This window comes from Syngnathus typhle, linkage group LG9 (assembly GCF_033458585.1).
Source record: "Syngnathus typhle isolate RoL2023-S1 ecotype Sweden linkage group LG9, RoL_Styp_1.0, whole genome shotgun sequence".
In the NCBI taxonomy this organism is placed as follows: Eukaryota; Metazoa; Chordata; class Actinopteri; order Syngnathiformes; family Syngnathidae; genus Syngnathus; species Syngnathus typhle.
This window is the reverse complement of record NC_083746.1, coordinates 11,321,540-11,560,525: the sequence shown is the minus strand read 5'-3', so window position 1 is coordinate 11,560,525 and position 238,986 is coordinate 11,321,540. Positions and strand designations below refer to the sequence as shown.

At 42.8% G+C, this 238,986-nt stretch overlaps 23 protein-coding genes, 2 long non-coding RNA genes and 1 other non-coding gene across 78 annotated transcripts in view; 8 read left to right on the top strand and 18 right to left on the bottom strand.

Moving 5' to 3' along the window:
- Positions 1 to 8,831: 8,831 nt before the first annotated feature.
- LOC133160253 (NXPE family member 3-like) lies at positions 8,832 to 12,951 on the bottom strand. 2 transcript variants are annotated; one of them, XM_061287947.1, is made up of 5 exons: positions 12,820 to 12,951; positions 10,346 to 11,121; positions 9,977 to 10,047; positions 9,707 to 9,913; positions 8,832 to 9,532 (listed from the first exon to the last, which is right to left on the bottom strand). In XM_061287947.1, the coding sequence occupies exons 1-5, from the start codon at positions 12,922 to 12,924 to the stop codon at positions 8,967 to 8,969; spliced, it is 1,725 nt and encodes a 574-aa protein (XP_061143931.1). In that variant the 5' UTR covers positions 12,925 to 12,951; the 3' UTR covers positions 8,832 to 8,966. The 2 variants fall into 2 exon arrangements, with proteins under 2 accessions (XP_061143931.1, XP_061143930.1); XM_061287946.1 differs by lacking the exon at positions 12,820 to 12,951 and adding an exon at positions 12,026 to 12,231.
- A 3,334-nt stretch (positions 12,952 to 16,285) lies between these two features.
- LOC133159412 (alpha-N-acetylneuraminide alpha-2,8-sialyltransferase-like) lies at positions 16,286 to 17,686 on the bottom strand. The gene is made up of 5 exons (XM_061286367.1): positions 17,682 to 17,686; positions 17,322 to 17,457; positions 17,169 to 17,215; positions 16,844 to 17,038; positions 16,286 to 16,766 (listed from the first exon to the last, which is right to left on the bottom strand). Exons 1-5 carry the CDS (start codon positions 17,684 to 17,686, stop codon positions 16,286 to 16,288), a joined length of 864 nt encoding a protein of 287 aa, XP_061142351.1.
- A 4,836-nt stretch (positions 17,687 to 22,522) lies between these two features.
- On the bottom strand, positions 22,523 to 99,306 carry clasp1a (cytoplasmic linker associated protein 1a). Of its 45 annotated transcripts, none has more exons than XM_061286250.1 (44): positions 99,149 to 99,297; positions 98,755 to 98,867; positions 96,242 to 96,886; positions 82,592 to 82,670; positions 81,981 to 82,084; positions 81,769 to 81,860; positions 81,195 to 81,270; positions 78,324 to 78,421; positions 71,533 to 71,603; positions 65,317 to 65,463; positions 65,155 to 65,228; positions 64,977 to 65,069; positions 64,658 to 64,803; positions 59,513 to 59,648; positions 57,616 to 57,686; positions 57,317 to 57,376; positions 56,483 to 56,560; positions 56,218 to 56,385; positions 55,816 to 55,862; positions 55,316 to 55,486; positions 51,919 to 52,026; positions 50,937 to 50,963; positions 49,411 to 49,575; positions 48,464 to 48,625; positions 47,525 to 47,584; positions 46,093 to 46,196; positions 45,853 to 45,876; positions 44,367 to 44,611; positions 42,364 to 42,427; positions 41,933 to 42,096; positions 41,765 to 41,843; positions 41,528 to 41,671; positions 40,354 to 40,449; positions 37,927 to 38,076; positions 35,997 to 36,103; positions 35,013 to 35,138; positions 33,470 to 33,617; positions 33,130 to 33,376; positions 31,820 to 31,861; positions 28,811 to 29,001; positions 26,474 to 26,602; positions 25,174 to 25,380; positions 23,814 to 23,930; positions 22,524 to 23,430 (listed from the first exon to the last, which is right to left on the bottom strand). In XM_061286250.1, the coding sequence occupies exons 3-44, from the start codon at positions 96,434 to 96,436 to the stop codon at positions 23,344 to 23,346; spliced, it is 4,899 nt and encodes a 1,632-aa protein (XP_061142234.1). In that variant the 5' UTR covers positions 96,437 to 96,886; positions 98,755 to 98,867; positions 99,149 to 99,297; the 3' UTR covers positions 22,524 to 23,343. The 45 variants fall into 45 exon arrangements, with proteins under 45 accessions (XP_061142239.1, XP_061142234.1, XP_061142235.1 ...); XM_061286251.1 differs by having other exon boundaries at positions 98,755 to 98,864; XM_061286249.1 differs by lacking the exon at positions 98,755 to 98,867 and having other exon boundaries at positions 99,149 to 99,306.
- Positions 99,307 to 99,690: 384 nt separating this feature from the next.
- On the bottom strand, positions 99,691 to 112,295 carry nifk (nucleolar protein interacting with the FHA domain of MKI67). Its single transcript, XM_061286296.1, has 6 exons — positions 112,057 to 112,295; positions 111,682 to 111,810; positions 108,416 to 108,524; positions 106,554 to 106,765; positions 100,421 to 100,480; positions 99,691 to 100,157 (listed from the first exon to the last, which is right to left on the bottom strand). The coding sequence occupies exons 1-6, from the start codon at positions 112,168 to 112,170 to the stop codon at positions 99,975 to 99,977; spliced, it is 807 nt and encodes a 268-aa protein (XP_061142280.1). The 5' UTR covers positions 112,171 to 112,295; the 3' UTR covers positions 99,691 to 99,974.
- On the bottom strand, positions 100,250 to 100,381 carry LOC133160279 (small nucleolar RNA ACA64). Its single transcript, XR_009715858.1, has one exon. It is a non-coding gene; the product is annotated as a small nucleolar RNA ACA64 (small nucleolar RNA).
- A 5,385-nt stretch (positions 112,296 to 117,680) lies between the features above and the next one.
- Positions 117,681 to 135,524, bottom strand: me3 (malic enzyme 3, NADP(+)-dependent, mitochondrial). The gene is made up of 14 exons (XM_061287160.1): positions 134,979 to 135,524; positions 134,509 to 134,703; positions 130,185 to 130,318; positions 129,788 to 129,937; positions 123,203 to 123,278; positions 122,845 to 123,110; positions 122,670 to 122,779; positions 122,242 to 122,339; positions 122,039 to 122,152; positions 121,867 to 121,972; positions 119,919 to 120,061; positions 119,649 to 119,822; positions 119,393 to 119,491; positions 117,681 to 118,209 (listed from the first exon to the last, which is right to left on the bottom strand). Exons 2-14 carry the CDS (start codon positions 134,692 to 134,694, stop codon positions 118,048 to 118,050), a joined length of 1,818 nt encoding a protein of 605 aa, XP_061143144.1. The 5' UTR covers positions 134,695 to 134,703; positions 134,979 to 135,524; the 3' UTR covers positions 117,681 to 118,047.
- Positions 135,525 to 136,076: 552 nt separating this feature from the next.
- On the bottom strand, positions 136,077 to 143,557 carry ildr1b (immunoglobulin-like domain containing receptor 1b). Its single transcript, XM_061287683.1, has 8 exons — positions 143,266 to 143,557; positions 141,367 to 141,537; positions 140,208 to 140,357; positions 140,021 to 140,140; positions 138,462 to 138,608; positions 137,927 to 138,052; positions 137,043 to 137,869; positions 136,077 to 136,868 (listed from the first exon to the last, which is right to left on the bottom strand). The coding sequence occupies exons 1-8, from the start codon at positions 143,318 to 143,320 to the stop codon at positions 136,830 to 136,832; spliced, it is 1,635 nt and encodes a 544-aa protein (XP_061143667.1). The 5' UTR covers positions 143,321 to 143,557; the 3' UTR covers positions 136,077 to 136,829.
- Positions 143,558 to 148,476: 4,919 nt separating this feature from the next.
- On the bottom strand, positions 148,477 to 152,732 carry LOC133159938 (sterol 26-hydroxylase, mitochondrial). Its single transcript, XM_061287351.1, has 9 exons — positions 152,281 to 152,732; positions 151,707 to 151,897; positions 151,173 to 151,378; positions 150,884 to 151,081; positions 149,841 to 150,004; positions 149,557 to 149,726; positions 149,393 to 149,474; positions 149,017 to 149,223; positions 148,477 to 148,943 (listed from the first exon to the last, which is right to left on the bottom strand). The coding sequence occupies exons 1-9, from the start codon at positions 152,542 to 152,544 to the stop codon at positions 148,821 to 148,823; spliced, it is 1,605 nt and encodes a 534-aa protein (XP_061143335.1). The 5' UTR covers positions 152,545 to 152,732; the 3' UTR covers positions 148,477 to 148,820.
- A 988-nt stretch (positions 152,733 to 153,720) lies between these two features.
- eaf2 (ELL associated factor 2) lies at positions 153,721 to 156,338 on the bottom strand. The gene is made up of 6 exons (XM_061287352.1): positions 156,162 to 156,338; positions 155,537 to 155,631; positions 155,337 to 155,473; positions 155,062 to 155,246; positions 154,698 to 154,937; positions 153,721 to 154,608 (listed from the first exon to the last, which is right to left on the bottom strand). The coding sequence occupies exons 1-6, from the start codon at positions 156,262 to 156,264 to the stop codon at positions 154,565 to 154,567; spliced, it is 804 nt and encodes a 267-aa protein (XP_061143336.1). The 5' UTR covers positions 156,265 to 156,338; the 3' UTR covers positions 153,721 to 154,564.
- A 6,681-nt stretch (positions 156,339 to 163,019) lies between these two features.
- si:dkey-91i10.2 (uncharacterized protein LOC555224 homolog) lies at positions 163,020 to 169,628 on the top strand. Its single transcript, XM_061286366.1, has 6 exons — positions 163,020 to 164,284; positions 164,838 to 165,018; positions 166,247 to 166,439; positions 166,694 to 167,262; positions 167,458 to 167,603; positions 167,782 to 169,628. Exons 1-6 carry the CDS (start codon positions 163,125 to 163,127, stop codon positions 168,581 to 168,583), a joined length of 3,051 nt encoding a protein of 1,016 aa, XP_061142350.1. The 5' UTR covers positions 163,020 to 163,124; the 3' UTR covers positions 168,584 to 169,628.
- Positions 169,629 to 170,614: 986 nt separating this feature from the next.
- On the bottom strand, positions 170,615 to 173,249 carry tsn (translin). Its single transcript, XM_061287141.1, has 6 exons — positions 173,051 to 173,249; positions 172,829 to 172,922; positions 172,609 to 172,705; positions 172,253 to 172,368; positions 172,097 to 172,176; positions 170,615 to 171,776 (listed from the first exon to the last, which is right to left on the bottom strand). Exons 1-6 carry the CDS (start codon positions 173,114 to 173,116, stop codon positions 171,552 to 171,554), a joined length of 678 nt encoding a protein of 225 aa, XP_061143125.1. The 5' UTR covers positions 173,117 to 173,249; the 3' UTR covers positions 170,615 to 171,551.
- Positions 173,250 to 173,284: 35 nt separating this feature from the next.
- LOC133159783 (protein FAM124A) lies at positions 173,285 to 177,245 on the top strand. The gene is made up of 4 exons (XM_061287139.1): positions 173,285 to 173,808; positions 175,386 to 175,417; positions 175,503 to 176,233; positions 176,472 to 177,245. The coding sequence occupies exons 1-4, from the start codon at positions 173,753 to 173,755 to the stop codon at positions 177,024 to 177,026; spliced, it is 1,374 nt and encodes a 457-aa protein (XP_061143123.1). The 5' UTR covers positions 173,285 to 173,752; the 3' UTR covers positions 177,027 to 177,245.
- On the bottom strand, positions 177,150 to 179,765 carry LOC133159784 (uncharacterized). Its single transcript, XM_061287140.1, has 3 exons — positions 178,619 to 179,765; positions 178,132 to 178,305; positions 177,150 to 177,997 (listed from the first exon to the last, which is right to left on the bottom strand). The coding sequence occupies exons 1-3, from the start codon at positions 178,977 to 178,979 to the stop codon at positions 177,702 to 177,704; spliced, it is 831 nt and encodes a 276-aa protein (XP_061143124.1). The 5' UTR covers positions 178,980 to 179,765; the 3' UTR covers positions 177,150 to 177,701.
- A 1,807-nt stretch (positions 179,766 to 181,572) lies between these two features.
- Positions 181,573 to 184,320, top strand: serpine3 (serpin peptidase inhibitor, clade E (nexin, plasminogen activator inhibitor type 1), member 3). Its single transcript, XM_061287228.1, has 8 exons — positions 181,573 to 181,837; positions 182,143 to 182,355; positions 182,473 to 182,754; positions 182,866 to 183,064; positions 183,135 to 183,235; positions 183,306 to 183,392; positions 183,648 to 183,731; positions 184,197 to 184,320. Exons 1-8 carry the CDS (start codon positions 181,573 to 181,575, stop codon positions 184,247 to 184,249), a joined length of 1,284 nt encoding a protein of 427 aa, XP_061143212.1. The 3' UTR covers positions 184,250 to 184,320.
- Positions 184,321 to 184,550: 230 nt separating this feature from the next.
- On the bottom strand, positions 184,551 to 192,236 carry ints6 (integrator complex subunit 6). Of its 2 annotated transcripts, XM_061287226.1 has the most exons (18): positions 192,094 to 192,236; positions 191,884 to 191,961; positions 190,551 to 190,700; positions 189,811 to 189,900; positions 189,547 to 189,730; positions 189,275 to 189,400; positions 189,043 to 189,194; positions 188,814 to 188,966; positions 188,505 to 188,637; positions 188,335 to 188,429; positions 188,126 to 188,236; positions 187,840 to 188,055; positions 187,599 to 187,725; positions 187,370 to 187,512; positions 187,102 to 187,285; positions 186,667 to 187,026; positions 186,503 to 186,596; positions 184,551 to 186,110 (listed from the first exon to the last, which is right to left on the bottom strand). In XM_061287226.1, the coding sequence occupies exons 1-18, from the start codon at positions 192,202 to 192,204 to the stop codon at positions 186,017 to 186,019; spliced, it is 2,601 nt and encodes an 866-aa protein (XP_061143210.1). In that variant the 5' UTR covers positions 192,205 to 192,236; the 3' UTR covers positions 184,551 to 186,016. The 2 variants fall into 2 exon arrangements, with proteins under 2 accessions (XP_061143210.1, XP_061143209.1); XM_061287225.1 differs by having other exon boundaries at positions 191,884 to 192,204.
- LOC133159847 (uncharacterized) lies at positions 191,349 to 192,306 on the top strand. Its single transcript, XR_009715756.1, has 2 exons — positions 191,349 to 191,737; positions 192,027 to 192,306. It is a non-coding gene; the product is annotated as an uncharacterized LOC133159847 (long non-coding RNA).
- Positions 192,307 to 194,608: 2,302 nt separating this feature from the next.
- On the top strand, positions 194,609 to 199,920 carry wdfy2 (WD repeat and FYVE domain containing 2). The gene is made up of 12 exons (XM_061287234.1): positions 194,609 to 195,337; positions 195,808 to 195,875; positions 196,212 to 196,285; positions 196,356 to 196,410; positions 196,482 to 196,632; positions 197,586 to 197,698; positions 198,063 to 198,189; positions 198,262 to 198,367; positions 198,428 to 198,529; positions 198,595 to 198,725; positions 198,806 to 198,914; positions 198,995 to 199,920. The coding sequence occupies exons 1-12, from the start codon at positions 195,201 to 195,203 to the stop codon at positions 199,022 to 199,024; spliced, it is 1,203 nt and encodes a 400-aa protein (XP_061143218.1). The 5' UTR covers positions 194,609 to 195,200; the 3' UTR covers positions 199,025 to 199,920.
- A 6-nt stretch (positions 199,921 to 199,926) lies between these two features.
- dhrs12 (dehydrogenase/reductase (SDR family) member 12) lies at positions 199,927 to 203,263 on the bottom strand. The gene is made up of 10 exons (XM_061287236.1): positions 203,085 to 203,263; positions 202,451 to 202,584; positions 202,289 to 202,371; positions 202,115 to 202,207; positions 201,964 to 202,045; positions 201,584 to 201,645; positions 200,980 to 201,084; positions 200,807 to 200,897; positions 200,455 to 200,592; positions 199,927 to 200,381 (listed from the first exon to the last, which is right to left on the bottom strand). The coding sequence occupies exons 1-10, from the start codon at positions 203,138 to 203,140 to the stop codon at positions 200,269 to 200,271; spliced, it is 957 nt and encodes a 318-aa protein (XP_061143220.1). The 5' UTR covers positions 203,141 to 203,263; the 3' UTR covers positions 199,927 to 200,268.
- Positions 203,264 to 203,554: 291 nt separating this feature from the next.
- On the top strand, positions 203,555 to 208,129 carry LOC133159582 (serine/threonine-protein kinase Nek5). Of its 4 annotated transcripts, none has more exons than XM_061286697.1 (23): positions 203,555 to 203,716; positions 203,870 to 203,997; positions 204,058 to 204,154; positions 204,219 to 204,316; positions 204,448 to 204,531; positions 204,613 to 204,683; positions 204,768 to 204,854; positions 204,923 to 204,977; positions 205,074 to 205,187; positions 205,272 to 205,340; positions 205,453 to 205,507; positions 205,581 to 205,663; positions 205,758 to 205,822; positions 205,879 to 206,022; positions 206,101 to 206,179; positions 206,237 to 206,350; positions 206,506 to 206,586; positions 206,744 to 206,830; positions 206,897 to 206,977; positions 207,080 to 207,338; positions 207,507 to 207,626; positions 207,701 to 207,788; positions 207,857 to 208,129. In XM_061286697.1, exons 2-23 carry the CDS (start codon positions 203,875 to 203,877, stop codon positions 208,008 to 208,010), a joined length of 2,208 nt encoding a protein of 735 aa, XP_061142681.1. In that variant the 5' UTR covers positions 203,555 to 203,716; positions 203,870 to 203,874; the 3' UTR covers positions 208,011 to 208,129. The 4 variants fall into 4 exon arrangements, with proteins under 4 accessions (XP_061142681.1, XP_061142680.1, XP_061142679.1 ...); XM_061286696.1 differs by having other exon boundaries at positions 203,557 to 203,716; positions 206,729 to 206,830; XM_061286695.1 differs by lacking the exons at positions 203,555 to 203,716; positions 203,870 to 203,997 and having other exon boundaries at positions 204,023 to 204,154; positions 206,237 to 206,347.
- On the bottom strand, positions 205,349 to 209,379 carry LOC133159587 (uncharacterized). 3 transcript variants are annotated; one of them, XR_009715712.1, is made up of 4 exons: positions 209,234 to 209,379; positions 206,094 to 206,575; positions 205,871 to 206,020; positions 205,349 to 205,785 (listed from the first exon to the last, which is right to left on the bottom strand). It is a non-coding gene; the product is annotated as an uncharacterized LOC133159587 (long non-coding RNA). The 3 variants fall into 3 exon arrangements; XR_009715713.1 differs by having other exon boundaries at positions 206,094 to 206,158; positions 209,234 to 209,376; XR_009715714.1 differs by having other exon boundaries at positions 206,094 to 209,093; positions 209,234 to 209,352.
- On the top strand, positions 208,932 to 213,891 carry lcp1 (lymphocyte cytosolic protein 1 (L-plastin)). Its single transcript, XM_061286698.1, has 16 exons — positions 208,932 to 209,028; positions 209,346 to 209,443; positions 210,521 to 210,596; positions 210,665 to 210,813; positions 210,873 to 210,996; positions 211,152 to 211,284; positions 211,470 to 211,717; positions 211,782 to 211,924; positions 211,994 to 212,089; positions 212,184 to 212,379; positions 212,442 to 212,520; positions 212,699 to 212,813; positions 212,887 to 213,020; positions 213,087 to 213,210; positions 213,338 to 213,462; positions 213,627 to 213,891. Exons 1-16 carry the CDS (start codon positions 208,938 to 208,940, stop codon positions 213,757 to 213,759), a joined length of 2,064 nt encoding a protein of 687 aa, XP_061142682.1. The 5' UTR covers positions 208,932 to 208,937; the 3' UTR covers positions 213,760 to 213,891.
- Positions 213,892 to 214,879: 988 nt separating this feature from the next.
- On the bottom strand, positions 214,880 to 217,413 carry cnot11 (CCR4-NOT transcription complex, subunit 11). The gene is made up of 7 exons (XM_061286702.1): positions 216,732 to 217,413; positions 216,315 to 216,479; positions 216,012 to 216,164; positions 215,688 to 215,890; positions 215,416 to 215,618; positions 215,243 to 215,339; positions 214,880 to 215,164 (listed from the first exon to the last, which is right to left on the bottom strand). The coding sequence occupies exons 1-7, from the start codon at positions 217,033 to 217,035 to the stop codon at positions 214,964 to 214,966; spliced, it is 1,326 nt and encodes a 441-aa protein (XP_061142686.1). The 5' UTR covers positions 217,036 to 217,413; the 3' UTR covers positions 214,880 to 214,963.
- A 292-nt stretch (positions 217,414 to 217,705) lies between these two features.
- On the bottom strand, positions 217,706 to 222,998 carry LOC133159585 (abl interactor 2-like). 2 transcript variants are annotated; one of them, XM_061286699.1, is made up of 11 exons: positions 222,759 to 222,998; positions 221,878 to 222,045; positions 221,150 to 221,326; positions 220,820 to 220,899; positions 219,743 to 219,859; positions 219,396 to 219,520; positions 219,092 to 219,319; positions 218,811 to 218,972; positions 218,629 to 218,706; positions 218,393 to 218,563; positions 217,706 to 218,247 (listed from the first exon to the last, which is right to left on the bottom strand). In XM_061286699.1, the coding sequence occupies exons 1-11, from the start codon at positions 222,996 to 222,998 to the stop codon at positions 218,072 to 218,074; spliced, it is 1,722 nt and encodes a 573-aa protein (XP_061142683.1). In that variant the 3' UTR covers positions 217,706 to 218,071. The 2 variants fall into 2 exon arrangements, with proteins under 2 accessions (XP_061142683.1, XP_061142684.1); XM_061286700.1 differs by lacking the exon at positions 219,743 to 219,859.
- A 481-nt stretch (positions 222,999 to 223,479) lies between these two features.
- Positions 223,480 to 226,271, bottom strand: tmem237a (transmembrane protein 237a). Its single transcript, XM_061287215.1, has 11 exons — positions 226,191 to 226,271; positions 225,414 to 225,487; positions 225,196 to 225,318; positions 225,018 to 225,123; positions 224,802 to 224,956; positions 224,615 to 224,738; positions 224,360 to 224,551; positions 224,217 to 224,290; positions 224,043 to 224,130; positions 223,851 to 223,972; positions 223,480 to 223,673 (listed from the first exon to the last, which is right to left on the bottom strand). Exons 2-11 carry the CDS (start codon positions 225,475 to 225,477, stop codon positions 223,606 to 223,608), a joined length of 1,116 nt encoding a protein of 371 aa, XP_061143199.1. The 5' UTR covers positions 225,478 to 225,487; positions 226,191 to 226,271; the 3' UTR covers positions 223,480 to 223,605.
- A 689-nt stretch (positions 226,272 to 226,960) lies between these two features.
- LOC133159410 (MAGUK p55 subfamily member 4-like) lies at positions 226,961 to 231,200 on the bottom strand. Its single transcript, XM_061286365.1, has 18 exons — positions 231,179 to 231,200; positions 230,390 to 230,511; positions 230,226 to 230,303; positions 229,917 to 230,000; positions 229,725 to 229,856; positions 229,566 to 229,647; positions 229,372 to 229,457; positions 229,183 to 229,254; positions 228,900 to 229,118; positions 228,716 to 228,845; positions 228,612 to 228,641; positions 228,342 to 228,380; positions 228,099 to 228,266; positions 227,932 to 228,012; positions 227,759 to 227,852; positions 227,588 to 227,696; positions 227,379 to 227,513; positions 226,961 to 227,309 (listed from the first exon to the last, which is right to left on the bottom strand). The coding sequence occupies exons 1-18, from the start codon at positions 231,198 to 231,200 to the stop codon at positions 227,130 to 227,132; spliced, it is 1,863 nt and encodes a 620-aa protein (XP_061142349.1). The 3' UTR covers positions 226,961 to 227,129.
- Positions 231,201 to 237,240: 6,040 nt separating this feature from the next.
- Positions 237,241 to 238,986, top strand: part of LOC133159795 (Krueppel-like factor 7) — a 16,976-nt gene continuing 15,230 nt past the window's right edge. The window contains exon 1 of the mRNA XM_061287159.1: positions 237,241 to 237,665. Coding sequence (XP_061143143.1) covers positions 237,564 to 237,665 — 102 coding nt within the window. The 5' untranslated portion in view covers positions 237,241 to 237,563. The remainder of the gene's footprint in view (positions 237,666 to 238,986) is intronic.

Below are 238,986 nucleotides of genomic sequence, written 5' to 3'. Positions count from 1 at the left end.
TTTTTACCACGTTCGAAGTCATTATCCTCACTTGCAACGCTCACTAGCTACACACAGCAGCCGGCCGGCACCTGACATACGTAACACACCCCTTCCTCCACACGCGCTCTGTGTGGTTGATACGGACTGTGGGGGCGGGTGTTAATTGATAGAAACCAATCGTCTTTCCCTCGCTCATGCTTCTGGCCTGAGTGGCCCGGCCTGTCTCTCTGATATGCGCGCAGACTCGCCGGCAGACTTGAAAGACAAAAAAACAGAGAGACGCAGGCCAGCAGGCCAATCCTAGGCCGGCGCTTCGGGAATACTCCGGGTTCTCCCGATGGTCAGTCCGGGTGTGCCCGGGGACGACTCAGGACAAGCAGGAGAGACCATGTTCTTGGCTGTTCCGGGATGAGCTGGACGATGTGGCTGGGGAGAGGGAAGTTTGTGCTTCCATGCTAAAGCAAATACCCCACAACCAGACACAACAAATAAAACAAGCCATTGATCGTGGTTAGGTAACGTGGAAGTCCTCATCCATTTAGAAAAAAAATACAGAGCCATTCCCTAGATTTTTGGATCTCAGGGGCAATTGATGAGGGCAATTGTGCACAAATGAAGAAAACTGAGAAAAGTGGGGAATATCTCAGGAATGGTTGATTAAGCGACTGCAGAAATGACTCATCCAGAAGTTCACAAAACAACTCAGAGTAACATTTTAAGAACTGTGGGAACACTGTCAATATCATGACTTATTAATGATAACAAAATATTTGTACTGGGTTCATCTTGTTTTTTTCTTTTTCAATTACTTCTCTGGTTCTTCTATATCAAACAAATTTGTTTTAGGTTCATTTACCTGACATGTTTCGGTGGAATCTTCCGCCTTCCGACTCTGATGAAGGCGGAAGATTCCACCGAAACATGTCAGGTAAATGAACCTAAAACAAATTTGTTTGATATAGAAGAACCAGAGAAGTAACAAAATATTTGCTTTGGTATTTGGCAGAAGACTTCTGTTATTCTTTTATGTGTATGTGCAAGAATGGAGGAGAATGTTTACAGGAAGGTCACTTGGAGATAAAAACCAGCAAGTGCCAGAGGGAGCCAGGCAAGGACTCGGCCAAAGATGATCGCCAAGGCCGAAAGACGGGATGGAAGACAACAGCCCCCACACACACCGAATCGCCCATAACCAGCACCCACTCCTGTGGAATCAGAATCTCCTGCGAACTTGAACTAATTTCTGCTTCAGTGTCTTGGCATTTTCCTAAATCTGAAGAAATCAAACGAGCATGCAGTGAGTAAATTGGATAACAGGTGATCGGCAATGGCTTTTGCCGTGAGGCGCAGATAGCGCGCTCCCTAAATTGTGGACGAAATCCAACAACTGTTCTAAATCTGAGCATTCCCATACAAAATGGTCTGAGATACCTTAATGACAAAAGATCAAAACCTGAGATGTACTTTAAATTTTACTCCAATTATTTAAAGTTAACAATGGCACATACGAGGTCTGTCGTTGAGGGCTAGAACCTTGCTCGCTAAATCGAGAGAACTCTCACGTCATATATGTGGCTATGCCGCTACATGTCAATAAGGAGATCCTTAAGATGATTGGAAGAAAAAAAAAAACAGACCTTATCATTTGAAAAAGAGTTTGATTTATCAATTCTTGTGAAAATGATGGTCTTAACTTCTTGGGTTTTCTTACTTTGAATGACACGTTCAAGACCAATCTTAATAGATAATACTGTCATAGGTAATATTGCCTTTTTTCATGTTTGCAATTATGACATTGATTCAATTAAGGCTTTTACTGCAAGACATTTCTTTCATGGTCACTCATCTACAAACATAACGTTTGACCGCATACTTAATTGATTTGGAAATTCATCCACCCATTCATTCTCAACACTGCTTATCCTGTTCAAGGTCGTGGGGGATGCTGAAGACTATCCCAGCTGACCGGGGCAAAAACTAGACTACACCTAGAACAATTGTTCTCCATCCAGTCGCAGGGCACAAACCCTCATGCACACCGCCACTATGCAGGAATCGATCCCATGCTGCCCATAACACAAGTCTAGCGAAAGTGCCCCTACACCATCAGCGACATTAATTATTATTATTATTATTAGTGTGAAGGCAAAGCATCAGAGCAACGACGAGCCAATGACAAGCGGGAACTTGTCATGTTCAATGGGAAACTTGCCCAACTGTTTAATTTGGATACAGAAAGTGAGGACTTTGGTATGAATATTGTAAGAATGTGAGTCCAGCAGAGTACATACTATTTTAAATACTGGAATAAAGTACAACCACACTCATTGTCTTGCTCCTGTGATGTTTTTTTTTTTTGTGTTTGTTTTGTTTTTCCATAAGTCTTGGCATGCATGCGTCCTATAATGAGGTGCGCCCCATGTGTGGATGAAATCCAGAAAAGCCTCCGCAATTGCGCCTTATGGTGTGGAAAATACAGTAATTTATTCAGCTTCATGGAAATCCGCATGCGGCGTCCAAAAAAAATAGAAGGCTTGCGGAAGGTTTGAGGTTGGGGGACGCTGCTCTAGTGTGGCTTATTCATTATTTAATTTGAACTGTTTTAATTAAAATCTCATATCAGCAGTCTTCACACATAAAAAGCACTTCGATGGTCCGTACCACTCCGTTCCAAAGTCCCGTTGTCCGAATCAAAACTTTTAACTGCAGAATTGCTCTTCCTTTACTGATGACCTCCTGCTTCGACCGAAAATCCATAGTTGAAAATCGTTTGGATATGTAATCCTCCATTGTAAAACGAAATGTAAAAACAGGAAGAAAAAAACGAATGTAAAACGAAATAAATGGGCGACTGTTCCCCAGTTGCTCACAGTACATTTGAAGTGGAGATCTCTTACTCTACAGGTAGGCGCATGAAGTATCCCGGGATCACTAGCACCCCCTGCCATAAGGCTGGAGAACCTTTTTTCGTAGCCTCCGTAAGGTGTCTTTTCAAAGCTGTTTTGTTCATCTGAAGAAACATGACGTTACAGACAGATGACAAAAAATACAAGATATTACATATGTCATCTTAACTACGGAAATTAGTTAGTATAGCCACAGTGTTTGAACACTTAAACAGGGACATAAAGACAGAGAGCAGTTCTGTCTAACTGCATAGCCTGCCAACATAGGCAGCCGTGCGATTACGCAATCCTCAGAGGAGACTTGACAGGAAGTTGGCTCCTCCGACCGAATCGTCTTCGGTTTTAAAATAACTATGCAAATTCAGCAATTTTGATTCAAAATGATACAAAACTATTGAAATTCAAAGGAAAATGACTATAATAAAAACAATTGAATTTGTTTTTCCCCTTTTCATGACCGCACGTCCCTGGTGTGAAGGCCTTCAGCTTCTCACAATAACATATGTGAACATATGTTACTTTATTGCAAGGAAATCATCACAGTTCATTATCCTGATTCACTGACTCTGTTTTTACAACAGGGTGATGTCTTAACCTTTGCATTCAATGATGAGTGACTTGAGTTTAGCTCAAAATAAATGATTTACCCCTCTGTGAGTCGTCAGCTTATCGTGGTGTAGGGGTTTGCGTGTCCTAATGATCCTAGCAGCCAAGTTTTTCTGGGGCTTTATGCCCTTGGCAGGGTCGCCCATGTCAAAAGGGTCCTAGGTGAGGGGCCAGACAAAGCACGGCTCACAAAAAACCCTTATGAGGATTGACAAAATTGGATTTCGTTTTCCCTGGCCCGGACGCCCATGCTCTGCTGCCTTGAAAAACATGTTTTTAAACATTTAATATTTTACTGTTATTGTAAAGTTCTGGAGGCGGCTCGGTGGCGCACTGGCTAGCACGTCTGCCTCACAGTTAGGAGGGTGCGGGTTCAATTCCACCTCCGGCCCTCCCTGTGTGGAGTTTGCATGTTCTCCCCGGGCCCGCGTGGGTTTTCTCCGGGCACTCCGGTTTCCTCCCAAAAACATGCTTGGTGGGCCGATTGGAGACTCCAAATTGTCCCTAAGTGCGAGTGCGGATGGTTGTTTGTCTCTGTGTGCCCTGCGATCGGCTGGCAACTGGTTTAGGGTGTCCCCCGCCTACTGCCCGATGACGGCTGGGATAGGCTCCAGCACGCCCGCGACCCCCGTGGAGACTAAGCGGTTCAGAAAATGGATGGCTGGATGGCTGGATGGATGGATGGATGGATGGATGTAAAGTTCTGCCGGTTTTTCAATCGGGCCTTTTTTTTGGCTCCACTGCAAGCATGAATTAATAAAGTCAAATCAAGTATTTTCGTCAAACGCGTATGCGCATGAGGTGAAATCCCGCAAAGGAGGAGGGGCAAACCCATTCTAGGAAACAGTGTCAATTTCGCTCTCAAAACGGCAGGGAGAAAATACACAGCTAAACGAGAATATGAAGATGAACACAGGACGTTTTTAACAGATTGGGAAATTTTATATTTTTTTGTTGAACGCAATGGCAAGCCATTCTGCCTGATATGTCAGATGTCAGCGCATTTCAAAGCTTCAACGCCACTTCAACTCACTTCATGCTAATATCGATAAGGACTTTCCAAATGGGACTAAATTTCGCAAGCGCAAGTTGGACACTTTGAAAAGTCAGGCAGAAAAACAGGTACAGTTTTTCCCAAAAATTACGAAGCACTCAGAGACTGTCACGCTTGCATCGCATCAACTGGCTTGGAACATTGCACGGGCTGAAAAGTCATTCAATGAAGGTGAGTTCGTTAAAAAAATCCTCAGTGACGGTGTTGAAATCTTGTCTCCTGAAAACGACAAACTAAAACGAATGGTATCAGACATCCAAGAAAAAATATTGCTTCCGTCACGGATCGGATGGGGCAGGGCGACCAAATGCAGCTTGGACATGGGTTTATTGGAGAACACAAATTAACAGACTCGGCAAACTGACATGACTTAACAAACAAAACCAACAACAGGACTGACCGACAAAGATGTGCAACAAAAAGACATGCAGACATTAAGACAACAACAATGATCAAACTGACATGACTTAACAAAATAACTAGAGGATTAACCGACAGGGACGTGACACAAAGGACGTGAAGACATTACCGTTTTTTTCCGTGTATAATGCGCAAAATTTAACTAATTTATTGTCCTAAAATCTGGGGTGCGCATTATACATAGGTACAATTTAAAAGAAAAAAAAAATATATATATATATATATATAGTAGGGGTGTAAATCGCGGGTTTTGTCACGATACGATATAATATCGATACAAAGAACTACGATACGATATTTGCCGATATCTTAAAGCCTGCTGCGATTCATTCACGATATATCGCGATATAGTGCTCTACGATCGATTATTTTTTTTTTTAAATAAAAAATATAGAACAATATCCTGATTTACAACAATTCATACGCAAAATCAACAAGGTACTGCAAACTCTTTATTTAGGAAATTACAAGAGTATTGTAGTATACAAATTGCTTACTTTAACACTGAACTTTGATGTCGTGTTTTTTCTTTAAATGTGCGGCGAGATTTGTGCTCCCTGAATATTTGATCACCGCATGGCAGGATTTACAAACTGCACGTGTCTTGTCCGTTGAGCCATCTTTTCTTTGGAATCCAAAGTGCTTCCAAACGAATGACTTGAAGCCCAAAGGGGAGCAAATTTCCTCGTCTTTTTGGACACTAGCCATAGCACCAGCCCAGGAGCCGCGTACTAGTTGTCGACTCCCCTTTCACGTGCAGCAACGCCGCGCACTGCTCCCTGCTCCCGGAAAGAGGAAGCAAGCAACAATGAACTGGATTTCAAAATAAAGTCGCGTCTAATGTCCGAGGTCAAACACGGCGATATAAATCGATGTTTACCTTTAGCATCGATGCCAATAAATCGTAGAGCATTATATCGATTAATCGATGTGTATCGATGTATCGTTACACCCCTAATATATATATATATATATATTTTTTTTTTTAAGAAAATCATGGTACAACAAAACCAACAACAGGAGTGACCGACAAAGTCATGGAACAAAAAGACAGGGTGACAGAAACCAAACAGACATCATGACAGTAACACATGCAATGATCCGACGGTGAGCGAGGGGCAGACAGGACTTACCGTTTTTTTCCGTGTATAGTGCGCAAAATTTAACGAATTTATTGTCCTAAAATCTGGGGTGCGCATTATACATGGGTACAAAAAATTAAAAAAAAAAATTTTTTAATTTTTTTTTTTTTTAGAAAACAAAACCAACAACAGGACTGACCGACAAAGTCGTGGAACAAAAAGACAGGGTGACATTACCAAAGACAGGAACAGAAAGCAAACAGACATCATGACAGTAACACATGCAATGATCCGACGGTGAGCGAGGGGCAGACAGGACTTAAATACAAAACACGTTACATCGATTGAGGTGACACAGGAAGAGAGGGGCGACGCAAACAGAAACTATGGCAACCTAGACACATAGCAAAACTGGGGACGAGACGTGACAAATGTCCCTCGAAATGAAACTTGAAATCACCAAGTTTTGGTTTCCAAGGGTGTTTTTATTCCTCTTCAACGTCTCTCCCATACAGAGCCGCCTTTTTCACGTCCGCACGCCTCTTTCCCGTGCGCGCACGGAGCACGGTGGTGCGTTTATGGGCAGTCGGAGAAATCAACGCCAACAAAAAAAATTACATCCAGCCTAGTTAAGACCATACCAAAGACTATAAAAATGGGACCCATTGCCTCCCTGCGTGTGTGACGATCATTGGGACTTAAAAAAAAAAAAAAAAAAAAAAATTCATAAAAAAAAAATTCATAAAAATTGGGTGCGTATTATACATGGGTACAGGCTTTTTTCCAGCATCAGCATGCCATTTTTAGGGTGCGTATTATACATGGGGGCGCACTATACACGGAAAAAAACGGTAAATACAAAACACGTTACATTGATTGAGGTGACACAGGAAGGGAGGGGCGACGCGAACAGAAACTATGGCAACCTAGACACATAGCAACACTGGGGACGAGACATGACAAATCTCCCTCGAAATAAAACTTGAAATCACCTTTCTTCTTGTTGTCAATCGCGCAACGCATTCAGCCATCCTGCCCAACACACTTAGTAAAATTCATAATTGACGACACATCGTTTGATGCGATGGTGCAATCCTTGATGGTGTGTTATTGTCAAATATTGTTTGTTTTTTAATCTCCATCGCGGACCGGACGTCATACGGAGGCAGTATGACTGCGCATGCGCACTATGAATCCGATGCGCAGAACGGATGCGCAAAACACGTCAGCTATATAAAGAGCGAGAGTTGTTTTCTTCGTATTAGTTTCAATTCACAGTTTAATTAGCAGTTTCAATCAGCAAATAACAAAATGCGTATTACAGGTAATATTTTATTTCACAACACTTTGCCTTGTTCCTTTCGTCTCTGCTGTTCACTTCAAACACGCTCCATACGACCGCAATGCTCTCGTATCAGACGCTTGCTCGATCACCTGCTCGTTTGCTGTCACAATGTAGCCTACACAAATCCGAAACATTTGTTGCGGCTCCGAGTCAAGACGAGGGGAAAGTTTTGGTTGTCCAAGGGTGTTTTTATTCCTCTTCAACGTCTCTCCCATACAGAGCCGCCTTTTTCACGTCCGCACGCCTTTTTCACATATCCGCACTGATCGCGGTGGTGCCTTTATGGGCAGTCGGAGAAATCAACGCCAACAAAATAAATTACATCCAGCCTAGTTAAGACCATACCAAAGACTAAAAATGGGACCCATTGCCTCCCTGCGTGTGTGACGATCATTGGGACTTAAAAAAAAAAAAAAAAAAAATTCATAAAAATTGGGTGCGTATTATACTTGGGTACAGGCTTTTTTCCAGCATCAACATGCCATTTTTAGGGTGCGTATTATACATGGGGGCGCATTATACACGGAAAAAAACGGTACTTATATACTTTTCATACTGTTATACTTATCATGTGTACATATTCATATTAATTGATATCATTTGTCATGTCAATCAATGTGTAAATACTCTTATTAATTTATGCACACAAGGTTTTTCAATCAAAACACTGAAACAGCACACAGAGCTTGGTAACGTTTCCTTTACACATAAGGCACAGCTCAGTAACTCTATGACACATAGATAGAAAACATTCAGTCGATAACAACCTGTTATTGCTGCTTGTGGACAGTATAAAGCCTTCATCAGAGTGTACAAGCCGGAAGTACAAGCCGAAACATGTCAGGTAATGCAACCTAAATATCTGGTTTGTGATAAAAGAACCAGTAAAATGATTGACAAGAGAAAACAAAATGAACATAGTACAACTATTATGACAAGTTAAAAATTGAACAAAGTACCAAACTGAAGCAAAATTATTTTCAACCTAAAGGAACGTTTCATACAATTATTTTTTAAACATCTTGTTATATATTTTAAAATTCTAAATCCATACATTCATTGTGAAAAATTAAACAAAGTACCAAACTGAAGCAAAATTATTTTCAACCTAAAGGAACGTTTCATACAATTATTTTTTAAACATCTTGTTATATATTTTAAAATTCTAAATCAATACATTCATTTTGAGTTTCAAGACATGTATTTTCAAGTCAAATATCTTTGACCACAATTTGACTCCATAACCGGTCGCCGCTAGGCTATTCCTGTTCCACAAAGCCAGGTTTGGTTGGTGTGTCCTTCTAAGAATCAATTCTGTATGTTTATTGACTTTATAGTTTAATTAAGCGGCGTGAAAACATTAGCCATTGAAAATGACACTACCTTTTTAGTGGTGTGTTGCTCTTCGACTCTAATCGACGTGCTCTCTGAGGGTGAAGATTAGTTAATTAAGGGCACACATGCCTAAATTGAGCATACAGATAAGTGGATTCTTTTTTTTTTTGTCAGTGTACATAAATCACAGCTGAAGCGGATTGCCAAATAAGCTCTATCACATTCAGCCACATTTTCTATTGCCGGCTCTGGTTCCCGGTCAAGTCAGGACAAATGTAAGACAACATCATGTCTACCATGTTTTTCACAATGGCCCTAGGAGGGTGCACGTTGTGAGGTTTGTGGTGCGCCACGACCATCTGCCAAGCGTCCACAAACCGAACGTTGAGACCCTCGAACATGGCGCGCAGCACCGTGTCCTGCTGCAGTGAAAACCAGTCGCTGTTGTACAGGCTGACGTCTCGCTCCAGAGCCTGAGGGTTGGGTGTGCGGATCACCACCACCGTCCCCGGCGCCCGGTCCAGGAGTCGCACCACCGCCTTGCGGATCTGCCGGAGGCGGTTTATGTACACCTCCACGGGAAAGGTGCTGAAGTGAGCCCAGACGCTGAGCGCCACCACCGTGTCGGGACCGCCGGTCAGGCCATCCAGCTCGTTGGCGATGTACCGCAACTCGCTGGTCATGACTGGAGTGATGCGAATGGGTGGGCCGTGGAAACGGTACTTGAGCAGAATGTTGTGCTTGCTGTCTACCGCCATAAAGGGTCCCACCGGTTTTGGATTCAAGGTGACTTGTCTCAAGTCTGCAGGACACGATACAATGAAGTTAGATAAGAGAAAACAACTGGTCAGGAACCACTGGGGCGTCAGCACAAGAACGCTTGGAAGTGGTCGCGAGCACTGAACAAAGTGTCATGACAGGGTCACACATCAACATTCACAACTCCCAATCCAAACTATGAGACAGAAGCACTAACCTGGGAGCACACTGTGGAGGTACTCAAACCACTGCCGCATGGTGGAGTCGCCGTACATGTAGACTGATTTGTTGTTCAAACACAGAGTGATGGCAAACGCTTTGTCAAAGTGCCGCATGGAGATCCCGCCCAACGGCCTCCACAGGTCCTGGTAGTAGTACCCTGACGTTGCTAACTTCACAGGTTCCCGTCTTCGGCTGGCAGCTTCTACTCAATGACATCAACAAATTGCAAGCTCCCAAAAAACGAGAGTCATTCGTTTGACAATACCTTTTGTGAGAGCCAGCACATTGATGTTATCAGTCGAAGAAGCACGGATGGCAACTTTGATGTTCTTGCCACTGGCGTAAAGAAGAAAGTGTGAAAAAAAACCTCCATGACCAAGGAAGAACTAGTCATCAGGTAAACAGATCGTAAAAATACACAATAAGCATGAAGACTGGCTAACGGGTTTAAGGTGGTCAAAGGTTTTGTGATTTTCTCATCTTTCTATTGTAGGCCCAGAAAGATGAATTCTTATTTTAGCAGACTTTGGAGTGAACTTTAAAGTTTTGGGGGTCTAATATTTGCTCCGTTTTAATGCCCTAATCTGATAGGTGGTGGTGGTGGGAGGGTCGCATTCTTATTGTGTACACAAACCTCTGAAAAAGTAAAGCTTCCTCTTTGGTAATGATGTCTTTGGTGTATCCTCCCATGGCGTGGTTATTTCTGGCGTCACAGCTGAGCATTTTGGGCTTGTAGCAATACCAAGGTTCACCGGTCCGATGGTCCGTGAAGTTGCACAGTGGCTCCTGGTCTGGTGGCAGACACATGTTGCATATCGTCTTCTCAAAATGATTACCTTGGCCAAAGATGCTGGAGAAGTACACCCGATCGAATCGTTTTTCTCTCAGCCTCTGCAGCACGGCCACAGCCTCGCTAGAGTGGACCATCACGACGTCAACCTGAGCTGAGCCCTCCCACAGCAGCGAGAATCGAGCGTAATAAATTCCGTTCTTGAGGTCCAGCACCTGCCCGGCCACACCTGCCCTGTATTGTGGGGAATGCAACCTGGCCAACAGCAAATCGCCGCCGTAGCGCTTGGGTCGGCCCTTGAAGTCCCGCAGTTGGACCTGCACTTCCAGCTGGTCGCCCACGGACCAATTTTTGTCATTGACAATTGTGAAGCGACTATGGACCGGGTCACTTGTCTGGGACAAGTAGAGTGATTCGGAGCCAGAGGGCGGCTTGGGCCAGGCGATGAGGTCCAACAAGTTGCGTTCCTCCAGCTCTTCTTCAGGTGACAGTGGCTGGGCCAGATGTGGACAGTAAGGGGTGCGCTTGTGATGAAACGCTTGGTGGGTTTCAGAGAGGTTGGACGACTGGATGCCGTTCTGGTCCTTGTACAGTGCTGACACCAAATGATTCTTCCAACTCTGTGAAGGGATGACATGTTATGAAAATATGATAACATTTTATCTGCGGCTCATTCTATCCCAGTCATTAACAACTGTTGTAGTGTGTACCAAAAATGATCAAGTGTACTGCAAAAAAGTTGGCATTTATATGAAATTGGTTGGAAAAATATTTATTTCTGACAAATCATGTATTTTTGCTCATCTCTTTATGCCAGTGATGCATGCAGAAAATTACAGTTAACCATTGTCCAATTAGATAAGTGAATAACAGTTGGTGTACCAAGTCACACCGACGGTGAGAATTTTTCCGTGTCTTGGTCATGAAGTTTAGAAACATCTAAACTGTAACAGACCAGAGAAGCCTGGGTGATAAACAAAGTTGCGACTTGTCTTTTGAGAAGGCATCACGTTTAAAGGAGACGCTGCAAAAAGTCTTTCATATGTAATGTCTTCAACAGCCTTTTCCAAGTTGAAAGATCATAGTGTTTATAAATGGATTAAAAGGACTAATTTAAAGGACTAGTCCTTTAAAGGCCATAGACTATAGGAATAGGTATTCCAATGGGTTTGACTTTTATCTATCCATCCATCCATTTTCTGTACCGCTTAGTCCCCACGGGGGTCGCGGGCGTGCTGGAGCCTTTCCCAGCCGTCATCGGGCAGTAGGCGGGGGACACCCTGAACCGGTTGCCAGCCAATCGCAGGGCACACAGAGACAAACAACCATACGCACTCGCACTCACACCTAGGGACAATTTGGAGTGCTCAATCGGCCTACCAAGCATGTTTTTGGGATGTGGGAGGAAACCGGAGTGCCCGGAAGAAACCCACGCGGGCCCGGGGAGAACATGCAAACTCCACACAGGGAGGGCCGGAGGTGGAATCGAACCCCCACCCTCCTAAAAAAAAAAGTTTCTCTCACCTCCACATTGCTGATATTGTGCTGGATGAAGATGAGACCGAACAGGGTGAGAACGATAGGTTTCCTATAGCTGAGGCACATTTTCACAGTGACTTCCATCATGGTACTGTCACTTGCCGTGGCCGCAGTGATAAAGATTCCGCCCGACCTGTCTGACTGTCATCAACCGGGAAGTAACCTCGTCAAACGAGCGAGATGAAAGCGTAAAAAAAATAGCCCGTGGGAGGGGGCATTATCTTTCCGCTTTTTCTGGCACTACGTAAAGACACGTCAGACTGTTTGAAATGTCAACAATGTTTTATTTTGCCAAGCCTCTCACTCAGCGGTCCTACAGTTTGGGGTGATATGTTTATCCTTTGTCACGTTGGAGTTTTGATAACTTGTATCTCACCACAGTTGTTGACAGTCAGTCATGGAAAAAAAGTGTTGAAGTAGTAAATGAAGCACTGGCCGTCTGTTGAAGTAATTGTACAAGACTTATCCCATATTTATTCAATATTACCGTGTGTTGTGTTAGATAGTTTGGCAAGAAAAGAAATTTAGCAAAAGAAAAGTCTAGTTACATTGAAAACGGCAGATCGAGATCTCCCACTAACCACCAGAGGCGGTCCTGGCTACTTTTGCACCCTGGGCGAACCATCCGTCGCCATTTAATCCCCATGAAAAACAAAACATGTTTTGTCCAAGCACTTACAGTAGGTTTCTCTGAATAAAGCTACACGTTACGGGGTAAGTCTACGAGTACAACTTCAGCACACACACACACAAAAAAAACTTGGACAAATTTCTCTCACCTTCCAAAGGGTTATGTTTATCAGCAGGAAGATGAGGCCATATAGGCTGAGAATGATGAGGATATATTTCCAAAAATTCAGAGACATGGTGATCGAGATTTTCATATACTCTCGGTTATGTGTCGCCGCCGCAGTTATGACGATATCACCCGACCGCCTTACCTGGTCCTTCGGTCCCAGAATGATGCTGGCTCCAATCAGAACGTAACCTCGCCCATTAGGCAGGACGTCCATGGAGTGACACAAAGGGTGTGTTCGGAAATTCAATCTAAGACACTGACTCTCCCATGAGAGTGTGAGTGTTCTATTACATTCCACCTTTTTATGAAAAAATCCAAAGTTTAGCTCCGTGCGCTGGGTGTGCATTTTCTTGTGAAAAACAATCAGCTCCAATACATAGATTTTTTTAAATCATTGTCATAAATCATTGTTAAAATGGAAACATCTAATGACCTTTATATATCATCAGATACATAGTATGTCAAAAATCAGCCATCTACGATGCTGATATGTTTACATGTGCAAAAACAATAAAAAGTAAATACAAAGAAAGAAATTTGAAATGAAACCAATCGATCCAATTTTTTTTTTTCATAGTTCGGGGGGGGGGGGGGGGGATGTTATTCTAGAAAACAGGTTCAACATACTCTGAATCTATCCCTGAACTCTGAGTTGACTTACGCTGAGATGGGAGTATTCGGTTCCAGAAAAGCTGATCTGCGTTAGTTCAATCAAGTCTTGAGTATGTTAACCTGGAGTTACGCGTGTGCACAACCACTATAAAAAGCCATCATCAATGGAGCCCGATAGCATGAGTCACCATCACAACTGAGCAAGGCCAGTTTTTGCTCCGGGCAATATGGGCGACTCCCAAGAAATGGCCATTTTTTTCCGCTCAGTCAGTTAATTTAAGTAAAAGTATTATCCACAACCATGAGCGGTTCAAATAATGGTTGGACTATGTGACTCTCCTTGGACGTATTTGTTATAACACTGAAACCTGATGACAATTAAAATCAGACATTGCTTTCAAATTGCGGTTTCAGACTTTATTGAAAAATTCATTATTGTTAGAGTGGTGCTCACGCTAACTTATTTTGCAAGAACCACATGGGAGACAGTTAAGTCTTTTTGGGCACCTGCAGGCGGAGAGTTCATTCGTCACTGTGCGTACAGCAATGATCGAATGACATCTGACTCTCGCTTCCCACAAGAGCATCTTTATTAAGAGAAAAAGGGTGGGAGTCACAGTGGACTGAATAGACAAGTTAAAGCCCTTGACCTCTAGATTAGCAGAGCAGGGGATGTTTCACGACATTGTGTAGGAGCGAACAAGCTAGGTTATTTATTACTGGTTACACACCAACATAAGGATAAAACTAATCTACCTAGGTTATTTAGGTTATTTAATGTTACATACATTCCAACATAATCATAGGATCAAGATAGTTTTGGAAAACCCTGACAATTATCATAGCTGTAGTATGTCATACAAATAGCTCCTGGCTATCATACTTGACTCAAGGCTTTTTTTGTTTTTTTAATATCACAAATTACATAATTTGCATTTTTAAAAGACGTCCACTCCGCAATGGACACAATTTTAATTTTCTATTATGAGATACTGCCAATTTTGATTCAAGAAGGCTTGCTTTGTTGACTGGAAAAAGCACGATATTAGCTGTGAAATAAAAATAGGCGTCTAAACTCCAGCTGAATCGGCCGCTACAGGTTCATTAAAGGCCATGTCATAAATCATTTTATCTTTAATCATTTCTTAAATGTTTCTACTGAGGTAGCAGTTCTAATATCTATCAGTAGGGCATTCCAAAGCACTGGAGCCCGAATAGAAAATGCTCTCGACCACACGTGTCAAACTCAAGGCCCGGGTGCCAGATACGGCCCGCCACATCATTTTATATGGACCTCAAAGAAAAATTGTGCATCAAATTCGTGTGTCATGACTAGAATTGCTAATTGTCTTCACTTTTAATATATATATTTTTTTAATATTTGACCAGGTTTTACTCGTCTTGATTTGAAAACGAGTCATTCGTCAGTTTGTTTTGTCGCTTTTACTGTATATAATATGAGGTGCTCTTACATTTACTTGGGTTGGCAGTCATAATGGCCCTCCGAAAGAAGCTATGACTAGAATGCGGCGCGCCAAAAAAAGGAGTTTGACAGCCCTGCTCTAGACCCTGCAGACCTTTTGGCCCTCGGGGTCAGTAAAAGACGAGCGTTTTGCGAGCTGAGGTTACGGGACGGAAGGTCGACGAGATACAAAGGCGCTAAGCCATGCAGTGATTTATAGGTTCACCGAAGAACCTTGAAGTCACATCTAAAATGGACCGGGAGCCAATGTAAGTTGGCTAATATTGGGGTAATGTGATCAAATTTTCTCGTCCGTGTGAGCAGTCTCGCCGCAGTATTTTGTACTAACTGTAGACTTTCAATACCGGAATTAGGAAGACCAGAGAATAATGTGTTACAGTAGTTAAGGCACGACGTAATAAACGGTAATAATTTCCACATCACATTTTCTATGTTGTCTTTGTTCACTTGTCAAAATATTAAAGGCGTGTGATTTTTCTGCCACGTTCTCATGCATTCTTCTGTGAATTCAGGAAGTACCCAAACAAATTTTTCTGTCAAAGATTGCTCTTTTACAAGAGTATCCATTAGGGGTGTAACGATTCATCGATACACATCGATTAATCCATATAATGCTCTACGATTTATTGGCATCGATGCTAAACGTAAACATCGATTTATATCGCCGTGTTTGACCTCGGACATTAGACGCGACTTTATTTTGAAATCCAGTTTATTGTTGCTTGCTTCCTTTTTCCGGGAGCATTGCGCACGGCGTTGTTGTGTTGTGAGCAGAGCAGGCACGTGAAAGGGGAGTCGACAACTAGTATGCGGCTCCTGGGCTGGTGCTATGGCTAGTGTCCAAAAAGACGAGGAGATTTGCTCCCCTTTAGGCTTCAAGTCATTCGTTTGGAAGCACTTTGAATTCCAAAGAAAAGATGGCTCAACGGACAAGACACGTGCAGTTTGTAAATCCTGCCATGCGGTGATCAAATATTCAGGGAGCACAAATCTCGCCGCACATTTAAAGAAAAAACACGACATCAAAGTTCAGTGTTAAAATAAGCACTTTGTATACTACAATACTCTTGTAATTTCCTAAATAAAGAGTTTGCAGTACCTTGTTGATTTTGCGTATGAATTGTTATAAATCAGGATATTGTTCTATATTTTTTATTTAAAAAAATATATATATCGATCGTAGAGCACTATATCGCGATATATCGTGAATGAATCGCTGCAGGCTTTAAGATATCGGCAAATATCGTATCGTAGTTCTTTGTATCGATATGATATCGTATCGTGACAAAACCCGCGATTTACACCCCTAGTATCCATCCATCCATCTATCCACCCACCCATGTTCTTCTGCTTAACTTTCCTTGACTGGACAAACCCCAAGGTGAAGCTTGAGTATGCCCTGCTTATCCAGTTTGGAGAGTTCGTCAAATTCTACGGGCATGTTGTGGACTTTATCGGGCTTGCGGTCATCGTAGTAGTGTTGGGTGAGCATGTGACCTCCATGCGGGTGTTTGTCAAAGGGCCAGAAGCTGTACAGGTGAACTTTGGAGCACAGGTCCAGAGCCAGGGTGGCTACCATTAAGCCTGTGGAGAGCCTATAGCCTGGGCGGTCTTTGTTGGTCCAGAACTTGTACACATCGCGTATGTAGTTTGGGTTGAGGGCGAGGGTACGAATGGAGCTGTTGAAGTCTTCCAGTGTGTGAACCGCCTTTATAGAGTGTTGTGTGTAGTGCTCGTCGAGGAAGGTTTGCATGAGCATCTGGGCATTCCCGTAGCTCTTGACTGCTTCCACAAATTTCTGCTGTGGTCCCAAGCCTGACAGAGACTCGTACCTGTGAGGGGAAAGCACCAGGTGGGATTAGATTCTCGACAAAAGTCTCAAACCAACATATAATGCTGTCACCATTACCTTTCTGAGAAGATGCTGGGGTTGGTCGTGACCAAGTCTGTCCTGACGCCCACGTCTTTGGAGTAGATGCCGTTCAGTGGCGGTAGATTGGACCTTATCCCAAAGTCTTTCGAGTCAATGGTTTCTCCGCAGCCGCTGTCCTTCAGGATGCCTCCGCTGCCAACCACGGCACATCTTCCGGGAGAAGGGATTCGTCTGGAAATCGACGCACATCATGGTCGGTGTCGTTTTCAGAAGTCTGAAGAAAGTGAGAACAGGTGCTAAAGAACACTTTCAAATACTTGATTTCTTTGATCAAGTTTTAACTTGTGATTGTTGTTCGTACAGAATGAACAGATGATTCTTTCGTACTTTTTGAAGATCGTTTTTACTCTTTATTAGGCAGAAGGTACAATTTTATTTCACTTTTATGGGCAATAGATTTTAGTGTGCTTAATTTTTCGCCTTTTTTTTTTAAAAAGTTTATTTTCCGGCTTACCTTCGCAAGCATTTTGAAGATATCCAGCGTCACCCGCACGCTGTAGTTGTTTAAGGTGACAATCTCGCTTCCCAAAGGCGTGTTGTTCTTCGTGATGACGGCATTCTCGACCCCTGGAGTCCGGATGCTCGGGTTGCTGCGATGAGGCCAATAGTTTAGGATGTTAGGCTGCCTCGCGTTTCAGATTCTTCTGCTTGTTGATGACAAGAACTAGCGTGCAACGATTTACACTCACAGGATCTCCGGAGGTGGTTCAATGAGGATTTATTGCGGAGGGTGCACCACACTAAAGGTTCTCATAAAATATAGACACATTAAAGACAGGCACATTTCATTTGCTTCATATTTTACAATTCTTACCTCATGTAGCTCCCAAAAGTAAGACTCCAATGAATGATGATTATCAGGCATGAAAGAGGATCATCCTCAAGGCCTTTTGTCGGTTCATGCTCACTGGTTCACTGTATCTAAGTCAAAGTTGGAAACCCCCCAGAAAATCCAATTTATTACACTTAGCCCATTGAATATGATAAAGCATGTCTCTTTAATGGCTATGACTTGTCAAATTGACCCCTTCGACCCCAGTAGGAGTGTTTCAACCCTGCATTTTTAAGAGTTAAAAGTTTTTTTTGATTGGTGGATATCTTTATTTCAAACACATCCAAAACAAAAAAGGAGATGAAAAAAACAAAAACAACAAAAATAACACTTTAAAGTGCCATATATAAGACCGTAAAACAAACAAATAATAAACCAACAAACTGAAAACAAACAAACATAAATAAATCAATCAATAAAGAATGCTCGAAAAGAAGTAGGAGGAAGCATAGCCAAAGTTGTGTTCAAGTACTTTCACAAATGTTGACAAAGTTTAGAAGGTACAGACACAGAGAAGGTACATTTGTAACAAAACCAGTAAGCCATAAAACGTTCACCTTACACAACACAAGTGAAGGCACAAGCACTTCGCTTACCTTGAAAACACGATGGAATCGGACGGAAAAGGAGAATCCAAATGCTTCTCGATGTAATTCATTTACATGTGAGCTGATGTCATTATGCCAGTAACGGCAATGAATCGTCACCACACTATGTCCGCCCCCCCCCCCCCCCCAGAAAATCCAATTTATTACACTTAGCCCATTGAATATGATTGTTCTTACCTAATGTGCAGACTGCAATTTTAAAGCATGTCCCTTGAATGACTATGATGACTTTAATGTGTTCTCCTAACTACAACGCGGTGTGAAAAGTATGGTTTGTGTGTGTGTGCGTGTGCGTGTGTGTGTTCGTGTGCGCGTCAAATTGACCCTTTCAACCCCAGTACGGTTGTTTGAACCCTGCATTTTTAAGAGTTCAAAGTTGTGTTCAAGTAATTTCACAAATGTTGACAAAGTTTAGAAAGTACAGACACAGAGAAGGTACATTTGTAACAAAACCAGTAAGCCATAAAACGGTCACCTTACACAACACAAGTGAAGGCACAAGCACCGCTTACCTTGAAAACACGATGGAATCGGACGGAAAAGGAGAATCCAAATGCTTCTCGATGTAATTCAGTTGAACATTTGGCAAAAGACACACCCAGAGGCACTGATATGTGCTTTCTCACTTGAAAAATTTCCCTTGCACAGAAAGTGTAACAAACTAACTATTCAGAGGCACAAAATGTATCATATTGGTTTCTTCTTGCTGCTTCTTGCAGACCCTTAGTGTAGACTTCATTGGGTACCCCCGAGCACCGAAAGCAGTTGTTCTCAACCTTGATGGAGGTACCAAACCCCACCAGTTTGCTTATTCACCAAATCCCTCTTTAGTGAAAAATGAAATGAATATTTTAAAAATTCAAGACGATGTTTTTTACAGGTGCACAAAATGAGCTGTGCATGAACATCACCGTGTTCATAGAACAAAACCAACACAATGCATGAACTCACAACAAATGACACACCTGCAAATCAGTGTGACTTCTGCTGTTGCCTTTGCGAGACCTGTTCAGATAAGCGTCACCACAAATTTACACCATGAATCTCTCTGGGTCTGCCGAACCCCTGAGACCGACTCACCGAACCCCTAGGGTTTGATCGAACCCAGGTTAAGAACCACTGCACTAGAGGGTACTGCAACCGCTCAAGCACAATTTGCAAGACTCAAATCAGTGAAATAGAAGCCTTTATTTACCATTATTATGCAGATATGACATTGAAACGAAAAGTATAAATATGAATTTGTCGGGCATCTGAAAAACGTGAAAATCAAAAAAATGTTTGTGGATCCTAAAAACCAGCCTGAATATTACAAAAGGCCAAACAAAGTATATGTCAAGCGCTTCATATACATATTGCCATCAGAGGGCACTGCAACTGCACAAACACAATTTGCAAGACTCAAATCAGTGAAATAGAAATCTTTATTTACAGAAACCTTTATTTATTGACCATTATTATGAAGGTATAACATTGAAACCAATCGTGAATTTTTCGGCATCTGAAAAACGTGCAGAAATCACAAAGAAATATTTGCGGATCCTAAAAAACCAGCATGAAAATGACGGGAGGCCAAAGTATACTTCAAGTGCTTCATGTATATTGCCGCTAGAGGGCACTGCAACTGCACAAACACAATTTGTAAGACTCAAATCAGTGAAGTGGAATAGAAACCTTGATGGATGGAACACTATGATGCATTGAAACCAATCATGTGCGTCTGAAAATGACAAAAACGTTTGTGGATCCTAAAAACGAGCATGACAATTACGAAAGGTATACTTCAAGCACTTCATATATATATTGCCACGAGAGGGTACTGCAACTAACCCTAACGGTTAGATGCATGTTCTTGCAAATGCCTATGCTGACAGTACCGCTGCAGGTGTCCTAGTGTAATTAGAAACATGTTTGCAAGTAGACCAATGGGAAATGACCAGCCAGAAAATTCCAGATCATCAAGTCTGTTTATTATGCAAGCAAACAATTTCGATTGTTGCAAGTCTATCAAGGGTGGTTGTTAACAAAAACATCCTTCTGTACAATGTAAAGAAATAAAATAAAATATTAAGTAAAAATAAATATGGGCACACATTTTGCATGGTAAAATAAAATGAAACAAAAAAGAATGGTTTGAAATTAGAATACTGCCTCACCTGTGTATGGACAGAGTAATAATTGACTCCCCTGTACACAGAGTAAAAGTCTGACAAAATTGTTTTTCATTTGACAGCAAACAGGCTTGGCAATTATTTAAACCCTCAAAAGATGTCAAATTAAAGAAGTTTAAGACTAGTTAAATTAAAGAAGTGTAATAGCCTGTATGAGGGCTACACATCACTTTCGGTACCTCTAATGTGATATTCTTAAAAGACAAACAAACAACAAACAAACAAACAAACAAACATAAAACAACGTTTCAGCGAAAATTATATACATTCATTTTACTTGAGTCAGAAGAACGGGCCTATTTGCCTGGGATTCTCTGTCACATCACTCATCACGTCAAGTAGAGAGGCGTTGTACAGCAGCTGAATTTCAAAAAGTAGATTGTATTCTATATTATCACATTTAAGTTAACCCAAGAAAAGTAGTTGACTTTCCAAACATTTAAAGCTTCATCATACCTTACTGTAAATTAGATGCTAAAATTAAAACAATCTGTCCGAATGGTATGTCAACCAAACGCATATTGAAGTAATGAAGTGAGTAATACAATGTTGCAAGTGCACTTGAACAGCCAATAACCTGGGCCCTTCACACAGACAATGTGCTGCAAGTTAAATGCAGGCTAACGTGGAAAAACCCAACACAGGCAACTTAGATTTAACAAAAATGCTCCAAAGCAGAGGTCTAAAGGTGTCCAAACAAATTAACGTGTGGTGCATCTCATTATCGTAGAGGCTGTCATTACACACTGGAGAAAAGGGCTTGCATCTTTACAAGGGTCAGTATCCACCCCCACCCGTAAAATACACAGTTTTCACAAGCTGATAGTTTACAGTTTTGTACATGCCAGTCAGTTGCTGCAGTCGCCGTGAAGAAGATTACCGTTTTTTTCCGTGTATAGTGCGCAAAATTTTACTAATTTATTGTCCTAAAATCTGGGGTGCGCATTATACATGGGTACAAAAAAAAAAAAAAAAAAAAAAATTGTTTTTAATTTTTTTTTTTTTTTTTTTTTTTTAAGTCCCAATGATCGTCACACACGCAGGGAGGCAATGGGTCCCATTTTTATAGTCTTTGGTATGGTCTTAACTAGGCTGGATGTAATTTTTTTTGTTGGCGTTGATTTCTCCGACTGCCCGTAAACGCACCACCGCGCTTCGTGCGCGCACGGGACAGCAAACGAGCAGGTGATCGAGCAAGCGTCTGATACGAGAGCATTGCGGTCGCATGGAGCGTGTTTGAAGTGAACAGCAGAGAAGAAAGGCAAAGTGTTGTGAAATAAAATGCACAGAACGGATGCGCAAGACACGTCAGCTATATAAAGAGCGAGAGTTGTTTTCTTCCTATTAGTTTCAATTCACAGTTTAATTAGCAGTTTCAATCAGCAAATAACAAAATGCGTATTACAGGTAATATTTTATTTCACAACACTTTGCCTTGTTCCTTTGGTCTCTGCTGTTCATCCTAAAACACAAAGGCGCTCTTTAAGCAATGCGACAGTGAGCGCCCGGCGCGCTGCGGTTGCGCGACCGCACCAAATTAAGCTCCCTGCGCAGTGCGCACTGAGGTCCACTTAAATTTTAGAAAGTACATCAGGACTTTAAAAATATCTTCTAAATTTCAGCGACGGCTCTGTCACAATAATCGAACAGCCCGGTGCAGTTGGGCGGTCGGCGGCGCGCTACGGTTGAGCGTTCTCTCGCACGCTCTATCTCTCGCTCTCTCTCGCTCTCGCACACACGCAAACCGGATATCATACGGAGGCCGCCATTACAGATGCGCAGAACGGATGAGGAAGACACGTCAGCTATATAAAGAGCGAGAGTTCAGTTCTCTACCTAAATCCGTATTACAGGTAATATTTTATTTCACAACACTTTGCCTTGTTCCTTTCTTCTCTGCTGTTCACTTCAAACACGCTCCATGCGCATGGAGCGCGGTGGTGCGTTTACGGGCAGTCGGAGAAATCAACGCCAACAAAAAAAATTACATCCAGCCTAGTTAAGACCATACCAAAGACTATAAAAATGGGACCCATTGCCTCCCTGCGTGTGTGACGATCATTGGGACTTAAAAAAAAAAAAAAAAAATTTTTTTTTTTTTAAAAATTCATAAAAATTGGGTGCGTATTATACATGGGTACAAGCTTTTTTCCAGCATCAGCATGCCATTGTTAGGGGTGCGTACTATACATGGGGGCGCACTATACACGGAAAAAAACGGTACTGTGTGCATGACATGAGCAAGGCTGCAGCGTCATATTGTTGGTCTTTCCCAACTCCCAGCTAGAAAAGACTATTGCAATATTTACAAACTCTCTTTTCACTCAAGTTGGAACAGCAGTCTCACACACAACTCCATCTTGAGAAAAACATGTTTTACATTACACCGAACTTTCTACACAGAGGGGATTCAATCAATTGAAGCCACTTGCCATTTAAAATTATATATATATAAAAAAAAAAAAAAACATTCAACGCAGAGGCATCCTTGTGCGCCGGTATACTTAAAATACTACCTGAAATTAGAATACAGTACTAATGCTTTTTTTCTCATTTGATTTAAATCATTTTTATATATACAGTATTTGTTTTTAATTCATTTTATTTTACCAACAAGTTTTATTTAGCTAAATCGCTAAATAAAGGCGAAACATAACAGTGAATACAATAATGATTGGTACGGGATCTACAAAGGTAGAAAAGAGATAGCTCCATATCCAAACTACATTCCAATGTTTTCAGAACAAGCGTGCTAGAAAAAAGAAAAAAGTGATTTCAAGAGGAGGATGTGATATTTTAAGTCATTGGGCCCACGGGATGGATGGCGACGTTCATCTGCATGATTTCCAGCGAAACATTTCTCCATTAACTGTGACAGGAGACATCTGAGGAACTGCTGCTATTGCTGTTTGTGGTCTGGGCCCGCTTGATGTACAGATTCAGTAATTTCATCTGCAAACAAACAAGGACACAACACATTCATACAGAAACTCAACATGTTGCACTTGTGCAGTGTTCTTAGATTTGTATTTTAATGGCGAAAAGGGACTTGAATTTGAAAGGTAATTGTGCTTTGATTTGGGCCTCTTTCCAAGTTTTTTTTAACAGACACAAGCAATAAATAAATCTGTGTTGCAATAAACTATTCAATTTCTCAGACATACATGTTTTAGTTTTGTAGAACTAGCCATGAATTAAAATAAAACATTTATTTTGTAAAAGGACTTGATAGAGGTGCACTAGGTCACTTAAATGGGAACATTTGAAGGCCCAGGTTCGAAATGTAGTGCCCGCCACTGACATGCAGCTAAACAATGTTTTGTAGTGGTCAGTACCTTACTGCCGGTGAGCTGTGCCAGATGGGGTTTGAGCTCCTCACCAATTACCGAGTATATAGCCACCAGACAGAACACGCTGGCTTTGCGAACGCTGCTCTCTGTGTTGTCATAGCCCTGCAATGAGACACAGGTATCACGCAGTGCCGCCATACAAGAATGCAAATACACATACACGTGAGCAAGGAAAACAAGGAGTGCGCGAAGTAGCAGATGACAAATATTGCTTGAGAAGAATAAGACAAATCATTCCTCAAATCAAAATGTCAAAGCCCTTCACCACCTGGCTCCCCCTTACCTATCCGACCTCCTGATCCCCTACAGCCCCAACTGTCCCCTCTGATCCTCCAATACTTCACGTCTGACAGTCCCAAAATCTAAACTCAAATCCTTCGGTGACAGAGCCTTCTCCTGCACAGCACCCTGACTCTGGAACTTTCTCCCTCAATCTGTCTGTGACTCACCCTCACTCCCCATATTTAAGTCCTGTCTAAAAACTTACCTCTTTTCTCAAGCCTATGACCTCCCCTGGTGTCCTCTTCTTAACTTTATCCCATTGTCTCTTCGCCATCTCCCTCCCCCCCTGTATGTCTTTGCCTTGTTCCCTGTAAGCGTCTTTGGGTTTTTGAAAAGCGCTATACAAATTTAATGAATTATTATTATTATTATATGGGCCTCTCCAGTGCTGTCAAAATACTTGGAGCTTGCTATGGTACCTCCATCCATTAGCTAAACCGCTTTATTCTCACAAGGTTCGCGGCTATGCTGGAGCCTATCCCAAACAAAACATTTAGTAGTAGTAATAGTACTACTACTACTACTAATAATAATAACATTATTAATAAAATATCACAAAAGAGATTTCTTAACTTGACATTTTGTTAGTTTTCATCCATTTACACATTAAAATTATTATCATCCTTCCACAATTATTATTCCACAAGGTAATTTAAGTGATTTGAAGCTGTCAATGCTGAACATCTACTGTATGTTTGATGTATGAAAATCAACTTTTTGCTAGAATCATTTTTGAAAAAGTTAAGCAAGTTGAGCAAAATCGCATGACAAAAATGTGAGGTCTATGGGGAGTTCACAATGTGTCTTGACTGAGTAAATGCCATTTTCAAACTGCATTTCCTGGTAAACCGGTGAATCAATGGGTGACAGTACAGTCTAAATTCATGGGCCTTTCAGAAAGAAGTTGCCATCGTTAAATTTATGTTGAGGACAGCAAGAAAACTCCTTATGTTATTGACTATGATTGCCTTTTGATAAAAAAAAAAAAACAAACAAGAAAACAGAAAGCTGGAAAAATGGCCACAGGTCAGCAAGCCATGAAAGGCTAAAAACATTCGCAAACCTGCAAGAGTCCCGGGATGATGTCCACCAGCAGTTGTATTAATGAGTCCTTGGGAATGCGTTCAATGACTTTGGTTTCCATCTTGATGGCAGCCAGGTTGATTGGGTAATCGGCTGTCTGCACAATTGGACACAGCACCTTGACACACTGTTCTGGATGGATGGATCCAGCCAATGTTGATGCAGCTTCCTCGGCTGCACGCACCACCTGAAAAATTACATGAAGAGAACCAGATAAAAATACATCATCTTTGTCCTTTAATCACAACACACGTTTGAAGGGGATATTAGCTTATTTCCCACGGCATGATGCTAAATGCATCATTGTCCTCTTGTTTTTAAAACATTTTAATCTCCAAACCAGGCATCGTGAAATAATGTTAGGCTACAAACAAACAACGAAATAAATGAATGGATAAACAGATGAATGAATAAACAAACAAACAAATAAATAAATGAATAAACAAGTCCTCTAATATGTACGTATATAGCTATTTATATAAAATGGGGAGATCATATATTTATAGGCGGCTCGGTGGGGCACTGGTTAGCACGTCCGCCTCACAGTTAGGAGGGTGCGGGTTAGATTCCACCTTCGACCCTCCCTGTGTGGAGTTTGCATGTTCTCCCCGGGCACTCCGGTTTCCTCCCACATCCCAAAAACATGCTTGGTAGGCCGATTGAGCACTCCAAATTGCCCCTAGGTGTGAGTGCGAGTGCGGATGGTTGTTCGTCTCTGTGTGCCCTGTGATTGGCTGGCAACCGGTTTAGGGTGTCCCCCGCCTCCTGCCCGATGACAGCTGGGATAGGCTCCAGCACGCCCGCGATCCCCGTTGGGACAAAGCGGTACAGAAAATGGATGGATGGATGGTGAGATCATATGTCTGAGTGAATGGGATTTTCCTTTTCCAATGTTTTTCTTTCTACAAGGCACTCGCAGTGCCTCAACACTGACTCCTCATTATATATTATGATTACTATAATTGAAAAGCTGCGATTGGCTGGCAACCGGATCAGGGTGTCCCCCGCCTTACTGCCCAATGACTGCTGGGATAGGCTCCAGCACGCCCACGACCCACGTGGGGATAAAGCGGTACGGAAAATGGATGGATGATAATAATAGTAGAAGTATCTGTTTCCCTTTGTGCGTTGCAGTGGTATTCTTTCCACAAAGGTGTTTTCTTTTTTCTTTTTAAATGCACATCAAACTAGAGTAACTGAGTTTGTCTAAATATAAAAAAAAAAAAAGGCTATCGCTAATACATATAAATTTATACATTCTGTGTGGAGCAACAGTACACCTCTTTGTGAGAATCTTTGTGGGCCTCCAGGGTCTTCATGATGGTAAGCTCCGCATAATTCTTGAACCGAGCTGGTTGGTTCTTGAGTATTTCTTTCAGCACACGCAGCGCCAAGGCTCGGATAGTATGCTAGCAGAAATAGGAAATATTTACCATTTTTAAAAAGTCCACATTCCACAGGACAGTATTAATAAGACTGACTTACAGTATATTAAAAAAAATAGCTATGAGTCTTTAGTTGGACACTTTATTGACCCTAAAGCTAATTCTGGGTGCTTGTTTCAAAACCAATGCTTAAAGCAACTGTCTAAGAAAAAGACAGCTCAGCTGAAACTGGAAAAAAAGCTAGAAAATAGATGTACTACATGGTATTTATTACTTTCATTATTTTCAGTTTACAGAGTAAACCACATCTGTAACCATCTGGATTTTATTTTTGTGTTGGTTTTAATGTTATTTTTTTTACTCATTGCATTGTTTTCCCATATTTCTTTCAGTCAAGTTAAACATATAAAGGAAAAGCTTCAACAAGTCATTGTCACCAATTGCCTAAAGTACATTTACAAAGTACATTTAATTCAAAAAGTTGAGCAATAGTTGCTTTAGAACTGTCGGTGAGCTCTTCCAAAATGTGTCACGATGAGTTATGTTCGCACTAGGATTCAACAGAGTCCGGCAGAATTTTCGTTTCGCTTCAGTTGCTAACATGAATTGGACCGGTGAGCATTGCGCTTTCATTGTGGAAACGTTTATCAAGAACGAATCTGTAACTGCAACACAACAAACGTTCCGTTTGCGCTTCAGACTTGGTAGACATGATCCCGTACTCGAAACACGATCTTGTTATGGGTCACTAACTTCAGAGCCAGTGGATCAGCATTGAAAAGAAAATTGACCGGCCGACCTCGCACCGTCCGGACTCCAGACAATGTGGCAGCAGTAAGACTAAAATAACGAAATAACAAAAACCAAACGGAAATTAAACTAAACAAAACGGCATTATATATGTACCGTATTTATTCTAATTATCGCCCAGGGCGATAATTAGAGAAGGTTTATGGCTGGGCGATTAATAGAAAACACTTTTTGTCCGATCGCCAAGGGGCACTGAAATGGGCGATAATATGTATTTTTTCCTTATGTAGTATGCAATCGCTGCATCTCAGTGGTGTTCCTAACACTAGAACAGCGGCTATTTTGATCTACCTCTAACAGCGGGGTGCGCTCCATCGATGCAATACATTACCGGCGCACATCACATGTTGCGCACGTCAAGTTATCGCGATCGTCTTGTTCGAGCGCACGCCCCGATAACGTAATTGTGTTAGGATATTGTAGCGGAGTGACGAGTGTAATTGTATCATAGTTTATGGATAAAAACAATTTAAAAGGGACATTCGACGTGCTGTCAAATCAGTCATATTTAAACTTGACGTCGGCATGCGGTCGCGGAGGAAAACGTAAGTTTTGGGGGGAATTCTTAGCAGCATGGGCGATAATTAGAGGTATCAATGTTTTTTATTTATGTCACCGCTAACTAGGGGTGTAGCGATTCATCGATACACATTGATTAATCGATATAATGCTCTACGATTTGTTGGCATCGATGCTAAACGTAAACATCGATCTATATCGCCCCTTTTTGACCTCGGACATTAGACGCGACTTTATTTTGAAATCCACTTCATTGTTGCTTGCTTCCTCTTTCCGGGAGCAGTGTGCGGCGTGTTGTGTTGTGAGCAGAGCAGGCACGTGAAAGGGGAGCCGACAACTACGCGGCTCCTGGGCTGGTGCTATGGTTAGTGTCCAAGAAGACGAGGAAATTCGCTCCCCTTTGGGCTTCAAGTCATTCGTTTGGAAGCACTTTGGAGTTTCCTAAATAAAGAGTTTGCAGTACCTTGTTGATTTTGCGGATGAATTGTTATAAATCAGGATATTGTTCTATATCGATCGTAGAGCACTATATCGTGATGTATCGTGAATGAATCACAGCAGGCTTTAAGATATCGGCAAATATCGTATCGTGCTTCTGTGTAGCGATATGATATCGTATCGTGACAAAACCCGCGATTTACACCCCTACCGCTAACACACACTGGGCGATTATTAGAATATGGGCGATAATTAGAATAAATACGGTACTTTTCGAAAAAAAAAAAAAAAACGTTTTTGTTTCTTTAATTTATTTGCATTTCATTAAACCTACAAATGTGTCAGATCATTTTGCCGGACCCTGTACATATTATACAGACCCTGAGCTGTGGGGTTTAAGGCAGGATAATAGCTGCTAAGTGTCCTCAAAATTGCATCATAAGAATAAGATATTAGGCTACTTACATCTTTATCACCCAGTGTTTCGAGCAAAAGGAGAAGGATAGTTTTAAAATGTTCATCCCACACAGCCAGGCTGTCTTCAAGCGTGATCTTCAGAAGCTCCACCAGGGCACCTTTACGTTCCTCCGAGCGTTCATTGTGATTGGACAATTCCTTAAGCAGGTCGGCGACCATGTCAGAGTTGTCCTGACCAACTGTTCATCAAGAGAAGAAAGAATTGCAGCAAAACAGTTTTTATCTTGAGACTTGTGCCTTAAAATACACGCACGCACGCACGCACGCACACACACACACACGCACGCACGCACGCACGTACGCACGCGCACACACGCACACACGCACACACGTATGTATTAGGAATGTCAAAAGTAGCACATTGAAGATCTAATTACTTTTAAGCGCAGCAGTTTTTTTAAACCGATTAATTCACTTCCCTTTTTGGAAAAGCCATGTACATGAGTAATTTAGCAGATACTTCCTTGTATAAATTACTCTCATTTAATACACTGCAGCCTTTATACACACTACATACAATGTTCAAGGAGAACAGATGAGGAGTCATTTGGACTGAGGTACCACCACCTTTTCCCTGCTTTGAGAGGGGAACGTGCAGTGAGAAAGGGTGCAACAGCTCTCCAAGGTGTATGCATGGGTACGCCCAGAACTGAGCTGATGCCCGTCTTGTCACTGAGTCACTCTTTTTTTCGATGTGTGTTGTATTTTATTCAGTAACTCCAGAAGGTGGAAAGCTTGCTTGAAGGAAACCTATGTCACTAATGACAAGCTGCATAAAACTTAAAATGAAAGCATACAATGTTGTACCGAGGCATCATCGTAACACAATTTTGTAATATGAAATATAAAAATAATAAACATATTTGTTGGGAATGGTGACTAGTTGTAATTTTCAAGTAAAAATGGGCATGAGTCGATGCACTGTTTCATGTTCTAATTAAACTATTAATTTTTGAAAAGATGTACTGTAATTGTCACCAATATAAAACAGCAATGCTACCTAGTGGCAGAAAAACTATAACTACTTACTATAACTAACTATATAGTGAAGTAATACATATTTTAACCTCAACAACTATAAATTACTATAAAATTACTGTATCAATGAACTAAAAGATACAATATGTGTGTGAGGGGAAACAATGTCCACTTTTAATTTTATTACATACATACATCTAATTGTACACTTAGAACAGAATAATCGGTATACCGTATTTTGCGCCCTATTAGGCGCACCGGGGTATAAGGCGCACCTTCAATGAACGGCCCATTTTAAAACTTTGTCCATATATATAAGGCGCACCGGACTATAAGGCGCATAAAATAGAACCTTTACTGCAACAAACTGAGGTTGACTAGGGTTGCGGTATGCATCTACTAGCCAATAACCAACAAGCCCTCTGTAAACAATCGCGTTTCTCAAACGATCTCCTATAAAATGATCAGAACTGACTAAAGTTCGATCTAACGCATTGGTACTACTTACCTATGTTTCCCTTCCATATCGATTCGTAGATTTACTCAAAACATTAACAGAGCAGCCTATTTTGACATGAAATAGCCTGGCGCGTATAGCAGCTATCGTTATAGCATTAGCCATCCGCAATTTCCCATGAGCCTCAGCTCGCAATCTCCCATGAGCCTCGGCAAAGTGTAAACAATCGCGTTTCTCAAACGATCGCCTATAAAATAATCGGAACTGACTAAAGTTCGATCTAACGCATTGGTACTACTTACCTATGTTTCCCTTCCATATCGATCCGTAGATTTACTCGAAACATTAACAGAGCAGCCTATTTTGACATGAAATAGCCTCGCGCGTATAGCAGCTATCGTTATAGCATTAGCTATCCGCAATTTCCTATGAGCCTCAGCTCGCAATCTCCCATGAGCCTCAGCAAAGTGTAAACAAATGCGTTTCTCAAACAATCTCCTAGAAAATGATCAGAACTGACTAAAGTTCGATCTAACGCATTGGTACTACTTCCGTAGATTTACTCGAAACAATAACGGAGCAGCCTATTTTGGAATGAAATAGCCTCGCGGGTACAACAGCTATTCTGTGACGCCCCCTGACTACAGTTACCGTACTGTTGGGAAGCGATGCGACCTTGTAATTTACTAGTCGTACTAAAACGTACTAAAACATTTTGGCAGAGCACTGTGTACAACTAGTATGGATCAACAAATTCATCACTTGATCCATATATAAGGAGCACCGGACTATAAGGCGCACTGTCGACCTTTGATAAAAATTTAGGTTTTTAGGTGCGCCTTATAGGGCGGAAAATACGGTATGTCACGATCAATCAATATATTGCGATTGATCATGGCAATTGTGATGTGTGCTGTTAAAGGGTTGCAACGTGACAAAGGGTTGCTATCAATGTTTCCTCTAAGCTGCGCGCGTGCGCAATCGCGCAGTGCCCGCACATTCTCAGCGCACAAGAAAATCTATCCAGCGCATAAACAAACCCCCCACCCCCCCGAAGCAAAGCGAACACGCAGCGTTTGATGTCCCATTACCACCGCCCCCCCAAAGCGAACACGCAGCCTTTGACGTCCCATTACCCCCCCCGAAGCGACGCGAACACGCAGCGTTTGACGTCCCATTACCATTTTAGAACTTGAGCACATCATTATAGAACTTTTTCAGGAGAATAAGGTTTTCCAACATTTATTATTTTATACCTAGTGGTTAAGTAGTTATTAGTAGTTAATACTCCACCCCTTACCCCTAGTTTTGGGGCCTCTCCTGGAGACCACATTGCCCGCTGCATTTGCCCTGTATTGTCTAATAGGCGAGACGGCTCTGACCATAAGATTTAAGATTCCTTATAAGTAAAATAAGGACAGAGTCATAATGTTGAGCAAGGGCAAAAACACACAAAGGGCAAACACACAAAAAGCAAAAGGAATTACAATAGTCGTTTTGTCATCGAGCAGTGAAATTTTCCAAACACTCAGCAAAGAGTCATACAGCGACGGAATCTTTACCAGAGAGCATCATTGTATTTTCGCCACTTTCTTTGCGCCGGCCTAAAGGGGAGAGGAGTGGAGGAGACATGAGGGTGAAGGATGGGAAACAGATTCTGGTGACAATAGACACACGTTTGATTGTATGTGACAACAACGGGGGGGTAGTGATTGTTATTACACATTAAGGGTTTGTCATGGCTCAAATTAATGCAGAACTTGTACGCTTCTGAACAATCACACACATGCCACATCCACGCCCTACATTGGCAAAAAAAAAAAAAAAAACCTTTTTCTGGAAAATATCTACATGTGTTTTTTTTTTTTTATTCCAACGAACAGAATTCAAATTCCATAGACCTCTTGAGTTTATCGCGGTGGATGGGTTTATCCCTTACTGTTCCTCTGAGGAAAGTTGCCAGAGGCTTTAGGGCAAGGCAAGGTCCAGGCAAAGCACTTTTATTTCTATTGTACATTTTATACACAATAATTAAAAATAAAATATGAAACTCATTCTCAACCCAAATAATTTTAGAGATTTAAAATCAAACAGGGAAAATATTAAGTTTAGTCGTCATAATGGAGGCCTGTGAGATGCGTTTTGAGATGAGCGGGCGCATACGATGAGGACGATTTAGGGGGTGAGAAAATGAGCAAAGGATAGAAAGATAGTGAGGGAGGACGGCTGTCTGGCTTGTCAGACCTAAACATGTTGTGAGGGTCTACATTCCAACTGTTTCTCTTATAACACTGTCCAATCAGCATATTACTGCAATTCCGGAATAAAAATGACACCCAACTAATATAATAAGAGTTTATGAAGTAGAACATGTTTGAGCAGAAGCCTCTACATTTTAATCAGCAGGGGAAAACTTTGCAAAAAAAACCCCAAAAAAACCTTACTCAATACTACTATTGAGTCAATAGTATTAGCAGCAGGAACCGATGTACACGTATTAAACTAAAATTAATATCAAATTACTTGGAAAAATAGTTAGAATTAATTTTATTAATTTAAGTTTATTAAAAGTAATTAATGGATATGGCAGCTTATTTATTTGAATATTTATATGTATATTAAACTGAAACTATTTACAATGACTTAAAATACAAACTACAAAATGTGTTGTTATAGAAACAACGTAAATGCAACACTTATTGCAAGACTTAGTTAGCAGGCTATGGAGGATGACTAAAAGAAATGTTATTCTGGAAGCAGCAATGTTTCTTTAGCCTCAACAACATTTTAAAAAGATGAGTAAAACAACAAAGATTTTGGTGGTGTAAAACTTTGTTTGGTACTTCATATGAATAAAAAAAATCAGACTCACAGTCACGAAACTGTTCCACGTCATCATCAAAAACAGCCTCCTTTAGGGCACTCTTGTCGTAGGTGCAGATTGTTTCACCATGGCCGTAAGGAGCAAACTCCCGACTTCTTGGCCCAGAGAAAGAACGCGGTGATGGCGTATTGAGCAGTGAAGTTTTGTTGTCCAAAGCAGTACGACCCCCTTCTGGTACATCCAAGCCCAGGCGAGCTTCTGAACCAGGCGTTGAAGCTATTCCTTCTTTCCCGGCCTATAAAAGCACCACACGAGGAGTGATGACAGAGAGCATGTTAAAAAATAATGGTAATGAAGTGATTTTCCTATTCCAAACACAATAACTTACTGCATCATCTCGCTTGCCCTCTCGTCTGATTGACTCATTCAGGTCCTCCTGGCTGCGGTAGCTAAAGCTTTGGATGGCCTCAGTGACACCACGGAGTGAGCTATAAATGTCCTCTGAGTTCATGTTCTCAGTGTCATACTCCATCACGCTAACACAAAAATCAAACAAAAAATACATTAAAATGACAGGTAATCCGTTGATGTTTTGTTACAAATAATGATAGTGAAGTCTGAACATTGTTAATCTTCCAAAAGCGTTGTGGGTTAGTAATAGTGTGGAAGGCCTGATTCAGGAAAGGTTTGCGAACGTAAAAAGAAGCATAGACTTGGCTGCGCACGTGCACAGACGTGCAAGCTGATCTGTTAATCGGGCACAACCTGGATTCTGAGCAGTTCATTTTGTGCATTGTAGGAAAAGTATATGAAGTTGATTTGATAATGAACAATGGGATTTAGCAAACACGAGACAAATTTCACTCTCTCAATTTTGTGTCTTCATACAGTGCAGCTGAAAGGCAGGTGTAACCAGGTCCACCAAGGAAGCAAAAAAAAAGAGAGAATGACAAAGCTAATGAGTGTAGTTTGTTGGGAAGATCTATTAACTATTACTAAACTAACTAAACTATTAACTCTTGTATCATATTCACTGTTAGTTTAGTAGCCCGCAGGCTGTTACAGTGGGGGAATGTGGAATTTGGGATTTTAGTAAAATCACACGCATCACTACCAGCAACAGCTTGTGCAATCAGAGGCGGACATGTAATTAATCGCCCGCTATTTCGGATATTAGTCACTCAGGCTCATAAAATGTGTTATTCACAGGGATAAATGATCTACATAAATTAAGTATGATGAAGTCTTTGTGTCACAGCCAGTGGTAAAATGTAGGGGTCTAAATCGCGGGTTTTGTCACGATACGATATCATATCGATACAGGTTTTGTCACGATACGATATCATATCGATACAAAGAACCACAATACAATATTTGCCGTTATCTTAAAGCCGGCTGTGATTCCTTCACGATACATCACGATATAGTGCTCTACGATCGATATAGAACAATATCCTGATTTATAACAATTCCTACGCAAAATCAACAAGGTACTGCAAACTCTTTATTTAGGAAATTACAAAGTGCTTCCAAACGAATGACTTGAAGCCCAAAGGCGAGCGAATTTCCTCGTCTTCTTGGACACTAGCCATAGCACCAGCCCAGGAGCCGCGTAGTTGTCGGCTCCCCTTTCACGTGCCTGCTCTGCTCACAACACAACACGCCGCGCACTGCTCCCGGAAAGAGGAAGCAAGCAACGATGAACAGGGTTTCAAAATAAAGTCGCGTCTAATGTCCGAGGTCAGAAACGGGCGATATAGATCGATGTTTACGTTTAGCATCGATGCCAACAAATCGTAGAGCATTATATCGATTAATCGATGTGTATCGATGAATCGTTACACCCCTTGTAATATGTAATCGACTATCAGCAAAAAACTGAAATGCTAGAATCTGGCTTCATCTCTTTTTTTCTCATTCCATCTCATTACCTGGGTGAATGTGTTCTGCGCAGGACCCTGAAAGAAGGGGCAGCAGAGGTGGAGTTAGGCGGAGGGAGAGGAGTAGGGGCAGGGGGTTGCTTTGACAGTCCTTCGACACCCCAACCCCATAACCGACTGTTGTCATAGCGCGGTCAGGAGGGAAGGACGGACAGACAGCGGTAAAAGAATGAAGGATGGAATCAAACAACAGGAGAAGACCGCAAGACAAGACAAGGTGGGAGGGTGGTGTGGTGGTGTTAGTTGGAGAAAGAGAAAGAAAAGTGTACAGAAAGAGAAAAGTCAAAAACAAAACCAGTCTTGAGATCCACGACTAGAGTTCTAAGATTTTATAAAACATTACATATAAAACATTAGAAAGCTCACATGAAAAAAAACAATTATTAATTTCTAACTAAAATACTCAAAGCCAGATGATAAAGTATTGTTATTGGCTACTGGCTTTTAAAGAATATGTTAATGCTTCACTTGAATGAACTGCAAACTTGCGTCATTGCACAGGCAAAATATTGTATGCCCTACAGATACAGTACTCATAATGCATATTGTTGAATGGGCTTAATTCGATGCAAAGATCGTTTCGCGTAAAGCTAAGGAAGTATGATGAATTTTTGTCAGCATCAGGCACAGGTAAGTTAGGCTCAATTGGCTTCTACAACATGCATTGGTGATGATGTCATCAGCAGATGACCGACAGATTTCAGACTTTTTCAGTTGACAACTCAGTTATTCAACATAAGAGATGCTCATTGATTTATTTACTTTTGATCAGTCAATAGTTAGAGAGAAGCTTTCCCTGTGTTGGATGAAACAGATGAAAAAGGGGATGTGCTCAAATCAGTTTGAGCAACTCACTCAGTAGCATACTTGCAGGGCTTTTGTTATAATTAACACACTGAAGCTGCATTCACATGGCTAATTACCAAACTTCCACTAGAACAAGGAGTGAGCTGCAGCAGAGGCAAATTACTGTACCTTGGAGACATTCCTCCGTGTGAGCAGTTGGTTGGAGAGGTCAGTGGGCTGGTTCGACTGGCCGTGTTGCGAGGTGTCATACGACCAATGGTGTTACTTGGAGAACCCTAAAAGGCAATGCCCTCAGAAAGTTAGTTAAAAAACGTTTTCTGCTCTCAAAACAATTAAGTTAAAAATTGATAAGACTGAGGCGGCTGGTAAGATTATTGGTGCTTCACTCCCCTCCCTGAAGGACATTTACACCTCCCATCTCACCCGCAAGGCAACCACGATTGTGAGTGATGTGAGTCACCCCGCTCACTCTTTGTTCGATCTTCTGCCCTCTGGGAAGAGGTACGGGAGCCTGGGCTCCCGCACCACCAGACTCAACAACAGCTTCATACTCCAGGCTGTTAGGATCCTGAACTCACTTCCCCTTTCTGCGTAGTGTCCTGTACTTTTGCGCTATATTCTGACTGTCTGCTGTATGCACACTCCATTTTTGCTCCTCTTATTTATTGTGTTATTTGTTTATTTATTATTTATTCATCACTCTTATTTATTCATTGTTTGTGCCTTCTTGTTTTTGTTTTTTTTTGTGTTGTTTACTCGTATGTAGTATATTGTGGACTATGTCTTGTCACCGTGGGATAGTGGCAACGTTATTTTGATCTCTTTGTGTGTCTTGGCATGTGAAGAAATTGACAATAAAGCAGAGTTTGACTTGACTTCGACGCACTGGTTAGCACGTCCGCCTCAGAGTTAGGAGGGTGTTAGTTCGATTCCACCTTCTGCCCTCCTCCCTGTGTGGAGTTTGCATGTTCTCCCCGTACCCGCGTGGGTTTTCTTCGGGCACTCCGTTTCCTCCCACATCCTAAAAACATGCTTGGTCGGCCGATTGAGCACTCCAAATTGCCCCTAGATGTGAGTGTGAGTGCGGATGGTTGTTCGTCTCTGTGTGCCCTGTGATTGGCTGGCCTACTGGTCGATGACTGCTGGGATATGTTCCAGCACCCCCGCGACCTCCGTGGGGACAAGCGGTATCGAAAATGGATGGATGGATGGACTGATAAGACTATCATCTTGTTCTTTTTGTGTGTGCAATTTGGTTATGTCTGGTGGGAAGTTGGCTACTCAAAATATACACAGCAGAGTAAATTTCCAGAACAGATAATGGCTGTATGAATTACAATAAATCATGTCACCTTTTGGCCCAGCATGCTTGTGACAACATACTCGTAAAACTTACAATTTGTTCTAAATTTAGTAAATAACAATTCATTTTGATGTTCTTAATGACCTTAATGACAGAGCCTCTACTGAGGAGGTCCAAAAAACTTGATTTATCATGTAAATTCTGATTTGCCAGTATGTAATTTGGTGTGAGTTCATGCATTGTGTTGGTTTTGTGCTTTGAACAAGGTGATGTTTATGCACGGCTCATTTTGTGCACCAGTAAAAAACATCTATGTGTTGAATTTAAAAAATATATTTTTCACTAACGAGAGGTTTGGTGAATGCGCAGATGAAACTGGTGGGGTTTGGTACCTCCAACAAGGATAAGAACCACTGGTCTAAGAAGTGAAACACTGCCCTCTACTGCCAACATGAAAGCCGCGCCAAGGCATTCTACTCGAGGGCTCAATATGAATGGGCTAGTGCTGCATTTGAGGAAAGTGGAAAGTCGGACTTCTCTGACTTCTCCAACTTCAAACTAGGAAATGTGCACAAGAACGCTCCATTGAACGGGAAGGTCTGAGTTGTGAAGTCGGGGAGAAAGTTGTGAAGTCGGGGAGAAAAATGGTGCCCGAATTCACAGACGGACTACAATGTGATGTGATGTACAATGTGATTTTTTTTCTTTTCTTCCCCCACTGCAATAAACTGTTGCGTGGCCTTAACACTGACAGATTTTACATGTCATTGCATTACCAGTGTTCACTCAACTTACCACACCGCTACTTGCATTGCTGGAGTTCTTCAGGTGGTTGTGCAATAATTTGGTGGCGCCATCCTGAAAGGTCTTGGGCAGAGCTCCTAGCAGCATAGTAAACTCTGGTGTGTTGAGCTCAAACAATGATATAAGCACCACCTGGGCAGCCTGAGGGCAGTGGGACACACAGAGGAGATGCACGTGCATTTCATGATCTTGAAGTATATTGACTCAAAAAAGCACTGACCAGGAATTGCTTTTAAGACAGAGGACTAAAATTATTTAGAAACCAACACACTACGAACGTCAAAGCTAATTTGAAATCAAGGCAGGCAACATTTTCACTACCAACTATTAAAGCGATGTCTGTAAAGAACAACTGTTAAAAGCGTAAAATCAGAGAGAGAAAAAAAAAAGTAATTATTAACACAGTTTTATTGTTTAAATGTAATTAATATGTACTCAATAGGAGTGTAATTCGCGGGTTTTGTCACGATACGATATCATATCGATACAAAGAACTACGATACGATATTTGCCGATATCTTAAAGCCTGCTGCGATTCATTCACGATATATCACGATATAGTGCTCTACGATCGATATATATATATTTTTTAAATAAAAAATATAGAACAATATCCTGATTTATAACAATTCATACGCAAAATCAACAAGGTACTGCAAACTCCTTATTTAGGAAATTACAAGAGTATTTTAGTATACAAAGTGCTTATTTTAACACTGAACTTTGATGTCGTGTTTTTTCTTTAAATGTGCGGCGAGATTTGTGGTCCCTGAATATTTGATCACCGCATGGCAGGATTTACAAACTGCACGTGTCTTGTCCGTTGAGCCATCTTTTCTTTGAAATTCAAAGTGCTTCCAAACGAATGACTTGAAGCCTAAAGGGGAGCAAATTTCCTCGTCTTTTTGGACACTAGCCATAGCACCAGCCCAGGAGCCGCATACTAGTTGTCGACTCCCCTTTCACGTGCCTGCTCTGCTCACAACACAACAACGCCGCGCACTGCTCCCGGAAAGAGGAAGCAAGCAACAATGAATTGGATTTCAAAATAAAGTCGCGTCTAATGTCCGAGGTCAAACACGGCGATATAAATCGATGTTTACGTTTAGCATCAATGCCAATACAGCATTATATCGATTAATCGATGTGTATCGATAAATCGTTACACCCCTAGTACTCAATATTCAAAGGAATTTATTTGTTCTTTTAGTTGAGTATTATAGAATAACATGTCCATATTTAACGTAGTCAAAATGCTACAAGAACCGCTGAGGTATTTTTAATGTGCATAACACGGTACAGTTTTGACAAATTTTACAGTTGCTTGTTCAGAATATGGAGAATATAAATATATGATAGATTAATATTTTGTGCTTGCTCTATGACATCAGCACTCCGGTAGCCAGATTAAAACATTAAACTTTTACTATGGCAACAATTTTGCATGTCAGCTGAATAGCTATGTTTTTAATGTTCTGAAGAACCCGTTATCTTCAAAATCGACTTTAAAAGAACTTTATCCTCTAATTTCATGATTCCTCTATCTGAGGGGTCAAAACACCTACACAATATGGCAATCAATATACCACTATGCTTAAGTTGACTCCTTTCCGCTGCTATAAAAACATCACAGATGAACATTTTAAAATACAAAATTACTCTTAACAAAATAAGAAATATCTAGTTTTTTTTGTCTCTTTTCTAGGTTGTCCAGACCTTTACATGAGTACTAATGATGTCGGTCAGGACTATTTTGTAGCGTATGGCCAAGTCGATAAGTAAACAGTGATAAAACAAAATTGTATCCCTGGCTATCACAGCTTGCCACAATTAAGAAACACAACGCAGAGTTGGTTTTGTGTCTCGGGCAAATTCGCTACTCGGTCGAACATTTGGTACATGCATCTCTGTCTAAGCTATTCAACATAATGTCAACAACAATTCCATGACAATAATACTGTAGAAAGAAATGAATGTGCATTGCAGGAAGTCTTTATGCAAGGCCACTTGAAAGGTTCATGTTAACGCCTTAACGTAGGTTGAATATGTCCATATCACACTCAAGTCAACACAATGCAGACATTTAAGGTTGTTAGAGTGTAAGACAGGCAAAAAGGTGCAGTTAGTCAGATCCTACACTGGCACTCCCAAGCAATTTTGTGCAATAATTCTGATGGCCTCAAAGCCAATTCATGAAAAGCAAAGTTTTTTTTTTGTATTATTCATTCCCTGGTTGCATAAAAAATAATTAACAATTTACAAAGCACAGATTCATGTTATTAGAGCATACCAGTTAAAGTATAATGGCAGAAGTAAATAAGATATGCCACTTGCTGTTTCAAACAGTCTTGAAAGTGCTGGTTAGGTACGAGGCAGGCGAGGCACTGGATACTTGTCATGTGTTGGAGCTGGTTCTACCTGCTTACACCTCTCTTCTGGGTTGCCCTCACTGGACAGTAAGGCTGTAGTAATGACTCCACCAGCTAGTTCCTCACTCACCCAGTTATGTAGGGTCTGGGGCACAGCAGCAAGGCAGAATGGGCATTACAGAAAGACAACAGTCTTTCGCCATCATATTTGGATGCAAGGTTGTATCTTTTTTTTTTGTTTTGTTTTATAAAGACGTGAAATAAAGGTTAAATCAACCTTGCCTAGAAATTTTAAGAAACCTTTGACACATCTTGAGAGGAACACAACTCTGCATTCACAGTCGATGTCGCCACCCGGGTGAAGGTAGCATAAACACACGAGACAGGCAAGGTGCATTTCTGCCAGTCATCAGTGAAATGGGTGTCCATCAGTGACGGTCTGTCGGCACACACCGGTTTAGTGACTATTACAGAGACGGCCACTTTCGCCCGTCCTGAGCGTGTCCTTTTTTTAACTTTCTCGTTCATCCACAAAATGGCCATCCATTGGTGACTGACATTCCGTCTCTTGGTTTATTTCTCAACTCCTCTGATGCTGGCAGGCAGCAAATATAAAGTTTTATCTTTACACAAAATACGGCTGCTTTGTTTTTCTGAATTGATTTGGCTTGTAGCAAGCATGCAGTGGTCAGATTTTGAATGATGAGTGACAAATGTCCATCACAATGATGTCAAAATCAAATTTGCTCTAAAACCTAACTAAAATTTTGTCACAGACTCATTTATATTTGATGGTATGCGTGAAACCTGGAAGAAATTGGATTTAAATGGCATGGGACCTTTAAACATGGTGAGAAACATGCTTTACTGATGATTCTTTGCATGACAAAAGCACATTAAAGCATGTTTTTAATACACATGGGAACTCGAAGAATCAATAGTTTTGGCAGAGTAAATGATGTTTGGTAAGGAGAGGATTGGGTTTTTTTTATACTAAAAAGAAAACTGGATCATTGATATTTACTTCACTTTGATGACATACAGTACCTACAAAATAAAAATAAAACATTGTCTTACTGTTTGCTGTGCTATTCTTAGTTTCCAATGCATCTCACATTATCAAAATAAAGACATTTAATAAAGACATTTATTACTGTCGTTACTGAAAACAATTCTTAATTTTCATCCTATGAGGACATTTACAATATGGAAAGCAGTCTTACCTTCCTGACATCAGAACTTTTGGGTTCAGTGGTCCAAGTGATAATGCGTGATACAGCCAGGCGAGTCTCACTGGAGTTGATAAAGTCAGTTGGGTCCATTTGCCGTGCCAAAGACTCAATATATTTCAAAATAGCCACCTTCACCTATGAGGTTACAACAATAAATTAAGCAGTGGGGCTAAGTGAACTGTACTAATGGACAACCAGAATTCTTAATTTTCTACTTTTCAACAATACCTTGAGGTTTGGTGTCTGTGTCTGATCAACAATGAATCTCATCAAAATATTGAACTGTTGGTCAAATGGGAAGGACTCCCTGAAAAAACAAAAGAATATAAATGTTGTCCACTCTACTTGGAAGATTTTTAAGACAGATTTTAGGTCTGGCTTGCAAAACATGCAGACCTTGTGATATCTAAGGCCTTTTGGACTTTGGCTTGGACTGAGCCGAGCAGGTCTGCCCCCATCTTTTTAAGCAATTGGGTGAGAAGGACGAACAGCCAGTCCTGCAAGTCCTCTCGATGTACTGTGATGAAATCCACTAGGGTCTCGAGGAACATGCTGAACACCTAATGCCATATATAATGTTGAAGAATTAACAACACTATTGATTACTCTGACAACAATAGTCATATTTAGCCAATTTTGTGTTAATGGGTTAGAATAAACTTACTCTCTGTTATCAAATCCACAGCAAAGCGGGCCATGCAAAAGAGACATACAGTATAGTATTTAGTTTCATGAGTAACATTGTGTCAGAAAATAAAAACAATAGAATACAGTAAGACAAAGAACATTATGTATGCTGCAATTGCACTTTAAACAGATCATTTCACCTTGCTGTGTGGATCTGCAAACATCCTTGTGAAGATTTCACAAAGTCTCTTCAGCTCCACTCGGCTAAATATGAAAAACAAAACAAGAAGGCATCCAAGTCAAACAAAATCTACATTTGCTAACATTTAATCTTCCATCGCCTTTTGAGAGTGGCCATACAGAACAAAAATGATGGTAGTCTAACTATTGTTAAAAGAAGTATCAAGACAAAGAAACACTTCTTAATAACTTAATTTTAAAAAGTTTGTGCTTTTATTTCTCTCAGAATTTCAATTAGAGGTCACGAGCCACTATGACGAGTGGTTTACCAGAGTTACTAGCCACTCAGCATTTTCACTAGCACCCCTGGGACAAAGCAACTGTAGGAATATTAAATGTCGACACTGTTTTTTGTCTTCCAACACTTCCAGACTACTTCTGTTAATTAACAAAAGCAATGTTACAAATAACATAATTTTTGAAAATCCACGCTAGTCTGTGAAAGGTCGAGTTTTCTTCCCCAACTAATGTAGTACATGTTTTGAGATATGTATCCTCATCTTATCAGACTGCTGAGTTTGGCTTCATGGAAGCCAGATAGTTCACCGCCGCATTATTAAACAGGCCAAAAACGGCCAGTTTATTCGAACCAATCGTCTTTGCCTGTTTAGTCACGGTGCACCCTTTATGACTAAGGGGCATTCATGTTCCTTAACTGTTTCAGTATTTAAGTTCATTATCCCGACCACAAAAATGCACCAACTTCATTTTAACACCGCCGTTCCGTTGTTACCCCTTTCAGCGGTGACGTCGGCAAAACGGTTCTAAAATGGATCAATTAGCAAACACTATGTACACATCGGCGTTGAAGTGTTTTAGTCACACATTGCAATCAGTTTATTGCAAATACGGTTTGAGAAAACTACAAATAAATACGTATATGCATAAAATTCAACCTGAGGTGGCTGACAGTGGAGTGACAGTTACCTGCCGCTGATGAAATTTCCCCTCTTTGAGTTGGTTAGTGGATGTCAATGTCAAACCCCGATTAGGATCTAATTAAATTTCCAGTGTGGCCCATTTATTAAATCTAAAGGGATGCTACAGCTAAACAAAGTTTTTGGTCGAGGTCCTACATACAATACAATAATCCCTTGTTCATCGCGGGAGATGCGTTCCAGAGTCACCGGCGAAAAACAAAAATCCGCGAAGTAGAAACAGCATATGTATTAATAAGAAATTTAAATTGTTGTATTGTATTGAAATTTCCAACACGTAGTGTTTCTATTTGGCTGATTGGGGGGCATGGCTGTAATGCAAGTCAATGAGAAGAGTGTTTTTTTTTTGCATTTTTCCTATGTGCGCAGCTTTGTCACATCTCCGCTCTCGCCCTGCTGGCCTGCCCTCTGCTGTAGACCTCGGGGACGGGCGTCGCCAATACGGAATTGCACGTGCTAATTGGCGCTGATGGCCACCACATGTCCCGTGTTACCCGCTGATTAGGGCGTGTACATAGACGCCCTTCGCCAGTTAGTCCTCGCCCTTTCGTCTGCTTTGACACGCACACCTGCCACTTGATTCCCATTTGCCTAATCCGCTGTGTCGCGGTACGCCTGGCTGGTTGTCTGCCTTGACACAAGTACGCCTACCATCTGATTACCGTTTGCCTGATCCTCTGTGTAAAGAGATGCCACCACGACGCACAACTCGAGCTCGCTGACCGTCAGTCGCTGGCATTTCAGCCTCCCTTTTCCCTTTTTTGCATGCCCTAAATAAACAGTTGTCCTGCCTCGTTCGTGACTGGCTGGCTGCTGCGCTTTCCGCGCTTGTTCGCAGTGACGCACATTGCTCAGACGCACGCCCCGCGCTATCGGCGTGTATTTTAATGACGTTCTCACGTCCCTTATAAACCTGCTAAGTAGCGCATGTAGTTTGCGGGCTGTAAAACTGTTCCAAAACAGCTGACAATAGATACGCGTTTATATAGGAAAAGACATAAAACACAGACGTCTTCATTATTTACCTCAGTATTCGTTGACCTTTGAGGAGATTCTGCAATCCCAGAAGGCCCTCCTTGCGCTCTGACCAATTAGAGCTGGCACAGTGGTTCAGGACTTCCGCCACGTCCTCAGTCTGGCGAAGATAATGGGGAATGCCGCCATTTCTTGAACCATACGAGCGTTCTGAGCAGGCACTGGATGCATCGCTGTTGGCATCATCATCGGAGTACATCCCTGGGGATTCGTACCTCCGCCTCATTGGCTTCCTCTGAAGATGACAAAAAGAGAAGGACAAATGAGCCAATATAACATTTGTATACTCATAATGCTCCTCTGTGTGCAAACGAACTGTCACATGAACAGACGGTTACCACTATCATCAGGCAGCCATTATGCTTTGTATGTTTTTCTTGGATCAATATACTTTTAACTAAAGAAATATTTTCAAAATTCAGATGCAGACATGCAATATGTCACATTTTGTAATCCCCTAATTAAAATGTAAATTATTTTCTGACTAAACATCAAAAGCCAGGCAGGATCAAGCAGTGCACCTCGATAGGCAGAGATCATGACCACAAGTACAATGCGGTGGGGTGAAATTCACAGACGAAAATATTTAAACTGATAATCAAAAAGAATACAACAAAATAATCCTGTTATGTGTAATATAGCTGCACGCATTTGAGATGTGTTATATATAGAGCAAAAAGCAAAACAAGGGATACTACAGGTTGTGGACAAAAATGTTACTTTCCCAATAAAGAAAGAAAACCCTTGCAAATTACAAATATTACAATAAAAATGGACAGACAATTACCAAATTAAAATTTACTTTGCTTTTAAATTGTGATTGAACACCATTATTCATTCATTGAATCATCGCTTTTCCTCACAAGTGACGGGGGCGTGCTGGAACCTATCGTAGCAGTCTTTGGGCAGTAGGCCAAACTGCTCACCAGCCAATTGCAGGGCACAAACAAGCAACCACACTCACAATCACACCTACAGACAATTTTGATGTGGTCAATTGGCCTACTGTGTATGTTTTTGGTAATTTGGGGGGGGAAACGGAGTACCTGAAAGAAATCTAGGCAGACACGGGGAGAACATTCAAACTCTACACAGAAAGACTGGAGCCGGACTCAAACCCCGTACTTCTGAACTGTGAGATGATGTGCTAACCGATGTGACTGTGAGTCCACTTTCTATCAAAGTTACAGACTTTAATATTGTGGGAATGCCAATTGTTGCAACTTTTAAGAGAAAACATTTCAATCTTGTCACATTCGCCAAAAGGATATTCTCACCAAGTGGTTTGTCTTGGTGAATTTCCATATTGTCATTTCTCTTCACGGTTTGTGAATTTTAATGATCATTCAGGGTTTTTCTTTCGATAACAAAAGGGAAGCAACAGTTTTGAAGCTATAGTGCATATTTCTATGCTTTATTAGTGCATAATTGCATGGAAATACATATAACAGTGCACTGTTTAGTCTAACCGACTACCTTATTCCTGGAGTCTCCTAACAGCTGAAATGAAGAACAACAATAAAGAAAGAGGAGAGGAAGAAAGTTTAAAGAACAAGAACATTCCTGGCTATACAAAAGAGGATTTCAGTACTTATTTGGCATATATTATTTCAACTCTACTGGTTATTATGCGTAATGTGCTTCCGGTTATATTGTGTTAATAACAAGTAATATGACCAAAAAAAAAATGCTCTCTCAAAATTCAACTGAATTTACCAGAGCATCAGCAACTGCTGCCTCCACCTCCGTGCCAGTATTAAGAACCCTCATCGCATTGACTGACGCTGAGATTCTAGCTTGGTGAATCAAACCATAACGATCTGTAGATGGGGGGGAAAAAAACAGAACATGATCAAATACATTTGGCACGACCGGTACATGGAAGTTGTCACAAAAATTACCTGATGATCAACAATTGGATATTCATTATTTTATTTTTTATTTTTTTATTTATATTTAATCTTTTAGTATTGGAACAGAAAGTTCCTATTTTCTTGGCTGCAGACATTTGTGTTTGGTATACAAACATTTTTTTTTATTCATGTTTTTACGTCTTAATTTGACACATAACTTAGTACTTAGAATTATGTACTGTAGTTGCAACACAACAACATTTATAGTTGAGTCGAAATATCGGACCAAATACGTTTACTCACATGAGCAGATGGGTTTAAACTCGGGATATCAAAATTAAGTTTTTTTTAAAGAATTTTTAATGCATGCCCCCTATTTGACCTGCCCCGCGAACTGAGGTTGTAGCAGATATATCCACATAATAATTGTTACTAATAATCATTTTTATTATTATGCTAATTTTGTAACGGTGGACTGTAATTGCAATGAATGTTGATTATTACACAGCCTTAATATCAAGAGTATTAAAACTTGAAAAATGTTCTTTAATTGTACATTTATGAAATGTGCAATTAATTTGCAATTTATTCTGAGTCAACTTTGTAAATCATGTAATTACATGATTTACTGCTAGCCCTAGTTTTAACAAAAGCTGCTATAAGATCAATATGTATCAGATCGAGATAGGAAACCTACAAATACAATTTGTATTATAGTCATCTTTTCCAATACTTTTAGAGAGTATGTAAGATTTGGAAAGAAAAAAGAACGAACACTGAAAACATCAATTGAAGGCGATTATTATCAAGATTGGCATTATGTCAACCTTTCAGATTGAAACAGTGTTCTGGAGAAATAACAAATATTTTGTGCTAAACAAAAGGAAAAACTCTAAACCCTGATTTCCCAAAGACGACGGACCAAAAAATGCACTAAAGATGGAAAAACATCATAGATCTGTCCCAAATTAAAACAACGAACAACATCACAACATAGGCCCATGCCATCAACATCTGAAAAACAGCAGCCTATAACCCGTTAAATGACCAAAAACAATAATTATGCTGAGTCTTCTTGTCTCAGAAGGACTCTAATAATTGACCTGCTTATCATAACATGCCGAGCTCATCATTCTTATTTTTCCAACTAAAATTTAAGACTAAAATCTTCCAAGTCTTGCCTGCAGTTATCACAAAGCATGCAAGTACAACAGACAACGGGCGGATATGACACAGGGTTTGGGGGGAAAACTAAGAGGGGCTGGTGGGTTGGGATATCTATTCATGCAGGTCACCTGACTGGCCATGAGGGTCAGCTGTGAGAGCACTTGTTGAACGGGAATGCCGTCGGGAAGCTGCGGGGTACAGGAAAAGTTGGCAATATGGGGACAGGGTGACAAATCACATATTTTATTGTCGCTCAATCTATTTTAGTTTATATCCAGATGTCCTTTGTTCTGGAGGGCGGGACTATAGGCATTTAAAAATGCTTGCTTTTTGTAATGTAACATTACATCCACATTGTGTACTAATTCGCACTGGGATGGTGATTAAGTGACTGAAAGAAAAAGTAAAAATGTACATGTCAAAAAGGTAACCGTTCATGTTAAAATTGACTATGACTGTGGGCTATGACTTTCATCTGCCTTTTCATACTGCTTCATTGTCTCTCATTAGCCAGATTTGTTCTTATTTCTTTTCATATTCAAAAACAGTGAATTATCTAGCAGTAAACATATTTGAACTAAATGATAACAGTTCCTTGGGTCTATATCACCACAGAAATGATTAATTTCTGTGAAATAATGATTCGATAATGATTGATTATTACTAATCCTTATTTTGGGTTCATTAAGTTTCATCACAAACAAATTAGAACTGGTCTGGCCATCATGTGGGAGACAAAATGAAAGCAGATTCCATGACGCTAAAACCATGGATTGTGAGTATTGAAGCCACTCCTGAAATGACTCAAGATGGTCCCATATACCTCCATATACCAGTTAGAAAGTTCAAGTTGTTAGTTTACTTTTCAATAAGTTATTTGCTCGATCAAAAGAATCCAACTTAGAGCATGCATAGAGAGGACCCACACAGTGCAAGAATGTGCAGACAGTTGGGTATGTTTTCGATCTCAGACAAAATCATTATTAGCATGTGGCATTTTGTGTTTCTTTGGGACATCTGGGCTGCACCAGTTGTTCCTGGACAGTTGGTAGCACACAGATACTTACCCAGAGGAGTAAAGCCACGAGCTGGGCTTGTGTCGCGGCTGCTCTCGCGACTAGTGTCGCGACTGCAACCCTGACTCATGCTGGGGCGGGGTATGCGGCTCCGGGCTAGCGTGCGGTAGGGAAGAGCAGCAGGGAGAAGAGGTTTTTTACCACACAAGCTGGCTGTGAGGACAACAAGTTAGGTGCAAATGTCAGTATGCATTCATGAAGAAATGTTAGACAGGCGGAGATGAGGAATAAGAGATCAACTCAAACAGCTTTTTGGATTGAATGGTAATAAAATGCGGTGCATCATGCTGCTGCTGTCTTCTAATTGTAATACTGATAGTAACAATAAAATGTGTTCAAGATGATCTGTTATTTCCTAAATGAATCGCAACACAATTTGCATGAAACAAAAAAGCATGGCAAATTAGCAATGCAAAGACATTCGGGGGTTATAACCAAAAAATAGTAAGCCTGATATAAGAGTAAATTGATACACAGCAAACCAAACGTTAAAAGGTTATATTGTGTGTACAGTTACAAATGCAAGCCCAAAAAAGTTGCCCTGTGTCAAAACAGAAAAGTATAGAATAAACGCATCAAATATATAACTTGTTGCCCAACAAGCAAAAATTGCTTTAGTTCACAGACAAAATTCATTTCCAATCCATTTAGCTGCAGCATCGAAATTTAAGTTGCACTACCCCTTCAAAACATTCATAACTAAAGTTAATCGACAAAATCTCTCAAAATAACCATAAGAAAGGATCAACCCATTTTACTGTATGTTAGCTACACATTGTAGATAAACATGCTCTGTTGTAACCAATGTATGTCGTAATAGGTTCAGGCTCTGACTTTTCTTGTTTACCACAAAAGTCAGTTTTGCAGAATCATAATGCAGTCCAAGTAAGGGAAAACAGCAGGCTATACAAATTTTGTGCATAAGTGTCCGAGCATACCTAAGCCCATTCGACTTGGGCTGGTCTCTCGGCTGCATCCTTGGCTGCGAGGAATCCTACTGCGTTTGTCAGCTGGTGTGTTAGAGGCAGAAACTGTTGCCCGAGGGGTCCGACCGTAGCTGCCGTGTCCAAGCAGTTTGCCCGGGGAGCTGGAGCGACTGCCAGCTGTTGACAAATACACAGGCATAAACATACAGGTATCCGCAATGTACAAAAAGCATGAACAATAATTAACAACAAAGTAGTGAGAAAGCCTGAAAGAAGAAAATGCTCACAACTTGAATCCATTAATGTGTACAAATATTGAAGAAAACTAATGAGTATTTTGCATTAAACCGATTGTAAATAACTAATAAAGCCGGTGCCAATGACTTGCGAAAACCATGTTTTAATTTAAAAAGGTGTGAGTGAATCGGTACACAAAAAAGATGAATCTGTCTCTTTATGCAATAGCTTCTACTTGTCAAAAATTATAAAGAAATAACATAAATAAATAGGTTTGATGCTGCTAATGATATTGTTTCTTTGAATTTACGTAACTTTAATAGTTTGGGCTTTGGAACGTGTTTACTACGTGCTGTCACATGTTATTAAACATGACAAAAGCTCCAAATAATACTGAGCATTTCTTCGGCTTCGAAATACGTATCGCTTGGAAGGAAATGTTACATTTACAGCACTGACAAGTTAATTAATTTTGTGGAACAACAAAATCTTGAGGGTATGATGTACCCTCTTGAATTGAGCTGTACCATATCGAATCAAAACCATACGGAATCTAACTGAATCTAATCATTGCATATAATGTATCGAGATATGTATCAAATCACATTATTGGAGGGATGTACACATTTAGTGCAATCCATAACTTGAATAGTTGTACGTATATGCAAGTACAACATATCCCTAACACGATCGTTTACTTATCATAAAAAACAATTGTATGAACAAAAATGTTTAGTAAAGAATTCAATACCGCATAAGTGGTAAAAATCAGATTTCATGTGCTTTGTGACTGTTCAAACTACAATGCTTTGTTTATTCCTGTGATTTAGATGAAGTTCAGACCACATTTTACTACCAAGAGTATTATTGCCTTAACTAGAATTTGTCAATAACGTGTACCAACTAATATGAGAAATAGATATGCATGTATTCCATTCGTACAGTAAATGTAATATACTGTCCATGTCTTCTTGAAATGCAAAGGAGCTTGATACGCTGTGATTTCAGCAACAAGTAAATGTGAGACAAACAGAAAATGAACTGAATCGATTCACACAGATGGGGTATGAGCTCTAAGTAGGGATGGAAATGTGACAAGGGCTACCAGACAAACATAAAAAGCAAGACAATTGGCATGGGCAAATTTGAGGTTCTCGCCATCTTCTCAACACACCAACGTTCATAAATACAGCATGCAGCACAGTGGTGAACTGAAAGAAAAAACTCTAAAGAATCAAGCAGTGCAAAGTTGTTTAGGATCAGGGGATAGTGCTTTAGCTTGTGATTGGATGAAGCCTTACCACTGATGGGATTGGCTGATCTGGATCCTGAATGATGGAAGCAATAGGCAGGACAATTGGAGATTGGTCAAAATGAGACAAAGGGTTATGTTTATTGATTTTATGCAGCATGCACTCAGAGGGCCCTATGAAATCTAGAAGCTGTATATGATTTAAGTTTTGTCAGTTACATGACCTGTGGCTGATTGCGATGTTGACAATTAATTCAGTAATCAACTGATTGTTTCTACTCTAACTAGAAACAAATGCATACTGTCAGCATCCCAATATCCCTAATATTTGTGAGTTTTCATATGTATTTATGTATTAGTTGAATGATTGAACAAGTGATAACAAATGATCGGCAATAGACCTTTATTTTCTCCTAACCATTAACAGATAAAACACTGTTGTTGTTTTTTATAACCGTCTGACTGACACATATTAAAGTTTGAGATACAGTAACTGAAACTCAACTGTTAAGCAATAGAAGACTGTATTTTAGCTAATTTCTTTGCAACTTGCTAGAGATAAATTGGTTTTCGTATGTTAATGCTTGATGATCAATCAGATTTGTTCTGTATTATTATACTGCATCACAGAAATCATAGGGCACCACTTTAAATGACTGTGGATTTGGTTCCAATGACAGAATAGGAAAAAGAATATATCTGTACAAAACAAAGCCATAATTCAACTCAAAATGCAAGCATACACATGGTAAAGACATGCACACACACACACACGCACGCACGCACGCACGAACGCACACACACACACACACACACACGCACGCACGAACGCACACACACGCACACGCAAACGCACACACGCACATGCACACACACACTTGTTAGAGAGTGGTGGCGCATACATAATAACAGAGCTAAGAAAAAGTTCACACTTTATCAATATACACTGTGTGGATCACAAAATGAATGAATGAATTTCAAGACTAATGATGATACAACTTTTGCGAGAATTAAATTCAGTGTATACATACGCTGAGACTGAGAAACCACTTTGGCCCGGCTCCGACCTCGACTGTCTACCACTGAAGGACTGGCTCCGCTTGCACTGCCAGAACTTTGCCTTCTGGTACGAACACGACCTGAATGACATGGGAGGCACCAGAGTCCAGGAGAAAGGAGAAAGAGATGTCGTAAGAAGATGCCATTTATAGATGGCTGATTCAACCCTTGGACTAAACGTGAAAAAGACAACATTGGGGAGCCTTATTGAAGAGGATGGACTAGTCCTGAAAGAAATCCAAACTTGGAGGACGAATAAACCGGGTTCATTAGGTTCATTTTCAGACTATCCATCTTTCCATCTTTTTTTTGTAGATTGTTCACTGGTGATGGATGAGCTAGAGTACACATTTGATTACAGAAAACTCACAGTCATACTCAGGAGCAAATCTTGCGACTTTAATTAACCACACATTTTTGTTTTTAGAATGTGGGGCAAAACTGTGCCCATAGAAACCCCATATAGTAGGCAGAGGGAGAACATGGAAAATACACACAGGTCGGAGCTGAGACCAAACTCAGACTTTTGATAGTGATGCAGACATGACATCCACATGAAGGTTAGAAACATGATGGGGTATTTATCTCAACGTACTTTATACTCAGATTTTATGATTACTATAATTGAAAAGCTGCGATTGGCTGGCAACCAGTTCAGGGTGTCCCCTGCCTGCTGCCCGATGACTGCTGGGATAGGCTCCAGCATGCCCGTGACCCCCGTGGGGACAAGCTGTACAGAAAATGGATGGATGGATATAATTGAAAAGTGTAACTTAAAATAAGAGGCTGTAAGAGCGGCTCCTATTTGGTTTTCCCATGTACAAAAATGATGTAATCAACAGAGCTTTATCTCACTGAGCCAGTTCTGACACCAACGCAAACGACAGCAAGAATGAGAATGATTATTGACTATTGTAAAGGCACAAAAATTGATACAACTGTAGTTTTTGAGCTCATAAGGTCAAAATGTTGCTCTATGATGTAATATTAACTAGTTAAGTTATTACTAGTTAACTTATATGAAGTAACTTATTCTAGAGATATTCTTTATTTAAAGGGTAGCACAGTGAGGCTTTTAGAAGGCTGTTAATTTTTGTCGCTGTTGCTTTATGATGTAATATTAACTAGTTAACTTATATGAAGTACCGTATTTTCCGCACTATTAGGCGCACCTAATGACTTACATTTTACTAAAAAAAACACAGTGCGCCTTATAATGCAGAGCGCCTTATATACGGATCAATTGATGAATTTGTTGATCCATACTGGTTGTACACAGTGCTCTGCCAAAATGTTTCAGTACGTTTTAGTCAGGGGGCGTCACCGAATAGCTGTTGTACCCGCGAGGCTATTTCATTTCAAAATAGGCTGCTCTGTTAATGTTTCGAGTAAATCTACGGATCGATATGGAAGGGAAACATAGGTAAGTAGTACCAATGCGTTAGATCGAACTTTAGTCAGTTCCGATCATTTTATAGGAGATCGTTTGAGAAACGCGATTGTTTACACTTTGCCGAGGCTCATGGGAGATTGCGAGCTGAGGCTCATGGGAAATTGCGGATGGCTAATGCTATAACGATAGCTGCTATACGCGCCAGGCTATTTCATGTCAAAATAAGCTGCTCTGTTAATGTTTCGAGTAAATCTACGGATCGATATGGAAGGGAAACATAGGTAAGTAGTACCAATGCGTTAGATCGAACTTTAGTCAGTTCCGATCATTTTATAGGAGATCGTTTGAGAAACGCGATTGTTTACAGAGGGCTCGTTGGTTATTGGCTAGTGGATGCATACCGCAACCCTAGTCAACCTCAGTTTGTTGCAGTATAGCTTCTATTTTAGGCGCCTTATAATCCCGTGCGCCTTATATATGGACAAAGTTTTAAAATGGGCCGTTCATTGAAGGTGCGCCTTATAATCCGGTGCGCCTAATAGTGCGGAAAATACGGTAACTTATTCTAGAGATATTCTTCATTTAAAGCAGTGCTTCTCAAATAGTGGGGCGCGCCCCCCTTGGGGGGCGCAGTGCTATACCTGGGGGGGCGCGTGTGACCCTGGGGAACAGGCTTTTTTTTTGGCAGTACTAGAATAAAGTGTAATTGCGCCTTTACTACAGCATGGGGCAGTGGCGCTCTCATTGTTACTTCTGTCACGTTTGCGACATTTTACGACTTACAAGACAAGTTAGGATAGTCACGGTGGGGAGGGGGGGCGCGAATAGTTTTCTTCTTGCTAGGGGGGGGCGTAACAGAAAATAATTGAGAAGCACTGATTTAAAGGGTAGCACAGTGAGGCTTTTAGAAGGCTGTTAATTTTCGTCTCCAAAATTTTGAGTATTGAGACAAATAGGGAAAATGACAACAGATACATGGGGGGTTAAATACAATTACACATTTTTGTAGGAAACTGAAGCTATTATTGTCTGGGTTATGGAAAGTCCATGCAGAGATAGTCCATGCAGTTCCACACAACCTACAATCACTTGGAAGGAATGAGGAGAAGAGACGACAAAAAGGACTTAAGGACGTAAACAGACAGCTTACTAGAAGACATACAAAATTGTCAGTACAATTTGCAAAACTGCAAACACTAACATGGATAAACACATAAGTCTTACCATCACTTTTACCAGGGGTGCCATCTTTTGGGCATTTAGGAAAGGCAAGGCAGCAACGAGTGGGAGAAGCGGTAAAGAGGAAAATGTTAGTTTACGCGGGAAAGAATTGAGTGGGCAAGGAAAGTTGTTAATATCTGCTATTATGGACCGTCTGGAGTGAAGCAGGACAGGCAAGGATTTTTCACACAGCACACAGTCTCGGCCTGGGACATGTTAAACACAACCTGTACAAGCTTGTAGTCTTAGTGAAGTGTCTTTGTTTTTTTATTAAACTGTAGGAGTGCTTACTATAGCCGTTGTCAAGTGTTAACATTTTATTAAAGCCGTTCCTGCTCACTGAACAGTTTCACTGGAAATTTCATAGCTGTTAATACTCCCTGCGGGACTAAAAAAAAAGAAAAAAAAAAAAGCATGATTATGGTATTTGGAAGCTCTTTTTATCAATAAATTAATACAGGGGAGAATTTACAACTCTTTAGTTATTTATTGTGTCTTCTGTTTGTATGAGATAGCAAAGTAGTGGAACATTATAAGAAAAAACAGAAAAAATGGGAGCATTTTATACAATACTGTTTGACTGGTTACTAATTTAATTTTAATTAACATTAAACAAAGGTTGCCATGCAGGCATGCTAAAGTAATAGTTTAACTTTGGAAAATTAATGGAGAGAACTAATGGATTACTAATGGATCAGGTATGCTAAAGTATTAGTTTAACTTTGGAAAGTTAATGGAGATAATTAATGGATTACCTAATGATGCATAGGATCCAGGTGGAAGGGCAGCTGCTGAGCTGAATGCCGGAGACGCAGGAACAGTAGACACTCTTGACTTGGCGCTGGATGCAGCATTTACATCGACGTCGCTACGCGAACGCTGGAGGGAACCCGATGTAATGGGCATCCGTGTACTAACGAGTTTAGCTGAGACAAGAGAAGACAATCGCTTCAGCTTTAGAGGAATATAAACTCCTTATTAAACGTATTCTTTTACAAACTCCTACACTGTTTCAGATAACGGTTTGTTTGCAGGTTTACAGTATCAGTAAGCATTCTAAAACAACAGTAGACTCATTCCTTCTGCACATACAGAATGTATGCTTTGCGCTTTATATTTGGACACATTTTCTGCGGAAATTATCAATTCTGTACTGAAAAACAATGCTGATTCCAATTTTTTTATTAATGCAGAAGACATAGGATAGTCATTAATTAATTAGGACACTTGTAACTCAAGAAGCAAAAGTGCTTACTTCTCCCTATGCTGCCTCCAATGACAGTCTTCACAGAGAGGGGTCGGCTGAAATGAAAAGAAATAGCAACATTGTTAAGGATCCTTGCTGGACAAACGAATGTGTGAACATGACAACAAAATGGACACAAAAAAATGAGAATATTTTCTTGATTGTGCATGAACTAACAAGCACACACACAGGCACGCACGCACGCACACACACGCACGCGCACACACAAACACACACAGGCACAAAAACATTCACATACAAAACAATCCAAGTCCTCAAATTCAACAGATGGTGATTTAAAATTGATATTTACACTCCTGTGCTGTTCTCCCAAAAATCAGAAGAAAAAAAATTTAGCCTGGCAAAACCTACAGAAAAATCTGGCTAAAATGACAGGACACTTCTTCTTACTTCAGACTCTCCTGGGAAGATGACGAGGAACGATCCGACTGGGGTAGAGACACAATGCTGTCAGAGCTCTTCAAATGAGTCTGAAGTGCTTTTTGATATGTGGACTCCAGCGCTTGGAAGAGATGCTCTGCTTCTCGGCTATAGTGGCCATGGAAACCCCAATAACACCTAATGACAAGGACAAGCAAAATCATTTTGAGTAAAAAAATTTCACGTGTCCTAAAGAATTGTCAGAGCTTAGCCATAACTCTCATTTAATACTTACTTTCTTGCAATCGATCTGGCCTCTGAGTCGGCATCATGTATGCCTTTCTTGATGGTCTCAGTCAAAACAGCCACATGCCTACGACAGCAAGGGAACATGGTGAGTAGTTGTATTGCTTTCTTGTCGTCAGTCTCCAGATTTTTCCCCTGGTTGTCGACAAGGAATGGGACCGGTTTTCACACGCCTTTTAAAGTCCCAGAGGTGGTTTCATGATAATTAACGTGAGGGACCAATGTGATTTTCCAATTTGGTGATTAAAACTAGCAGAATTTATCAATTTAATGGCCATCGTGAGTGGCGCACCATACCTCATCAACTGCTAATGAACCCAAAAGCAATGACGTGAGCGGGAAGAGGAGAAAAACTCAGCCAGCAATTTTATGAATATTTGTTTTGTAAAGGGCGGCTGGGTGGCGCACTGGGTGGCGCACTGGGTAGCACGTCCGCCTCACAGTTAGGAGGGTGCGGGTTCGATTCCACCTCCGGCCCTCCCTGTGTAGAGTTTGCATGTTCTCCTCGGGCCTGCGTGGGTTTTCTCCGGGCACTCCGGTTTCCTCCCACATCCCAAAAACATGCTTGGTAGGCTGATTGAAGACTCCAAATTGTCCCTAGGTGCGAGTGCGAGTGCAAATGGTTGTTTGTCTCTGTGTGCCCTGCGATTGGCTGGCAACCGGTTCAGTGTGTCCCCCACCTACTGCCCGATGACGGCTGGGATAGGCTGCAGAACACCCGCGACCCCCGTGGGGACTAAGCGGTTCAGAAAATGGATGGATGGATGGATGTTTTGTAAAGGACATAGAGGATATACTGTATTCAAGAAACCATGTTGCTTACCTTTCCAATGTACTAGTGTGCCACTCTTGGAGCATCAGTTCTAAAAATTCATAACAACGTCTGGAATGGAACCAAAGTTTTGAATAAATAACACTTTGATACTATACAGAAATATTATAAAACCAAATACCTGGGGTTATGAATGCCATTAAAAACATTGATCATTTCACAACAGTGTATTTAAAACGATTTCAATGTTCCTAATTAACAAAAAATAAATATTGAAGATTTTAAAATAAGGCAGATCATTTTAATTCAAAGAAGCTTATTTCCCTAGAATGTTAAAAAGGTCACCTTACCGCCTGACTGCAACTGATTTGGAGGTGCAGTTACTTGTAATGATAGGGATAAGACGTGGGTAGTGTGTATGCTGTAAAACAAAATAATTCATATCAAAACAGACAAATTAGTTTTTACCGTTTTTTTCCATGTGTAATGCGCCCCCATGTATAATACGCACCCTAAAAATGGCATGTCGATGCTGGAAAAAAGCCTGTACCCATGTATAATACGCACCCAAATTTTTTATTTATTTATTTTTTTTAAGTCCCAATGATCGTCACACACGCACCTGGGTGTGGTGAAATTTGTCTTCTGCATTTGACCCATCCCCGTGTGATTTTGATCCATCCCCTGGGGGAGAGGGGAGCAGTGAGCAGCAGCGGCGCCGCGCTCGGGAATCATTTGGTGATCTAACCCCCCAATTCCAACCCCTAATGCTGAGTGCCAAGCAGGGAGGCAATGGTTCCCATTTTTATAGTCTTTGGTATGGTCTTAACTAGGCTGGATGTATTTTTTTTTGTTGGCGTTGATTTCTCTGACTGCCCGTAAAGGCACCACCGCGATCAGTTAGGTTAAAATGAAAAGAGGAAAGTGACGTGCGGATATGTGAAAAAGGCGGCTCTGTATGGGAGAGAAGTTGAAGAGGAATAAAAACACCCTTGGAAACCAAAACTTGCCCCTCGTCGTGACTCAGAGCCGCAACAAATGTTTTGGATTTGTGTAGGGTACATTGTGACAGCAAACGAGCAGGTGATCGAGCAAGCGTCTGAACCCTGGTCCAAGCTGCACTTGGTCGCCCTGCTCCTTTCCACACTCCATCCGTGACAAGATTTTCTTCAAAAATTGTTGTACCATGATTTTCTTAAAAAAAAAAAAAAAAAAACATTTAAAAAAAATTGTACCCATGTATAATGCGCACCCCAGATTTTAGGACAATAAATTAGTTAAATTTGGCGCATTATACATGGAAAAAAACGGTAATTTGGTTTTCCCAGGAGGGAAAAAATATTTGAGATCTGTGCCTGCTGGATGATATGGTTTACCGTTTTTTTCCGTGTATAGTGCGCAAAATTCAACGAATTTATTGTCCTAAAATCTGGGGTGCGCATTATACATGGGTACAAAAATTTTTTAATTTTTTTATTTTTTTATTTTTTTTATTTTTTATTTTTTTTAGAAAACCAAACCAACAACAGGACTGACCGACAAAGTCGTGGAACAAAAAGACAGGGTGACATTACCAAAGACAGGAACAGAAAGCAAACAGACATCATGACAGTAACACATGCAATGATCCGACGGTGAGCGAGGGGCAGACGGGACTTAAATACAAAACACGTTACATCGATTGAGGTGACACAGGAAGAGAGGGGCGACGCGAACAGAAACTATGGCAACCTAGACACATAGCAAAACTGGGGACGAGACGTGACAAATGTCCCTCGAAATGAAACTTGAAATCACCAAGTTTTGGTTTCCAAGGGTGTTTTTATTCCTCTTCAACGTCTCTCCCATACAGAGCCGCCTTTTTCACGTCCGCACGCCTCTTTCCCGTGCGCGCACGGAGCGCGGTGGTGCGTTTATGGGCAGTCGGAGAAATCAACACCAACAAAAAGAATTACATCCAGCCTAGTTAAGACCATACCAAAGACTATAAAAATAGGACCCATTGCCTCCCTATGATCATTAGGACTTAAAAAAGAAAAAAAAAAAAAAAGAATTTCATAAAAAAAAAAATTCATAAAAATTGGGTGCGTATTATACATGGGTACAGGCTTTTTTCCAGCATCAGCATGCCATTTTTAGGGTGCGTATTATACATGGGGGCGCACTATACACGGAAAAAAACGGTAATCATGCAATACATAAGATATGAGAATGAACAACAGTATTTCCCGTGTCGTGACAGCTCACCCTGAGAATGAGGCGGATAGCAGCCATTCCAGATGTGGCCATGACTTTGGCACTGTTGGGCACAAGGTTCAGGAGTATAGGCATGGCGCTCTCAGCTCCATGGTCAAACTTGTTACCCAGCAGCGATGATAAATATCTGAATGACAGGAGGGAGGGGGGAGATTGTGTGATTAGAACCCGTGGCTTTCTTCTTTGTAGAGTCTATCAGATAATGCAAGGAATGAAGCAGTTTTCCTGTAGCAATTTTGTGCAACATCCCTTTTATCTTAAAATTCCAAAACGTTTGAAAGAATGTTTTTGTCAACCCATCCTAATATTAGGTCTGCAACTAGGCTATTAAAAAATTTAAAAGAATGACATAAGTGATCTAAGATTATTGTATTTGATTGTAAGCATCAATTGAGTCTGGGACTTTGCATTTTCAGGCTCTGAACGGGGTTGTCATCTGAACATGAGAGTGGGAGACACAATGCAAGAACAATAGAGATCCATTTTGTTTTTGAAGTCTTGCCTACAACCCTCCACTTACTATTTTTTTCATCGTGCTCCTATTTTTGCCGGGGTGATTACTTGTTGTAAGAGCTGTAGTTTTGGATTAATTCTTTCAGTTCGTGAGACAGCATTTTTACCTTTTTTTCCCTGTTCATCGGGAGCACTCTTGTTTGGCCCATCTTTTCCTTTACTTGTTCTTTATACGTTGGATGATGTTTTCATTTATTACTTGATAAAAAACTGTTTGTTACATTCCATGATACATTGGCCCTACCTTGGGGTCCAAACAGTTATAAATCGTTAAGTCCATCCACATCTACAGTCCATTCATTTACTCATAGCGTTTTTCATTTTAAGTATGTTCCATTTCATCAGGGTTGTAATAAAATGTAAATGAATAATGATTTTGGTCAGGCTTGCTGCTTATTTCACACCAGAGCAATTCATATCTTCATTAGCCCAATTCATTGGAATTTAACTATTTTGTAAAGTAGTTTCCCATTTGAGGTCAACAGTTAATAACTGTATAATATACGTATAGGCAGAAATTTAAAACTTCTAAGCCTGTGGTGAGGACTGTGAGGAAGTGGACAGTGGAGTCAAAGCAGGACCTCCAAGCCTGCTTTGACTGCACCGATTGGGGGATTTTTGAAGCTGCAACTTCGGACCTGCATGAACTCACCGATACTGCCACATCATACATCAGCTTTTGTGAGGACTTGTGTGTGCTGACTAAGACTTTCTGCACGTACAACAACGACAAACCTTGGTTTACACCAAACCTCAGGATGCAGCGCAAAGCCAAGGAGGAGGCCTACAGGAGTGGGGACCGGGACCTGTTCAGGCAGACCAGGAACACACTGAACCGAGAGATCAGGAAAGCCAAGAGGTGTTATGGGGAGAGCCTGGAGAGACACCTCTCTGCCAATCCTGATCCCTCAACAGTGTGGAAAGGTCTACAGAGCATCACGGGGGACAAGAACCAACCCCCCCGTCCTGTGGAGAACCCAAGGCTTGCAAACCAGCTAAACAGGTTTTACTGCAGGTTTGAACGGTCCACCCACACAACAGGACCTCCTGCATCACAATCGACAAACACAACATACAAACCTCCCCCCATAAGCACCCTGTCCACACCTCCATCATCGTTATCACCTACTCTCTCTCTCTTACAGAAGCCGCGCCCGCACTCCAGATTCGCGAGGAGGAGGTGTGTCAGATGTTCCGGAGACAAAAGGTCAGGAAGGCACCAGGCCCAGACGGCGTGTCACCCTCCTGCCTGAAAGTCTGCGCTGAACAACTGAACTGGCACCCACCTTTGCACAGATCTTTCCCTGGAGCTGTGTGAGGTGCCCTCGTGCTTCAAGAGCTCCATCATCGTACCGGTGGCCAAGAAGCCCGCCATCACAGGTTTGAATGACTATAGACCTGTCACCCTGACATCTGTGCTCATGAAATCCTTTGAGAGGTTAGTGTTGAACGACCTGAAGGTCATCACGGGCCCCCTGCTCGACCCCCTGCAGTTTGCCTACCGAGCAAACAGGTCTGTGGACGATGCGGTCAACATGGGACTGCACTACATCCTACACCACCTGGACACCCCAGGGACGTACACCATAGAGATGCACCGATCCGATATCTGGATCGGATATCGGCCCCGATATCAACAAAATAGATGGATCGGGTATCGGAAAATGCAGCCGATCTGTCAGCCGATACTTTCCTTAATCTATTGGGACGCGGGCTACGTCATACGTCAGCAGCACGTGTGCCGCATGCCACGAGAGTTTTCTAAACAAACGCAAACATGGAGCGAACGTTCGCTTCTCTTCCCCGGGTTGCTAAGCGGACGTCAAACCCTGCGCGTTCGCTTCTCTTCGGGTTGCTAATGGGACGTCAAAGGCTGCGCGTTCGCTTCTCTCCCGAATGGGGGGGGGGGGGGGGGAGGCTAATCGGATGTCAAACGCTGCGTGTTCGCTTCTCTTCCGGGGGGGTGTTAATGGGACGTCAAACGCTTTGTGTGGCGGGCTCCATCTAGTGTGGAAACTGAGAAGCTGAGCTCAAGCTTCTTGTGCGGGCCATGTTCAATTATAACTGGACAATAAAAACTGGACCGTTAGTTTGGACACCCCTAATTTAGACCAAAGAACTGTGTAGTCTGCCTGATGCCATTGCCTTTGGTCTTTTCTGTTCCACATGTAGAGTTATGTAGCTTGTTAAGTCAACGATAATATCGGATCGGTATCGGGTATCGACCGATACGCAAAGCCACGGCATCGGTATCGGTATCGAAACTGAAAAAGTCGGATCGGTGCATCTCTAGTACACCAGGATCCTGTTTGTGGACTTCAGCTCGGCGTTCATTACCATCGCTCCTGACATCCTCCACCAGAAGCTCATCCAACTCGCGGTGCCTGCCTCCACCTGTCAGTGGATCACCGGCTTCCTGACCAACAGGAGGCAGCATGTGAGGCTGGGGACCATCACATCCGACACCCGGACAACAAATACTGGTGCCCCCCAGAGGGGCGTCCTCTCCCCACTGCTCTTCTTTCTCTACACTAGCGATTGCTCCTCAGGCGACTCTTCTGTGAAGTTCCTGAAGTATGCAGACAACACCACTCTCATCAGACTGATCCGGGACGGTGACGACGAGACTGCGTACAGACAGGAGGTGGAGCGGCTGGTCCACTGGTGCAGCCAAAACCACCTGGAGCTGACCCTGCTCAAGACCGTGGAGATGACAGTGGACTTCAGGAGTGACCCTTATTTCCACCCCTCACTATCCAAAGTAATACTATTCTCTCCACAGACACCTTCAAGTTCCTGGGATCCACAATCTCTCGGGACCTGAAATGGACCAGCCACATTTCTGGAAGAAGGCCCAGCAGAGGCTGTATTTTCCGAGACAGCTCAGGAAGTTCAACCTGCCACAGGAGCTGCAGAAGACCTTCTATACTGCCATCATCCAGTCTATCCTCTGCACCTCCATCATTATCTGGTTTGGATCGGCCACCAAACAAGACAAGCACAGACTGTAACGGACAATCAGGATTGCAGAAAAGATAATCGGGACCAACCTCCCATCTATCCAGGACTTGTACCTGTCCAGGAAACGTGCAAGTAACATCTCTACAGACCCTTCTCACCCAGGTCGCAGTCTGTTTGAACTACTCCCCTCCGGACGGCGTTACAGAGCACTGTGCGCCAGAACCAGCAGACACAGACACAGCTTCTTCCCCCAGGCTGTCGCTCTGATAAACTCACACCACTCATAGAGTCTCAGAGTCATTACTGTGCAATAACATCCTGCTCTCGATGCTTTACCTTTGGATTGTCCATATAATGTGTACTATGTGTCCTCTTTGCATCCATTGCAGCCTGGTTATCCTGGAAGAGGGATCTTCCCATCTGAGGTCTCTTCTCAAGGTTTCTCATTTTCCCTAGTAGGAGTTTTGAGGTTTTTTTGCCCTCCTGGGAGTTTAAGATCAGGGGATGTTTGAGAATAATTGTCAATTTTTGCACATGTCGTCCTGAATGTTGTTAGCTACCTAAATGTTGGACAGAGGCCGAGATGTACCGGAGTCAAACTCCTTGTTTGGCATGCTCAAACTTGGCAAATAAAGATTGATTCTGATTCTGATATGTAGCTGAAAATTTATTTCAGGCGCATCAAGTTTCCACTGATCATCCTAGTACGTTTCTACATCTTAATTGGAGTCCATTGATTGGACATTATTAGGAAAGGCACTAATCTGGGAAAGGGTAGAGAAAATGTTCTGCTCTTTTTAAGGTCCTAATGAGAACAATGGCTTTTATAAATAGAAGTTCAAAACCACCAGGACCATACTAGAGTTGGACACTCGTCCAAACTGAATGAATGAGGGATAATAAATTTAGTCACGCTGGTGACCACAAAGGATGAGACATTGTAAGTGCTCAAATGTTGCATCTGGTGTTTGCCCAAGTAACTTGAAAAAGAAGGTGGCAAGTCTAGGTCTAGAAGGAGTGGAGCTCTTTACAAGCCCTAGGCTTCGTCTCCCTCCTTGCACAGTTATTGATATAATATGTGCTAAACAATAAACTAACTAACTAACTAAGGTCCAGAAAAAAATAAATGAATAAAACAACAACAGTACTATGGTAGTTTTTTATTGTTTAGCTTTAATTATTTAACCGGCTTCCCGGGAGCTCTTTTATCTGAAGGTTGAGTAGAAAAGCCTGTGGCTAAAGCCAAACTGGGACAGGGTTTCTACTTTCTGGACATGGATTTGATACCTCTGTATATTATTGAAAGAAATTGTAATTAGTAAGAGTACTGGCTGATAAATGAAATTAATAATGACATTACAGTTTTACTTTATCGCAACATTTTTCTAACTTTGATAGGAACCCAAAACATGTAATTTTCTATATATGTCAGAGTCAAGGGGTAAGGTTAACTTCTTCCTATGCCCATGTGAAACTTAAAAGTACACGTCAATGCATTATTATTCTTGATTTGGAAACCCTCCTTTATACAATCTTGGTATGACATTTTTTTTATACTGAACAAGGTTAACCACTGGAGAAGAACAGGTCGTGCTTGGTGAAAAAACTGTCCTTAAAAAAAAATAGGAACTCATCAGATCGAATTGCACTTTTTCAACATACCCTAGAGTGATGCAGGCCTCGCGGACCACCTGTGAGCGTAGATCTTTAGCTGACAATTTGAGTGGTGCCTCCAACAGACGCAGTTGCTGAGGAAAACCTTCATATTCTGCTGCGCCAGCCAGCATGAGTGAGCGAACCTTTTTCAGCTAAAAGGGAACCACAATAAACGGATATGAGACAATGTTTACCTTATTTTCCTCTCACCTCACCTCAAACGTGTTGGTGTGTATTTGTAGGTGTCTGGTACTCACATTCGGATTAATTTGAATTGGAAAAGTATGCAGGTAGCAAGTGTTGCGCGTGCACGTGTTTGACTTACCGCGACCACTCTGTGCTCCCAGTCATGCTTGTCATCTGACAGAATTTCTCTAATCTTCGCCAATTGGTCTTCCAGCTCTCTGTTAGAGTAAATCTGGTGATAGGAGGGTTAGGGTTAGTTTTGTTTTTACTATCCAAACCATTTGTGGTCTGAACGATGCTGTCATATCCTCAAATACCTGGACAGACGGCACATCTTCAAAAGATTTGATGAAATCCTCTTCATCAACGGCACCAGCAGCTGCTTCTTTACCTTTAAATATTACAAGAAAATTTATAGACATGTCTGACATAATTGACAGGTCATGCGCGCGCACACACACACATACACCGACACGTACTTTCACACTCACCTGTGGCCTTAGCTGAGGTTGCTGAGCTGGGTCTTCTAGCAGTCATTACAGTCCGCCTGACACTAGGTGTTTTGGAGGATGAGGAAGAGGAGGACCGGCCTCCATCAACTGAGTCTTCATCTTCAAAATTCTTATCTGTAAAACAAACATTTTAAGAGTTCAAAATTTGTACAAATAAAAATGTGTGTGTTTAGTATAGCCAATAAACAATTCATCACTCATTGTTTTACACAAAGGATAGACATTTTCATACAATGCTCTTTTTACTTGGAATGAGTTTTCATGCTGAACTGCATCACATCGCTCCTCATTTATCAGCTCAGTGACTCAGCTCTGCGTTGTAGTACAATATAAACACGACAAAACATTGTAGTACAATCCACGAAAGGGTGTTCCTGAATCGGTTTGTCAGGCCGTGTGCATGTGTCTATTTAGGATTTATCTAACCATCCAGCTGACCTTAATCGAGTATGGCAGACGTGCATAAATACACAGCCCTATCAGCTACATGACTATTCACACAGGGATTAGCTTTAAGCAGATATGACAGTGTATAGTGGCTAGGAGGAAGAGTAATTTTTTTCTCAAAACACAATTGAAGGTTCATTAGTAAAAATGCATTTTTTCGCAATGTGTTTTTTTAACAATGCCCTTTAGCAACAATAAATTATTGAGAGAAATGTGTTGTTTCTGATTGAGGTCCACCCCTTTGCACTGTATATTTCTCATTGTTCATAAAGCACATAACATCACAGTACACATATAGAATCCAGAGTACAATAGTCTGATTTATGAACATAAATAAGCAAAACACGTTTCTGGGCTGCCATTCCCAAACATTTAAAAAGAAAAAAAAGTAGTGCATAAGGCAACAGGTCCACTTAGAAGAGAATGAGATACAGCAAGAGAGAAAGACTGATGGTTTGGCAAAAAAGCTGACAATAATGGACAGCAGGACAAGATAAAACACAGGAAGAGGAGAGAGAAAACAACACCCAAATAATAAGAGAACAATATAAAAGGACATCATTCTTACTAGAGCAGATCTTCTTGCACACTAGCTTCCTCAGCATCTCTGCTTTGGACTAAATACTGTACTATGATTCTTTCCCACAGTAACTGTGTGGCTATATGCGTGCCCGTTCTGCATTCGGCTGGCTCTCTCAGCGCCAGAAAACCCAACCCTTAAAGCCTGCCTCTCTAAGGTTATCAATATGTGTGTAAAAGTGTGTGACGGTGTATGTGTGCGTTTGTGTGACTCACGATGGTTGACACACAGTAGTGAGAAGAGAAGAGCTCTTAATGTGAGATCACTATTTTGTCATTTGTGTTACAAAGCATTTGTTGACAAAAGAAGCTGCATGGCACCCCTCAATGAATTAGCATGTTTACTCTTTTCCTTAAAACAGCAGAAATCGTATTGGTTCCCCTAACCTCACTTCGACCAATGAGGAAAAAGCTGCAGGGCCATGATAATGATGCATAGGGACCGAAGACACTGTTAGCAGAGATGTCCACTAGGAGTCAGGGTACACTTTAAAGTGTAAACTACAGCAATTATATATGCCCTGTTCTCAACACACACATTTCTATACTATTTTGCTGGAGCCAAATTTCAAAAGTCTTTTTACCCCAACATTCCTTCGTGAACGATCTTTGAACCACATGTGATGTAGCAAGCAGCTGCAGAGGTTATATAATAAAGACAGATGACAAGGTGATCAGTGTTATAGTAAGATCACTACACATAAATCTTGCTAATTAAGGGGTCATTTCAACTGAGAATTAAATATATTACCACGTGCTGTATTTCAAAAATAACTAGCCTGTGCACACTTTCCTTCATATCTGAATAGTATTGACCAAGACAAGTGACTAATGAGCGACACATTACTTTCCCGTTGTTTCACAATAAAGCGAATGTAATGATCTAATATATTCAACAGTATTGCACTTCGCATCCGTCTAAGTAGTCTGTCGGTAGTCTGAGCACTCAATTTACGATACAAAAAAAAAATCTCACTTACCTATGCAAGTTTCTAAAGCTAATGTCTGACCTGTTCTAACAAGCACTGACTCATACTCAAGACTCAAATGCCCATGTAATTAAAATGCCTGACTTTGACAGATACTTAGCAACCATCAAAATTAATAATATTGATAATAATAATTGGTGTCACGGTGGAACACTAGTTAGCACGTTCACCACACAGTTGGGAGGGTGCGGGTTTGATTCCACCGCTGGCCCAACCTGTGTAGTTTGCATGTTCTCCCTGTGCCCAGGTGGGTTTTCTCCGGGCACTCTAGTTTCCTCCCACTTCCCCAAAACATGCTTGGTAGGCCTAAGTGCGAGTGCGGATGGTTGTTTGTCTCTGTGTGCCTTGCGATTGGCTGGCAACCGGTTCAGGGTGTCCCCCGCCTATTGCCCGATGACTGCTGGGACAGGCTCCAGCACACCCGCGACCCCCGTGGGGACAAGCGGTATAGAAGATGGATGGATAATAATAATAATAATAATAACAAAAAACTAATTAATGCTGGTTCAATACTGCGAGTGACCAATGGCAGCTCTTTAGACAGCTGCTCTGATACCCAAAACAAATTCTGCACCGTAAAAAGGCTGATAATCACAACTTGTGCAAACATGCAAATGAAAAGAAAAGCTCAGTCATGAAGGTGTTCATAATCAGCAGACACACTGAGCTCCAAACATCATCATAACTTGTGCAAACATGCAAATTAAAAGAAAAGCTCAGTCATGAAGGTGTTCATAGACAGCAGACACACTGAGCCCCAAACAACAATGAAATGTCTTTTTCCTCACACTCCATAATGAAGTGAGACAGAAGGGCACACAGAAGAAAGTCCATGATTGTGCAAAAAACAGCATTTAGTTTGTATCACACAATATTTGATTACATACCTACATTGTCAAAGCAATACCTGCGTGCTAAAATTTGTATAGAAAAATGTAAATCATGCAAGGAGCTGGCAGTGTTACTTGACGGATCATACATACATACACTACACTGCTTCTCCTTGCTTGGGCCTCATCCTAAAGGCTTTTGAATACTATACTCTACATATTTTCAAAGTAGAGAGAAAAAGCATTCTTTTGGTATTTAAAATGGCTGAAAAGGTTGTATAACCGGATTCAAACGAAATCTCTCCTCCACTCATTCCAGCAGCCAATAGCAGCAGATAGACAGGCATACACCCACACAAATACATACATCATTTTAATCCTTCAGAAAGCTATGTCGTGTGCAGATCAAATGACTTCATTAGAAGAACTGAAAGCGGCTGCCGTGGCAGCAAAGTACGCAGTTTACAGATTCTGGTTGACCAGCTATTCTTAGATTATAAAGAGTCCATAATTTGCATTATGCATTGACAGGATTCTGAAACCTAACTGGATGACCATTTCATGCAGTCACAGAAGACAATTAACCAAGTGTGTTGTACTATGTCTAATTTTTGCTATTGGAATTTCAAAGGTAAATGTCAAGGAGGTCTTTGGCTTGCAGCACACAAGCATCAAAGGTTTTACAGTTTTACAATTTTACAATTTTTCATCACTCACCTTACAGTATACTGTAAGCAAGAACAAGGAAACGACTGTTGTAAAAAAGTATTTATGTAGGATAACTGTTATGTCTTTATTCAAATCTAATATAATCTAATAAAACCAAAATTAAAAAATTACAAAAAGGACCTGATTTACTATAGATCTCTAGAAGAGCGTACTAAATTGAGAGTACTAAATTCCGATTGCCTCGGTGTAGCGCCATACTTGAGTTAGGTCTAAATTCATCCAGAAGTTACCAAATTGCTATTCTTTAAAAATATACACCCCCATCGGCTCTTATTTTGCCTACGCCTCGTCTTCGACACAGTAACCAGTCATCAATACATACATCAGGGCCAGTTTGCACCTGCCTTTAAGGATTTAAAGAATAAATCAATATCTGCTTGCCTGAGCAATCAAGTCTGCACCTGTTTTAACATTACAAACGTTGGGTAAATCAGGCTCTGAATCTCTTGCACAAACACCCCCAAAATATTTTGTGTATGGCTTGTCACCATTAGTGAGATGAAGCCCATTCACCTTGGACTCGTCACCAGTATTAACGTTATCCTAACATGCATAGTTTTGTATATTGTGCCTATTTTAAGTGGTGCAGCTTTACAGCAATACAGGTGAAAACCATCAACCATGTTTACTCAGGATTGGAACAAATTGCATCAACGACTATTTCCTCATTTAAACCAAGGTACATTCACGTTTTATTTACCAAGCAGCATCTTTGCATGACAGGATGGCCATTCGCAGCTGCGTACTTGTGCAAATTATATAACAAAAGCAGTTTCAACATTCCTGTACTGTAGGACATTTATCTTAATATGTTTGCAATCTGACCACAGTACAGTGAACAGAATGTCAAATTTCATGTTCTTTTGAGTCTTACCTTCTCCTGCTGTCATGGTGCAGCTATGCCAAAGCCACTCCACAGCTCACAGCCACTCTCACCCTTCTCTCTGGGTTCTCTCGCTCTCACGCACTGTTCAGCACTAGAGAAATGGCTGCTTTGTTTTGCTCACCAGCCCTCCCTCACGCCTTTCCCTATGATCTCTCCACTCAGTTTCAGCAGCCCTCCCCAATTCGTTATTTCATCCTCATTGCAGTGCAATAGTAACATAGAACATTAACATCTAAATTTATACAACAACAACAGTTGAACAGAGTATCATAGGAGATTTTTTTTTTCTGATACATTTACAAGTGAAGTAGAAAATACATAAAACTTAAATAACACAGATGCTAAATAGCGTTGCCATCAAGCTCATGGATTTAAAGACTAAATCAGAAGAGTATCCAAACTTTTATATTTGAAGACCACATACATAACAGATGAAAAGACACAAGGGGCATTTTAAAATTCATCTTTAATTGATCAAACACGGTAAAAATCAATCAAACAAGCTGCTGTTTGATTTCAAGTAAATTTGATAAAGTGTTGCTTAACAGCTTTTTGTTCAAGGAAATATGTACTAGGGGCAATTGGTGAATGATTTTTCAAGATTTTGGGGTGGCCAACGGCACTTTATCCCACTAGACTCGAGCCATCACTGCATTCAAGGACAGCAGAATCCTATCCAAACATTCAGAACAAAACCAAGACCAAATGTTTTTATTTTAGTAAATATTTTTGTACAAATAATTGTTTTGTATCTTTGCATATTTATAAACGCTCTACAGCAGGGGTCACCGACTCCGGTCTTCGAGAAGAATTATTCTGCATGTTTGGGTCCCCTCCTCCAACACACCTGATTCAAGTTATCAGATCATCAGTAAGCTTTGCAGAAGCCCGTTAATGACCTTAGGCAGTGTTGTCACGTAAATTATTGTGATCAATTATTAAACAACCTTTAGCGCTCAGACTGTGACATTTAAAGTCTTCATTTAACCTACCGCGTATTTTCACACATTACTGTCTGTGATAGGAAATTGGAATACCAGAGGAAAACCCAAGCAAGTACGAGAACATGCAAACACCACACAAATGGGTCTGAGTCAAGATTCCAATTGTGAACCTCTTGACTGTTATTCAGTTCCATCTTTCTTTTACACCAACCTTATGTGTCGGTCTTAATCTGTCATTTTATTTGCAAGGGAGAGTTTTTTGTCTAAATTAGTCACACGACGACATCTGTGTTTTCACATGTTTTTCGGATCCACAAATGTATTTGTGATTTCCCATGTTTTTCAGATCCCTAACTGATCCCAAATGTATTTGAGATCCGAAAAACACATGACGACGGGGATGTAGTTAGGTGAATAATGTTGACACTCATCTCTCATTATCATAAGATATATTCATCATAAATATCGATTTTTTTGTGACATGCCCATCTTGATGAGAGCGTGGCAATACAAGGCGAGTGGAATGTTTTCATTTCTCAACTATACTGAGCTTGTTGAGATTGGCTCATCTATACTAACGATACAAACTGCCTCCAAATGATACCAGGTTACAGTACACATCAAAATTCATGAAATTCATCTCGTCTATTTCCCATTGAGATGTTAATGGCGAGGAAAAAAGGACAGATGTCAATGGTTAAAACCTCCCAAAAGTTATTTTTAGTGAATGGCAACAATATTATTATTTTTACTGAATGTCACCAAGGCCGTAAACTCACCTGAGCCTGAAGAGGGGATCATGTTCCCAGATCTCTGAACTTCATCAAATTTGCTGAAGATTACATTCAATCTGTAATGCAAGCACAGGACAATAATTGCGGAGAAAAAAAATAAATGACAAAAAATCCAACATTGACATTGAGCAAATGAGCAAAGATACAGATTACACACTACAGGAAATTTAAAAGTCGAAGGAGAAATAAGACATGATACTATCATTTGAGGTAACAATAGAATTTACATTGGAGGGCTCAGTTGGCATTTACTGCATAAAGCAAATGTCTGACAAGGGTTTGCACTACTAACCCAATGGCCACCAAATAATGTAGTAATTAACGTGTGTCATCTGGACTATAATTAAACGTAAACCTCAACACTGTATTTATACATACTTGATCTGCATTATGTTTCAAAAGTGTCATTGTTGCAAATAGGGAGGAGGCATTTCGTGCACGTACAAACACACACTTTAGGGAGGAAGCTGCAGGACTTCTCCATGACAGAACTTGTTTCTTGTGTGTAGTAAAATTCCCTTAAGTTATGAAGTATCCATCTAGCTCTCGTCTAAGCAAGGGTGTCCAAGTTTGGTTCTTGAAAACCCCTAACCAGCCAGGTTTAGATGTCTTTCTCCTCCAACATATGTGATTCAAATGAAAACACAGTGCGCCTTATAATGCAGCGCGCCTTATATATGGATCAGTTGATGAAATTGTTGATCCATACTGGTTGTACAAGGCGCTCTGCCAATATGTTTCAGTACGTTTTAGTACAACAAGTGAATTACAGGGTTGCATCGCATCCCAGCATTACGGCAACCGTGGTCAGGGGGCGTCACTGAATAGCTGTTGTACCCGCGAGGTTATTTCATTTCAAAATAGGCTGTTCCGTTAATGTTTTCAAGTACGTTTACGGATCAATATCCAACGGAATCGTAAATAAGCAGCACCAATGAGTCTTTAGTCGGTTACGATCACTTTGATGTGAGAGAGTTTGAGAAATGTGATTGTTTAAAGGGGGCCGCCATGATACTTTGCTGAGGCTCATGGGAGTCTACGAGCTAAGGCTCATGAGAGTTTGCGGGTGGCTAATGCTATAGTGTTAGCTGCTATACGCACGAGGCTATTTCATTTAAAAATAGGCTGCTCCGTTAATGTTTCGAGTAAATTTACGGATCGATATGGAAGGGAAACATAAGTAAGCAGTACCAATGTGTTAGATCGAACTTTAGTCAGTTCCGATCACTTTTATAGGTGATAGTTTGAGAAACGCGATTGTTTACTGAGGGCTTATTGGTTATTGGCTAGTGGATGCATACCGCAACCCTAGTCAACCTCAGTTTGTTGCGGTATAGCTTCTATTTTATGCCCCTTTTAATCCGGTGCGCCCTATATATGAAATAATTTCTAAAAAAAAAAACATATGAGGGTGTGCCTTATAATCCAGTGCGCCTTATGGTGCAAAGAATACAGTAGCTCAGCAGCACGCTTTGCAGAAGCGATCCTGATTATTTTAATCAAGTGTGTTGGACGAGAGGGAAAACTAAAACAGGCTGGGTAGTGGTTCTCAGGGACCTACAACGACATTATCTATCCATCTATCCACTGTATGTAGTTAAAAGTATAAGACCAGGCAATGTGACATGGAATTATTTTATTTTACTTGAATAAGGGTCATTTTCATATCACTTGATCAATAACGATAAAGATATTTGTAAAAATAAAACTAATGATAAATTATGAGTTAGTAACTTTTATTATGTGTAAATGCATGAAATGAAATAGCCAGGCTACTTTCAAAATGTTACTGATGTTTTAAAATTTCAAGCATTCATAATAAAGGTAATCCTTATTGAAAGAGCAAGCGGTGATGGCCGACAAATGCATTTATTGCATCATGGTAAAGACAAAAGTGTATAATTAATAAGAGAGAGGAAAGAGAGGAAAATTTAGCACATTTTAAACCACGAAGAGTCAAGTCAAAAATGTTCTTCGACTTTAAATGTCACATGACCCAATCCAAAAACTTGAGCCCTCAAAACAAAATGGCAACACCCTGAGATAGATAAAAATGGGTGGATTTTTCTGCTTAATTTATATTCAACAAACTGAATATTACCGTGTTTTTCCATGCAAAATGCGCCCCCGTGCACCCTAAAAATGGCATGTCGATGCTGGAAAAAAGCCTGCACCCATGTATAATACGCACCCAAATTTTGACTCTTACTTAAGTCCGTAAACGTAAAATTATTTCAGAAAAAAGATCATCTTTGGGAACAACCGGATGTTATTCTGCCGGTCAGTACCACTGCGCATGCGCTAGCAAACTCGATAGCAAAGAAATGTTTCGGATTTGTGTAGGGTACATTGTGACAGACAGCAAACGAGCAGGTGATTGAGCAAGCGTCTGATACCAGAGCATTGTGTTTGTATGGAGCGTGTTTGAAGTGAACAGCAGAGAAGAAAGGAACAAGGCAAAGTGTTGTGAAATAAAATATTACCTGTAATACGCATTTTGTTATTTGCTGATTGAAACTGCTAATTAAACTGTGAATTAAAACTACCGTTTTTTTCCATGTATAATGCGCAAAATTTAACGAATTTATTGTCCTAAAATCTGGGGTGCGCATTATACATGGGGACAAAAAAAAAATGTATATATATATATATATATATATATATATATATATTTTTTTTTTTTTAATCCGGATATCATACGGAGGCCGCCATTACAGATGCGCTTTCTTCTCTGCTTTCAGTGGGGATTCAATCAACATATTGTAAATAAAATATGTGACTTGACTTTCTCTTTAAATCTAAGGGAAGGACTGTGCCTAGAGCCAAGGAGGTCTGCAGACTGTCACTGTTGAGAGTTCGACAGCAAACAATTTTTTTAGTGAATACTTGTGTCATTAACATGATTAGTGACTTATTTAAGCATTCTTTTTTCACTGTTAAACTCCCTTTGTGGGCCCCACATGCTCAGAGACTATGGAAAATAGGATTCTTTTTGACTGATTTTAAAAACATGATGCAGGATTAATCAATGTATAAATACTGTGCTATATGCAATTTGACCAAGTTCTGTGTCTATATTAATGCTCAATGATAAGTATAACATTTTATTAGCATGTTGAAAAAATAAAGGTTTTATTAATCCTGTTGAACATATGTTTATTGTTGAAGATAGTCAGAAACATGGTATTAATGGACTGTCAATTAATTGCAATTTCAGCCATGGAGATTTCTGCTATTTGGTAACCTAAGATACGAAATCCAGTGCCGTGTTACGGTGAGCAGGCGGTGAAAACAGATTAGATACGATGGTGTAACGAACTGTATTGCATTTTACTGCTGAGTGTTGTTGTTGAGGGGTTGCAATGAGCATGCCATACTTAAGTACTGCAACTGAACTGGTCGCCAGTTAGTTGCAGGGAGCATAATAGAGACAAACAACCATTTACACTCACATATAGTATATAGTGTGGAAAATTAATTTATGCTGCCTGCACAAAAGTCAGGCCATGTGTATCACAACAACATCAGGGACCCGATTGTATATCCCATAATGGAATTAGCATCCTCAGAAAGCAAATAATGAAAACTCATTTGGGAAACATAAAGGTTTTGCGTTTAAAGTTTGAAAAATATTAGTTTAGAATATTGAATATTATTTTTCTTTCTGATTAAAAAATACTTGTCTTCCCATGGGCTCACCACCTGTGGAAGGGGCCAAAGGGGTCGGGTGCAGTGCAAGCTGGGCGGCGGCCAAAGGCAGGGACCTTGGCGGTCTGATCCCCGGCTGCAGAAGCTGGCTCTTGGGACATGGAACGTCACCTCTCTGGCTGGAAAGGAACCCGAGCTGGTGTGCGAGGCAGAAAAGTTCCGACTAGATATAGTCGGACTTGCCTCCACGCACAGTTTGGGTTCCGGTTCAAGCCCTCTCGAGAGGGGCTGGACTCTCTTCCACTCTGGAGTTGCCCACGGTGAGAGGCGTCGAGCAGGTGTGGGTATACTTATTGCCCCGCGGCTGGGCGCCTGAACATTGGGGTTCGCCCCGGTGAACGAGAGGGTAGCCTCCCTCCGCCTTCGGGTGGGGGGGACGGTTCCTGACTGTTGTTTGTGTCTATGCACCAAATGGCAGCTCAGAGTACCCACCCTTCTTGGAGTCCCTGGAGGAAGTGCTGGAGAGCGCTCCTTCTGGGGACTCCATCGTTCTACTGGGTGACTTCAATGCTCACCTGGGCAATGACAGTGAGACCTGGATGGGCGTGATTGGGAGGAACGGCCCCCCCGATCTGAACCCGAGCGGTGTTCTATTATTGGACTTCTGTGCTCGACACGGATTTTCTATAATGAACACCATGTTCAACATAAGGGTGTCCATGTGTGCACTTGGCACCAGGACACCCTAGGCCGCAGTTCGATGATCGACTTTGTAGTCGTGTCATCGGATTTGCGGCCGCATGTTTTGGACACTCGGGCGAAGAGAGGGGGGGAGCTGTCAACTGATCACCACCTGGTGGTGGGTTGGCTCCGATGGTGGGGGAAGATGCCGGTACGACCTGGCAGACCCAAACGCTCTCTGAGGGTCTTCTGGGAACGTCTGGCGTAATCCCCTGTCAGGAAGAGCTTCAACTCCCACCTCCGGCAGAGCTTTTCCCACGTCCCGGGGGAGGCAGGAGACATTGAGTCCGAGAGGACCTTGTTCCGCACCTCCATTGTTGAGGCGGCCGACCGGAGCTGTGGCCGTAAGGTCATTGGTGCCTGTCGTGGCGGCAATCCCCGAACCCGCTGGTGGACACCGGCGGTAAGGGATGCCGTCAAGCTGAAGAAGGAGTCCTATCGGGCCGTTTTGGCCTGCGGGACTCCGGAGGCAGCTGACAGGTACCGGATGGCCAGGCGGAACGCGGCTTCGGCGGTTGCTGAGGCAAAAACCCGGACGTGGGAGGAGTTTGGCGAGGCCATGGAGAATGACTTCCGGACGGCTTCGAGGAAATTCTGGTCCACCATCCGGCGTCTCAGGAGGGGGAAGCAGTGCAACGTCAACACTGTTTACAGTGGAGATGGCGTGCTGCTGACCTCGACTCGGGACGTCGTGTGTGGGTGGGGAGAATACTTCGAAGACCTCCTCAATTCCACCGACACGCCTTCCATTGTGGAAGCAGGGCCTGGGGACTCTGAGGCGGACTCTCCAATCTCTGGGGTCGAAGTCACTGAGGCAGTTAAAAAACTCCTCGGTGGCAAGGGTGGATGAGATGCGCGCGGATTTCTTAAGGGCTCTGGATGTTGTGGGGCTGTCATGGCTGACACGTCTCTACAACATCGCGTGGACATCGGGGACAGTGCCTCTGGGTTGGCAGACTGGGGTGGTGGTTCCCCTCTTTAAGAAGGGGGACCGGAGGGTGTGTTCCAATTACAGGGGAATTACACTCCTCAGCCTCCCTGGTAAGGTCTATTCAGGGGTGCTGGAGAGGAGGGTTCGTCGGGAGGTCGAACCTCGGATTCAGGAGGAACAGGGTGGCTTTCGTCCTGGCCGTGGAACAGTGGACCAGCTCTTCACCCTCAGCAGGATCCTCGAGGGTGCATGGGAGTTCGCCCAACCAGTCCACATGTGTTTTGTGGACTTGGAGAAGGCGTTCGACCGTGTCCCTCGGGAGGTTCTGTGGGGCGTGCTTTGGGAGTAGGGGGTGCCGAGCCAACTGATAATGGCGGTTTGGTCCCTGTATCACCGATGCCAGAGTTTGGTCCGCATTTCCGGCAGTAAGTCGGATTCGTTCCCAGTGAGGGTTGGACTCCGCCAAGGCTGCCCTTTGTCACCGATTCTGTTCATAGTTTTTATGGACAGAATTTCTAGGCGCAGCCGAGGCGTTGAGGGTGTCCGGTTTGGGGACCTCAGCATTGCGTCTGTGCTTTTTGCAGACGACGTGGTGCTGTTGGCTTCTTCAGGCCGTGATCTCCAGCTTTCACTGGAGCGGTTCGCAGCCGAGTGTGAAGCGGTCGGGATGAGGGTCAGCACCTCCAAATCCGAGTCCATGGTTCTCGATCGGAAAAGGGTGGAATGCCCTCTCCGGATCGGGGATGAGATCCTGCCCCAAGTGGAGGAGTTTAAGTATCTTGGGGTCTTGTTCACGAGTGAGGGGAGGATGGAGCGCGAGATCAACAGGCGGATCGGTGCAGCGTCGGCAGTAATGCGGACTCTGTACCGGTCCGTCGTGGTAAAGAGAGAGCTGAGCCAAAAGGCAAAGCTCTCAATTTACCGGTCGATTTACGCTCCTACCCTCACCTATGGTCACGAGCTATGGGTCGTGACCGAAAGAACGAGATCCCGGATACAAGCGGCCGAAATGAGTTTTCTCCACAGGATGTCCGGGCTCTCCCTGACAGAGAGAGTCGCTGCTCCTCCACGTTGAGAGGAGCCAGATGAGGTGGCTCGGGCATCTCATCAGGATGCCTCCTGGACGCCTCCCTGGGGAGGTGTTCCGGGCATGTCCTACCGGTAGGAGACCCCGGGGACGACCCCTCAAACCAAGCGCCTGATTCATAGGTCAGATTTTGTGATAAAACGAATAAAAATCTGCTTAGGTATGCACTTATGAGCTACGGAGGAATTAAAAAATAACAGCATATTAGTGGACATAAAAGCAAACCTTTCCAACTATTTTAGCAGGTCATGGATTACTCTTGGGTAACCTAGAGCTTGAGGTTTTATTTGCAAGACAATAAGTGCAAATGTGAACAAACAAAGCAAAATCCCTAAACAAAAAAAGAAGCAGAAACAAAGATGGAAGTACCGTGACTGAGGCAAGCCCTTCTTGCTGAGATCCATCCTCACTCTCTCACCCACATGGCGGTAGATCTCCACCAAACTACTCATAGCTCCGTCTCGTACCTAAGTGTCAACACAAGATAACTACCGTAAATTTCGGACGATAAGCCGCGACTTTTTTCTCAAATTTTGAACCCTGCGGCTTATAGTCCGGTGCGTCTTATATAGGATTTTTTTCATGAATTTTGGGATGACTTGATCACTTTTATACACTCGTAAAAATGTTGTGGACCGCTGTTGTGTGGCACCGCTTTGCTGGGCGGAGGGATATATGACATGGTCACTGGGGAGAAAAGTGGTGTGTTGATCGCATGTCCATCCGCCAGGCAAATAGTGCAGTAGAATTTACACAAAGATGAGACAGAACGAGATCAAGATGGACATTACTGAAAGGAAGCTTTTATACACAAACCATCATTATGGGGGGCTTATATATGATTATTTCCGTGATTTTTGTGATGACTTGATCACTTTTATACACTCGTAAAAAGGCTGCGGACCGCTGTTGTGCGGCACCGCTTTGCTGGGCGGAGGGATATATGGACACGGTCACTGGGGAGAAAAGTGGTGTGCTGATCGCATGTCCATCCGTGCCGTAAAATTCACACAAAGAAGAGACAGAACGAGATCAAGACGGATATTACTGAAAGGAAGCTTTTATACACAAACCGTCATTATGGGGGACAAAAGAAATGCATACGATGCCGCTTTTAAGCTAAAGGCAGTCGATGTTGATGACATTGTGTTGCGTCACCCTTTTCTTTATTTCGTGGTCCCGTCTACTCTGGAGCTATACGTGTCGCTCGCTAGTTTAATGTAATTTAGCGCTTCGTGCATGACTAAAATTAGCATGAACAGACCCTCATCATGGAAAATGCTAGAAGAAATGCATAAAACCGACGACGAAAGAGAGACTGAGAAAGTGTGCGGGAAAGGATAACTAACGCTATTCCAATCCGAAGATTTCGATGGTTTCAATGCACAGGAGGAAGATAAAGACGATGAAGCTCTTTTTTTACTTTTACTTGTATGCTTTTTTTAATCAGCCCTGTTAGTGCTGTGCTACCGTGTTGCTACTGTGTTACCGCCGCGTCTCAGTGACTTTTACCAGTATGTTTTATTTAATCAAACCCTATTAGTGCTGTGTTACTTCCGTGTTGCTGCGGTATTACTGGCGCGTCACAGGCAGTGTTTGGAAAGAAATGTTAAGGTATGTTATTAAAACTTTAAAAAAGCTTTCTGTGTCCAGTCTTTCTTTGTTAATAACTCGCGTGCACACTTCCGTGTTGCTGCGGTACTACTGCTGCGTCACAGGCAATGTTTAGAAAGACATGTTAAAGTATGTTGTTAAAACTTTAAAAAGGCTTTCTGTGTACTGTCTTTCTTTTTAAAAAACTCGTGTGCACGTGCGGCTTATAGTCCGGTGCGGCTTATATAAGGAAAAAAATATATATCCCCAGATTTTAGCTGGTGCGGTTTATAGTCCGGTGCGGTTTATAGTCCGGAAATTACGGTAATACTTTAGTCTGCTGTATCCTGTTTTTTTTTTTCTAAAGTTAATATACCGTAAATTTCGGACTATAAGCCGCTACTTTTTCTCAAATTTTGAACCCTGCAGTTTATAGTCCGGTGCCTCTTATATAGGTTTGTTTCCGTGATTTTTCTCATGACTAATACACTTATACACTCATAAAAAGGCTGTGGACCGCTGTTGTGCTGTTATGTTAATAAAAGTTATGCGTCTCTAAATCAGTGCTTCTCAATTATTTTCTGTTACGCCCCCCCCTAGCAAGAAGACATCTATTCGCGCCCCCCCTCCCCACCGTGACTATCCTAACTTGTCTTGTAAGTCGTAAAATGTTGCACTGTCGCAAACGTGACAGAAGTAACAATGAGAGCGCCACTGCCCCCTGCTGTAGTAAACGCGCAATTACACTTTATTCTAGTACTGCCAAAAAAAAAGCCTGTTCCCCAGGGTCACACGCGCCCCCCCAGGAATAGCGCCGCGCCCCCCAAGGGGGGCGCGCCCCACTATTTGAGAAGCACTGCTCTAAATGATCATCTCTTTCCTGACAATCATCTTTGTGTATATACTCTTACAAATGGTAATTAAAGATTAAAAACCTTACGCAATCATGCGGCGACTTTATATGCATTTTTCCTAACGGCCATCAGGGCGGGCTCGAGCAGAAAAGGTAAGAGTGAGAGAGGTGGAATATATGCGTCGAGGAAAACAGTAGTGGCGCGTTGTGCACGAGGAAAGTTAGCGTAAACAGAGCCCAATGATGGAAGACACTGGAAGGCGTGCATATGACGCAGCTTTCAAGTTAAAAGCCATTGAGCTGGCTGATAAAGAAGGGAACAGAGCGGTTGCACGTAAACTTGGAATGAATGAATCCATTTAAAGTGGCCCTCCAACTTGAATGGGAGGCTTGGATACCCAGCGGCGAGAAATCCTTTACAAAACCTGGACGCATGCAAAGAGCAACTTTCGCACAAGTCTGCCAGTGGAGCCTGACAGCGTGGAGCAGTGTGAAAAAATCTACCATCACCAACGTCAATCTCGTCCTGAGGCAAAAAGGCTTTTTGTGTACTGTCTTTCTTGGTAAATAACTCGTGCGCACGTGCGGCTTATAGAATCGCAACTGAATCTTACCTTCAATCATTAATTGAATTATTACAGACAGCATTATTGCAGTGCACAGAGTTGTTAATACTCATACCATTAATTGTTGCAGAATCACTTTACTATTACAATGTTTCCAGTTCATTGCTTAAAGTACATTTAACAATTCAAAATACTAAACGACAAAAATGTGGATATGATTAACTATACCTGGCTTGTGGGATCCCCCAACAAGTTACATATGTGGGGTACAATCTTACTGAGAGTCAAGCCTTGAGCTCCATATCTGAAGGACAAAAGGGGAAATTGAGTGAAATTAACAAATAAGCATGGAGAGATGTTATTTTTTAATTGTAAATGGGCTGTCACTTGCATACCACTTTTCTACTGTGATTACTCAAAGCACTTCACACGTCTTCCTCATTCACCTACTGATGACGTACCATCAGGAGCAACTGGGGATTCAGTGTCCTGCTCATGGTGTTAGTGCCTCGCTTACTGCTTCATAAACCAGTTGTATTTTTATTTATTTTTTACTCCTCTCGATGGTACTGTTGGTTTAAATAAAGGCGTTTAAGAAATGCCACGTCAAGGAACTTTGAGCCAATATTGAACAAAGCATGCCATCTAGCGGAGTTAAATAAAATAAAGTTTGAAGCTTCATTTTCCCAGTTTTTATAAAATAAGTTTCCCCCCCAATAAGGCAATTATTTTTTTACTGACATGACATAGTCCGAAAAACACGGAACTAAAAATAGAAATTGGAAGAAAGGAGGACTCTCACATGGTCAATGTGGCAATAAGGCAAAGGCAGACTCCTTCCCTGGTCCTGTTGTTCTTATGTTTGAAGCCTCCAAGCATTCGATCCCACACGTACTAATACAACACAAGATAACAAAACCAAGATTTACATAAATTATAACTTCATTAATCAAGCTGCTCACATATACAAGTAATATATCAATAAAAAAGTGTACTATAATGTACAATATATACCTGTGGAGATGCAGCTTGTTCCATGATCCTAAGCAACAGTGCTTGGTCTTGTTCTCTTACTTGGTCTTTGGCATCTCCCAATCGATCAATAAGACTAGGTAGAGCTGAATAAATAAATAAAAAACAATAAGAAGAAGAAAACATGGAAGACTCCATTCACATGCGAGTTGCACAGAAGCTTCCACCCAAGTTCACTCTTTGGGCAGTATTCAAGGATTTCACATAAAAACACAGATTCAACTGTCAATTTCATCAGACAAGCAATAAAAGTTATTTAATATTTTTTTCCAGATACCAGACAGTGGCTGCATTCAAATGCAAAGAACAGTCATCACGCCATTAAATGTTGGTCCAATTGTCAGAAAAACAGCATGGGATGTAAGGAAAATAAGTAAAGAAGAATAAAATTCTTGTTAAATCTTAATCTCAGTAGATGAATTTAAATTTTAAACTAAATAGCACAAAAAGGTAAATGCATATAGTAATATATTAGGGCTGCTATTTTAACAGACAAGTATTAGAAATCAGTTAAAATGTTTTTTTCCAGATGCCAGACAATTGACAGTTCATCAATTTTGATACCACATAATGATGTAATAGTTGAAACATACCTGTTCCAACATGAGCCCTAAATCTCTCCTGTAATCTGGTCACTAAAGCAGAGAGGAGATCCAAGCCTAGCAGAGCCACCTAGTGGGGACACACAACTATTAGTTTTAAATGTGCTTTTCTTTTCTCATCTGTCAGTAACATATTCTTTTTATTCACTAGCCATTCAATTCCATTGAAAAAACTTTTTGTGGAAGACTAAATTAGCATTGACCAATTGATACAAAGAACAAGCAGAGCGAATAAAGGGCAAATAAACCATTTAATTTAATAATTGAGACACCATGCACAGAGATTTGTTTTTAATTCTGACATTATGACCATATGCAAAATTCGAAAGACACCAATAAAGACCACATATACACATACGTATATTAAAAAAATAAAAATAAATGATAAACATAGCTTCTTTCGGGGGCCGGAACAGATTTAGTTCCCTTCATTTCAATGAGGAACAGTTCCCAATTTGACTCACGAAACAAAATAAATGTATAATTCGAGGTATAGTTTGTTATTTAATGAGCGCAGCTAATCTGGCATTTCAAAAACCGGAAATATTAAATGATGATCTTTGCAAATATTATTGATGCATTTTAGACTGAAAGGCGGATTACATCCTTTATAAACAGTTCTGATAGAAATGTGGAACTCGACATTTCAGAATGTTGAAATAGTTCATCTGATGTGGATGTATGGACCCAACTGATCCATCCTGTTGCCAAGCATATAAAACACTGAGGGGGAATGTTTCACAGACTGCACAATGGCTTGACAATAACAATTCAACCAACATGAGGGTTAAAATTAACTCCATCTGAAAACAGTACGTACATTGGGGGTGTCCAGACTTTTTGTAAAGCGGGCCAGATTTGGTTAGATGAAAATGTATAGGGGCCGACTATTCGCACCGACATTCATTGAACCATTACCACTGTAAATGAACATCTAAATTTGTAACTATATCCTTTGCTGTCTGCAGATGCGTTGATATTGTAAATGAGGATCTGTTGTCAATTGCACGACCAGAAAAGTTAAAGATTAAAATAATAAATTACCGGGTTTTTTTCATGTATAATGCGCAAAATTCAACTAATTTATTGTCCTAAAATCTGGGGTGCGCATTATACATGGGTACAATTTTATTTTATTTTTTAAGAAAATCCTGGTACAACAGTTTTTCAAGAAAAGAAAAAACGACAAAGACGTGGAACCAAAAGACAGGGTGACATTACCAAAGACAGGAACAGAAACCTGTGTTATTGTCAAATATTGTTTGTTTTTTAATCTCCATTGCGGACTGGACGTCATACGGAGGCAGTATCAGTGCGCATGCGCACTATGGATCCGATGCGAATAGTCCTCTTCTCTTCTTGACTGACAATGAATGTGATAGTTTAATACAATCAGCAAATAACAAAATGCGTATTACAGGTAATATTTTATTTCACAACACTTTGCCTTGTTCCTTTCGTCTCTGCTTTTCACTTCAAACACGCTCCATACGAACGCAATGCTCTCGTATCAGACGCTTGCTCAATCACCTGCTCGTTTGCTCTCTGTCACAATGTACCCTACACAAATCCAAAACATTTGTTGCGGCTCCGAGTCACGACGAGGGGCAAGTTTTGGTTTCCAAGGGTGTTTTTATTCCTCTTCAACTTCTCTCCCATACAGAGCCGCCTTTTTCACATGTCCGCACGTCACTTTCCTCTCTTTTCATTTGATCGCGGTGGTGCCATTATGGGCAGTCGGAGAAATCAACGCCAACAAAAAAAATACATCCAGCCTAGTAAAGACCATACCAAAGACTATAAAAATGGGACCCATCGCTGCGCCGCTGCTGCTCACTGCTCCCCTCTCCCCGAGGGGATGGATCAAAATCACACGGGGATTTCACCACACCCAGATGCGTGTGTGACGATCATTGGGACTTAAAAAAAAAAAAGAAAAAAAAAATTGGGTGTGTATTATACATGGGTACAGGCTTTTTTCCAGCATCAACATGCCATTTTTAGGGTGCGTATTATACATGGGGGCGCATTATCAGGGCTCGAAGCTTATTTTTTGCCCAAGTTGCCCTCGGGCAAGTTGGAGAAAATTTTACTTGCCCGAAACAAAATTTTACTTGCCCGATTTTTTTTGGAGTGGATTTTTACTTGCCCGACACATTTTTGCAATAAAAAAGACAACACTATAAGTTTTGCCTTCATATGCCTTCGTATCCGCCAACCAGAAACAAGCTCTGCTGGTGCGCAGGCGCAGAAGAGCCAGGGACGGTGAGGGAGCATGCATTTAATTACGAAGCGCTTTGCCGTTATCAATGTATTGCAGACTTACACGAGAAACTAACCGCTCCCTAGAAAACAAAATGTCGGACCAGAAGCGGCAGAAGTTGCGAGAAATTATGCACAAAATCGTCTTTTTACAGCTTGAAAACATGGTATTATGGCAGGGCAAGTTCGGGCAAGTGAGGAAAAAATTCTACTTGCCCGTCTGCCATCGCTACTTGCCCCGGGCAATCGGGCAATCGTTAGTTTCGAGCCCTGATTATACATGGAAGAAAACGGTAAATACAATTTTATGAAAGTTGAATGAATTTTTTATTAGCTGTATTAAGTTTGTTTTATTATTGTACCGTATTGGCCCGAATATAAGACGGTGTTTTTTGCATTGAAATGAGACTGAAAAAGTGGGGGTCGTCTTACATTTGGGGTCTAGATGTTATACTCATTCACAACGCTAGATGGCGCCAGAGATCTTCAAAGCGAATGCTGAATTTAACTTCCCAGGGCAAAGCGAACCCCTGTCACGAAGAATAAAAATAAAAATAGCAGTAGCAGTTTGCATTATTTTGTTGCAATCTTTTTCTTTATTCAGATTTGTTTCAAGACTACAGTTACAGTTAGACTTTACCAAATTAAATCATTCTCCATTTTATCATTTTTACTTCAACTTCATACGCAACAAATTACTTCATAATCACAAAATAATAATCAATAGTCTTTTTGTTGTTTGCAATCACTGAGAGTGGGCGGCGCGGACGCGCAGTAGTGTGTAGAGTTAGTACGAAGTCGACAGCTCTCACCAGTAGTCCGTGTTTTTTTTTTTCCCTGTGCAGCGTCTCTTATTTTAGCGTCGCCTTAGTCCTTGGTGTGTGGACATTTGAATGAGGAACTGTCTGTGTCACTGATTATCTTGCATACAGACACTGGTGTGCACGTGAACTGGGAAGGGACGGACGGAGGAGACACGCTCGCAACCAAACATGAGCGCTAAGACGAGTTTTATTCCTGTGGCTCACTCTGGGGCGTGGAGGTCCCCTCGATAGTGCCAGCGGGCCACTTATTATTGATTTTATGACACAATGCTTCGGGCCAGTTTAAATTTAGACACGGGCCGCATTTGGCCCGCGGGCCAGACTTTGGACAATACTGATGTAAATGCTTACAACAGGGTAAACAGAACCAGACAACACAAATGGAGAAAACAAGAGGAACAGAGTCGAAAGAAGTTGTGAATAGAGCTTTAAAAAACCTTCAGATAAGCGTTCAGATAAGAAATATAAGGGAATTAGGAAAGGGAAGGCTATATGAGTGTTCGTAGTAATATTGGCTGAAAGAGCAACAAGCTAAAATTATAGGATTTACATGAGCAGCATGTGCCAATCTTAATGGAACCCTAATTGAAAGCATTGCAATTACTGCACCAGTGCCTGGCTAACCTGTAGTACAGTATACCATATTTTACGGACAATAAGTCGCAATTTTTTTCATAGTTTGCCTGGGGGTGAAACGTATACTCAAGAGCGACTTCCGTGTGAAATTTTTAACACATTTTGTCATTTCACATGTTATGTTCACACTAAACCGCAAGAGGGCGCTCTAGGCCTGCGCTGACAATTTCTGCAACTGACATAAGCGACATAGAAGAGGAAGCGCTGTGTCTTCTACTTCCGGACTTAGCGGAGTTGTTTAAAAGTGACATCGAGGATGAAGATTTCATTGGATTTAGTGATTTGGAGTGACATGAATGGTTTGGTAAACTTGTTAGCATGTTATTTATGCTAGTTATTTGAATAACTCTAAATGTGTTATGTTAACATACCAGGCACCTTTTCAGTTCGTTGTTTATGTGTCTTGTAAAGTTAGCATACCGTACAATTATCTGCCTGTTGTTGCCTCTATTTTATTTTTATTTTAAATTGCCGTTCAAGATGACATGTCTGTTCTTGGTGTTGGAGTTTATTAAATAGATTTCCTCAATAAATGCGACTTATGCATTTTATGGCTGGTGCAACTTGTACTCCGGAGCGACTTATAGTCTGGAAAACATGGTACTCATCAGGGATGAGAATGGCAAATGTGAAAAAACACAGAAAAGTAGCCGGGGATCTGGGGGGTGAGCGATGATTATATATATACGTATATATTAGGGGTGTAAATCGCGGGTTTTGTCACGATACAATATCATATCGATACAAAGAACTACGATACGATATTTGCCGATATCTTAAAGCCTGCTGCGATTCATTCACAATATATCACGATAGTGCTCTACGATCGATATATTTTTTTAAAATAGAAAATATAGAACAATATCCTGATTTATAACAATTCATACGCAAAATCAACAAGGTACTGCAAACTCTTTATTTAGGAAATTACAAGAGTATTGTAGTATACAAAGTGCTTATTTTAACACTGAACTTTGATGTCGTGTTTTTTCTTTAAATGTGTGGCGAGATTTGTGCTCCCTGAATATTTGATCACCGCATGGCAGGATTTACAAACTGCACGTGTCTTGTCCGTTGAGCCATCTTTTCTTTGGAATCCAAAGTGCTTCCAAACGAATGACTTGAAGCCTAAAGGGGAGCAAATTTCCTCGTCTTTTTGGACACTAGCCATAGCACCAGCCCAGGAGCCGCGTACTAGTTGTCGACTCCCCTTTCAGGTGCCTGCTCTGCTCACAACACAACACGCGCGCACTGCTCCCGGAAAGAGGAAGCAAGCAACAATGAACTGGATTTCAAAATAAAGTCGCGTCTAATGTCCGAGGTCAAACAAGGCGATATAAATCGATGTTTACCTTTAGCATCGATGATAATAAATCGTCGAGCATTATATCGATTAATCGATGTGTATCGATGAATCGTTACACCCCTAGTATATATATATCCCTAGATCTATAACCCATCTACAAGTGATGAAAACCCAATTGCAAATGCACATTGTGGCGATGTAAAAACACTTAGTTCTCCGCGTAAGTTAAGTTAACAAGGAGATATGATGTGACAAAAGTAGCGCCAAAATGCTGCCGAAGATAAGGCGGGTGTTGTCGCATCAGTGCTGCCAGTTAGTTAGGTTTACAGAGACAAGCCGATTTCCGTAAGATAACGTCGCGGCGGGCGAGTGAATACTCGCGAGTGCCGAGGCTAACGTTGCCCGCTTCCGTACACCCCCTCCCCATATATAAACAACATTTTCTCGACGGATTTACACGATTCACGAAAATGATACTTTCGAGGGAAAAAAACACAGAAATCCACGGATCTGCGGAAAATTCTCATCCTTGTACTCATTCACCAAGACAATATGACTGTTCTAAAAAAGGTTATCAAATGTCATAGTAGTGGTTCTCTAGCACTTCGGCACAGGACTGTTAGGTTGTGTAAAACTGCATGGAGGGGAAAAAAAACATACCGCCACAGTACTTGGTCAACATGTAGAGAGATGTCAACGGTTCAAGGAAAGCCAGAAATTAATAAAAGCTGCAGCTATTTCTCTAAGATCTTAAAACATAATTGTATGATTAAAAATACAGCAAAGTACAATAACCCTGATAATTTCCCAGTATGAGCACACTTGGATCCCCAGTGAAATTTAGTCATACAACTACACTGAAATAATCCGCCTACTGTTTAGCTCCTGCCTGCAGTTAATAGCCTCTTCATTAAGGAACTCGACTTTGTACTCTCAGAAAGGTTTTGCCTTGAGCTTTTTTTTAACAATATACAGTATTTGTTCAAAAACAGATTTGATTCAGCCAACAACAGCCATGTGTGCTTAAAGGCAGCGATGTGGCCTATCAGACGGCAACCATGGGATGGAGTGTGACGTTAGTGATAAATCCTGTTTGCTACAGGCAAGGACTATACAGCCTTGGTATCAGAAATAACATTGACAATTAACAGAACCAGCGTTTATCTGAGGAACACCCACACCTACCCCAACCAAACTTCCACTAGCACCCACAAAACACTCAACTAAATATGCATAAATCAAACTTGCGACACTCAAATATGACTGCAGTACAATGAAACATTCAAGTATACTAAAAATATTATTTGGAGAGAGGCTGCAGCTAAATTTTGGGCACGTAAAATAAAAAAGTTCTCTTAAACACGAGATTAGTCTGAAGATGTTTCAAGATAGAAAAAATAATCATGTAAATTACCGTGTCGAGAACAGCTCACAAGAAAACATGAATGAGTGTCTTCATTGTGAGATAAAACTCCATAACAAATATGAACAAGAACTTAACTGTTAAAGAACTTGTATGTATAATGGTGTAGAGTGGCCTGGAAAAACTCAACCTGATAAGCAATCTTTCATATGGTATGTTTAAAATAAGCTCAAACTGGGACACAAACACAAAGTTTGGAAATGGCGTGGCAGAGTGGTCATCTTCCAACCCAGTGGTTGGGGATTTGATCCCCATCCATTGTGACCATGTCAAAGTGTCTTTGAGCAAAACACTGGAGCCAAGAGTAGAAAATAAATAATATTAGCGAACCCTTCAGCTCACCGTGAGCGTTGAAGTAGCCACAAGCCGCTCATTCCTTATTTGTCGAGACCGATTTCTTTTGTGCAAAAAGACATTTGGTGTGGCTTGCCAAAAGAAAACACAAACAAAAAATTGAATTATTTGTTTAGTTGATTAGAAAAGGTCAGCGGGGCATATAAAGGCCAACAGACCATAGATTGCCCATGCCTGCCCTAGAATAAACAAATTAATCTTCAAGTAATTGATTATTAAATCACTTGACAACTATTTTGACAAGCGAGTAATCGATTAGAGACATTTTTACATTTGAATTGTACAAATCCTCTAATGTCTGCTTCTCAACTGTAATTATTCATTTTTTGTAGTCATCCGTGAAAAGAAAGAGATTCTCTTTTGGGTTTAATGAAAACAAGCAAACACTTGCGTTTACTTAAAACAATAAAAATTGCACCAATAACAGAATCTGTTTCAAAAATCTTGGTGAGAACAACAGTACCGTATTTTCCGGACTATAAGGCGCACCTAAAAACTTTCTCAAAAGCCGACAGTGCGCCTTATAGTCTGGTGCGCCTTATATGTGGATCAATTGATGAATTTGTTGATCCATACTGGTTGTCCAAAGTGCTCTGCCAAAATGTTTCAGTACGTTTTAGTACGACTACTAAATTACAAGGTCGCATCGCTTCCCAGCATTACGGCAACCGTGGTCAGGGGAGGTCACTGAATGGCTGTTGTACCCGTGAGGCTATTTCATTTCAAAATAAGCTGCTCCGTTAATGTCTCGAGTAAATTTACGGATTGATATGGAAGGGAAACATAGGTAAGCAGTACCAATGTGTTAGATCGAACTTTAGTCAGTTCCGATCATTTTACAGGAGATTGTTTGAGAAACGCTATTATTTACATTTTGCTGAGGCTCATGGGAGTCTGCGAGCTGAGGCTCATGGGAGTTTGCGGGTGGCTAATGCTATAGTGATAGCTGCTATACACACAAGGCTATTTCATGTCAAAAGAGGCTGCTCGAGTAAATGTTTCGAGTAAATTTACGGCTCGATATGGAAGGGAAACATAGGTAAGCAATACCAATGCGTCAGATCGAACTTTAGTCTGTTCCGATCATTTTATAGGAGATAGTTTGAGAAATGCGATTGTTTACAGAGGGCTCATAGGTTATTGGCTAGTGGATGCAAACCGCAACCCTAGTCCATCTCAGTTTGTTGCAGTATAGCTTCTATTTTGTGCGCCTTTTACTCCAGTGTGCCCTATATATGTATGAAATAATTTCTAAAATAAAAAATAAAATGAGGGTGCGCCTTATAATCCAGTGCGCTTTTTGGTGCGAAAAATACGGTAATCTCTTTTGTGTGTTATTGTTTAATTGCTATTTAGATGTTTTCATCACCAATCAATTGCAAGTAAACAGTCAGAAATGGGGAACAACGGTTTTGTAATACACTTTCACGCAAGATAAAATTTCCTCCAATTATTTGATTCATCGATGAAATAATCAATAGAATAATTGATTTTAAAGGACATGTATCATGGAAAATCGACTTTTGTAGTTTGCGGTGCAAGTAAACTCTACCTCGTTTAAATAAAGCAAAAAAAAGCTAAAAGAAACTATGGCGACCGGAAAGGGAGGCGCACACATCTTGCGGCCTGAGGGGTGTGAAGGATCTCATTTGCATTTAAAGAGACCGCACCAAAACGGCTTGCTCTGAGCTGCACCTCAGAACAAGTAGAAAAGAGGGACCTGTGATGGTATCAAAACAAGGAATTCAGACAAAAGCATTGCTGTTCCACTCCCAAATGGTTATTGACGTTTTTAAAAGAAAGGTGATGGATCACAGTGGTAAACATGCCCCTGCCACAGTTTTTTAGATTATGCCTTTGGTATCAAATTCAGAAGGAGTAAATACATCTTCATTTTACAAACTGGTGATTCTCGTGAGGGTCATGGGTATGCTATTGTGAATTAAATATAGGTTCAAAAAGATTTGGAAATTATTCCGTTTTTTTGTTTACGTTTTACACAACGTTCCAGCTTCACTGGAAATGAGGATTGGAGATTTTTGGGAGAAGGAAATCACGCAAATCATTTTGGGGTATGTTTGGTTGAGATGACCCCTAACACTTTTTTATTATTGTTTCAGATCACAACAAATGTGTGAAATGCTGTATGTCTGCATTAGCTGACAAGATCTACTCAGGTTAGCATTAGTCACAAAGGTTTTCCCACCTGGATGCATCATGGTGCCTATTCTTCACAAATACTTCAAAAGATTTACAAAGGACCATAGGCATTCCCGAAAGACTTGTTGAAAATTGTGTCTGTTACTGCCCTGAAAAGTGACACATTCCGATGTGACCTTTGAGCACAAATATAACGTAGGTGCTATGTGGGTACATTACGAGCTAAATTGACACCTAACTTACTCAATATAACTTCTGTGCGCCAAACAAATATTGTTCTGTCTCCCTATTGTGCCTTACACATGCGCTTGCATGGGAGCATTGCACAAAGCTGTCTTCTTAAGGTGTCTGTATCACAGATTCAGTACAAATAGTTCATGTGATTGTAATACAAGTGTCCAAAGTTCTTAAAATAGAGCTCATATGACATTCACTGGGAAATTTGAAGAACAAGAAGAAACTTTGTCATGTACATGAAAGTTGGCCTCTGCATTTGGCTCATCGCACAAGTGAACATAAACACTTAGCTAGCTAACGACAGTGCGGCGGAGTCAAGCGATGCAAATGCTAAATTAGCTAATCATGGCGAAACGAATGAGCAGCGACACATTCACTCGCCAAGACAAAATAAATATGAGATGCGGCAGTTCTTTTAAATTTGGATGGCTGTCGGAGTGTGTGCAACTACAAGAGGAAACAGTGAAACTGGGTGAGATTTTCTCTTTTTCCAATGAGAAAGGTCTCCTCTGCAAAACATGCAGTGAAGCCTAAGTGGCGGGCGAGTTTACTGAGAGAAAAATATGGAAGGAATGGAAGTTGGACTACCTCAAGCGTCACATTCAGCAGAAATGTTATTTGAAAGCTGTTGGAATTGTACAAAGACTCAAGATGGGACAGGGGATCGGTACATTATTGCGAGACTGCGCAAAAGATGGACAGAAAAGGTCACGCAAAACAAAATCCAACTCCAAGCAAGTTAAAGTTCTCATTGACAATATTTATTTATTTACTTACTTACTTACTTACTTACTTACTTACTTATGTTTATTTATTTATTTAATCTAGTGTTGCACACAGTGGTCCACAGTGTGCACAGGGAGCTTGTGTGTTTGCACAGACACTTGAAAATTTTGAGAGAACACTGGTCATGGGGCAAACATTCACACTTATTTTATTGTTGGACTTAAAAAAGATGCCTGCAAGTACCCCCAACCCAATGAACAAACACTCTGGAAAGTTCTCTGTTGTTCTCTGGTGGTTTTTAGCATATTTGGTAACACCCACGTCTAGATTTAACATTTATGAGCCCGATGTCAATGAGAGAATGCCGCCAACCGTTTGCCATTGTTTTCTCTGTTGCAGGTTGTTATAAAAATGAATAGTTTTTAGACATTATAAGTGACATAATTTGGGCACACCGTGGGATGAAGCAGAACGCCAATGAACACAAGTAAGCGGGGGTTCTGCCACAAGATCTCACAAGTGGCCAATTCTCAGCCACTAGATTTGTGATGATTCAAAATCTGACTTGCACTTCCACAATGTTGCAAATTATAGCTAAACAAAATGCACATAAACCAGTGAGGCACAGCCACTTGCCGAACGCTTCCAAGTCATTACAGTTCAGTAACTGCAGTTGATACCCGTTATTTGTGGGAAATAGGTGCTCAGCCTGCCCACATATAGCAAAAATGTGTTTGGAATTAAAGTCCATTAGAATGCAATGGGGAGGTTGGAGTGATGTTCGCAGATCCACATGCAGCATTAGACGATTTAAAGGCATTCCCTCCAACTATTCATGGAAGGCAAATTAAGCTTTTCATGCTTTCTATCACTTACTATCCCAAACTCAAGCGCTTGCACATTAGTTTTCATGTGATCAGCTTGTTTGAGTGAAATTGAGTGAAGGAAACACGTGACAGCTTGATCAAAGAAAGATTTTTGATGACACCGCTAAAGGTTTGTTTTTCAAAGAATTTCGTCATCATCCAAAATCCAGCTACCGTAATTTTCGGACTATAAATCGCGTTTTTTTTTCATAGTTTGGGTGGGGGGTCGACTTATACTCAGGAGCGACTTGTATATGTTTTTTTTCACTTGATCATTAACACATCACTTACAAGTATAGTTGACCACTTCACATGTTATTTTTAGTATAGTTGATCACTTCACATGAGAGAAAGAATCAAATAAAATAATTAACACTTTAAAGCGCCTTATTCTATGGACATGTCCTCTGTCACCAGGGTGACATAAATACGAAAATTTTGATGGATGGATGGATTTAATGATTTGGAGTGACACAAATGGTTTGATAATATTGTTGTTTATGTGATAGTTATTTAAAATATAGTTTATATATCGTTGTATGGGCCTGTGGAATAATTTGAACTGCGGCGCGGTACACGGCATTGTTGACAAAGGACGATCGATAAAAGACGAGAAATTTGATCGATGGATTTAATGATTTGGAGTGACACAAATGGTCTGATAATATTGTTGTTTATGTGATAGTTATTTAAAATAAAGTTTATATATCATTGTATGGGCCTGTGGAATAATTTGAACTGCGGCGCGGCACACGGCAATGTTGACAATGGACGATCGATGGATTTAATGAATTGGAGTGACACAGATGGTTTTATAAACGTGTTATTTATGTAATAGTTTTTTTTTAATAACTGACTGTTATGTCAGGCCCGTTCTCAGCTCCTCGTTTGTGTTCGTCACGTTAGCATACCGTATCGTTTAGCCTGTTGTTGCTCGTTCTTGGTGTTGGATCTTGTCGAATAAATTGCCCCCCAAAATGCGACATACTCCGGAGCGACTTATATATGGTTTTTTTTTACATTTTTGGGCATTTTATGGCTGGTGCAATTTATACTCCGGAGCGATTTATAGTCCGAAAATTACGGTATCTTTTTTCCTAACCAGCAGCATTCACCTTACACACAGACAGTACCAACAGTACCAATAATCTTCCTTTTTTTTTACTGTTGCCACACTCAGATTTCTGAGTCTCACCAACAGTCAAATCTTATCTTACAAAACCAAAGTTAAACAATGATTTTCAACATCATCCCCATCATGATATTGTTGAGACACAATTAGATTTAGAACGAAAACACTAAATAATCATTTTTACTCGATTACATGAATTATGAGATCGTCTGGAGCCAAAATTATAATCATGATTAAAATGTGATTAATTGAGCAGCCCCAACATGACTAAGACTTGACACGTCAGAACAACAATTCTGTTCAATTCACTGCATGTTTATATTTACTGTCCACTCTTGTTGTGATTGTATGTCGCTGCGTGCAGTCTGTATGCTGTCCCATGTGCAGACATCCTTGTTATTTTGTTTTTTGCGTCATCCACAAACGTAAAAAGTGCTGACTAGGGGTGTAAATCGCGGGTTTTGTCACGATACGATATAATATCGATATAAAGAACGACGATACGATATTTGCCGATATCTTAAAGCCTGCTGCGATTCATTCACGATATATCGCGATATAGTGCTCTACGATCGATTTTTTATTTTTTTTTTAATAAAAAATAGAGAACAATATCCTGATTTATAACAATTCATACGCAAAATCAACAAGGTACTGCAAACTCTTTATTTAGGAAATTACAAGAGTATTGTAGTATACAAATTGCTTACTTTAACACTGAACTTTGATGTCGTGTTTTTTCTTTAAATGTGCGGCGAGATTTGTGCTCCCTGAATATTTGATCACCGCATGGCAGGATTTACAAACTGCACGTGTCTTGTCGGTTGAGCCATCTTTTCTTTGGAATCCAAAGTGCTTCCAAACGAATGACTTGAAGCCTAAAGGGGAGCAAATTTCCTCGTCTTTTTGGACACTAGCCATAGCACCAGCCCAGGAGCCGCGTACTAGTTGTCGTCTCCCCTTTCACGTGCGTGCTCTGCTCACAACACAACGCCGCGCACTGCTCCATGCTTCCGGAAAGAGGAAGCAAGCAACAATGAACTGGATTTCAAAATAAAGTCGCGTCTAATGTCCGAGGTCAAACACGGCGATATAAATCGATGTTTACCTTTAGCATCGATGCCAATAAATCGTAGAGCATTATATCGATTAATCGATGTGTATCGATGTATCGTTACACCCCTAGTGCTGACACTTTGTCCACATTAGCCCAAGCGTCACCACAGACAAGCGGCTCAGGCACGTGTCCTAACTACTCATCTTTCATATTCATGTCTTGTCAATAGGTACTTTGCTTTCCCTCACATGGTTGCTCAATGTTTGTTTCTTTTCTTCTATGAGGATGAGCTGAGAGGGATCAGTATTGTGGTAACATGTAATTAGTATTCATGATATGAACTTCAATTTTAAAAGGCTGGAAGACAGAAGTAAATATTATGTATCATCATATTGTTGTATTGTGGGCGACATATCATCACAATATTCAATTGTAAATTACCCGTATCATGTCACTCAGTGTTTTAATCCAAAATTATTTGGAAGAGGCCTAATTCTGATCTGATAGGATACCATGCATTTTTTCATTTTTTTAATGCTCTGATGACCATCTTGAATTACAAAATAATTTTAATCTGCGTCATCACTTGTAGCATCCAATCTAAATGCATGCTGAAGGAACCCACATCAGAGTTCCCAGCCCCATCAATGGAGTTTACCTTGAAGTTGCTGGAATTGACCCAGGAGGTGGCAATGCCATCAACCATCTTATCAAGTGCAGTCTGATCCTGTTCCAGATCATGAGACTTCTCTTTATCCAAGATGTAATCGATGATCTCTTGGCCCACCTGAAGACGACGGCCCACATCTTTCTGCAGGACCTGAGCTAGACAGCTCTCCATGTTGTACTCCATCAACCTGGGCGAAAATAATCACCTTCCCTGTGTTTCTCAGTCTTCACAGATTTTGATTGGATGATTACAAAATATCCTGAGAACTCAAAGCCTCAGGAAGTTTCTGTAAACCCCAACACTTGAATTTATATTGTTGACTGGGTAAACAATTATCCAAAAGGACCCTCCTCCTTTTTGTGGCTACTGTAAGCACACCAGCAAGCTAGTGGCTGGGCCCTCGAGACTGATGGAGTCGGGCTTTGGGAATGGCAGCAATGCACCATGTGTGTCAAGGCAGCAGCTGGGGAAAGTTTACTAGTGCATCTAACTTGGGGTTTTACTTGGAGCCAAACCACTGCTGCAGTGTTTGCAACGGTGGTTTTGGAGAGCAACAATCAAAGTGGCAAATCGTGACGGATGAAGGCCAGATCACATCTCCACGTGTATTCCTGGTATTTTCTTCGGAAAGCCCTGAAAAGGCAGAAAACACATGAGAGAAAACACTAATAGAAAAGGCTCAAGATGTTATTACCGTATTTTCCGGAGTATAAGTCGCAGTTTTTTCATAGTTTGGCCAGGGGTGCGACTTATAATCAGGAGTGACTTATATGTGAGATTATTAACACATTATCACTTGATCATTAACACATTACTTACTTAGAATTATAGTTGATCACTTCACATGTTATTTTCACTTTAAACCACATGACAGCGCACTTGGCCTGTGGAATAATTCGAACCACAACTGACAATGAGTCTGACCTCAGCGCCGCATGTACTTCCGGAGTCAGCAGTGGTGTTGTTTAAAAGAAGATTTCGATGGATTTAGTGATTTGAAGTGGCACGGATGGTTCGATAAAATTGTTATTTATGTTATAGTTATTTGGTGTATAGTTTATATACAGTTACTATATAGGTCTGGAAATATTGGAGCCGCAGCTGACGATATGTCTGACGTCAGCGCCGCATGTACTTCCGGGTCAACAGTGGCATTGTTTACAAGTGACCCAAAGGATGAAGATTTTGATAGATTTAGTGATTTGGAGTGACACGGATGGTTTGATAAACGTGTTACTTATGTTATAGTTATTTGAATAATTGTTAATATATTACGTCAGGCATGTTCTCAGTTCCTCATTTGTGTTTATGTAACGTTAGCGATCGTATAGTTTAGCCTGTTGTTGCCAATTCATGTCCTGTTCTTGGTGATGGATTTTGTAAAATAAAGTTGCCCCAAAAATGCGACTTGTACTCCGGTGTGACTTGTATATGTTTTTTACGTCTTTATTATACATTTTATGGCTGGTGCGACTTGTAGTCCGGAAAAGACGGTACAGTCATCCCTCGCTATATCACGGTTCACCTTTCACGGCCTCGCTGCTTCACGGATTTTTTTCACAGTGCATTGTGTTATGGCTTCAGATGAAAAAGACACTACATAGTGAAGTCAGGCCGCAGAGGTATGTACTGATGATTAAAATTATTATTTCACTGTAGTTATCAGGAAGAAAGTATTTACTTCTCTTTGTTAAACAAATGCTTGGACCTGAAAACAAGTTTTGTCCTTTGGTTTCAATGTTATACCTGTAAAATAATGTTTAAAAAAAAAAGGTTCCTACTTCACGGATTTCGCCAATCACGGGTTCTTTTCCGAACGTCACCCCAGCGAAAAACGAAGGACTATTGTATATTCTATACTGTATATCCTTTTCAAACATGTCCCTCTTCTAAGGAGAGCCTCACATGATCAGCTGCATGACCGTCTACTGTCATAGAAATACCTGTGAGAGCTGGGCACTCAACTTCAGATAAATATGACACAGGGGTGTTTATCCACTGTATAACTACACATTCATACACACACGCACACACAAACACACACACACACTATTTGCCTTCCAATTCTTGAAAACAATTTCCGACAATATAAGATAATGTGCTTCTTGGAGCTCTATTGAACGGATAACTGGGCCCGATCTTATGAGCAATACAGATGTTTTTCAAATATTTAAAAATGTGTGTCCTTTTCCAGTGTGGGTTTTATACATTTGTTTGAGACAATACCTTTACTGGGACAGCAAAACTGTTAAAGAGAAGATTACAAACAAGTTACCACATACAATTTACAACCACCACACTTGATGGGTTCTTGGTATCGAGAGATAAACAGTGTTTCCTGCACGTTCAAGTGTGTCCACGAGTTTAGAACCGGTAAAAGTAGTCTCAATATTGCACCAAAACGTTAATCTATAACAATTCCTATTAATTATTACATAGGGGGGGAAGTCAACCACACGCGGCGTACTACGGAATTACGTGACATCATGTGACATTCATACCTAAAGTGCCCTTGATATGGCAGTCTGACATTATTCGTGCTGCCACCCAGTTTGTGCTTTTGTGCAGTGTTAGCGGCGCTCCTTCCTGCTAGCTCGCAGACAGACCATCACTGCTAGCAAATCAAATAGAAACACCTTGTCAGCCTCAACACTTTTGACACAGAATAATCTACCTGCATCAAAATCTCAAGAAATAATTCTTTACATGCACCGCTTCCAGGAGGAAACAGCTGCCGGGTTTATAATAGTCAGACTGTGCATGAGGAATTAAAACTAAAGCTTGTATTGTCACGAAGCGCTCCCTTTCAATGAGACGTCAGGGAACTGGCACAGCACAAAGCAAATATGACAAGAAAGGAAGCGAGCAGTGAGGATAAACTATTAAAATACCTACCATAATCAGTTTGAAGACTGTTGATGGTCTTGGCAAATTATCTCTTGGTGTTGTTTCGGTATATGGCCTAAGAATCGTGTTTTTCTCTCTCCACCCGGAATGCTGCCTGCAGCACAAGAATGGGATCGTCGCGCGCATGCGCAGAAGGTAGACGGATGATGCTGGCACTTGGAGAACTGTCGCATGGCCAATCGGAACCGCTGCAGATCCTATGGTGACATCTGCTGGCCGACGGTAATACATACAAACTAAATTTCGAGACATCGTTGACTTGAAGTTACCTCCTCGAAAGAATCATGTGCGGCGAGTCTCATAGCTGGATATGACCATATATATTACAACTTAACATTGTTGTATGACTATAATTCAGTAGTATATACAAAAACACAAGTCTGCGATATAGGCAGTCGCGCTGGCCCGGATGTCCCATGACAACAGCACAAAACCACTGAGGCTGAGGGAATCATATACAAATCCTGAGCTATCAAAACTACGGCACATAATAGGGAAATATTTCTGCAGCCAAATATTGTCCAGCATAATTTAAGAGGACATTGACATTTATTTGAAACACAATGAAAAAAATGCGGTTGTAATTACACTTTTTGAAAAATGCAATATGATACATATTTTCAGCTCAGTTTTTTTGCAAACACAATTGATGACATGATCTTTTTGATGGGGGATGTGACATTTGTATGAATAAAACTTGCATCAGAACAGCAACACTGCAACAGCTCGGAAACCAAGAGAAAGGAGTCCACCAGAAAACAAGATTCTGGTTACGCATCTCTGTATAAATGTCTCAATAGCGCCACAGGTTTCGTCACTCAGAATCACCATCCTTCACACCGGCCTTCTCTGTCTCTTCCTCCCCCTCTTCTTCTTCCTCTGAGGAGCACTCCTCTTTGTCTACTGACGGCATCTTGACGACAATCTCATCCTCATCATCACAGACCATGGACTTCCGTCGCTCCAGGAACGAAGGCGTGCACAGTGGTGTGGTGTCCTAAAGGAGAAGAGATGGACTTGTTGTGGCAGTAGAACTAAGTAAAACCTATCAGTTTTAAGTTTGCTTTTGAGTACTGTGACATCGGAGCTACATGTTGGTGCATAACGTTTATCATATTCGTCACTATGAGACAAACACTGCAAGTTTAATGCACCGCATTACTTTAGGCACGGTTATCTGACCCCAGACCACTGACACATCTGGGATCATTTTCAGTCTGCGCCACACCAACAGGAGGAAGATATTGTTACGTTTCTTACATCACTGCATGCAGACTCATTCAAGGAATCAGGCTTCTTCTTCTGGGGTACATGGCTAGCCTATAAAAGAAAACCACAAGGTGAAAATGCCTTCTGCTCTATGGTGCTGTAGTTATTCAAAGACACACATGCATACAAAGTTGAATGGCTGTAAGATTTGGGCAAACAAGTGCTTTTAGGTCATCAAAGTTATTTGCAGCCTTTTGGTCTAAGCACGGTGATTTATGTAGAACACAGGTGTCAAACTCAAGGCCCGGGGGCTAGATACAGCCCGCGTCTTCATTTTATGCGGCCCGCGAAGACAAATTGTGCATCAAATTAGTGTGTCATTCCTAGAATTGAAAATTGTCTTCACTTTTATTTTATTTTTTTTTTTTTTTTTTAATATTTGACCAGTTTTTACTCATCTGATTTGAAAATGAGTTCTCCAATTTGTTTTGTAGCTTTTACTGTATATAATGAGGTGCTTGTACATTTATTTGGGTTGACAGTCATAATTACAATGCGGCCCGTGAAAAATGAGTTTGACACCCCTGATGTAGAATATTATTAAAAGTGAATTTAATTTGCAGATCAGTATCAAGTTCCACTTCAACTACTGTGCATGTCCTTTAATCTACGTACACTCATTTTTAGATTACTGGATATTAACAATGACATCACAGTGATGCACGATTACATTCCATAAAAATTTCAACAAATCAGATTGACTTCATCCCTGAAACATTATAAATACATGACTTTGGCCTTAAAATACATTGAGAATTACCAGATTTTTTAAAGACTATAGGCAACACTATTTTAATAGTTTGGCCGGTCTTGTGACTAATACTACAGTAAGACTTGTGTATATATTAAAAAAAGACCTAGGACTAGCACCCAAAATCTCCATTCCATAATCATGTTGACTTTGTTTTCGTGGTTGGCAAATACATTTTGGTGCAGTACTGACAGTGACGATTAGGTGGTGGTAATGTACCAAATATATTTGCCTCCTGTCTAAAAGCAAGTAGAGGAAATGGAAGCAGAAGTAGTAGTAGCAGTCCTAGACAGATGGCAACAAATGTGTGACATATCGCTCGTTCAACATGCACCTTCCTTATGCCACAGCAAGGGTTTACAGATGCAAGAGCTTAACACCTTTGACCGCAATGCAGGATTGTAGTTAAAGTAAACAATTTCAAACTAAAAAAAGAAAAAACTTTCCGTAGTTAGAAGCCACAATTAAAAATGACTCTGGAACTTGTTCGCTGTTAGCAACATAGGGTGTGTTTGGAAATTCACTCTAATGGCCTAACGTCACTCTTGGTGCGTGCGTGTGTATGGAGTCAAAGCGCGCTCCTCTCATTCAGTAAAAGAACTAAAAATATTCAATATACAATGCCTTGCAAAAGTATCCGGCCCCCTTGAACCTTTCAACATTTCGCCACATTTCAGGCTTCAAACAAAGATATAAAATTGTAATTTTTTGTCAAGAACCAACAACAAGTGGGACACAATCGTGAAGTGGAACGAAATTGATTAGATAATTTAAACTTTTTTAACAAAAGAAAAACTGAAAAGTGGGAAGTGCAATATTACCGTTTTTTTCCGTGTATAATGCGCCCCCATGTATAATACGCACCCTAAAAATGGCATGCTGATGCTGGAAAAAAGCCTGTACCCATGTATAATACACACCCAATTTTTATGATTTTTTTTTTATTTTAATTTTTTTTTTAAGTCCCAATGATCGTCACACACGCAGGGAGGCAATGGGTCCCATTTTTATAGTCTTTGGTATAGTCTTAACTAGGCTGGATGTAATTTTTTTTGTTGGCGTTGATTTCTCTGACTCCCCATAAACGCACCACCGCGCTCTGTGCGCGCATGTAAAAAAGGCGTGCGGACGTGAAAAAGGCGGCTCTGTATGGGAGAGACGTTGAAGAGGAATAAAAACACCCTTGGAAACCAAAACTTGCCCCTCGTCGTGACTCGGAGCCGCAACAAATGTTTCGGATTTGTGTAGGGTACATTGTGACAGACAGCAAACGAGCAGGTGATCGAGCAAGCGTCTGATACGAGAGCATTGCGGTCGTATGGAGTATATCCATAAAAAGTCTCGTTTAAAGTTTGCCACAAGCCACCTGGGAGACACACCAAACATGTGGAAGAAGGTGCTCTGGTCAGATGAAACCAAAATCGAACTTTTTGGCCACAATGCAAAACGATATGTTTGGCGTAAAAGCAACACAGCTCATCACCCTGACCACACCATCCCCACTGTCAAACATGGTGGTGGCAGCATCATGGTTTGGGCCTGCTTTTCTTCAGCAGGGACAGGAAAGATGGCTAAAATTGATGGGAAGATGGATGGAGCCAAATACAGGACCATTCTGGAAGAAAACCTGTTGGAGTCTGCAAAAGACCTGAGACTGCGACGGAGATTTATCTTCCAATAGGACAATGATCCAAAACATAAAGCCAAATCTACAATGGAATGGTTCACACATAGACGTATCCAGGTGTTAGGATGGCCAAGTCAAAGTCCAGACCTGAATCCAATCGAGAATCTGTGGAAAGAGCTGAAGACTGCTGTTCACAAACGCTCTCCATCAAACCTCACTGAGCTCGAGCTGTTTTGCAAGGAAGAATGGGCAAGAATTCCAGTCTCTTGATGTGCAAAACTCATAGAGACATACCCCAAGCGACTTGCAGCTGTAATTGCAGCAAAAGGTGGCGCTACAAAGTATTAGCGCAAGCGGGCCGAATAATATTGCACGCCCCACTTTTCAGTTTTTTATTTGTTAAAAAGGTTTAAATTATCCAATCAATTTCGTTCTACTTCACAATTGTGCCACTTGTTGATTCTTGACAAAAATTTAAAATTTTCTATCTTTATGTTTGAAGCCTGAAATGTCGCGAAATGTTTAAAGGTTCAAGGGGGCCGAATACTTTCGCAAGGCACTGTACATCAGGGCTGCTCAATTATGGGTAAAAATCATCATCACGATTATTCTGTTCAATATTGAAATCTCAATCCTTTACACGATTAGGTTTTTGAAATTGGAAAACCATTAATTGAACATGTTTAAAAAACACTCCTCACATTCAACACTTAAGTGCGAGTGGGGGCAGAGCTGCCTGTTGCACGACATAAGTTTTCATCGAATAGAGCGTCCATCATTGCACCATGCGACTGTTTGTGACCGAGATTGCCAAATCTTTTCCCCGTGCCTATTTAAGACTCGTTTACAGTGTGTTTAGCGGGGTTTTAATTTTTTTTTTTTTTTTATTATTTCAGAAAAAAGATCATCTTTGGGAACAACCGGTTGTTATTCTGCCGGTCAGTATCACTGCGCATGCGCTAGCAAACTCGATAGCGAAGAAATGTATCGGATTTGTGTAGGGTAGGTACATTGTGACAGCAAACGAGCAGGTGATTGAGCAAGCGTCTGATACGAGAGCAATATGTTCGTATGGAGCGTGTTTGAAGTGAACAGCAGAGGAAAAAAAGCCATGGAACATTAACAGATAAAAGTTCAGCTCAGTTGTCCGAGCAGAATCTCTCTGACACATATGAGCAGTCTCTTAAAGTTCTTGTGTTCCTTCCTTATAATCCTTTTGTAGGTTCCAGTATGCTTGTAGACACCGCTGTCTTTTTTGTTAAAGTTTGCTAGTGCGTCATAGTCTGGAGTAAAATTTGTTGTGGCAATTCTTAGGCGAGATCCGAGGTGTTGGTCTGTTTACCTCGATCTGTAACGGGTTGATGTTGACGTTCATGTAGCTGAACGTCACGTCGCGTACGTCGAGCCAAATTGGCCACTCTCTTTTAAACGCTCGGCACTGTGTCCACCTTGCTTATCCTTGGGCGACTCATTTTAATGGAAGGATTCCAGGGGAAGGTTTGTGGGTGGCTTTAGCGCAAAACTGCATCTGAAAGCTCAGCGCGCGAATTACAAGAATGCTGTCGTCACAGCCCACGCTCTAAATTCGGGACTGATACAAATAGAGCGCGAGTGCGCCATGTCCGTACTACTGAGTACGTACACGCACTTGTGAGTGTGCACCGAGCTTTCTGACACGGCTTCCGGTAGTAAATGGGCAGGCGAGCGCTTCCCCATCTACTGGGGAAACGCAGTCACTGCAGGCAAAATGACCAAAAAAAAAATGATTTAATTATACAATTTGTTCAAGGTTGGCGGGCCGGATTAAACGGTCCCGTGGGCCGTATCTGGCCCGTGGGCCGTAGTTTAGTGACCACTGCTCTAAAGTGACTACTTAACATTGGATCAAAGTGTCATTTCTTCAGTGTTGTCCCATGACAAGATATACTGTTTTTTTCCATGTATAATGCGCAAAATGTAACTAATTTATTGTCTTAAAATCTGGGGTGCGCATTATACATGGGTACAATTTATTTTTATTTTTTTTTAAATCCGGATATCATACGGAGGCCGCCATTACGGAGGCCGCCATTACAGATGCTTTTGATTCTTCTCTGCTGTTCACTTCAAACACGCTCCATACGAACACAATGCTCTCGTATCAGACGCTTGATCGATCACCTGCTCGTTTGCTGTCACAATGTACCCTACACAAATCAGAAACATTTCTTCGCTATTGAGTTTGCTCACGCATGCGCAGTGATACTGACCGGCAGAATAATATCTGGTTGTTCCCAAAGATGATCTTTTTTCTGAAATAATTTTACATTTACGGACTTAAGTAGGAGTCAAAATTTGGGTGCGTATTATACATGGGTACAGGCTTTTTTCCAGCATCAACATGCCATTTTTAGGGTGCGTATTATACTTGGGGGTGAACTGTACCAGGCTGTCAGTGAACAAGAGACAGCGCATCCTGACGGTTTCACCATCTTCGCTGGGGATTTTAATCATGCTAACCTGAAGTCTGTTTTTCCGAGGCTTCACCAGCATGTTAACTTTCCTACGCGTGGCGACAGCTTCCTGGACCTGGTCTACTCTTCGCATAAAGGAGCTTTCAAAGCCGCCCCCATCTTGGACTTTCTGACCAAATCACTGTTATGCTTTTGCCCGCATACAGACAAATGGTGAAAGCGTCCAGGCCAGTTCGCAAGCAGGTACGGGTGTGGCCTGAGGGTGCCTCTGATGCACTGCGTGACTGCTTTGGCTCTACTGACTGGGACATGTTTAGGAGGGCTACCACTTGCGACGATCGGACAGACATTGAGGAGTATACGGACTCTGTTTCCTTCTACATCAGGGAGTACATTGATGATGTGACTCGCTCAAAATCCATGGTCACTCAGGCTAACCGGAATCTTTGATGCAAGCCCGGAAGTAAGATGGCGGCGCGTGCACACGCATGGTGTTTTGTTTTGTCGTTTAACGTGGGTTTGTCCGACAGTTTTGTGTGTTCGTCTCGTCGCACCGAGTTGTGCTACAAGTACAGCGGGCTGGGTTCTGCTCAACATCGGCGAAAGCGAGTTTTGTGGCGATCTGGACTTTGAAGCGGGGACATTAAAGGCGCTCGGCCTGCTCCGTCCTGAAGCGTCGGAAGCGGTGTGCGAGGAGGCTGAAGAGGGGCGAGAGCAGGGGCGTCCGGGACAGGCTGGCGGCCAACCCAGCTCGCCCAGCCGTGCCTTCCTTTCTTCTGGCGAACGTTCGATCGCTGGGCATCAACATGCCTGCTGAGATCTACGAACCGGACAGTGCGTAACTGCTGTGCATCTGGAGCGGCTAGCGTGCTATCGGGCGGACCGGGCCACTACAAGGGGGAACATCGCGAGGAGGTGGAATGCGCGTCTACATCCGTGACGAATGGTGCTGGGACTCTGTAGTGGGATGCAAGCACTGCTCGCCTCTGGCGAAGTTTGTGATCTCCAGGATTTTGGCGTCCTGAACTCTCTCCCCCGTTGTTTACTTGTATGTTACTCGTGTACTGTGTCTCGTCACCGTGGGATGGAGGAAACGTAATTTCGATTTCTTTGTGTGTCTTGGCATGAAGGAATTGACAATAAAGCTGACTCTGATAATGCGCACCCCAGATTTTAGGACAATAAATTAGTTAAATTTTGCGCATTATACATGGGAAAAAACGGTAAGTATTATTTGTGTGGGTGTATGATTCCCCTTCAGAAATGAGCACTAGGAAATTGGGAAACACTTACAAATCCTGGGAAGTCATAATCAATGCCTTGTGCTGCAAGCCTCTTGCGGAGCTTTCCCTCTTTGTGCAAGAGCTTGTTGGTCATTTTGGAAACTTGGTCACTTGTTCGCTCCATGTTGTAGCGGGCCACAGCTGGCTTAGAAGGCTTTTTGAAAGTCCTCTGGGAGCCGGCAAACAGCTTCTCGTGCAATTTCTCTGGTGGAATTACATGACCTACAAAAATGGGATGCGCAGTAGGTTAAGAATATTTGCATGTGCATCTTATCAATCAGCTTACATTACAACACAATTAGAATGAATAAAAAGTAAACATCTACGGAACCGACTTTGTCCACTGTTCAAATGAATGACTTAAATGAATGAATGCTGATTTAGATAAGATGATTCTTTTGAGACAATAGCTCACAAATCCAATGCATACAAATCAAACAAAACTGGGCACCATGGAAAGTCGTTGGCACTTTATTCAACATGTCTGATATCAATTTCAAGGCACATGCACTTGTATTACGTGCTCTTTGTGAACTTTCCACGCATGTGATCGGCAAAATCAAGCGGGCTGATATGTTGCAATTATTGTTGTTGTTTTTTTACATTCTTATGCAACATGGAAACTGTGTCACTGTGCTTCTTTCTGCTAATGAATACTAGTGCCGCTCTCCTTTCTGGTACGGTACTAGTACATAAAGGGCCTAGAACAGGGGTGTCCAAACTACGGCCCGCAGGCCGCAAATTCTGAAAACATAATTGAATATGCCCCGCACAAGAAGCTTGAGCTCAACTCTGTTGCACTTCTCAGTTTCAACACTAGATGGAGCCCGCCACCCAAATGAAATCAAGAGAAGAAAAACTTTTACCGCGAGTCCCCAGAAATGGCTGCACTGAAGAAACGCAAAATAGCAAGTGAGTGTAGAATATTTCAAACACGTTGGGAAAATGAGTATTTCTTCAAAGAAATCAACAGAGAGTGTGTCTGTTTGGTTTGTAATGAAGATGTTGCTGTGATGAAAGAGTATAATGTCCGCGCATTTACTCCCGGGAGCCGTGTCAGAAAGCTCGGTGCACACTCACAAGTGCGTGTGCGTACTCAGTAGTACGTAGTAATTTCATCTATCAGTGCCGAATTTCGAGTGTCGGCTGTGACGTCAATATTCTCGTAATTCGCGCGCTGAGTTTTCAGATACAGTTTTGGGCTAATGCCACCCACAAACCTTCCCCTGGAATCCTTCCATTAAAATGAGTGGCCCGAAGAAAAGAAAGGTGGACACTGATCCTGATTGGCTGATGGATCTGTGACGTCACTCGGAGACTCCATTAGGCACACACCCATTTTCAGGTGTACCTCCTGATTGGCTGTTGGATCTGTGACGTCACTCGGACACTCCATTAGGTACACAAGTTTACCTAATTTTTGTTTTTTCTTAACAGGCCACTTGATTAGGGAAAAGACACGATCAAAGGTTAAGTGAAATTGCCAATTTTAAACTCATGTAAATGTAAGGTATTTCAAACAGTTTGTTCAATGTTATCTGACTCTTCAGATATGAATGAAAGGCAGAATTTGTGTTTTTAGAGTTTGTCACATTTGCCTGAATGGCTTATATTTGGTTATTTTGTCATTTGAAAAATTAAGAAAATTGTGACAATGAAATTTGTTTTATAACAGTGTGTATTTGCATGAAATTTTTGTAGTTAAAAAATGTCTGAAAAAACTATTGGCGCCCGGGCCCCTTCACTTTACTAAATCTGGCCCTCATTGCAAAAGGTTTGGACACCCCTGGCCTAGAATGATCAAACCAGTTCATGTTTAAATTTGAGACTTAATCTTAGTGATATCCGAGGCACACCCTACACAATACTCACATTTAATGAGTCTCTCTCCCATCAGGTAGTTGTTCATAGTCTCAGCTACAATTTTGGCGACTTCATCACAATCAAACTCCACGAATGCGTATCCTTTGCTTCCACCCGTCTGAAAACAGTAGCATATTAAAAGGATTATATAAGAGAAAAGAATCATAACAGCACTTGTGACCACACCACTAAACGTCATCATTCAAGTGATGGAGGTGAGTTTCATCACATATTCACTGAAATGGTCATTTTTCACATTCTTTCTTAGGCAAACGCACTGTTGAGATATTTTAACCTGCATGTTCAAGCAAGCGCACTACATCTTTTTGCCTCCAGATAACGCCACACCCCAAAATGACACCACATTGTTTACAAACTCTAAATGGCTAAATTAAACTTTACATTGTTTCAGGTCCAATTTTCCCTCTAAGCTGCGCACCTGCGCAATCGCGCACTGCTCGCACACACTCAGCGCACAAAAAAAATCTATGCAGTGCATAAAAAAAATCCACCGTAAATGTGTTAATTAATATCTAGTATTAAACCAAATCTATTTTAATTAGACATATGTTATTGTTTTTCTGCATGTAACACATTGAATCACAGGTGTTCTGCTACAATTACAATTTAATTACGCTATGCACCCAATCATAGCATTGATAGGTCTATGTTAGCTTGCTAACAGTGCGGTGAAGTTAAGAAACAAAATCCCTTATGGCAAAACGAACGGGCAGCACTCGTGACACAGCCACTCCCGAGCCCAAGTAAAAAATAAATGCGGTTCTTTTACGATGGAATGGCTGTCTGAGCATGTACATAATAAAGGGAAATGTACTTTCGGCAGTTTGCAAACACATTTGATTAAGGCTGCGTTAGACGCATATAATCATATCAATATAATTTTTAGTAGTAGTGTGGTCGCTTAATAAGTGGAAAGGAATGTGCAGGCTACATGAATTTGTTTTCTTCAAAGTATTGTGGAACAGGAGGTCCAGAAAGGGAGCATATCTCAAGGCCGATGGGAACGCGAAAAACAACTCGTCTTTGTGGTCCAGACACCTGTGCTGAGCAGGGGAAAACCCAAACGAGGAGGAGATGACCATCGACCAATCACCACACAATCTTTTGCATGTTTGAATATTCATACTGTGTTTCTTTAAAACTGGGCAACCCGGAAGAATGTGTCGTCTTTTCTGGTCACGAAGGCACACGAGTTTTTGTGTTAAGGACCCAAGACCCAGGCGCCTGTATTAGTTTGCTTTGTCAGGATTAAACAATTGGTAAATTCGGTCTGATTGATCTACTGGTCTTCTCTTTGACAGAACGAACTCGCAAAATTGTTAGGTGCGCCAGTGTGTGGATTAGAACATAGCAATTCTTGTGTTAAGTGTTGATCACAATTTGGAGTCAGAGCAATAGCTAAAATCCGTATCCTAACAATACTAATAGAAGGACCAGTGGTGACACTGGGTGATATTCTTTTTTTCTTTTTACAGTGAGAAAGGTCTACTCTGCAAAATACACAGCAAAGCCAAAGTGTACAGCCATTGGTGAAGTGAGGACAGACGTGAAAAATAAGTAAACAAATTAAAGTTAAATTTGTACATATTCCAGTGACAATAATGTATCCATCCATTTTTTGTTCCGCTTTCCCCCACAGGCGTCGCAGGCGTGCTGGAGCCTATCCTACCAGTCATCGGGCAGTAGGCAGGGGACACCCTGAACCGGTTGCCAATTGCAGGGCACACAGAGACGAACAACCATCCGCACTCGCACTCACACCTATGAGCAACTTGGAGTGCTCAATTAACCTACCAAGCATGTTTTTGGGATGTGAGAAAGAACCCACGCGGGCATGGGGAGAACATGCAAACTCCACTCAGGGAGGGCCGGAGGTGGACTCAAACCTGCACCCTCTGAACTATGAGGCTGACGTGTTAACCAGTGCCTTTGACATTTAAGATTTTTTTATAAAATAAACTATGTACCGTATTTTCCGCCCTATAAGGCGCACCTAAAAACCTAATTTTTTATCAAAAGTCAACAGTGCGCCTTATAGCCCGGTGCGCCTTATATATGGATCAAGTGATGAATTTGTTGATCCATACTGGTTGTACACAGTGCTCTGCCAAAATATTTTAGTACGTTTTAGTACGACTAGTAAATTACAAGGTCGCATCGCTTCCCAGCATTACAGTAACTGTAGTCAGGGGGCGTCACCGAATAGCTGTTGTACCCGCGAGGCTATTTCATTTCAAAATAGGCTGCTCCGTTAATGTTTCGAGTAAATCTACGGATCGATATGGAAGGGAAACATAGGTAAGTAGTACCAATGCGTTAGATCGAACTTTAGTCAGTTCTGATCATTTTATAAGAGCTCGTTTGAGAGACGCGATTGTTTACACTTTGCTGAGGCTCATGGGAGATTGCGAGCTGAGGCTCATAGGAAATCGCGGATGGCTAATGCTATAACGATAGCTGCTATACGCGCGAGGCTATTTCATGTCAAAATAGGCCGCGCTGTTAATGTTTCGAGTAAATCTACGGATCGATATGGAAGGGAAACATAGGTAAGTAGTACCAATGCGTTAGATTGAACTTTAGTCAGTTCCAATCATTTTATAGGAGATTGTTTGAGAAACGCGATTGTTTACAGAGGGCTTGTTGGTTATTGGCTAGTGGGTGCAGACTGCAACCCTAGTCAACCTCAGTTTGTTGCAGTAAAGCTTCTATTTTATGCGCCATATAGGCCGGTGCGCCTTATATATGGACAAAGTTTTAAAATGTGCCGTTCATTGAAGGTGCGCCTTATACCCCGGTGCGCCTTATAGGGTGGAAATTACGGTAATTAGATCTTCTACAAACAAAGAGTTACAGGAATTTACACTATCACAAGCTTCCGCACGTTATTTTGGAAAATGTGAATGTTTTAACGTTAACAAAATGTGTATATGACTCATTTCTTCCACACCCAGGCCAAAGAATGACTTTTACCATGGCCAAAGCAGGACGCTAACACACAAAACATCGTATGAACACCAACAAGATTGTGTTTTTCATTTAAAGTGAGCCAAATCACTTATATTAAAAGTAATGAAGACTGTTACTGGGATTGGATTCTTTTAATAAGCCATGTAACGTGGTATGATCAAAGGTTTTGATCAGTGGTCCCCAGTGTGCTCAGGGACCTTTTGTGTATGGCCAGACACTTGAAAACTTTGAAGGAACATTGCTCACGTCTATCACGATTCCGTTAAAAGACGTTTCCAAATTACCTTTTTACTCCTGGATAGTCGTAGCCGTAAAACTGTTCCAAACTGTTCGAAGTAGTCTCGGAGCTGTGGCTCAAAGAGCCCAAGTGGCAAATGGCCGACATATACCACGCCAGGTGTCAAACGGTTGCCCTGTAAAACAGAACACACATTTTCAGGTTCAATCCGCGCATGTATAGTACAATAACGTACAGATTTCTTTTATATCCAAACTGGTCATTTTAACGTACCCTAACGTCCCCCCCCTCGTCAAATTAGCAAATTAGAAATACCATAGCGTATGCCAGGGACGGTATCTTTGCTACGCAGTCCTCCCCGGTCCGTACTATGTATTTTAAATGTCGTTTTGGTTATGATTTATGATGAACATTAACCCACCTTGAACTTCTTCACCTCCTTTACCTTCTTTTTGAACTCATTTTCTTGCTCAGGATTCAACGACAGTAACTGTTTTCCGGGTTTAGAACTCGCTTTTCCTTTACTTTCAGTCATGTCGGATAGTTATCACTGAGTGGCATTAATTGTGGAATAAAAAAAACAAACCTTCTACTTCTACTGATACCACGTTGATCTCAACATCCGGTGGACCATGCGGTGACGCAAGGACAACGAGTAACAAGTTACGCGTTTGTAGTGTGGCTGAAATAATTTGCAGCGCCCTCGATTGGTATGGCGTGAGACTACAGAAGAGTTGGGAGGGGCCATGTCCAAATTCTTGCCTTCCACCCCACGCCCCTCTGAAAAACTTTTACCGCGAGTCCCCAGAAATGGCTGCACCGAAGAAACGCAAAATAGCAAGTGAGATTAGAATATTTCAAACACGTTGGGAAAATGAGTATTTCTTCAAAGAAATCAACAGAAAGTGTGTCTGTTTTATTTGTAATGAAGATGTTGCTGTGATGAAAGAGTATAATGTCCGCACATTTACTCCCGGGAGCCGTGTCAGAAAGCTCGGTGCACACTCACAAGTGCGCGTGCGTACTCAGTAGTACGTAGTAATTTCATCTATCAGTGCCGAATTTCGAGTGTCGGCTGTGACGTCAATAATTCGCGCGCTGAGTTTTCAGATAAAGTTTTACGCTAATGCCACCCACAAACGTTCCCCTGGAATCCTTCCATTAAAATGAGTGGCCCAAGAAAAGAAAGGTACACACTGAGTGCCGAATGTTAAAAAAGAGTGGACAATTTGGCTCGACCTACGTGTGCGAGAAGACGTTCAGCCACATGAACGTCAACAAAGCCCGTCACAGATCTAGGTTAAAGGACCGACACCTCGGCTCTATCCTAAGAATTACCACAACAAATTTTACTCCAGACTATGAGGCACCAGCAAAAAAGGGGAACCAACAATACTATTGATTTCTTTATTACTTTATTTAGATGTATTCTTTCACTGATTCTTCAAGTCAGAATGTTTGCCGTTGGATGTGATTTCACCTCATTAGATAAACATCTTTCATTAGTCTGACCTGCAGGCACTGAAGTGATGGAGACTGTTATTCATCATAACAGTGTCGTATTTAATAAGAATCACTGATAGTAGTTTTTGGGTGAAATATTTTTTTAATGCTGTTAATAAATGCATTTGTTTTCAAAAAGCTTTTTTTTTATATCCATGCTTTAGTATCTACTAAAAGTAAAAACATTTTATGCAATGACCCTTACATGTCATTTATATTACTTCACACAAACACTACATCCATCTGCTCCTGGATCGGCCCCCCGGTCAAAATTTAGAACCCAATTCGGCCCGCAAGCCAAAGGGTTTGGCCACCCCTGCATTAGGCTAAAAAATCTACGTGGTACATGAAGTAGGTAGCACAAGATTAAAATAAGTTTGGGTAGTATGGGCGATGGTGCCTCTGAAAGAGGGAAGGTGAACGGTGTGCTTCCTAAAAAGGAAATTGAATTGTGTGCCTCCTATGGAGCAGGGCAACCTGGGGACCACTACTTTGGTGGAATATTATTTTATTTTGCACCGAAGGAGGGTAGACCTATACATACTTGCATCTGTATGGCTATTTTGAGAGGACCTGCAACCACCAGAAAATATATATACGTATATATTTTTTTATTATCATTTTCTTTCTAAGTTGTTCTAACTCATATAAATGCATATTTTGATATGCGAGACATTAAGCCACATAATCAAGCCCTCCGCGTTATGCTTTTGCCCGCATACAGACAAATGGTGAGAGCATCCAGACCGGTTCGCAAGCAGGTACGGGTGTGGCCTGAGGGTGCCTCTGATGCGCTTCGTGACTGCTTTGGCTCTACTGACTGGGACATGTTTAGGATGGCTGCCACTTGCGCCGATCGTACAGACATTGAGGAGTATACTGACTCTGTTTCCTCCTACATCAGGAAGTGCATTGATGATGTGACTCACTCAAAATCCATCGTCACTCTGGCTAACCGGAAGCCATGGCTGACAGGGGCTGTCTTCAGGCTGCTGAGGGCCAGGGACAAAGCCTTTAGAGTGGGGGATGAGGCTGGCTTGAGGACTGCGAGGGCCGACCTGTCCCGGGGCATCAAAGAAGCGAAGAGGGTGTTCTCTTGCAAAATTACGGCCCACTTCAAGGACAGCAGGGACGCACCGAGCCTTTGGCAAGGCATTCAGACCATCACGGATTACAAGCCCGCGCCGCAGAGCTGTGAAGGCGACGTCCGTCTGCTCAATGACCTTAACCGCTTCTTTGCTCGCTTCGACGCTCAGAACAGCACTTGCCCGCTGAAGGCCACTCCCCCTTCACACGACCTGCCCCTGTGCCTCTCCGCCGACAGCGTGAGGAGGGCGCTTGCCGTTATCAACATCCGTAAGGCGGCGGGCCCTGACAACATCCCGGGTCGAGCGCTGAAGGACTGCGCTGGGGAGCTGACGGGTGTCTTCACGGACATCTTTAACATTTCCCTGCAGCAGGCCATTGTCCCGTCGTGTTTCAAAGCTGCCACCATCGTACCTGTGCCGAAGAAACCTGCTCCGTCCTGCTTCAATGACTACCGCCCAGTGGCACTTACGCCCATCATCATGAAGTGCTTTGAGCGACTTGTCATGGAGCACATCCGATCTGTTCTCCCCCCCACCATTGACCCCTTCCAGTTTGCGTACCGAGCCAAACGGTCCTCTGAGGATGCCATCTGCTCTGCCCTCCACTCGGCTCTCACCCACCTGGAGAGAAGGGACTCGTATGTGAGATTGCTGTTTGTGGACTTCAGTTCTGCCTTCAACACCATTGTGCCACAACGTCTCATCAGCGAACTTGACAAGCTGGACCTCAGTACCTACTAGGGGTGTAACGATACATCGATACACATCGATTAATCGATATAATGCTCTACGATTTATTGGCATCGATGCTAAAGGTAAACATCGATTTATATCGCCGTGTTTGACCTCGATCATTAGACGCGACTTTATTTTGAAATCCAGTTCATTGTTGCTTGCTTCCTCTTTCCGGGAGCAGTGCACGCAGCGTTGTTGGGTTGTGAGCAGAGCAGGCACGTGAAAGGGGAGTCGACAACTAGTACGCGGCTCCTGGGCTGGTGCTATGGCTAGTGTCCAAAAAGACGAGGAAATTTGCTCCCCTTTAGGCTTCAAGTCATTCGTTTGGAAGCACTTTGGATTCCAAAGAAAAGATGGCTCAACGGACAAGACACGTGCAGTTTGTAAATCCTGCCATGCGGTGATCAAATATTCAGGGAGCACAAATCTCGCCGCACATTTAAAGAAAAAACACGACATCAAAGTTCAGTGTTAAAATAAGCACTTTGTATACTACAATACTCTTGTAATTTCCTAAGTAAAGAGTTTGCAGTACCTTGTTGATTTTGCGTATGAATTGTTATAAATCAGATTATTGTTCTATATTTTTTATTTAAAAAAAATATCGATCGTAGAGCACTATATCGCGATATATCGTGAATGAATCGCAGCAGGCTTTAAGATATCGGCAAATATCGTATCGTAGTTCTTTGTATCGATAATATATCGTATCGTGACAAAACCCGCGATTTCCACCCCTAGTACCTACCTCTGCAACTGGCTACTGGACTTCCTCTGTCAGAGGCCACAGGTGGTACGTGTTGGCGACAAAATCTCCGCCAACATCACGCTGAGCACAGGGGGCCCCCAAGGCTGCGTGCTCAGTCCGCTGCTCACCCTCCTGACGCATGACTGCACTGCAACCTACAGCGACAACCGCATAGGGAAGTTTGCTGACGACACGACTCTGGTGGGTCTCATCACCAAGGGAGACGAGACTCAATACAGGCCGGAGGTTGACCTTCTGACCACGTGGTGCAGGGACAACAACCTCCTGCTGAACGTCGACAAGACAAAGGAGATTGTTGTTGACTTCCGGAAGGGTCACACCCAACACCTGCCGCTGACCATCGACGGTGCTGTGGTGGAGAGAGTGAGCAGCACCAGCTTCCTGGGGGTGCACATCAGTGAGGATCTCTCCTGGTCCACCAACACCGCATCACTGGCGAAGAAGGCCCAGCGCCGCCTGTACTTCCTGCGGAAACTCAGGCGAGCGAGCGCTCCTCCGGCCGTCATGACTACATTTTACCGCGGCACCATTGAGAGCGTCCTCTCCAGCTGTATTGCTGTTTGGGGTGGCAGCTGCACTGACTACAACTTGAAGGCCCTGCAGCGCATAGTGAACACGGCTGGTAAGATGATTGGTGCTTCACTCCCCTCCTTGAAAGACATTTACACCTCCCATCTCACCCGCAAGGCGACCACGATTGTGAGTGATGTGAGTCACCCCGCTCACTCTTTGTTTGATCTTCTGTTATTATTATTATTTATTCATCACTCATATTATTTATTTATTATTTATTGTTTGTGCCTTCTTGTTTTTATTTTGTGTCGTCTACTTGTATGCCTATCGTGTACTATGTCTCGTCACCGTGGGATAGAGGAAACGGAATTTCGGTTTCTTTGTGCGTCTTGACATATGAAGGGATTGACAATAAAGCTGACTTTGACATAATGGTACCCAAAAAGAGGAGTTTCTTTGCATCAAGGTTTATGCAAAGAGCTCACGTAATTACTATATCGTTGCTTTTTGGTGAAGTGATTAAGTGTTCCGTCTGTACGACTGGTCTTTGAATGCACCCCACTTCAACGGCAGAACGCGAATGAACTTAAAGACACCAAATGAGAATAATCCTAAAAATTAAAATTGAATGACGCAAACGTGAGTTCTGCATGTTTTTATTGAAAACAACATAGTGCTGACACTGTACGACCGTACGGCATTGGTTTTTCGCTTTCCAAACAAGGCGTGCGCGCTCCCGTGGCAGGGGGAACAAAATCTCACAGGGGAACCAAATCGAGTACAACAGTACGTAGTAGACTAAAAAACGTTTTGCCCATAAATATAGTGATCAATCAGATTGCTTTTTTAAAACTCGCTGATTAGCAAAAAATTCTGATCAGGTTAAGCGTATCTGTAGCTATTCAGGATCTTTTTTGTTGCGTCTCATGAGGCGTGTGGGCAGTTTGGTAGGCTGCATTCATTGTGCGACAAAACAACACAAACCTAACACTTGTGTATCTATTTTTTTGTAAATCTTCATTGGAATTGAGTTTTGTGATAAACAGAAATAAATTTAGAATTAGGAGGGTCTTTGTCAACAATTCAGGGTTTGAGAACATTACTTTGAATTAAATATTTATTGACTGTTATTTTACTTTCCAAAAGTTCTGTGTATGTACATATACTCAAAAATGTCTATTACCATTCTATTTTAATATCAACTTTCCCCAGCCACATTCTGATGATTGAGCACATACAAATTGTAATGCGATAAACAGCAGCACAAATTTGTATTTCATGGCCACAATAAGCATTCAGTGCACTCAATAATGTGGCCAGTTAATTTTTTTCCAACCCCTCGTGTCATTTTTGTTGCACTACATTTCTACTAAATTCAAAAATGTGTGTGTTGTTGTTAGATGTTAGATAAGACAGTTGTAAAAAACACTTTGAGACTTTGAAAAAGTTCATTATTTTTCATTTTAAAAACTTCAAGCACTGAACATTATCAACACACTTTAAAATGTCACAACACTGCATTTTGACATAAATGACAAATGTTTGGAAGGGAGTGCTATTCGAGGACATTGGTTAGGGATGTTACTGGACAAGGCAGAAAGACATGTTTTATGAAAGCAGTAATCGAGATTGTGTGTCATTGTTTCCATGGAGACATTCAGTCAAGAAATGGGAGTGCTGTGTTGAGCTTCATATGCTATGCAACGAAACTTTGACCAAAGTTATAAGGAAAGAAATGGAGTTATAATAAAAATAAACATACAAATATTAGTAGTACTGTATGTACTATTTCAGGCTGCGCTGGTCACACGCCCTGCACGTTCATAGCTTCCTGTGGCCAAGCATACGTGTCCAGTGTGAATGAGTCGTAGTCTGGGCTGTAGATGTGAGAGAGGACAAATGCTTCTTTATCCTTTGGCTCCGGGTACACTGACGCTATGTTGTGCTTGTACGCATAGTTGACAATCTGGAAACAATACATACACATTATTAATGTTAGGGTCATGCCATTTCTGCTTCTTAAGTCCTTTGAGGGTCATATACATTTCTAGATACATTAAAGTCTTTGATTGGGTCCAGTTTGGTGGCCTCAGTATTGCATCTAAGCATTTTGCTGATGGTGTGCTTCTGTTGGTGTCATCAAACCGTAAGTTTTAACACTCACTGATTGGGTCTGCACCAGTGGAGAAATATGGATGGATGGAAGACAAAGTTCAAGCTTCAACAACATACGTGTGCTATTTTCTCGTCCTACATTATGCATCATTTCTCACTGTTTTATAAACTATATTTTATAAACTATATTTTATATGTATGTATGCATTAGGGGTGTAAATCGCGGGTTTTGTCACGATACGATATAATATCGATATAAAGAACTTCGATACGATATTTGCCGCTATCTTAAAGCCTGCTGCGATTCAATCACGATATATCGCGATATAGTGCTCTACGATCGATATATATATATTTTTTAATAAATATCCTGATTTATAACAATTCATACGCAAAATCAACAAGGTACTGCAAACTCTTTATTTAGGAAATTACAAGAGTATTGTAGTATACAAATTGCTTACTTTAACACTGAACTTTGATGTCGTGTTTTTTCTTTAAATGTGCGGCGAGATTTGTGCTCCCTGAATATTTGATCACCGCATGGCAGGATTTACAAACTGCACGTGTCTTGTCCGTTGAGCCATCTTTTCTTTGGAATCCAAAGTGCTTCCAAACGAATGACTTGAAGCCTAAAGGGGAGCAAATTTCCTCGTCTTTTTGGACACTAGCCATAGCACCAGCCCAGGAGCCGCGTACTAGTTGTCGACTCCCCTTTCACGTGCCTGCTCTGCTCACAACACAACAACGCCGCGCACTGCTCCCTGCTCCCGGAAGAGGAAGCAAGCAACAATGAACTGGATTTCAAAATAAAGTCGCGTCTAATGTCCGAGGTCAAACACGGCGATATAAATCGATGTTTACCTTTAGCATCGATGCCAATAAATCGTAGAGCATAATATCGATTAATCGATGTGTATCGATGTATCGTTACACCCCTAGTATGCATATATGCTTATATGTATGTATATATATACGTATATATACACACACAGACACACATATTACAGTGTATCAATTATTTCATTTCAAACCTTGACAGCAATCTTGAAGGACACCTCTCTGATGTATTTTAGAGGAGGGTAGAGTCGCCCTTCAGCCAAGTGCTCCTCGGTCACCATGTCAGCAATGGCCTGACAAAAACACCATAGCTGATTATAGTCATTGTAGCAAGGACAAAAAGACACATATAGAAATGATCCTTGATGGAAGTAATAAGAATAAGAATAAAAATAATAATAATAAAAATAAGAATTAAAATAATAATAATATTAATTTTAAAAAAAGGACCTCTGCAGTGGTGAGGAAGATGTCGTCGGATATGTGGCGAACTCCGCAGGCGATGACGCCTAGTGCCACCCCAGGGAACACGTAGGCGTTGTTTCCCTGGCCGGGGTAGAACGAGCGTCCGTCGGCCAGCGTCACCTTGTTAAACGGACTCCCGCTGGCAAAGATCCCGCGACCCTGATTTGTAAAAACAAACATAAAAGCACCACAACCACAAAGCTTCATCTCAATTTCTCACTGTCTAATGGAGAAGCGGCATCGTTAAGGTCCTACCTCTGTGATGTTGTAACATTGCTCCGCCGTGCACTCGGCCTTGCTGGTGGGGTTGCTCAGAGCAAAGATGATGGGCCTGTCGTTGTGGGATGCCATGTCCTTGATTATCTTCTCTGTGAATGCGCCGCCAATGGCGGCGACTCCTTCAAAGCCACAAAATCAAAACGCAAAGTTTCGTGTTAGAGGGTGGCTACTCATAATGCATAGGATTTTTATCATGCTTTTCTATAGAAGCCTATACTCAAAGCACTCACAGTGGGTGCATTACTCATAAGCTCATCCATTCATTAAAAGAAATTCTGGTTAAAATGTACACAATTGTAGAATGGTGATCAGAAAACTGCACTAGAAAGAATTATGATTAAATGGTCGCATTCGGCTCGGTGGCGCACTGGGTAGCACGTCCGCCTCACAGTTAGGAGGATGCGGGTTCAATTCCACCTCCGGCCATCCCTGTGTGGAGTTTGCATGTTCTCCCCGGGCCCGCGTGGGTTTTCTCCGGTTCAGGGTGTCCGGAGGTTGTCCCCCGCCTACTGCCCGATGACGGCTGGGATAGGCTCCAGCACGCCCGCGACCCCCGTGGGGACTAAGCGGTACAGAAAATGAATGGATGGATGGTCACATTCCACTTTTACAGATTTGAAGAACATTACAGCCTGCCATTTGAAGTTGATTTCCACTTCAACCGTTTTTCAAGGAATACTTCAGATTAGATGACAATGCAAATTATTACAGATGTACTGATGCATAAGTATTACTGAGCCAAATTAAACAAGCTACATTGTGGGGGTCTCCACTCTAATAAACCCTCTTTACCAATTATTGCCATTATCTACATCACACTTGGCTCAAAATTGACTATTCTTTTATTTCTCCTCAAGAAAAATAAGAGCACAAGCTGATGGTAATTACAATATCTTTAATTATGACTGACACCATCAGTTTTTGTAGTAGCCAGCAGAGCATCTTTAACGCTGACCTTCACAATGGAGTTTAAAAAGAAAGCAACTACAATCAACCATCCAGTGAGTGATGAAGGTTGTAATAAAATTTGCAATATGAACCCACCACCACTTTCCCCTGCCCACACTGCACAAAAATATGTGAATCCCGGATCGGCCTCTACGCCCACCTGCGGACCCACAAGCAGACTGCCCCTGAGAAAAAGACAGTCATACTCGTCCCGAGTGACCGCCGATGATGATGAATAAAATTTGCAATATGAAGTAGTGTGTATCTTTTTTGTTATCTTTTTTATTGAAATACTGTATAGAAAAAAAAAACAGTTCAGTTGCTTTTCATTGGACAGCTATATCTTATACATTTCATGAATTCTTCAATAAATATGCTGAAAAAATATATACATATATAATTTTAAATTATTTTTCGGGTAATCCAGCGGCCTCCCGTATCCGCAAAAGATGAATGTTCGGTTATTAAAGGCTCTGAACTGTCAGAGGGGAGAATATGAGTGTGAAGGGTCTTTATATGCCCTATGTTTTCTGACCAGTCCAGAGTGCACCCCAAATGTTGCTCAAAGTCAAAGTCACCCATGACCATAATGAGGACAAGCACTACAGAAAATGAATTTCTCTATTTTATATTTTGTATATAGCAGTTATTCCACACAAGGACAGAATGGTAGAGCAGTGGCTCACAGTTTTGAGGTTTCAATCTCATTTCAGGAGTCCTTCTGTAGCACTTGCTTTTGTGAATTTTCTCTCAGTTGCTACTCCAGCTTCCTCCTACATTCCTAAAACATGCATGCTGCGTATCGCTGGCTTTGGGTGCAAACCTCCTACATATCAATTTGATCAATTTCATATTTTGTTAAAAATTCATACGGAAGTTTATGTTCTCCCCACAATTGTAAGAAATAAGCAAGGTTGGTTAAATCATAACGGGTTCTGCGAACAATAATGACCTTCGGTACCGGCTTCCCACTCACCGATAATGGCCGTGGGCTTGATGGTCTGCACGGCCTCCTCCAAGGTCTTCAGGTGGGGGTGTTCGTGCGCAAACTCCTCCTTCTCGTGGTTCAAATGACTTCGCCCCTGAATGAGAAGCGTTCGTTTTTACCTTTGACGCAAAGCCTGTCGAGACACAAGCACATGCGTTACCTTCACAATGAGACCTTTAGAGTCCACCATCCAGATCCTTTTGGCGGCCTCTTTTCGAGACAAGCCCTCCTTGGCCATAGCCATCATTAACAGGTGAGCGATACCCAGAGCGGCCTGATGGCAAAAAGAGCACAGCGTTTTTATTTCTTTGATAAAGCAAAGCATTCAAAGAGGATGCACAAAAATAAATAAAAATTGGTCACCTCTCCGGCCCCCTGGAAAACAAAGGTGTGATTCGACAGTTTGTCTTTGGTGATTTTTAAAGCTGCCAGTAGCCCAGCCACTGCTACAGAGGCCGTGCCTATGAGAAAAGATAGACACCGTGATGCATTTTGTACCTGGGCCTTGATTACATGACCTAATCCCTGCTGGCCTCTTGTTAACTGCCACTATCACATGGTGATTATAGATTCTGCCATTAAGATATGATTGCAACATTATTATATTTTATTTTTTTGTGTTTTATCACAACTTCATCATGTCTGCATCATACAAAAACAATAAAGGCTTTCTACTCGAGAGCCAACTTGTCATCTTTTTTTACGTTTATGTTTGGTGTTGCATCATGACATTGTTCTAAAGAATATGCGCTTTGGCTTATAAAGGATCATAAACACTGCTCGTAGTCTACCTTGGATGTCGTCGTTGAAGGTACAATAGCGATTCCTGTATTTGTTGAGGATGCGGAATGCATTACTGTTGGCAAAGTCCTCAAATTGAATCAGGCAGCTCATCCCGTACCTGTAGGGCGATGGAGACGCATCAAGAAGGTGCGATGATCACATCGCCGCCTTGTTCCCACTCACTTGTCTGTCACAGCCTGCATAAATTCGTCAATGAGCGCGTCGTACTCCTTCCCTCGGATTCGGTTGTGCTTCAGGCCGATGTAGAGGGGATCATTGAGGAGGTCTTGGTTGTCAGTTCCCACGTCCAGCAACACGGGGAGGCACTGCTGCGGCCCAACTCCGCCACAGGCTGTGTACAGAGCCAATTTCCCCACGGGAATGCCCATGCCATAGCTGCCCAGATCCCCTAGCCCGAGGATACGCTCGCCGTCTGTCACCACAATGGCCTAGATGCAAATAAAAAGACAAAAAACTTGACTGGCATGGAAGGAGGCAAGGGGGAATAAAAGGATGAGGGGACGGAGGATGGGGGACTTACCTTTATGTTTTCTTCAGGCCAGGAATTGAGCAGGGTTGCAATGTGGCCTTTATCATGAATGGTGATGAAGAGTCCTCTGTGAAAGACAATACAAATCGTAGAGCTGAGTAAGCACCTTCTAGTGATGTTCGAGACCAGTGATTTCTTTTCCAATCTAATACAGTACTTTTTTTTTTTTTTTCCAAGTATCGAATCAATTACCGTTTTTTTCTATGTATAATGCGCAAATTTAACTAATTTATTGTCCTAAAATCTGGGGTGTGCATTATACATGGGTAAAATTATTTATTTATTTATTTATTTATTTATTTATAATCCAGATATCATATGGAGGTCGCCATTACAGATGCGCTTTCTTCTCTGCTGTTCACTTCAAACACGCTCCATACGAACACAATCAAGACAGTGTGGAAATTACCGTTTTTTTCTATGTATAATGCGCAAAATTTAACTAATTTATTGTCCTAAAATCTGGGGTGCACATTATACATGGGTACAATTATTATTATTATTATTATTTTAAATCCAGATATCATATGGAGGTCGCCATTACAGATGCGCTTTCTTCTCTGCTGTTCACTTCAAACATGCTCCATACGAACACAATGCTCTCGTATCAGACGCTTGCTCGATCGCCTGCTCGTTTGCTGTCACAATGTACCCTACACAAATCCGAAACATTTCTTCGCTATCGAGTTTGCTACCGCATGCGCAGTGATACTGACCGGCAGAATAACATCCGGTTGTTCCCAAAGATGATCTTTTTTCTGAAATAATTTTACGTCTACGGACTTAAGTAGGAGTCAAAATTTGGGTGCGTATTATACATGGGTACAGGCTTTTTTCCAGCATCAACATGCCATTTTTAGGGTGCGTATTATAAATGGGGGCGCATAATACATGGAAAAAAACGGTACATTAAATAGATTTACAAATATAATAAAGAATCAAAGAATATGTCAATTTGTTAATTATTAATAATAGTATCATTGTTACCATTATTATTATGACTCAAGTATACTGAGGCAGTGGTCAACACTTGCTATTTTATAATACTGGATGACTCAAAAATCAACTAGCGCTGTGAGCAGCTACAAAGGGTGGTCGCAACCCTGGCCAAGTTGATGTACTTGTTCATTGGGGTACTTGCACAAAACTCAATAACTCTCTTAAATTTAGCCAAGGTTCAGACTCAAAAACAGCAGCATTTTTTTTTTTTTGGTCAACAGCACATTGGCACGGAAAAGTAAAAAGCTTTCAATAACTTTGCATCCTAAACATTTTGAGATGAAACACCCGAAAGTTTGAGAACAACCTGTTAAAATCTCTAGGAGTTTGTTAAAATATGAATGGCCATAAATGCTTCAATTCCAAAATAAAGTAGACTTCCAGTTAGCTTTAGCATACGACTTATTTGTAGGTCTTGGGCTGTGAAATATAGAATTGAGACTGCTTCTTGAAAAATTTTTAGGGGTGCTGTAGAGACATTTTTTTAACTCACACAAGAAATCTCTAAAATATATCTGTTTATGCTAGGTGTGCAGAGTTTCATGAATTTTCGCCCAGGTTCAGACCTGCAAACATAGCAACATTTTTCCTTGTACTCTGCACATCACCACAGTAGCAGTGTGCGAAGAAATAAGCAGCTTTCAATAACTTTTTAATCAACAGATTTAGATGAATACCCAAAGTGTGAAAACAATCGGATAAAAATTTCTAATTGGAAAATGTCCAGAAATAGGCCAAAATTGTAATACAGTACCGTAATTTTTGGACTATAAGTCGCTCCGGTGTATAAGTCGCACCAGCCATAAAATGCCCAAAAATGTGAAAAAAAACATATATAAGTCGCTCCGGAGTATAAGTCGCATTTTGGGGGGCAATTTATTTGACAAAATCCAACGAACAAGAACAGACATGAACGAGCAACAACAGGCTAAACGATACGGTATGCTAACGTGACAAACACAAATGAGGAGCTGAAACGGGCCTGACGTAACATTCAGTTATTTAAAAAAAACTACCGTTTTTTTCCGTGTATAGTGCGCCCCCATGTATAGTACGCACCCCTAACAATGGCATGCTGATGCTGGAAAAAAGCTTGTACCCATGTATAATACGCACCCAATTTTTATGAATTTCTTTTAATTTTTTTTTTAATTTTTTTTTTTTTTTTTTTTAAAGTCCCAAAGATCGTCACACACGCAGGGAGGCAATGGGTCCCATTTTTAAAGTCTTTGGTATAGTCTTAACTAGGCTGGATGTCATTTTTTTTGTTGGCGTTGATTTCTCCGACTGCCCCTAAACGCACCACCGCGCTCCGTGCGCACACGGCGGCTCTGTATGGGAGAGACGTTGAAGAGGAATAAAAACACCCTTGGAAACCAAAACTTGCCCCTCGTCGTGACTCGGAGCCGCAACAAATGTTTCGGATTTGTGTAGGGTACATTGTGACAGACGGGAAACTAGCAGGTGATCGAGCGAGCGTCTGATACAAGAGCATTGCGGTCGTATGGAGCGTGTTTGAAATGAACAGCAGAGACGAAAGGAACAAGGCAAAGTGTTGTGAAATAAAATATTACCTGTAATACGCATTTTGTTATTTGCTGATTGAAACTGCTAATTAAACTGTGAATTGAAACTAATAGGTGGAGAACTGAACTCTCGCTCTTTATATAGCTGACGTGTGTTGCGCAACCGTTCTGCGCATCTGTAATGGCGGCCTCCGTATGACGTCCGGTCCGCGATGGAGATTAAAAAACAAACAATATTTGACAATAACACACCATCGAGGATTGCACCATCGCATCAAACGATGTGTCGTCAATTATGAATTTTACTAAGTGTGTTGGGCAGGATGGCTGAATGCGATGCGCGATTGACAACAAACAAGAAGAAAGGTGAGTTTTATTTCGGGGGAGATTTGTCATGTCTCGTCCCCAGTTTTGCTATGTGTCTAGGTTGCCATAGTTTCTGTTCGTGTCACCCCGCTCTTCCTGTGTCACCTCAATCGATGTAACGTGTTTTGTATTTAAGTCCTGTCTGCCCCTCGCTCACCGTTGGATCATTGCATGTGTTACTGTCATTCTGTTCCTGTCTTTGGTAATGTCACCCTGTCTTTTTGTTCCACGACTTTGTCGGTCAGTCCTGTTGTTGGTTTTGTTGTACCATGACTTTCTTTAAAAAAAAAAAAAAAAAAAATTTAAAAAAAAAATATTTAAATTTTTTTTTCTTTGTACCCATGTATAATACGCACCCCAGATTTTAGGACAATAAATTAGTAAAATATTGCGCACTATACACGGAAAAAAACGGTATTACATAAATAACACATTTATAAAACCAGCTGTGTCACTCCAATTCATTAAATCTATCGATCGTCCTTTGTCAACAATGCCGTGTGCCGCGCCGCAGTTCAAATTATTCCACAGCCCCATACAACGATATATAAACTACCGTTTTTTTCCGTGTATAATGCGCCCCCATGTATAATACGCACCCTAAAAATGGCATGTTGATGCTGGAAAAAAGCCTGTACCCATGTATAATACGCACCCAATTTTTTTTAATTTTTTTCTTCATTTATTTTTATTATTTTTTCTTTTTATGTCCCAATGATCGTCACACATGCAGGGAGGCAATGGGTTTTTATAGTCTTTGGTATGGTCTTAACTAGGCTGGATGTATTTTTCTTTGTTGGCGTTGATTTCTCCGACTGCCCGTAAAGGCACCACCGCGATCAGTGCGGACATGTGAAAAAGGCGGCTCTGTATGGGAGAGACGTTGAAGAGGAATAAAACCACCCTTGGAAACCAAAACTTGCCCCTCGTCGTGACTCGGAGCCGCAACAAATGTTTCGAATTTGTGTCGGGTACATTGTGACAGCAAACGAGCAGGTGATCGAGCAAGCCGTCTGATACGAGAGCATTGCGTTCGTATGGAGCGTGTTTGAAGTGAACACCAGAGACGAAAGGAAAAAGGCAAAGTGTGAAATAAAATACCGTTTTTTTCCGTGTATAGTGCGCAAAATTTTACTAATTTATTGTCCTAAAATCCGGGGTGCGCATTATACATGGGTACAAAAAAAAATTTTTTTTTTCTTTTTTTTTTTTAAGTCCCAATGATCGTCACACACGCAGGGAGGCAATGGGTCCCATTTTTATAGTCTTTGGTATGGTCTTAACTAGGCTGGATGTAATTTTTTTTGTTGGCTTTCTCTACCTAAATCCGTATTACAGGTAATATTTTATTTCACAACACTTTGCCTTGTTCCTTTCTTCTCTGCTGTTCACTTCAAACACGCTCCATGCGCACGGAGCGCCGTGGTGCGTTTACCGGCAGTCGGAGAAACAAGAAGAAAGGTGATTTCAAGTTTTATTTCAAGGGAGATTTGTCATGTCTCGTCCCCAGTTTTGCTATGTGTCTAGGTTGCCATAGTTTCTGTTCGCGTCGCCCCTCCCTTCCTGTGTCACCTCAATCAATGCAACGTGTTTTGTATTTAAGTCCTGTCTGCCCCTCGCTCACCGTCGGATCATTGCATGTGTTACTGTCATGATGTCTGTTTGGTTTCTGTTCCTGTCTTTGGTAATGTCACCCTGTCTTTTTGTTCCACGACTTTGTCGGTCAGTCCTGTTGTTGGTTTTGTTGTACCATGATTTTCTTAAAAAAAAAAAAAAATTTTTTTAAAAATTGTACCCATGTATAATGCGCACCCCAGATTTTAGGACAATAAATTGGTTAAATTTTGCGCATTATACACGGAAAAAAACGGTATATTGAAATGGAAGGAGTATCAGACCACTGCAAATCTACCAAGACCCGGCCGTCCCTCCAAACTTTCATCTCAAACAAGGAGAAGACTGATCAGAGATGCAGCCAAGAGGCCCATGATCACTCTGGATGAACTGCAGATAACTACAGCTGAGGTGGGAGAGTCTGTCCATAGGACAACAATCAGTCGTGCACTGAACAAATCTGGCCTTCATGGAAGAGTGGCAAGAAGAAAGCCATTTCTCAAAGATATCCATAAAAAGTCTCGTTTAAAGTTTGCCACAAGCCACCTGGGAGACACCAAACATGTGGAAGAAGGTGCTCTGGTCAGATGAAACCAAAATCGAACTTTTTGGCCACAATGCAAAACGATATGTTTGGCGTAAAAGCAACACAGCTCATCACCCTGAACACACCATCCCCACTGTCAAACATGGTGGTGGCAGCATCATGGTTTGGGCCTGCTTTTCTTCAGCAGGGACAGGGAAGATGGCTAAAATTGATGGGAAGATGGATGGAGCCAAATACAGGACCATTCTGGAAGAAAACCTGTTGGAGTCTGCAAAAGACCTGAGACTGGGACGGAGATTTATCTTCCAACAGGACAATGATCCAAAACACAAAGCCAAATCTACAATGGAATGGTTCACAAATAGACGTATCCAGGTGTTAGAATGGCCAAGTCAAAGTCCAGACCTGAATCCAATCGAGAATCTGTGGAAAGAGCTGAAGACTGCTGTTCACAAACGCTCTCCATCCAACCTCACTAAGCTCGAGCTGTTTTGCAAGGAAGAATGGGCAAGAATTCCAGTCTCTCGATGTGCAAAACTCATAGAGACATACCCCAAGCGACTTGCAGCTGTAATTGCAGCAAAAGGTGGCGCTACTTCACGATTGTCCCACTTGTTGATTCTTGACAAAAAAATTAAAATTTTATATCTTTATGTTTGAAGCCTGAAATGTGGCGAAATGTTGAAAGGTTCAAGGGGGCCGAATACTTTCGCAAGGCACTGTAGATCGATGTTTACGTTTAGCATCGATGCCAACAAATCGTAGAGCATTATATCGATTAATCGATGTGTATCGATGAATCGTTACACCCCTAGTATCGATGAATCGTTACACCCCTAGTATGTACGTATATTGTGTACTGTCTTGTCTGTGTGTCTTGACATGTGAAGAAATTGACAATAAAGCAGACTGACTTTGACTTTGATGTGTAAAATTTGATGAATTTTGTTTAGTTCCTCAAAAATGTCAGTCTTCACAGAGAAGCGTAATAATAATAAATAAATGAACAATATGGTCCTCACAGTGTTCGCTTCTCAATGTCCATGATGGAAGCCAACCTTGCACACGCCAAGATCTCCAGCACAGTGGAACGTTTGCAATTCGACGTATTGGAGCATGAGGATCACAAAATTTGACCTCTCATTTTCAAGTTAAAGTCAAGTTAAAGTCCCAATGATCGTCACACACACATCTGGGTGTGGTGAAATTTGTCCTCTGCATTTTTTTAACCCATCCCCATGTGATTTTGATCCATCCCCTGGGGGAGAGGGGAGCAGTGAGCAGCAGTGGTGCCGCGCTCAGGAATCATTTGGTGATCTAACCCCCCAATTCCAACCCTTAATGCTGAGTGCCAAGCAGGGAGGCAATGGGTCCCATTTTTATAGTCTTTGGTATGACCCGGCCGGGGTTTGAACCCACAACCTTCCAGTCTCAGGGCGGACACTCTACCACTAAGCCACTGAGCTGAGCTTTATTCGTTATGTACTTGATACAATGCTAAAAAAGGGTGTGTGCTTAACTTACCGCGGCCTCCTGAAGGCCAGACCATACTGCTGGCATGCCAAGCCCACGGTGGGTGTGTAGACAATGGGCATGAACTCCTCGATGTCCGACGTGAGCACACGATAGAAGAGCTTTTCGTTCCTGTCTTGTAGCGTCATCAGCAGGATGTACCTGTCGCAGAGAGGGAGCCGCTAAAAAAGGACAAGCGGCTTCCTAAATAAAGCCCCAGCAACCTTTGCTTTTACTCCACTATATACATATTCCCTGCGCCATTATTGTTACTACAAAATAAAATCAGAAATTCCTTGCTGACGTAATGCCCAAAACTGCTTTGATGGTTCCCAGTCAGAGTACACAACACAAGCAAAGGCAAATGGTTACGTATGGTGTTCTTGAGGGTTAAAAGTTGGATTCTCACTTGTCCAAAGGATTGACACGCGTTTCATAGCTCTTCATGACACGTAGCACTTGAACATCCTGGGACAAGAAGCAAGGTGGCAACAGGCCATGTATGCCCAGCTGCAAGCGCTCTTCCAGGGTGAAAGCCATACCCTGCGAAAGAGAAATGTCCTGAGTCACATCCAAATTACAGATAGGGCTTCCTTGTGTTTTCCACAGATTAATTGTGTCCTTTTATGTTCTTCAATGCACCATCTACAGCACTCTGCTACACCAGTGGGTACAGCGAGTCAAAAATAATCAGCTATACAGTCATGTATTTACTGTGTTTTCCCATGCATAATGCGCAGAATTTAACTAATTTATTGTCCTAAAATCTGGGGTGCGCATTATGCATGGGTGCAACGATTTTTGAAGAAAATCTCCCTCGAAATAAAACTTAAAATCGCACCTTTCTTCTGGTTTGTTGTCAATCGCAATCGCATTCAGCCATCCTGCCCAACACACTTAGTCAGTAAAATTCATAATTGACGACACATCGTTTGCTGCGATGGTGCAATCCTTGATACACTTAGTCAGTAAAATTCATAATTGACGACACATCGTTTGATGCGATGGTGCAATCCTTGATGGTGTGTTATTGTCAAATATTGTTTGTTTTTTTAATCTCCATCGCAGACCGGATATCATACGGAGGCCGCCATGACAGTATGCGCAGAACGGATGTGCAAGACACGTCAGCTATATAAAGAGCGAGAGTTCAGTTCTCTACCTATTAGTTTCAATTCACTGTTTAATTAGCAGTTCCAATCAGCAAATAACAAAATGCGTATTACAGGTAATATTTTATTTCACAACACTTTGCCTTGTTCCTTTCTTCTCTGCTGTTCACTTCAAACACGCTCCATACGGACACAATGCTCTTGTATCAGACGCTTGCTCGATCACCTGCTCGTTTGCTGTCACAATGTACCCTACACAAATCCGAAACATTTCTTCGCTATTGAGTTTGCTAGCGCATGCGCAGTGATACTGACCGGCAGAATAACATCCGGTTGTTCCCAAAGATGATCTTTTTCTGAAATAATTTTACGTTTACGGACTTAAGTAAGAGTCAAAATTTGGGTGCGTATTATACATGGGTACAGGCTTTTTTCCAGCATCGACATGCCATTTTTAGGGTGCGTATTATGCACAGGGGCGCATTTTGCATGGAAAAACACGGTAGTGCTTTTAGTGCTGGGTTAACTTTCACAGTTACATTTATGTGTCTTCTCAGTGCTCATTAATCTAGTTAGAACTGTCACTATAGTGACTTGTTTTCGAATCAACTGATTAGCCTGTCAACTATTCCATTGATTGATTGGAAACTTCTCGATAGCTATCGCCCTAAAAACAGCAACAACGCATGTATTTTGTTGATTGGGCATGTCTTTTGTGTGGCTGGAGCTGGCTCGCAGCTGAGTGTTGCTATTTATTCTGTCCAATGGTGCGACAGGCTGAACTCACTCCCCCTAGCATCACCTCCACTTGTCTGTGTTGCTTGGTGCCCTCTGAGTGCATTTACTACTACTCCAGATTCATTGTGAAAGTTGTTTGACAGGCTCAGCCGACACCTAGAGAGGTGAGGCTTATTATTTTGAGTCAAAACAAGTAATTGACTCAGACCTACTGTTCTGTATTGTGTTATCCAGCAGTTTCATTTGGAGAGGCTGGAAAGGTACAGCTTAGCTCAAACCCATTAACAGCATTCTACTAAGCAGCCACAAGTGGCACAGTGATAAGAACCGAGCCCTACAACAAATAGCAAAAACCTCTTACTGATTTCTATTTGATGCGCACCCAAACAGTTTGTAAGTGCCTTCAGAGGTCTTCAGACATTAGTAGGGCATTTTTCTATTTATAGACAACGCTATGGCATGATTAAATAAAGTGCTTTCTCCACTAACATTGTTCCTTGGCAACAAGATGGCGCTAAAGCAATACTTTTATTCTATCTAAGACAGCATTGTGTTGCCACAGGACCCGTTTTTCATACAGAGGGCAGGTTTGCCAATGGTACAAGACCAAACCATGTATATGTTGGATTTTGCTACACGGGAACTTCAGGTTATGATGAAATGGGCAAATATACCTCAAAGTTAAACAAAAGGAGCGACCAGGAGCGACCAGTTGTTTTATTTTTGTCTACATTTACACTGACTCTTGTTTTTTTTTGCAATGTTAAGAAACTGAAACAATACTCTACAGTTAATTAATGGTGCATAATATAAACTTTTAACAGAGAGCCACTGAAGTAACCTCAAATAAAAACACGTGCACCGAGAATTAGGACGAATTTGAGTAATCCGCCAAATTATTGTAATTACCGTTTTGTTTCTTTGTCCAATTTGTGCTCACGGAAGACAAAGTAGCCACTTAAAATAACTGCCATGCTTAATTGTAAATATAATATTTTTGTGAAAGTGAGATTTAAGATACAAACCTACTGTACTAAACTTCCTAAAAACTCTTTCACTGTCCAAATACTTGTGCCCCCATTTCCTGAGGCACGCTTTTCACAGTGAGTCACAGAAATGCTGACTTGAGAAGGAACTGGGAGCTTCCTCATGTTGAGTAAAACCAATAAAAGTTGGCAACGGGTTCAAACAACAAGATATATGTATGTACGGGGATGGTTATGTTTGTCGTATTTCCAATGTTTTATGTGTTCTGTCGTATTTTATGTTCTGTATAGCCTTTTGTTACAGTGATAGCTGATGTGAAAGCGCTACATAAATAAAGATGTATCGATAAAGTTATAGCAGGGGTGTCCAAAGAGGGGGGCTGCTCATCGGCCGCCAAACGCAGCGTCAAACGCTGCGCGTTCGCTTCTCTTCCGGGGTGGGGGGGTGCTAATCGGACGTCAAACGCTTTGTGTGGCGGGCTCCATCTAGTGTGGAAACTGAGAAGTGCAACAGAGTTGAGCTCAAACTTCTTGTGCGGGCCATATTCAATTATGTTTTCAGAATTTGCTGCGGGCCAATAAAAACTGGACCGCGGGCTGCAGTTGGCCCGCGGGCCGTAGTTTGGACACCCCTAAGTTAGAGTCTTGCTGAAAACCGCAGTGGTTTCCTGCTGTATTTAAAGTTGGGAACAACAGCCCTCCCCAAACACATTTATGACTCATTGCGGATGTTTGGCTTGGATCACTTTGGCCAAAGTTAGTCATCTTTGCAGGGAGAGTTTGCCTTTATAAAAACAGTGTTTTCTGGGTTAGAAATGTTTTTGTGCTTCATTAAGACATTGGTTCTGTGAAAACATCAATACTGTTGTTCAGCAGTTACTATGTACTTGATGATGTACTGTATTTGTTTATGAATGAATGACCCGCCACCTGGTTTACAGGGTGTTGTGTGGTGTGTTAATGTCATGACAATGCAATGACTCCTTGCAGTGACCTTGCTGTGTAAAATTAACTCCTAAGGTTCATAAAACATCCCCTATCAATAGATATAAAGCTTTGTTAAATAGTTACCTGACACACTAAAACTTAATTTCGTTTTATCTATGAATCTCTATTGCAGTGGTTATTAAATTTGCACGCGGACCACATAAAGTTCTTAGCTCTCCAATTACAACTATAATGACCAACAGTACAATACAGGCACGAGAAAGATATTTCATTCAGAATATTTTATGTTACAGTAAACTACTGTAAGATTATGCACAGATTGAACATTAACACACATACTAAGAAATTAAAAAAAACTACAGGCACTTAAATAATTGAATTCAAGAAAGCTTTACAAATTACTCCATAACACACACGGATCACACTGATACCAGCCACAAGTCACAACGGCTGCTCAGCAGATGTGGCATCTGTGCTGCTGTATAAAAACACAGCTCACCATTCAAGTGCTGACTTTTCAAGTAGTCTCTTAACCCAGAGGTCAGACATTCTATATTTATCTGCCTGTGTCTTTTACATGTAACCCAGCGTAGCAAGCCAACGCCAGTGTGCGTTTTTATGCTCTCAGTTTGCACACAGTGCCTGGTGAGACCTATGGGATACAGGTCGGACAGCAACGATTGCCTTTGTCACAATAATGTAGAAGGGTCATGGGTCAAACTTCACACCTCTACTGTTAAGGCAGGCAAATCGCTGCCAATCATTTTAAAGATATCAATAAAATGTGATTTAATAATAGTTAATTGTATTTCTGCAAATAAAGTCTTAAGGATAATTGTTGCATGGCCTAGAAGTGTTTTTTATACGAATACTGTCTGTAGTTAAACTGCAATGTTTTTGAAGGTCAGTGAGAGGCAACAGCGTGTTCCGACATATTCCATCAGCTCACCTTGTTGAGGTGGGGGTTCCTAGTGATGTCATAGCCGCGCTTCTTGGTGCTAACGCTGCCTTTGCTGCTCGCCCCGCCATGGCAGACCCTCGTCGTCTGAAAGGGGAATCCTCCGCCCGACACAACCCCCTTGGCCGCCGTGCGTCTGCACAAATACCACGCCGCTCTTCCAGTGATGGAATTCATGATGCCTGCCTGCGCTCCAACAAACACAAGATGCGCTAGTCACTCTCAAGCTGGTAAACAAGTCGCTGCACCACAACTGAGCCCATTACTTGAAAACAACCTGCCTCGTGAGGCTTGTTGCCCTTAATTTAGAAATATCACAATGTTTCCTTCAAATAAAAAACACATGACTATTGATAAGTTGCTATTTAAATCAGCGATAAAAACAAGTCAATCCCGTTTTGCGCGGAAAATGCCGCTAGCAAACGGCTATTTCTGGCCCTCCTACCAAACTTCAGCCTTACCCGGAGACTAAAATCGTAACTCTGCCGTGTCTGTGACTCTTATCTTCATTAGAGTGTCCTGTGAACTCCAATAAAACGGTCTTCTCGGCTTGAGTGGATTTTAGAAGTGGATCTAGTTGAAGCAGCTGATCCCGGATCATTTGACATTGACTCCTTAGAGATGTTCTACGGAAAAGATGTCCATGTCGTAGTGGCCGTAGCCGAATCATGTATAATGTAGCCCTTCTCAAATAATTACACACGGTACGTACATTTTTATCTTTAGATTAAAAACCTTAATTTCTGCCTTTTAATATACAAGACAAACCTTGTATAGTTGCTGCAGCAACTTGTGAATGTACAGTGACAGTACAGCGGATCACCAAATCGTTGCACTTAGACGTGTTTAATGCTATTTATTAAAATTAGCGGGGTGTAACTCCCTGTTACTCGAAGGTCCAAGAGAAAATCCCTCAATCGTTATTAAATTGACCCCAACTACAGCGATGTGATTTGAAGAAAGAGTATAGTTAAACATCTTTGGCGCTACTTCCTGATCAGTGCACGGAACTCTGAGAGGACCAATCAGATCACAAGACGCCAAGCGCTGTCCCGCCCACAGCTAATCAATCTAATCGCAAATTTAAATTGTTTTTGATACTTGGATGGTAACAATGTACACAATACAAATACATATATTTTCCCTCTGGAGGTATCAACAGAATATAGTTTAAGACTATGGCTCAAATAACGCAACCTGAGAATCTACATTCCTCAGCCAATCCAAACCCCATAACCAAGCAGTAGTCCTACCCACCGCCGCTATAATAGTTTGTGACGTTCAAATACCGTAATAGCTGTAAAGATTTTCGCAAAACCTCATTTTGTGTCAAATACACAATTCCTCCATGAGGCTCTCGGTTTTATATTCCGTTGACCACAGTCATAGTTATATAGTATGTCATTATTATAAGTTAGTCCGTCGTTCTTGGTCGATCATAATTATAATTTTTAATTAACATTTGGTAATTCTTCAACGGCCGAAGGTGAACTGTCCTGTTACCGTCAGTTAACAAAAACTTAAAAACAAACAAAAAAAAGACTTGGACAATCGCGTCCTCTGGTGGACATTTTGACCTAGTTCCAGTCATTTATTTGTGGGTATAGTAGCGTCGTACATCTCAAATACATCTTCCTGTACGTGTCTGTATGTATCTATCTAAAGTGTCCATTCATCCATTTTCTGAACCCCTTTTTATCACGAGGGTTGCGGGCGTGATGCAGCCTATCCCAGATGGTTTCGGGCAGTAGGCGGGGCAGGGCAGTATCTAAACTGTTTTATACAAAATAATATTTCACAGCATAACACTCACAGTAAAAACATTTAAGCAAAATTAATAACTATTAAGCCTTCTGCTAGATCGTTTTCTGTCCCATATAAGTTAGCACAGTTGTCATGGTTTTCAGTCTGTGTTGCTAAGAAAAAAAAGGCAAATATTTTCATCCATCCATCCATTTTCTCAACTGCTTAGTCCCCACGGGGGTCGCGGGCGTGCTGGAGCCTATCCCAGATGGTTTCGGGCAGTAGGCAGGGCAGGGCAGTATCTAAACTGTTTTATACAAAATAACATTTCACAGCATAACACTCACAGTAAAAACATTTAAGCAAAATTAATAAGTATTAAGCCTTCTGTTAGATCGTTTAGCACAGTTGTCATGGTTTTCAGTCTGTGTTGCTAAGAAAAAAAAGGCAAATATTTTGATGATAAAAAAAAAAAAAAGATTAACTTTGGCATAAAAATATAGATTTACTACAATACATCACAACTGAAAGAGAAAGATGCAGCCCTCTTTTGCTATCAAAGAAATGCTTCAGATGACTACGCTGGGATTGCTACGGGAGCTCCGATCCTATGGAGAGAAGGGAAGTAAGTGTGGTTAGATCAAGTGTTAAGAGAAAACATGCAAACAAAGTGACACAGGAATGACAATATTCTCCATCCTAAATTAAATAGTTAAAGAACATTCCACACTCAAAGAATGAAGGAAACCGTAAACAGATGAGAGAATGTTAGCATTTCTTACAGAAAGACGGATGAGGTTCCTGCGGTTGTCGTGTCCATATTGGCTCTCCACCGAGGAGTAGCTGGGGGGCTTCTCAAGCCAATCCCTCCCTCTAGCCGCCCTTCGCCTGCCGCTGTCATCTTCGTCCGAGCTCCAGGAGCCTTTGCGGCGTGGAGGCGATAAACTCCTCTCCCTCCGCGTGTTTCTGCTCCGCAGCTCTTCCATCAGATCATCGCGGCTGTGGGTCCGAGGCCTGGACCCGACACGGCTCTGCTCCCTCCGGGTGAGGTGGTTTCCTCTTCCTTGCCTCCTCTCCCAGTCGGAGTCGTCGCTGTACTCGCGCAAGATCCCCCGCCTTGGAGAATGGTCTCTATATCTGCGTTGTTGTACGGCCCTTCCAGAGGGGTTGGTACTACCGCTGGACTGGCTAGAGAACCGTATCCCCCCACTGTCTGGCCCTCCACCTCGGGGTCCCCTGCGGGCCGAGAAGCTGGGAACACACTGGATGATAGGGGGCAGCGTGATCACCCTTCTCTCTGTGCCCCTTACGCCCATCTCATCGAGCGCTGACAGCATGCTGGGGGGGCCGGGTGTGTAAGGCACAATGGAAGGCTGTGGCTGGGGCTGAACCACTCGTGGGGGCACATCCTGAACAGGATGCATCTGCACATCCAGCCCCCTCACCTGGTTCTCCAGGTAATCCAACACGTGTCGGTTGCTCTGGAGGCTGCCTCCTGTAGCACTGCCGTTCAGGTGGTGTGGAGGGGCGGCTTGCTGCGGAAGCATCACGGGGGACAGCTGCATGGGCGCCATGGCAAAGTTCTGTTTGCCAGGATCCGAGAATGAACCTGACAAAAATTGTAAGATTAATGCAAGTCTTGAATTTAAGCCCTTTTTGGACTCACCTGAATACAACATAGGGACGCCCTGGACGGAGTTGTTGGAGCTGATGGGAGCGTAAATGGGTTGGCCGTGGATCCAGGGCGCCATGGCTCTCTTGGCCTCACGCAGCATCCTGTGTTGCATCACAGCTACAAACAAGGTCGAGATGAGACTCTGTGACATCATTGACATTTGTATGATGATGCACTCATGCCTAGCCATCCATTTTTCTGTCTACTAATTATCCTGTCCAAGGCCTATTCTTGCTATCCGAGGCTGACAGGCTACACCCTCAACTGGTGCTCTGTCAATCAGGGGGCCATAGTAAATGGAGCACCACTTGGGAATTAGTCTCACACGAGCTGCACAAAATTCTGTCAGTGATTCGCTGACAATGACAATACAGCCGGACCGTGCGTGAAGGTGTTACTGAAGAAGCCATAGTACAGCCAAGGCGATGAGAAAGCAGATGATTTTAAAATCCTGATTCCTGGCTGACTTGTTTGTAGGCCCTCACTGTATTGTAGTAATAAAAATGTGCACAATATTCCTGTGTACCTTTTTCTGGGCAGCAGCAGGTCTTGGGACAGCAAGGGCAGCGCACGTAGCAGCAGCACTTCTGCGGGCAGCACTGACAGCAACATATGCACAATAGCATGATGAGCAGCAGGGCGCCCAAGATGATTAGCAGCACCGTCAACCAGTCTGGCACACATCACATACATAAAAATATTCAAATGCAGTCAGGTTCATAACTATTGGGCCATGAAAACAATTGTCATCTTTCCACCCCTCATGACATGAAAATAACATGAAACTCTTAACTGCTCTTAACCTCCTACTTTTTGAGGGGCCAAAAGCAATGGGAATAATTAACAATCTTTAAATCAACCGTTCACTTCTTAATGATTACAAATCCCTTGCAGTCAAATGCAGTCTGAAGTCAGGAAAGCATAGAAATCACCAGATCCTGGATTTCATTCCTGCCAGGCCTCTACTGCAATAGACATTGTTGTTTCTTGAGGCATTTTAACTTCAGTTTCATCATAAGATTTGGGTCAAGTAACTGACTTGGCCACTGCACAACATTCAACTTCTTTACCTCAAAAAACTGTAAATCTATAGTTGGGCTGCTGTACATTTATTTTCTTGGCATCTTGGCTCATACTACTTTAATTGATGCCATCTATGCGTGGCCATTCATGATTCATATGAATCGGTCATCATATCATTCTGAGCTGACGACAAGTTTATTGTTTGGCTCAGCACTTATCTTGAAAACACTTTGATAACTAATATGAAGTCAATGACACAGAATGAATATGATTCATTAAATTTGGTGAATAACAAATATTGAAAAACAATAATCAAAATTGTTGTCACTTTCTATATCATAGTTTGATTTTTTTGGGGACCCAGATTGGATTCCGTTAAGTCAGACGTGGGCAATTCCGGTGTCCTGCATGTTTTCCATGTCACCCTGTTGCAACACACCTGATTCAAATGGTCAGATAATTAGCAAGGTCTGCAGAAGCTGGATAACTATCCTGATCATTTGAATCAGGTGTGTTGCTGCAGGGCGACCTATAAAACATGCAGGACATAGTCTCTCGAGGACTGGAATTGCCCACCCCTGCGTTAAGTGTTAAAAATGAAGCCTTTCAGACTAGTTCAGCTTTTTAGGTGGCAGATTCTGAAGACACATCGAGGATAAAAAAAAGGATAAAAAATACAAGTAGCATAAAAAAGATGGCAGGTGTGCATGGACCCCTTTTTCCTTCTCGACAATATGCCTCTATTAGTTTTCAGCACTTTTCATGTCATGGGACAACCACCACAATGCTTCACTTGTGAGGTGGTAGTCAGGTCCATGAAAAGTGCATTTCTCACTGTACAAACTGTTGCACAGTAATTCTTACACCGTTCACCTGGTTTGGATGTACATATCATCAGGTTAAAGTCCAAGTCAGTTGAAGTCCATCTTGTTTAATTTCAAATCCAGTGTGGTGGTGTTGAGAGCCAAAAAAAGTTTCTGTCAATGTCAAAATATTGATGGCCCTGGCTATGAATGTAACCGTTGGCTGGGACCTTTTGCATGACAACGTGAGGATGCTTACGATACACGATGAGTTTAACTTCTCGATCCGAGTCACCCGTTGTGTCGCCGGTGGCATCAATGGTGCAGAAGTACACACCGTTGTCCCACCACATCACCTCCGTGATGACCAGGTCAGCCTCTATGAGCATCATGTTTAAAATGTGCATAAAATAATTACCAGGACTTTGTTTTATATACAAACTCACTGTTTTGAACGGTAATTTTGCGGTTCCGGTATTCAGCGCCCAGAATAGGCTCATTGAGGCCTCGCTTTTGGACCACAGTACGGATTGTACGCTGGCGGTCCGGGCAGTCGTTGGCTGGGTCCTGACCCAGCTGGAGGGCGGCCTGGTAGCCTTTACAGACATACAGTGGTTACAATTGTCCAAATGAAGCAGACAATACATTCATGCTGGCAATCTAGCGACGGAATAAGTTCCAGATGAGCAATTTAACAGTATAAACAAACCGGTTTATTTCAAGTCTCATGCCAATTTGCTAATGGTTTATCTGTGTCAACGCCATGTGACACAGTAGGATTGCTTACACTTTAACAGCATACATTTCTAGATAGAGAGACTTATAAAGTTTAAAAAATATTATTTACAAAGTAATCGTTTTTACTGTAAAGTAATGGATTTCAACATGTAAATGTAAGACAATAAAATGTTTTTAATTCAACCTACAATGAGATCAGATTAAGAAACAAATAATCTGAAAAATAAATTAGAAAACTGGATTTTAGCTTTGTTTTTTATATTCATCTGTTAAACACTCTTTGTTGAAAATATTTGCATACAAAAATGTAGCGGTTTTAAATCGCATAATAAGCATAATATTTCACTGTAGGTATTAATTAAAATACAGTTTTGGACAGCAATAAGTAATTTAATGAGCAGCCTTGTAAAACAATAAGAAATTGCAACCGCTAAGACTAAACAGCAATTTGACAGACATCATTTTTGAGAAATCTTACCACGTTCATATAAAGAATGGACTGTAGTCCGCACAATGAGCCGAGTTTAGTTTTCAATAATTTCGGCCCAAACACTGCGCTTTTGGACTCATTTCTAAGTTAATAGTTACTATTTCATTGATGTTATAAGTTTCATGCTCCCATCAAGATCTTCTTATATTTGTACATTGGATAAAAGCACGATGGCTGGCCTTCATCAAACCATTATACATTTTTACGCTTGTGTGACGGTAAAAATTGGGTGACAGTGAACATTTTAAAAAGATTTTAGAATCGTAGCACTTGTTTTTTTTATGTGAAAAATTCATTCTGAAACTGGGAGAACTTTAGAAGTTCAATTTGATTCAGTGCTTCTTGCACGCGAAGAATGAAGCAGTTGCAGGACTCACTTGTGGAGTAGTACTCCAGAATGGGATCTTTACAGAAGGATTTAAATCTCCAGGTAACCAGCACATCCTGGAGATTTGCAGAAGTGGAGAAATCGCAGCGAAGGATCACAGATGCAAACAACATGGTACTTCTTTCCGACTCTGGAACAATCACCTGGATGCACAGCAGCTCTAATGGACAAAAAGAAAACAGCAAAACAAAAAAATGTTCTCAAATTCTTTGGTCTGCATTTGGTCTGTTTACTCGAGACAGGTCCTCAAAGTGGAGTCCTCTAATGTGACTGAACAAGTTTACACATATTACACCTTCCCATTATCAGCAGTCCCACCTGTCAGTAAGCAAAGGCATAGTCGAATTATGTAGCGTAGCTCTAGGAGAAAAGTGTCACTAATGTTTTTTGAAAAACTGACTCAAATATAATAATACAGTTTACATTATAGTACTGCTTCTGTAATGTTGATTCTGAATGCATTGTTTACAGTGTGTAAAAGCAGACTGCATAGTGCAGACTCAAAAATAACAAACCATGACTGTCATGAAGTTCATAATTGCTTGAAAATGTAAACAATCATTAAAGAGAAAAAAATCAAAAGAACCAATTCCTAAAGTGTTGATCAGTAAAATGTGTCAAATTACCACAAAAGTAGCATTGGGGATTTTCCATACTATTGTAACCTGCAGGGAAACATCAAGAGTGCTCTTTCTAGGTCAGTATTTACCAACTTTTACTGTTTACGTTTGCGACAGTGCAACATTTTACGACTTACAAGACAAGTTAGGATAGTCACGGTGGGGAGGGGGGGCGCGAATAGTTTTCTTCTTGCTAGGGGGGGGCGTAACAGAGAATAATTGAGAAGCACTGGCCTATAGGCATGTATATGCCATTAAAATAATTTCACAGCACACAACCAAACAATCACAAACTGGATACACGGGTCAATCATATACCTTATGCCATCTTAAAGAGGAGCAATTTATTGTTCTGTCACAATACACATCGCTTTCATAGAGGAACAAACGAACATTAATTATAGTTTAAAAAAATGAAATAGGAAAAACAATTAAGTGAACGCACGCACACACACACAATCGAACGAACGGACGGTGCCTGCACACAAGACAGGCGAGTGTACCCCTACACCACCAGCGATCCTCTTCTTAAAGTGAATATAGACATTTCCCCACATCACAAGTGACGTCAGGTAAGGGGTCTAGAAATGCCCCACGCTTCAGAAGCTGAGCTACAGTACCTAGATCCCTGCAGATAGCCACGATTGGAACGCCTCTGGGCATTATTATTATGAATATCTAAGTACTAATAAACACTGTGATCTGAAACAAAAAAACGGCAAAGGTTTGTGGAGCCATGCATGTCCTACGTGTAGTTTTTAATTGATTGACCAATAATGTAGGCCCACGTGAGAACTGCCCAAAAGTACATATTTGTATGAAAATATGAAAGTTGACGGATTTTACATGATATTTTTATGAAAATAATTATTGTAATTATGACATTATTTATGTTAGTTATACGGCGCGTTTCGACTTACGTACACATTTTTCCATTGTAAACCGAGGGTATTGTATTGCAATTTTCAATAAATAAATAAAATTATTGTGCATGTCGAGATGAACCTACAAAATACAAAAAACACTAAATATAGGTTATGAGTATATACTAATGTGGTCACGTGACACAGGCGGCCTTGCCCTATTTGCAAATGTTGATAATTAACTTTTCAGCTTCAACTGTTTGCTTTCGTGACCTCGCCCTGAATTCACTGCGTTCAAAACACAAGTGCACGCACACACGCACGCACGCCCGCTCACGCACGCACGCGTATAAAATGGCTGAACAAAATGAAAAAGAAAATAAAGTCGCCGAAACAAAGCCTCACCTGTTGGAAGGTAAACCACCAGCAGCAACAGCGTCACAGGCATCATATTTCCCATCACCTTGTATATTCCCTCTATTCTTCTTTCCCTTCACAACAGCGTCGCTGATGTTCCAAAGTCCACCGAGATCCCGCTACGTGGGCTATAAACACCTTTCCACATACTAGGACAAGTTTTTTGCCTCCCAGAAAAACATATTAGTCCGAGGGTAATGTGCGGTGTCAATGAAGTGTAGACAACAAACACTCGTATGTTCCCACAGGTGCACGCAAGGAGGCGGGCCGACTGTCTTGCCTCCCATCCCCCACCAAATGACGTCACATAACCCACCCTACTTAAATAAATAAAAATATACCGATCCCCCCCCACACACACACACTCAGACAAGTGCAGTAAGGAAATAAAATTTAAAATGCACTAACGTGAAAACAACGGGTATCTATCAAAACAACTAAAGGCAAAAAGAAATGTGAGCATTTTAGTTAAAGCTAAGAAAAAAAAGCTAAGTATAGGGCCTAGAGATGCACCGATCCGACTTTTTCAGTTCCGATACCGATACCGATGCCGTTGCTTTGCGTATCGGTCGATACCCGATACCGATCCGATATTATGGTTGACTTAACAAGCTACATAACTCTACATGTGGAACAGAAAAGACCAAAGGCAATGGCATCAGGCAGACTACACAGTTCTTTGCTCTAAATTAGGGGTGTCCAAACTAACGGTCCAGTTTTTATTGGCCCGCAGCAAATTCTGAAAACATAATTGAATTATGGCCCGCACAAGAAGCTTGAGCTCAGCTTCTCAGTTTCCACACTAGATGGTGTAATGTATTTGGACTGTGTGGTTACCCGTACTGGGGGGTGGAGCTAGAGGTATGGCGGGCGGATGGCATGTTGTAGCTAGGAGAGACTGCGGCTAAAAAGAAACGAACATCAATACATGATTGACTCACTGCTTCCCTAAAACCTGGTCGTCTTGTCAAGTTATTTCTCATGGTATAGAGAAACATTACAGATGGAGCCCGCCACACAAAGCGTTTGACGTCCCATTAACACCCCCCCGGAATAGAAGCGAACACGCAGCGTTTGACATCCGATTAGCCGACCGCCCCCCCCCCCCCCCCATTCGGGAGAGAAGCGAACGCGCAGCCTTTGACGTCCCATTAGCAACCCGAAGAGAAGCGAACGCGCAGGGTTTGACGTCCGCTTAGCAACCCGGGGAAGAGAAGCGAACGTTCGCTCCATGTTTGCATTTGTTTAGAAAACTCTCGTGGCATGCGGCACACGTGCTGCTGACGTATGACGTAGCCCGCGTCCCAATAAATTAAGGAAAGTATCGGCTCACAGATCGGCTGCATTTTCCGACACCCGATCCATCTATTTTGTTGATATCGGGGCCGATATCCGATCCAGATATCGGATCGGTGCATCTCTAATAGGGCCAGTACTGAAACAATTGAGGCAGAAAGAGAGCTTTAAGCAAAGGAACATTGGGGAAAAGGAAGGAAGGTAGAGTAAAAGGAAGCGTGTAACCAGGAAGGAAGTACCTGTGGAGTGTGCGACGGAATACCAAGGGGACACTGGATTAGGTACACTGCCATAATAAACTAAATTAAAGTCAAAATTTTAAATCAAGATCTTATCAAGATCTTATGAGTAAGATTTTAAGATATGTAACATCAGACGCAACACATACGAAAGCCTGGTCCTGGCATATGACAGCCTGGTCCTGGCAATCAGTGATGCGATATTAAATACCATCCCCAGACTGTCACATGCGGCAAGAGGGAAACTAAACCCTGGGTAACCCAAGGGCTTTCTAATTCCATTAATCATAAAAATAAACTATACAAAAGATATTTAAGACAGACAACAATTGAAAATAAAAATAAATACACCGCCTACAAAAATAAACTTACACATTTATGAAGGATAAGTAAAGCCAACCATTGTAGCAAACTTTTGCAAAATACACAGGGTGACTCAAAGAAATCTTGGCACATATTAAACAATGTCCTAACAAACCACGCTCCCCGACTCCTTTACTAACAGCAACATTGACCTCGCTAATGAATTCAATGACTACTTCATCCATAGGTGAGAATTTATCAAGTAAGATCAGCCAACTACAGGGAGCTTCGTATCAACATTACCTGAAGGGTATTCACCCAAACTCTTTCTTCCTGAAACCAACAGAAAAAAATGAAATTCTCCACATTATAAAATGCATGAAGACCTCCAACTCAGCTGGTGAGGATGAGATTAACAGCAGAATTTTAAAATCTATACCAAATGTAATTGCTGACCCACTTGCCCACTGTCTCAACTTCCCCCACAGGCATCTTTCCCGAAAGAACAAAAATTGCAAAAATCATCCCTATATACAAATCTGGTGACAAAAATGATAAGACCAATTACCGGCCCATAGCTATACTACCCACAATCTCCAATTTTGGAGAGAATCGTCTACAATAGATTAATCAATTACCTCAACAAACTAAACATATTAACATCATCCCAATACGGTTTCAGGAAGAAACACACCACCTGTATGGCTATCCTGGATGTACTTGAAAAAGTTAATGACACCTTAGAACAAAGGGACTATAGTATTGGTGTATTTCTGGACCTATCAAAGGCCTTTGACACCATTGATCAGAACATACTCCGAGATAAATTTAATCATTATGGGATCCGTGGCTTAGCTCTTAACTGGTTCAAAAGTTATCTTACTCAGAGACAACAATATGTCAGCATTAATAACACTAAATCGCTACAGAAATGCATCAAGTGTGGGGTCCCACAAGGCTCTGTTCTTGGCCCGTTGCTCTTCATCATCCATATAAACGATTTGGTTAGTTCCTCTAAAACTCTCCATAAAATAATTTTTGCAGATGACACACTATTCCACTCTAACAAAAAACAATTAAAAATGGAAAATCCTATTACTAAAATAAAAATAGATGGTGAAGAGATTAAAAGGGTCCTCTCTACCAAATTCCTTGGGGTCCACAAAGATGACTGTTTAAATTTCAAAAGTCATATAGACTCCCTAGCTCATAAACTGTCAAAATATGTTGGTCTTTTTTTCAAGCTGCGGCACCTGCCGCCATGCTCATCCCTTCTCACTTTCTATAAAACTTTATTTGAACCACATCTTAACTATTGTAATATTATTTGGTGCAACACCTATCCAAGCCATATCAAGAAACTGGAAATATTACAGAAAAAGGTCATTTGCGCCATCTCCTGGACAAAACCAAACTCACCCACCCGTCACCTGTTTGCCCGTTATTGTATCCTTCGACTCAAGTCACTCAACGATTTCAATTACTATCACAACGCTTGTGTAATATATCAGGTCATCTCAGACTCTAACCACAGATTAAAACAGCTCATTCCCATGGATCTGTATTCCCCAGCACACCCACAATACTAGACAAAAAACACCTCATTGTAGGTATAAAACGCAAATGAATGAGAACCAGTATGAGTGTGGTGTGCCGGGGACCACAGATTTGGAATGAGCTGAGAGACAGCCTCAAAATATCACAATCCGTCTCCATATTCAAACATCCACTAAAGCAGTGGTCACCAAACTACGGCCCGCGGGCCGGATACGGCCCACGGGACCGTTTAATCCGGCCCGCCAACCCTGAACAAATTGTATTATTAAACTTTTTTTGGGGGTCATTTTGCCTGCAATGACTGCGTTTCCCCAGTAGATGGGGAAGCGCTCGCCTGCTCATTTACTACCGGAAGCCGTGTCAGAAAGCTCGGTGAACACTCACAAGTGCGTGTACGTACTCAGTAGTACGGACATGGCGCACTCGCGCTCTATTTGTATCAGTCCCGAATTTAGAGCGTGGGCTGTGACGACAGCATTCTTGTAATTCGCGCGCTGAGCTTCCAGATGCAGTTTTGCACTAAAGCCACCCACAAACCTTCCCCTGGAATCCTTCCATTAAAATGAGTCGCCCAAGGAAAAGCAAGGTGGACACAGTGCCGAGCGTTCAAAAGAGAGTGGCCAATTTGGCTCGACGTACGCGACGTGACGTTCAGCCACATGAACGTCAACATCAACCCGTCACAGATCGAGGTAAACGGACCAACACCTCGGATCTCACCTAAGAATTGCCACAACAAATTTTACCCCAGACTATGACGCACTAGCAAACTTTAACAAAAAAGACAGCGGTGTCTACAAGCCTACTGGAACCTACAAAAGGATTATAAGGAAGGAACACAAGAACTTTAAGAGACTGCTCATATGTGTCAGAGAGATTCTGCTCGGACAACTGAGCTGAACTTTTATCTGTTAAGATTGTGCATGTCACAACAGAAAGTTAATGTTCCATGGCTTTTTTTTCTATGAAGAACCCAGAGAAAGTTACTTAGTTATTATTTATTTCCTGTTTTTTCTGTGAAGAACTCAGAGAGGGTTATTTAGTTATTATTTATTTCATTAATAGTGTTATTATTTGTTTCCTGACTTTTTCTGTAAAGAACCTGGAAAGGGTTATTAAATAACCGTTATTTGGTTATGTGTGGCTTTCTGGAAAACAATCAATTTTTTAAGCTCCCCTACGATCGTCACACTTTTTCTGTTACAAACTGACACCGGCCCCCCATCAGAGAAGGGAAAAGTTATGTGGCCCTCACAGGAAAACGTTTGGGGACCCCTGCACTAAAGCATCAACTGTTGAACTCTTACACATAATTATACTTTATGGGATCACAAACTGTATGTTAAATGTATATTGTTATGTTGTTATGTTAAGTGTACGTTGTCATGTTATGTTAGGTTATGTTAAATGTCCGTTGCGTTACACGCAGCATGTTAAATTTATGTAAATGTCATGTATGTCAATGTCCAATGTGTATGTCTATTATAATGATCGCTCACCAACAACTAACTCGACACAGAAGGCTCCTACCATAAGCTTTAGTTAGCTTCCTCAGGAGATGCCTAAAATTATATGTCCAGCAAGCTGTATACATGATCTGTGTGTGTGTGTGTGTGCATGTGCGTGTGTGTGAATAAACGTAACTAACTAAACTAAAAAAAAAAAAAAACATCCCCATGCAAAAATAAAATAAAGTTAAAAATACCCACGTGGCAGTGGCTGCTCCCTCCTAAGAATAAAATGCACAATTCAAAATGGTTTTTTTTCTGCGCTCACCAAATGTATAACAAATAAGCCATTCTGATTATGGACAAAATATGTGCATGTCTTTTTTTTTTTCTTTCAACCAATGTACAACATGACAGTACGTTAATACATTTTGTTGCTTAAATGCATAATAAAACCATATCAACAATAAAGGTTTTGTAGCACGCGCGAACACACAGACACATACACACACACTGACACACACACACACACAAACAAAAAACTCTCTTTCTTACCAGTGCAAACGTCTCACTAAAATAAAATTGTTAATTTTAGAGTAAAATCAATCATGTCCTTTGTTGAAGTCCAATGTAGGCAATGCCTTAATTAAAAGTGTCACACAAAAAGTGTTTGTTTGTTTTCTGAACCAAGCCTTGCCCATCACACTTGTCTGTCCTTGAAGATGAGGTTGATTGGCGCGGCCGGGCACAGCAGAGTCCTGGTGATAGGTTTGACAGGTCCGGTGCTGCTGGGGTCAGGCCTCACCTCAAAACGAGCGATTAGCTTTGGAAACCAGACAACAAGAATTTAGTTGCAAACCCCAATTTGAAGCCCTAACTGTATTTTATAACCCTACCGTGGACAGCAGCAGGTACATCTCAAGCTCGGCCACCCGACGACCCAGGCAAGCCCGGATCCCAAACCCGAAAGGCACCGATCCGAACGGGTGTTGCTGCTGCTTGGTGTTCTCCTGCCGCAGCCATCGTTGTGGCAGAAAGCGATGCGGCTCGGGAAAAATGCTGTCATCGTGGGAGACGGCGTAGTGGCACAGGTGGAACAGAGTCTGAGCGGGTGGATGACAATTGCCAATTTAATGCCAAATCCATCCTAATCCAGATTTGATCCAGATTGCATCTTTCACATTAGTGTAAACGCAACATGTAATGAGTCATTGTTCTGAGCCACCCGTTGTCGTGTGTGGGCGGCGTAACTTTGTATGATCCAAGCCTCACCCTTTTAGGAAATAGATGATCTCCCACCACAATCTCGTTTTCCACAGTGAGGCGAGCGTTTCCCGGTACGACGGGGTAAAGCCTATGCAGACAACACACAATGTGGGTGTTTAAAAAAAATAAATGAAAAAGAATCATTGGGTACAGTGATGTCCCACTCTCACCGGAGCGTCTCCCTAACGACGGCCTTCAGGTAGGGCATTCGGGTGATATCTTCGGCGGTGGGCATTCCGCGTGAGGCGGGACAAACAGTCGACACTTCCTGGTGGAGTTGGTCCTGGATGCCAGGCTCCTTAGCCAGATGGTACAGAGCCCACGAAATGGTGTTGGATGTCTGAAGTAAAAGAAGATTTTATAAATAGGACTTGGAATGCATATTAAATACAATTCAATAAGCAGTAAATATTATTGCAAGATTAAGAGCATTTGATAAACGAAAGGTTTAGACCGTGTCGACTCCCGCCAGCAGGAGTTCGGTGACGCTTCCCAGGATCTCGGTGAGGTTCATTTTCTGGCTGAGAAGCAGGTGAGTCAGATAGGCGCCCTCCATGTCACCATCCACCTGCTCCTTCTTCCCCAGCTCCTCCAGCTTCTTCTGTACTAGCTCTTCCGCTGCACAAAAACAACCACATATATGCAAACGCTTCACCCAGAAATGGACAGAAATACTGACAAAGCAGAAAATAAAATAAACATACGTATAGACACACTTTTTATTACGAATTGAATTTTTTTTGTACTAGTGGTGTATTTATTGTAATTTAATTTAAATTTATATTGGTTGGTTCTATATTTCATTATCTATTTTTTTATTGAGTGGTCACTGTAAATGCTTGTTCTACTTTGTTTTCTCTTTACCTTTAATTGTATACCTAATAATGTTGATTATTTTGTAGCTAATGAAATGTGGTACGCAGCTGGCGCCCTCTAGCGGTACAATAAAGAATCCCTGCCTTTTTAAATTCAATACATTCGCATTTAACGTTCGTTTAGAAACATTTAGGTACAGTTTAAAACATTAACGTATAATACATTATAATCCATCCATCCATTTTCTGAACCGCTTAGTCCCCGCGGGGGTCGCGGATACATTATAATAAAATCATTATTTACGTTTTGTATCAAAACATTTGAGCGACTGTGCTTTGGGATTTAATTCAAATTAACTGAAGTTGAAATGTACTGCAGTTGTATCAGCGCTGGGGTAGGTGGTGAACTTTGTACCTTGAGGGAGGTCACGACAGACTTTACAGTGCATTGACACGGACCAGAACCGAGTCCTCAAATGACTCCCATTTGTGTTCATTTACTAATGTCAACTATTTTTACTCCCTGCACACATAATCATTAACAAACTCGATGAAAGGTGCACACAGAATAAGATTTTCACTAATAAAATCAAGGGTCTGGTCAGAACAGTTTAAAAATTGAAAAGATGATTATAGTACCGTTATTTGATCATGGTAAAAGTATTTCTGATGATGGTCTCACAAAATTTGAAGAGGTGGTCCCAGGTGGCCGCAAAGTTTTTCCAAAAGGGCACGTAGGGCCAGTAGCGCTTCGGGAAGAGGATGACGATAGAAGACAGCCGGAACATTTCCCCCACCGAGTGGATGAACTTTTGCGTCTCCACGGGTATGTCCTGCTCCAGGCAGCCCAGACGCGTCTCGAACAGCACCGAGCAGATGCCTCAAACAAACACACAAAACAAGGACGTTTTATTTTCCACAAACCGCACCAGGAAAGTGAAATGTAAATAGTTTTTTCTTTTTTCTTTTACCTTCAAAAGCAAACCTGTAAAGTTCTTCAGTCACGTCGGGCACCAGGTCGGTGACGCCATTGTTGTTGTTGAGGCGCAACCAGCAGAGTCGTTCCACAAAGTCGGCCACCACCGAGTTGATGGTGTCGGCGTAGGAGACAACGTGCTTTGGCTTCAGCATGCGAGGATTCAGGATGCTGCGGATACGCAGCCAATTGGCCCCAATCCTAAAAACATCAAAGGGTTAGCTTGAAAGCTAACATGCTAACAATTATAGTGTCATATCACACAACATTATGCTCTAATATTGCAAATTACTTTTGGGATAAAAGTCACTTTATCATCAAAAATATCTTCTTTAATGTTGCAACTTTCATTCATGTAATATTTCATTTTTTTTGTGTGCTACGTTTTCTTCACTCTTCAAATGTGTGTTTTGAGTGTTGTCCACACACAGCATATGGAGAAAACGTCACTGTACAAGTCAGACAGGAAAAACAGAAAAGCGCCAACCAACAAGAGTCGGCGTAGGGCGGTCAAGGTATCAAGACTCACTCGGTGAGGGGCCCGTGGGCTTGGTTGCGCACCTCTCGGTAGTGCCTCCAGTGCGGCATGTCGGAACGGACCGGGTGCCGACCCTCCTGGCGCAGAACCTGTTCGATGAGCTCAGCGCTGGCCACGTTGACGACTACCAGGGGGCCGTAGGTGGATTTCCACAGGGGGCCGTACAGCTTCTTGTGCTCGATCTGGAAGCAAAGACCCACTTGTGTTTTAATGGGTCAGGTTTGAGTAGAAGGTTGCTGAAATAAATGATTTGGACTGTTCTAGGTCTTGTCCAATTGCATAATTGTGTCACAATAATACTACTGAATGGGGGGGGGGGCTAATTTTATTTTCTGATATTTTTCTTCTTCTTACAACTTAATCTCAAACATACTTTTTTCCCCCAAATATTCAGACTTTCTTTTTAATAGTCAGATTTTCTTAGTAACCAAAGCAATGATTGAACAGGCCCACCTGGATATTTCTGGGGCCAAAGGAGGACGGCAACAAAACAACAACACAGGGTAAATAGAATATATCAAATTTAAATAAATAGGCGTGAACACAGCCTGCCTGGCCTACTTACTTGCATCTGCTGCGTGGTTTTGAAGTATCCCTTGACGAAGAGCCAGTTGAGCGTGCTGAGGAAGCTCGGCCCGCCCAGCTCGTCCATGCTTTTCACCCGGCCGACGTCGTCCGACACAGCGCCGGTGCAGGTGGACGATGCGTGGCGGCGCGCAGGCTGCCGAGGTTCGACCGCCAGGCCCGTCACTTCGGCCGCTGGCCGCGTCTTCATATGGATCCAGCAGCGGGTCCGCAAGCCGAAGCCGGTGATAACCTTGGCGAACATGTCGCGCTCTTCTGCGACGGAGCTTGTTGTTCGCTTTGCTTTTGTTGCCCGCCAATGGCGCAGCGTGCTGGGAAAATATGCGGACTTTGACACGGAGCGACCCACTTTGCAGACACAATGACATGAAGAAACACGTTACTCGGATTAAAGTGTTCAGAACTTCAGGAACGTTGCATTGGTGCCAAGAACAATTTACGTCACTCACCATGGTGACTCACTGATCCCACCCGGCATCTTCGCTTTAAAAATAGTTCGGTCAGTGATAACTCAATTATGGCTCAAAAACGCAACGACTTACTCTTGGGTCAATCTGACAATAAATAAATACCGTTTTTTTCCATGTATAATGCGCCCCCATGTATAATACGCACCCTAAAAATGGCATGTTGATGCTGGAAAAAAGCCTGTACCCATGTAGAATACGCACCCAAATTTTGACTCCTACTTAAGTCGGTTAACGTAAAATTATTTCAGAAAAAAGATCTTTGGGAACAACCGGATGTTATTCTGCCGGTCAGTATCACTGCGCATGCGCTAGCAAACTCGCTAGCGAAGAAATGTTTCGGATTTGTGTAGGGTACATTGTGACAGCAAACAAGCAGATGATCGAGCAAGCGTCTGATACGAGAGCATTGTGTTCGTATGGAGTGTGTTTGACATGAACAGCAGAGAAGAAAGCGCATCTGTAATGGCGGCCTCCGTATCATATCCGGATTTAAAAAAAAAATAATAATAATTTTTTGTACCCATGTATAATGCGCACCCCAGATTTTAGGACAATAAATTAGTTAAATTTTGCGCATTATACATGGAAAAAAATGGTAAATTTCCCATGTGAGTGTGTGTGTGGTGTTGGATTTTTTTCTTATTGAAATTTACCAGAGTGTGACATAGGATGTTTGGGGATAATTCAAGACAATTAATTCCAAACTCTTCTTTGTTCAATATACAGAAAAGCATATGATCACATAAACTTAACACATTTTGTTGAATTAACTAATTCAAATTTGGGGAGTTGGCTCCAACACACTGGCTTCTAACCTGATGTGGTAGAGGAAATGAATGGATGAATCTGTTGTGATAATATTCTCTTTGCTTTGCTGCACCCAATGGGGCTATTTTGAATATTCGCTGGATGAAAGAGACATGAGGCTGAATAGAAGAGTTAGACTGTCATATAGCCAATTAAAATATTTATTTCTCCCTTTACAAATTATGCAAGCAGGACCATTTCAACAAGAGAGGGGAAAAAAGCAGAGCTGGGTAGTGCCAACAAGTTTCCAACTGGTTGATAGGTCAATTACTAAAACGACATCAAATATATTAATATTGGGCCATTCGGCTGCTTGGAGATATAAATTAATGATTTGGATTCAAGTATTGCAGGTTTAAAGCTAGGAGGCATCACTGACCTGGTCATAACCACAAAGGTGACTAGGCACATTAGTAATTGGCTAAATTAGCAAAAGAATTTGAATGTAGCTTGATACATTAGCAACCAGGAGGTCACTAGCAAGCAACAGTGATGTCTTTAGGTATGCTAGCAAAGTGGCGAGCGAACAAGCCATGGAAGCAGCTAGATGCAGTAACAAGTGGCGATGTTACTAATCATAGTAACAATTCCACATGCTAACATGATTAGCAACCACTCACTCCTCGTTATATTAGCAGGCAAGCAGCAAGCCACAGAGGCAACTAGTGACACTGTCGACAATACGAGTGAGCGAGTAGAGGCGACAATTTGAAAAATGAAGAGAGGTTCATGTAAGAGATGCAACCATGTAAGGCACATCATGTATATTAGCTATAATGCTGAGCTGAAATGTTGAACCACTGCATGCAGGCTTTAAGACTTGATTCGCAGCTATGTTTAAAATAAACAAAATAATGCAGGATAGACCCAGGTTTCCTGAGCATTTAGTTGCTTGTATAACAAAACAAAAAGAACTGATCAAGAAGAAGAAAAAAAAGAAAAAAGGGAAAGAAATGGAAGTTAGCGGACGTCCTGGCTGGTGATTGGTCAGTCGCTTTCGCTGCCCGATTCACTTAACTGGAGGTCGTTTTCTGCAAGACAGCGGGGGAAAATTTGGATTTAAGTAATTAAAAAAAGTACTCATTTAATGTAACAATGGGTGGTTAGGGTGGTTACTCACTAAGCGTGTTCATGAGCCCACCGCCGCCAGCGCCACCACCCCCTCCTCCTCCCTCCTGCTGCCGGCTGTTGGTGGTGAGGACCGGCATACTTTGGGGGTTCTGGGCCACTGCTGTGGTGCCAGTACCACCGGTCCGCTCGTCCTCCGAGTCACTGCTGTCATCGCTGCTGGAGGACGAGGAGCTGTTGGAGGAGCTGGCACTGCTCATCTGGTCCATGACGCGTGCCTCCGCCATCAGCTCTGCACAATGATCATTGAATAGCAGCATCACAAAATATATCATTGGGTAGGTCAGCCGCTGCAGAGATTTTGAAAGCGAGCAGGGAGGTCGTAGTTAGTGAACTAAGTAGGTAGCAGTTGACACCTTTTTCGATATCATCCAAAGGCGATGCGGGCGAGGTCTTCTCTTTGGGCGGAGAATTTTTGGATCCCGGCAAGCTCTTGCTTCCACTTCCGCTGCTACTTCCACTACTGCTGCTTTTCATCTGCTGGCCCAGACGACTGGGCTGCTGCTCCACGCGGGAATGAATCTTACTGCTGCCTTCGGCCCTGGAACACATAAAATAAAAAGCCAGAGAGCAAATGAAATCCTACACTCGTAACAGCGTTTGGGAAGAAAAACAAAAACTGCATCAATGCCTGGTCTTCTTGACTGCAATATTGCTGCTCAGCTTCTCCAGTCGGTATTCGCCAGTGTCGTGGTTGACAATGAGGATACACTCCTTCATATAGGAACGCTTGGAACCCTTGAAAACTGTCACAGGGGCACTGGAGCCCTAAAGCACAGAAAAACTATAAGCAATTCCCACCTTTTTGAAACCATCAAGGAAAGGTCTGACCTCTAAATTGGGTAAAGTGATGGTAACTTGCTCTCCTTTGCCTACTTCCAGATCCCCTTCACAGGCTGTGTCAATCGAAGCTGGTTTGAAATCATCTGGGGAACAAAGTGGACGATTTTTAATTCAAGTGGTTGTGGGTGGATATTTTGGGGACTCATATGTCCTGAATGGCCTGAACAATTTTAAGACAAAACAATGAGTCATATTTTTAAAAAAATATTGCAAAAACATTGGAATGGGGGGAGGTTACAAAAAGACAAACATTTAAGTCTGAATGATTAGAAAAATAATAACTCAAATAATAGTGAACTATTAGTAGTAGTGTGACGGTCACTATGCTGCCACAAGATGGCGGTGTTGTCTTCATTGAGAGTAAGCTAACACACGAGCTATTTGAGAGATGCTACAGGTACATTTCACGTTGAATAAACACATTAAAACCAAATTAACAAGAAAAAAAAGCGACATTGGTGTGAATCAAGAAGCCAATACACAAACTCAGGAGGCGGTTAATTTTCTTGAACTTGTACCCTTCGAAAGTAAAGGAAATACTATGAGCTAGCATGCTCACTGTTAGCCCGTGTGGGGAAGAAGAAAAAACACATCATCTGAAGCGTTCACTTACATCGCACAGTGTGGTAGGCACTTTTGGGATGGTTCTCGAACGTCTCTCCCAATTTCAAGACATGCTCCTGGTTGTCAAAGTTGGCGTAACTTGTTCCATTCATCCTGAGTTTGGCCGGAACTTTTGGCAGCTGTTATTTTTTTCGATGGCCATGTACCATAGTGTCGTCGAGCTCCGCCTCTTCTTCTTTCTGATTGGTTCGGGGTGAATCAAAATGTGTGCCCATTGACTCACAGCCTGTCACTTGAAATGACGTTAGTGTCCGTCATGAATTGATAGTAAAAATTGTTCTGTAGTATTTTTACATAATTCCTAAAACGTCACTGAACAATTAAATATAAGATTACATTATTTATTTTACAGGCAATGTATTTTTAATTATTTTGACATTGATCTCACTGGTTTCAAGTCAAACTTGTTTCAAGGTGTAATTTATCACATTAAAACGTAAAATCTATCACTCTAAAACATGACATTTATAACAAAACGTGATACAGAACTTTTTTTTTTTTTTTCCATAATTTTGCATTGGAAAATTAATCCCAATCCCCACGGACTGATTTTGAGTGGCGATGAGCAACAAGAGTGAAGTGTAAAGAGAGAGTAAAAAGAGGCTAAACAGTATATAATCTGTTTTCCTGTCTTTAACGCCTAATGAATCCTAAACCTTCAATGGGGAAGGTCCATCTGATACCTTTGTGTTAAAGGATCAACAATGTGACACAAAAACCATCTCTTAGCCACTTTGCTTGTGGATTTTTCTGCAGGTCGGCTTTACTTGACAAAGCGGCTGGCTGTATGGTGTATCATCTGTTGGTCTGCTGTCTCCACTTTCACTGAGCGTGAGGGGAAAGCCATTTGTTTGTTCATGGAGGTCGTGGCTGGTGGGCCACAAACGAACCATCTTCTTAGGGCCCGTCTAGAGAAATCAACACTCAAAACACCAAAAAAGGCTTGCAAGACTGAAATACAAAGAATCAAGAGGAAAACAACTTAACGCATCTAAAACCAATCACATTTTAATAAATTACCCCACCGATGTTATATTTTGCAGACATTAAAGTGCAACTTTGATGTGAAAACTCTTAGTGATGTTACTTTTGAAATAGTCTTCAATGTTTGCATGATCAAAGGGCATTTTCTTTGTTGTGTTTGCTGGTTGAAAGCCATAAATCAAGATATGGCGTGTTTTTGAATTCCGGACTGAACTCGATTTTTTTTTCTTTGGCTGTTGGGTTGTTTGTTTGTTTGTTTGTTTTGGGGGGGCTGGCCAGTGTGACTGAACATACGATCCGATTTGATGTTTTATTTTTACAAGGCGTACGTGAACGCAGCACAGTTCCCAAGGAGAAAGCCGCAAAGAAAGCGGTCGCGTGGAAGAGAACCTTTGCTTAAAAAAGCGGACAAAAAACGCGTCGTATATTTTGTTCAGTTTTTTTGCCCTTTAAAAGTAGAAATCTAGTCTTACTGGCAGGAGCGGTTTGGCTTGCAATCTACCCGGCGAGCCTGCCCCCCCACGCCGGACGCGAAAGCGAACCTGCCATCCGCCTCACGCGATGGAGGTGACGGAGCCCAACTAATCTGCCGTGAGTACGCTAGGTTGACGTTACCTTAAGCATCTCTGGCATTTCCATGCAAAAATACAGCTGCATGGTGGAATATGTCACATTCAAGTGATCCTACACTGCCTTTTAATGCATTTATAATGTACTGATTTAACGGCAAGATGTTACATATTTGTATGGTAACGACAACGTTACCGGACAAATTTACTTCAATGTGGGTCTTTGTGCCAAAATACCTCCACAGAAATCCTCCTTGTGTCACATGGCAATTGTTGGTCAAAAATGTAGTGTTGAAATGGCAAAATATGGAATTTCCATGGGAAATGTGTCATTATTAGGGTCATGTTACATATAATTTCACAGAAACATACAACATATTTTGTGGCCCAATATAATCTATTCTTCAAAATAGTTTTTATGGCAACAAGAATCCGTTACGCTAATACAGCCATGTTACAGTCATTTTATTCTTGCATTATTTTGTTAATGTACTGTACATATCTCTCTCAGCTAATCAGCTATTGCTATTTTATTCTGCCAAATACTTATGTCAGCATCGGCCAGGAAAGAAAATAGTGAAATTAAAATTTGGGCAGCCAAATATTGTATTTGTGACTTTATGTCCACGGAAAACCACGACCGGCAACAATTTCTATTTGAGGTTGTTGCGGCTTCCCGCAAGGTATCAATATGACGCCTGCATTTAATGATTAGTGGTGGTGCTATGTTGTTGTCAGACAGCAGATAACGTGATGGACCCCCCCGGGATGCCAACACCCCGCCGAGGAGCTGCACGCTGTGTTGACTTAACACTTGGCGCGCACGCTACAATTAGCATGCAGTAGCACAGTGGCTGACATCAGCTGTTTGGCTCCCTTCATTGACTGAGCAACATCAATGAGCCTTATCAATAAGTACTTACAAAAAAGGGGAATTGAATGTTTAAAAAAACATTTTTAGACATGCTTGAATCAAATGATCAGCAATACTTGAGCAGAATATTAGTTATTTTATAAACAACAACAAAAAAAAATGTAATCTTTGTTATAATTACAATACCCAGTTATTTAATCGATCAACATAAAAGTGTCTAATATTTTTATAAAAATCTTTAACCTATAATGTAATACATACATTTTAGAGATGCACCGATCCGACTTTTTCAGTTCCGATACCGATACCGATGCCGTGGCTTTGCGTATCGGTCGATACCCGATACCGATCCGATATGATTTTTTTTTTTTTTTTAAACGTTTATTTCGAACATTAAAGAAATACAAGAAAAAAATAAAAATACAGAAAAATGATAACTCCATAATACAATAGAATATAAAAGAAAAAAGATATTGCATCATAATTTTCCTTTATCGTAAAATCATATTTGTTCAAAAAGGGAGTAGAAGGAAGCCTAAGCTTATCTGACTCTACCCCATGTAACTACATGTTTCTATTTAATTCTGTCAAGAATTTGTCCATAGTCAATATATTAAAGAAAGAAAAAAAAAACATACATATATATATACATATATATATATATATATACATACATACACACATACATATATATATATATACACATACATATATATACACATATATACACATATACATACATATATATACCATATATTTTCTCATTAAAATACAAAGCAACTTAAACAACTTCACAGCATGTTACGGTATCCCGTCAATATTTTGTCCTTATACATTTTTTTAAACTTAGGTAAGGTACTACAGTTCTTTAATTCGTCACTGCTGGTGTTCCATAGTTCCACACCTCTAACTGTTATACAATGTAACTTTAAGTTTGTTCTCACCAAATCTCTTTTAAACATACGTGTTCCTCTTAAATAATGGGTACTTTCCCTCCACTCAAACAACCTCTGGATACTGTTTGGTAATTGATTATTTTTTATTTTGTACATGAGTTGGATGGTTTTAAAGTCGACTAGGTCGTTGTATTTCAGTGAGTTCAATTTAATAATTGAACTCACTGAAATAATAATTCCGATTTTATTTAAGAAGCTACATAACTCTACATGTGGAACAGAAAAGACCAAAGGCAATGGCATCAGGCAGACTACACAGTTCTTTGCTCTAAATTAGGGGTGTCCAAACTAACGGTCCAGTTTTTATTGGCCCGCAGCAAATTCTGAAAACATAATTGAATATGGCCCGCACAAGAAGCTTGAGCTCAGCTTCTCAGTTTCCACACTAGATGGAGCCCGCCACACAAAGCGTTTGACGTCCCATTAACACCCCCCCGGAAGAGAAGCGAACACGCAGCGTTTGACATCCGATTAGCCCCCCCCCCCCCATTCGGGAGAGAAGCGAACGCGCAGCCTTTGACGTCCCATTAGCAACCCGAAGAGAAGCGAACGCGCAGGGTTTGACGTCAGCTTAGCAACCCGGGGAAGAGAAGCGAACGTTCGCTCCATGTTTGCGTTTGTTTAGAAAACTCTCGTGGCATGCGGCACACGTGCTGCTAGCGTATGACGTAGCCCGCGTCCCAATAGATTAAGGAAAGTATCGGCTCACAGATCGGCTGTATTTTCCGATACCCGATCCATCTATTTTGTTGATATCGGGACCGATATCCGATCCAGATATCGGATCGGTGCATCTCTAATACATTTCATTATGTTTCTGATCATTTCGTTGATTGCAATCAATTAAGCAACCATATGTTTGTGAAATGTGAATTAGCCTTGTCGGGAGGAACGCCGCTGATAAAAAGTGAGGCGATAAGCGAACAACCTTGTCATTCTCGCTCTTGTCTTGAATGACAACATCATCTCAAGGAAACTTGGAATTTTGCCTAGCGGAGGGACTCTTCCACATAGAACTAATCTTAGCATCGAGCTAATTGCATATGATCGCGTGTGATCATATCGAAGAGTAGAGCACGCTGCTTGCGTGGAGTTCCCTATCCACCACAGATGGAAAATTAAATAATGAATGAGAGAAACTGGCCTGCGTACGCTGATATGTGTGACCCATTTGTTGTCAGATCAGCTGCTGCGGTGTACCACCTGGTCAGGCCCAGATACCGTTCAGCTTGTCCCCTGAAATCTTAATTGTTCACACTTACAATATGACAATATGTACATCCTAGTGTCAGACTAAAAAATGGGAACTTAGAAGAAATCTAAGAATTTTTTTGGGGGTTGGTAAAAATAGTTTCTTTGAGATATTGATCATCCCACCCAAGGAAAAAGATCGCAGTGATGAGCCAGCGATACGGGCGATCAGCCCAGAGAAAAGTGATCATGAGTGTTACTTTTACTCGCCCCGCCATGATGAAAAACAAGACAAGTTTGCTGGGAGCCAATCGAGGCAGTTCTTTGTGTATCCCACGTCCTCCTCGAGAGAGGTCCGCTCCACTTGACACCGCTCGGGTCAAGATGAGACGTGTCCTCACGCCTGGATAATTCACGAGGGGGGTCAATTATTCATCGTGTGCGTCCCTCGCTCATTACAGACATGGGGGTGATTGGCCGACCGGCGGCCATGTTTTGTGGGAGGCCAAAACCCTAAAAGAATCTTACTGTGACAATTTAGTAACCAGGGAGACTCAAAGGCGTAATGATTACAGTTTAAAAATCACACTGTGATCTATTACTTCGATATCCATCAATGCCTCTCTCAAATTGAGGCCTAAAAACACAACAACCTTACAGTCAGCACATTATTTCCACTGCATCAGAGCTAAAATTATTTTGTCCATATGCATTCATATGATAAGACAAAAAGCTGTTGAGCGAGTGGCTTGGCGGTTTCCGTGGCAACCACATCGGAGCATGCTCAGTTTCTCGCTGGCCGCAACAAAAGAGGAGGGTTCTCCCTCACACACACACATTGATTGACGCACACGTGCACTTCGGAGACGACCCGCAAACGCCGGCTTTTGTTTGCGTCGGCAGGAAACCACTTTAAAGGAAGCTAGCTGGTGGTTTCAAAGAGAAGCTAAAAACGAGTGTGAGAGAAAGGTATCCCCCACATACACTTGGAGTCTTTGAACGGCCGCTTGAGTCTTTCCGCCTTGTTCTCAGCAGCTGACAAAAGGTGACGCTTCCATCATTGCATGCTGGCAAGTCTGAGGGAAGACAAGTGGTTGGAACCCAACTGATGACGCTTATGGTTTTAGAGATAGAAATTCTTGTTAGGGTTTTAGGGATTGATTCTGGTTAGGGTTTGAGATTAGAGTTAAGGTTAAGAAAACTGGACGGAAATTCAAAATCCACTCTCAGCAGGAACAATGAAGAATATCGATCCACGGCTTTTCATTCTGTCATTATGTGCACCACCAATCAATCCATCAACCATCTGGGGGGGTTATTATTATTAATAATGTGCTTTGTAGGATGGACAAGGAGCCCCTTCCCCGCACCTGATACATTACCAGTGTGTGTGTGTGTGTGTGTGTGTGTGTGTGTGTGTGTGTGTGTGTGTGTGTGTGTGAGCTGACTGTCAATGTTATGCGTTGCTGATGTCACCACAATGAGCTTCTGCGGTGATGACAACATGCACTAAACCGATAAGTTTAGTTTCACCTGTGCCGGGGAGTAAACCCTCCAAGCATGAATGAGCACACAAATCAATGACAGTCATTGATATTCCAATTCCCATCAGGCTCATTCTACTCTGTGATTGTCTAGTAATGACTGGTCTCGCTGTGTCATCAACGCCATGCATCAATGAGCCCAAGCCCATTTATTGAACTAAAAGCTTAGAAGCAAGGAGTGTGTATTTTTTAACAGGCACTTCCCTCTCCCATTGCGAAATATTATTATTACTTCTTTTTTTAACGCTGTCAATCATTCAGCACTGCAGGGACGCCGCATCAGCTGCAAGGGAGTCGCGTCTAAAAATGATTGCCACTTGACAGACACTGTTCTACATCTCAGTATCCCATGGGGGAGGGGGGGGTCGTTCTACTTTACATTCATGTGTGTACTGCAAGGTTATGCGAGGAATTTACTTTTATTGTCTCTGTGTAGCCTGTGGGAAAATTCAAGTAAACTGACCCCTAATTAGATGACGTTAGTGTGTTTCACACAGGGACACTGCACACAGCCCCAATTCCGCATTAAAGTCTGGGTTTTTTTAGGCTCTCGGAAGAGGGACATTGTGGGATGCTAGCCTTAGAGCTGCCAGAGGAGAAGGAGGGCGGCAGGGGAAGTCTTGAGACCAGATGAAAACTAAATAAAACAAAATGAGGTAAGTTGTCACACTGTCCTGAGAAGAAACAAGAGGCCAGCTGTTACGTAACAAAATTCGACTTTTTAGGCCAGACAACTGTGAGAGAGCCTGGGCAAGGCCATACCAGACGTGACGCCTCCATCATGATGTGACCACCAGCCCTCTGCACCCTCTAGCAGCCCACCACCCCTTGGCCATGGAACCCTGCGTCTCCCACCTCCCTTTGTCCACCGCTGCTCTTCCTACTTTCCCCCGGTACCGAGCCACCACCCACTATCCCGGACCTCAGTGGTACCCACTAGCATCTCGGTGTAACAGCAGCACCTTGCTGTCTAACTTGAGACATTGCACTGGTGAAAAGGGGCCTGCAGAGATCATACCAGGACATACTCTCGATGTCCCAACAGGGGGGAGGCCATACCGGAGTATGGAAAACCTGAACTGGAACCCAGTTCTGGATTCAGGTTTGTGCTCATCCAGTGAGTTTATTGTACGCTACACGGCCACCAGCCACTGGTACGACGGGCCCCCAGATGGGTCCAATTCGGAGAGCCTGGCATATTACCCCCAACATAGTCCCCGCAGGAAGGATGTGCCCAGTTTCCCGCAGTTGCTTTTCCCCACTGGAATGGACGAATGGGACGCCAGGAAAGGTCTAAGGGAAAAGCTTCGCCTACAAAGTGCACGGTCAGCAGTGGAGCCTTCAAAGACTCTACCACTGCGTACCACAGACCCCACACCTGTCGAACTGAACGCAGGGTGCCGGCCAGCGGGCGGTATGCGTCTAACTTGCCCCCAGGAAATTAAACAGGAAGTCCTGAGGAGACTTGAATTGCGTCGGCAGAACAGCAGCCCCAACCTGGCTCTCCACGGGGCCCCACGCAGCCCGAGAGCACTTCCGGTGTCCCACATCGTTTCCAGTGTCCCCGTTTTGGGCGGGGACAACGGACACCGGCAAAGCATTTACATGGGCCCCCTGTACATCCCCACCTTTGAGGAGTTTAAAAGAATGAGGATGAAGGACCGGAACCAGCCACCCGCAGCAGGTTCTGAGGACTCGGGTCCTCCCGCTTGTAAGACCGAAACAGGTTCACCGATCCGCACGGGCCCATCTCCAAGGACCCCACTGCAAGCTTCAAATCAGGGAGAAAGCGGTGATAATAGTCGGCGTAGGAGGTGCAGTCTGGAACCGGTCGGGTCGGTTCCCTTCCCAACAGGCAGGGACCTCAAAGGGCGACCATCCAGTTGCTGCCCTGCGCTGCTACTGGAGGGAACGGACCTGTCCAGCTATGGGGCCAAGATCTACAAAATGAAGGATGGCCTCATTGGCTCAGCTCTGGACCTCATCAAGAAGAGGTAAGCCAGATCCATAATCAATAGGTTAATATTGTATATTGAAACTGTAATATTATTTTTACATAGGAACACATATTTGATTCTTTGTGTATTGGCTAAGATAGGCTAACGATATTCCACGTTTGTATCCCGATTTGTATCTGTATCAGGAAACAATACATCAATGCAAAAACAATATTTGATATTTGTGTTCTCATACAGAATGACGTCACATATCACATTGAAGCTTGTGTATTTTAAAACAAAACCGATATGAGTCATCCCGACATCACTCTTATGCTCGACGTCATACAACAATATCACTCATTTGGCTTGTGTATCAAATCATCGACTTTTGACAATTGTGTATCAGTAGTGTACCATAAAGAACATGATCTGTTCGGCACACCATCATCATTGGACACTTGCATAAAACCCAAGATCCAACACCATATTAATATTTGTTGCTTGCGTATAACGACAATCCATAACAAAATGGCTATTTGTCGATTGCATTTGGATATTGACACGCTGTGTCCCATTCCCATCATCACCCCCCTCCCCACCAAACCAGCTGCAGTGCAGACATCTCCTCCGAGGCTCCCGTCAGGCTGCCAGCTGAGCGGGACAGAGACGCCCCCCAACAGCCCCCCGCCGCCGTCACCATGGCAACCGCGGCAGGAGCCGAGGCTGGCCACCAGACGCCCGCAGGAGAAGCAGAAGACGGCGGCCAAAGCGAGGAAGCGCGAGAATGCGTAAGGAGAATTTTACATTTTAAATATATCCGTGCGTGTGTGCGTGCACGTGTATTCGCGTGTGTTTGCTTAAGCGTGCGGTTCAGCAGCGACTTGGCTCGCCAAATGTCTGCGTTCAAGGATGGCGAGGACACTGCGACAGACACACACGTCCATGCAGAGATATATGCGTGTGCGACTGTCCGTGCATGGAAGGGAATGTCTGAAGATGCATGGAAAGAAAGGGAGGAATAAAAGAGGGATTATCTCCATCCCTGGCAACTCATCCATCCATCCATCCATCCATCCTGCAGCATTCCCGGGGTCAAACTCGCATAGTCATTCACACGTTTGGCTTTGACAAAAGATTAGTAAAAAATAAATAAAAATAAAAACGAGAGCGAGAGAGGACATTAAAGCAGCATTATGTAACAGCTATAATTCAAAACATCAGTGGGGGAACGTCACCCATGTCACTCCAGGGGACACAAAAGTTCAAACGTAGGATAGAATTTGACTAGAAAATACAGAGATGCTAAGGGTATGTGCTCTGTTAGCCGGCACTAGCTAACTGATTTTTCCTACAGATGCTACGTCAATGCAGTGCCGTTAGCTGTTATTTTGCTCTTTTGCTAGCTTAAAAGATAAAGATGCTACGCCATTATAGCGCTGGTAGCCACTGACATGTTATAAATTATTACGGCAAAACAACAGAATCCAAATCAGTATAAGTTGCTTTGACTTAATACAAGCTGCTAGCCACCACTATTTAAAATCAAATGTCTCATTTTATAGCAATGAATAAAACATAATACATTTCTCAAATCAAGTATATGTCGCGCTATTGTACTGTCTCTTTAAATGCCGCCACCCCTCCTCGCCCCAGCCCTTCCCGAAGCCGAGCGTAAAATGTGATTTGTTACCCCCCGCCCGTGCCTGGCGAACCTTGAAAGCTCGTTTAAAAAAAAAAAAAACTCCGGGAATCATGCCGCATGTTGAGGAATTCTCAGCCGAGGATGCTTCAAATTATGGAGATAAGAGGTCACATTTCAATGCGCGTGACCTCAAACAGATACGGAAAATCCTGATATCATTATTTGATGTGTGATGTAAAAATTTGGAGCTTGTATATCACGATACGTAACAATATTTGAGGGTCAAATGATATTGTAAAAAAACAAAGACGATTGAGGCATATTGATACTTGATATCAATACTTGATTGACAAGTACGGTTTGCCTTCCCTCAGCCGCCGGGCGCGTGCCGGCGTTCCAGCTCAGACGCGACGTACGAGCGATCGCAGGTGGCTGCGGAGTGCCGCCTGCAATCGTGCCACGGTGACCCCATGCCGGCCGACGCGTCCAGTCGCAAACAGCCGGAGATGAAGGCCAAGATGCAGACCTCGCCACATGGACGACATCATCGAAGGCAGAGAGACAGCGGTGAGGACAAAGGAGACGGACAGCCATGTGACTCATTGGAGATTTACTGGGCTATAAAGAGCAAGCCCCTCCCTTCCCGATTTCAGATTGTCAAACTGGGTATATTATCCGACAGTGATAAAGCAGCATCTACAGGAACATTTAGCAAAATATTAAAAAAATATATAAAATTTATCAAACTACTTTTCACAGCGCTATCAGTATTTTGGATCCCTTTTTAAACTGTATCATGTGACCTTTTGCTCCGCACTCAGCTCCGGCAGCACTTCGCGGTCACTCGGAGCCTCCCAGAGAAGAGCGCCCGGTGGGTTTGAACGACCGGTCAGGCTCAGATCGCCGGACGGGCCGCAGCCGTCATCACCGCTGGAGCACCATCAGCAGCCTGAGCGCAGACAGCGGCGTGGTCGGCCTCAGCGAGGAGGACGACAACGGCGCCGAACCCCGGCGGAGGCGACGCGGCGCCGAAGTGGAGCGGGCCGACAGCGGCATCGGACCGGGCCTATCCCGGGCCTGGAAGAGACTCCCGTTGTGCGCCGACTGCGGTCGGCGGGACGAGACCTCGGAGGGCCAAAGCGCGTGCGAGCGTTGCGCTAAACTGCGGGCCGAGCGGAAGGAAGCCGTGTTGGAGTTCCTGAAGACTGAGAGCAGCTACGGCGAGGACCTGAGGATCATCAAGGAGGAGTTCTATGAGCCCATGCGCGGCGCCAGCCTGCTGAGCTCCGAGCAGTTGGCCGTGGTCTTCGCCAACGTCCAGGAGCTGGGAGACGTTAATGAGAGGTTCACGGAACATCTGCACGACGCCATTGAACACGCTCTGGACCAGGTGAGGGGGACTTTGCCACAGTCAGGCCTGAAACTTTAATTTGAAACCCTGACCTTCATGTTAGATCCAAACCGATAAGTTTCAGACCTTAACACAGGCTTGAAGCACATGAACCAAAAACTTAAGTCTTCAGATTAACGTGCCGGACCGGGACTTTCCAACTGACTGACTGACTCTCTGGACGTTTGGCCTTAGGGAGACGAGGATCTGCTGACGGTGTCCGTCGGTGAGATCTTCCTGGAATTTGTCAACATGCTGCCGGCCTTCCAGACGTACTGCATGCAGCAGTCGGCCTCCGTGAACATGCTCAACGCGCTGGAGAAGGAGAAAGAACTGCTCAGGTGCTGTTGTTAAATTTTCCAGATGTACGCAAATGTTCTTTGCATTTGGCCCACTGTGGAGCTTTTCGGGTTCCCGCCAGTGTAATTCTTGACATGAAAGGCACGAGGTCATCATTAATTCAGAGGTTTTCTATTCATAGCCATCTCTTGAGTCTCACTGTCTTTTCACATCTTCCAGGATCTTCCTGGACGTCTCCCAGAACGACAACACGGCGCTGCGTCGCATGAACCTGCGTTCCTTCCTCATGGCGCCTCTTCAGCGGGTCACTAAGTACCCTCTTCTCCTCAGCCGCCTCCTCAAAATTACCCCGGAGAAGCACCCCGAATATGGCCGACTCCGCGAAGCCAAGAGCCGCGTGGAGGCCCACCTGGAGCACATCAACAACAAGACCAAGCAACAGGACGGCAACGGCGTGGCCTCCTGGTCCCTACGCTCCTTCCGCCGCGACAGCCGCAAAAACAGGGAGCCGGTGGACGCCGAAATGCGGGAGGCGTCCATGAGGACCCTGGGTTGGACCCGGGAGGACACCCGCTTCGTCATGGAGGGCCCCTTGCAGCTCTCGCAGCCGGCCGACGGCCAGTGGGTGAAGAAAGGAAGCAAGGCGCTCAAGTTCCAAAACGTCCAGAGTCTCCTCATGGTGAGGACGCGGCCCGGCGCCGAGCAGGCGTGCGAAGTGGGAGAAAGCGTCCAAGACGGAGTTCTGGTTCTGATCAAAGACAAGAGCAGCGGCAAGTTCACCGTGATGCGCGAGCCCATCCGGCTGGCCAACTGCGTGGTGTCCATGGACCCCGAATCCCAGGATACTTTTGAGGTTCTGGACATCCGGCGGGAGTCGTTTGTTTTCCGGGCGGCGGACAAGTCTCGGACGCAGAACTGGTTCCACCAGATGAAGAGGTACGCTCGGGACTTGGGAGCCTGGCGCAAGAGACGCAACGCTTTGCCCAACATCATGATCAACACCAATCAGAGTCGGTCCTGAGAGAACCGGGACCAAAGCGAGGCCTTTTCCGACATAGATGGAGCGCTCCAAAAACTGCAATGTGACCCCCATGCTGCTGCCTCGAACACACAAAAAAAACAATGAAGACGTGCAACAAATGGAAGAGCACTTTTGAGTTGTTTTGGTTTACAGAGCTATGGATCCAGAGTATTACTGCCACATTCAAAAGAAAAAAAAACTTGGGACAAAAATTGTATGCGAATGAGAATACGGAAAATTCATATTTTGAGGGGGAAAATTTTTCAAATCTATTGGCATATTTAAAAGAAAATACCTTTTTTGATGTCAGATTATTTACCGTTTTTTTCCATGTATAATGCGCTCCCATGTATAATACGCACCCTAAAAATGGCATGTTGATGCTGGAAAAAAGCCTGTACCCATGTATAATACGCACCCAAATTTTGACTCCTACTTAAGTCCGTGAACGTAAAATTATTTCAGAAAAAAGATCATCTTTGGGAACAACCGGATGTTATTCTGCCGGTCAGTATCACTGCGCATGCGCTAGCATACTCAATAGCGAAGAAATGTTTCGGATTTGTGTAGGGTACATTGTGACAGACAGCAAACGAGCAGGTGATCTAGCAAGCGTCTGATACGAGAGCATTGTGTTCGTATGGAGCGTGTTTGAAGTGAACAGCAGAGAAGAAAGCGCTTCTGTAATGGCGGCCTCCGTATGATATCCGGAGTTAAAAAAAACAAAAAAAAAAACTTTTTTTTGGTACCCATGTATAATGATTTTAGGACAATAAATTAGTTAAATTTTGCGCATTATACATGGAAAATAACGGTAGACATTTTCAGATGTATTATTCATATAATTTGTCTGAAATCAAGTATTCCAATATGTTTTCTTTTCAAATAATGACTCTTCACATAAGATTAGTCAAATTATTTTTTTCTTTCCAATGTGGCTCTAATAGGCTGACTCCCTGCTTGATGCAAATCATAATGCAGAGTGATCAAAGATTTGGATGACCAAAAAAAAAAAAAGAATTTAATATTTGTGCTGTGTATCTGCCATGATTGTAAAGACTGTTTATTTCCGTACATCTTTTGAGAAAAGCAGATGACCTAACCATGACGCCATTTTGTTTGTGTGTTGTTTTTTTACAGAAAAGTAGGGAAAAATGCAATTCACATGGGGGACGACATGTTTGTTATTTCTACGTTTTATGCCCCTTGTCCTTTTTCTGTTGGTATGCCGCTTCCCAGCGCATTCTGGGGGACGGAGCAACGTTCACTGCCAGACGAGTGAGCCCCCCCCCCCCTTGACAGCAATAACCGGTCAACCGGTCATGAGCAGACGCTTTGTCGGCTATTTCACGTTCCTTCCAATGCCGTTGACCCGATGCAGGATTGGGTAAGTCGACCCTTTCACACTGCCCAGCAAAGCCACTTTTCCTCGTTTTGTGTTGTGTCCAAACGACTAGCGGGCAAATTGGCCAATGGTAGATTGCCGGCAGACGCAAAATATTCACACACACTATTTGCCTGTTTTCTCTTGTTTCTTGACAATCGCGCCATGTTTTCGTGGTTCAATTAAAAAAAAAAAATACAGTGCAGTACTGTATGTGGAGATTATGCGCTGGTCAGCAACAGACCAGTCCAGAAAATGAGTCTTAAATGGGAACTGTGGAAGGGCCTGTTATGAGTTAAAAAAAAAAAAAAATATGCAGACAAGAAAACGTGGACCCCTGTCTATGGTCTGAGCCGCTGTGCCTTGGCTCTCGTTTCAGCCTTTGGTCAGACTCTGGCTGTCCCTGATCGGCGAGACTCGGCACGTCCTCAACAGCAAGAGCTTTATTTCCTTAAAAAGCACTTTATCCAAGGACGACGTTAAAGCGGAATATTTCAATGCCGCGTGTATAGCAGATCACTGTGTACACCAACATGACTGTGCTGTTTCTTTTTCTGCTGTATTCTTTCCATACTTAATATATTGTCAATCATTAAATCGATGCAGACTGAGTTTGGTGTGGTGTGTTTCTCAATAAAGAGCCTCTGCAAGTTGTGACATACAAATATATTTACATTTTACACACTGCATGAAACAAAAGGCAACAAATAGTTTCTGTAAATAAAACAAAAACAAAAAACATGCCAGATCTACTTTGGCGTTTTAGGGCCACACTAAAAAGAAAAATGTTTGGAGGGGTTATAACCATATTTGAGTAGAAAAGAGATATCTGCATCTATGAGAATAATGGCCTGTTTTTTTTTTCAATAAGAAAAATGACTTAGTACAAAATTTGTCTCATTTTATTATTTTTACTGAGGAAAAAAGCATGCTACAAAATAATTGAAGTTTATACCTTCAATAGAAAAGTCATACTTTTTTTTTTTTTTTTTAAAGGCTACTTTGAGGATTTGCATGCAAAAAGAAATCTAAAATCTAAAAATGAAATGCATCCACAATTTTACAATAAAAGATGTATTTAAGAAAAAGGTGTTTGAAAGCGCTTTTTTTATGTGATAAGGGATTATTTAACAAAACACCCCCCCCCACAGAATTTAGGCCTATTTATGCAACACTAAAATTTGTATACTGTAGTTTAACATGACAAAAGTTGTACTGTTTTCCCCAAGAGGAGAAAAAAAAGCACAATACTGCAAAACATTTTAAGGGAGCAAAATTACCAATGCAGGGTGAAAAGTGTTATCTTTCTTTTAAAGTAATAAGGCAAGTCAAGAACATTAAGAGTACTTTTTTTGGCCGACTGTGAAACTTTTGATCTCTCGTAATATTAAGACTTTATTCCCACTCTATTTTTCTTTCTAGTGTGTCCCCAATACTGGTTGGTCGTAACAGTGTCAATACACAGCGAGGATTTGTTTTGTTACGACTGATCGGCAATGTGAACGGGGCTAACGTCCATCCAAGATGGCCCCTCAGTCAGAACCCGGCAAATTTGACTTCTAACATTGCCAGATGACAAGTTTCCTATTGCTCACTCTTGGCCTCCTTGGCGAGTCCGCGAATGGAGAGGTCGTAGACCACCTCCTCGATCTTCTTGACGTCATACTTGAGGCCGTCGTAGCGTTTGCGCAGGGGGTCATTCTTCAGGTTGAGCAGACGGAAACCCGAGTCCAGCTCGTTGATGAAATTGGAGATGCGCAAAGGGCGGTTGTAGTCGCCTGCGGTCACGCTGTTGACCGCCAAGCGTGACTGGTCAGGAAGCAGGAGGACGCAAAATTAAAAAGCGCCCCCAGGAGGACCGCTTTTTTGTTTTGACTGCTTATTTGAGTTCTCTAAGACTCATCTTGTTTTGCACGCATGTTAACATTTTGTATTCACGTTCAAATTTTATCCAAGTGTATTTGGCTGCTAGTGTGTTTCAAATAATTTCCCTCAAAACGGAACTTGACCGTGCAGCCGCGGGCGCGTAAACAAGTCAAAGATTGAGTCGGCACTCAAGATCAACACGAATATATGCAAATATGCAAAATACCACGATTATCCAAATTAAGATTTTTTAATTGACTCACCAGTTCACTGGCCATGATCAGCACACCCGCCAAGTAGTCCTCCACGTCCAGATGAAAGCCTTTGTCTCGCACCACCTCAACTGAAACACACGCACACAATGAGGATGTGTGCCATGACAACAACACACGTAGACAGACACGCAAACGTGTACCTACTGTCCAGAATTTGTGCCACCTCCTCACGGGTCACAAGGGCCTCGCTTTCCAGGTAGACCACGAAAGCCGCCAGGAAGGTCAGACGTTGCAAGACAAAGCGCCAGTGCTCGTGAAACCTGTTGGGAATTTAAAAAAAAATTGGGATCAGAATAATAAATCACATTTTGATTACATATACATTTTGAAGGCAAAATGCCATGTTTTTGTGGCACAATAATATGGCCTTGTTGAGAACTAATAGCAGAACATATTTGAATTGGAAAGTTTACACTTTTTTTCAGTAAATAGCAATTAAATGGCACAATATTGGATTCAGATCCCAACAGCTATCTGTTAAGAGTTCCGACACTATGTACCTATAATACTGGTCCACAGGGAACTTGGTCTTCAACTCAGCAATGTGCATCCGAACTGTGCCAAACAATTCTCTGGCCTTTGTACATTTATCAGGAACTGTTGAGAGACAAAATGAAAAACATTTGGATTTTAGAAGGGGGACAGTTAGCCACCGCCGTTTCGCAAATCACATATAGTTTTGAGAATAGAGGTATAGAGATGGGGAAGTATGAAACGCACTGTCTTTGAATCCCGACGGCTGATGTACACTTTGAAGAACAGTGAGAATTTCTCTAGCGGTCTGCTCCAACACCTGTACCACTTTTCGGATGTCCTACCAAACCAAAAAGATAACAAATGTTGAAAGCAGCTAAACACACGTGACACTTAACAGCGGCTATTTAGCGCTCATAACTTAGCTGTTAGCTAGCTACTTAAACACGACGCTGTTATTTTTCCTACCTCTCGGACGTCCTGGTCGGCGCTCAGGGAGCCCTGAATGTAGGAGAACATGTCGCTGACCGACATGGCGAAAGTCTAGTGTTAAACTACAAACACGAGACGGGCGCTTTGTCTGATTGCTTGAATGGCGCTGTTCAAAAGACAAGACGGTACCCGCGAAACGTCACTGTTAACCATGCGCTTCCGGAGCGTCACTTTAACGAGGCGCGTAGATATGACGTCACACAAACGTGAGTTGTTGTTGTTGTTTTTTTGTTTTTTTTAAATTAATCTATCCATGCATCTATCTATCCATCTATGAACCCAACTCGCCATCCATTTATCTGTCTTCTAAAAATACAATAGCGATGTTTCTTCAGTGACAGCTCGTACTTTTTATATTAGAAGATGGATTTGAAGTCGACATACTTTTACCGCTAAGTACATATTTTGTGTCGTGAAACTACTATACCTTAAATATTTACGTAACCTCTAGGCGTAAATCATGTAGACAAAAAGAAAACGAAAAGTATTTAGATTTCCTACAGTACCACGAAGGCACCGCCGCCTGACTCCAGTCGCCTGCTGCTTGTGACGTTGTCGCAGACTGACTCCAGACCCTAGTCCGTCAACATTCCCGCCTTGTTTGTATTTTTGGGAACTTTTACAAACAAAGCATGCTCATCGCTACAGTCTACATTAATTCAATTTGCTCTTATTGAGATGGAAAAGAACTCTGTAGAAGATGAGTGCGTGGATTCGGGAGCAGAAACTGCAGGGTGAGTAGCAAAAAAAGAAGAAATCACTACCAGATGCTCCGCTATGCATAATAACATGCATGGTTTACATAGAACTCAAATCACATAATTTTGACTATGATTTTTAATATAATAATTGAAATGCATGTTTTTCAGACATTAATAAATGGACCTCACGAGTGGTATGTTACAGTTGTGACCCAAACAAGCAAGAATGAAGTATCTTATTGGATCCAATACAAGATAAAATACATTTATTTTAATAAAGTCGTTTCTATTCCTTAAATTAAAAATTAAACCTGCCCACCAGATGGTTGCATGCAGAATGTTTGTTTTTTCAGACTTGTTTATTAAAATCGTGACAAATATAATTGATTTATTTAATTACAAAAACAGATTTTTGAAAAGATTTGACAATTTTACAATCCTCTCAAATATAAGAAATATTGCCGTATTGGATCTCATCAGATTCCACAGGCGTCCCTATTATTGTGATAGATTATAGATGTGTGTTGACTAATCCAGATGACGGTGAGGATTAACATGCTCACTTTTCTATTAGCCACCCGTGTGTGTGTGCCTGTCTATGTAGTGACGTCACCGTGAGACATGTCCCTAATCTGTACCCGCCAGCATGGTGTCTATCGCGATTAAGCATCTCCCCAAAAGGGATTAATGGCAGGTTGCTTGGATTAAATGACATCACTTGAGGTTTGACTCAGAATGGGCAAAGCACAAATAATATCTGATTTTGTGGATTTTACACTAATTGTTCATTTATCATCAAATGCGTGTTTTAAATCAATGTAGACATTTTTTCAACACTGAATGGGAATACAAAACCAGCCGGGAATTTCCCAATCCCACCATAATAAAGTCTTTCCTCGTACGTTTTGATTGTCGTCCCAGCAGCCAAAATTGGAGCGAAAGCGGGAAGCAAATCAATCCAGAACGTGATTCCTGCTTTTCTCATCTTTTATTTGCATTTTGGGGACGTTTTTGGACGGCGGGCCTTGAAAGTTTAATGACAGCCCGGGCTATTCCACAGACGGGACCACACAGGAACTGAGGGTTTGGGATTTTAAAGACCATGCTTGCTCCAGAGTGTCTTCCAAGAAAGTTGAGGAAGAAGGTTGATGTCGATCCAAAGCTGGCAGGTCACACCAGAGTCAAGCCTCAAGTGTGTTGTTGTTTTTGTTGCTGCTGGCTGCCATTATTGCCTTTGGATGTCGACGAGCAGCTCACTAAATTGCTTCTGTCTGCTCCAAATTGTCAGTTTGATGTCTTTTTATTGTTGGTTTTCCTCTTTGCATCCTTCTCCTGCTTCATTTTATGGTTAGCGGTGTCTACGGAAAGAAGGCAATAAATCATTTGGAGTGAAAACGCCCCGAGAAAGGCATCACGTTGGCTGGCGAGAGGGCGACCTGTCTATTGTTTGCCCTGACGTTGACTGGTGACCTTTCTAGGGTGTGACCCGCTTCTCCCTCTTTCATTTCCTCGTGGTGTTTTTTTTTTCCCACCTCAAGTTCAATTTAGATTTTCTTCTATCTGACAATAATATTAATATGAATGCTCTCATTCCACTTGATCCTCTGCAGGTCTGATTACAGTCCGTTGTCATCTACGAGCAGTAAGTACAAATAAAAACGCACAAGTAAAATATTTGGAATCTGGTTGGAAATGGAGATTTTGTTGTTGTTGTTGTTGTTGTTGAGGCGACGTTTGGATGGGCGACCTCCAGCGGGATCCTTTCCTGGTGAGCGTCCACCTGATAGCGGACCCGGGCGAGGGCGACGTCCTTCAGCGGGCAACGGACAGCGTTCTGGCATGGTTGCACCCTGAGCTGCAGCTCTTCAGGGTGTCGGAGCGCGCCGCCTCCTCCGAGCGTCCTCGACCCAAGCACCGGCACAATGCTCCTCAACCGGCCTTGGCGGTCATTTTGTTCCTCCTGGAGGGCAACGGTGGTGGCCAGGAGCTGCTGCTGCTTCCACCTTGGCGCTATCATCATAGCGAAGATGTGAGTGGCGGGCGGCGCTCGGGAGCGGCGTCCACGCAGGATTTTTTCACGCTAGGGTCCGGCACTCCGCCGTGGGCTCTGAGGAGGGTCCGCTACGGTAAAGGGACGCTACGTATGACCCTGTACTGTTGCCATGACAACTACGCCCACACGGTGCGGTTGTACAAGCTTCTGCTGGGACGCCGGTTGGCCCACAAGAAACCCGACTTCTGCTTCTTGGTGGTCTACGCCAACCCCCATCTGGAGGTCCAGATGGCTTTCAGGAAGTTGCCCAGGGGGAGGCGCCCGGCCCCTCTGGACGCGACCGTGGTGGAGGTGAGGGTGCGAGACGTGGGCGCCCTGGTGCCACTCCTGCCCAATGCGTGCCGGCCCATCAGTGACGTGAGGTGGCAGACGCAAGACTACGATGGCAATAAAATACTACTGCAGGTCAGAACTTCGTCTTTGGACTTTACATCCACAGTTTCTGTCACTATCAGTTTCAGACTTGGGGTCCAGGTGGTGGTGGGAGATTAGTTTGGAAAGTGGAATCAGATTAAGGATCAGTCCATTAGCCCTATTGAAGGCTCACCATGTGCTAATGTGTGCTGACAAGTACGCTCAAGTGACAGATGCTCCTAAGCCACTTTTCTACAGCTTCTGGACAAAATTCGTTTCTCTCCTTCAGGTGCAAGGTGCTCACTGGAGCCGTCGCCATCCTCATCGGGCGGTGCCCCGCCACAGGGACTTGCATCATCAGGCGTCTCTGCGCTCCCTCCCACTGGGCAGCCAGGAGGACTTCTATCCTGAGTGGTGCCAACCCTCAGAGGGACGGGGCGGACTCTCTGGATCGCTCTTCTCGCTGCCGAACCTCAGCTCCTCGCCGGGACCCCCGGCCAGCCCGCCTCGCCCGAATCGTCGCAGCCGCTCTCTCCAGCGGAGCGCCTCTCTTGCTCCTCCCTTTCGTCTCAATGTGGATGCCCTGGTGGGGGCCGAGGAGACAGACGTGGACACGGGTACCACGGTCCGAGCGGGCGGCGTGGACCTCAGCGTGATGTCGGCTTACGTCCACCAAGCTTTCCCGCCGGCCTCCCACTACCAGCATCTTGATCAGGAAGACAAAACGGCCCTGCCAAAGAGGACAAAAGACGGGGAACGCTCCACAGCGCCACCCAATGGCGAAAACCATGAAGCGCTTGTAGAAGGACGTGCAGGAGAAGAATTTGAGGAATTCTATATTTGAGGTGGACTACGCCGCCCCCTGGGCCTCGAAGTATGCTCTACTATTTTTAGATTGCGTGTATTTTGAGGCTGTTCTGTACATTTCCACTGTGGAAGGCTTGGTTTTATTTTATTAACATGAATGTCTAAATTTATATTTAATGAACATTGTTATGTTTACAGTTATACAGTTAAATACAAATGTTTTTTATTTCTTTAACAATAAAAACTTTTTTACATACTTTGGCCTGATAGACTTGGACGGAAACTATAATGTACATTCAGATAACATCAGCAATTTTCTCACTGAAATATTTTATATTTTGCATTTCTGTTAAGTGAAACATTTCCACCATTTTGTCACGAGATCATTCCGCCACTTTGTCCATTGAATATTCTGCCATTTTGGTCGATAGAACATTATGAGAATGTCACTATTTTGTCACTGCAAAGGTTACGCTATTAAGTCAGCCTCTTGTGGAATGTCCACCATTTCGTCAACATCAATGGAACGTTTCCACCATTTTGTCAACATCGCTTCATGGTTACACAATTTTAGCAAGCTCATTGGTACCTTCTACACTTTTGTCATCTTCACTGGTTACCAACTTCACAAAAGCTTCCCAGTATTTCCTCAACCTCCTGCGGGTGTTCCAAGTATTTTGTCCATGCAGCCATACCATTGGGCCATTTATGGTCATTGCGAGTTGGAGCTCTCCACCAGCTTCCCGAGCATGGCCAAGAAGGCCTGGTTAAAGGTGTTGGTTGCATCCAGCTCCTGTCTCCTGAGAGCTTCTTCTGTCTCCCTGGACAATCTCATTTCCTCCAGGGCTAGCTGGAAATGTTCTGCCCGTTGCTGTAGCTGAAGTTCCTGAAGGCGGACGGCGCGCTCCTGCTGCGCCTCTTCTACGCGGTGGTGAACCACATCAGCCGAGTGAATATCACGCAGAACAGCCGCCAGGTCAGAGTCGCGCGGCGCCCTCCGACGTCCATCTTTTGGGGGACAGGAAACGGAGAAAAGTAGAAAGGACATCAGCACAGTGTGCAATTTTGGATCGTTTCCTCTTAGGTTCCTTTTACTGCTGTTTCTGTTTGACTCACAATGTAGTAGCAGCAGCAGCACTTACTGCGCTTTGGCGGTGACATTTCAGGCACACTGACATCGTCGTCTTCTTCTGCATCGGAGTCCACCTCGGAGTGTTGAGGCAGGGTGGCCATTGATTCGGAAAGGACAGCAGGGTCGCCTTTGGAGCTCAAAGTGCTATCCTCCAATTTTGACCTTTGCACTATGGGGCTCAAGTCTTGAAGGAATTTTATTTTTGTAAAAGAAAACGTTGTTTTATTCATAGGAAGTTAATAAAAATAGGGAAAATTGTGAATTGTAATAGAAAATAATTGAGAATTGTCAATTACTACATTAGTTGAATATAATTTTGACCGATTATAAATTCATTATTTTTTAAATGTAATTGTAACAGATTTATTTTATACATATTTAATGAAATATTTAACATTATTATACTAAGAAGTGTTCAGACATTAATAGTCAAGCTCAGATCCAAGTGCAGAAATTATTTGCATTATGAAAAGTAACAATTATAGTGTCGAGCATACCGTCCTCAGTGATAACTTCCAGAAAATTGGAGTCGTCCCTCAGGTTGCTGCAGCTGTTCCGAACCCGGTGTCCGTAAATGGCGTCCATATGTCCGAACCACTTCCAGCTCTTGCGGTTGGAGCCTCCGCGGCAGTTGTTGTCTTTAATGGCCCGGTAGTCGCTCTTGAGCTTCTTGAGTTTCTCGCGGCACTGGCGGAAAGTCCGATTGTAGCCAAAGGAGGCCATTCGCTGGGCCAGCTCGCGGTACACCTTCTCGTTGCGAGTGCCGTCCAGCTCAACTTGGATCTTCTCGTCGGCCACCAGCATCAGGAATTGCGTGACCTCGCTCACCGACCACGGGATGATTTTCTGCGGCGCCATCACCAGGGCGGGTGGGAAGAACACGAAAGGATAATGTGCAAACAATTCGGTACCAGACGGGTTTGCGGTTTACTTGATGCACTGGTGACGTCATATGATGGCGCCGCGGATGGCAGCCACGGTGAGCCGCTCTCTGTTTTTTTGTCTTATTTTGTGTGTTTTCTGTGTCATCCCGGATCACTTTTACCAGAGAAGCGCTGTTAAACATCGGACAGTCTTCTTCTGGTATTTTCTCTCCTTTAGGAAACGTGCAAGGAGCATCTCTAAAGACCCTTCTCACCCAGGTTGCAGCCCGTTTGAATTACTCCCCTCCGGACGGCGTTATAGAGCTCGGTACGCCAAAACCAGCAGACACAGAGACAGCTTCTTCCCCCAGGCTGTTGCTCTGATGAACTCACACCACTCTTAGAGTCTCAGAGTCATTACTGTGCAATAACATCCTGCTCTCCACACCTTTTTTGAATTTGTCTACACTGTTTGTACTATGTGTCCTCTCTGCATCCATTGCAGCCTGGTCATCCTGGATAAGGGACCTTCCCATCTGTGGTCTCTTCTCATGGTTTCTCATTTCCCCTAGTTGGAGTTTTGAGTTTTTTCCTTGCCCTTTTGGGAGTTTAAGATCAGGGGATGTTTGAGAATATTTGCCATTCTTCACATGTCCTGAGTGTTGTTAGTCACCTAAATGTTGAACAGAGGGTGTGTTTTTACCGAAGTCAAATTCCTTGTTTGGCACGCTCAAGCACGGCGAATAAAAAACTCTTGAATTTTGGTGTAAATAATCGTCTACGGTCGCTTGGTGATGACATCACAGTGTGGAATTCTCCACCAATGAACGACCAAGGCAAATGATGACGTCACATATTTGTTTAGGGCCATTTTCACATTTGAACGTTACTTGTGTGATTATCCATCTATCCATTTTCTGAACCGCTTAATCCCCACGGGGGTCGCGGGAGTGCTGGAGCCTATCCCAGTCATCGGGCAGTAGGCGGGGAACATCCTGAACCGGTTGCCAGCCAATCGCAGGGCACACAGAAACAAACACGCACCTAGGGACAATTTGGAGTCTTCAATCGGCATGTTTTTGGGATGTGGGAGGAAACCGGAGTGCCCGGAGAAAACCCACGCGGGCCCGGGGAGAATATGCAAACTCCACACAGGGAGGGCGGGAGGTGGAACCGAACCCGCACCCTCCTAACTGTGAGGCGGACGTGCTACCCAGTGCCCCACCAAGCCGCCCTTGTGTGATTATTTAATGCCAAAATGAGTATATATTTATTTCTAGATATTTAGTGGGTCATTTATTATTCATTCTTTAATCACTGCCTCTTTTTATTCAATTAATGAGAAATTATTTTTTAACAAATGGTTTGTATTTATTGATATTAAATTATTAAGAAATGGAAATTATTTATAATTCCATTTTTACTTTTATATTCATTCATTTTATATATTCATTTGACTCAACATAATCTGTCACAAGGTCAAACCTCACACAGGGGTCACCAAAAAAGTTGCTAATGCAATGCTAAAGAGTTAATTGAGTTTTACATAAGGACTACTGAGGTATATGTTTGAAAATGCTTGCAGTGTTGCCTATTAAAATTGTGTTCACATTCACACCAAGTTTGGAATTTGTCCTTGCTTGTTCCCATGCTCCTTTTCCTGCCACGCTCTTGTCGCCGTGATGCGGAGCCGGCGTGGGGCAGCTCCACCGCGTCTAATCCTTAACGGCGTACCTGGCACATCGCGATTGCGACGCCGGCCCGCCGTCACCGGCCAGTGGTCACCCCTAATCCACTAGCATGTAGGCCACCAGAAACAACATTAGTGCCTCCACCACAACTTGATGCATTAATGTTCCCAAAACAGACATGCAGGTTCATTTGGGACTCTTTGGTGGTTATCAAAAGAGCCTTTGATTTTCATGAAAACATGCATGTTTGGTTCATTAAAGACTTTTCAATGTGGACAAAAAACCAACAACAGTATATTATGTTCTGAAATTTGTGTGAGTGGATTCTGCGGAGGAGGGAGGGGTCATGAACATGAGGGCGGGGGCTTTTATGACAGCTCCGCCCACCCGGCGGCTCCCTGCGGCTGTGGAGCAGGGCGCGCACCCCCGGCCGGCGGGTGGGCGGCTGGTACGGAAGTCGGTGGTACGGACGTCACCACCAGAGTCCGCCGCCGCTGGCAGCCTCAGCAGCAGCTCGGAGCTGAGGGTTCCCCCTTTTAAGTGGTTTCATAACTCAAGCAGACGACTGCAAGCAGGAAGCATCCCAACACTCACAGGTACGCCTTTCATTCATTGCATCTCATGCAAATGATCATTTGTATGATCAGCAGTCAGGACAATAAGTTCATTAGCTCCACAGTCAAAAGAGTTTATTGTTATTAAGGTGAGCAAAATAAGAAAATACTCTTGTATAGAAAAAAAGGAATTGGTTATTAGCTTATGTGTTGGGAGAAAATTGATTATTTTCAAAGTTATATCGTGCTCTGATCCAATACTTTTGCACACTCCTTGCATGTCAATAGTAAAAGGTCCATGTGGAGTTTTTGTTCTCCTTTTCCAGAACCTTTGAACACTGAGATGTGTTGTCTGCCTGCTTGTGCGATTTTGGCTTTACTCTGCCTGGCGTCACCGGTCCACAGCACCAGCGGCCTGCAGGCCGGCCTGAGGCACCGGCAGGGCAACTTCGCCATGGCCTTGTACCGTGCCGTGTCTGAGGGCCGCGTCGACACCAACCTGGTGGTGTCGCCGTCCGGCGTGGCGGCCGCCCTGGGCCTCCTGCAACTGGGTGCCCGGGGCAACACCAGAGCTCAGCTGGAAGCCGGCCTTGGCTACGACGTCAACGGTGCGGCACAGACCGGCCGGCCCCATTGGTGCCAGGCGGTGTGGAGCGGCGGGGTTGCAGCTCGCCCAAGGAGGGTTCGAAGCTGTGATACCTGCCTCCACGCACCGCCCGGCTAATCTCATTATACACACGCCTGCTTGGAAGCTGCCGGGTTAAGAGGTCACCGTGGTTAATTACAAGCGGGCCGAGAGCTGCCAGTCAACTAAGTCTAACGACATGCTCCGCCCACACGCAATGACTACAATTGAAATGTTTTGCTCAGAGAAAATGATTTCAGCGGCTGAATTTCGTGTGTTTGTTCGTAGATGCTCACGTTCGAGAGCTCCTGCAGCAGTGGCAAGGCGAGGTGAACAGCAGCAGCAATCCAATGGCGTCAAAGGAGGCGTGGCTACAGCAGACGTGCGTCCTGTTGGTGCAAAGCAGCATTAAACTAGCTGCCCGATTTGAACATAATGTTGAAACCTGGCCTGACGTCAGTGTGATGAGAGATCACCAGCAGCAGAACGACTCGCACAGAGGTAATGCTAATAATTAACATGTAATGGTAAACAGGCTAATTGCTAACAATCGGCATCTTTTGGTTGTCATAGAAACACGTTCAGTACCGAGCATGCGCAATTGTTACTTGTGTGCAGATGAGGCATGGCTCCCACTACAGGCAGGAAGCAGTAGCGGAGATTTATCTGGGTCTGGTGAAGTTCAACAGGCTGAAGCCTCAACATCGTTGACGTCACTATCGACATCGTCAACATTATGGCCATCCGGCCAGCAGATGGCACTGTTGAGTAGAGTTGCATTCAAGGGCACTTGGCAAAAACAGTTTCACACTGTCAACACGCACAACCTCCAGTTTCTGCTCTTGGACGGCACCACAGTCAAAGTGCCCATGATGCATCAGTCTGCTGAGGTCTACTTTGGTACGGAACATCTTGCTGTCAATTTCTGTGATTTCTTTAACTATAATAACCTTGGTGGCTATGCTATTTTTGCTGCAAGTCTAAAATTGAGACATTTCTGTTCCTGCTCAGGTCAGTTCCTAACACCGTTTAACCAAAGGTACTCGGTCCTGGATCTTCCCTACTCTGGAATGTCCCTGAGCCTCCAAGTGGTCCTCCCTGTGGACCGCAAGAGCCCACTGTCTTCTCTGGAGGCTCAGCTGAGCTTTCGCCACGTGGCCTCCTGGCAGGCCGGTCTACGCAGGACCAAGATGGACGTCTTCCTACCCAGGTGACCAATCGCTGGGCATTGTCATTAGGACAAACCTTTTTCTCGGTTGTCATAATTTGTGCATGTTTAGGTTCAAAATGCAGAAAAAGTTGAACTTGAAGTCCACACTTCCTGCCATGGGAATCGCAGACGCCTTCAACCCGTCGAACGCTGACTTTTCTGGGATTTCAGGTCTGTGTCCGGTTATGCGAACATGTCTGAGAGCGGTTCTAAAAAGCCGACTGGTTATTTGTGTGCGCAGCCGAGGACTCGCTCTACATATCAGACGCCTTCCATGACGTTGCCATCGAAGTCACGGAGGAAGGGACCAAGGCGGCTGCCTCCACAGGTAAGAAATAAAAGATTTTTCATGTTTTGCCAGAACATTATTTTGACTTTTTTTGTTGCGAAATTATTTTTCCCCACAAGATCAACGGCAACTGATGTAACTGTATTTTCAAAGAGTTAGTGACAAAGCTACTGACTATACGACATATTCGACTATCCTAATATTTTAAGCATTTATGGTTATATTGTTGTAAATTTCCACATTAATTGAACCGTTTGTTGTTTGGAATAAATTCAAAATGATGTCATGTTTCAGCCATGGTGTTACTGAAGCGTTCCCGCTCTGCCGTCTTCAAGGCAGACCGGCCGTTCCTGTTCCTGCTGAGACACGTTAAAACAGGTACCGTTTTTTTCCATGTATAATGCGCAAAATTTAACTAATTTATTGTCCTAAAATCTGGGGTGCGCATTATACATGGGTTCACTTCAAACACACTCCATACGAACACAATGCTCTCCTATCAGACGCTTGCTCGATCACCTGCTCGTTTGCTGTCACAATGTACCCTACACAAATCCGAAACATTTCTTCGCTATCGAGTTTGCTATCGGTTGTTCCCAAAGATGATGTTTTTTCTGAAATTATTTTACATTTACGGACTTAAGTAGGAGTCAAAATTTGGGTGCGTATTATACATGGGTACAGGTTTTTTTCCAGCATCGACATGCCATTTTTAGGGTGCGTATTATACATGGGGGCGCATTATAGATGGAAAAAAAACGGCACTTTGTTTTTTTAGCTTTTATGTTAGCATCAACATGTCCCTTTGAGTAATTTGTTACAACTTTGTGTATTTCTCAACAGGATCCATTTTGTTCATGGGCAGAGTGACGAACCCTGCCGACCAGTTGTTTTGAGATATTTTTAATGTGACGTGCACACAGTATTTATTTTGCAGGCATTTCCGGAAAGAGACAATATTTTTGTAAGTGTGTAAATAAAATTTTAATACATTTTTTTACACTTGCTATGTATTTTGGTTATTTTGTGGCACCCTCATTTCTTTTTCCAAATTACAAAAATATTAAGTTAAAACATTTTATATACTAATTAAAAGCCAATTTTTTATCGCAGTAATGTGTTGATTAAATATAATTGAAAAATATATTGGCAACTTGCAGATTTTTTTTCCCCGACCGACGAAGAAAGTCAGCAAAATTAACGTCTTTAGCAATAGCAAGACTTTATTAAGACGGTGGCCATTCACAGTGTAAAATAGAGACTTTTATTCATGGAAATACTTACAAAAAGGCCATTATTATTTTCTCCACCACGACAACATCTTTTAAATATTACTCTAGAGTTATGTACAGCTTTACAGTGTATTCAAAATACTCTTTTGGTAGCCTGCTCACAAACAAACAAACAAACAAACAAACAAACAAACAAACAAACACACCTATGGCAGATTTTGGTCCCAGTTGGAAAGCAAGTCCTGATTTTGCATGGTTCTAGAGATGACATTACCCGCGCCAAATAAATCTAATCACATTTTTGTGTTTTGCAGTGCCCGCCCAAAAGAAATTACAAAGCAACTCATGTTAGCGTGGTTTGGAGATTTCTTAAGCTGTCCAAAGAAAATCACATCTACAACAAGGCGTTGTTTTCAATTACATTAAATAAGTCTGCAATTGTACACAAGTGCATGTGAGAGTTCAAGATTTTATGCCACTTCCTGAGCTTTTTGTCCCTGTTAATCAACCATCGACCAATCACATCGATTTCTGCTCGCCGTGTGACACGCACAGCTTAAGTAGGTTGTAGATCGTTTGATCTACTGTCTCCTGTTGTTAAATTTATTTGCTCTTAGGTTGTCCGTTGGTCACCAGTCCAATAGCTTTCGCCAAAGTTAGTCTTCGTCATTTGTCAGCGGTCACTTCTTTTTCAGTTCATTCAGTTGCCAGCCGCTCGTTTGCTCTTTGGTTTCCCGTCAGGTCAGTAGAAAGTCACCCAAGGGTTGACCATCAGTCTAGAAACAGTTGCTTGCAAGACATCAGTTGGTCAACCTGGTCGCCCATTGGTTGTCAAATGTCCGTAGCCCTTCGGTCAACCATTTCGTCGACTGTTGCTTGACCGCCAGTCAGTAATTTGTCCATTGGTCACCAGTGAATGGATTTGCAGATGTCGGTCAGTCGCCCTTTGGTCAAACATCTGTTGATCAAGTATCTTAGACTGTCAGTCACCAGTGGCTTCTTTCCAAGATATCAGTCACCTTCGTTCAATTCATCAATTAGTTGATCATCAGTAAGCAACTTGCCCAACTGTTGCCCGCCGATCAGTCCTGTCGATCTATTTGTCGGATCAATAACAAGGAGTGCTTGTATTGGTGGAGAGTCAAATTTGAAAGAAAACCCTCAAAGTGCCGCTTAAATAAAAAGTCACACGAGCAGTCGAGTGCTCCTTAAAGTTCTGGATTGGCGGCTGTGACGACTGAGCAATTCGGTTTCACAGAAACCACAACCCGTTTGCTCCAAAACGTCACAGGAAATCGTCACGTTCGTCATACGAGAATGCTCACGTCATCCAGGCTGAAAATCCACCGAATAGAAAATAGAAGTCCTCTTTGTTAGTGGGTTGGTTAGGAGTTCAGTTGGGGGGGGGGGGGGGGGGGTACAAGGCGGTGGTCAGAGTGCATCCACGTGGTTGGTGTTATTGGACCTGGTGTGGATTTCCTCCAGCAAATTCTCCAGTTGCTCGATCAGAACGCGCTTCTTGAATCTTCGCATGGGGAAAAACAGATTAGAATGGAAAAAAACAGAACCTTACACAACTCAATTGAAAAATGTTATCTTTTCGCGATTGTAAGTAGAAAAATAACCAAGAAAATGTGATTGCATAAATGTGCACACCCTAAATGTGCAGCGTGTATGTATGTACATGTATGTCTATCGTGTTAGGTGTCTCGTCACCGTGGGATAGAGTAAACGTAATTTCGGTCTCTTTGTGTGTTGTGACATGTGGAGAGATTGACAATAAAGCTGACTTTGACTTTTGTATCTCAAGCTTGCTCTCAACTAAAGAAGAAGGGGGAAATATATTCATCAGGAATCGGTTATAAAAATCTTGCAAGTCAAGTTGTCACTGTATTTCACCAAAAGACAAAAAGGTACCTGGCTGCCTCTTTAATGATATTTTGGAGGAAGATGAGCCGCGTTTCCAAGGTGCCTTGGATCTGCTTTAGGAAGTAGAAGATCTTTTCATAGTCTGAAAAGAAGCAATGAGTATTTATTAGGAAAAAAAAAAAAAAAAGAGAGATATTTCTGAAGTTGCATACGTCTTCCGGGCTTCCTGATCTCCTTGGTGATGAGCCCCTTGAGCTCGTTGTTGACTTTGGTGGTCTCGTTGTGGATGTGTTTCTTCAGAGTGGTGGGAGACAGGTACCTGGGATGGTGCTCCCCCGCCAGGATCACTTCTGGCCTGGCCTCCTCTTCCTCACCCAGCTGACTGTTCTCCTCCTCCTCCTCCTCCTCCTCCTCCTCGTCCCGGTGCTGGCCATCCTGCGAGTCAGAGTGGTTTTCCTGAGGGTCAGCGGGATCCAAGGTGTCCGAGTCGGAGCTCGAGTCCGTGCCGCTGCAGTGGTTCTGGTTGAGGTGGTTGATGATCAGATCAGGTTCTCCGTCGCTGTTGTCCACGTCTGTAAAGATTTTGAAACGAGCGTGTTGCCATAAAAAGAAGAATTGTTTGTTCGCAACCTCTAGGGTTCACTCACCTGAGTCAGGTCGAGGGCTGGCTGGGGGAGTAATGGGGGGCGTGTAGGCCCGACCTAGGCGCAGCAGGGGTGACATGCAGCGCCTTCTCTTAGGTCCGCCGCCCGTCAAATTGTTGTCTGCGGGCCTCTTCCCTTTATTCTGAGGACTGGTCACAAACTCGTCAGCCTCGTCGATCATCATGCCCTATAAGAGGAGAAACGAAACAAACGCGTTAAAAGATTTATAAGCGGCAGGTCTAGATTTTAGGGATGGGGTCAACGGGCGAACCTTCTTATCCAGCTTGAAGGGATTGCCAAAGGTGTGAAGGCGCTTGGGCTGCTCGGGGTCGGCGTCTCGGAGGGGCTGGGGAGCGGCTTTCAGGAAGTCCTGGTAATTCCCCATCTGAGCGATGGGAACGCTGTGGAGCTGATCTGAGCAGGAGATGAAAGATGGACATCACAGTTATCGTTTAAGTACACTTCAGATGTACGTTGGTGGTGACCGACAGTGTGAATACCTGCGTCGTAGCCTCGTAGTGTGCAGACTGTGGTGTTGAGAAAGTTTCTCCTCATGCGGCTGAGCTGGTCCAGCAAGTGACTTCGGGGAATGTCGTAAGGGTTCCGGAAGCTCTGAGGCTTGAAGCCCTGAAGAGGACATCCGACATGAAGAAATCAGCAAAGCCAATTAATGCTGGCTCACGATGCAGTTTGTTAAGAGAGCGCACCAGTTGTGCATTTAATAAAGTGACATAGGCTGACCTTGTTGAGGAGCGCCAGGTGAAAGCCCTGGAACTCTTTTGGGTTGAGCTCAAGAGGTGGCGCTGGGGCATCACCCGAGAGACTCTGAAGTTGCTGGATGAAGTCTCTGCGCTGTGCTAGCGAGATGCCGCCGCCTCGCCACCGTACCTTGATGCCTGACTCAGGCGGCACCTTCTTCCCGATGGAGGCGATCAGGCGGTCGTACTCCATTTTGGTCTGGAAGTAAACGGTGTCATAGGAGAACAGTACAGACCCTGCAAAGAGAGTTGGCTTATTCGAGTCGAACCTGCTGGCTTAGCTTCTTGAGGTAGGAGACCACACTGTAACTCAGGCCGTACTCCATGTTGTCAGCCAGAAGGTTGGGAGCTCCCATGATCCTCAGCGCCTTCTTCAGGGACTGCAGAGACAGGAAGATAAAGAGGAAAGAGGAGGTCAGCGGACAAAACAGAAAACCCAAAGGAAACGGCCAAAAATGTGTTTTTTGGGGGTACCCACCCCAATGTAGTACGGAGGCATCGTCTTCAGGTAGTTCTCAAAGGACTGCCGCCACTTGAGTGTGGGCTTGAACTTGTGCACTTTGATGAGGTCGTCTACGGTAAACAACACAACTTGTACTATTCTTGTCTTTCTATTTGCTTCACCATCTCCTTTGCCTTGTGTCTCACCCAGAAGCGGCAGAAGTACGGGGTAGTTGTAGGGCATGACAAACAGGTTGACGCAGTTGAGCGCCGTGCTGGCCTTCAGGTAGCCGAAGGGCTGGCCGAGGTCACTGTATTTGGCACTGTTGCAAACAAATACCTGAAGAGCGTTAAAAAAAAAAATCAATCAGATATAGATTGGTGTATGTTAAGTGCAGGTATTCATTTTGTCCACTTGGCGTCGCTTCAGAGCAAAGATTTTGGTTCAACCTTTTGGAAAGTGAATTTCAATTAATCGTTGAAGTTATATTGCAGGGAGCTAGCAGGGCACGCTACCTGCCAGCAGGTGTGTGGAGACTTCCTCTCGAGGATGTACTGAGTGAGCGGCGAGGGCTCCAACTCATATTTGTCAAAGGGAACCTTGTCGATCACCATGGGTTCGGCGTCCAGGCAGGAGAAGCGAACGTGCGGGTGGGCCGAGCGGGGGGGCTGGGCAATAGATGTGAATATTCAAACATCGAGTGGATTGGAATTTTGATGTTTTGAACCGCTTCATGTTCCTTACCAGCGTGGGGGAGTTCTGATCCGGCCAGAAGGCCTCGGGGACGGGCCAGTGTCCGATAGGAACGCCCGTTTTGGGATTGGGTCGGACGTAGATGAGTTTGTGGCAGCAGTGCCAAGGCTGCGGGCCAGGCTTTAATGCCTCAGGAGGAGGATCTGGACCCCACCCCAAAATTCAAGGACGTTACTACGCGAGATTCGTTTGCTACACAGGAGGACGTCCAGACGAGACTCACCGTCCAACAGGGGAGGGTCAGGCCCGGTCTTTTCAAAGTTAATAACCACCCCGCTTTGGATCTTCTGGACCAGAGACTCCAGACACTGATTCAACATGCGCTGGGAGAACACACTGTAGGAACGCCCTGAAAAAATAAACAGTAACAAAATACATGTTCTTATTTCGAGTCTTCAAGGCGGTGAACCAGTCACAAAGTTCGTCTCGACTGGAATGATGTTTCGCTTCGAAGCACATGACTCAACTGGAGGCGCAGGTTTGAGATCTGCCTACCTCCAGTGACTTCACACATGGGCGTGATGGGAGAGTCGTCGGACGGGACGCCGCCGACCGGATCGGGCTCCACTGACGCGTGGCCGGGGATGCGCAGCACTAGTGCGAACAGACGCTGGTCCCAGCGGAAGGGCTCCTTGGTCAGCTCGCTGCCCGGCAGGGGCGTCGTCAGGGGGAGATGGAGCTGCAACATAAATCATTTTTCTGTGTGTGCGCCTTTTACATGGAAAATGGTGGCTTTCACTTGACATTATCAACACTGACCTCATCTTGGACACCCCCAGTGGTGGTCAACTTGTTGCCATCGGTGATGGCGATAATGATAGCTGGCTCGAGAAAGAAAGGGTTCCTTCCCTACAGAGACAAAGAAACCAAAGCAAAGAGTTTTTTTTAATACCACTATTTGTAAAACAAGGAATCTACTATCAAGATATCAGTAAAAAAAAGAACCCATTGCTTTTGCGGCAACCTTCACTTCTTTAAGCCCAAATGCTTCTTAAACAATCAGGATATTTATCGTCTTCCACTAATGAGGCTTAGAGGTGATAGTTAAACTGGCTTTTCACTGTTGCTAAGCAACAGTTCATTTTGGTTGCTAATGCAAGATAAAGTACATGGTGGTTATTACTGAGGGACACAATCACTGCCCTCTCTCCCCCCATCTTCCTCGCCCGACACAGTGCAGGAGGCACTTTTCATATTTTTGTGACCTAACATTAAACATTAAAGAAGAAAACCCGAGATTTTCATATTGCCTAATTTAAGTTTTTTTAAAACATTTTTCAATATAGTTTGACCCAATTCTATATCGTTTACATGTAAGTGTGATTTTAGCACCTCATGAAGAAAAGTAGGGGTGTCCCATCTGTTATGAAAAACATTAAATAGGCATTATGAGTGTGTTTTTGTCACAGTATCCACGTGGTTGATGCTTGGAGGACTGGGGGTTGGGGTGGGTGGGGTCCGAGTGTTTTAGGGACTTGTGGCACTTGAGCGCCACCTACCTGCCCGTAGTTGTCAATGCCAGTCACTAGTCTATTTAGATTGAGTAGGTCAAAGGCGGTCCTCAGTGACTGGCCCACGGTGGTGAGTCCGGTGGCCTGCAGATTCCTCAGCTCCGTCATGAACGTGGCGTGGCTTTCTTTCCATCCCGCCTTCACAGACAGAAAACCCACACATCAGGTTAATGACATACTCATTACAACTTCAAACACAGCCTATTTTTTTTTTTTTGTAGTTACTGCTGGCAGTATGAAGGCTGGGAACTTTCACCTACAGCCGCACATAACATTCCTAGATGCGTTATTACTTTTAATGACCTAGCAGGTTTTGTCACTGTTAGTCGTTAGCAAGAGTATGAAAAAAAAGAATGATTCAATAATGCGGAAATGCACAAATGCATTTGCGTTATATTCTTGTTTGCTGTTATACATGATCGAAATGTAGCAGTCATATTAGTACTGGTAGTAGTAGTAGTCGTCCTATTAGTGTGGTTCATTAGGGGTGGTGGTACTTTTAAGTATTAGTAGCTAGTGGTTGTAGTAGAGATAGTAGCAGTAGTAGAAATAAATAAAGTAGTAATAGTGGTATAATTACAGTAGTAATAGTTGGGCTTGAATAGTAATAGTGGCGGTAGTGATGTTAATAAAGATGGTAGTAGCAGTGGAATTAGGAGAAACAGTACTGGTGATATTCTGGGTAATTACTAATGGAATTACTTATCATAAACAATAATTATTAATAGTGAGCAATGTAATTAGTTTGGGTGGTAGTGATTGTAGTAATGATATCAGTAATGGCAGTAGGACCAGTAGTGGTTGCAGTAGCAGTACGGGTACTAGTAGAAGTAGTGCAGAAAACATAGCATCATTAGGGGAAGTAGTAATACTACTGTTTGCAGTAAATGTACAAGTATTATTATAGGTGGTATTAGTAGCAGTGGTGGTAGTGGTTTTAGTGATAGTAGTTCAGTAGTTGTGGTGGAGTATGGGTGGTAGTAGAAGTGGGGATGGTTATAGTTATTAGTGGTTGCAGCATAGTAATATTAAGAGTAACAACTAGTAGTCGTGTGGGAGTGTGCCCCCCACCCCAAGGATGTGTTTGTAAAAATAACTCCCAGAGTTCCTCTGTGCTCTGTACAAAATGTCGGCCATGTTTTAAAGGGGGCATGGACGGCGAGCTTCCTTCTGAGGTGAGAACTCTTTTTTTTTTCTTTTTTTTTCAGGAGAGCTTACAACACACTCAGCCTGCCTTGTGAAGGGAGGGGGACACTCATCACCATGATCACGATCAGTCTGGGCCAGTGTAAAGCCGACATGAGCCGAACATGAACTCTACCTTGATCCCGAACGGAATGTCTTCATAATTTACCAACATGTACCGGTCCCCTCGGCTCGCCGGATCTCTGCCTCGGAGCTGTGGAGATAGTAGAGATGATTTAGACCCAAGAGTTGGACTTTTTTTGTTGTTGTTGTTGACAGGTTGAGCCAGAAAAAAAAGAGGAAATGTCACCCGAGCCGAGCGGGATGGGTCCCGCCAGTACAGTACCTTCATAAAAGTCTCAACAGCGCCTTTTGCTATGTCCAGATAGGTAGTGCCCAGATGGCTGCGCTGGTTCATGGACGCGGACGTGTCTACCAGGAAAAGTAAAACGGGCATTTTGTGGTGCTAACAACACGTTCTGCATGGACTTGGGTGTCAATACACAACCAAAAAGACCATCCCCCCAAAAATAAAAATAAAAATCTTTTGTTCTCTCGCTGCCTGCCGCCCGTGTCACCTCCTCGGCTAGCTAGCTAGCTGCTAACTAGCTAGCCGGCTAACTGTCTGTCTCACACATTCTTTCCACCACACAAAAAAAAGTGTCGGAAGAGTGAGTGGCGAGGACCCCCGCTTGGCAAACTGAGCTAAATAACTCCCACCCGAGGGGCAGCCCTTGGATTCACGATGGGTTTTGGCAATTTTGACAATATTTTGCAAATAGTCCTAAGTTTCATCGCTACAAAGTTTCCCCTCACTGTAGGTCCCTGCTTCTCTCTACACTGACTGTACCGAGCGGCTTCTGGCAGTTTTACTGGCAGTTTGGGTTGCTGGCCCCGCCTCTTCAACGTCACATGCTTTAAACGCGGTGCTTTGATTGGCTTCTTTGCCCTAACTGATTACCATATTCAAATAAGGGTCGCTAGATCGTTCTGCGCATGCTCACCTGGCTCAGAGGCATAAATGCAAAGAATCATTTCGTGTTCATGCGTCATGTGGCTCTAAACACGCGGCGATGCAATGTCGTAGTTTAAACCCAGTGAAGACTGTTTGCCACAGTTCACCCTTTACGACTAACGACAGTTGTGACGCTCTTCGAACTCACAGGTTGAAACAAGTAAAAGTCATTTGGATTGATAATGTCAGTCACGCCCTGCAGCTCGGAGAGGACAAAAGACATTCTTCATTTTCCCATGTGCAAAAATGCATAAAGACTTTTACATAGGAAGTAATGATGCACGCTTCTTGGGAAGCTTTTAATTTGGTTTCCACGGCAGACAAAATGTGTGAAAGACTTAGCGGTTGTCTGTATTTGTTATGTGACACTCAAGCAGTAGCAGCAGGCGTGTGCGATTGTGCAACACATAATTTGCATAATGACGTGGATCCTTGGTAAACACCACCACTTCCACCTAAACGAGAACGGAAATAGTCCTGATAATGAAAAAGGAAGTAAAAGAAACATGGTGCTTTGTTAGGGAGTACCGTTTTTTTCCGTGTATAGTGCGCAAAATTTTACTAATTTATTGTCCTAAAATCCGGGGTGCGCATTATACATGGGTACAAAAAAAAAAAAAAAAAAAAATTTTTTTTTTTTAATTTTTTTTTTTTTTTTTTTTTTAAGTCCCAATAATCGTCACACACGCAGGGAGGCAATGGGTCCCATTTTTATAGTCTTTGGTATGGTCTTAACTAGGCTGGATGTAATTTTTTTTGTTGGCGTTGATTTCTCCGACTGCCCGTAAACGCACCACCGCGCTTCGTGCGCGCACGGGACAGCAAACGAGCAGGTGATCGAGCAAGCGTCTGATACGAGAGCATTGCGGTCGCATGGAGCGTGTTTGAAGTGAACCGCAGACAAGAAAGGCAAAGTGTTGTGAAATAAAATGCACAGAACGGATGCGCAAGACACGTCAGCTATATAAAGAGCGAGAGTTGTTTTCTTCCTATTAGTTTCAATTCACAGTTTAATTAGCAGTTTCAATCAGCAAATAACAAAATGCGTATTACAGGTAATATTTCATTTCACAACACTTTGCCTTGTTCCTTTGGTCTCTGCTGTTCATCCTAAAACACAAAGGCGCTCTTTAAGCAATGCGACAGTGAGCGCCCGGCGCGCTGCGGTTGCGCGACCGCACCAAATTAAGCTCCCTGCGCAGTGCGCACTGAGGTCCACTTAAATTTTAGAAAGTACATCAGGACTTTAAAAATATCTTCTAAATTTCAGCGACGGCTCTGTCACAATAATCGGCCAGCCCGGTGCAGTTGGGCGGTCGGCGGCGCGCTACGGTTGAGCGTTCTCTCGCACACTCTCTCTCTCGCTCTCTCTCGCTCTCGCACACACGCAAACCGGATATCATACGGAGGCCGCCATTACAGATGCGCAGAACGGATGAGCAAGACACGTCAGCTATATAAAGAGCGAGAGTTCAGTTACCTAAATCCGTATTACAGGTAATATTTTATTTCACAACACTTTGCCTTGTTCCTTTCTTCTCTGCTGTTCACTTCAAACACGCTCCATGCGCACGGAGCGCGGTGGTGCGTTTACGGGCAGTCGGAGAAATCAACGCCAACAAAAAAAATTACATCCAGCCTAGTTAAGACTATACCAAAGACTATAAAAATGGGACCCATTGCCTCCCTGCGTGTGTGACGATCATTGGGACTTAAAAAAAAAAAAAAAAAAAAAAAAAAATTAAATTTTTTTTTTTTAAAAATTCATAAAAATTCGGTGCGTATTATACATGGGTACAAGCTTTTTTCCAGCATCAGCATGCCATTTTTAGGGGTGCGTACTATACATGGGGGCGCACTATACACGGAAAAAAACGGTAGTTATCAACCACCATGACATAGCAAAGAAGATTAATGAAATAAAAAACCTAAAAAAAAATAGCAAATAAACGTGATAGTCAAGTTAATGTTTTTTTACTTGTAAATGTGGTAGGACTAGCAATAAACGTAGTAATAGTAGTGGCTGTGGACTGGTAGTGTTAGTAATGGTGGTAGACTTGTAGTAGTAGTTCTGGTAGTACCACTACAACTTGTTAGCAGTAGTGTTTGAAGAAGTTATGGTCGTAGTAGTAGTATTACTATAATAATATTATTATTATTAATGATTACTATACACAAACCACTGATCATTTAGGTTACTGTACCGGAAGTTTTACTTTGATGACCAGAAGTAGGTGTCGCCGTTCGAGGCGCGTATAGTGTCAGCTGACAATCGGCACCCCCCACCACCACGGAGTGGACCGACTGTCAGGCCCCGAGTGAATGCCACCTGCACCGCGACACACAACCATCGCAGACCGTGATTCGTACTCCCTCTGATCCGTGCTTGGGGTCGACGCTTTCCCGGCGTGGGGGGGTTTGCGCATGACTGTAGCAGCATGGCGGCCGAAACCGAGCCGCGACCGCAGGTTCGGAAGCCCTGTTTGCTGAGCAAGATCGACGCCTTCCAGGACGTGGTGAGCGCGGCGGTGATCATCCCCAAGGAGGACGGGGTCATCAGCGTGTCGGAAGACAGGTGAGCCTGGCTGGAAGACGCGCAGTCTCCGGCTTTGAAACGCCACTGACGCCCCTCCTCCTCGCACCTTTCCCCCCTCTTTACGGACTCACAACCCCGCCTGAATACTCGTTCGCCCATTCATACATTGAGAAATATTCATGTCAGGTCGTATTCTGACCAGCATGCTAGTTAGCAACATGCTAAATTGTAGTGTTTACTAGAGTACACATCCGTATGTATTGTACGGAAGAGGATCAATAACGTATCATGTGGCCGTGTACCCTTAACAAGGAGTTCTGTAGTTCAGTTTTTAATATTGGTAGAGCAAGTGGTAGTAGTACTAATGGTCCAAGCAGTAGAACGGTGGTGGTAGTGTAGTCATTTAGCTTATAACTAGTATGGAACTTCTTGGCCACCGGAGGCCTTCATATTCTTATAGGCTTGTTGTAGATTTATTCAAAACAAATTTTTTTTTTGCACCCAAACAGGACAATTCGGGTTTGGATGAAGCGGGACAGTGGTCAATACTGGCCCAGCGTCTACCACGCGATGCCATGTGAGTGTGCTTCTGCTTTGCCGTTATATAGAAAATTATTGACATTATTGTGGACAAAGTGCAAAGCTGTTTTGTCACTTACAAAGTCTGAGCTCGGTCACTTTCCTTTTCGATCCCTGTGCTTGTGAATGTTTTGACTCTGAGCTCAATCACTTTCCTTTTAGCCCCCTCTGGGTGTGATTTTTTTTTTAGTTAACCTTTTACTCACTTTGTAAAGGAATCCAAAACGCAAACACACAGTTAATGACTCACAAAATATTTTACAAAGAAGCAATGTTTTGTCTGAGCTGCTAGTGGTTGTCCATGAATTTCCCAAATTGACCCTGCCACATCCAGCTTCATGTTCCTGCATGACCTTTAACCCGGAGACCAGGCGTCTGCTGGTGGGCATGGACACCGGAAGCGTTTGCGTAAGTAACTGCCTGGATCGCCGTCTTAAAATGTTGCTCTATGTTAACACCACCTCTGTGGTATTTCCAGGAGTTCATCCTGTCTGAGGATTACAATAAGATGACTCCCACACACACCTACCAGGGTGAGTAAGTTCCAACGTTTGGTTGTGCGCGTGTTGTGCTTGTATGTCGTTAGCACGGATGCTCTTTGTAGCCCACCAGGGCAGAGTGACGGTGGTGTTGTTCGTTCTGGAGATGGAGTGGGTGCTGAGCACAGGCCAGGACAAGACCTTCACCTGGCACTGCTCGGAGAGCGGACAGCAGCTGGGATCGTACCACACCTCGGCCTGGGTGTCTGGACTACAGTATCCTGCCTGTGGCTTCTGTGACGGACTCATTGATGAAAACCTGACTACATGAGCAGTAGGGGTGTAAATCGCGGGTTTTGTCACGATACGATATAATATCGATATAAAGAACTACGATACGATATTTGCCGATATCTTAAAGCCTGCTGCGATTCATTCACGATATATCGCGATATAGTGCTCTACGATCGATTTTTTTTTTTTATTTTTTTTTTTTAATAAAAAAATATAGAACAATATCCTGATTTACAACAATTCATACGCAAAATCAACAAGGTACTGCAAACTCTTTATTTAGGAAATTACAAGAGTATTGTAGTATACAAATTGCTTACTTTAACACTGAACTTTGATGTCGTGTTTTTTCTTTAAATGTGCGGCGAGATTTGTGCTCCCTGAATATTTGATCACCGCATGGCAGGATTTACAAACTGCACGTGTCTTGTCCGTTGAGCCATCTTTTCTTTGGAATCCAAAGTGCTTCCAAACGAATGACTTGAAGCCTAAAGGGGAGCCAATTTCCTCGTCTTTTTGGACACTAGCCATAGCACCAGCCCAGGAGCCGCGTACTAGTTGTCGACTCCCCTTTCACGTGCAGCAACGCCGCGCACTGCTCCCTGCTCCCGGAAAAAGGAAGCAAGCAACAATGAACTGGATTTCAAAATAAAGTCGCGTCTAATGTCCGAGGTCAAACACGGCGATATAAATCGATGTTTACCTTTAGCATCGATGCCAATAAATCGTAGAGCATTATATCGATTAATCGATGTGTATCGATGTATCGTTACACCCCTAATGAGCAGCAATTGTCTGCTGACTAAATGACCAACTGACACAATGACTGATCTGACTATCTAATCAAGTCACTGACTATCTGACAAACTGTCTGACTAATTGTTTGTTGTCATGGATTTATTATTATTTTTTTGCCCTTAACTCAATTCTCTAAGGTTCGACGTTGAGACCCGACACGCCTTTGTCGGTGATCAGTCAGGTCAGGTGACCATTCTGAAGCTGGAGCAGGACAGCTGCAGCCTGGTGACCACCTTCAAGGGACACACTGGTAAAAAAACCTTTGTTAAAAATATTTTAAATGAGTTTTTAAATTCACAATTTTCTTTTGATCTTACTAGTAATAACAAAAACTCAAACGCAAAAGTAAATCTACTCTGAAACCAAATTAAAACTAATTTTAAAAAAACAACAACAATAAAATTTCCCAAGCTACTACAACCCTAGTTTGTGAGTCATGAATGCGAGCATTATTCTTCAGTACAGAGTGTGCATAATGAGCGGGGACCGTGACCTTTTGGCTGGAAGATAAGTGTAAGCACATTTGAATAGTGGCCTTGTTCTGTAGTGTCACCCATGCTCCACTTGCGGGCAGTATTTTCCTGCGTGTGAAATAAGTACTCACCTCTTTTCAGGTAACGTGACCGCACTGTGCTGGGACCCTGCCCAGAGGGTACTGTTCTCGGGCAGCTCCGACCATTCCATCATCATGTGGGACATCGGAGGTCGCAAAGGCACCGCCATCGAACTGCAAGGCCACAAGTAGGAGTACAAAGCATGTTGTCTACACATGTCGTGTTTGTCCAACACGGAGTGTGTGCTTGTGTGTGACAGCGACAAGGTGCAGGGCTTGTGTTACGCCTCGCACACTCGCCAGCTCATCTCGTGTAGCGGCGACGGCGCCATCGTCATCTGGAACATGGACGTGACACGACAAGAGGTAAAAGTCGCTTGTTTGCTCATTTGTACGTGTGATTTACATTTGTTCATTTGTGTGTAGACTCCAGAGTGGCTTGACAGTGACTCGTGTCAAAAGTGTGAGCAGCCTTTCTTCTGGAACTTCAAGCAGATGTGGGACAGCAAGAAGATTGGCCTACGTCAGGTACCAAAACTAAAAGGCGGTGGAATTTTTTTGACCCCCTCTCATATTGTCTACCAATTGTTCAGCATCACTGCAGGAAGTGCGGTCAGGCTTTGTGCGGCAAGTGCTCGTCAAAGCGCTCCACTATCCCGCTCATGGGGTTCGAGTTCGAGGTGCGCGTGTGCGACGGCTGCCACGCCTCCATCACGGACGAGGAGTAAGCATGACGCTACCTGCCGCCATCTTGTGTTACACTCCCTTTATACTTGCCCTCAATTTTGCGTCGTCCCCTGCCAGTCGCGCCCCCACGGCTACTTTCCACGACAGCAAGCACGCCATCGTGTACTTGCACTACGATCCCACCACGGGTTGTCTGCTCACGTCCGGAACCGACAAGGTGGTCAAGGTAGGCCGGGAGCTCACATCGCAGTTCATTACAAAAGCGGTGAAGCGTGACCAATATTATCCTGTGCATGTGTCACTTAGCTTTGGGACATGACGCCCGTGGTATCATGACGTCCCCCCCCCTATGGCCAGGAAAAGCTCCGCACGCCAACCGCGGGACGGCAGCTGTCGGTCCCGAGCAGAACAGGAAGGGAAGCGGAGGCCATTTTGGATAGTGGCCGTTCACGGGTGGGAACCTGTAAGCTCCACACGAGTGGTGTGTACAGTTTGATTATTTATTCTTCAAATGTGTGTCAATGCAAGAACAGCATCAAACACACAATCATGAATTATCATCAGCTGTGATCTGATGTCAATGTTGCTGTGTGGTTGTGGAAACACTGTCAATGCACTGGAGTACCATCTAAAGATGGAAAATAAAGAGCGATGGATTTTTTTTTTTTTTTTAATCAAGAGTATTCTTCAATAGCCTTCGGGGAATCTATAACGTGGAGTCCACTAAGCACCTAAGTCTATTTCCTTCAAATGTGAAGGGGCACCAAAATAAAGCCTGAAGCTCCAGGAACTTTCTGTGACGTCTTCTTTGTAGCTGTAAAGCCCGTCAAAAATGGTTCCTGGACTTCTCAAAAGGTTTATCTAGCTGTGTTTCAAGTTTTTCCTGGCAGGAAAAAGAGAATCACACAAATAGAAGTCTGGCTTATAACTAACAGGTCAGCTTCAATCTCGCTTATACTAAAGCTATTTGGTTGAAGCGGTTGTGCACAAAAGAAAGGGACGATATGTGCTGATTGGTGGAAATGAGGTGCAATCATTCTATCTGCTAAGTCTTACTATGCGAGTGTAATATTTGATTAACATGATTACATTATAGTGCTGGACATTTTCAGTTGGTGACTCAAACTGTATTAAAAAAAATGTATGATGGGCCATGTGAACATTGTGTTTAATGAGCTGTGATTATGTGTGAGCAATGCATTAAAGAAACACAAAAAGTTTGATGCGAAAAATTCTCGTTCATTTTTGAAGTGCATTTCTTTATTATAATTTTTTTTAAACCTCTTAAGTGTAATGTCCTCCCAAATGGGTGCAATTTGGTCCTTTTAGATGTTCTACGTGGCTCAAAAATTGCCCCTGACACTGCCCATAAATTGTCAGCCTGTCAAGTTTCATTCTACTTTGGTCGATGTTAAATATAAAAGTACATTCACAGTAAATCAACAACGGATTAAACCATAACAGCATCGCTGCAAATACACAATTTAAAAATATGATAATCTCATTTTTGATATCTTATAATTAGCATGAGATAATGTAAACATAATTGTGGAGTGTTTAAAAATGATTTTAGAAAAACATCAAGGTTTGAACTTTAGCGCCAAGTCGTGGAGTGCCGCCAGGAGCTTGTCTTGGTCCTGCGTGGTGGACTTGGACCAGGCCAGCGGGAGGTGTGTGGCCACAGCATGCCGATCTGGAGGAAATGACAAACTTCAAACTGATTTCCTCCAAGAATACACATTGATGAAAAAAAAAAAGTTTCAGACCTTGAAAGAAGAGTCCGCTGGGCTGCTTGGCGGCAGCCTCCGACACGGCCAGCCACACCACCGTGTCAGCCCCCATGGCCTCCGTGCGGAGTTTGTTCTGCATCTTGGCGTGGAAGGATGGCATGGATGACTGCACGGCTACAGCAAAGAACAGACAGAGCAATATAATACACGTCTATATTAATTTCTGGCAAAATTACCAAACAACTCCAGGGGGTGCTACTGAGCCAGGACGATTATTGGGCACCGTTTTTACACTTGATGAAACATTTATTTTTAGAATCAAACCTGTCTTATGCTCTCCCCACATATTTCAATCGCATTTGTGTCATGATGTTGACCCGGTATCTACCCGGTGTGTCGGCCCATCCCGGGTGCATGGAGGAGAAGTGGATGTCTTTGTGCTGCGCGGCCCACCTCTCTGTCAGTATCACCTGCTGCCTCTGGACAAACAAATGACGACATAACGGCTCAGCCTGCTTTCCTCATTCCTTCTCTGTTGCTGTTTTTTTGTGTGTTGCTGACTTTGTTCTGAGCGTAGGCCATGGTTCCATCGAAGGCGCCCTTCTCAAACTGCAGGTCGTCCACATTTAGCTTTTGCGTCAGCATGCCGCCCGATGACACCGTCACCTGCCAGGAAAAGTGAACCTTTGTAACCTTTCGAAATATTCTATGTATGCTTTTATAAATACTAACACTTGATGGGAAACGCCACTGATAGGCTAGTGAAAATATTGTTGCTTTAATTTTTAAACCTTTAAACAACTTTAGTTTGAACGCAAGCGGTAACAACACATGCAAACAGAACACACAACAATACTCATAAAAGTCAAAAAAGTCATTGCAGCTTAGTTGCTTGGTCTTGTCTTTCATTAGCAAATCTTGTAGGAATTTGGTGTTCTAATGCCCCCTGGTGGCCTAAGAGCGCACACACAACGCAATGCCCATTGAGTTGTTACGATACACTAACTATCTTCTTTTACATTGTTTAAAATCATTTTTTGCTGTGTTTTTTTTTTTGTGTTGTGCAGTTAGAGGCCTTTTTTTTTTTTTACTTATTACTAAATTCTAAATAATTTTGTGTTTTTGGATGTGGTGTCACAGATGAACAATATGATAGTCCACTCACCACTCTGGGATCTGTAGCCTTCTTCAGAGCAGGTAGAAGTGCAGTAGTGAGAATGTACGTGCCTGAAAGCAACATAAGATAAGTGAAGTATTTAAATTTTTTGGTTTTCAAATAGACTAATTGTTTACTATTTCCAAATACTGAGTGATGCTATGACTCACACAGACAGTTTAAATGTCTACAAAAATAGATCAATGTTTTAGATAGAATTATGTCCGTGTCATTTTTTTACATTCAAACATCACATTATTTTTGTTGTTTCGAATGCTTATCATTGCCAAAATATTAGACATTATACGTATATTAGACAGAAGCTACCTAGAGATTTCTATGCTGCTTGATAAATTCATTTTGAATTTTCATTTTGTGGTTTTGCTGACCAAGGGTATTTGTAGCAAAGTTCTTCTCTAGACCTTCCTCAGTCAGCTCCCGTTGGTTGACCATGCAGCCTGCGTTGTTGATCTGGTGTCAGACATCCCACAATCAGTAACAGTATCAAATATAAACACGTACATACACACACACTCTTACCAACACGTGTAGGTCATTACTCTGTGAGAAACTCTGTGCAAACTCCCACACTTGTTTGGCACTGGACATGTCCACAATGTGTATGTGAACATTCTGCAACAAGCAGCAGAAATTCCACTCATTAAACTCTGAGGGCTGACTTCCAGGGGGAACTACCAAGTCAGGATGCCTTACTTGGTTCTTACTCAGCTCCACAATTTCCTCCTTGGCGGCTTCTGCTCGCTCGTTGTTACGACACACCATGTGCACAGTTCCCCCTACAAACACACCAAAATCTTCACGCATAGGCACACAGAAGCAACAAAAAGTCAAGGTACGGAGGTTGCCATCACTCACCTCTGCTCGCGATCTCATGTGCGGTGGTTTTGCCCAGACCACTGTTGGCCCCCGTGATCAGGAAGGCGCGACCATTCAAGTTCACATCCAGGTCGGATGCCACAAAAGTCTTGGCAGATGCCTCATAGCCACTCCTGGTTAAAGTTCACATGAATATATGTATTTAAGTCACTTTTAAAAAAAGTTAAAAACTACAATTTTTCAAAAAGGTTGTTTCCTTACATTCTGAAAATCAACAACATTTTCTTCAAATGAAAATTTTAAAATCTAAATTTAGACATTCTTTCAATGTATTTAGCTTTTTTTTTTCTTTTCTTCAGACTAAGAAAACGTGTTAAACAAACATGGTTATCTTTTTATTACCACAAAAATTTAACTACATTTTCTTTGGCTTAAATTTTGGAATTACATGCCTTTTTTTGCTAGTAGTATTTTACGTATCTAACATCCTTCTACAATACAACGACCTAAAAATGAAGGGATAGAATAAAAGGTGGATTCTATCAATTAGTAAAATTATATTAACCTCCAATGAGACAAAATGTAACCAATTCATATTTTACACAAAGGGAAACGCAAATGATAAGGTTCACTTCTAACCATATCTGTTTACGAGCTGTTTATTTCAACTTACTTGGTGTATTCTTGTAGTCCTTTCATAAACCACACGGCGTTCCTGTACATCGACATGATTTTGGACTAAGTAGAAAACTTTAACTCGCTTTCTCAGAGGGAAAATATTAAATGTTCTTGTGTCATAACACCTGATTCGAGTTACGTATGCTGTGGCAGAAGAGAAGTGGGAGGGGAGACCGGAAGTTCGCAGCAATAACCACGGACGCTCACAGCGCCCCCCTGGTGACAAAAGGGATACGCCATTTCCAGTTACAATCACATATCTTTCACACATTTTTGCACTTGTCGCGATGATCGAAGTTTCACCTGGCAATTAAACGACTCGTTTTTTCGTATAAAAAAGGTAATTCTTATTTGAAGAAATAAGGTAGCGCTAAAACCTCTTATTAATTTGCTAACTTGCTATATTCAAAACCTGTCTCTTCCGTGTACCAGTCACCATGGCAACGCACTCTTTCCGTCCCGTTGACACCGTCGTCGTTCTGTTTTGAATGTGTCGATACATTTGATTGTTTTATTCAACAAATATTTCCGCGTTAGAAGTTTATGACATACTTTACATTAAATCCAGTTTAACTTCTAACTCACAACTTGCTGAAAGGATATTTTATGGAATATGACAACACCGAGGTGGGTAGAATAGCCCACATTTGTTGCCAAGAGTAATGTAGGAGTGAAGTAAAAATAAAAAGTACTCCAAATAATTACTAAAGTGTCTATTACTTGCACATGAAGTTTCTGAGACGACTGTAGTAATAAAATTGTCATTGTTCTGCTCTTTAGTTGTGATGGACGACTACGAGGTGGTGCGTCCGATCGGAGAGGGTGGTTTCGGAAAAGCCTTTCTCGTGCGAACCAAGGCTGACGGGAATGACCCACCGTGTGTGGTCAAAATGATTAACCTCGCAAAGGTTATTGTCAAATTATTATTATTACTATTATTATTACTATTATTATTTACGTGTGTTCAGATGTCAAGCAAGGAGAAGGAAGCCGCGAGGAAGGAGGTCGCCCTTTTGTCCAACATGGAACATCCCAACATTGTGACATTCATCCGCTCCTTCCAAGGTGTGCATGTGTGTGCATGTGTTTGTGTGCATTTGTGTTACCATAAACGTGTGTTTGTGCGTAGACAGGGGCCGCCTGTGTATCGTTATGGAGTACTGCGATGGAGGCGATCTGATGATGAAGATCAACATGCAGAGAGGAGTCTTCTTCACTGAGCAGCAGGTAATATACAGGACACTTGATTAGGTACACATATAGGATTTTTTTTACTTTAGTTAATTTCTTTATATGTATGTATTTGTAATTCTTTACCTGTGTTTTTTATTGTCCATCAGATCCTGGCCTTCCATCAGATCCTGGCCTGGTTTGTTCAGATCTGCCTGGGCCTCAAGCACATCCATGACAAAAAGATCCTGCATAGAGATATTAAAAGTCAGGTACTGTGACATCGACATAACAACTGGACACAATGTCTTGTTACCCAAGTTGTATGCGACGGTTTTATATTTGTGTTGTAGAACATTTTCCTGAGTGAGCGAGGTGTTAAAGTCAAGCTAGGTGACTTTGGCATCGCAAGGATGTTGACTCAGTACGTCAGTGCCGCATTAATGTCGAACGGGACAGAACATCAAATAATCCGTCTGCATGTGTGTGTGTGTGTGTGCGCACGTAGCACTTTGGAGCTAGCCAGAACCTGTGTGGGGACCCCTCACTACCTCTCTCCGGAAATCTGCGAGAGTCGACCCTACAACAATAAAACGTATGTACACGCAATTCGCACAATAACATAAGAAAGTGATGTGGTGCGTTTGTGGACCGGATTTACAGGGACATCTGGTCTCTGGGCTGCGTCCTCTATGAACTCTGCACTCTGAAACATCCAGTAAGCTTCAACAGACACACTTATTTGTAATAGGTGTTATACAAAAGTAACTACTATCACAAATTAGACGACTGTTTGTGTTTGTGTCCGGTCCAGTTTGAGGGCAACAGTCTGAGTCAGCTGGTCAGTAAGATCTGCAGGGGGCGCTTTAACCCCGTGCCTGCTCGTTACTCCTACGATCTTCGCATGCTCGTGGCGCAACTCTTCAAGGTCTCACACGGATTTTGCGCGTGTTATTTCTCACCGCACGTGACCAATTTGAGCTTGACAGTCTTTCACTCGTGTTGTGTTCAGGTGAATCCCCGCGACCGTCCCTCCGTCAGTTCTTTGCTGCAGCGTCCTTTCTTGAACAAACACGCTCAGGTGAAATGTTTTCTTTGACCGCTTTTATTCACAGCCTTCACTAACTATTCACACACTTTTGACACCATTGTGCTGGTGTATGATTTGTGTGTGTGTGTGTTCGTGTGCACAGGAGTTTCGTCAAAATAGCAACACATCGAGCACTAACACCTGCAAAGCAGCATCAGGTAACGCACACACAGATGTTACACATGCATCACACACGTTCAACAATCATAACACATGCTTGTTGTGATGTAGACAACAAGAAAAATTGCAAAGCGGCTGTGAAGAAACTTCCCGTCAAGCCAGAGTGGAGAGTCTGCGGCCTTGCTTATTACCCGGTAATTACACAAACTTAAACCAAACCTTGGACTTGCTTAACACATTTTCCTGTAGGCATTTATTGAGCTGTCTGTTTTTGTGATGTCCACTCAGCCCCACAGAGCAGGACACCTTCCTCAGCCTGCAGCAGGAGACACCACGTGGGATCACCACCAAAAGTCAGTTCAAATCCTAATCATCTCTAGGCTGAGTCTAACTAGTTTTACCTGTACAGGATTGGACAGTACCAGCAATATTTTGCCCGGTTGGATGCCCTCCACAGGGGGGACGTTTATCCTCCTCCAGCTCTTCATCCTCCTCTTCCTCCCAGTGAGCCATGTGAAGACTACGTGGTCCCTCCGGTCGAACCTTACCAGCTGTGAGTGACCAATATTCGGCTGTATTTCACATATGCGTGTTACACACATGTAACATGCAAGTGTAACATACGTTTCAGGGTGGCCGCAGCTCGTGAAGAATACCTTCAAAGGAGACAGGAAGCCAACCAATACAAGCTGAGGGCAGAGAAACAGTTGGTGAGCAACACGCTTCATCAATCCGAGGATTGTTTTATGACGTTAGCGCCTCGTCAGGGTCTGCGACCCAGTACGGCGGAGAGCTGCAGACCGGCCGACGGATCGGAAAGCCACATGGACTCGCGTGAGCCGCAGCACACACCTCCTGGCAAGAAACAGGACCAACAGGTGGTAAATAATCTGCAGCTGCGGGAAATCGGACGAATTGAGCCTAGCAAGAAATTAACTCATACAGTGCCATTGACGGTTATAGACATCAAAGATATGAATTGGGTTGGCAGTAAAGGAGTTAAATGTACATTTATTGTGTTTGTGTGTGTTTGCAGGAGTACTTGAGGCAGCTGCAGCTCATCCGACAACAATATCATCAGGAGATGAAACAGATGAGGTTGAGAGCTGAGGCAGAGGTGCACACACGCACACACGTTAGCAAATGCGATACAAATAACAAAGGCGGTATGGGTTAGAATATATGTGTGTATATTTGAGCAGGTTGTTGAAAATGCAACACATAATTGTGAGACAGTTGTGTTGCGTTTATTGATGTAGGCATTTGTTGATCAGCCGCCACAACAACACAACACGTTTGTGCTGGACAAAGAAGCACAACCTTCCACTACACAAACCGAAAAACAAGAGCAACCAGTGCAGGTAAAGCCCGCCTTTACTCGAATTGTATCGGGCAGCTGTTTATTAGACCGTTTTAAAACAACGCAGGACGTGGAAGCGGCTTTGAGGAAGATCAGGGAAGAGAACCGAAAACAAAGGAGGGAACTTAAGAAGGAACACAAGAACCAGGTGATTTGAAGGACACCATAACACAAACCATGCTGGTCTAGTTCACAATCAAGACTTTACTGGTAAGCATCCAGTTTCAAACTTGTCTCTGGCATCTTCCAGAAGGGAATCATGTTTGAGATCCGTCTAGACGACGCAAAGGATTCCTCGGAGGAGGAAGACAAAGAGACAGCAGAGGAGGAGGGAAAATTGGAGGTGGACCTTCAGAACCTGACAGTTCATTTGCAGGAGGGCGAGGACATAAAGGTCGAGGGTTGGGCCAAGGCGAGGAGGGGATGGAGCCAGGGACCACCGGAGACGCTGATGGAGGCTCTGGTCCACATGGACGTGGACTCTGGTGGGACGCTGGAACTTCAACCATGTCAGTCTAATTCTTTTTTTTGTATAGAAAGTGAAGAAGATGGATTTAGTGACATCTGAGGGGTGTTTGATGGGTCAATCGATCCTGGTAGAACAAGGTGTTTGTGCAGCACAGATGTGAAGACCTTCTTAGATTTGTTTTGTTTGAATGAGCCTTGTTCGTTCACAGGTGAGGAGAAGGAGGAGGAAGTCGCTCGTCGGCAGTGGATCTCCGGTCCCCCCAAGACCTTACTGGATGCCATGGCCCAAGCCAATCTTACATGCTCCACTGTGGACTCGCAGGGTGCAGGTCAGAAATCGGCCTGACAAAAACGAGAACTATGTTGCTAGCAGCAACGTTCAGTTGTCTTTACTCTCATTCAGCCCCTGAAGGGATGGAAGACCAGGACAAAGACTCAGATGTCGAGATGGACCAGGAGCGCCTGGAGCCCAGGTCGGACGATGATGACACGTAAGTTGACACATGGTGACGGAAAAACCAAACCTTTTTGTTTACTCGGATGTCTTCCTATGTTTCAGGAACTTTGAGGAGTCAGATGATGATCTGAGGGAGGCTCTGTCCGACTCCATGAGGAACTTATTTGTCACAGAGGACGACACAGATGTGGAGACGAAAAATCTTGAAGGAACGGTGCCACTGGATGGTGGTGACCCGGGAGAATCCAGGACATGAGATACCCACAGACCTATTGAACTGAGTATTTTTTTTTGGAGTGTTCTATTTCAAAAAGCCGTAAAACCATCCAAGGTGGTCTCCTCACTGCCATTAAAATCCTTACAGCTCATACAGAAGCTAACAAGTGTGTTGTTTACGTCGGTGTCTTCAGCTCTTTTGAAAGATGAGCCGCAATTGCATTGCACTCACGTTGTCAGACATTTGATCCAGGTCCGGTTTGGATCCAGATTTTATCAATCCGATTTGGATCCAGATTTGATCAGTCTGATTCGGATCTCCATCTGGAGACACCTTTAATGAAGACCACCAACACCACGCAGCTCCATATTGGCATCCAGCAGAGACCAGGAGGTAGTCAATATCAGTATTGATAAGTCCTAAAGAGTAAGTACTGGTCTGGAAACTTAATTCCCAGAAACCCAAAAAGTTGTCACAACTCGTCCCCGGTCACGTCCATGTTGTCATAGTTTTGTCCGTGTGTCTGTGTGCTCGCCCCACCACTCCTGTGTGCCCATGATCAGTGCGATCATTCTCACCTGCCTCTTGTTACCTGTCTTGTATATTAAGTCCTGTCTGTGTATCACTCCCTGTCGGAGCATTGATGTTTGTTACTGTCATGAGGTTTTTTGGTTCCTGTCTTTTTGTCTCTGTTCGGTTCCTGTTGTTGGTTTTGTTAGTCAGTTATGTCAGTGTACCGAGTCTGTTAGTTTGAGTTCCGCCAATAAACCCTGGTGCAAGCTGCTTGGTTGCCCTGCACCATTTCCACCATCCGCTCGTGACAAAAGTAAAACCTTAACCCTGACTTTGAAACCCCAATTTGAAACCAGAAAGAACCCTTGTTGGGGATTCTAACTTCTTTCCACTGTTAGCGATGACATCACACATCAAGTGACTCGGCCGCCTCTGTGACAGAATCCCGATGTGATGATGTCAGCGTGTGATGCCCTCAGTGAGTGTCAAACGGCAACCGTTGATTTCCAGTGCGACGCAAGCGAAACTCCGGCGCTGTTTCCCAGTGAGTGTTTCACGCTGCTTTCAAAGCCTTTCATGCTATACGCCAAATCGAAATAATCCAAGATGCTAAAATAATAATGAAATTAAATATGTTAATTTTTTGAATGTCATGTCTTGAAACCTGACCTTGCAACCAACATGAGCAAGTTGCACATCTAACAAAAAAAAGTTGCATGTTGAGTCAAATCGCTTGAGTGACACCTTACCTGTCAGTTTGTCTATCTATCTGTCTGTGTGTCTGCCATTGCCTTATAAAGACATAACGTGGGGCTTTGAGGCGCGATTTTGAGTCACTTCCTTCCTGCTGGCTGTGACTAGATGATCGCTCGCTCAGACGGGAGCGCGCTGCACACCGCTCGCTATCGTCGCTATCTTCAGCTTGGCGCCGCCAGACTCCTCCTTGCCATCACGCTCAGGTGAGGAACATCATCAGCTTCAAACCCTAATTGGAAAGTCAGAAAATTTGTTTGGAAAAAACTTATCTTGAATTGAGACCCTGATTTGAACCTTTAATGCTTATTTACCAGCCTTAATCTCGCTTGAACAACAACTCTGACATGATACACAGATTTCTAACCCTAATTCTGTTTGATACCCTATCCATTGACTCTGACTCTGACTCTCTGACTCTGATTGATTGATTGAATATTTATTGATCCCCAGGGGTGGGGAAATTCAGGCCCCAGCAGTATCCATACCACAGAGTGGGTATACAAAAAACACAGATGGCATGAGCGCAACTCAATAGGCTCTCACAAGGCTGCCACACAACGGCGCCACAAAGAAAGTCAGAAAGTGCACAAGATAAAAGCCATCAAAGCAAATCAAAGCTAAAAGACAAAGGGAAAAAAAGCAACAGCGGCCACCTAGCACCCCTCAATACAAGAGAACACCCCAAAACACACAAAATAGCCTCCACGGGGTCCATCGACAGGTGTAAGGGCAGTCCAGTTCAACGGCGCCCAATGGACCGTGGTGGTGAATCGGTGAAAACATCACAAAGCAGGCGAACGTGTGAGCAGCGTCCCGGACTTGAAACCTTAATTTGAGAGCCTGACTCCTTTAAAAAAAAATGTTACTCAGAAGTGAAACTTCAGCTCTTTTCAAAACCCTACCATGACTTGAAACCTTTATTTAACATCATGACCTAGAATTGTCTTACTTTTTCATTGGCTGACATCTTAATTCTAATAATTTGTCATCTGAACATTCCAACTTTTTATTCTACTGAAACTGATAATATTTGAACACCTGCTGCGTTTAGGAGGCAGCAATGTTGTTATTTTGAACTGAAATCAGGATGATCTTTTGGATCAAATTGTCCGTATCAGAAAGTGTTGAGTGTCAAACAGGAAGTGCGGTATGTGAAGCAGGAAGTTGGTAGAAGTGAAGAGGAGCATTTGCATCACAGTATGAAATCACGAGTGTCCTCGCTTCCTCTTCTCGGGTCGAGGACGGCGTTTTCATTTCAGCTTTTTTCATTTCATTTCAAGCACTCCAATATGAACGCCACCACAGGTATTTGCCCAGAGGAGCTGGAGGACCTGAAAGAGGCCTTCGCTAAAATTGGTAAGAACGCTGACCCAGTTCGGTTTCTCCGTCCGGCAACTCTTACACCCCCCACCGTCTTCCGACAGACCTTGACGGCAACGGCTTCATCAGCAAAAGAGAACTCAACGAGCTCTTCCGGGCCGCCAACCTGGCAGTGCCAGGTTTCAGGGTCCGAGAGATCGTCGAGGAGCTGACCAAGACCAGCGATCGGCTCAGCTTTGAGGAGTTCACGCAGGTCAGTCCACTGAAACGCCTTCGGTTGTCCACCACTACATTTTTGGACTTTCTCCTCAGATAGCTCACGGACTAAAAAGCACCGAGGTTGGCAAGACCTTCCGGAAAGCCATCAATAAGAAAGAAGGAATCCGAAACGTGGCCGGAACCTCAGAGCAGGCCGGCACGCAGCACTCATACTCGGGTAAGAACATTAATTGGAGTCTTTGAGGGTTAACGACTTTGAGGTCTGAAGGTCTGTGGAGGTGGAAATCTATGAAGATGAGTCTACAGACAAAAGCAGCAATATTTGGGGGGGGGGGGTCCAGTCCATTTTGATAGGGAAATTTGTCTCCACAGAGGAGGAGAAGGTGGCCTTTGTGAACTGGATCAACACATCTCTGGAGAACGACCCGGACTGTAAACATGTCCTGCCTGCTGATCCAGACACTGACGAACTCTTTACAGCTGTGGGAGATGGAATTATTCTCTGGTACTTGTAGAAACTTCAGCCATAAATTATTGATGAACTTCAATTCGAAACATACTTCAAATTCTTGATTCGGGTTTAAGTCCTAACCATGACTTGTGATCCCAATTTGAAAGATTAAGCTTGGTTGAATTTGAAATCCTAATTCTGGCTCTGAGCCCTAACCTGGAACCCTATCTTGCTGTCAGTAAGATGATCAACCTCTCGGTGGCGGACACCATAGACGAGAGGACCATCAACAAGAAGAAGCTGACCCCATTCACCATCCAGGAGAACCTCAACCTGGCCCTCAACTCGGCCTCGGCCATCGGCTGCCACGTGGTCAACATTGGAGCTGAGGACCTGAGGGAAGGCCGGCAGCACCTGGTCCTCGGTCTGCTCTGGCAGATCATCAAGATTGGACTGTTCGCGGACATCGAGCTCAGCAGGAATGAAGGTAGCGTTAGCTTAGCATGATAAAGAACTGACTGTTGATGGTTTTATTGTTTTTGTTGCGATAGCTTTGGTTGCTCTGCTGAGAGATGGTGAGAGTCTGGAAGACATGATGAAGCTGTCACCAGAGGAGCTGCTGCTGCGCTGGGCCAACTTTCACCTGGAGGTGGCCAACTCACCCAAAATCAACAACTTCAGCTCAGATATCAAGGTACGATCCGAGATGGATGATTGGATGGACGTTGCTGTCTGATTGGCTGACGATGCCATTTGTATGTAGGACTCAAAAGCGTACTACAACCTTTTGAATCAAGTCAGGCCCAGAGGGACGGATAAAGGAATCCCACCAATCATCATTGATATGTCAGGAATCAGAGTGAGACTTCTTCAAAGCCTAAACTTGTCTTAAAACTCCGATGCTGGCTAATTGGAAAACCTAATCTTGACTTGAAACTTAATGTGTGTTCCAGGAGAAAGACGAGGTACAGCGTGCAGACTTGATGCTGGACCAGGCAGACAAGTTGGGGTGTCGTCAGTTCGTCACGGCGACCGACGTGGTCCGTGGGAACCCCAAACTCAACCTGGCCTTTGTAGCCAACCTTTTCAATAGATACCCTGGCCTCAAGAAACCCGAGAACCAGGACATAGACTGGGGATCCATCGAAGGTTAGGACCCGAAAGACCTGAAGGACATCTGCCTAGATCTTCACCTTGTTTGATGTTTTTAGGAGAAACCAGGGAAGAGAGGACTTTCAGGAACTGGATCAACTCTTTGGGTGTCCACCCTCATGTCAATCATCTCTACGCGTAAGATGACATCAAGCATCATCAAGAATCATCAATACGTGCATGAAATGAAACCTTCATTTGGGCTAAATCTTTCATTTTAAGATCTAACCAATGTTTGAGACCCTAAGCCTGCCTTGAGATTAGGGACTAGGGATTTTGAGAGGATTCCAATATTTGGCTTGCTTGTATGCTGTAGTGACATGGAGGACGGCCTGATCATCTTCCAGCTGTACGAGAAGATCAATGTTCCTGTGGACTGGGAGCGAGTCAACAAGCCTCCTTACCCCAAACTTGGCAGCAACATGAAGAAGGTGACGACGATACGAGTAACTCTTCCCCTACTAAACAGTCAATGAATGAGCGCTATGCTGCTGCCCCCTACAGCTGGAGAACTGCAACTACGCGGTGGAGCTAGGCAAGAACGAGGCCAAATTCTCCCTGGTGGGGATTGCCGGCCAGGACTTGCATTCTGGCAATCGAACGCTCACACTGGCGCTGCTCTGGCAGCTTATGAGGAGGTAACGCTGGCCGCCTCCATTGCGCCCCCTGTGGGTGTGTTTTAGCAACATTTTGCATTTTTTTAGGTACACGCTGAGCATCCTGGAGGAGCTCGGCGATGGGCAGAAAGTCACTGACGACACCATTGTGTTGTGGACCAATCAGACGCTCATACAAGCTGGGAAAACGTCATCCATCTCCAGTTTCAAGGTGGCCCGAAGAAAACTTTGTGCACAAATGTTTCACTGACAAATAATAATATTTTAATACATGAGAAATTAGGCACTCACGTATCGGTTCTTGCTTAGTTGTAAAAGTGTGAATTGGGTTTGTGTAGGATGCCTCCATTAGCACCAGCATGCCGGTTCTGGACCTGATCGATGCCATCCAGCCTAGATCCATCCGATACGACTTCCTCAAGACCGTCGACCTGACTGAAGAGGAAAAACTCAACAACGCCAAGTAAGAAACGATTTTATCATGTAAAAAAACATTTTTTAAGGGTGTCTGCGTCAAAAGAACTCCGGGTCATGTGACTTGAACCACGTTCTGGTTGCAGTCCTGAACACCCAATCAGAACCAGTCTATCGTGACATGTGATCACCCGTAACGATGTTGAATGACAGGTACGCCATCTCCACTGCGAGGAAGATTGGCGCTCGCGTGTATGCGCTGCCCGAGGACTTGGTGGAGGTGAAACCCAAGATGGTGATGACCGTGTTCGCCTGCCTGATGGCGCGCGCCATGAAGCGGACCTGACGCACTTAACGGAACAGACAACGGCAGATGATGTCATAGCGCTGATGATGTCACAAGTTCAAAACCTAGTTACCAGGACCAAGGACAAGAACATCCTTTTGTTGTTTTTATAAATAAATGAGATCATGTCAATTGTCAATTTTTTGTGCACAAACACTTTCCCATATACAGTCAGGTCCTCGAGTTTCAATCTAAAGTTCCAGGAACTTGCAGTTCTTTGGACTTTGAGTTCCTCTAACTTGGGTGCTGCAGACGTCACACCAGTTGGGATCTCTCTCTTGGTATGGCGCCGTGAGTGGCTGCCTCCCAGCAGTGTTCTCTCTTTTCCTCTTTATTTCCTTATTTTCTCCTTTTTCTTTCTGTCTTTTTTGTCCATTCGGCGATGCTGGTGCCTTCTACCGCACCTCGGTACCTCTTCGGATCGGATATTTTATTTTATTTATTTTTTCTTCCTGGGACCGGACCGGGATCATCGGTCGAGGCCGGCGTAACTCTACGACGGCTTCCTGCTTATCCGACCAGTGATGACCGGGTCCCTCGCATTGGCCTTGCAGCCGCAACACCTGTGGGGAGTCCGCTCCCTCGTGCTCGTCGGAACCGACGACTTTCGCCATGCTAGCCCCGTGGTGGCCATCTGCACGTCCCCCGACAGGGTGCCCGGGACGCTGCTCACACGTTTGCCTGCTTTGTGATGTTTTCACCGATTCACCACCACGGTCCATTGGGCGCCGTTGAACTGGACTGCCCTTACACCTGTCGATGGACCCCGTGGAGGCTATTTTGTGTGTTTTGGGGTGTTCTCTTGTATTGCGGGGTGCTAGGTGGCCGCTGTTGCTTTTTTTTCCTTTGTCTTTTAGCTTTGATTTGCTTTGATGGCTTTTATCTTGTGCACTTTCTGACTTTCTTTGTGGCGCCGTTGTGTGGCAGCCTTGTGAGAGCCTATTGAGTTGCGCTCATGCCATCTGTGTGTTTTTTGTATACCCACTCTGTGGTATGGATACTGCTGGGGCCTGAATTTCCCCACCCCTGGGGATCAATAAATATTCAATCAATCAATCAATAAATGACCCTGGAACAAAATGTCAACCTTAGTGACCACCAGTCAATCAATTTATGACCATTTCAGAATTCCCCCACAAAAAAGTTTTATTTCCATAATTTTGCATTGAAAGGAGTAAAACTATTTACAGTATTTTTGTAGCCCTTATTTGGTAGTCTTGGCGTCAGGAGGTCCGCTGTCGCCAGTGTCCAGACTCTTGAGGAGGCGAAAGAGTCCGGCCGCCTCGCGTATACGACTGAATTCGATGCAGAAGGCCTGGACCTCGATGAACAGGTCCTGAACGTTGATGATCTTGTTACGGATTAGAGACTGAAGGAACACGCAGACCAGACGCACCAAACGGTTCTGGACAACAGCGACAGGAGCCATGTCAGTTTCGTCCCTCCAATGAAGAGCAGCCCAAAAAAAGATAAAACGCCCTACCTGCATGTACTTGTCTTTGATCTGCTCACAGGTGGAGATGCAGTTGGATATGTAAAGATGGATGAACTCCGGAGGTAAGTCCACAGCCGTGGTCAACCTGAAGCACGCAATAACGTGATGAGTTTACAACACACACACAAGAAGTGGAGAGGGTGGGTAAGTTTGATGCTGACCTGTTGACAACCTCCATGGAATGCAGCGACATGTCCATGTTGACCAGCACAGAGAAGTACTCGGTAATCTGACTACTCTGCATCAGCTTCAGCAGCATCTCAATGGCCACCAGGGGGTTGTTCTCCACCAGGTCGGGAAGCTTGGCGGGGGTCAGCCCGATGTGGTACACCAGCTTGGGGTCCTTCTCCAGCTCTGCTAGCAACTATTGGTGATGGGATTCACTCCATCATCATTGTTGTTGTTCGCCTTGTAGTATTTTAGTTTTGTTTACCTGCGACTGCTGCTGCGCAGACAACGGGCTTTTGAAGGCTTTGGCCATGACCCGTTTGATTTCAAGCCCGGTGCTGTTCTTGACGCACATGGAGCGGTCCCAGTGAACGCGGTGGTCCGGCTCGGTGGGGTTGAGCCACGCCAACTCGTCCTCGCACACGTGCAACGGAGGAGGAGGACGAATCAGCTCAGGGCGGAAGTGACCTGAGAAAGGAAGCAAATAAAACGAACCAGCTTACTTGAGACATCGACGCTGGTTTAAAACCCAAACTTGAAACGTTCACCCATGTTTGAGGCACAAAATCTAAAATTCAACTATACTGACTTTCCAACGGTGGGTGCGGCTCAGTGACCAGAGACTCGATGATCTGATTGGCCACGGAGCTGTCGAATCCCGAATTGGACGAGTCTGGGTCGGGGTCGTTGAGGACGCTGGGGAAGCTGGCCTTGCTTTGTGTGGGCAATTCGGACTGACGCTCTGCACCAACAAAAACACACACACACACTGAGTTGTGCACAATTTAGAGGTCACATGGAAAGACTTTTGAGTGGATTTTTCCTTTTTTGAGTCATTTACTTTATAACACAAAAACTGGTATTTGAAAAGGGGTGTGAAGACTTTCTATACCCGCCAGGGCGAGCTGCAGGCCGCTGATGTCGATGGACTGCGGCATTCCGCTGACGTCCATGCACGATACTTGTCTCGGCGTCTTCTTAAACAAATCTCGGGGCGGCGCCAACATCAGTTGTGACAGAAAGAACTTCTCAGGCTGCGTGATGGGTGGCAGGAAGCCTGGATGCAAACAAATGCCAAGTTATCGCTTACTTAATAGAATTCACTTATTCTTAAAAGACTTTGGTTAAAATGTACATTTGTTTTCCAATATTGAAGTCGTACACAATTTTTTATTTTAAAAACGAACACAATTGTTATTTTCTTTTTTTTTACAATTTAACAAAACTTACAATTTTTAAATATATTCAAAAATTGTTTGACAGATAAGCATTTTATTGCAATAACAGCCGGACTTTTGGCCACACTGACCCGAGAGCAGCTTCTCGGGCTCGGGGTTGAGCAGGTGCGCGAACACGGCGGCGAAGGGGTTAGCTGCCAGCGGCTCGGTACGGTACATCTCCCAGAGCAGGTAGAGCGCGGTGAGCCGCTGCGGCGAGCTGGGCAGCAGGTCGGGCTGCTGCAGGAGCATGACGAGCACCGACCCCGCGCGGAAGTGCTCCGCCTTGCCGAAGAAATGGTGAAAGTGCGTGGACAGAGTCTCGAACGTGTTGGTGCAAGCCTCCTCCGAGATGATGCCCAGCAGGTTGGACAGCTCCTTCGGTGCCAGCGTCATGGTGCTCTACGCCTTAGGGGACTCGCTACAATAATTTTGAGCGAACTTTAGGCATGGTTACATCAAGTCCCGAAAGTCTGAAAATCCAGCTGCAGGCAACCTAGCTGGCTAGCAATGAGTTAGCTTAGCGCGGCTAACCGACAGAAAAATCGAAGCCATGGCGTAAATAAAAGTCGTCAGTTTTACGCTCCGGAGGACTCAGAAGTCAACCAAGAGTTTTACTAGTCCAAAAAACGAACTATTCTCGGCTAGGAGGCGCCTTATTTCAAATGAAAGAACGCGGAAAACCCGGTGAGGTTGTAATTTTAAATTGGAATTTGACTTGACCGTTTCCTGAGAGGTGCATCATGGAAGGCGTAGTTTAAACGTAGTGCCGAATCCGAGTTGTGATTGGTCACTTTCTTCACAGGTGCTTTGTGGGAAATGTAGTTCAAATATGACCCAAAAAATGGCTTCCCGCGGGGCAATATTAGAAATGTGTTGGCAAAACAAGGCTTGTCGTTGATTTAAGTATCAGTTATGATTTATGACTATTTAAACCTTAAATCAAAGAAACATAAATTGAGATGAGTAGCTTGATAGCGAAGACAGACATTTGTTTGTTTATTGGGATTTGTGAAGCACATTTAAATTATATTGAACACATTTTTTTATAAAAAGACAACAAGTCCTTAGAACAAAACATCGCAATACATTTTATTTTAAACATCTTGAACAGACTCGATGTTAGTGTAGGATGGATTTTTGTAACCAATTAACCTTATTTATACACACACAGACACACGGTACAACTCCATCATTTAAAGGGACAATATAGCTTAAAAACTGAGATTAAAGCACATATGAATATAAAATACAACTTGTGTATGTTTATAAATGTAAACATGGTACATGTGCACGCAACCACACTGTAAACTTCAAGAGTGGACAAAATGCCCGCTGGGCTCCATTTCACAACATCAAAAACACAAGGCTCAGAAATGGCATCACTATGTAAGTGTAAGGGCTTCTGGGTTAAAATAAAATTTTAAAAAAGTCAGTCGATGTAGTGCATGATGGCCTCCACGTAGTTCCCGGGGAAGAGTCCAGTGGTGGCGTTCATTACGCCCTCGAACCAGCCATCTTCGTTCTTCTTCAGTACGTAGATAATGGCGCCCTCCTGAAAAGACAGCTCGTCCTCCTTGTCAGCCGTGTAGTCGTAGATGGCCACCACTGGAGGAGGAGGGAGGGAATATCATATTTCTTTTGTTTATTTCATGCAGAGATGCCGCTAAAATTTGTCTGATCCACAAAACACAACACTAGGCAAAAATAACATTCAACCCTGCGGTCAGATGCTAAGCTAACCCATAATAACCTTTCTCTAGGTAATTGCTGGGGACCCAGGGTGGGTCTTCTTCCGCATGCGGGTCGTTGTACTCCAACTCCGCCGAGTCCTCCTCTCCGCCCTGTGCGCCGACGTCCTGCGGGGCCCAAGCAGGTGCCGTCTCCTCAGGGGTCGGCCGAAGGGGCGATGCCACGTCCGAGACTGAAAGCCAAACGGGTCGCTTAGGTAACGCGTTATTGGACGTTGAGAAAATGTGGTATACTGACTGGATTCTTGAAGGCGAGCCACGAAGCCCATGAGAGGGAGCTGAGGAGTGAACTGGAGGAGGGAGGGCGGTGGAGAGGCTGCAAAAAAATTGGTTTTATTGGTCGCTTTTCAAACTATTTTTTGTTTGTATTGGACTTGTGATGTACATGCCGAGCCGTAACGCTATTCTCCCAGCACCTACCTGGGCTTTGGCCGTTGTAGTAGGGCCTGCCATTGCTCTGCGTGCCGATTGGCTGCCCGGTGACAGAAGGTGGGCGGCGGTAGGGCAGGGAGCCGCCCACCTGCGGCGTCTGCTGGCGAGGCTGCGGACGATTCATGCTGAAGAACTGAGGCACCACCCCACCTGGTGCACCATGCACACTTTGAATTTCAATTTTTGGAAAATGGTGATGCATCGACGTCAATTGGATGAATAACGTGGGAGGAGATGCATTCCGAACCAGACAGGAAGTAGGAACTCACCTTCCTTGGGTGATGAGGACTGGGGGGAGGGAGGCGGTGGAGGGAGGCTGCAGGCCGTGCCGGGGATCTCGTTGGGCTTGGACAGAGGGGATGGGGGGGCGTGCGCCAATGGCGGCGGCATGGTTAGGGTGGCAGAGGAAGAAGAGGAGGGCGAGAATGAGGAAGAAGAGGTCGGGGAAGAGTTGGGGGGGCTAGAAGACGAGCTAGCGGGTCCGGCGCTCGGGGAAACTTTAGGGAGAACATCAGGAAGCTGTATAAATATATACTGAGCTTTTTTGGAGGCCGTCAATTACTTGCGCGTTACCTGGGAAGCTGGCGGGCGGCGACGGCGTCGCCACAGGGATGGGCACACCGGTGGTCCCGCTGCCACTGTTCTCTCTGCTGCTGCTCCGACTGCTGCTGCTGGGGTAACTCCCTCCGCTACTGCCACTTTAAAACAGACATTTTTATGGAATTAAAATTAAGAGGATTTTTCAAAAACGGAAGATGACAGCGATGGAGAAAAATGTTAGCGACAAGCGGAAGAAACAGCAAAGAAATGTGGGAGGTGGATTGGATGACAGCTGTGGGTGGGGGCGGGGCCAAGCGCTGCGATTAGCGAAAGAAGCAGATGAGGGACTCTCCGGTGGTGGCGGCGGCCATGTAGCTGACCTGGACGTGCGTGAGCGCTGGCAGTTGTTTTGCTTTCTGCTGGTGGGGCTACAGGCGTAGTGGTTGGGGACCACCGGAGGCCGCACGGGCTCCAGGGTCCTGTAGGGGGAGCTCTTCCTGCATGTGCATATGCAGGTTAGGTTGGGAGGCCAAATACATTTGGGCCCAAAATGAAAAGTTTATGGTTAGCAATCACAAGCCCTGTTTTTAATCTTGTGCTTTTAAAGTGGATTGTTTGTTGATTGGAATGTTTGACCAAACACACGTAATTGACATTTTGCTCCCTTTGTGATCTTCATGTCCCTAGTAGAGAAAACCGAAAGAGAAATGTGAGTTGAAATGGAAAAAATGACATTGCGTTTCATTCGAATAAAAAAAAACACATTTGGTCGAGTGTGAAGCTGAAAAACAGGGAGAAAGAGATCTGATGAGAAAAGACGACCAAGCGAGAAGATCTCCATGTGGCTGACCTACATGCTGGAGGAGGGAGCAAAAGAAAAACAAGCTTTCATAAAGCATGATGTCGTTCCTCCCAATGCCGTGTGACTGTGCATGCGCTCGCCCGAGTGTGATGTCATCGCTCGTGTGCCGAGTTCAATGTGTCATCATCTGGCCTCGGGATTCTGACACACACATTTGGTTCATTGGAAACATTAACATAAACACGAACCCTGGCTTGAAATCTTGATTTAAGACCATTTTAGAATATTTAAAAAATGTAATTATCTAATAAAGAAATGAATATATAATAAACAAATAATAAAGGGTTGGAATTGGGGGGTTAGATCACCAAATGATTCCCGAGCGCGGCACCGCTGCTGCTCACTGCTCCCTTCTCCCCCAGGGGATGGATTAAAATCACATGGGGATGGGTTAAATGCAGAGGACAAATTTCACCACACCCAGATGTGTGTGTGACGATCATTGGGACTTTAACTTAACTTTAAAATGAATATCCAGAAATGCAGAAAAGTCCCCAGTTGCACCTATAATTGTTTATGTATGTGTGTTGCATTGTCAGTCACAAAGAAGTTTGAGTCAAAATGGTAGCAGGCAATTCAAGATGGCGTCACATACCCAAAGATGCTGCGTCCCGCCTTGGGGGGGCTGGGGGGCTTCTGGCTGGGCGGGATGGAGCCAGGCTCCTTCATGTTCTCCTGTTGAAACATCAGTCTTCATGATGTCACACAAAGGAAAAATGTACAATGCTTCCTGTTATTTGTTACGTCAAACCCAATCTAGAAATGCTCATTTGAAATCCTAACCCAACGATTTACCTTCAACCTCAGCAACCACTTAACACATCAACGAATGCAGAAAAAGACACAAAGTGCAAACTGTCAGCGTCACGACATCGGCATAAAGGAAGTCAGGCGACTGCGACGGCTATTGATCAGCCGGAATCACCTTGACGCCGTGCCCGACGTCATCCAGCGCCCCGAAGTCCAGCGGCTTGCGCACGTAGCCCAGCGGCCTCTCTGGATTGGTTGGCGCCACGATTTTGTGAGCGCGGCTCGCGTTCTTGTTGGTGGTCAGCACGCCGATCTCCCGTCTCGCCACCTTCTCCTTGTGGATGCCCACCGTCTGCAAAACACCAACAAGATGGCGGCATCGTACACCTGTCAATCAAATATACAATCTTGACTGTTGACAATTTTTTGGAGCATCCGTTGCAATTTTATGTACAAATTTTCATCGCACTATAGATTTTTGGGATGCGGGGCTGGAACGCACACAACTGTCTTTTTAAAATGTTGTACAATGGTTCGTTTCACATCCACCCAGCCTTCATTGTCACTTGGCTGAGAAGCAAAAAAACACGAGATGCCGTCGGTCTTCTTTCAGCCTTGTCAGCAGCGTGGCTCTGTGTGTGTGCATGTGTGTGTGTCGAGGGTGGCAGCTGTTGTGTAGGCGAGTGTTGGCGCCGGCAGTGATGCTAGCTGGCACAAAGATGAGCTTATCTACTGTCAGCATTCATTTACACCAATGCAGAACAAGTGAAAAGAGTACATTTAGATTCTATTCATCCTTCCAATCTTTCCTTTCAGTCATCCTTCCTTGCATCCTTGACTCCTTCCTTCCTAGGTTCCAGTGTCCCAATACTACTGGCCATTTTGTGCGGTCAGCCGGCCTACCTGCGCGATGTGGTTGACGGAGCTCTCCATGCAGCGAAGCTGAGACATCTGGATGTCGAGCATCTGCAGCATGTTGTTAGCCAGAGTGTTGATGAGGTAGGCCACGCTGGCCACAGACTGCGTGGTGTAGCTCTTGGTCTCCTCCAGGGCTCCACATTTGTCCAACGCCTGGGGCAGGACGTCAGAAGAAGCAAACAAGAAAGATGTCAAATGTCACCATTTCATCTTTTACTCCTTTTTATAGTATTAACATGCCAACTGTGTGACTACATTTATTTTGTGTAAGCTTGGTGTTTACAGGCAAAGGACGCGTGTCATGTGTATTTGTTAGTGTGTGTGTATAATGTGTGTAAGCAGGACAAATACAATGTAGGTCAGCGCAAACTCATTCATGCCGGAGGTTGACAAGAAACACACTGACACACACAGACACACACACTTCTTTCTACGAGGAGGGGGAGGCCTGTATTACTGCAATACTATAGTATATATTAAACAAGACTCATGTCAGGTGTACATGACAATATGGGGAAAATTAAAATGGACGCTCAAGTGAAACGTTTTAATTTTAATCTGTTTAGAAATAGTAAAGTGTTAGTTTTTGTGTTACTGGGAAAAGTGGTCATATGATTGCAATTTATTGCTCGCAAGACAAGGCAAAAAAGTCGGCACAGCAACTACTAACTTTGTTTTAAAACATATAAATGTGTTTCAATAATTCTAAGGCAAAATCAATTGTACAGACAATGACTTTATTATGGATTTTCAGGCGCGATAAACGGGGGTTCACTGTAAACTCGGTCCTGGCCGGTGCACCGGTGGAACGCCCACTTCTCCCCTAAACGCCGACGCATCAGGTCCACTTCCCCGTAAGCGCTTACCTGGACATAGTTGGCCTCGCAGTATTCGGCCACGCTCTCTAAATTGGGGAAACTGTCAAGCAGCGCCCTTCTCCCTGCGGGAATCTCCTCCTCGAGAAGCATTTGAAGCTCCGCCATCTTTACATGATTGCCTGACTTGCTGCCACAGCACAAGCTCAGCGTGCTGATGCCTTCATGGACCCTGGGATATAGCGCGACGACTATGCGATCAGCGCTTTCGAAAACGGGGACCGACAGCATTTTACACGAAGAAACGCTGATTTGTAAAAAAAATTAAAAATAAATAAAAATGAAATCATATACCATGTTACGTTTGGAGGTTAATTTGTTGGCGATGTTTTATTAGTTATGAAATTTTGTAATGTAAATACACTATCGGCGAATTTCTTATCACGGTCTTAAACGCACCATTTTACAACTCCCACTTGTAAGTTCATTCTACATTTTTTTTCATTTGTAGTAAAAATGTGATCATTTGAATTTATAACACTAATCTGCACAAAGATTACTCACGCATTATATTTACATTTTATGTCAAATATGTCAAAGTTACATACATTAATTCTAATAATGGCAATAAATAAATAATAATGATAATAAATAAATAAATAAATTTAATACAACACGTTACTTAAATTACATGTCCTATAACTGTAAACTTAAATAATATTTCGGATTTAGAGGTCAGCAGCGCCACCTCATGCTTGAAAGTGCAAAGGCATGGCACAACAATTTGCTACTTTATTTCTTAAATTTACAAAATTACAATGGACAAAAAATGTAAAAGAATTACCGTGAAAAATAGATTTTGAATATATACTGGGAATTCTTGATTTCAAACAAGATCTTAGGCTGGGATGTCCACATTCTCATCGCCTCTGGGATAGCTGTCAACCTCCATGGACATCAAGAAGTCTGCAAAAAAAGAAATTAATCTCCTGTATAGATAAAATAATACAAATATTAACAACCCAAATGTTGATGTTGTCATGGTTGGTATTTGTACAAGCCCTTTTTTGGTACCAATCTGTAAAACCGGTGATCAGGGCTCTTTTATTTTGAGTCAAACAACAGGATAACACTTGACTGTACCTTCTGTGTAGTCAACATCCGGCCGCGTGGAGATGACGGCCCAGGCCAGGCCCACCAGTACGGCCACCACCAGGTTGACTACAATCCACGGTCGCAAGATCTGCTCCTCGGATCCACGAGGCCTGAGGGAATATCATGACCATATCGGATCATTTGTAACTTGTGCCGCAAGGTTATTTTTAAAGTTCTCACCACAGAGTCTCGTTGGCGGTGGGATAGAGGTGAATCCGATCGCTGGTCATTTGCTGACTGAGGGAAAGGATCAACGCTATGAAGTACACTGGAAAGACAACACAAAAGGCCACTCCAAAATGATCATATAACTTGATTTATTTATGCTAACAATGATTCAAGTGTTTGACTTACAGAAGGAGGCGAGAGCAGCGGGATCTAACGTGATGAAGCCCCTCAGAGCCATGGAGGCCTTGGCCAGGTTGACTCTGCACCGGGCAGAAATCCCAAATCAAATAATTGTGGACTCCCCGGCGGAGCAGAAGTGGCCAACGTACCGGTCGAAGGCAGACACGGTGCTGATGGCGAGCAGCAGGTAGAGCAGCGACTGCGCGTTGTAGGCCAGAGAGTGATACTGCTGTAGAAGGTTGGCCAGCGTGGACATGTGCTCACCCGCCAGGACGTACACCACGCTCACGTTCCATATGGCGTAGCCTGACAGGAAGCCGTGGCAGAACAGGCCCAGAACCCTACCATCGTACCATGTGATACATAGCAACCAAAGATGCCGCACGATAACGATGCCATCACACCTGAAGCTGCTGTGGACCTTGACGGCAATGTCTCTGGTGGTCCACGTCATCTGTCTGGGCTCCAAGTAGTCGTCCACCTGGTCGGGATGTCGGAACTGCTCCACTCGCTCAGGCTGGAAACGCCCTATGCACGCGTATGCAGACTTTTGCATTTGGAAAATAGCCCTTGAGTAACATTCCAACTTACTGTTCCTCTCCACAAAGACTCTGCCAACGAGTTGACTGTTTCCATGAGGGGCGGAGAACAAGGAATGCTGGGGAATGGGCGAGGTGGCGTCCGCCGCAATGTCATCATCTTCCGCTCCGAGGTCGTTGCTGTGATGCTCCGGGTATTTGGTCTTCCTGCGCAAGACATTGATACAATGACTTTCTATAGGAATACATCAATAAATGAGTTGCTTACCTCTTCTTTTTGGTCCGTCTGGTCACAGCGACCGCGGCTTCCTCCTCGTCCACCCCGGCTTCGGCCGTGTTTCCATTTGGCGTGTCGACAAGCTCCACCTGCTGATCTGAAACCACATAGAAATACTTAATGGAGCTGTTACAGAGGACAAGTATCAAGTCAAATTGAAGAGGCTAACCAATAGTGGGCGTCCTCTTCTTTTTCTTTTTCTTCTGTGGTGCCGCTGCATCGAGGAAGTCCGGCGTTGCAGCTTCTCTGTTCTGATTGGTCAACTCCTCAGTCCCTACCTGCACACAGCCCACTAAAGAAACAAGCCAATGATGTCATAAATGACTGATGCTGTCACTAAAGTGAATATTTTTTTACTCTTGTAGTACACATAAGACAGTGACTCACCTTCACCATCACCATTGTTGACTTCCTTCTTAGACTTCCTCTTCCTGCCCTTGACTGTTGGCATGACGACCAGTCTGCCAATGAAATTAGTGATTGAGGTCAGTCAATTAGCGCTAAACGTTAGCAGTGATTGGATTAGCCAACTAGAGCGGATGCTACGGGGTCATGTTTAATTAAAAAACATTTCGAGTGGTAAAAGTCATCACTTTGCAATGCTACCATGCTAACGACAACAACATGTCTTGGGATGAAGGTGTTAGCATTTAGCTCAGATAGCATCCTGAGCAACTCCTTTGTTAACTATTAACCGTGCTGTTATCTATTATTACGGATACTACTTTACTACAATGGTAATTGTACTCTGCAACTTCCATTGGTACTAATTTGATTCACACACAACTGGTTACTACTACTACTACTACTGCTGGTGGTAGTATGCTATGCTAAGTATGTATTACGTCTGGTGGAAATAGTATGCTACGTATACTATTGCTGGTAATTACGACTATGCCACGCATGTTACTACTTGTATGCTTCATGCATTGCTACTAGTACTTCCACTAGTAGTTGTATGATACATATATGGCTCCTGGTAGTGCTACACATATAACTAGTATGCTATGTGTTGCACTATTGACACAACAGTTATTACTATCAAGTGTTGCCACTGGCACTAGTGCTACGCTACATATATTACTACAAGTAATGTTACTATGCTGCTCATATTACTACTGTTTTGTTATGTACGCTACACATGCTAAAGCTACTGCCACTCACCTGTCCACGCTTTTTTGCGCTCAGCTCGTCTTCACGATGGCGACATAGAGACTGATGTGAGTGACAGGTGGACATGTGCTGAGCTACTGGGAGAGCTTTGTGATGATGTAATTAGCAAAGCATTAGCAGAGCAGCCATTGACGCTAATCTGACCAGCAGGAGGCCTCACGAATGATTTGTACTTGGGTCAAACCGTCGCCATCAAAAGATCTTCAAAAGATGATTGATTCAAGAAGAAAATAACACAAAATAAGTTTGGAAGAGCACAAAAATGTTGATGAACTGTGCCATACTTTTCCTCCACAACACTACGTCAAGTCATGAAAATGATATATAAGACTAGGAAAGTGTCTTTCCTCATGGTAATCCAGTATTTTGTAACTGAAACACTATAACACTGAAACACAAAAGGTACAGTGGTAAATCTCGTTAGCTTGTGCTGATTAGCTCCATATGGCGGATTAGCAGAGAGGGAGAGCGAGGTGTTGTTAAATATTAGGGATGTAGTTCATCAATTGCCAGAGAGCTAAATAGGCGTGAGTTTAGATAGGTTGATAGCTAGATATTCTAGGTAGGTGAGTGGGGTAAATAGGTATGTTGTAACAAGTTGAATAATGAGTGCCAGTAGGTTGCTAGCGAGTTAGCTATTTGGGTTGATGGGTAGCAAAATGGGCAGTCATGTAAGTACGCAAAGTAAATAGGTTGCGCTGTTTGTAGCTAGCTAGATAAATTGGAATGGTACATTAATCACTAGATAGAAAAAGACAAACTATTGACATTGAACTTTAATTTGTTTGTAAGTTGTTCGCATGCCTGCACATTCACACAGCCTGCAGGTGGCGCTAGCTGCTCGTCAATGTTAATGGTGTACTGAAATTTAGCAGTTGTCCGTGCTATAGCTTCCTGTGATGCTAGTCCATATTTAGTGTCCAGTTCGTCCTAGGCTCGCGTCCATCTGACAGGTATCCAGTTTTCATCCACCTGTGCCCGGAGGATAGCGGCATGAAGCTTAGCACAAGTGTCACTTAGCTGCTCATTGACTAGCACTTCATCAAACAAATGTTTGTACTTCTGCTCCATCTGCAGAGACGACTCCCCCAGGTCCAGAAGGTCTTGATTCTGTAGCACATACATAGAAATTATTATTCATACCTGAGAGGTATGGACACGTGTTCTACTCAGTCTTACAGTGATGTATCTGTTGTGCAGGTAACTGCAAATGATTCTGGCGTTCACTCTAGTTTGTGCAAGTTTCTCCAAGGTGGGAGCTTTGATGAAGATCACATATGGCTTGTACTTCCAGGTCCTCAGTGAAGGAATGTTCTACAACAAGACAGATACTCTTTCAAAACAGTAAAACGTATTGATTCTGCTACGGTGCTGTATTGTATACCTACATGTGGTTGGATGTCAACGATGCACACACGTCCCCGTTTGATGACCTCGTCGATGGCGTCAATGCTGGTCCCGTACTTGTGGCCCTTATACTCGCCGTATTCCACAAACCTGCGCAAACACACGCAAAGTCAGGTGTGTGTGAAGAATGTAAAATCCAAAAAGAGGCTCACCTGTGGCTGCACACCATGAAGTCAAAGAGCTCTTTGTTGATAAAGTGATACTCTCTGCCTGTCTGTTCCCACGCTCTGATTGGTCGGGTGGTGTCTGCGGCAGCCAATCATAATAAACGTTACTCAGTTACTCACGGATTTCATATGCGGCGTTCAAGGAGGCGCTGACGTACGTGGAGTTGTTCCCTCGTATGTGTCCGGGTTGAGTTTAATGAGGGTCTGTCTCAGTTTATTGATGCCTACTCCGGACGCGCCTGTCCAGCACGAAAGAAATGGACAATAAGACAAAAAAGAGAGGCCAAAGTGTTGACAAAGGTATGCTAAGTGATGCTCTTCTCACCTACGAGGATGATGAGTCGGTGGTGGTCCTGTGGGGGTCGTCGGTACAGGACCACTTCCTCGTAGGGCGTGGCCACAGTGGAACAGGAGGTGGCGATGCTGGTGCAAGACATTCGCCTTCTCTTGGACAGCGACCTCCTCAACAGACAAAAACTACGACGGAAACCCGCTAAAGACACAATGCCGTTTATTTTATTACAACTAAAAATTATGCAATAATATATTCAATATTGCGCAATCTTACCAAGGTAGAGCCCATCAGGAAATTCTGATGGTTCTGACTCTGAAAGATATGACATCACATTGCCTTGCATGACCACAACACCCGACTGGCCTACTATCTTCATGACCAACTAACTACCTGACTAACTTACAGGAGACTTACCTACCAATATGTATTTCTTCCTGCTCTGTTGGATTTTAAAAAAGCCATATGTTTTTTTATAGTCTACAAGATTATAAAAGTCTACATTGTCCTTAATAAAATACAAGTATTATAAAAAGTATGCATTACCCGCAGTGCATTTCTCTTGAGGTTCCTCCTCTGAAACAGAAAACATTCATTCAAAATCATGTCATCTATATAATTGTATACATTTCATTTGGGATGGCCCTCACCTGCTCTGCTGCCTCCACCGCCACACTCATCCTTGTCATGCTTATCATCTTTACACTCCTTTTGATCCCTCTGTTCCTTCTCTTTACTGATGACATCATCACAAACGATACACCACCACAGCATGATGAGTTAATCGTTAGTTAGTTAGTTAGTTAGTTAGTTAGTTAGTTAGTTAGTTAGTTAGTTAGTTGTGGTGTCAGGTAACCTCTTCAACGTGGCGGCGGATGGAATTAATCCAACAAAAGAGGCTGAGCTGGTGAGCTTCCTGGCCTGCCACCACTGTCCATCTGACTGGTCCAAGACCTCCAGCACTTCCCCCTTACTGAAGAAAACCCCAACATCAGGGCAGGGTATGGAAGAGTCCCGCAAGGGACAGTAGTCCACCATGGACCTCATGTAGACCTGACGCAGGAGAAATAGATATTCAGCACACATCTCTCACATGAGGATGCTGAAGGTTTCTCACTGGTTTGTTGATGCTGCTCAGCTGGAAGGTGTTTGGAACTACTTTGAAGAGAATGGTGCCCTCTGACCTCATCTGAGCACACAAATGATTGAGACTTGAGTAACAAATCTGAGACACATAAGAAATGGGAGGAGCAATATGGCAAATGGGGAGCATGAGAATCGTGGTAACGTTGACAAGCAGACAAACCAGCATCTGGATGACCTGCTCGGGGTCCAACCCGACCAGTGGCTTCCCATCCACCTCCAGCAGATGATCCCCAGGATGGAGAAGACCTGACACACACACAGAATGCGTTACTGCACATCCGAACTATTGTTTCTCACACACACACACACACACACACACACGCACGCACATGCACACAAACACTACACACACACCGCTACGGTCTGCAAGTCCTCCACGAATAACTCTTGCGATAAATATTTCTCCGGTCTCCTTGTCCTTCCTTATGGTGGCCCCCTGACACACATGCACACACAGTAAGGACAAATGGCAATGCTGGTCCCCACTCAAAAGTTCTTCATTTGTGTTCTGACCAGAGGTTGTTCATTCTTAGCCAAACAAACGATCCTCACGACGTCCTTATCTTCAGCCGGCCCGTCAGGTAGCGGCGCCAAGACGGGTCCGAAGTCTGCTTGAGCCACGGCGTCGTGACAGGACAACAGAGCCTGAAGATGGTTCGAGATTAAGGACCGTTTAAGGACCCGGTAGGTGACTAGATGGAGAACCTTTATGTGTGGAGAGCTCAGGAGGATCTGAAGCTCTGTAGCCTCCACAGAAGGAGTCTGGACTGTATGCAGGACACCCTGGACCTCAATAACAAAAGAAAGAAGCCAGAGTTAGTGCAGAATTCTCCTTTCTTTCTCAGCAGAAAAGCGGGTGTGCCTGCTAATATTCACTCAATAGTTAATTGGATATTCTGTGAGGCAAACAATCAATTAATTTGCCAATCAGTTCGTCAATTAGTAACTTAGTTCAACAGCTAGTCACTTAATTAGCGAGTTTTCATAATTGTTATGTTAATTGTTTGCAATAACCTCGCGTGAAAGTCCCGAAGCGTGAGACAGGAGAGGGCGGGGCAAAATTCTCTTGAAAGTCAACAGGCACTCATAAATCTGTAGAAGAAGAAAACAGGAAGTTATGCTTGACGATGGTAGCCACTTCCGGGAGTCCTCGTATCTTCCCTTGGTTGGAATCAGACCTGAAGCAGGGCGCGGAGCCACGGAGCGCTCAGGAGTTCGTGAAGAAGATGAGCGCCATTGATGTTTCTCGTGGCGGCCTCGCCGACATCTTCCACCATCATGGATAGGACCCCAATGACGCCTGGAAATGAGTTAAGATAAGATAAGATAAGATAAGAGGAACTTTATTAATCTCACGTGTGAGAAACTGCATGTAACAACAGCTCGATTTACAGGAAGGTACAAGTTGGGGCATAAAGGTGCAAAAAGAGACTTCTGGACCGTAGTCCTCCTTTTTTCTATAAAAAATAGAATACAATATAAAAAGAAAAATATGGAAAAATAACAGCAATTGTAGTAAAACTAAAAATATAAGATATGAATATTTACAAAAAGAAGATAAAATAGTGGTAAAGTGTCGTAAAGTGTATGAATTGTATGAAGTTTAGTAATGCTAATAACAAAAAAAAATAGTGCACGGGTTATAAAAGTGAAATAGATCTATGCATTGTGTGGCAGAGGATATTGCACATTGGGCTTAAATCGTACATTAAAATGGCAGCTGTAAAGTAAAAACCTCCCTTGTCATTTCAGGTATGGCGTAGTGATACTTTTTTGTCTGTCTACTCATAAATAACATGACCCAAATAATTCAAATTATTTTCAATCTAACGTTTTATGTGGTTCCACTTTGTTAGCGATCAGATTTGAGCAAAAGCGGGACACTGGAAAATGGGTAAAATAAATCTAAAATGGCGTCTCCCGCCATAATTGAAGAACTTCCGGTTATCTGATCGTGTGTTTCCTACCGTCCTCCTCAGTGTGAGTCATGACGACAGTCCTCTATCAGCATCAGCATGGCCCGGAAAATAAAGCACATCAACGTTTAATGCTCGAACATAGTGGAACTTCAACTACCTGTGGAAGCATATTGTTCCACCAGGAGGCGCCATCACGCTACACTGACTTGTTCTAAATGTGGACCAATGCCAGCTTTAGTTTTCTTCTTAGACTTATTCCAAGAATGAGCTCAGTTCTGAAGAGCAAAGCCTTACAAAAGTCTTCATTTGCCTTTAAAAGGTCATATACTCTATAATACTCTATATCGACGTGACTTTAGTAGCTACTGTAACCTTTTCATCACTTCTTTTCATGATTATTATATTCATGTATGACTGGGGGGAAATTGCAACAAAAAAAGAAAAAAGGTACCCCTTAAAATGAAATCTTCCTGTTGGAGAAAGATTCCTAAATGGCTGGTCCATTTGAGGGCCACTGGAGTCAGGCTAGTGCGTGTCTCTTGACCAGTCATAGAATAAAAATTAAGGCAATTTCTTCTTCAAAAAATTGTCAATATGTGCCAAGAGTGAAACTTTGACACTGTTAAATGATGTAACGTTAGCATTCATCGCAAAGGATGTAATACTCAAGAACGTATTCACAAGTTTCAACTCACCTCATGATCGTTTGCTGTTTGAATGCCTGCGTTACTCAAAACAGACTCTAATCCTTAAGCCTTTAAACTCACTCACACACGCGCACACACTTTGTAGTTAATTAGATGGACAAACTGATGTTGACTGTATGTTTTTAAATGTCATTGTTTTTCTTGCACGCAAACTCGGGGTTACTTCGTAATTAAAAATATATATTTTTAAAAATCTGTCAACATTTTGAAATATTAAAATAAACGCATTTCTACAACGCAAGAACTACATATTTTATAAAAAAATATAAAACTCCATGATTTTAAAGATTGTTACATGTAATCAAATGTGCAAGTAGAACTTGAATGTCTATTTTTGTTACAAATTGTTACAGATTGTCATTACTGGGTGGCTACAAGAGTGCCCATGTAAGTATCAGCATATAAGTTGAACCTTCTGAGCATCTGACATTTCGTTTTTATGTTTATTATTTATTTAGTTAACGAGTGCACGAGGGAAATAAGCGTGAACGATAAAAGATGTACATACAGTATATAATAAGAGATGTGCGCAGGCCAGAGGCACAAAGCAAATTTAAGCTAACGACTTCATTACAGATGCGTCACGTGATGCATTAAAGCTGATCATGTCCCAAAGTCCTTAGAGTACAGTGAAGTTTATTCAACATGAAAAGTCAGATATTTTCAAACATGGAAAAACTCAGATTTTTACTCAGGGGAAAAAAGATAAATAATTCAAGACCAGTCGAATTTTTCATAGTAACGAAAAATTTGTTTAAGAAAAAGGTTAAAGTGTGATAGGAATAAAATCACATTTTTAAAAATACAAATTAATCCAAAATGAAAAAATGTGTTTCAAGAAAAGTTTTCATTTGATGAAAATAAAGTCCAAATTATTTTAGTTTTTTTTTTTTTTTTTGCTTTGTGTGTGTGATAAAACGAAGCAATTTAAAAATAATAATAATTCTATTTGCATTGCCAGGGTGTCCCTTTTAAAGTGTTCAAATAGAAGGTTTGGCTGTGGGCAACAGGGGGCACTGTTACTCCAGATGGACTTTAAAAAAAGTTTTTTCCTTTTTCCCTCAACGAGTCTGGCATCCATAGAAGAAAATAGCAAGTCTAATTAATATGTATTTACAAAAGAAAACATATATAAAAAAATAGAAATGAACGTTTAAAAACCATTAAACCTATTTAACCTAAGTGAAATGTTAATGAAAAAACTACTGAAATAACCTCCAAAATAAAACATGAAATGGTAAATAAAAAATAAATATTTGAAAACAAATAGAAAATAATAAAGTGCTAAATAACAATGTAAAAATAAATGACAATGTTTTTCATTGAAAGAAGTCTGTCTTTTATTTGATTAAAACCTAAAATAAATTTACACCAAGCATGAGTATATTGCATTCGTTCATTTTATTTTGAAAAATCACAACTTGGCTGATGACTGATTTAGTTTGAAAATAAGTGAGTCATGCGCATGCATTTGCGCACGCACACACTCACGTACACATCTGATCAATGCTAATGGAGTCTACACTGCCTGGTAACAAGACCTGGCTTGTGTATGTGTGTGTGTGGGGGGGGGGGGGGTCATGACAAGCATGCTAATGGGACACTTACACATGTGTTAGGACACGTAGCATTTACGCGATACGCTAATGGCTAACTTACATGCGCGTGGCACATAAAGGGCATGTAGGACTCGACCCAGCGGCTGTCATTCACCCGTCCTAAATAATCCATGCAGTCAATAGCAACAACAGGATGTGCTCTTTCATCGTCTTTTACTGTGATAGGACCAACAGGATATGGGAAATCATCTGCACCTGGGTTAAACTATGGCCGGCGTACACTAGGCCATGTTTTACATACAGTGCAAAGGAAGGTAAGAAGACTGGGGAATAGGAGAAAAGGATGTATAAAAGGAAGAGAAGAAGAATGGATGGAAGGAGGTGGGTGAAGGGATGCATGGCATGAAATGGCGGAAGGATGGAAGGAAAGAAGAAGAATGGAGGCAGAATGGAGAAAAGCGAGCAACGAAGGCAGGAAATAGGAATTGGAGGAAGAAGGCCCGGTGTAATGAAGTGTCGTCTACTTTGGACGATGACTCTGCTTGTTCCCTGGGGGAGGTCACGGAAGCTTCTGAGTGAGGAAATAAAACACATTGAAGGCCCATCTTGGCTTTCCTTCAACTTGAGCACTTGGGCTCTTCTTTAACGGCTCTTTCTCCCTCTTCCTCCCAACTTCAGTCCATCTTTCTTTCCCATTCTGTGCTCTTCCTCATCACCTCGTTTTCTTCTCCCTCCTTAGCGGGTTTATTGATGACCTGCTGTTCTCTGCAGCAGACAAAATACAAAAACCACTGCAAACTGCTTCTCCAGCCCTCAGGCAGGTGACCAGCTGGGTGGATGTTTGCTTTTTGTGATCGAATATAGCAAATGTAGTATTTAATTGTGGAAAATATTCCCAAAAGTAGAACATTGCAATTTTTCTGCTAATATTGCACTTTTGTAGTCAAACATAGCATGTGAAGATTTATGGACAGAGGAGCCGATGACATTCGAGGAGGAGGAAGTGGGTCAGGGAGGAGGAGAAGGTGTCTCCAGCAAAGATTTATGTGCGACGCCGCTTCTTCCTTTTCTTCTACTTCTAGGCAGGACGTGAGGTGGGGGGGATTTATAGAGGGGGGCTTGGTATCGAAACTAAATGAGAGTGTCAGGTCGCTGCTGAATTGGACCCGGGGCGATGCCACGGAGGAAGAACTGGGCCATGCAGGGAGCAGAGGAGGAATGATGGAGGGCTGGGCTAGAAAAGGGTCTAGGCGTTGAGGGGTGGGAGGGATGGTGGATTAGTTGGGGGGGTGATGTAGTGTGTAGGCTTTTAGATGATGTCAGTCCCTAGTGGAGCCTGGCTGGCGTCCGCTGGTCCGGAATTAATGCAGGATGATGAACACTCTCACTGACCAACTGACTGGCAAGGCAAAAAACATTATTTTTATTATTATGATTGACTTGCTACACTTTTGAAGATCAACTTGCATTGTCTGTCAGCGGTGGAAAAGGATTGAGATCACAATGACAACCGTTTGACCACCTACAGGACGTGTGGAATATTGGAGTGGTGAAAAGGGTGTGGGTGCACAAACAATGGAAGTGGAACCAGGTCTCCATGTGCCCACTTCACAGTAGTGGATCTTCTGCATGGACTCCAGTAAGCTTGTTTCTGCCATGAGAAAGATTTCATTGACGGGGAACTAAGTCAGCTGTGTTCACACCCACAACGGCGCAAACACCCCTTTCTACCTGCACTCGTTTACGAAAATGGTAAAAACAAGAAAATTCCCCCCAATTGCACAAATGTCAAGATACCAGAAATTTTGAGAAATTCACACATGCAAACACACTCAAAAGGAGCTTGTGGGTGCTGTACTGTTGTGGTCATGTGGCACAGCGTCCATGAACCACAGGTGGTTCGGATGTGACGCAGGGGACACATCTGGATGTTTGTATGAACGCGTGCACGCACCCACACACGTACACCAAAACACATGCACAAACACACAAGACACAGTCATACACCCACTCAATGGGGTTTCATAAGAGGCGATAAACACATGCTAAAAATCCCAGTAGAACGGTGCCATGGCGATGGCGCGCAAACATCATGCGGTCCAATGAGACGATGACGTGTTTGTTGCTACTTTGAATGGATAGATAGTTTTTCGCCGCCTCAAAAATAATCCTGAAAAATATCAAATCATCTTCAAATAAATCAATAAAAATAGTGTTTTAGATCAATTGTGACAAATTCCTTCCACCCTCCCCCAAAAAATAAATTCAAATCTTCAAATAAATCATGAAAAATGAAAGTTTCAGATGGCCACTCAAGACCAAATCAGAATTACCACACAATGGTAAATTCTGTGGCTTGTATTGCCATTACACAAACAGCGTGTATGTTAGTTAGCGTAAAGCCACTAACGCTGCGTTTAATCTCCTCAAACAACGCATTGGACACAGTCCACCGATAATCGTTTGAGTCTGTGCATGTGTGTGTATGTGTTAACAATGATGTATTTGCAGCTGTCAATCACAAAACGAGAAGGTAATGACGCGGCTACATGTTTGTGGCGTATAAACGCGCATTAGCCATGGCGGCCATCAAAGGAAGGTCACCGCAGAGATGTTTTATGGCCTCATAAAAGTAGATGTCTCTCTTCTTCTACAACAAATCTCTATTGTTTATACACACACCTCTAAACGGCCATTTTGTCTATCCGCTAACCACATGAGCCATCTCAATGTGACTTTAATTTACAAAAAGACACTTTGACACCTGTAAGGCCATTGCCATGTTTTTAAAACCGGTTACTTTACATATCATAGACACCATGCAAGCAGTTGTAGTACTAGTGTGAGTAATGCTAGTAGAAGTAGTAGTATGCTAGTTGTAATAGCAGTACTATAACCCAACATGCTAGTAGTAATTTGAGCGATACTGGTATATATTTTGAGTGGTGTGACCGGCTGTTTCTGGCAATCTGTCAGCCAGTATTGATCAACCCCCTCCACCTTGCCTTAGTAAAAATCAATGATGAAAATGTCTTAAGAGCTCATGTAGAAGCCATCTGCTCCCCCTCAAACACCCCTTTCGGCCTTCTCCTCCGAGACGTGTTCCTCCATCCCTGGAGATGTGACACGATGCACCTGAGGGAAATGTCATGTGACTTTTTCTTTGTTGGACTTAATTCCCGACACAATGTGTGCTTCAACTGCTGCTTACCAAGCACATTTATACTGTAGATAGTGCACCTGATACCACTAAATAGTCTTGAATTGACATTTAGCTTAGGTTTCATTTCAGTTCCCAAACATGACATGCAGCTTCTGATAATCTTAAACAATTTTGTGATGTCAAAATCATGCTTAGCCACAGGGTCTAGCCAACCCAGTCATGTGACCCGAAGTGGTGGGAGAAGGTCTGCTGACTCTGCTCCGTTTCATGCAGCTTGTAAATGTACTTTCACATGTACGCTCCCACTGCTTTCTGACGCTGCTTGTTTTTGGAGAGCTACTCGCTCATGTGCGTCCTCTTAGGTCCTCACAGGACTGACCGGCTGGAGCGTTGCTCGGCTCAATTTAAAGCTAGCTAAAAATAACTCACCCCCCTCTTTGCCCAAAGAGGCGGGGCTGACAGCGGGAACCAGCCAATGGCGAGCCTAGCTCTCAACAAGTCCCGCCTCCCACCTCACCAGCAGCACCCCCTTACGTGGCCGTCGCTGACATCATGAAGCCGATTTACCTTATATGGTCACGCGAGCAAGTGAGTGACAAGTGACTTCACGCCCCCTCTGGTCCCCCGCTTATGTGGTACCTGGCAACCCGCAAAAGCCTGCATGGCGAAGCTGCGTGGCTTGTGCCGAGAAGCAAACCTGGCAACCCGCAGCCTGCATGGCGAGCTGCCTGCGCGGAAGCAAACCTGGCAGCCGCGAGCAGAGGCGGAACCGACAAAACTAAGCTTCATTTTTCTCCTTTTCAACAAATTAAAATTAAAGTGCGCGCTCATTTTGAGCTTTCCTGCTTCAGCTGTAGTTGTTTTTTTTCTTTTTCTTTTTCTCTCCCCACCTAAACGTGAGATGAGGAAATAATTGTTTGGATGTGACACTTCCCGTGCGGACTTTTTTGGGGCTTGATTGTGGACATTTTTCTTTTACTTCTTGTTGTTCTTGCACAACAAGCATGGACGTGCTGGCTAATTACAGTATTTTCCAGGAACTCCAACTGGTGCACGACACTGGTTATTTCTCCGCGATGCCTTCCCTGGAGGAAAACTGGCAGCAGGTCTGTAAGCAGTTTTTGAAAAAAAAATGTATTCATACATATAAATATTTTTAATAATTTGCACGTTATTCTTTTTTCAGTCATTACTGTCCAGTTTGGCTTGTCGTTTTTTCCCCCTGAATTATATATTAATTTCCTCGCTCACATGGATCGCAGCGCGGTCCGCTGACAGGCACACACGCACGCGGACGCACTCGTAAAAACAGTCACGTGCCTTCCTCTCGAAAAGAAAAAACAAATCTATATTTTTGAATGTTGTACTTTTAGCCCCACCCCTGAATAGCTTTTAAGATTTTCTTTCCCCTTTACGCATTTAAACGTGCTTTTCTTACGTGGAGCGTTGTTGTCGTGCGTGCGCGCGCCTCGGGCGCGATCGGGCTGCGCGCTTCAGCTCTGATCTGATCGATGCGTACGCACGCACGCGCCTAATGGCCGCTGGCTCCTTTTACTAAATAATACATGCACACCTGTCATGGCGAATTTGCAGACTAAATTATGTATCATCATCCTCGTGCGCGCGCGTGTGTATAAAATAGTTTGTTGACATCAGGCTCCATGTAAATCATATTCACGCTCATCACGTGCTCACCAAAAGCTATTAATGAGCACGTGGTATGTTAATTGGCGTGTGTGTGTGTGATGGTTCCACACTGATGGACATTGAATGAGCACAGCTGTGACCAGCATGTGTGTGTGCGCGTGCGCGTGTGTGTGGCCCACATGTCCATTACGCCTACAGTACTGAATGAAGCCCCGTCCCATCCATTAAGTCTGCATTTACTCGACAGCAGTGAAAACTGTCATTTTCCACCTTTTTTGAGGTGGGGGGCGTGAAAGGCAGTGACGCGGAATGGGGGACAGTCATTTCCTCGAATACCGAATTCCTCGAATCAGACTTATGCAGTTCTTTTGAGGGCTCTGTAGATTCATTAAGAGGGGACTTTACCTGCTTTATTATGTAAAAGGCAACGATATGGAATAGGGGGAAGAAGTGGACCAAGTCTGCACATTTTGACCTCTAAGCTGTCACTCAAAGGTGTAACTTAAAGCTTGTGTGTGTAACCTATGCCAGGGGTCGATAATAACAGTTATGTCTCCTCATTTGTCGTCATTAGGGTTGTAACCTGGTTGCTGGCTTCTATGGAGTCTGTTATTGAAAATCTGACAAGCTACAGGCTAAGTGTAAACATTGTCTTTGGACCAGAGGCTATTTCATGACTTTAGCTTGTAGCATAGATTGGACTAGACAATTGACACAAATGGACATCAAATCCCATTTGAGCTAATTTGCTGCATGGCATCTTAAGCAATGATTAGTATT

Excerpts from the sequence above, each read along its gene's own strand:
- LOC133160253 (XM_061287947.1), bottom strand. The coding sequence starts at position 12,924 with ATGAAAATCTCGATCACCATGTCTCTGAATTTTTGGAAATATATCCTC. Across the intron at positions 11,122-12,819 it reads TAAACATAACCCTTTGGAAG|AGTTGGAAGAATCATTTGGT; the intron begins GTGAGAGAAATT and ends ATCCCTTCACAG. Across the intron at positions 9,914-9,976 it reads TGTGCTGGCTCTCACAAAAG|AAGCTGCCAGCCGAAGACGG; the intron begins GTATTGTCAAAC and ends GTCATTGAGTAG.
- LOC133159412 (XM_061286367.1), bottom strand. Across the intron at positions 17,039-17,168 it reads AAGAATCATCTGTTCATTCT|ACGAATCCCTTCTCCCGGAA; the intron begins GTACGAACAACA and ends GTCGATTTCCAG. Across the intron at positions 16,767-16,843 it reads CCCAGCATCTTCTCAGAAAG|GTACGAGTCTCTGTCAGGCT; the intron begins GTAATGGTGACA and ends TTCCCCTCACAG.
- clasp1a (XM_061286249.1), bottom strand. The coding sequence starts at position 96,436 with ATGGAGTACAACATGGAGAGCTGTCTAGCTCAGGTCCTGCAGAAAGAT. Across the intron at positions 81,271-81,768 it reads CTTATTGCCACATTGACCAT|ATATGGAGCTCAAGGCTTGA; the intron begins GTGAGAGTCCTC and ends TTTGTCCTTCAG. Across the intron at positions 59,649-64,657 it reads GAGGCCTGCATCACTCTAGG|ATATTTATCATCGCTGCTGG; the intron begins GTATGTTGAAAA and ends CCTGTCATTCAG.
- nifk (XM_061286296.1), bottom strand. The coding sequence starts at position 112,170 with ATGACTGAAAGTAAAGGAAAAGCGAGTTCTAAACCCGGAAAACAGTTA. Across the intron at positions 106,766-108,415 it reads GGGAGAGAGACTCATTAAAT|GTCATGTAATTCCACCAGAG; the intron begins GTGAGTATTGTG and ends CCATTTTTGTAG. Across the intron at positions 100,158-100,420 it reads ATGAGTCTGCATGCAGTGAT|GACACCACACCACTGTGCAC; the intron begins GTAAGAAACGTA and ends CTTCTCCTTTAG.
- me3 (XM_061287160.1), bottom strand. The coding sequence starts at position 134,694 with ATGAATTCCATCACTGGAAGAGCGGCGTGGTATTTGTGCAGACGCACG. Across the intron at positions 123,111-123,202 it reads GGCCTGAAGAAAACATAAAG|GCCATTGTGGTGACAGACGG; the intron begins GTAAGTCCCCCA and ends ATTTGCATCTAG. Across the intron at positions 118,210-119,392 it reads CCTTCAAGATTGCTGTCAAG|ATTGTCAACTATGCGTACAA; the intron begins GTTTGAAATGAA and ends TATTGTTTCCAG.
- ildr1b (XM_061287683.1), bottom strand. The coding sequence starts at position 143,320 with ATGGGAAATATGATGCCTGTGACGCTGTTGCTGCTGGTGGTTTACCTT. Across the intron at positions 140,358-141,366 it reads TCTGGAGTACTACTCCACAA|GCTACCAGGCCGCCCTCCAG; the intron begins GTGAGTCCTGCA and ends ATGTCTGTAAAG. Across the intron at positions 138,609-140,020 it reads AGTTAAACTCATCGTGTATC|ACTGGTTGACGGTGCTGCTA; the intron begins GTAAGCATCCTC and ends GATGTGTGCCAG.
- LOC133159938 (XM_061287351.1), bottom strand. The coding sequence starts at position 152,544 with ATGTTCGCCAAGGTTATCACCGGCTTCGGCTTGCGGACCCGCTGCTGG. Across the intron at positions 151,898-152,280 it reads AAACCACGCAGCAGATGCAA|ATCGAGCACAAGAAGCTGTA; the intron begins GTAAGTAGGCCA and ends CTTTGCTTCCAG. Across the intron at positions 148,944-149,016 it reads TGTACCTGCTGCTGTCCACG|CTAATCGCTCGTTTTGAGGT; the intron begins GTAGGGTTATAA and ends TGGTTTCCAAAG.
- eaf2 (XM_061287352.1), bottom strand. The coding sequence starts at position 156,264 with ATGAATGGAACAAGTTACGCCAACTTTGACAACCAGGAGCATGTCTTG. Across the intron at positions 155,474-155,536 it reads TCACTTTACCCAATTTAGAG|GGCTCCAGTGCCCCTGTGAC; the intron begins GTCAGACCTTTC and ends TCTGTGCTTTAG. Across the intron at positions 154,938-155,061 it reads TTTGGATGATATCGAAAAAG|AGCTGATGGCGGAGGCACGC; the intron begins GTGTCAACTGCT and ends ATCATTGTGCAG.
- si:dkey-91i10.2 (XM_061286366.1), top strand. The coding sequence starts at position 163,125 with ATGGAACCCTGCGTCTCCCACCTCCCTTTGTCCACCGCTGCTCTTCCT. Across the intron at positions 165,019-166,246 it reads GCGAGGAAGCGCGAGAATGC|CCGCCGGGCGCGTGCCGGCG; the intron begins GTAAGGAGAATT and ends GCCTTCCCTCAG. Across the intron at positions 166,440-166,693 it reads TCGAAGGCAGAGAGACAGCG|CTCCGGCAGCACTTCGCGGT; the intron begins GTGAGGACAAAG and ends CTCCGCACTCAG.
- tsn (XM_061287141.1), bottom strand. The coding sequence starts at position 173,116 with ATGTCGGTCAGCGACATGTTCTCCTACATTCAGGGCTCCCTGAGCGCC. Across the intron at positions 172,369-172,608 it reads CCTGTGGACCAGTATTATAG|GTTTCACGAGCACTGGCGCT; the intron begins GTACATAGTGTC and ends AATTCCCAACAG. Across the intron at positions 172,177-172,252 it reads GGTGGCACAAATTCTGGACA|TTGAGGTGGTGCGAGACAAA; the intron begins GTAGGTACACGT and ends CGTGTGTTTCAG.
- LOC133159783 (XM_061287139.1), top strand. The coding sequence starts at position 173,753 with ATGGAAAAGAACTCTGTAGAAGATGAGTGCGTGGATTCGGGAGCAGAA. Across the intron at positions 173,809-175,385 it reads TCGGGAGCAGAAACTGCAGG|GTCTGATTACAGTCCGTTGT; the intron begins GTGAGTAGCAAA and ends GATCCTCTGCAG. Across the intron at positions 176,234-176,471 it reads GCAATAAAATACTACTGCAG|GTGCAAGGTGCTCACTGGAG; the intron begins GTCAGAACTTCG and ends TCTCTCCTTCAG.
- LOC133159784 (XM_061287140.1), bottom strand. The coding sequence starts at position 178,979 with ATGGCGCCGCAGAAAATCATCCCGTGGTCGGTGAGCGAGGTCACGCAA. Across the intron at positions 178,306-178,618 it reads GGAAGTTATCACTGAGGACG|ACTTGAGCCCCATAGTGCAA; the intron begins GTATGCTCGACA and ends AATTCCTTCAAG. Across the intron at positions 177,998-178,131 it reads AATGTCACCGCCAAAGCGCA|ATGGACGTCGGAGGGCGCCG; the intron begins GTAAGTGCTGCT and ends GTCCCCCAAAAG.
- serpine3 (XM_061287228.1), top strand. The coding sequence starts at position 181,573 with ATGTGTTGTCTGCCTGCTTGTGCGATTTTGGCTTTACTCTGCCTGGCG. Across the intron at positions 181,838-182,142 it reads CCTTGGCTACGACGTCAACG|ATGCTCACGTTCGAGAGCTC; the intron begins GTGCGGCACAGA and ends GTTTGTTCGTAG. Across the intron at positions 182,356-182,472 it reads GCAGAACGACTCGCACAGAG|ATGAGGCATGGCTCCCACTA; the intron begins GTAATGCTAATA and ends ACTTGTGTGCAG.
- ints6 (XM_061287225.1), bottom strand. The coding sequence starts at position 192,204 with ATGCCCGTTTTACTTTTCCTGGTAGACACGTCCGCGTCCATGAACCAG. Across the intron at positions 189,731-189,810 it reads CTGGGGGTGTCCAAGATGAG|CTCCATCTCCCCCTGACGAC; the intron begins GTCAGTGTTGAT and ends TTTATGTTGCAG. Across the intron at positions 188,967-189,042 it reads ATCAGAACTCCCCCACGCTG|CCCCCCCGCTCGGCCCACCC; the intron begins GTAAGGAACATG and ends TCTATTGCCCAG.
- wdfy2 (XM_061287234.1), top strand. The coding sequence starts at position 195,201 with ATGGCGGCCGAAACCGAGCCGCGACCGCAGGTTCGGAAGCCCTGTTTG. Across the intron at positions 195,338-195,807 it reads ATCAGCGTGTCGGAAGACAG|GACAATTCGGGTTTGGATGA; the intron begins GTGAGCCTGGCT and ends GCACCCAAACAG. Across the intron at positions 195,876-196,211 it reads CGTCTACCACGCGATGCCAT|CTTCATGTTCCTGCATGACC; the intron begins GTGAGTGTGCTT and ends TGCCACATCCAG.
- dhrs12 (XM_061287236.1), bottom strand. The coding sequence starts at position 203,140 with ATGTCGATGTACAGGAACGCCGTGTGGTTTATGAAAGGACTACAAGAA. Across the intron at positions 201,646-201,963 it reads CTTTGCTACAAATACCCTTG|GCACGTACATTCTCACTACT; the intron begins GTCAGCAAAACC and ends TGTTGCTTTCAG. Across the intron at positions 200,898-200,979 it reads TGGCCTACGCTCAGAACAAA|AGGCAGCAGGTGATACTGAC; the intron begins GTCAGCAACACA and ends TTGTTTGTCCAG.
- LOC133159582 (XM_061286696.1), top strand. The coding sequence starts at position 203,875 with ATGGACGACTACGAGGTGGTGCGTCCGATCGGAGAGGGTGGTTTCGGA. Across the intron at positions 206,978-207,079 it reads AGAAGGAACACAAGAACCAG|AAGGGAATCATGTTTGAGAT; the intron begins GTGATTTGAAGG and ends GGCATCTTCCAG. Across the intron at positions 207,789-207,856 it reads AGGTCGGACGATGATGACAC|GAACTTTGAGGAGTCAGATG; the intron begins GTAAGTTGACAC and ends CCTATGTTTCAG.
- lcp1 (XM_061286698.1), top strand. The coding sequence starts at position 208,938 with ATGATGTCAGCGTGTGATGCCCTCAGTGAGTGTCAAACGGCAACCGTT. Across the intron at positions 209,029-209,345 it reads AACTCCGGCGCTGTTTCCCA|ATGATCGCTCGCTCAGACGG; the intron begins GTGAGTGTTTCA and ends GGCTGTGACTAG. Across the intron at positions 211,925-211,993 it reads ACTTCAGCTCAGATATCAAG|GACTCAAAAGCGTACTACAA; the intron begins GTACGATCCGAG and ends ATTTGTATGTAG.
- cnot11 (XM_061286702.1), bottom strand. The coding sequence starts at position 217,035 with ATGACGCTGGCACCGAAGGAGCTGTCCAACCTGCTGGGCATCATCTCG. Across the intron at positions 216,165-216,314 it reads CCTGCAGCTCGCCCTGGCGG|AGCGTCAGTCCGAATTGCCC; the intron begins GTATAGAAAGTC and ends TTGTTGGTGCAG. Across the intron at positions 215,619-215,687 it reads CTGCGCAGCAGCAGTCGCAG|TTGCTAGCAGAGCTGGAGAA; the intron begins GTAAACAAAACT and ends CATCACCAATAG.
- LOC133159585 (XM_061286699.1), bottom strand. The coding sequence starts at position 222,998 with ATGCTGTCGGTCCCCGTTTTCGAAAGCGCTGATCGCATAGTCGTCGCG. Across the intron at positions 219,320-219,395 it reads GCCGCCCGCCAGCTTCCCAG|TTTCCCCGAGCGCCGGACCC; the intron begins GTAACGCGCAAG and ends TTCTCCCTAAAG. Across the intron at positions 218,707-218,810 it reads CTACAACGGCCAAAGCCCAG|CCTCTCCACCGCCCTCCCTC; the intron begins GTAGGTGCTGGG and ends ATTTTTTTGCAG.
- tmem237a (XM_061287215.1), bottom strand. The coding sequence starts at position 225,477 with ATGCCAACAGTCAAGGGCAGGAAGAGGAAGTCTAAGAAGGAAGTCAAC. Across the intron at positions 224,552-224,614 it reads AAGGTCCACAGCAGCTTCAG|GGTTCTGGGCCTGTTCTGCC; the intron begins GTGTGATGGCAT and ends GTACGATGGTAG. Across the intron at positions 223,674-223,850 it reads GGATGTTGACTACACAGAAG|ACTTCTTGATGTCCATGGAG; the intron begins GTACAGTCAAGT and ends CTTTTTTTGCAG.
- LOC133159410 (XM_061286365.1), bottom strand. The coding sequence starts at position 231,200 with ATGACTCACACTGAGGAGGACG. Across the intron at positions 230,001-230,225 it reads CTTCGGGACTTTCACGCGAG|GTCCAGGGTGTCCTGCATAC; the intron begins GTTATTGCAAAC and ends TTTGTTATTGAG. Across the intron at positions 229,255-229,371 it reads AGCAGGTCATCCAGATGCTG|ATGAGGTCAGAGGGCACCAT; the intron begins GTTTGTCTGCTT and ends TTGTGTGCTCAG.